Below are 288,358 nucleotides of genomic sequence, written 5' to 3'. Positions count from 1 at the left end.
CTCACTTTCCCTTCCATTCTGCCCAGCTCTTTTCCCTCCAGTGTCTGGTTGAAGACCTCCAGGTGTAGGCCTCAGTGAGTGGCATTTTATCTCCATATCCCCAGGCATAGATCATCCCTGTGAGATCACTCTCCAACTCCTAGCAATTCCACCACCTACCGTCTTGTGCCCCTCTTGGCAGCTCTCCATCCCTGGGGTCCACTTCATTAGTGTCCCTGGCTCCCTCTGCCATGCTGCAGGGGGCATCACCCTTCAAAAAGGAGAACCCAATCTTGTCATTCCTGGGTTAAAACACTCTCAGTTGCTAGTAATAAAACCCAGTGTCTTTTTTATTGAACTGGTTCCCCAGGGCCCCAGTTTGTTTCTCAGTTTCATTTATAGTCAGGGCTATAGCCATCCTCAAAGTTTTGATTTTTCTCTGACCCTAGGAGGCACACTTGCTCTCTCCTCCAGCCTTTCAGCATGATTGGGAACATGGTTTCTCCTTTTTTTTGGCTGCACGGCTTGCAGGATCTCCATTCCTTGACCAGGGATTGAACCCAGGCTGAGATAGTGAAAACCATGAATCCTGATCACTGTTCCCTGGTGGTTCAGACGGTAAAGAATCCACCTGCAGCACAGGAGACCCGGGTTCAATCCCTGGGTCAGGAAGATCCCCTGGAGTAGGAAATGGCAACCCATTCCAGTGTTCTTGTCTGGGAAATCCCATGGAGAGAGAGCCTGGCAGGCTACAGTCCATGGGGTCACAAAAAGCTGGACATGACTGGGCAATGAACAATTTCTTTGACTTTCTTTCAGGCTACCAGGGAACTCCCTGGGAACACTCTCTCTCATTCACAGCAGTGACTTACTCTTCATCCTCTAAGAAATATTAATAGCTCCAATATCTCCTTTCAGGAACCCCTTCCCTGACCAGCTCACTGGAGCCTCAGTAGCTCTTTTTAGAAAATAGCAGATTTCCCATCACAGAGCACCTATCATGGTTTGCTGTAATTGTCTGACTTCCTCAGCTTTCTTAGTCCTGTGAGGACAGAGAATACATCTCTCCATTGTATTTCCAGTGCCTAGAGGACATTTAATAAACTGTAGTAGGAAAAAAAAAAAGAATTACAAAAACACCCTTTGACACCTTTTCCCCTAAATAATACCACAAGGAACAAGTTCTAAAGATATTACACGTTATAAGCCCTACCCCCACCCTTGGCCAGATAGTCTTCAGGGGGCTGCTCCCTTTTGTATATTATGAATGAATCCCAGTGTTTTAAATCAATTTTCCCTGCAACAGATCTTTGTAGCTCAGCTCTGTGCTGTGCTTTAGTCACCCAGTCGTGTCTGACTCTTTGCGACTTCATGGACTGTATAGCCTGCCAGGCTCCTCTGTCCCTGGGGTTCTCCAAGCCAGAATACTGGAGTGGGTTGCCATGCCCTCCTCCAGGGGATCTTCCCTGGAGGGTTTGAACCCAGGTCTCCCTCATTGCAGTAGGATTCTTTACCATCTGAGCTACTAGGGAAGCTCTAGTGAGAGTCTTTTTCAATCTTTTAGACTCTCTTGTGCTTCAGAGACTTTTTTTTTTTTTTTAATTCCTTAGTTAAGTGGTCTAGGTTTCAGGGAAAAGATCTGGGCTAGGAATAATAGATTTGGGGATCACATAGGCTGCTGAATAGGAGATAAAATAGAAAAATGGCACAGGTTGTAGTGCTCTTAGAAATAATAGTAATAGGTCATGACTATAGAATGGATGCAGAATGATCTGCTCTTAGCTATGTTATCTCATTTAATCTTAGTATTAGTCGCTCAGTCGTGTCCGACTTTTTGCAACCCTATGGACTGTAGCCCGCCAGGCTCCTCTGTCCATGGGATTCTCTAGGCAAAAATACTGGAGTGGGTTGCCATTTCCTCCCCCAGGGGACCTTCCCAACTGTACATAAAGGAGACTTCATTAATGTACATTAGAGGACCCCCCAGGTTAACTTGTTATAGGAAACTGTCTCTTAAGTCTTCAAATTCTATACCAATTCTATACCTCTGGTTGGCCGATTGTTTCTTTATTTAGGTTTTAAGATGAATGACCTGGGGCTATTTATTTCTATCCACCTGATTGCGAATCTAAAGGCGCAGTTGAAAGGTCTATTTTTCATGCTATCCTCAGAAGAGACTGCTACAAATCTACTCTATGATTCTTGTTCTTTTCAGCTTACAATACAAACAGCTTATTTATTTTTTTGCAACCTATGTCTTATAATAAAGCAGGGCTGAAAAATTAAATAGAAGAATGTTCAGTTGCCATATAGGCTACGAAAACGATTTTCTGGTGGTGATTTTTAAGCTTGATTCTAAATAGATTTATGAAGAATGGCACTTGGAAGACGTGGCTCAAATTTTGTTATTTAAGCTATCTTGAAATTATAGGCTCACTCTCCCTAAAATTTCAAAAAGCGTAGAGCTTAGGCTCTTAAGGGTATAGCAGTGATAAAAGCTTTCATAGTCATTTCTAAAAAGCAACATTTCATAGTTTTCTGACTCCAGTGGTTCTCTAATATATTTAATCTTAAAGTGAAAGTGAAGTTTCTCAGTCATGTCTGACTCTTCAAGACCCCATGGACTGCAGCCTACCAGGCTCCTCTGCCCATGGGGTTTTCCAGGCAAGAGTACTGGAGTGGGTTGCCATTGCCTTCCACCCTACAAATCATGTGATTATTAGTGCCATTCTATAGATTAAAAGCTGAGGTTCAGCAATGTCACAAATGCTTGTTTAAGGTCATGCTGGGGTAGACCTGGAATTTGAACCCAGGCAGACTGACACCATGCTGCCTCCTCAACTTTACTCTCGCTATTGTCTATAATTTCATATCTTAGATTTGCCTTGCTTGTTTTGGGAAAATCTGTAATTTGGCATATTGTCTATCCATGGCATGCTTGTGGTTAAAAGCTTCCATTTACACAGATCAATGGGACCCAAATCTTATTTTTTCTTTTAAAAATGTTTTCTATTTAGGAACTCAGGAAATGAATCTCTCTCTCTCTCTCACACGCACACGCACACACACAGAGTCTCTCTCTTTCTTCTCCTCTGGCTCTCTGAAAAGAGACTGACTTGATCTCACATTTTTGTTGTCATGATTAAACTGATGAGGCAACAGTGGTCTTGTGGCTGCCCTGACAGCTGTACAATTACAGCCATCCCTCTGTACCCGTGGGGATTTGTTCCAGGATTCTCGCCAACATTAAATCCAAGGCTGCAATAGTCCCTTATATAAAACAGAATAGTACTTGCATATTACCTAACATCCTTATACTTTAAATTATCTCAAGATTACTTATCATACATAATACAATGTAAATACTGTGTAAATAGCTGTAAATGCAATGTAAATCCTATGCAAACCATTGCAGGTGCACGGCAAATTCAAATTTTGCTTTTTGAAACTTTATAGAATTTTTAAAAAGATTACTTTCAATCCATGGTTGGTTGAATCTGCAGATGTGGAATGCACAAACGTGAAAGGCAGATTGTATATGAATCTCAGAGCCAGGGTGGGAACTTTGTATATAATGTTAATGACATTATTTCAAGTTCAACATTTGGGGAATTTGCAATTATAGTTTTGCTGCTCACAGATGTTCTTTTATAAAAGGTGCAAATAATTCTGCATTCTTCTGTAATTCTTTAAAATGTTTCCAGTTTAAAATTCATAAGAGAATTTCAAGAGCATATTCTTTAGAAAATATAGGATATCTGTCATCAACAGTATTTAAAATACTTTGCATTCATTTCATGCACAGAAATATTTCTGAATGTCATTAATTCTGAGAGGAGAATTGCTTCTGTCTAAAATGGTGGGCTGCAGTCCATGGGGTCGCTGAGGGTCGGATACGACTGAGCGACTTCACTTTCACTTTTCACTTTCATGCATTGGAGAAGGAAATGGCAACCCACTCCAGTGTTCTTGCCTGGAGAATCCCAGGGACAGGGGAGCCTGATGGGCTGCTGTCTGTGGGTTCGCACAGAGTCGGACACGACTGAAGCGACTTAGCAGTAGCAGCAAAAATATACTTGTTTATGAAAGAAGCTAGTGTAGCTAAAGCTGTCCAGGTGCAACTCTGATTCATTTTGATTATGTCATTGCTAGGGTTTCTACTATAAAACCTTGGGGGTTTTGTGAAACTTCTAGAAAAGAATCATCCTAGATATATAAGTATTTTTTTTCATGTAGTTTTTCTGAAATGTGAAAATTGTGGTAAAATACATATAAAATTTATCATCTTAGTTTTTTTTTTAACTGTGCCATGCGCCATGCAGGATCTTGGTTCCCTAACCAGGGATTGAACCCATGCAGTGGAAGTACAGAGTCTTAACCACTGGGTCACAGGCGAAGTCCCTCATCTTAACCACTTTTAGTGTACAGTTCAGTGGCATTAAGTTCACTTATGGTTTGTGTGTGTGTATGTGTAAGCAACCATCACCACCATTCATCTCTGTAAATGTTATCATCTTGTAAAACTGAAACTCTCCACCCTTTAAATAACAACTGCCCATTTCTGCCTCTCCTCGGTCCCTGGCTCCCACCATTCTATTGTTCTTTCTGTTTCAAGGATTTTGACTCCTACTCTAAGTACCATCTATAAGTGTAATCATGCAGCATTTCTCTTTTTGTGACTAGTCTATTTCACTCAGCACGATGTCCTTAAGATGCATCTGTTTTGTAGCATGTGTTAGAATTTTTTTTTTCCTTTTTAAGCCTGAATAATACCCCATTGCATGTATATATTCCATTTTACGTACCCATTTACCCATTGATGAATAATTGGGTTTCTTCCACCTTTTAGCTATTGCGAATAATGCTGCTAAAAATGCGGGTATACAAATTTCTTTTTGAGACCCTGCTTTTAATTCTTATGAACATATAGTCAGTAGCGAATTACTGGATCACATGGTAATCCTGTTTTCAGTTCTTTGAAGGCCCGTGACACTGCTTTCCACAGCGGCTGCATCATTTTACCTTCCCACTGACAGAGCACGGGGCCTCCAGTTTCTCCATGTCCTTGCCTACACTTATATTCTGTTTTCATATAGTTTAAATGATCAATTTGAGTACCCAAATCTGCTATTTCTTCTAGAAATCTTAGCAAATTGTGGATTTCTATATCTTCCTAACATTTATAGATATAGATATTTTCTTAATGATAAGGATCACATTTGCATAGATTACATACCACTGAGGCAAGAATAGGACTGATTTGAGGCAAAGCTGGGTTTTTTTAATGCAAGTTTGCCCTGACACCAAACGGCTGCCATTTGAAATGCCTTTTAAATACTTTGAATAGCTCTTTATCATTTTTCTATCTTTCTTGCCGTTGTCTCTTCTTGGTTGGTTTCCATATGCCTCGCTGTGGCCTCTGTTTATTCTCTGAGGCTTTTCCCTGCCATTTGTTTTTTGAGGAATCCAGATCTTGTCCCTTAGAATTTCCCACATTCTGGACTTTGCAGATTCTATCCCATGGTATCATTTAGCATGACTGTGTATAAACTGGCAGTTTTGGCCTAGAAGCCTGATCAGATTCAGATTTTTTGCAAGAGTACTCTATAGGTGGTACTGCAAGTAGTACTGTGTGCTGCTAGTAACCAGGCCAGAGGGCATGTAGTGGCGGGGTCTCCATTCTCCTTGTGATGCTCAAAGATAGGTCAGGGATTTAGGTGTTACCAGCCCAGTTAGTCCATTGTAGAGTTTCCTCTCAGCCTTTCATATAATGGCTTTACAAGGTATTGATTATCATTGTCTAGAGCCATTTTTTCATTAGAAGGTTGACGTAATGACATTCTAATTCTATTACTGCTTTATTAGTTGAAGAACTTTTCCAATCAGGTATATGATTTCCCTGAGGAGCATCTTTTATTAAAAAAGGTAAATTAAATGCTTGATTTAATCTTTCCCTTACTTTATCTGTTTTCAGAATACAGGGTTAGTGTATCCTCCAGAGGTGACCTTTTTATTTTTTTTTGTAAGGCATCTTTATAAATTCAAGGATGTAAAAAATATTTGACATGTTTTTATTCATTGCAGTTATCATTTTCACACTCTACATTATGCCATCTTTCTTCAAGAAGAGTCGTGACATGAGGACATGGTGGTGGGAAAACTGACCAGTAACTAACCCTTAGTGGTCTGCAGTGCTGGGCTGAGGCTGCGTCTGGCTCAGCAAGAAAGAACTCTGGAATTATGCAGCCACCTGCCTTGTGGGGAGAATTGAGGGGTGGCAGTGAGGAGATGGGCAGAGGCCTGCACACCATCATCGTGTTGTGGGCGGGCCAAGCTCCTCAGAAACAGGTCTAAAGTACACAAAGACCAAGTGGGCCTTTAGTTAAGGCTCTTCTGTGAGTGAGAGGCTTTCATTTTTTAACTGCTCAGAGGCTATTGATTTGTTTACTTTCTGGTTCTTAGGTTTAGATGGATGATGATACCAAGTAGCTAAATTCTGGCTAAGTGATTTCCTACTATAATTAGGAATTGCAATAGCACAGAATAACTTTTCTTGTTTCTTCCTCTTTCTTTCCTATTAACAAAGAACTCCTATATTATACTGTTTGGGAGGTTTTTTGAGCAAGGTGAGTGAGCCATTGATTCAGGAAACTCACTAATGAAATAGACAATAAAACAAAAATCATGGACATTTATAGAAAAATATACTAGGTACATATAATTTACATATTATATAAAAATATAGTATAACATCTGTTAATATGTTAATAACATATATATCAGTAAATGGTATATATTAATATATAATATCACTAATATAAATGTGTTTTTCTATAAAACCCATTGTTCTATATACATACATAAGTATACATATATACATGTACACATACACACATGTTATCTGTATTAAAGAGATGGGGTGTATCACTGAAGACTGGAATTTGAGTCCCAGTCCTACCCCTTATTATCTATATGTGATCTTTAAGATACTATTTCATAATCTATAAATGAAGGCAATAATTGCTGTACATAGCTCAAGGGCTTGTTACGAAAATATACATGTGATAATATAAATGCTTTATAAAACATTATTCAAATTTTGTAACCATTGGGGCTGCTAAATATTTAGTTACAAGAATGACTCAAGTGAATGGTTTCAAATGGAAGAGATTGGAAAGGCTTTGTTGATGATGTGAATCTGACACTGAATTTGAGGTTGAGAAAAAGGTGTGATCAGTGGAAAGAAGCAGGCTTGGGAATCCCACGTGTGTTGTTTCAAAACTGGCCCAAGGTAAAAATCTATAGTTTTCTTGGCTGTAGCAAGGCTCATGAGGGTGTGCTGGACAGTTATTGAAGGCGCAGTTGGGGGTGGACATTAAATTCCATGATTAAGAAACTTTAATTTGATCTCAGAGGTAATCAGGCTGCACTGCTGAGCTCCAGGAGGGGTGTTATCTGAGGTCAGCAGCAGCATTCTGAGTGCTGGCTTCAACCTAATTTGAGGCTAAAGCACAGCAGAAGATTAAGGAGATTAAGCAAAATACAGCTCTCAATCTTCTGTTTTGCCACTTCCTAAAATGGCTTTTAGGTGTTGAGTGTCTGAATTCAGGTCACTTCATTAGCACAACCATTCAGAGTAGAATAGTGATTGCTTTTCTCGTATGTTCACCATTGAATAATATTGTATATTGTTAATAAGTATCAGTAAAATCATCAGCATTGTGGAATAGTAAAAAGAGTACTGACCATCTGTTTGAGTTCTAACTCTGAGATTGACTGGATATTCAAGGAAAAGCCAAAGAAGGGAGTTAAGTTGCAGGTTTCACTAGCACAGATTTTTGTGCATGTATTCCAGATGTTTGTAGCTCCCCTGTGTGGTGAAAGTCACCAGGTTAGGTGCTACTTGGACTATAAATGTGAACGGGATACGTGCCACATCTTCAAAAGCTTATTGACTAATGAAAAAGAGATACATATATGCACATGCATATACATATAGAATTGTGATGATAATGGCAATGTTAACGATGAGTAAACACACAGAAGAGCAAGTAAGAGGTAATAGAAAAGTACAAGAAGAAAAGAGATAAATAACAATGGATATAGATGAAAGAGCAATTTCCTATACCCTATACACTCACTGTTTTCCTCATAAGTCAGTTTGAATATCCCTTAACATTTATAAGCAGTAATTAAAGTTTGAGAATCTTTAAAGATGTAAACTTAGAGGAATTTACAACAAACATCTGATTCGGTATAGAACCATAATGTTTTTTCAGTGAGAGATTTCAGGAGCTATCTTCTTCAACACTTATTTCATGGAAACTGAAGTCAAAGAGATAAAGTGATTTTATATAAAAGCAGTACTGAGACAGAAATCAGTTTTCCCAACTCTTAAGTTCAGTGGTCATCTATCATGCTTGGTTTGGAAAGATTTTTATAAAAGATATTTATAGGACGCATGATCCCTCAATTTTTTGTTACCTCAAGAAAGTGGTAGCACTTTGGTGCTATTAAAAGGCTGGATCAGACCTTGCTGGATTTTTGTTGATTCTCACTTGTAAATATTATAAAAAGTACAGTTAAAACAATCACATGCTCTTTTTTAGAAATTGAAGTAGGTATATTTTGTCTCCAATACGTCTTTAAGTTTCTGACTTTAGTCACTTTAAAAACTGGGATCATTTGGTTCTTAATTTTCTTAATTAAAATGTTGATATGTGAAGCATGTAGGAACATGAACAATGTACTAAGTGTGTAATTGGCATAAAAACTGTGGACAAGAAACAAAAATTTTGGAATCAATATCCAAAACTATTCTATGTAAATCTTACCTGACTTAGTAGGTAGTATTGCAGTAGTATTAAATAATCAGAAATATTGTGCTTTTAACTCTATCAAGAGATCTGAGTAAACAAGTTTAAAACGACTAGAGAAATAACACAGATTAGCTAAAAGGAGGTGTCAGTAACTTAGGTGAAAGTGGGGTGCTCCCTTAGCATATTAGGCCAGTGTTTCTTAAAGTGTACTGTGGAGACTCTTACCATCAGAGTTGATGTAGATTCTGGTGAAGATGAGCCTTTCCTTTCATTTACCAGGTCAGAATCTCTAGTAGGTGACATGCCCCCCACGAGATTTCAATGTACATTAGAAACATTTTCAAGGGGACAAGACTATGTTTTCAACATGTGATGCTTTGGGCTTCTCAAGTGGCTCAGGGGTAAAGAACCTGCCTGTCAATGCAGGAGACCTGAGTTCCATCCACAGGTTGGCAAGATCCTCTGGAGAAGGAAATGAGGGGACAAGACTATGTTTTCAACATGTGATGCTTTGGGCTTCTCAAGTGGCTCAGGGGTAAAGAACCTGCCTGTCAATGCAGGAGACCGGAGTTCCATCCACGGGTTGGCAAGATCCTCTGGAGAAGGAAATGACAACCCACTCTGGTATTCTTGCCTGAAGAAGCCCATGGACAGAGGAGCCTGGCAGGCTACAGTCCACAGGGTTGCAAGGAGTCGGACACAGCTTAGTGACGTATGCACGTGTGATGGTTTGTTGGTCAAGGAATGTGTTTAGTAACTTGAAGTAGGAGGAAAGGGGCAGAGTCAGGGTTAGCTGCCATCATTCTAGGTACTAATAGATGAACAGAGACCAGGGAAACAAACCTACATGGAGGACAGCTTAGGCCTCTCACACTGCCGTGCGTAGGCTCTCGCTGACTTGTTGCTTGTTTCTTTCACCGAAGGCTGGATTTTCAGTGGTCCTTTTCATAGGTCCTTGGCTCCTCACATTATTCAGGCTGTCACTGATCTCAGTTATGCCAGGACTCCTGGTCCATGGCCCCAGTCCTCTTCCCCTGCCGTCTCCTTATTGCCAGAGCTCTGGCCTCCAAAATGCACCTTGAGAGCTGCCCTCAAACTCAAGCTTATCCCATAGTATTTCATAAAATCATTAAAATTGGTAGAAAAAAAATGAGCAAATTGTGAAAAGGGATATATGTGTTGCCAGTTTAGCCCAGGACTCTGATAACCAAAGGTGCCAAGTTGGCCACTTGTTGTTCAGTGTATTTGGCTAATTTAGCCCAAGAGCCTACCTCACTGAGCAGATTTTACTACGCACTCTGGCTGTTTTATGAAACAAGGAATGCTGGCAGCAATAAACAGAAATTTGAGGATACGACATATGGCAATGGAATATATTGTCTGAAAGATGCTGTTCTTTACATAATGACCCTAAAAATAAATAAATATATAGATCTGACCTGCAAATATTATACTTAAGGAAACGTGTTCTTAATTTTGTACCTTTTTTGCTTCTTAAACATACTTCATTTTCAGTATTTTCAACAAGAAACAGCATCAGAAAAACAAACATTTGTTTTGTGCCTTGTTTTGTTTTAATAAATACATAAATACATATTTTCATAAAAGCAGGTCAAAAAGATAAAGCTATTAAGTTGTACTTAGTGTTTATAACCCAAGGAATGACATTTCCATTTAATTTTATGTCCTAACCTGAGAACTAGGACTTCCCTGTTTGCTCAGACAGTAAAGAATCTGTCTGCAATGCAGGAGACCTGGGTTCTGTCCTTGGGTCAGGAAGATCCCCTCGAGAAGGGCATGGCAACCCACTCTAGTATTCTTGCCTGGAGAATCTCACAGACAGAGCAGCCTGGCGGGCTATACAGTCCCGGGGTTGCAAAGAGCTGGACAAGCCTGAGCTACTAACATACATACTTTGTTCACTCTGAGAGCTACTGTGGGAGGAGTGCAATTAGAGAAATAAATGGGCTTTGGAATGCTGAGTAGTCTGGGCTATGGTTTGACCCTAGAGCAGCGCCACCACTGTGAAACAACACTCCTGCTGATGTCGCAGAAGATTGGAGTTCTTAAGAACCAGGCAGGGATCATGTAGCATCCCTGTCAAAACACACCTCTGCTCCAAATTAACTGTCTTCTCTTTTAGATCAGAAACTGCAAAGTGAAGAAAGGTAACTGCAGCCGCAGCATGTGTGAGCAACAGCCTAAGTCCCAAGTGTGCACGTGTGCAGAGGGATACACTTTAAGCCAAGATGGAAAGAACTGTGAAGGTAATCTGTGGTGAGCAAGCTCAGCTCAGCTTAGCCAGTGGCTGGTCTTCAGTGGGTCATCAAGAGCTTCAGTGTGAAACCAAATTAAAATTTCCTCATATTTCCCCCCCAGAAAAGGAATGTTATTTCCCCCCCCCCCCCCCCCCCAGTTTTAAGCGTTTGTAGCACTTTCAGCTCTCCTTTATATCTTCTGTTCCTAGATCAAATACTTTCAGAGGCTTCGCAGGGATGAATATAAGACAGGAATTCTCTGAGTGGACTCCATGGACCGCCGTGGTTTGACGGTGTGCAAAATGTCAGTATTGTCAAGTTTTTTAGCTCTCATAAGAGATCCTCAAAGAGTATGTGAGTCCCACATCTCATTATGTAACCATTTGTTCAGAATCTTGAGACTGTGCCAGGGCCGGTTATGTTAGGCTTTTCCTGTTTTGAGACTCCAGACTCAATGTAATGAACCTAGGGAGAAATGCTGTGTCCCTTCTCCTGGGAGGGCCAGTGAAGTACTGACAAAAAGAATTCAGTGGAATTAGTTGGGGTGAGACTTTAGGTAAACCTGGGATCTGCCTGTTAATTGTGGCTCCCTGCTTACATGGGACCAGTAGATGAGAGCCATTGCGTAGAACAGTGATCTAGAAGGCTGGGTTTTGGCCAGACTAAAACTGCTGGGGAATGTTCCCACATTCAAGTAAAGGGCCCCTGTCAGCATTGAGAAGGCTGAAGAGCAGAGCATGGGATGTCTTATCCTTGTCAAGGTCCTTTCTTAATGGCTATATCTTTTCAGGGGAAATAGTGCTACTTTATCCCAAGAGTAATTTTGATAAGAAAATCTATATTTGAAAGAATAAACTGTGACAGTTTAAATGGTGGCTTTCAGGATACTTGAACTTTCTTTCACCCCTTGTCAGAGTAGCAAAAACTGTCTTGCTACAGTTATAGCAGGTAGAGGTGTGAGATACCCTACAGATTGCTGACATATTAATGATACTACAATTTATTTTCAAAAATTACCTTCTGACTGTTTTGCTGTTGCCATGGTGTAGATGTCAGTGAGTGTGCTTTTCAGAATCATGGCTACACAGAGGACTGTGAAAATACCCCTGTTTTTATTCTTGTACCTGTTTGATAGTCTGCATACTAAACTGAAAAGGAACTTTGTACTTGCAGGGTATGTTCTATTGAACAAAACTGATAATTTAAAATGAAATTATATATTGTTAGAGATGAAAGGAACGTTAGCAAATATCTCGTCTGATTTTGTGATTTTTATAGCTGAGAAAATTGAGATTAAATGACTTAAATGAACCATGCACACTGTTATTGGGAATGTAAATCGGCACAACCACTGTGGAAAACACTATGGAGAGTTCTCAATAAACTAAAAATAAACCCAGCAATATAACCCAGCAATTCCACTCCTGGGTATATATCGGAAAAAAATAAAAATACTAATTCAAAAAAATACATGCACGCCAATGTTCATTGCAGCATTATTTACAATTGCCAAGATATGGAAGCAACTAAGTATCCATCGACAGATGAATGAATAAAGATGTGGTATAAATAAATAAAACAATATAGTAATAAGCCATAAAAAATGAAAATTTGCCATTTGCAACAACATGGATGGATATCATGGGTATTATGCTAAGTCAAATAAGCCAGACAGAGGAAGAAAAATACTATATGATATAACTTATATGTGGAACCTAAAAAAATACAATAAACTAGTGAATATAACAAAGAAGCAAGCTCACAGATATAAAACAACAAACTAGTGATTACCAGTAGGGAGAGGGAAGTGGGGAGGGGCAATATAGCGGAAGGAAATTAGGAGGTTTAAACTATTATGTACCATGTAAAATAAGCTACAAGATACACTGTACAACACAGGGACTATAGCCAGTATTTATAATAACTATAAGTGGAACATAAACTTTAAAAATGGTGAATCACTATATTATATACCTGCAACGTATAATATCATACATCAGCTATACTTCAATTTAAAAAATATACAAATAAGTAAAATGATTTAACCAAGGTGATCAAACAAATAAATGCCAAACAGGGAGATGAAGCCTTGTGCCCTGACTTGCAGTGAAGTGGAGTCCTGTAGATCAAGCTGTGGAAGATAAACCTCAGCTTACAGCCCCCATTAAACTGCTCATCTTTGCTCCCTTTCAGACTGTAGCAGCCATTAGAGTTTAAATATGATGGCTTTGTTATTGTCCAGTGATCAAAGATGAGCAAACTACCTGGAATAGAAAAATGTGCCAGGCACAAGGCTAAGGGTGTGTGTGTGTATGTATATATATATGTGTGTATATATATATATATATGTATATATATATATATATAATTAATGCACTTGATAGCATTATTCCCATTTTGCCAATAAGGAAGCTGCGCTTCTGAGACATTGAGTAATTTGCTTAAGTTTATACACATCTGGGAAACAGCAGAGAGTTCAGTTCCAGGTGCATCTATCTCCAAAGCCAAGCTCTGAATGATTATACTGTATGATACAAAGATTTACTAACCCTGTTTGTATATATTCCACATTAAGTTTTTAAACATATCAGACTGTAGGCCTGTGTTCTCTTTCATAGATATACTTTGCCCATACAGTCCTGAAGTGGATAGAAAGAGCTAATATGGATGGTTCCCAGCGAGAAAGGCTTATCGAGGAAGACGCAGGTTTAGCAGAAGGTCTTGCTGTTGACTGGATTGGCCGTAAACTCTACTGGACAGACAGAGGGTATGTGTCCTCTTTTGCTGCTAAGTCACATGGGATGGGAGTGATGGATATGCAGTACAGTTGGCCTCATCCTTCACTTGGAAAACAGGAAGATATTGCTGGTTTCCTGACTGGCATCAGAGGAAGATGCCCCAGTGCTGCTCACAGTCCCTCCCTACCCTGCTCCCCACCACCAAGCAGCACCTTCCTCCTTTCATCAAGATTGTATCTTTCATTAAGGGTGAATGTTGAGGACCAAGAAAGCAGCGTGTGTTTTTGCACTTCAGGCTGTTGTAATCAGAGAAACGCAAAGGCTGTCTGGATACAGTCCGCACGCTTTTTCTGAGGATCTGCTATGGGTCAGCTGTTACCTAGGTGGCAGGGAGGATACACAGGAGCATGAGGAGCTCCATGTTTGCAGTCAGCTTAGTGTAGCCAGGGAGACAAAGTGCATATACACAGGAAAAACTAATGCAAACACTTGGTCTGAATCTCAGTATTAAAAATGTCATAAGGTCATGCATAAATAATTGCCAAATGAAGGTGGGTACTCCCAGAGGGGGCTCTGGAAGGAGCTTCGGGGACCAACTTCCCCTTCATTTTACAGGTTGCGGAGGCAGGGGGAAACTAAGCCTCATAAAGCTAAGTGATTTATTCAAAGTTGTACAACATTCAAAGGGCAAGTCTCGCTGGAACCCACATGTTGGCTCTTTTAAATGAGTGTGAAGGAGGGAGCAAGTGCTTCTCACTGGAGTTGTGAGGAAAGTCCTCTTCAGGGCGGAGAGATGGTGTGTTTTCTCTTTGCTGGGAGACAGGAGGACCAGAGAGAAGCTGTGGTGTGTCTGCCCTCTGGGCACACTGCTTTTGGGCCTGCAGGAAGCACTGCTGCACTTGAGTGTGTGTGTGTCCTGCATGAGCCCCAGAACAGTTGCGGTGGGGAGGAGGGAGGGGAGAGAAGTGGCTGCGTCTCTTGTGTTCGCTACTGAGAGTCCACTTCCTACTTCTGAGTGAGAAAGAGCCAATCACAATACCTCACGGGAGAGGCTTAGAGACTCTAGGCCCTGGGACACTGTCTCAGAGGATCTTAAAGCTATGGAGCGACCTGGTGGCCAATTCAAACCTCTGGCACCTCCGCAGCCACATTAAAGTAAAAGAGAGAATGAGCTGGGATTTCACTTCAAACAGTGGTCCCAACACAGAGGAAGAAGTCCCAGGGAGTGGGTTTAAATGCTTCAGGGCAGGTTTTCTATGTCCCAGAAAATCTCTTTTGGCCTTGATAACCCATGGGAAAAAAAACGGGCTTTTAAAAATGAGCCAGATGTATGATGTGGTGCTCAGCTATGAATAATAAGGTATTTCTCTGTCCAGACCAAGTATATTTTAATTAATTTGTTCACTTATTTGCTTATTCATTTAGCCATACCTTTATCCCATTTCTTTATTCTTTTTGTATTTATTCATTTACTGAATAACTGAAATGCACCAGATACTGCACTAAGAGCTTCGTATCCATATTGACACCCCAAAAGATACGTTTTCATATCCCCAACTTAAAAATTAAAAAAATTGAGAATCAGAGAGGTAACAAAACTTTCCCAAGGTCAAGCAGCCAGCAAGTATTGGATCTGGAATTTGAACTCAAGGGCGACCATTTCCGAAACTTATGTTTTTAATAATCATAGGTATGTGGCTGCCTCCAACAACCAAGGTTGATTAAATGTGCTCGACCCAGAGTCCTATAACAAGTGAAAATCAACTTCAGTTGTAATAATGATAAAAATCATAATAATGGTCTTCTCTGTTTTGAACCTACTTAAAAGGACATTTAAAATGTTACCTGTGCATAATGACAGAGCTTGTACATGGCTGTTCTCAGAAACGTTGATCAGGACAGCAGATGTCAGCCACTTTTGGACTCTCTAAGGATGCTAGGTCTCCTCACGTTTCTCACATTCTCATCGCACCTCTAATTTTACATGTTTGATTAATAGTACCGTAGTACCTACTGCTAAGGCAGTGCCTTCAGGAGATAGACAAGCACCACCCTATCCTGGAGTATCAGACCTCAAATTCCCTAGTTCATTGACTTGAGTAATAACAAGCCCTTCTCAAGCCCTCTCCCTCTAAAGGCAGCTGCTAAGAGAAAACCTTTAATTTGTCTGGAAATGAGAGGTTTATAGTGTGAAAACCTTGATATTAGCTAGAAATTTGATTTAAATAACTGGGATTCCTAGCTTGTGATATTAGATTATATAGTAACTCTTAATCAAGTTAAAAAAGAAAAAAAGCAGAATGGATGCTTATGGTTTATACTGGCTTAGGAGAAGACAGATTCATATTAACATCTAACTGTAGGAAGGAAGGAAGTTGGTAATTCCCCTGGCAATGTTATTATTTAGTGATAAGGGGTCCTGATTCCTAAAGTCAGATCCTTAGTGAAAAGAATCAGGAAGAAATCTGTTTGCTCATCTTTTTGAGGTGACAAAAACCACTATAAGGTAAGAAAATCACTCTTCTAGAGTTCTGGATGGACAGCTCTTGCCCTGGAAACAGGATGGATTTAGGTCAGCATCCCCAACCATTTTGGTACCAAGGACCAGTTTCGTGAAAGACAATTTTTCCATGGACCAGGGGTGGAAGGATGCTTTTGGAATGATTCAAGTACATTACATTTATTGTGCACTTTATTTCTGTTACTATTAGATCAGCTCTGCCCCAGGTCATCAGGCAGTAGATCCTAAAGGTTGAGGACCTTTGGTTTAGAGGATCCCAGTGGTGGCATTGAGACCAATTAGATAACGACTCTAAAAAGAAAGATGTTCCACTCGATTGGGGGTTATGCTTGAACTCATGTGAACCCAAATGTTTGTCCTTGTCTTTGCTTTCTCATGACCAACACTGGAGTTCAAGATGTGTTTTCTGGCTGAATCAAGCAGAAGTCTGTTTTGGGTGACCCCCTTGGGGAAGCTTTGAGAGCAAATACCAGCCGTCCTGCCTGAGACAGCTCCAGAGTCAGGAGCTTACATCTGTGTCAATTCTCACCCCCTCACTCCCGCTCAAAACTGAGGATTTAGAGATGATATAACTAACAGTGAGATCAGAACTGACAGCTGTATCCCCTCTGGTCACAAGCAAGTGGCTTCAGAATTCCTTGCCTCCTACCAAGGGCACAGGCACAGTGACAGCTGTGACTGAGTGAAGTTGACACATTGAGTTCAAAAATGCCTTCTGCCTTGCAGTACCCTTCCGACAACCTCTTCATCTAGGAATGAAGTGGCACTGCAGTACAAATAATTTCCAGTTATCCACTGCCCTAAGTTGATCCTTTGCAAAGTGTGCTTGCCCCAGCCCAGGCCCTGAGCCAGTGTTACCTTTGTCTCCTTCTTGCATATGGCATGTGAGGAAGAAGAAATCAAGCCCCTTCTCCTGTCTAGAATGGGCGCTCGAGCAAGCCACCTGGAGAAGATCTCAGCGTTTGTTCTGTAGGACAGGGAGGAGGGAATGATCCTGCCCTGTGTTTCTGGGCAGGTCGGTTGTGTGTACACACTGCCTGGAAGAACAAGGGCTAGGCCTTTCCAGATGTTTATTGAATGACATATAGCTGTACTTTCTAGGTTGCAGTGGGAAAACTGGGCAAGCAGGCCTCACATGGAAGGGAAGGGAGGTTCTTTTTTATCCCTTCTGTTTGTGATTCTGCCTGTTCCAGGGAGCTGCTGGGGCTCATGGTGCCTTCCAAGCCATGGCCCTGAATCTGCCAGTTGTATTCTTTTTTGTTTGCTTGTTTTGTTTTTGTTTATTTTTAATTGTAGAATAATTGCTTTACAATGTTGCATAGGTTTCTGTCACACAGCAGCATGAATCAGCCGTACATGTACACATGTCCCCTCCCTCTTGAGACTGCCTCCCACCTCGCACCCTATCCCACCCTTCTAGGTTGTCACAGAGCATCACGCTGAGCTCCCTCTGCTATATAGCAATATCCCACTGGCTATCTATTTTACACATGTTAATGATGTTGAAACAGAAACTCCAATACTTTGGCCACCTGATGCGAAGAGCTGACTCATTTGAAAAGACCCTGATGCTGGGAAAAATTGAGGGCAGGAGGAGAAGGGGACGACAGAGGATGAGATGGCTGGATGGCATCACTGACTCGATAGACATGGGTTTGGGTAGACTCCGGGAGTTGGTGATGGACAGGGAAGCCTGGCATGCTGCAGTCCATGGGGTCACAAAGAGTCGGACATGACTGAGCAACTGAACTGAGTGTATACATGTCAATGTCACTCTCTTGATTTGGCCCACCCTCTCCTTCCCCTTCTTTGCCCACAAGTCTGTTCTCTGTGTCTGTGTCTCTCTCCTTTCCCTGCATATAGGTTCATCAGTACCATCTTTCTAGATTCCACATATATGCATTCAGTTCAGTTCAGTCGCTCAGTCATGTCCGACTCTGCAACCCCATGAATCGCAGCACGCCGGGCCTCCCTGTCCATCACCATCTCCCGGAGTTCACTCAGACTCAAGTCCATCGAGTCTGTGATGCCATCCAGCCATCTCATCCTGGGTCGTCCCCTTCTCCTCTTGCCCCAATCCCTCCCAGCATCAGAGTCTTTTCCAATGAGTCAACTCTTCGCATGAGGTGGCCAAAGTACTGGAGTTTCAGCTTCAGCATCATTCCTCCCAAAGAAACCCCAGGGCTGATCTTCAGAATGGACTGGTTGGATCTCCTTGCAGTCCAAGGGACTCTCAAGAGTCTTCTCCAACACCACAGTTCAAAAGCATCAATTCTTCGGTGCTCTGCCTTCTTCACAGTCCAACTCTCACATCCATACATGACCACAGGAAAGACCATAGCCTTGACTAGACGGACCTTAGTAGGCAAAGTAATGTCTCTGCTTTTGAATATGCTATCTAGGTTGGTCATAACTTTTCTTCCAAGGAATATACGATATTTGGGCTTCCTTGCTGGCTCAGATGGTAAAGAATCTGCCTGCCATGCAGGAGACTTGGGTTTGATCCCTGGATTGGAAAGATCCCCTGAAGAAGGGAATGGCAACCCACTCCAGTATTTTTGCCTGGAGAATCCCCATGAGCAGAGGAGCCTGGTGTGCTGCAGTCCATGGGGTTGCAAAAAGTCAGACCCAAATGAGCGGCTAAGCACAGCGTATGATACCTGTTTTTCTCTTTCTGACTTACTTCCCTCTGTGTCAGTTGCATTCTTACACATTCCATAATATAATTCCCTCTTCCTCTTTTTCTCTTCCCTCCTGGCCTCCCTCCCTCCCCCTCCCTCCCCCTCACTCTTCTGTGGATCTTTAAGCTCTTTAAGGACAGAGCTGGGTTTTGTATACTACTGTGTCTCCAATGCTTAGGGCAATCCCTGGCACACATTAGGTGCTTCATAAGTATTAATTTGATAATAAAAACTTGTTTGGCAAATGGAAAAACTTAGAAAACAAAAGTTTTCTCCCCAGCCAGATTCCAAAGAGTTGTTATCATTTTTTAATGTGAAGGGTAGCAAACAATATTTCAATTCTCCCATTTGTCTTAGAATCACACGGAAGAAAATTAAAGTCCACATAGCGCTCCCCTTCCTGTCCTTGTGTTGGCTGACTCTGTGGCCCTGAGAGATCTGCTCTCCCTGCTCCCCGGGGTCTGTGACAGAGGCTGGTGGTTCCTCTGGCTCTTACTGGTTTCAGCAGGAGCTGGGAAGTTGTGAAGAGAAAGGAATGGTGGTATTTATTTACACATCCTGGCTTTAACCCTATCAGGCCACTGACATAGCCCCTCTTACCTTACCTTTCACTGCGTACTTTAATAACATGGGTTGAATATTGAGAGACTAATTAAAACATTGTGTGTGTGTGTGTTTTTAAAACCAGACTATGAGAGTGTTTCTCCTGACTTGTGTATGAGAATGTGTATGTGCTTGTGCATGGGTGTGATAGGGTAGTTTAGAATGCCTATTTTGCTCTTCAGTACGCAACAGAGAAAGTATTTTTGTTTAAAAAGTAAAGTTGGTGTAACAAGCCCCTTTACATGCATTTTAGGAAATCTCTCATTGAAGGGAGTGATTTAAATGGCAAGTATCGTGAAATAATCATTAAGAAGGGCATCTCTCAGCCACGAGGAATTGCTGTTCATCCAATGGCCAAGTAAGTAATTGTGAAAATAAGGCCCTTTTTGCAGAGATCATAGAACACTTCATGTTTGATGTGCTAGTGTCTAAAATTTGTCTTAAGATCTCAGGTAATCAGTGGAATCAGAAACCAAGAAAATCCATGAGATGTGTTCAAATGTTTGGAAATTATATGGCTAGCATGACTTCCTCCTCCTTTTAATGTCTTTTGATTTACTTTTGTATAAAATTTTATTGTTTAGAAAACCCTTCATTTTAAGCAAATTCAATTTCTTTTTGAAAAGAAATGGGTTGTGATTCATTAATCAATGAAGCATAAGGCCACTACACTCTGTACTTTCTTTAAAAACTATACTATTCCCTGAGAGGATGATATTTGAATTGCATGGCTTATGAATTCTCTTCAGAAAAATCATGCATTGCCGTGATAGGTCAGTCCTAGATTTAGAGAAGAGGAAAGAGAAATTGAGAAAGATTAGAGGGCTCTAGTTGTTAACTTGAATTGGTGACAAGTGTTGGTTTATGTTTAGAGAATTAAGAGAATAAACAATCCTTCCTAGTTAAAAATTGAAGATAAAAACCAACACTATTTTATGTATAATGAGAATGTTATGATGGTCTATAGAAAACAGTAAACTCAGAAAATATATCATTAATTTGGAGCTAGCCATGTGATTAAAACAGTGAAAAGATAGTGAACCATATTGAACTCAAAAAACTCTCAGCACCTGACTCACAGAACTTAAAACTGACCAAGTTAACCAAGTTTATCATATAAAACTGGATAATAGACAAATACGCTCTTCCCTTTATGTTGTAACTTTGCATAACCAGTGAATTTTACATATGTATAGCCAAGAGAGAGACTAGCAAGATTCCATTGTCTTTTGCAATGTAAAATACTAATAAGAATATGCACTCAAAAACTTTTGATGTATTTGTATATTTGTAATATATAATATACTACATTTTTTTAATGAATAATTCCTCTTTATCTAATTATCAGAGCTTAAATTCAGTATTTTCCTGTCCAAGTTGTTGTACATAGAGAAAATAATTTTTTGATTTTGAAAATTATTTGTCTAGCATACAGTGCTATGTTTTCTGTATTCCTTGGTGTACCACTTTAGTTTATCCTAAAGCGATTTACATTGATGTTTTTAATAATAAAAGAGTATGGGGAACTCATGTACATCTGTGGCTGATTCATGTCAATGTATGGCAGAAAAAAAAGAGTAAAAGAATTTTTTTCCTTGCAAATTTTATTTGTTATATGTTTCCTTGATTAAAGGAGATTATTCTGGACTGACATGGGAATTAATCCACGAATTGAAAGTTCTTCTCTTCAAGGCAGTGGCTGACTGGTTATAGCTAGCTCAGATCTGGTCTGGCCCAGTGGAATAGCAATTAATTACTTAACTGACAAATTGTATTGGTGCAATGCCAAGCAGTCTGTGATTGAAATGTCCAATCTGGATGGCTTGAAATGCCAAAGACTTGCCCAGAAGGATGTAGGTAAGGCTTTGATTGTCTTTTTGCTGGTATGCATGCATGCGTGCTAAGTCACTTCACTTGTATCTGACTCTGCATCCCCATGGACTGTAACCCGCCAGGCTCCTCTGTCCATGGGATTCTCCAGGCAAGAATATTGGAGTGGGTTGCCATGCCCTCCTCCAGGGGATTTTTCTGACCCAGGGATCGAACCTGGGTCTCCTGTGGCTTCTGCATTGCAGGTGGATTTTTTACCACTGAGTCACCAAGGAAGCCCTGGTAAGGCTTTGGAATGGGGGATTTCTTTAACTTGACTGAGTGTTGATGAATGTTAACACCCACATACACACTCACACACACACTCACATACACTCACCACCCCTTCCCATAGCTACACACGTACCCTTAAACACAGGGTGAGAAAGAAATAGAAACAAACAGGCTAATAGATTTCTCCAGGGGCTTATAAGCTATGAAGATTATTTTAACATTGAAATATTAGATTGAAAAACAGTGCTGCATTATCATTTCTCTTTGCCAAGATTTCTTAAAAGCAGAATGAAAATATTAAACACTTTAAAAGTTTTTTAAGAACTTGTTCAGCTGTTATCATTTCTTATGTTTTATAAAATGTCATTTTCACAAGTGATAACATTCCCTTTAGCCATTCTGTGCAAAGATTAATAAATTTTCCCTTCTGTTATATTTTCAGATTTTGCATAGGATGTCATGTATTTTCATAAATAGTTTTGAAACACTGTAGATTATGCTATCTGTTAGAAGTACAGATGGTTATGAGATGAAGTAACAGTGGGGGATTTGCTTTGACTGTATTTGAACTGGACCATGTGGTAAATAAATGCTGATAAAACACTATCATTTGAAATAAGGCTGCAAAATTTGGTCTTTGTAGTCCTGCCAGAATACGATAACTGAAATTCATTCTGAAGGTACTGGAGAGCCGCTGCATAATTCTTGAGCAGGAACTGTATCTGATAAAACTGGTATATCAGGATAGCCACTTAGGTAACAGTAAAAAGGTTGGATTGGAATTTGGAGAGAAGGGAATGAGTTAGGAGGTTACAGCAGTTGTTCAGTCAACAGTTAATAAAAGCCTGAACTAGAACATTGCCATTTAAAAGTAGAATGGAGGATTAGAGTATTAAAAAAAAAAAAGAACCACTGGGAATGAAAAACAGAAGATTTAGTAACAGATTGGATGCCAGAATAAAGGCCAGGGAGATGTTAAAGATGCTTCAGAAATTTAGAAACTGGTTGGTTGAGAAGATGAGAAAACATGGTCTCTCTCTTCTAGGAAAGAGCTAACAAAACTAATAATTTGTATAAGGTATTAATTTTGCCCTTTGATGATGAATTTCTAGATTTGTATTATACATTAAACAGATCAAGATAAATATAATTTAAAATTCTACCTACTTCCAAGCTTCTTAAAAACTGACATACTTCACACGTATGTAATCATAGGCTTTATCGTCCATGTGCCCAACAGATATTTATAGAATCTTGTAGGAAGTAGAGATAAAGTGGAGGGTACAATATGGTTCCTGTGAAGTCACCGAGTCTAGTATGGAGACACACATTGTTAAAAAATGAATCTCCCAAATAAATGTAAATGTATAGCTTTGATATATAAAGGGATTTGAAAATTCCTTACTAGAATGTAAAGACACCATATTCTAAGCCAAAAAGTATAGTAGGTATTTTATAAATAATTTGCATTGCTCTACTCTATGACCAATGCAACTTTCTATTAAATACGTTCACAAATACAAATAATCTGGTATGAAAATATCTAAATAACCATTCTCATCATTATAGTGCCACCTGCCGGTATTTAAATGGTAGCATCTCAACGACCAATTCAGGGTTTTTCATTTCAAGATTGAAGGAATTCATTCTTAATTTAACACACAATTGTGGCTCTCCTGTAGACAAAAAATAAGAAAGATGATATCTAGTTAGGGGTTTGTGATGAAAAACTATAGCTAATTCTGACACATACTACCACATAGGTGAACCTTGAGGTTATTTATCTGCTAAGTCATGTCCGACTCTTGCAACCCCATGGACTGTAGCCTGCCAGGCTCCTCTGCCCATGGGATTCTCCAGGCAAGAATACTGGAGTGGGCTGCCATTTCCTCATGGAAGTTTGGCTAAATGAAATAAGGTAGTTACAAAGACAAATGTTTTTAACTTAAGGTATTTATTGAATAGAATAATCACACTTTCAGAAACAGAAAGTAATATAGGGTTTCCAAAGGACTGGCTGGGCAGGGACTGAGAAGTTGTTTAATAAGTATAGATTTTCAGTTTTGCAAGATTAAAAAAAATTCTGGAAATTGGTTGTACAGCAAAGTGAATGTATTTTACACTGCAGAAACTGTGGGTTAAGTCTTAGGCTTAGAGGGTAAATTTTGTGTTAGGTATTTTTTTTATCTCAGTAAGCAAAACAAAACAAAAGTTATGTAAAAAGTTCCCTTCCTGCATTAATGGCTTTATTTGGAACAAAGACTAGATACCGAAAGGAATCTTAAGGGCCCCCATCAATAATGATGGGTGCACTCATTTCACCAGGACTAATCATTTGAGTTTGCTGCCACTAGAGGGAGACATTCATGCTAGTCCACCAAATCCATTGCTCATTTGTGAAAACGACTGGCCCGGGAAATGTGACTGTACATGCAGTGATTAAAAAGCTTCCGAACTTAGGGCTCCTTAGCCGTAGCCTCTAACCACTTGAGATAGTATATTAAAACATCTCCCAGCTAACTTAACACTGGCGTATTTTATCAGAGCAGTTTCAGTGGCATGGAGAGGTGGGTTTAGTTGAGGTAAGATGGGAAGAGCCCACTTGGGGGTTGATTAGAGCCGTGAATATGGAAGCAGTGGATAATAAATGGCTTCCAAAGAACTTGGCTGCAAAGGGTAAGAGAGAGACGAAAAGAAGAGAGGTCAAGGGGATGTGGGAACTAACATGGAGAGACCTGGAGATATTAATCAGCTAAAGGAAAGAAGCTGGAGAGATGACGGGAATGAATAAGTGAAAGAGGTAATTGACAGAACAAGGTCCTAGAGTGGGAAAGGAGGTAGGGGTTTAATGCCTGGAAATGTGTTGGAGATGGGAGTTTGAGGAGACTGTTATTCAGTTACCTTAGATTTTTAAAAAATTTTACAAAAACCTGTGAATTTAGTCTACTACGTATTACTGCCATTCAAAAGACAAGGAAGCTAAAATTTGTTTTAAAAAAAGAAAATAAAAATGCCTTATTACTTTATATTACTTTTGGTAAACCATATCTTCCCATTTCAGCTCCAGTTAAGAGTCAAAATACTCCTCACAATATTGCAAAGGGAAAGTTGGCTTCCAATTGGTACTAACTTAGCTTAAGAAGAATGTATTTTTGCAGGGTAGGCAGATATATAGTCCTAACAGCAACGTGGTTTTTATTAAAAGGAATGCCAATTCTAAATCACTACTGATCATTATGTAAGTCAGTGAAAAAAAAAATTCTGGAAAAAAAAAAAGACAAGGAACCTAAGACAAAGAGGAGGAAAATAACTTACACAGTCAAGTTGTTTAGTCTATAAATAGTGATAGAATCACTGAACACGGAAACGTTCCTGCCCGGGTCTCCTTCTTGGTGATATTATGTCAATCACCCACATTCTCTCACTCTCTGAATGCTGAGTGACAACAAGCTTTGCTAGGACTTTGTACCACCAGGCTCCCCTTCTAACAGGTTTCCTCATCCCATGGGTTTTCCTTGATGTGGGTGGCTCATTAAATTGTTTCAGTTCAGTTCAGTCACTCACTCGTGTCCGACTCTCTGCGACCCCATGAATCGCAGCACGCCAGGCCTCCCTGTCCATCACCATCTCCCGGAGTTCACTCAGACTCACATCCATCTAGTCAGTGATGCCATCCAGCCATCTCATCCTCTGTCGTCCCCTTCTCCTCCTGCCCCCAATCCCTCCCAGCATCAGAGTCTTTTCCAGTGAGTCAACTCTTCGCATGAGGTGGCCAGAGTATTGGAGTTTCAGCTTTAGCATCAGTCCTTCCAAAGAACACCCAGGACTGATCTCCTTCAGAATGGACTGGTTGGATCTCCTTGCAGTCCAAGGGACTCTCAAGAGTCTTCTCCACACCACAGTTCAAAAGCATCAATTCTTCAGTGCTCAGCTTTCTTCACAGTCCAACTCTCACATCCATACATGACCACAGGAAAAACCATAGCCTTGACTAGACGGACCTTTGTTGGCTAAGTAATATCTCTGCTTTTGAATATGCTGTCTAGGTTGGTCATAACTTTCCTTCCAAGGAGTAAGCATCTTTTAATTTCATGGCTGTAGTCACCATCTGCAGTGATTTTGGAGCCCCCAAAAATAAAGTCTGACACTGTTTCCACTGTTTCCCCATCTATTTCCCATGAAGTGATGGGACCAGATGCCATGATCTTCGTTTTCTGAATGTTGAGCTTTAAGCCAACTTGTTCACTCTCCTCTTTCACTTTTATCAAGAGGCTTTTTAGTTCCTCTTCACTTTCTGCCATAAGGGTGGTGTCATCTGCATATCTGAGGTTATTGATATTTCTCCCAGCAATCTTGATTCCAGCTTGTGTTTCTTCCAGTCCAGCATTTCTCATGATGTACTCTGCATATAAGTTAAATAAGCAGGGTGACAATATACAGCCTTGATGTACTCCTTTTCCTATTTGCTTAGCAGCTTATTAAAGAATTGATTTAGTGTAGGAATTGGGTATTCTTTGTCTTTTGAAAAATATTTATGATAAAAACAAGATGTTTGTAATGGATTTGACTGCTTCCAGGTCACCCATTTTCTGTGGCTATGTTTGAGGATCCTGTGTGGTTCTCTGATTCGAGTATGCCATCGATAATAAGGACGAACAAGAGGACTGGCAAAAAATAGTGTACGTCTCCAAGGCAGCATGCTGAAGCCCTCATCTCTGGTTGTAGTTCATCCATTGGCAAAACCAGGTACACTGGTCTTTCTTTGACTGGCATGTGCGACTATTTAAATTGTTTGATGGCAGGGAAGGGCGGGCGGTGTTGCAATTCTCACTAATTTGGGTAGATGTTAAGATTTCCTGAGACTTGAATTTTGTTTAAATTAAGACAGTCTAGTAATGAATTTGGGCTTTATCCCTCCACGCTCATCTTTTCTTCTCCTAATTAGTTTTTACTTACTTGCTCCTTTTCAAAGACTTGGGTTAAAGGCATTATGTCCAGGAGCAGGGATGGGCTGGGGGAGCAGTTTAGAAGCCTGCAGCGGAAGCTTCTACCTACATTGGGCTTTACCCCACCTCCTGAGAATGCCAGTGAGTAAGCTTCAGCCAGGAGTAGGTAGGGCAAAATGGAAAAGCCGCTTGGTTTTCCATTGTAACTCTTCTTTCTGAATCACCCTTTGTCGGTTTGACTGGATGATGAGTCAGGAAATCTGATTCCTATCTTCCCAAACAGCTTCTCGAACAAAAGTACTGGCTAAATTCAATAAATACTCATAAGGTAATAACTTTCTGAGCTTATCTGAGAACCAGTGGCTCTTCACAGGAACTCTCCTGGAATAGCTCTTGATATAAACTCCACTTAGATACAGTGTCTCTCCCCCAAGCTGATGCTGTAGTTTGCATCAGTGGCAACATTTTCATCTCCAAGCCCATCTGCGAATGCGTGTCTTCTCCCTGCTAGGAGCAGATCCCTGCTTATATCGAAATGGAGGCTGTGAACATATTTGCAAAGAGAGATTTGGAACTGCTCAGTGTTTGTGTCGTGAAGGTTTTGTGAAAGCTCCAGATGGAAAAATGTGTCTGGCTCTCGATGGCCATCGGATATTGGCAGATAATATGACAAATTGTGCAGCTGAATTATCTTACTTTGGCTCAGGAATATCATTCTATATTGATTGCTGTGCTTGTGCTGATTTTTAATATTTTGTGTTTTAAAAAGCTCCCTTACTTTTAGGGATGCCAACTGTCTTTTTTTTTTTTTTTTTCTCTCTCTCTCTCTGATGAGTTTCAGCTCCTCATTACAAATTAAATTCAACTGGCCTCCCTTCCCTGATGGTAGGAGACCCAGAGTCAGTCCCTGGGTCTGGAAGATTCCCCACGAAGAGGGCATGGCAACCTACTCCAGTCTTCTTGCCTGGAGAATCCCATGGACAGAGGAGCCTGGTGGACTATAGTTCATGGGGTCGCAAAGAGTTGAACACACCGGAGTGATTTTAACTTTCACTTTCATCTGTAAAATTAATGAACAAAGATAACATTCAAAGTCTTCCAATGCTTCAGCCCCCCATTTATGATATAAGAGACCCAGGTTTGCTCTCTGGGTCTGCAAGACCCCCCACCTCAATATTCTTGCCTGGGAAACCTGAAGGACAGAGGAGCCTGGTGGGCTACAGTCCATGGGGTCACAAAGAACTGGACATGACTGAGCAGGTATGCACACACAGGTTATTCTTAGAAATAAACGCCAGTATTTTACCAACTCAAGAAATGTTCAAAGACATTTTGTCCAGAAGTTTTATGGCCTCTATTTTAAAGGCAGTCATATACAACTCCCCAGCCACATGACTGTCTCAATATGAAAAGAAAAGTGTTTTATAATAAATAAGTTGAGGATACCAAACAAGTGCAGGGAATCCACACTGACATGGTTTGTGACCCACATTTTAAACATGACTTTGAGGAAGAATAGATCTGATATGACGTGTAACCAGAGGTGCTAATTTACTTCCCTTGAATGTGCATCCAGACAAGTAAGGTGTATTTGGATTCATCTCTTGACAGACATCTAATAAGAGAGAACCTCAATTTTATTTTATATGTTTATAAAATTCATAGGTGTGATGTAAGTTAGGTGACAGATTGACAGCAAATGGATTAATTTATCCATGGACCAGAACTGGATATTTTGGATTTTCAGATCTATTAATTGGTGCCTTAGGATAACAATTCTCAATCTTTTTGATTTCAGGACCTTTTTATGTTTTTAAAATGATTGAAAAACTGAAGGTTTTTTTGTGTGAGTTTTATCTGTTAAGATTTATGACATTAGGAATTAAAACAAAATCTAATATCTATTAAAATTACAGTAATCTATTATATGTGAACATGTTTTATGAAAAGGAAATCTCTATTTTTCAAAACAAAAATATGTACTGAGAAGCATGGCATTGTTTTACATTTATATTTTTAATGTCTGGCTTAATAGAGGGCAGCCAGATTCTCCCATCTGCCTCTCTGTTAAAGCTGTTGCTGTGTTATTTTGTTTGGAGCCTATGAGGAAAATCTGGCCTCAGACAGACATGGAGCTGGGAAAGGAAAAATTGCTTAAAAGCCTTCTCAGATGCCCTTTTTGTGTATTTTTCTTTTGATATTATTTCAGAACTAGACAGATGGTAGTTCCTTAGAGCCTGTTGCAGTGTTGAATCTAAAGTCATATCAATGAACTTCTTGTCCTCTGCTATATTAAAACCCAGTATTCTTGTTTTATATTTTGCATGAATCTTTTTCTATGCATGATTTTGTTGTGTTTTGGTCATTTAAAAATATTGATTGATTGAATTATGCAGATCTTCTGAGTGTCATACTAATATACCTACAATAATGTTCATGAGTTATCAAACTCATCAGAGAAGGCTTTGAGTGTCTGGATTTTGTCAGAAACTTTTTGTGGAAAATTTTGTAGAAAGGTACTTTTCACTTGAAAACTCCAGTCTTATTATTGGCAACAAGCACTGTGAGCTAATTTCCCCTGAAGAGACAGAATAGCTTCATTCATTTTTGAAAAAATGCCAGATCCTCAAGTGTTACTGACATAGTTTATCAAACATTCTTTCAGGTAAAAATCATGTTCAGTGGGAAAAAAAGAGGCTAGTTTTAGCTCAAACATCTAAGAGTTCATTTCACGAGTGCCTTCCTTCCAGACAGACATCAGGAGATCAGTCTGTGCAGTCTTTCCTGTGTGCTTCCCATTGCATTACACAGGATATTGAACAGCAAGTAGTCCATAGTCAAGAGTTTTAAAAATTGAGAATTTTACTGCTCCGTCCTGGTTTCTTAAAGGTGAAACTAGAGTGTGTGTGTGCATGCGTGTGTGTGTGTGTGTGTGGCAGTGAAGAACATGGCCACAGTAGAGATGCCATGACTTGATTCATGCTCAGGCACCACACTTTCACCCGTCATTGCTTTTGCCCCCTTGGTCAACACAGTGAAAATAATAACGGAGTTATCTGCCTTTTATGAAAATAGCTTTGACCTTCTAGGTGGCATGCAGTGAGACCCCAGGGATCCATGGACCACACTTAGAGGATACGCAGTGTTTTAGGGGATCCATTTCTCCTGTGTTTTGGGGAGTTGCTTAGGTCCCATGCCTATGTTAAGTTATGGTTTATTTATGTTCTTCCACATTCTAAATACCGGCAAAGTCAGGCTAAAATAAATGTCAAAAGCAGCCTGAAGGAGAAAGTGTATTATGAAGGCAGGTTGGAGAGGTCAGTTTGTCCTCCATAATGGCAAACTGTGATTATGAGCTGATTCTGTGCATAAGGATTTTGGTGTTCTACTTTTACCATTTATGCCAGTACCTAAAAGAGTCCTGTCTTTCTTCCTGGCTCTCCCCACCCTCAATATCAAGTGCATAGAGGGAAGCTGAGAGGGTGTGGTGTGGCGGGGAAGGTTTTCTAAGCTAGATCCTGTGAGTTTCTCTGAATCCTCCTACTCTGAGTGTGAACTCATCACCAACAAGCAGCCATAAATATAAATTAACACAAACATTTTTTAAATCACAAATGGTAAACTAAGTGTATCTGTTGGCCTTCCATAGGTAGTGGAGACAATCTGAGTAGTGAAGTTGCACCATTGGACGTCTTAGCCGGCAGCAGAGAGGTTGACTATAACGTGAGAGTCTCAGCACCTGCTAGTGGCCGAGATCATGGTGTCAGGTATGAATCAGGATATCTTTGCTACAGCTTTGGTTCCAACAGTTTCCTCCTACTGATTCGAATTTCTGAATGATCTCTCTAACTCAATGTTGACTAAATCCGTACAAAGTGAGTGATGCCAGACTTTGGGATCGAACTTTGGTCCTTCTCTTCCCAATGGTTTGCCATATTAGATGGCTCCACATTAGACTGGACATGAATTTTCTTGACGAGAGTTGTTGGACTTCTTTTTTTTTTTAAAGAAATCTAACTTGGAGGCAAAAGTGAAAAATAGGCGAGAACAGACAGAGAGGCTGGGCGTGCGATAGTTCATGTGGTCACAAAGAGTTGGACAAGACTGAGCGACTGAACTGAACTGATTTGAGTGGACCCTCATCCATGCCTAGTATTTTTGGTATTTGACCCATTTAGCATTACTCCCATCATTGTGAAAAGCAGATGGTAACTGATAAACAAATATAGGTTGATTGCTTTAGCTGCTCCAGGAAGTCCACAAACAACAAATGTTAGATTTTATTCTTCTATATTATACACTTATCACCAAGATGCTAATGTATTAAATATGTATACAACAATTCAATATGTAACAACTTTAGGGAACCTAATTCTTTTATACTCTGTTCACTCATGAAGCCACTGCTGCTGCTGCTAAGTCGCTTCAGTCGCATCCGACTGTGTGACCCCATAGACGGCAGCCCACTAGGCTCCCCTGTCCCTGGGATTCTCTAGGCAAGAACACTGGAGTGGGTTGCCATTTCCTTCTCCAGTGCATGAAAGTGAAAAGTGAAAGTGAAGTCGCTCAGTCGTGTGCGACTCTTAGCGACCCATGGACGGCAGCCCACCAGGCTCCTCTATCCATGGGATTTTCCAGACAAGAATACTGGAGTGGGGTGCCATTGCCTTCTCCGACTCATGAAGGTAGTGGTTTTCAAACAAGGCTTAGCTCAGCCCTAAAGCTCCTACAAACCCTACCTCTTCTTTGTGATAGGTCCCTGCCATTCAGTCAGTGCAACTCTGCTTTGAAACATTTTATTTATTTGTATTTCTGAGGGTATCTTAATTTTAACACAGTATGTGGCTTAAACATCAATTGGAGAACTCCGTATTAGGACCTCATATACACTCAACCATAACTTTTGTGGTTGGCAAACTATAGTCAACAAGGCCCTGGAACCTCTTACCCTTCTTTATAGGAATTTATCAGTGTGAGTGATAAATGGTGATAAAGTGGTGAATATTTTGAGTAATAATTTTTACAGAGCTTTAGAGTTTACCAGATCCTTTAAATGTATTCTCTAATTTGACCCTTATTACAATATCTCATTTTACAGATTTGAAAACTGAAACTAAGCTATAAAGTTAATGACTTGACCAAAGATTTTGAAAATTATGACTGAGTAGTTATCAGTAATTCATGTCAAGAAAAGAAGTACTGGAAACATAATTATGTTAGGAATATTATTCATTTGGTGACTATTTATTTGCCGTACGCTGTGCTATGTGCTGGTGATGGCATGCTGAGCTAAATGCAGCCCCAGCCTCCAAAGTCACAGTCTGATACAGAGACAAACAATATGATAGAATAAAACAGTAGAGATAATAAATATTAGCAGTATAGAGAACCTTACTCTAAGCTGACAGAAGATATTTTGAAAGCCTAATGTTTGGGGGACTCAAAAACCAAGGTGAATGACATATGGTAAATTAGGCCCCTTGGGTGGAATGAGCAGGTGACAAAATGGCCAGAGGTGTGGAATACACATATAATAGGCTATGTCTGGCTTCCTACCTGGAGACTGTACTCTGCCTCCTGCAGAATAAATGAAAATGTCCTGGTGAGTTGCCTCATCTTTCCTTCCCTGGATTCTATTTTGTCTTAGTCTGTGAAGTTTCAGTTCTACTTGTGTGAGGTTAAGAGGTCTTACTTATGTTTTGTAGTGAAATTTTCATTTCAAGCAAGTAGCTATTATAAAAAGAGTTTGAAAACTTTATATTAGATTTCAGGTCAATATGTTTTTATTCCCCAAAGTCACATAATGATATGTGGCAAGTTGATCTGTGTGCCACATGGCAAAGCGATTCAATCATAAAAAGTTTCACTGTCAAATATATTAAAATCACAAATTCTTATAAATTCATGACTAAAATGTAAAAATGTAGCCTGTTGAGCCCCGGAGAAACTAACTTGTGTCCACCTCATCAGCCTTAGTTTGTGCCCTTCTATCCCCCCTTTTGATGGCCTTCTTCCATTACATAGGCCTTGCCTGTGACATGCAGGTGTTGTTTTCTTGACTTACAGTGCTCTTTCTAACCCCCTCCCCACCAAGTCCTGTGAATCCTTCATATCTCAACATAATATGCTCTTTCTCAGAAAGACTTTCCTAGTCTCCTGACCAGCCAATACGAGAGCTGTTTCAGCCCTCTTGGAACCCAGTATTGTTTTTGATTGTGCTCATTACACATATACTTCAGTAATTAATCATGTAAAAAGCAGAACTCTCATCTATATCCTCCACCACTGTATTTTTGGCCCTCATGAGGATCTGACACATAGTAGGCGTTTTGGAATGAATTAATTTTGTTAGTTTTACTAACAGACTGCAGAGTCTTTTCTAGTGTGATAAGGCTAATTCTGATACAGGCCATCACAGTGCCTTTCTCCTTTATCACCCTTATCTAGATATGTATATTTCAAAATTCTCAAAATGTTATCACTTTTTGTTCAAGTTCTTAAAACAACCATGTGAAGTAGACTGGATGGAAACCGTCACTGTATTTTAGAGAGGAGGCACGTGGAGCACAGGCTTTCGTTCCTTCTGGAGCCAGAGGGTGGCAAAAAGAACTTTGGCTATGGCCTAACCCCCAGCTGCAAACGCATGTCAATTGCTTTTCGTTGCCTGGGGGATTGCAATTTACCAAATAATTCCTGAATCATATTATAATTCTGCTAGTGACTTAAAATGTTTTGGGTAATTGGTTGCTGTCCACCATACGCTCTGAACAGCCTGTGATTTGGGAGCTAGTCTTCCAAATAAATGCTGAATCCAATGGATAATTGATTTAGGCTGAACTTATCCACCTCAAAGAGTCACGAATGATAGGAGGTGACCAAGCAAGCGTGAAAGGCATGTATTCCCACAAAAGAAATCTTTTCGCTCAAATAGCTAAGCAAGTCAAATGCAATTACCCGATGTCTGCATTTGCACGGGACTTGAATCCTACTTAGATCATTTAACTTTCTTTAATTTATGGGCAACTTTGGAGAGTTTCTTGACCTCTTCTATACTCAGATGAGCACGTTTACCAGTGAAAAGACAGAAGATAGTTTATATCCTGTTGTGGTATGTCAGATACCCCTAACTCCAACAGAGAGGAGGCATTTGGAGAATGATTTCATACATAAGTAGCTAAAGGAAGAAAAAAAAACTTGCTCATGTTTATGGCTCAACAGGCAACTCTGTTCCCTGAGGCATTTGCATTTCGATGGAGTATGAAACGAAATGATCCGTTTACAGCATTTAGTTTGTATGGTTCATGACTCTGTAAAAGTGCCTAGAGGTTTGCAAGTCACGGCATAAATCTTGATCGTAAAACATACATTTTTGACATACATATTCTATTATATATGAAACATACTTTTAGTAAATTGACAGTAAATATTTTTATGATGAAATCTCTTTGCCATGTTGGTACATAGACTTATTTGCTACATATTATCTTTGGGAGATAAGGATATGTTGAGCCTTTCATGATGGTTGGGAATTCTCAAATAAAGCAATACAATTTAAAAAATTTGAGTCCATTTACTCCTAGAAATGTTATAGTTCAAATTTGCAAATTCTTTAAAAAATCATAAATAAGTTAACAGCAGGGTTTTGAACACCACATAATTCTTTAAGACTAAAGATTTGTTGAGAGCATGTAAACAGAAACATATGGCTTGTGGACCCTTTGATATAGATACAGATTACAGATCAACATGGTGTTTCTGTTTGGAGGCTAACCTGTCCCAGAACTTGACAAAAGAAGTTCTAGAATGTTCTGTAGAATGCAAAGCATTAAAGTCCATTTTTTTCCTCTGAGATTTGAAAATAATCTGATAGGGTTCTTGCTGTTTGCAGATAATAAAGACTGATGCCGTGGGATGCAGTACACGGGCTGAGTGTGTTTCAGAGGGAGCGAATGTCACATGTCAGAGTTTGAAAGGATTTGCTGGAGATGGAAAACAATGTTCTGGTAAGAGCAAAATCCAAATACACATATCTGGAAAATAGTGAATAAAAAAGATTCTCTCAGATTGTATTGACTCAAAATCTGCAGAAGGATTTATGTTATCCTCAGGTGTGAGTAAATTATTTGATATTAGCTAAAAGGCAGTGGATATATGAATAGAAAAAAATGAAACATAGAGTATATGCTCTAATACATTGAGTTTATATTAGAATTCCATAATGTATATAGTTGATATTAAGGAGAAGAATTTATAATTAGCTTTAGAAGCATGAATGTGAGTTCAAGTCAAATTTATAAACTCCCCAATTCCAAGAAAAACAACTTTTCCCCTCAAAGACTTAGATCATACGTTTTAATTTATTAAATCAGTTTTTGCTGGATAGGTTTCTTTTTTTAGCTTTTAATTTTATGTGGGAATACAGCCAGTTGACAATGCTGTGGTAGTTTCAGGTGCACAGCAGCAGAGAAACTCAGCCATGCATATACATGTATCCATTCTCCCCCAGACTCGCCTCCCATCCAGGCTAGATAGGTTTCTATTTTATTTTGATGGCCATTGTTGTAAATGCTCTTCTGCTTTGAAACTCTGGCACAAAGTGATTTACTTACACATGCTTAGCTAGTCAAACACTGAGAAATCTGTGAAAATTGATTCAGAAATGAACTTTAGGTCCAAATGCAGGGCTTGTATTATGTTTGCAAACAGTACCTGTAAATGGCTAGATGAGTATATGTAAGATTATACTATTCTTTCCTAATATGGGCTTCCCTGGGTGGCTCAGGCAGTCAAGAATCTGCCTGCAATTCAGGAGACTGGAGTTTGATCCCTGGGTTGAAAAGATCCCCTAGAGGAAGGGAATGGCTGCCTACTCCAGTATTCTTGCCTGGAGAATTCCATAGACAGAGGAGCCTGGCGGGCTACAGTCCATGGGCTCACAAAGAGTCAGGCACAACTGAGCGACTAACGCTTTCACTTTCCTACTACAGTAATTTATACCAGGATTTCGTACATATTTCACTAGCTCATTGTTTTGCCCACAGATGTAGATGAATGTGAGATGGGTCTCTTAGTTTGCCCTCCCACCTCCGCCAAGTGTGTCAGTACAGAAGGTGGCTATGTCTGCCAGTGCTCAGAAGGCTACCAGGGAGATGGAATCCACTGTCTGGGGAAGAAAGCTGTGTGTGGAGGGAAGTGGGTAGGGGCAAGCCTTGGAGAATCACTGAATGCTGGGTGTGGCGGTTTTAGAAAACACAGGGTATAACTGGTGATACATGTTAAGCTGAAAAGGGGAGTTGTGTGATCTGTTCAAACTGACATATTTCAATTCTTGGTAAATAGTCAAGTCCGCGCCTTTTGGCCATGACCGCACTACTTAGCGCCTACACTCTGCAGAGGCTGTTTTCCCCTCTACCCTTCTAATTCTTTCTCTGGGGGATGAGTGACTTCAGTACCTGATCAGTACTCCATACTTTGAGCCATCATGGGGGAAACCAGACTGAATTTGGCAACTGAACTGTGGTGAACTTCAGAGCTGACATGGGTTTGTTGGAGGTCACTGTTGTGCGTGAAGATTCTATGAAAGGGTTCGCTGGCTGGCTCTTGATCAGTTCAAGCCACTGACATTTAAATATAAGCAGCGAATGATTAAGACCTCTTTCACAATCACCATCCTCTGCCAAGGTCTGGGTGTGGCTGGTTAGGTTGGGAGTTCACATAGTGCCTGTCATGTACCATTCCAAGTGTCAACAGCACAGCATCACTATACAAGCGAAGACCTGACTTCAAGCCATCCTGGCCCAGTAAAATAGTTATCTCAAGTTTTACGGGGCTTTAAAATGTCTCTTCCAGTGTTTTCTTTTCCTTCTGAAAACATGAAAATCTTTTCACGGTGAGAGGCAGATGCCCTGATAACAAACTGAAATGGCACTGCTTTCTCCCACATGTTGAGGTTGAAGATGAAATATCAGTCATAACTACCAATTTTCTGGATCTGGTTGATTTAAATCAGACCTTTATCAGATTAGTTTTGTGGAGTCCACAAACATCTGTAAATGCTCTTTTAAGCACATATTTGGCTGTCAGTCAGGAAAATGTCACTGCTCTAATTAAACAGGCTCATAGATAATTTAGACAAACAGGCTTTATATTTCATTTACTTTGAAGAAAAAGGAAGGTATACTTTCTTGGATGTTTAAAGTCAGTATACTCTGGATTCCCACTCTATTACTCACATGCCTCCTTTCATGTAGCAGAGCGTTATGGCCCAGCCTGCCTGACTGGTGTGGAGTCCTCAGGCCACATAGAAACAGTGAGCTTGTTCTTGTTCTCTGCACTGTCCCCACCTTTAGAATATAATCTAAAATCAATGCAGCTGTGATAAGTAGTGAAGAAAGATGTGCATCATAAGAGAACTAAAAATGAAGTGGGAGTTTAGAATAGGTAGAAATACCTGTTTGAGGTATTGGGAGGGACTTCGTGGAGGAAGTATTACTTTGGATGAACCTGGCGCATGAGTACGTTTTATCCGGCGTTTGAGTCAGTGGTGCAGTGATGGGAGATGTGGCTGGGGAAGATCAATGTGGCACTGGTGCTTAGGAGAGGAGTAGAGGAGAGACGGGATATGGGGAATGTAGGAAGGCTACTCCTCTTACAGCAATGGAAAATTGAAGAGAGGAAGGACCTAAAGGTTATGGTGGTGATAACTGAGAATAAAAAAGATGGGTAGTTGGGAAAGAGATGATTTCATTTATATCTATGTTAAAAAGGCAAAAATGTTTTATTTAGTAGGATCTGAACTTCTAAATGTTTACCTAGAGATAGTTTACCATCTCCAGCTTTCCCACGGAGCTATTTGTGCTGGGAGGTTTCCTTTCCTTCCAAGCAGCAGAGAAGCTTCAAGCCTGACATCAGGAGTTTACCTGCATGGGTATGCACCCCAGGGACCCAGTTCATCTCTCTTTCCCACATGGATAATAGAATTTTTGAATCTAAAAATGTACAGAGCTTTGAGAACATGTATCATGACACAAATTGAAGGTGCTTCTTTTCCAGAATATTGGGTTTTTCAATTACTGTATGAACCTCTGATCTCCTCTGCACCTCACTTTTCTCTTTCCTACTCCTTTTTCCTGGCAGATATTGATGAGTGCCGACTGGGCATGCACAGCTGTGGGGAAAATGCCACCTGAACAAATATGGAGGGAAACTACGCTTGCACGTTTGCTGGCGACTTGTCTGAGCCTGGACAGGTTTGCCCTGGTAGGTTGGTGGGTGGTTTGGATCCAAGGGGAGGGACTTGATTCCCAAAAAAAATCTCTACTTAAGTGTGTTTTCATTAGAGCTTCGAGAAATCATTTGGTTCAATCAGGCTGGTGAGTTTCCTCTCCTGATTAGATTGATGAGGGGGTCGAGAATGAAATGGTTCAAGTTTTCTTAATTTAATAGTATCTGGAATAAATCCTTTTTCATTATTCACAATGCAATATAGGTGAGAACACAGGTGGTTCTCTTTAACTATTCAGCTAATGTCCTGCTTTGTAATGTTGATTTTGGGGGCCGCTGGGAGAACTTGGCAGGCTAGACAGGTTGGGAAGGATGTCTGGACTCCTGGCATTTTGAATCACTTTCAAGGATTTTAAAGTATTACTTTAAAAAGTCAGTATTTCTTGAGCAGAATGAGAACTTTTAAAATTGTTGATTGTACTCCATTTCTGCTTCCTGAACCCTCCCCCTGCAAGAGCAGTATCCTCACCATCAGCACTCCAGAATGGGGAGGGGTGGTCGGAGGGTGGCTTTGAAGCCAGAGTTGGCTTCAAAGACACCAGAAGCCAGAATCGGCTGAGTCACTGCCAGCCATTTATCCATCTCAGTTCTGCAAGCAGAAAACATCCTGAAAAAGGAAAATTCTGCACTTGTTTGGGGCTCTGGTGTTTTAGTATATTATTTTCTCAAATAATTTTCTCTTCTTAGAGGTATTGAAAGACTCCTAATATTTATGTAGTCAGCTACACACCCTAATGTTTTTTTTTTTTTTTTTTTTGAAAGAGCAGTGAACCATTCAATAAAAGGGACTTTTCCAGTTGGGCATCCCCTCTGTTATGGTAACATTTCCTCTCTGTCAAAGTTGCTAGTCCTGTCTTTGAGGGCTCCCCTGAAAGTTAAATTGCTTTCAGAAGCAAGTATCCTGTGGGATAAAATTTTGAGACTCCCAGGGTACTGGGGGTAATGGACTGTATAGTGGTGGGTGGTTTATAAGCCATGAAGAGAGACGGTGGTTCAGTGAGACCCTCTTAAGCTAACTGTTGTTTTACATGGTATGTTTCTATATGACAGATGGCTTTTATAATGAGATCTGTACTCAGGGTTCATATGTTCTTAGGACTGACCATTCTCTTACTTGCCTCCAATATACTTTATGTCAAATAGTGCTGAACCTCAAGCAAAATGGCTAACTCCATAGCAAATTCCATAAAGTCTGGTTAAGAAAGTGAAATTATTGTTCCATATGACAAAATTGTTCACGGAAACTAGTTCCTGATGCTGATATCTGAAAGACTCCAGTCACTTCAGAAAGTAAAAGAAATGCCTTTGATTCTTCTAGACTCTACTCCGCCATCTCACCTTGGGAAGAATGGACACAATTTTTTGAAAAATCGTTTCCCTGAATGTTCCCCGAATTTTGAAGGGTACTGCCTCGGTGGTGGTATCTGTATATAGTTTGGCATTGCCAACCTGTTCTCCTGCAATTAAGTCAAACTGTTTTTCTGCAGAGATATGATAGTGCTGTCCATAACTTTTAGTGAATTCAGAAAATTTATATTGAGATTTTTCTATAATTAAACTTTTACATAGTGAAAAATATATGTAATTTATATATGTAAATCTGGGCTTCCCACATGGTGCAGCGATAAAGAATCCGCTTGCTGTGCAGGAGATGCAGGAAACTCGGATTCCGTGCCTGGGTCAGGGAAGAGCCTCTGGAGGAGGAAGCAGCAAACCATTCCAGTATTCTTTCCTGGAGATGGACAGAAGAGCCTAGCGGGCTTACAGTCCATGGGGTCGCAAAGAGTCTGACATGACTGAGCACACACACATGTAAATCTGTTATTTACATATATATATATAATGTGTATATTACACTGTTTCTGAATATTTCACACACACCCCAGATGTCAGTGGCAAATATAAAATTTAAGAAATTCGGTGATTTCCCCTCTCACTTAAATAACTTGCTGTTACTACTGGTACAGTCTGGAAAGTAAACAGATAATTTCTTAAAACTTCTATTTTATGCCAAATAGATGGGGAGCATCAATGCTACATTTCTAAATTTTAAGAAGTGTGACATACGGTCACAGTGGGCTCCCATTTTTCTCCCTTTACGTCCTAGCAGCTGGTCTTCACGCCTTTGTTGTTAACGGCTGGTAAACGCAGCCATGGCTACCTTTGCTCCCGCTCTGTCACCATGATGGTCTCGGCAGGTTACGTGTCAGCCTGCTCCCGCCGCCCTCGCTCAGAAACCGTGCCCCTCAGCCTTTAGTAAAACCACACCCAGAAGATCTAGTTCTGTATCAAACCTTACTTTTAGTAACTTCTATAATCTGAAGGCAATCTGAGGGGATGGATAGATGCAGAAAAATAAATAGGTCTCTTCTGGCTGGCCTCCAGACTCAGTGATAATTTTCTCTGTGCCTAATGATGCAGAGTCGGACATGACTGAAGCGACTTGGCAGCGGCAGCAGCAATGATGGAGTGAGAGAATACTTTGATCCTCATGAGTAGATGCTATAAGCTTAAAAGCTTTGATTATTAATAATAATTAGTCTAAATTACTAGAATAAATTATATTCTGTGATGAAGAATATGGCCTTGCATTAGAAATCACAGCATCCTGACAAAAATAGTGGAAAATGTTTGTGAATATTAGCAAAAATGACTCAGTCCTAATAGAAATCTGTTTTTATATTCGTATTTCATGCTGTGGTTTTCTAACCTAAGATAAATTTAGTACTTGATGATAATCCTCTTGATTTTGATAATAAGGATCAAATTGTTTTCATCTGTTCATGGCTTTTTATTATTCCCAGTAATGAAATTGTGAAAACAAGTATCCTAGCAATGGTTCAGGTTTCTCTCTGACACTTTAATTTTGGATTATTAAAGGCATTATAAGAAGAAGACGGGTACTGCAGGGTTATGTATTGTAGTTAGCACATTAATTTCACTTGGAACTGATGGCACCAATTCATTAAATGACTTGTGAACACTCTTTAGCACACTGCTTCCATTCCTGTCATTAAAACCTGATGAAAATATCATATTCCTCTAATAATATTTTATTTTATTATTATTTTTATTTTTTTAATATTTTAAATACGAGTTGCTACAAAATGACAATTAAACTGGGTCTAACACTTAAATTTAAGCACCTTTAATCAAAAGCAATATTTAAAATATCACCAGAGTTCCCATTAATCTGGATCATAACTTTGTGTTTGAATTCTATATCTAATAAAAACATGGATTTGTCAGATGTCCAATCCTTCTGTCCTTCCATGCCCCAATGACCTCACCTTGTATTTTTAATTCCATAAAAGGAAAACATTTTTAGGGAGTGCTTCCCAGTCCAGTGGTTATTAGAAACATCTCACAGGCATCATACTGCACGTGTATACGTGAGTGCTAAGTTACTTCAGTCATGTTCAACTCTGTGCGACCCTGTGGACCATAGCCCACCAAGCTCCTCTGTCCGTGGGATTCTTCAGGCAAGAATACTAGAGTGGTTGCCATGCCTTCCTCCAGGGGATCTTCCCAACCCAGGGACTGAACCCAGGTCATCTGCACCTCCTGCATTGGCAGGTGGGTTCTCTGCCACTAGCGCCACCTGGGAAGCCCACTGTTCACAATGTTGTGAGCAGATTAGTAAAGGAACCTTCTTCCTTCCTTGCTTGGAGGCAATGGAAGCTCCCCTCCCAGATGCAGGAACTCCCAGCTGCCTTGGGGATGCAGAGGATATGAGAACCGGAAGTCTCCACACCCACAGGCCTCCTCAGAGGGCCCCTGCTCAGGGGTTTCTCAGAGGACTCCAAACCTCTTGAGCGCAAAAGAGGTCCTTATTTATTCTGGTTTGGCTCTGAATCAACCCACAGCCTCTAGGGCAGGTCTTCTTCAGCCCAAGTTGCCCGAACTATGGTGCTGTGAAATGGGTCACAAGAAAAGGATTGTGTGGCCCAGTTTAAGAAATGCTGCATACGCTAGCCTTCAATTCTTGATTCATGGTCACTACAACATGTGAAAAAGTCTTGTTGACCTTTGTTTAGTCCAGAACTTGAAATTGTTTGACCATGGAACCAAGCTTATTCGGCTAGGAAATTTTCTGTTTAATGTAGGAGAAGAATTAATCAAAACCTAAAAATTAGTGATGTGTGGCCTGCCCTTGTGAAATGATGGCTGATTGCTCTGGGCCTTAAAGGCTTTGATATTGCAGCCAGCTTGGCTCTCCAGACCTCTTATCATGTGCTTATTACTTGAGACTTTACAGTCTCTGAGAGGATCAGAGGTGTGGCCTGTTAATATCCACCAGTTTAAAAATGGCTGCTAGGTGTTAATAGTGGATGTGTATAACCAAGGACAGTTAGAATTAAAACAGCATCACGAAAGCCAGGAATAACTGGATGATCCTCCAAGGGTCCTATACGCAGATCGTACATGTTCTTGCAGAGTCAGTTGTAGAACAGTTTTCCAGAGGTACATGGAACTTAAAACTCTTTTTGAATGTGGCCCAATGTAGTAGAAAGAATACAGACTTTGAAATCAGAGAACCATTTGAATCAAAACTGCCATTCACTAGCCGTGTGACCTGGTACAAATTATGTAACTCCCCTGCATCTCACTTTCCTCACCTGTAAAATGGAAACCTACCATTGAGAACAAAACAAAAGTGCCCAGTGTTCAGTTGTTAGGTCATGTCTGACTCTTTGCAACCCCGTGGACTGTAGCCTGCTAGGCTCTGCTGTCCTACACTATCTCCTTGAGTTTGCTCAAATTCATGTCCCTTGAGTCTGTGATGCTATCTAACTATCCCAGTATCAGAAACATAAGGTGTATAACAAATGCTAGTTTCTTTCCCTTCTGTCTCTGAAAGGGACTTGCGAAAGCTCCTATGGCTAACTCAAGCTACAACTAGGACTAGACTTGGGATCTCTTCTGGGGCTTCACCCATGCAGTAGATGCATGATTCATCTAAAGCTTGTCCCTTGCTGCCTCTTCCCATCATGGGGACTGATGTCGGTTCTCTGTGTATTCATTCCTTCATCTCCTTCTGGAATAAAGTGGGGGCATGGGTATATAGTTGGTGGATCCAGGGCCAAGGGGAAGAAATTCCTAACAAGTGAGCATCACAAAATGTTTAATAGGCTATTTTTAAAGTTTATGCTCTTCCAAAGAATAATTAATTCTACTCAAGGTCCTGAGAGGTTCTGGAAGCATGCATTCCCAGTAGATGGCAGCATTGTTTCACTTACTTTCACATAAAAGTTCACAGCCTGTGTTGGTTGCTGATAGTGTTGGTCACTCTGTCCCCTCTTCTGCCTTGGACTTCTTGAGACCCCATGGACTGTAGCCCGCCAGGCTTCCCTGTCCATGGGATTTCCCCAGGCAAGAATACTGGAGTAGGTAGCCATCCCTTCTGCAAGATATCTTCCCAACCCAGGGACTGAACCCAGGTCTCTACTGCAGGCGGATACTTACTGTCTGAGCCACCTGGGAAGCCCCATATGAACAACAATAATTCCAGTACCAATTTCACTAATGAACAGCAGGATGTTGGTGAATGCCTCTTTTCCCTCCACTTAGTTTTTCTCTCTTGAAGAAAGTAAGTGCTTCTTGTTACCATTGAGACCTTTTGGATCTATGACTTTTAAGAAAAAAAGTAAGAAAAATGGTTTCCTCTGCTTCCTGTTCAGAGGCTACTCACATTCCTTTATAACCTGGTCTCAAGTAAAAGACTCTGCTTTCAAATTCTTCCTTCCTTCCTTCCTTTGACTTATATTGATTGCAATCCGGCCAAACATTTGTTTGAAAACTCCCTTTGCTCCTAGGGCAGGGTTGCTTTGTGTTGGTCTTAGAGAGAGGCAGTTGTTCTTTTAACAGAAATTGATCTTTAATCAGTGTTCTGCAGTGCCTTATAGAGGTGGTATGCAAATAACCTCGAATCAATCCCAGGGCCAACAGACCAATGGGGGAAGTCTATGCTGCAGTAACTTGTACATCAGAGTGCTTTCAACTGACCCATTTGGCTTCGCTGGTGTCTCAGTGGTGAAGAAACTGCCTGCCAGTGCAGGAGACACGGTTTGATCCTTGGGTCAGGCAGATCCCCTGAAGAAGGAAATGGCAACCCATTCCAGTATTTCTTGCCTGGAAAATCCCATGGACAGAGGAGCCTGGTGGGGTACAGTCCAAGGGGTTGCAAGAGTGAGACACAGCTGAGTGAGTGAACAACAGCAGCGACTGACCCCTGATGGATTTTTCCATATTCTTCCCGAAGTATGAGCCTGAAGTGTAGAGGTTGAGAGCTGACTGGCTAGTGAGTACAAAAATACAAGTGTTTTGGCCATGGCTCACTGCTGACTTCTGTTTGTGTGCTGTCACAGCTGACCCGTTGGCTACCCCGGGAAGTGATGTGAGTATGCAGACCTTGACGGGTGGGATCTGCACTGTGCTGGCTGTGGGCATCAGCGGAACGTCAGCCCGGTGGCTGTCGGGCGTGCTGGTGCTGGCTTTCCTGCTGCTCCTGGGGCTGTGCAGAGCTCACTACTACTACCGGTAATTTTGCTTCCACTGGAACTTTCCACCTCCTTCAAGCTCCTCCCAAGGGCTCTTGGAGATGAGCTGCTTCTACATACTTATTTCATTTAAAAACTGGAAGAACAGTAAAAAGAAAACAAAACAAAAAATGATCCAGGGTTTCACTGCTCTAAAACATCTGTGGTTTTATTGTTCCTTTCCAGTCTTTGTCCATAGACCTATGTAGTTTATTGGGTGGCTATTTAACATCATGCATTTTTATATTCCACCTTTTTCTTTTAGCATCACAGGCTTCCCCTTACCCCATCCCCAGCCTGTATAACTATAATTTTTCATACATCCTGTCCATTGAGTTGATTTCCCACAAAATATTAACTTCTGTTCAAGAAAATCAGTATCTTCCCTAAATTGGAAGGAAGTTTCTGGTTCTTGGAGTTTGTGTTTTTAATCATTTCCAATTAAAAGCTCAGAACTGTGGAATAATAGTATTTACATATTTATTACACACAAAACCCCACTACATTGGGGATCACATTGTTTGCTTCTTTTCCACTTTCTTAAAAAGTAGGCCAGTGTCATCCACTATCCTCAATATTGAAAAGCATTTTATGCACTATTGTGGTTTATCTGGCTAATTTAGGGCTTAATAAATGCTTTCTGTTCTTATTGTTATGATTTCCCAAGAACTGTAAGCTTCCCCAAGGAGTCCCACGTTCCAAACCCTTTTCTATCTTGAGACACAGGATTCATGGGCAAAAATTTGACATTTTAATTCAGTGGTCCATTAGTAAACTTTGTGCTTTTTAGCCTAGTGTTCAATCAATATGTTGGATGTTTGTAGACAGAATACTGAATAATCAACTGTTCATCCATTGGACAGAATGTCAGAAGAAAAGCAGATGTTTGGCAAATACTGTAAAAAAAAAAAAAGTGGAAGGAAGAAACTTAAGTCCACATGTACTATAATTATTAAGTGGTTTTTTTTTTTTTCTTATTCTGTGGACTACAACATAGTAAGATTCTCTTGGGATCAAATTAAAACTGCCAACTTAAATATTGCCACATCACTGATGTAAACCAGTAAATACAACTCCAGCACTGAGTTTGTTAGGTGTGTTAAGCAATTTTCTTTAAAGAGATAAAATCAGTTATTCCTCCCTTTGTGTCAGTCTTGCCTGTCTTATTTAGATTAACTGTCCAAACACTTTGTTTTGTGTATCTCTGAAAAGGCTATTTGTGAAACTAAATAATTTTTTAAAGTATGGTAGTGTAATTACTTCATGAAACTTGCTTTCTTGAAAGGCCTGCTTTGTAAGAAAATCAATAAGAAGTAGTATGTTCCACAAACTATACCTTGAAACTTTGGAACTGTTTATATTAACCACTTCGATTGTTCTCCTTGATGCCTTTGGTTAAAAATAATAGCCCACACCATTTTCCAGTGGGTTCCATCTGTTACATGGAATTCACAGCTCCTGGCATGGGCTTCCAGAGCAGCCCCTATCTTCTAGTGCCCTTCCTCAGATAGGCAGATGGGAGGATCCCCTGGAGAAGGGAAAGGCTCCCCACTCCAGTATTCTGGACTGGAGAATTGCACGGACTCTAAAGTCCATGAGGTCGTCAAGAGTTGGACATGACTAAGCAATTTTCACTTTCAGATGGGCAGACAGGGCTGTGTGGCTGACGGTTGCACTCCCAAAGGGAACTGAGCTGCCATCTGCCTTGAACTAGTAGCGCTGTTTGGGAATCTTGAGGCTGACTGGTGTCTTCCCCAACACCTTTCCTTCATTGCCTTCCCTTAGATGGCTGCTCAGATGTGATGTACCTGCCTCTCTCCCTCTTGAGGCTGGGCTCTGAGGACAGGGGTCCCTGTTAGATCTTCTTTCCTTTTGCCCCCTCCCCTGGGGCATGACACCATGCCTAACATAGACCTGGATGGAGCCTAGGCTTTATAACTGTTGATTGAAAGCAAAACAAAACAAAGCACAACAGGAGAGTTATGAGTTGAGTTTTATCTGGAGCAAAATGAAGACTATAGCTCAGGAGACAGCAGTTCAGATAGCTCTGAGAAACTGCTCCAGAGAGGTAGTGGGGGACGTCAGAATATATGTGATTTTGGTGAAGGCAAGGGGAGTACGTGGGATAAAGCACATTTTTTTTTTTTTTGCAGAAGGTTATTGCTAGTCATAAGGAGCAAACATCACCATGAAGAATTTTAGTATTTTTCTAGGTAAAAGGAAATGCAAGAATTTTGTTCGTAAAATCTTTTCCCGAAAAAAATTTAACTCTCTGAAGATGTGTCCTGCCAGATTGTCCCAGAGCACAGAGTGCTTCACTTCTGCTCTTCACCCTGAACTCCTTTCAGGGGGTGTTGAAGGTCAGCAGCTGCAGCAGCTCATGACTTAATCCTTATAGAGGTAGATGGCGCATGTCAATTTGCAGTTGGCCCATCATTGTGACCCAGCCCTTGGTAGCCATGTGCCTTGGGTACATCACTACTATCTTCCAACGCTGCTGGCTTCACTTATAAGGTGGAGTTAATATTGTGTGTGTCACACAGTTGCTATGATAGTGTTTCTATAGGCACTCCCCTCTCTACAAATTCAAAGTCCATTTAAGCAGAGATTTTGTTGTTTTTCCATTGCTACATCTCCAGTACTAGCACAAGGCCTAGGATATAGTTAGCCCTCAGTCGATATATCCATGAATGCATACGCGACTTCCCCTGCCTCCCATGCCCTCCTCCCTTCTCACAGTACCTTGCAAATAGTGAAACATAATCTGTAAAATAATGCAGGAAACAAGGCTTTGAAACCCAAAGTTATGCTCCTAGTCTCCTTAATACTTCTCTTCTCTCATGCATCTTAGGTACCTAAATTTCAGTAACAAAAGTAATTATCTGACCATTGCTGAATGGGCTACTGTTTTGTTTTGAGATCGTCTCACATTTTGGCTTTATTGCAGGACTCAGAAGTGGCTATTAAAAATCCAAAGAATCCTTGTGAAGAACCGAGCGGAGATGTGATCTGTAGCAGGCCTGCAGATGGCGAGGCTGGGATGCCTTCTTGCCCCCAACCTTGGGTAATGTAACCAAAGTACATGAAGCAAGAAATTATCTTTATATTAATCCCAGTTCATTTTTTTGTTGTTGTTCTTTGCTGAGAGAGACTGGAACCTATTATAACTTCCAGCTGGTGTTAATATTAACACCACCACAACAACTGGGAGGTCCTGGGTGGGCAGTGGGGCTGGGGAAACTGTCCTAAATTAATCAGACAAGCTAAACTAGTGCCATAATGTAATGGCCCAAGACATGTATGGGATCCTTTTTTTTCTATCAAGTATACTTTCTTGCTATAACTTAGTTTTTTATATGTTTGTGAAAAGTCTTTCCAAATTTTTAGGTGATCCCTTTCAGATGGATGTCTTACAAACTGAAAATTATGCTCCTAATTTTCTTAAAACTTCTTTTCTTACACACATTTTAAGTCCTTAAACTTCAGCAGCAAAACAGTTTGCTAGCTTTAGCAAATAAAAATACAGAACATCTGGTTAAATTCATACTAATACTGAAGTTGAATTTTAAATTCAAATATTCCTAGGTATCCTGTATTTTATCTGAGAACCCTGTATATTTTCCAAAAAGCATAGTAACTGCAAAGTTCAAACAAAATGCTTCACAGATCTTCCTCTTCAGTCACTGATCTTAGTACGCTAGAGGGCAGACATGGGACAAGCTCTCTTACAATGCTTGGGATTTCCACTTCCAGGATCCTGTCAGAGACACGTTGACTGGTTCAGTGTGTGTTGTTGGTATAACTTGTGGCGTATATTGTGGAAGAAGCTGGAATATATGGCAGGCCCATGGGGAAGTGAAACCTGTGGGCACATAGAGAAAAGCTTATTAAGGGGGTTTGGAAGGTCACAGGCATTATTTGGGGTTCTTCCCATATTGCATTTCCCTGCCTCTACCTCATAGGCATTTCAGAGAATAGCTTTCCTGTGGCTGTGCTTTTGACGGACTAGCAACCATCTGTCTCTGCCCATTGTAGGCATTCAGTGTGTACTTATTTTTTTTTGGTTGAACTTGAGTACAGAAATGCAATAAGAAATGAGAATTCTGACTTTACTCTTCTGCTAATTGGCTAATTTTCAGCAAATCACTTAACCCCTGTTTCCTCATCAGGACTCCAAGGCATTTGGATTACATGAGCTGTAAGAGCCCTTCTGCTTCTAGTGATTCCCTAAATGTGTGGTTCTGGGTGAACTTAGTTACAGAAAGCTTCTCAGATCTTTGAAGCTTCATGTCTTCAAATCCTTAATTACCCTGATTTCATTGTTAGTCTATATGGTACTTCCTTCAGGTTTTAGGTAGCAAGTTTAGTTCATGTTATTTAAATCATAGGAGAGAAGGAAAAATGCAATCTGTGTGTATCTTCTTATTCAAAAACAGAGACACTTGAGGCTGTCTTGAGCAGCGTACAGACACAGGGCCGTGGTGAGAGGCTGACCCCCGTGGTCAGAACCATCTTGACACCAACTGCTGCTGCGGGCATCAGTGAGAATGGGCGGGGAGCACCTAAATGAGGAGGAGAAGCAGCAGAAACTAATTTGGTTCCATCAGCTGCCTTCCTCAAACCAGGCCAGAATCCTGGAACCTATGTTCTTCTAGCAGAGAGGCATGTGTTTGGAAAGTTTGCAGTGCAGAGGGCTGAAGTCTGGCCTGAGCCAGACAAGTGAGTGTCATTTCTGCTTTGGCCCAGCCTCTCTGTTCATTCATTTCTCCACTCTTCCCCAGTAGCATATTGGACACTTCCTGACCTGGGGGGCTCATCTTCTGGTATCATATCTTTTTGCCTTTTCACACTGTTCATGGGGTTCTCATGGCAAGAATACTGGAGTGGTTTGCCATTCCCTTCTCCAGTGAGAAAAATGGGCATGTGCCCTTAAACAGTGGGTCATGTATTAATTTTGCATTGTGTTACTGCAGGAGGCTATTGAGGAGGAGGAGGTGGCAAGGATGCTTAGTGTTGTGGAAAATAAGAAAATGAAAATGTGTTCAGGGATTCACCATTCTCTCACCAATATTTCTTTCCCTCATCAACCACTCATTCTTCCTATACTTTTCTCGAAAGGAAATATGGTCAAGGAAACTTTTTTTTTTTCTTTTATTCTCTATATTTCTGAGTTATGGGCTCATTATGTGGAGGGCCCATTTCTGAACCAATGGAGCATAATCAACCAGAGCCTTGGGGCAACCTCTCTGCTGGGTTACTGATTGGCAAGGAAGGACTTGACCAAACTGCGTCCTTCATCCTGGGGCATGGGGTAACTTCTTTTCTTTCCTTTTATCTTTGACCTATTAACACTTTAATCTATCTTGTGTGAAAGTGAAAGTCGCTCAGTTGTGTCCAACTCTTTGCAATTCCATGAACTATATGGTCCATGGAATTCTCCAGGCCAGAATACTGGAGTGGGTAGCTGTTCCCTTCTCAAACCCAGGTCTCCCACAGTGCAGGTGGATTCTTTACCAGCTGAGCCACCAGGGAGGCCCAAGAATACTGGTGTGGGTAGCCTATCCCTTCTCCAGTCGATCTTCCTGACCCAGGAATTGGACTGGGGTCTCCTGCATTGCAGGTGGATTCATCTCTTGTGAATGTGAGCCAATTAACTCTGGTCAGCCTGCATTGCAAGTGCCCAATCAAATGTGGACAGTACAAACAATGACATAAATAATAATTCTGTTGACCAAAGAGAAATGTTTTCTGGGCCTGTCTTTTAGGATTTTGGTTCCCAAGCTGTTCAAGCATGAGAAAACATTTCATGGATCCCTGAAAAATAGTAGCTGCATTTATGAGTGCTTATTAGTCACTAATGAGCCCAGATTATTCAGAGCTTGGTATCATATTTAGGTGAATTTTATTAACTAAGCACCTACACACATATTTGGAAAGTTGGAGCAGATACATGTAAGAGGCATCATTTATCTGGTCTAGGGGCAACCTTTAGACCTCTTGTAGATTCATGGGTTGCTTATGGGAAAAAGTAGTTCCTAGGGATCCATGGCCCAAAAGTTGGGATTCCAGAATTAGGATAGATTCTTCAGTAAAGGTATTAGTAGTGCCTAGTTGCTTTAACAGAGAGTAGCATAAGGCTTCTCACTGAAAACTGAACCCTTCACTAGCCAGAGAAACAAATTTGATAGGGCCTTCCTTTGGTTTTCCCCTCCTATAGGATGAACATTACAAAGCCATAGACTTTAATGTATGTTGAGATAATTTATGAATTTTAACAGTGTTCTCTCTCTCCCTTTTGTTCTCTGCAGTTCGTGGTTGTAAAGGAACATTAAAACCTTGGAAATGGGAGTCCACCCGAGGCCCTGAAGGAAGGCCTGGCAGCAGATTTTGGCCAGTTTCCCCCCCTGGATCCTGGTGAATGATTATCTTTATCTGGATCTTGATATTTCCTGACTATGGAAAGTCTCATCTATGCACAGAAGCATAGGACTTCCCTGGTGGCTCAGATGGTAAAGCGTCTGTCTACAATGAGGGAGACCCAGATTAAATCCTGGGTTGGGAAGATCCCCTGGAGAAGGAAATGGCAATCCACTCCAGTACTACTGCCTGGAAAATCCCATGGACAGAGGAGCCTGGTAGGCTACAGTCCATGGGGTCGCAAAGAGTCAGACACGACTGTGCGACTTCACTTTCTATGCCCAGAAGCAATAGTGAAATTGTATAAGCTATGTGAACAACTGGCTGTATTGGAATGCCACAGAGCTTAGAGAAATATATTTGGACCAGATTCCTGTCTTATGTGAGGTTACCACATTCACTCAAAACTCTGGTCACAGAGCAGTCTGCTAGATCCCTTTTAGCAAGCACACAAGGAGCGCCACCTTATTCTTGGCGTAAGAATTCTTGGAATTACACTGGAGTTTGAGGTCATCCTTGGGGTTACGGATCTATATTGGCTGCTGTCAGTATGGTTCCAGCGAAATTGCAAATGACTCCAAGAAAATGTATTTCATGTTCTAGAATAAAGGGTTCTTGTGAATTTAACTTGATCTGGGGATTCTCCTAGGGATTGAGGGCTATTTAAGTCTTATTAGGGTCTAGCCCTCAGCCAGATGCCTGGCCATCTGTGAAATCCAGTCAGACCCCTAGAAGAGGGGCCAAAAAATCAACTCACATTTTCAGGCTGTTGTGGAGCTCAATCTGCTTCAGGTAGAAATGGAGTTCTATATGATTTGACATAATACTTTTACCAAGAGTTGCATTATGATAAACTTCTTGGGCTTGGGTCTTAGATATATATCATAGTCGTATTTCCTAACTCACACGACAAAGTTGAATACACTTTGTATCATAAACCTTTAGAAAAGTCCGAAAAAACTTTGAGACAATAGTTTCTCTGCTCATGAGAGGCACTTCAGCCCCTTCATATTTCACTTCAGAAAATATATTTTCTGATATTTGCCCTTCATAAATACGCTGATTACCATTCTCTCCTCCTAGAACTTCCTTGTAGAGAGAACACTGGCTTCTTGTTTTGAAAAACTTATTCCAAACCCCCCCTCTCATTCATGTTGCCATGTAACCCAGATTCAGTATGACTTTATTTCCTAATCTGAGGAAGGCTCTGGATACTAAAGTATATTTCAGAATTGAACCTTAAAACTATAGTAAATATTTTACCTATATGTAAATATTATACATATATGTTAATAACATATAAAATATATACTATATAATATTTATTGTAGTTTTAATGTGTTGTTAACCTGGATAATGAAAATATTTGGCATTATCAAAAGTTGCTTAGGGTTTTGTAATTTTTGAAAGTAGTGGAATACCTTGCGTAATACTTGAGCTAAAAGCGAATAATTTTTTGGTATGAAAGTAATCTTCTTTAGAGGTACATATAATGTAATTTTGCAAATGAAAGAGTATGGTTAAGCCCAGAAAACACTGAGGACTCAGTTAGCCGAGTATTTTCAGGAATAAATTAGAGTCTCTCTCTTTTTGCTCATTCTGTTGCAAACAGTTTGGCCCATTCTGTATGAGCCACTCATATACCTGTCTCCCAATACGAGTCATCACAACCCCAATCATGTCTAGCCAGCTCATAAATGTTTAATACCTGTTATGAAAGAGCATGTAGAGATTAGAGGTAGAGTGGAAAGTGAAATAAAAGCTCAGGATTGGCTCTGAACCAATTCTTTCTCTACTCCTGGAAAACCCATTAAACCACAAGCTATACTAGTAGTGCCTCCAAAGTTACTTATTCATTGACCTAAACCAGCATCAGCTGGTGCAGGTTAAGGGTAGAATACCATGTCAGGGAATAGGACTGCAACTGCATTTAAAACCTGAGCTCTGTTTTCAAGTCATTCATGGGCCAAATGGAAAGAGAGAAAGTTCACAGAGAAAGCTAAATAGCAATGTCAGGTAGCACAGTCCTTTGAATCATCTTAACTAACCAAAAACATTTTAATTTTTTAAAAACTGGGTTCAGAATGGCTTGAGAAATAGGGTCATTTGTGTCTCATATTTCAGGTCTACCCTCCAACCACTGTAAGGGTCTCATTTACGGCACACTGCACGTGATGGGAATACTGAAATGCCTTTTTTCTGTTGTATAGCGTCCTTGGAACAATCATCATGGAGAATGGAGCCCCAGATGCATATGGGCACAGAACACGGAAGCTGTATTGCATCATCCAATGATAGAGGCTCCGGTGACCAGGGGATGAAGTGTAGCTTCCATCTTATCTCTGAAGGGGCACGGCCCATTGCTGAGGGGGTTGAGAAATCTTGTCCTCTCCCATCAGCTCACCCTTTGTGGCAACAAAGATCTCCACACCAAATGGAGCTGATTCAGTGAAAACTTGAATTAAAAGTAAGATCATGAGGAATAAACTGTACTGATGGATGGTAATACTTCATTTTAAAAGTAGAGGAAAAATACAGATTTTCCATTTATAATCTCTACAATAAATCAGCTACTCAGTGTTGAAGGCAAATATATATTGTGTGTTTGCTTCTTCCTTCAAGTAGTCTTATTGCAGACTTTCAAGTAAACTAGAGAATTATTTGGTATCTCATTAGACACCAAAATGGGGAAAATAGTACTTTATAAATTGTGTTCAAGTGTTCAATACTCCTGAAATTTTTTCCTTCCCAGAAGAAATCTGGGGTTAAAGCAATCAATCATACTGGTTTGGTCAGTTATAATTTCTTTTATTTGGACAGAACATTTAGCTCAATCTTATGAAGTGGTTAGAATATTAAAATTATCATTATAATACATTGTAGGCATTTAACATCATCGGCGTGGTCCATGATGGTAATTTTGCAGAATGAATTTTGATAAATTAGTGAAAAATCTACTGACTTAGAACCTTATTTCTTCAAAATTACATGGCTTATTTTTTCTATTTTAAAATCTTTGAAGGAAAACTTTTAAACTATTACCCAAGAGATTTCTCTGTTTCTGTCATTACTATCATTTTCCCCACAGAATTTTTTCTTCTAATGAAAATGGTAAAGTCCCCCTCTCTGTGTTTGCACAGAACTTTTACTTATTTTCAAAATATAAGATTGTAAGCAAATTGCCTGATTTATTTTTATTTTGGACAGCAATCAATTTTCTTCTAATTAAATAAAACCAGTGCATAACATAAACATAACATAAACATTGTATACCTGGTTAATTAATAAATTATAGTTTAAAGGGATGTTAGAGTTAAAGCAAAGTGGTTTGACTAGCTTGCTATTGTTATTTTAAGTAAAACATATTTGAAATCTTTCTCTCTGTTATAACATAAAATTTCACAAGGTATTCCAATTAAAGATCATTCTTGGAGCCAAGACATTGTTATTACAAATTATACAACTTAATGCAGTCATCTGTGGATCATCTGGGGCTTTGGATTATTTTGCGTTAACACTAGTCCCTTTGCTTGTCTTGTCTTTCCTTTCTCTCGAATTCCTTGAACTTAGGTTATACCAGAAGTCAGCATGAAAAGCAGTCGAAGCACATCTCAAGTAGCTACTTCTTAAAAGTTTTGGTAAAGCTTTTGTGGGGCGAGAATAACTTACGTTAGTTAATTACTCAGCATGGCCCTTTCCTCTGTTTAATTCAGATCTTTCTGCATTTGGTTTTCCTGTGACAGTCGAAAATCTGGAGGATCAGAAGACTTGTCATTTATCTCTAATGAGTCAATAGACCTCAGAAAACCTATAGTTATGATTCTCCCAATGATGCAAAAATTATATTACTGTGTGAATATTTTTTCTTCTTCCAAAACTGAGCATTTTTAAAGCTGTGTTTAGATTGCATTTTAGTGTGTTAGCAGCTCTTTTAGGATTCCAGTGATAACCAAAGAGATGACATGAGATTATAATAGCCCTTAACATAGCATTTTCTTTGAACTGTGATCTTCAAGTGGGACAGTGACTCTGATCCCTCATAAACTGGGAGCTTGTGTCCTTGATCAGGCTGTAACACCACCTCCCTGGTCAAAATAGAGAAAAAACACGTTTTGTGCCCTTAGTCAGCAAGTCGCCCTGAAGAGTTATTGTCCTTTGTTGAGGCTTCACGTCTTTACAGAAATATCCTCCTTTAAAATTTTTAAAAAAGAGCATTTTCATCTAAGATATTTGATTTGCACTTTTCCAGACTGAATATTTTTATTTCCTAAATCTCCTGCTCTCCTGCACAATGCCCAATTGTGACTCTGTTTGAGTAAATGTCACCTACTACATTGCTGGGAAGGATTGAAGGCAGAGGAGAAGAGGGTGATGGAGGATGAGATGGTTGGATGACATCACCAATTCAATGGACATGGACTTGGGCAAACTCTGGAAGATGGTGAGGAACAGGGAAGCCTGGCATGCTGCAGTCCATGGGGTTGCAGAGAGTTGGACACCACTTGGTGACTGAACAACACCACCTGCTACACATACCGTGAGCATTCTGCCTTCTTTTCTAGCACCTCATAGAAGGTGTAGTATACTCAATTCTTTTGAAACATATGATTCCACTTCTTCTTGTTAATCTTGATTTCCAACTATATCCTTTTCATGTAAATGATTATTATGTGATCATTGAAAATGTATTAAAAGCATTAAATTCTTAAAGAAAAAGAAAGATTGGGAGAAAGGGGAACTATCTAGGTAATTTAAACAGCTGTGACAGGCAAGATTTTGTTCTTGCTGTTTAATTTTTCTTTCTTCTTTTTCTAAGTCTTTAAATGAGAAACCCTCTCTGCATTGTTTCATGCTGAACTCTTTCGTTTCATTTGGAACTTGACAGGGTTTCTGTAGCTAGTAGCCATATGCTTACAGTAACATGAGTTAGTTGCTCAGTTGTGTCCGACTCTTTGTGACCCTATGGACTGTAGCCCGCTAGGCTCCTCAGTCCACGGGATTCTCGAGGCAAGAATACTGGAGTGGGTTGCCATTTCCTTCTCCAGGGGATCTTCCCAACCCAGAAATCAAACCTGGCCTCCTGCATTGCAGGCAGATTCACATACAATAACATAGCTCAGTAGGAAAATAATGTGATGGACATTGCATCTTAATCACTTACCTCTCTGAACCAGAGACCTTAGGTAGCACATAAATTACCAAACAGGAAAATTTCCTAACTGGTGATCATTTCCTACTTTTTCTCCTCTACGGTGAATATTTGGCCCTTCTGACATGATTCAATTTCCATTTCTGGTGGGCTACAAGGAAAAACCATGTGCCCTGCTCAACAATTAAGCCTTCAGAGTGCATTCTAAACTAACAGGTGTAAATCCCAAACCAATGCCTGAATTATCTGGGTTCTTATTTTCATTTATATCACTCACCTGCCAAAACAATAAAGTACAGTAAAACTGTATTTTTCAGAACCCTTAGGGGAGTCCCTTTAGGACACTGAGGCAGGTGCTTGCACCTCAGTTTCTTTAGCTCTAAATGAGGCATCCTTTGTGTGAAGCAAGTTAAAGTGACAACTACTCCAATACAAACTAAGGTGTTCTTTCTACCACTGAGGTTTTAAGGTAATCAAGGCCTATTGTTCTAAACACCAAATATTCTTAAAAAAAAAAATTAGAATAATGGTCTTTCTCTACCCCAGTATGAAACAGATTGAGCACAATTACACATTTTCCTGATGACAAAAGAATTTTGTTACACACGAGGCATAACATCATAGCATGCTACAATTTTGTGATGATCAGAGCTCCTTTGCTGAATACAAAGGTCCTTAGAACTTGAGTTTAAATACTTTAACCTGCTATCTTTAATTACTTTTATGAATTTTCAGGTTGTCTGTTCTCATGCCTGTATCCGTAGATGCTCTTCATTCATCACCTTCCCTGTTGCTTCTGTTTTGTAAACTTGATGTTGAGATAACCAAGCAAGTTAACACTGTAAGGAAAGAGTATATGAATATTGAAGGAGAATTGAAGAATATTTCCTGTGTAAAGTACTACCTACACTTTAGCCCTTAAACTTTTGACATGTTGCGTCCTTTTATGTCCTCCTTACTCTTCTCAGCTAAATTCTCAGAGTGCACATTATCGATTCCAGGTAGAAGAGGTGATGCCTGTTATGTATTTAACGACAATACAAAATGTAGTAATTACAAAGATGGTCTCTGAAGTCACAGAACCCTGCTCGAATCCCACTGCATCACTTAACTAGCATTGTTATCGTGTTCAAACTGCTTAATCTCTCTCAACGTCAATTTCCTCATCTGTAGAAGGGAACAGTGACCCCACAAGAGACTGACCCAGACTTGCCTGTGAGTGTCCAGGCGTCTCTGGCAGAGACATGGGCCTGCGGTGGCCTGCTGCAGGGCTGGGGGCACTGAGTGTAGCAGTGCGTACATGGGACCTCTTGAAGGAGGTTGCCATTATCTTCATTACCTCCACCATGGTTTGGCCTTAGGTCGTAGCTCAGTTTGTAAAGACTGCCTGCAACACAGGAGACCTGGATTCAATCCCTTGGTCGGAAAGATCCCCTGGAGAAGAAAATGGCAACTCACTCCAGTATTCTTGCCTGGAGAATCCCATAGACAGAGGAGCCTGGTGGGACTACAGTCCATAGGGTTGCAAGAATGGGACAGACTTAGAGACTAAACCACCACCAAATAACACAGCCCCACCCATCAACAAAAAATTGGATTAGAGATTTACTGAGCATGGCCCCGCCCATCAGAACAAGATCACCTTTCCCCCTCAGTCAGTCTCTCCCATCAGGAAGCTTCCATAAGCCTCTTATCCTTCTCCATCAGAGGGCAGACAGACTTAAAACCACAATCACAGAAAACCAATTTGATCACATGGGCCACACCCTTGTCTAACTCAATGAAATGATGAGTCATGCCATAGGGCCACCCAAGATGGACAGGTCATGGTGGAGAGTTCTGACAAATGTGGTTCACTGGAGAAGGGAATGGCAAACCACTTGCCTTGAGAACCCCATAAACAGTATGAAAAGGCTTTTTAGACAGGACACTGAAAGATGAACTCCCCAGGTTGATGCCCAATATGCTACTGGAGATCAGTGGAGAAATAACTCCAGAAAGAATGGAGAGAGAGAGCCCAAGTAAAAACAACTCCCAGGTTGAAACTCCAATACTTTGGCCATCTAATGCAAAGAGCTGACTCACTTGAAAAGACCCTGATGCTGGTAAAGACTGAAGGTGGGAGGAGAAGGGGACGACAGAGGATGAGATGGTTGGATGGCATCACCGACTCAATGGACATACATGTGGATATATGTGATTGTTTGTACTGGGGTCAAAAAGCCTTTATATCTGTGTTATTATTTTTCTCCTGAGTTTTATCTTACATTTGCATTGTACTTTTTAATTTACTAAGGACTTTTGTATTCATTATCTTATTTGATCTCATTAATTCTCACACCCAAACTATAAAGTTAGTGGGGTAGACATTCTTTCCATTTCACTTATTCCTAAAGCTAGATTGTGTCCAAAGCTGATACATTACTAGAGGCAAAAGTTACTTCATAATGAAAAAATGTTCAATTTTCCAGAAATATAATTCAAAAATCATATACACTGAGAACCCTACCTCAAATATATAAAGCAAAAAAAGTGACAACTCACAAGAAGTATTAAAGAAAACTCTATCACAGTAGGAGATTTTATCACACTGTTCTTGGTAATTAATAAACTTAGGAGATAAATTCGTGAGGATATAGAAGACTTTAAATATAATTTTTACAATCATATATATAATATGCATAGAAATTCATGAGTGTTAGTATTTGCTAGTCCATAATGTATCTTCCGGAGAAGGCAATGGCACCCTACTCCAGCACTCTTGCCTGGAAAATCCCATGGATAGAGAAGTCTGGTGGGCTGCAGTCCATGGGGTCGCTGAGGGTCAGACACGACTGAGCAACTTCACTTTCACTTTTCACTTTCATGCATTGGAGAAGGAAATGGCAACCCACTCAGGTGTTCTTGCCTGGAGAATCCCAGGGACGGGGGAGCCTGGTGGGCTGCTGTCTATAGGGTCGCACAGAGTCGGACATGACTGAAGCGACTTAGCAGCAGCAATGTATCTTCAACAAGTTTCGCAAGACCACGTGAATGTGGTAATATAAACCACATTCTCTGGCCATAATGAAATTAAGAGTTAAATGATAAGCAATAATGAGTATGCTTGGAAATTACAAAAACATTTCTGAGTAACTTGTGGATGAAAGATGAAATCATAGTAGAAATTATAAGCATAATGGACCTGAACAACTGTGAAAATTCTGTGTACTATAATTTATGGTATATAAAGAAACTGACATTTAGAGGGAATTTTATACCTTTATGTCTTTATTTGATATAGGAAAAAAGAAAGTTAGTGAATTGAGAAGCACTCAACTGAAGAAATTTTTAAAAAGCAGAATAAATCCAAAAGCAGAATAAACAAAGATATAAAGAACAGAAATTACTGAAATAGAGAAAAAAAATAAGAAAAATTTAAAAGCCAAAATATAGTTGTTTGAGAAAAATTTAGCAACTATATGACAAAAGTAAGCAGAGGAAAAAAGGAAAAGCTATATAATGTTATGGATGAAAAGAACATAAAACTACAGTTCAGTTCAGTTGGTCAGTCGTGTCTGACTCTTTGCAACCCCATGAACCACACACACCAGGCCTCCCTGTCCATCACCAACTCCAGGAGTCCACTCAAACTCATGTCCATTGAGTCAGTGATGCCATCCAGCCATCTCATCCTCTGTCATCCCCTTCTCCTCCTGCCCTCAATCTTTCCCAGCATCAGGTCTTTTCAAATGAGTCAGCTCTTCACATCAGGTGGCCAAAGTATTGGAGTTTCAGCTTCAGCATCAGTCCTTCCAATGAACACCCAGGATTGATCTGCTTTAGGATGGACTGGTTGGATCTCCTTGCAGTCCAAGGGACTCTCAAGAGTCTTCTCCAACACCACAGTTCAAAAACATCAATTCTTCGACATTCAGCTTCCTTTATAGTCCATCTCTCACATCCATAACATGACTACTGAAAAAACCATAGCCTTGACTAGAAAGACCTTTGTGCACAATGTAATGTCTCTGCTTTTGAATATGCTGTCTAGGTTGGTCATAACTTTCCATCCAAGGAGTAAGCATCTTTTAATTTCATGGCTGCAATCACCATAAAACTATGGACATGGTAGCAATTTAAAAAAATAAAGTATAAATAACTTTGATAATAAAATTTTAAACTTAAGCCAAATGGACAATTGCCTAGGAAAAAAAATCAACTTACCAAACTTTCAGAGGAAGAAATAGTTTTAAACCCACTAAAGAAAAACAGTTAAGGGGCTTTCCTGGGAGTCCAGTGTTTAAGAATCCACATTTCCGTCACTGAGAGTGTGGATTCCATCCTTGGTTGCAGCACTAAGATCTCGCATGTCACATTTGGACAGTTTGGTGATTTCTTATAAAACTAAACATACTCTTATCATATGATCCAGCAATCAACTTTTTTGTATTTACTTAAAGGTGTTGAAAACTTTTCTCCACACAAAAACCTGCACATGGGTGTTTATAACAGGTTTATTCATAATTGCCAAATTAACTGGAAGCAATCAAGATGTCCTTCTATAGGTGAATGAATAAACTGTGATAATCCAGATAATGGAATATTATTTAGCACTGAAAATAAATGAGCTATCAAAACTATGAAAAGGAGGATCCTTAAAAAAAATTCCTAAGTAAAAGAAGCCAATTGGAAAAAGCTACCAATAGATTCCAACTGTACAACATCCTGGAAATGGCAAAACTATAAAGAATCAGTGGTTCCAAGGGTTGAGAGGGAGGCATGAACAGATGGAGCACAGAGGATTTTTAAAGCAGTGAAAATACTCTATGTGATACTATAATGGGAGATACATGTCATACATTTTTCCAAACTCAAAGGATGTACACCACCAAGGAGTAAATCTGAAGCTGTGGACTTTGGGTGATTATGATGTGTCAATGAAAGTTCATCAGTTGTAACAAATATACCATTCTGCGGGGGGGATGTCAGAAACAGGGGAGGCTATGCATGTGTGGGGGCAAGAGGCATGTGGGATATCCTTGTACCTTCCTCCAATTTTGCTGGGAAACTAAAACTTCTATAAAACAATAAAAAAGTCATTTTAAAGGTACACACTGTCTAACTCATTTCATGGGGTTGTTGTTGTTCTGTCACGAAGTCATGTCTGACCCTTTGTGACCCCATCAACTGTAGCCCACCAGGGTCCTCTGTCCAGGATTTCCAGTCAAGAGTGGAACGGGTTACCATGCCCTGTTCCAGGGCATCTTCCTGACCTGGAGATCAAACTTGTGTCTCCTATGTTTCCTATATCAATAGGAGGATTCTTAACCACTTGAGCCACCTGGGAAGCCCTGTTATGGGGTTAATATAATCCTTACTTCTAAATTAGACAAGTAAAGTACAAGAAAGAATGCTTATAAATCAAACTCACTTATGAGTACAGATGCAAAATGTCTGAACAAAATATTAACTAATGAATTCAGAAACTAAAGACAGCTTAAAATGACCAAATGGAAATTATATGATAAATGAAAATTTGGTTAAATATTTAAACCAATAAACATAACAGTAACAAATTAAAATAAATGCAGATTAAAGAAATTCTATAAAATTAAACAAGATAAATATTTAAAACTTAAATACAAAAATAAAATTTTTAAAGCATTCAGAAATTTAAAAAATATACTTTAAAAAGATAGGTAACAGAAGTGATAAAAAGTCAGAAGAAAATAGAATAATACATTTTAAGTGTTAAAAGAAAATAAATATATTTCTAGATCCAGCAAAAATATTGGTGAAGAAATGAAGGCAAAATTCAAAACTTTGGATAGCAAAAACAGAAAATTGGACACCAGAAGACATGTACCAGTGGAAATGCTAATGACTTTTCAGACAGAAGTTAAATGATACCAGGTCAAATCATGAAAATATAAGAAATGAACAATTAAAAGAACAAATAGGTAAGTAAATTTAAATGAAAAAAGTCAAAAGTTACCCATGAACAATCTAAGTGGCCATCAACAGATGAATGGATAAAGAAGATGTGGTTTGCTTATATAATGGAATATTATTAAGTCATAAAAAGAATGAAATAATGAATCATGTCATATGCAGCAACATGGATAGACCTAGAGATGATCACACTGAGTGAAGTAAGTCAGAGAAAAATACCATAAGATATCACTTATATGAGGAATCTAAAATATAACACAAATAGACTTATTTACAAAAAAAAGTTAAAGAGAATTAACTAGGAGGACTTGATCTTTCAGATACCAGAAATTATTTACAAACCAATAGGCATTAAGAAGTGTAGTATCATTGTAGGAATATATTAATAACAATGGACAAATAAAATACAAAGTACTGATATAAAAAAACTTGAAAGATGATTGAGTGGGACAGAGTGGCACATCGGTAGGAGAAGTATGGAGAATCAATACGTACACCCAAAAAATCAGTTTTCCGTACAGAAAATAATCAATACCCACTTGACACATTTACAAAAAAAAAAAATCTAAGGTAGACTGTAAACTTAAATGTGGGAGGCAAAGCTATAATGCCTTTACAAACATTTATAGGATCATATTTTAATAACCTTGGGTTAAAGGAAAATCTCTTAAAACCTCAAAAAGAAAAATATCAATAAATTATAATTAAGAACTTCTCTGTTCCTCAAAGCACATCATAAAGAAAGTAGAAAAGCAAGGTGTAACTTTGAAAAGAAGCTTGAAATTGACAAAGGATGTAAACCTAGAATATATAAGTACTTCCTAAAGGGAACAAGAAGGAAAGAAAGTGAAAGAAAGAAAGAAAGAAAGGCAGGAAAGGGAACACAGATGTGACCTCAAAACCACCGCGTTGAAACATGTATATTATCATAGGTGAAATAGATCGCCAGTCCAGGTTCGATGCATGAGACAGGGTGCTCAGGGCTGATGCATTGGGATGACCCAGAGGGATGGGATGGGGAGGGAGGTGGGACAGGGCATTCAGGATGGTGAACACATGTACATGGCTGATTCATGTCAATGTATGGCAAAAACCACCACAATATTGTAAAGTAATTAGCCTCTAATTAAAATAAATTAAAAAAAAAAACCACATGAAGAGACGATTAATCCCCTTAGTAACCAGGGAAATCAAACCACAAGGAGAGATCATTTCACACTCAACCACTGGTAACAATCTTAAAGTCATTATAGTCTAAGTGTTGGCAAGAAATGTACAACCTAGCAATTCTAATCTGAGATATATATCCTGGAGAAACTCTTACATCAATAATATATCTCAAGGCACATACAATAGTGTTTATAATGGCAAAAAACAAAACAAAACTGGAACCCATATAAATATCCATCAACAGTAATGTGAGTAAGAAATTACCATATAGGTTTATTACAGAATACCGTTAAGTGAAGTACAGCTACCCACATGAAAGTGGATTAATCTGAAAAACAGTATTTAAACAGAAAAGAAAAAATTAAGTATGAAATAATTCCACTATATAAAGTTATAAGCAGGTAAAGCTAAACAATATCCTATTTGGTGATGTAGGCTTAGGGTAAACTTATGAAGAAAAGCAAGAGCATTGTTGACAAAAAAATTCTAAAGAGTTGTTGTCTCTGACACCTGGAGAGGAGACCTTTAGCGATGGGCATCCGGGGCTTCTGAGGTCTGGTTGTGTCCTATCTTTAAGTCTCATTGGTAGGGACATAGGTATTTCTATTGTTATTATTTCTCTGTAAACTACCCATATATTGTATCACACAAAAAGTGGGGGAAAAATGTGTGTTTCCCAGTTGCCAAAACTGTGAAAAAAATTTTTTTTCAAAAAAGATATAGTGAAAAGAATACAAAAGAAATTGTCCCTCAATTCTATTGAGCATTTCATGGATTCCAAAGCAGAATTATTCACATTCCTTGCATTTGTCTGGGTTAGGTTTTCTGAACTCTGGATCACAGAAGCCATGGAGCATGTATGCTGGATTAACATGTTTCTGAACTGGGAATTTTCCTCCACAGTTGGAAGAATGAAGAGAAGCACAGAGTGCTGTTTACCACATACTCTGAACAGTTTTGGCAAATGGATAAGAAAGAAGAATGAGATAACAGATTATGAAGAAAGAAAGGCTGTGTAGGAGGCAACATATAGAAAAATAAGAAATTGGCATTTGGAGTCTCATAAGAAATTACCTGGTTGGGGATAGTAAAAATGATGTTTATAAGTATGATGAAAAGAGTCATGCAAATTCTGGTAATACTATTTGCTTCATTCTTCTAACACATCTGACCTTTACCAATTCATTGTTAAGCTTTCCCCTTAACTTTCAGTTTTAGATTCTGCCTTTCCTGATACAACTTTCTGTGTTTGCTAAATTACTCAATAGATTCACACAACATTGCTTATGTTTGGTCTGAGCTGGGAATGATAATGAAGCTGTCTGTACTTCCTGCAATCATGAGATAGTTGATAGGGATAATTTTTAAGCAATTAGAGAGGGAATAAAGATCACAAATGCAAGAAAGCAGAAGCTTCAAGATCCTCTAACAGCTTTTTTAACCCTCTGTAATATTAAAATTTTTACTCTTGGAACCAACTTTTGTTCCTTTCTCATTCCAAACTCATAGCTTTCTTTCCGTTTCTCTTTTGGACTCCAAGTGACTTTTTATTCCCTCACAATTGTTACCATCTTGTTATTCAAAAACTGTCATAAAACTCAGTAGAGTTTTCGGACAATAAAGGCAAATAGCCAAGTCTGGACTTCCATGATCACCAGATCCGTAAAGCCGTCCCTCTTTGTCTGCTCAAGGACAGAAGAGGGAAAAGAGCCTTTAAAATCCTAGCTCTGCAACTGGACCATCTTAGAGATAGAGCATACCCTAAAGATCTTCTAGGTCCATGCTCAAAGTAGGATTTTCTCTCCCAAGTCTTGGAAAGGCTCTTTGGCTTCAGCTTTTGACTTGAGACTTTTGGTCATAGGGAGCTTGGTACTCCAAAAGACAGTTTGTTATACCATCTGAGTTGTAAGAAAATTCTTCCTTATATGAGCTGTTAACTCATCCACTGGGCTGGGTCTGACATCTAGAAAGACCCATTCTTAATTTAATCCTTAAATTATCAGAAAATAGTATCTCCTTTTTCAAACCATGGGTCCTGAGAATCTTCCTTTACAAGAGCCAAATACTCCTGCTTTCGTTGACCATTCTGCTATCGATTACATTTCAGACCTTGCCGACATAGTTCAGACTGTGCCTCTTTGGAGGTCTGACTCCTGGGTGGCAGCATCCTTTTTGATGTGAGAGGCCCAAACTGAACATGCTCGTGCTAAGTCCACTTTAGTTGTGTCCAACTCTTTGTGACCCTATCAACTGTAGCCCACCAGGCTCCTTTGTTCATGGGATTCTCCAGGCACGAATACTAGAGTCAGTTGCCATGCGCTCCTCCAAGGGATCGTCCCAACCCAGGGATCGAACCTGTGTCTCTTATGTCTCCTGCATTGGCAGGCAGATTCTTTACCACTAGCACCACCTGAGCATCTAAGCATACTCCAGATGTGGCCCAGATCCTGGGAGAACTAAGTGATTTATTTCCCCTTTTGTACTCAGCTTCCTCAATCTTATTAGTTCTGATAGCAACTACATAAGATGGGAAACATAAATAATCAGGGATTAGAGACTAGCCCTAAAGAAGTGTTCAGTGTAACACTGCCACAGGTTACAGGGCATCCATCCAAGATGTGAGGAGAGAGATCTCTGGGTCTGAGGACTGGTCATGCATGTAAGAAGTTAGGCTCTTTCTTAGTCTCTTACCCTGAAGGAACTCTCATCTCTGCTTCTCTCCACTCTGCCCTCCCTCTTAACAACGTGGCCTCTTCCAGCCTTTTCTGTTTCCTTGTAACTTTGGCTTGCCTGTGCTCACTCCAGTGTGCCCTGAAGCCAGCCTAACTCAATTTCTACACAACCTTTCATTTGAGATGCCCCTCTTCCCAGCATCCAGCTCAGTGTCTCTCAGAATTTCATATCCACCAAATCACATAGAGATATTTTAAAAAATGTGAAGAATGGTTCATTCAGTCTAAGGGAAGGAGTGTATGTTTTAAAGTTCCCAGGTGACACTGCTGCTGCTGCTGCTGCTGCTAAGTCACTTCAGTCATGTCCTACTCTGTGCGACCCTCTAGACGGCAGCCCACCAGGATCCCCCGTCCCTGGGATTCTCCAGGCAAGAACACTGGAGTGGGTTGCCATTTCCTTCTCCAATGCATGAAAGTGAAAAGTCAAAGTGAAGTCGCTCAGTCGTGTCTGACTCTTAGCGACCCCATGGACTGCAGCCGACCAGGCTCCTCCATCCATGGGATTTTCCAGGCAAGAGTACTGGAGTGGGGTGCCATCGCCTTCTCCGGACACTGATGCTGCTGACCCACAAATCACATTTGGAGAAGCAAAGCAATCAGGATGCAGCTGACCCAGTTTCCCAGTTCCCAGTTCCTGGGAGAAGGAATCTGATTATCCTCGTTTGATTCTTGGTTTGTTCACCCTGGGTCACCCTGCTCCAATTAGCCACTGGCAGGAGAATAGATGGTCATAATACAAACACAGCCACCTTGGTTGGCCCTTTCACCAGGAGCTGTGGGTAGACTGAGTAGTTCCAAAAGCCACAGTGCATCTATGGCAACAGTCAACTCGATCCCCAGGTCATTTTTATACAAATGATTCACTAAGCCAAATTTTACATCTTGCCCTTGTATAATTTTTCTAACGGGAAAGACTGTCATTTTCAACATGATTGGCATGGTTCTGATTTCCTTTAAACCCTGTCCACATCGTTAAGTTAAACCTATTTTCAATGTGTGGGGCTTACAACTGTCAAGTTAAAATACTCCAAAAAAGAAAAAAATTATCGGTTATCTTCTTAAAATAGATGTTCATACTTTAGATTCTATTCTTCTGTCATTTCAGTGAGATTTTGGAAGGAAACAAAACTTGCTCTCACATCAGATATCCTAAAGGAAACCCTTTATATTGCATTTTTGATCTTTGTACCAGGGCCTGAACTTGGTGCAAATTTGAAATTACAATGGTCAAATGTCCCTTTTCAAAAGCCTCTCATGGTGGGCCTGCATGGCCCTTCCAGGAATCTGAGTGTGATTTGTAAACTGTACAAACAATATCCAGATGGAAACAATGTAGTTCAGAATGAAAACCTACACCCAGTACCCCCACCCACATACCATGCAGAAAGCTGACTTCCCTGCTACATTACAGATACTGGAAACCACGTCAGCATTTTACTTTTGCTCCCTAGTCTAGATGCTTCCTCCTTGGTATTGATACTACAGTGCTTCGGTATTCTGATTGGCTCCAGAGTTTCTTTAGCCTCTAGTACATAGGTAGTTTCTAGAGACTGAAGTACTTGAGTGAGTGTGCAATGGAGAAGTGATGACAAGACAGAAAAATGAGAAAGTTCTCTGGCACGAGACTGGGGAGGGTAACCACGGGATTCTACTTTGGGGAGCCTAGGATGAAACCTTGTAACCGTTCATCTTAAGCCTGGCTTGTCAGAGTTGGTTACTATCATTCATTCAGTTTAAAAAAAAAAAAAAAAACTAGTCCTAGAAAAGCCATAGGATCCATTTGGGGTTTGCAAGAGGTTATCCATAATTCAGCAAATTGGCACATTAATTTAATCAGAAAGTTGGCTTCCTTTCCATCTCTTCAATTTTGTCAATTAAGAGGCATAGCCACAATGGATAGATTCATTTGAGATGCAAAGAAAATCAAAGTACTCTGGGAGATTTGTTAGGCCAAAAAGACACTCACCTGGGACCATAGTAGAGATCAATTTTCAAGCCCCTGAAAAATAAACGGAAGCATCTTTGTGTGAATCTGTCAGCATCAGTACCACTAATGCGTGATTCCAGCCATGTTCATGGGGGTGTCTGTTTATCACATGATTTCAACAAGTTTTCCATTTTTACTAAATGGGAGATATCAAGACCGAATCCATAGTTTCTTCACTCTGATTTTCTGAGTGGGAATGTCTCTTTTGTCTTTTTCTTTTTTTCTTTTCAGCTATCTGTAATTTATCTTTGGCTGTAGCTGCAGAGGTTTGTCCTCTCCCCATAGGAGGCAATTTTGAAGGCTTATAGTCTTAATATGCGCTATAATTTTTATTTTTGTATCACTGTCATTTTTTTAAAAAAAATTCAAATAAACATCATTAGTTTGTCTGAGTTTATCTCACCTAGGTAGTTAATAAGTATAATTTTCATGTAGATATTATATGAAGAAACATTGATCTGATTCCTACCTTCTATTAGATTATACACAGATATAAAGCACCTAGCAATGAGGGTTTCTTCTTTCCTAATAGCAATTAATTTATTCCTTTTAGTGCTAGATAATGTAAAATGGAAGCTTGCATTTGAATTACAGTTCTAATAAACAGTCCTTATTATTGCCTAATTAGAATAATTTCTGCATTTTATAGGCTTTGAGTTTTTGGATTCCATGGCAAGGCACAAGCCTATGTGCTATTTTTTTCCTTCACAAATTTAATCTATGCTAATAGCTATTAAAACTCTTTCAGACTGATGAATATTTGTCTTTAGTGTTTTTCTTGATCAAGATAGTAATTGTTATGGCTTTGAAAAATAATCACTTTATTTATTCTGCCAAGCTCCAGATCTTCCAATCCAATTTGGTTTATATTAGCTTGCTCTGCTGTTCTGGCTTTCTCAGTTTCTTTTAATGAAGGACTACTGTTTCAGCCTTGTGAATGGCAGTCATTAATTTGTCACACAAAAATATTTTGGTCCAAATCAATATTGATTTGGGTTGTTATTGCATTCAAGTATTTGATAGCTGCATACTGTAACTTTAATAGTATCTCAGGCAATGATTTAAGTGGTGACGCTTACAAAACTTACCGAGTTCCATAAGGGTCAGCTTTGATTTCTTTCTCCCATCCTGTTTCCATTTGTTCCCATGCTAAGTTAGAGACATATTTGTGCAGTGACCAAGACTTCCAAACGCCAAATCCCTCTGTTTTCCTAAAGAATGACTTTCCTGCAGGAAAATAGAGCTCATTTACAAAATTTTAGTCAGTTGTTCCTTTGTTTCAGAAAAGCTTGGAAAGAAGACAGATTGGAGGAAATGTGTAAGTTTTGACATGAAAAGTGGAGAGATGAATATGAACCTAAATCATAACTTTTCCATTCAGTTTATAGGCTTAAACAGAGCTGAAAAAAATGTTCTTTTGCAAATCTAGATGTCAAGAAAAAGCAAATTTCTGCTCCAGCAGTGTTTGCAGGCTCTGAACATGGACTACTAGAGGGAGGTGAAGTGCTTTCAAGTGGTAGCTAGGTGAACTGTTTTAATGGTTATTTACTTTTCATCCAACATTTAATTATGGAAATTTTTGAAATGCAGCCAGTTGTAAAGAATTTTACAGTGAACAGCAGTAAACCTGCCACTTCGATTCTCCACTAACATTTCACTGTGCTTGCTTCATCACATATCTAAACTAGCCACCCCTTGATGGAGCCATCAGCTCATCTTATTTTTAATGCATTGCAGACAATGGAGCATTTCTCCTAAAACCCTTCTGTGTGCAGGTTATTAATGAGAGTTCAATACTTGCTAATAGTTTCTTTTTCCTTTTTTGTTTTTTACATTAAAAATTTTCTTTATTTTATATGGGGTATAGTTGATTTACTATGTTGTGTTAGTTTCATATAGCAAAATGATTCAGTTATACATATGCACATATCTGTTCTTTTTCAGACTCTCTTCCCATACAGGTTTTTACAGAATATTGAGTAGCCTTCCCTGTGCTATACAGTAGGTCCTTGTTGATTATCTATTTAGGTTTTTTTTTTTATTAGTAAAATTTACTGAGTAGACAAAATGATTACGTATTATAACTCAAACTCCTGTAAAAATACAGAATCACTGCAGAAAGCTACCTTTTGCCTGGTCCTCCTTCATCTCTGTCCACCCTCATCTCTAGGGAACCACTGTTCTGATTTTTTCACCATAGATAAGTTTACCTATTCTAGAACCTCAGTTAACTAGGATCATGATAGGTACTCTTTTGTGTAAGACTTCTTTCACTCAGCCTAATTTTTTCTTCATTCCTATTTTTCTGTGCTCACTGGTACTGTATTCCTTTATGTTGCTGAATAATACTCTATTATGCTAATACACCTCTGTTTGCTTCCATTCTCTTGTCTGTTTCCAGCTTTTAACCATTATGAATAAAGCCTCTATGATCATTCTTATGCCAGTCTTTTTGTGGAGATATATTTTTATTTCTCTCAGGTAGGATTCTAATTCTAGGTGTATCTTTTAGTTTTATAAGAAATTGATATTTTTTCTAAAATGGTTGTACCATTTTATATTTCCACCAATAATGCATGTGTGGTTTGGTTATCCTCCTGTCAGTCTTTTTAATTTTAGCTTTTCTGGGTGGTACCTCATGGTAAGTTGATTTCTCAGGTGCTTATTTTTAACATGTTTTAGGAAATACACTTTAGATTTAATATTATGTTTAATATATTTTATGTTTTGTGGTGCTGGAGAAGACTCTTGAAAATCCCTTGGACAGCAAGGATCTAAAACCAGTCAATGCCAAGGGAGATCAACTCCAAATACTCATTGGAAGGTCTGATGCTGAAATTGAAGCTCCAATACTTTGGTCACCTGATGTGAACTGTCAACTTATTGGAAAAGACATTGATACTGGGAAAGACTGAAGGCAAAAGGAGAAGAGGGAGGCAGAAGATGAGATGGTTGGATGGTATCGTTAATCCAATGGACATAAATTTGGCTGAGCTCCAGGGGCAGGGAGGCCTGGTGTGCTGAAGTCCACGGGATCACAAAGAATCAGACATGACTTATCAACTGAACAACAACAAGGGAAAAAGACGATTAGAACAACATAATTTCAAGTAAGTCATACTGGAGTCCAAATAGTGAGTCAATTTAAGATCAAGTTCAATAAAAACAGCAAGTAAATAATAGTTGAGATGGTGTATAGATACGGAAAACTTGTGAATGAGAGAAGCTTGAGAAATACTGTTACAGAGGATCTTTTTTCACACTTCCTCTATTTCCAAGGCTTTTCTTGATTGAGTCAAAAAATCAACATGTAAAAATCTTTAAGAATTTTTGTCACCGTTACCCACTGCAGAGCCTTTGAGTTCTGTGATTAATTGAATTCTATGTAAACCTAGGGAGAAAAAGATTTCAGGCATCACTCTTGCTTTTGAAACCATGCTTTAAACAGTTTAATTGTATTAAATGGCAATAAAAGAAAAGTGTTTTACAAAGGCAAAATAGCAAGGTAGATATTAATATCCACTGAAGCCAGCCTGCTGGGTTTGCCCCTCAGTTCCACCACTCACTAGCGTGTAAACTTGGCAAATTATTTACTTCTCTGTATTTCAGTTTTCTCATCTATAAAATGTGGCTGATAATAGTAACAACGTCATTGGACACTGTGGGGAATAAATGAGTAAAAACATGTAAACAGGACATAGTAAGTGTTATAAGGCTGAGCTACTATTGTTGTTGTAGGAGAATCAGTCAGCCTAGAGAAGGGAAAGATTCCTGTAGGCCAAGAGTATTCCAATGAGGGATGAGGCAGGGAAGTTAATATCTCTAGAAAGCAGAAAGCTCTGTACCTTCAGGAAAGGGTGGTATCTTATTGGTAGTCTCGGCTCCTTTCTCCTTTGTGTTCTTTCTTTAGGTCATATCTCATCCCTCAGTTTACATTGACTGGTTCCAGAAATGGACACTTGATCTCAATCAGGATAATAACATTCTCTCCTGGGATTTCTGCTCTTTTGAGTTTGTTGTTTGGTTGGTTGCTAAGTTGTGTCCTATTCTTTGTGATCCACCAGGCTGCTCTGTCCATGGGATTTCCCAGGCAAGAAGACTATTGTGTGTTGCCATTTCCTTCTTCAGGGGATCTTCCTGGCATCCCCCACCCCCTACCCCAGGACTGAACCCTCCCCTGCTGCTTGGCAGGCAGATTCTTTACCTCTGAACCACCAGCAAATTCCCTGAGATAGAGTTCTTCCCTTTGTTTTTGCAGAGATGCTGAACTGATAAGGCATAATGATGGTGCAGCTGGGAGTCACCCCCAGGGGAAAGCCTGCCAGAGACTGGATCCCACAAAAGAAATGCAACAATGGGGAGAAACATCTTCCCCATTAGGGCCCTGACTTTGGCCTTTGCTGGGAACCCAACTTTCTCTCAACTTCTGCTGTTCTTACAAGTAAGTCTTCTAACTTTGGGAGAGGAGGGTCCCTGTAAAAAACTGCCAGAGGTTTTTTTCTTTTTTGCTCTCAAACTTTGCTTTAAATTGTTGGTTAATAGATCTGCCAGTCATTTTCTTTTTAAATTCCTCTGGCCTTACTGTTTCCCACATACCCTAAATGCCTAGCTCATTGAACCAGTTAACGCACAGCTCTCCACCTGAATCTCATTGCAGTTCTCCACAGGTTAAAGTCTCAGCAATCAACCTGTCTGAGAACTAGCAGCCATCCCTCAGCCCCAGAAGTGAAGTGAGACTCCTTTCCAACCGCCAGGTAGGGAGGCAGAGCGTCCATCCTCGGCATTGCTTCCTAGGGCCAAACGCAACACCGGGTTAGATTCCCCAGAAGGAGCCTGCTTGGGGTTTCGTGTTCTGGTTGTTTATTGGAAGAAAGCTTTCTAGAGAAGAGGAGAGGAGGCAGGGATAGGGCAGAGCTAGAGACCGGCTTTCTGGTGTGGAAAATCCAGGGCAGGAATTGCCCTGAAGGACTCACCTCTCCCGAGGTGAGAGGTCTGGTCTTTTGTTTCACCTTTAGTCAGTACGTGATGGTTGTCTGCCTTTTCGGTTCCCAGCCCCGTCAGTATACACCCTGAGAGCAGTGGGCAGCTCTCCATTGAGTTGTTATCAGCTGTTGAATTGAATTTCTAGGCCCAGGAAGGAGCCTGCTCGGGGTACTTTATCAGCAAACAGATACTTAGATAACTTGTGTGTCCCTGTAAAGTCCCCTCTTGACCAGAAATGCAGTACATCCAGCCAACCAGTCCCCAAACGCCCAGATGACTCTGGACTCTACTTATTTCCTTGTTCTTTCATCCTGGGTTAACTGTGTGGCTTGGCCAATCATATGTTTTCTATTTTTCTCTTCCTTTACCAAAATTTTTCCTATTTTTTATTCTCTGAAAGCATCCTGGCTTCTGATCCATTTTGCAATTCCTCAGGTGGAGACTGTGTCCTGACTTTGTTTATATCACTGAAACTGTCTTCCTTAGTTATAACACAGTGACTAGGGGCATGGGTGGGCCAGGTTGAAAAGGGAGAGGGGTACCCATCACTAGAAAACTGTTATCCATTGACATGATGGAGAATATTATGGAAAAGTAGTTTGTAGTTTTACAACCAGAAAGTTTCCCAGTTTTACAACTAGAAAGTTTCCCTTTAACTGTTGTGAAATGGACGCCGGTTTTTTCCTCCTACTGAAGGCTATATTTTCCTTAATGTTAAACTGTGTCCAAGTGGAACAGTCTTTTAATTTGAATGGGAAAAACAACTGAATTTATTAAACAGAGTGTTAATAAAAAGGTGCATTGTAATAAGTTTTTCTTCCCATTCCCCCTAGGCCTCCTGATGAATTCCCCCACACTCCTCTCCTAAGCATGCCTGTCTGTTGGCTTCTGAGGTAAGAACATTTTTTCTTTTTTTTTTTCTGGTCAGCTACAATCCAGGCAAAGGTTTTCCATTTGGTGAATTAATCCCCTGTCTCCTGCTTACAGCTAGCTTAGAAGGATACAGTATTACATTATATATTTACCAAAATACATGCTTCAATATGTGAAACAGAATTAACATTTGGGGTAGAAAAATCCATTTTGTCTCAATAATTTCATGGAAACACCTGAGAAATTGCTTTTCTGAAAGCTGCTAGGAGACTTCCAGAGTGATCTATTAAACCAGAAATGTGAATCTATTTATAGTTGACAAGCAAATACATCTCAGGCATGTTCTCATAGTTTCAAGCTACTCTGACTAGTCCTCACAGCAGAAAAGGGGAAGAAAAGGACTTTTTGAAGGTAACTCTAATTTTCTTTCCACATTTGGCATACGTGAGGGAATTTAGGAGAAACTTTGCATTGAGTGAAACTCATTTATAAATTTTTCCTATGAAAATATTGTAACAGTTGCAGCAATCATGTGGACAGGAAGTGCTCAATCTTTGTTGAGGAAGTGCTCAATCTTTGTTCAAGTCATTGGTTGTGAGAATTAGAAGTGAGAGCTGCTAGGGTCTGTGGTGTAGGACAAGTAGCCTGAAGAATCCTGTTAAAAAGAGAGACTTACACATTTCAGTGTAAGTTTAAGGCCACAAGTAGATAATGACCTTTCAGGGGGGGAAAAAAATCCACCAAAGAAGTAGATTGCTTTGCCTGCCAGGAGACAGAATGTTTGAACAGCTCACAGGAGAGCAATACTGGCTCAGCAGTGGTTTGATTGATCTGCAACTGGATAGGCACTAACTCGAAGAAAGTGTTCTAGAAATTATGGAAGTGTTCTGGAAGTTATGGTTTCTCTATTGGACTGCCTTGAAAATTTAACTGTCCCCACAGGTGCTATATAATCTGTAAAAATGTAGTGACTCATGAGCTTTTGGTGGTGGGTGATGAAGGGTGATGGTGATACGTTGAAAGAAATCACAGTTCTCTTTTTTTGGTCAGGAATGGCAGCTTGGTTTGATGCATACTAGCCAGTATTTATTGAGGGCACAGGCTGTACCAAACGCTATCTGAGAACTTAAATATATTTGCTTATGAGGGATGTACTTTTTAATATTATATTTATTTTTATTTATTTGGCTGCTACAGGTCTTAGTTGTGGTATGTGGGTTCTAGTTCCCTGACCAGGGATCGAACCTGAGCCCCCTGCCTTGGGAGCTCAGAGTCTTAGCCACTGGACCCCCATGGAGGCCTGAGGGAGGTACTTTTACCACCCACGTTTGATGGATAAGGAAATTGAGACAAAGAGAGGTTAAGCAACGTGCCCATGGTCACACAGTTAATTAATGATAGAGTAAGAGTTCAGTCCAGATAGTTTAACTCTAGAGCACATGTTCTTTTTCCATTTTGCTACACAGCCTCCAAAGGCATAACCTTAACCAGGAGGAGGCATTTGTAGGCTTATATCATTCAAATTATTTTGAAGAAAAGCAGTGTCCCAGCAAAAAGGTTGAGTGAAGCACTGGATTATTTTCTGGTGAATTCAGTCAACCCTATTTGGCAACCCATATATTTTGAAAAAGTCAGGTTGCGATGATGGATGGTGTCTAAGTTCTCAATTACTGTTTTTTTGTTTTTTTTTTTTCCCACCCATTTTCCTAAATTCTCCATCTCATTGTATTGATTGGGTCTGTACCAACTAAAAAGAACTGAAGCACAGTGATGTAAATGAAGTCGCCTGGATCTGACCTTGAGAGTGTTTCTCTTTGCTAATGTGAATTTATCGGATTTTTGAGGGTCAGAGACTTGTGCATAATCAGGGGCCATAGTTCAAAGAGGGAATTCTTGGGAGCCTAGGGTGCTCACTTTCTGGTACAGAGCTCTTTCCAAAATAGTACCCTGTAAACTGAAGAAGCTGAAAAGTAACAGTGCTGGTGATAAGGCATCTGCTGACAGAGGCAGACTCCGATGGTGAAACTGTCCTATTGGAAGTCTCCAGGGCCTTTCAGCCAGAGAAAGCCCTCTGGGGAGGAATATGTTCAGCTCGGGTTTACTCACTGGTACAATGGATGCCTGACAATGAGGTCGCTGGGGCTGGTTCTGATGGTGATAAAGACAAGCTGGCAACCAAGATGAGAATAACCCAGATTTATAGCTTGAAAACCTTACCCCAACCCATAGTGTAAAACAAGAGACTATCAACTACCAAATGCTAAGGAACTCAAGGGATTTGATATCTCGAGAAATCAGACCAATTTCTTCTTCTTATATCTTGAAGAGATCATGATACTGTAATCCTACCTTTGACAGTTGTGGGATAATTCAAATGTAGTTAATTTAAAGTCACAGGAAAAGTATTCTATCTCTAAAAATTAATTTAAGACATCACAACCCGAAAGACTAAGTGTTAGTGCTTCATGTTTCTAAGTACATAAATATTTATTGACTAAATGAATGTTTGCTCTAGCCAGTACTTTACATCCCTGGCTAATCTTTATTTTTATGTGAAATAAAAATTCAAAATTATGCTCAAAACACTTCTTTTAAGTTACTTAACTAACATTTAATCAAAGAACTGCCAGTTAAGTATTATTTGCACAATAGTTTTTGGACTGCTTCGTACAATTTCTTTAAAGTCTTGACTAGCTTTTTGTTAATAGTGAGAGAACACGACTCATGCCTTAAGGTTTACATGCATCTAATATTCTGTGCAATTAAGTTTCTGCTTTTCTATTCAGCTCACCTTGTTAGATGGGGATAAAACTATCTTGTACCAAATTAATGGGAATATTGCAGAACCAGTGATGAAATGCCCAAAGTGCTTTGATAATCTTACTTGTGTGTGCCTGGTGATTATTATATTAATTAAAACATCTTTTGTGAGCAGCACATAAATGGGTTTTTAGTCTTTGAAATAAGTTGATTTTCAAATTGATAATGTAGTTAAATTCAGCTTCATTTTGAAATGTATTTTAGAGTAGAAAAAAAATTGGAGCTTTCCCCCACTAAGAGTAACTGTGACTCAGAGAGATGGTTGATTATGGGTCTGGATGAGGAAAAGCACAGGTGAGCTTGGGACTTTCTGTTTTGGCTGAAGGAGAGGAACCTCTCAGAGACTTCTGAGGCCATACATGTGTCCCTGAGGGACACAGCAGCAGTCCCAAAGGGTGCTCATGGCCTAAAGATGGGACAAGCTGAATAGCCAAAAGAGAATAATGACTACAACTGGTTGAAAAATATAAAAACCCATGAGTTAATAAAGATAATGAAAATAAGAGTGAAAGGGGAAAAAAAATCTCAAAACTCATTTGTCACCTTTGGAAGTCATGGCTGCACCAGACAGATACTCTGAAAATCATTTAAGGATAGAATTAAGAATTTATCCTACCTTTAGTTTCCAACATAAATTGTATTTTAGAGGCCTGAATTACCTGAGTTGATAGAGAATGATTATTTTTTATTTTCCATTATAGCTTATTCCAGGATGCTGAATATAGTTCCCTGTGCTATACAGTAGGACCTTGATGCTTATTTTATTTATAGTACTGTGTATCTGCTAATCTCAAACTCCTAATTTATTTGTCCTCCCACCCACTTTCCCCTTTGGAAACCATAAGTTTGTTTTCAATGTCTGTGAGCCTGTTTCCATTTTATAAATACATTCATTTCTATCAGTTTTAAGATTCCACATGAGAGTGATATCATAATATTTGTCTTTTTCTGTCTGACATCCTTCACATAGCATGATAATCTCTAGGTTCATCCATATTGCTGAAAATGGCATTTTTCATTCTTTTTATGGCCAAGTAATATTTCATTTTATCTGTATATCTATATACCTCATCTTCTTTTTAAAAATATAAATTTATTTATTTTAATTGGAGGCTAATTGCTTTACAATATTGTATTGATTTTGCCATAGATTGACATCAGTCCCACATGGGTGTACATGTGTTCCCCATCCTGAAACCCCCTCCAACCTCTCTCCCCATCTCATTCCTCTGGGGCATCCCAGTGCACCAGCCCCAAGCATCCTGTATCATGCATTGAACCTGGACTGGTGATGTTTCACATGTGATAATATACATGTTTCAATGCCATTCTCCCAAGTCATCCCACCCTCACCCTCTCCCACAGAGTCCAAAAGACTGTTCTATAATTCTGTGTCTCTTTTGCTGTCTTGCTTACAGGGTTATCATTACCATCTTTCTAAATTCCGTTCAGTTCAGTTCAGTTCAGTCGCTCAGTTGTACCTGACTCTTTGCAACCCCATGAATCGCAGCACACCAGGCATCCCTGTTCATCACCATCTCCCAGAGTTCACTCAGACTCACATCCGTTGAGTCCGTGATGCCATCCAGCCATCTCATCCTTGGTCGTCCCCTTCTCCTTCTGCCCCTAATCCCTCCCAGCATCTAAATTCCATATATATGCGTTATTATAGGAGGACGTCAAGGCTGTATATTGTCACCCTGCTTATTTAACTTATATGGAGAGTATATCATGAGAAATGCTGGGCTGGAAGAAGCACAAGCTGGAATCAAGATTGCCGGGAGAAATATCAATAACTTCAGATATGCAGGTGACACCACCCTTATGGCAGAAAATGAAGAGGAACTAAAAAGCCTCTTGATGAAAGTGCAGGAGGAGAGTAAAAAAGTTGGCTTAAAGCTCAACATTCAGAAAACGAAGATCATGGCATCCGGTCCCATCACTTCATGGGAAACAGTGGAACAGTGTCAGACTTTATTTCTCTGGGCTCCAACATCACTGCAGATGGTGACTGGAGCCATGAAATTAAAAGACACTTACTCCTTGGAAGGAAAGTTATGACCAACCTGGACAGCATATTGAAAAGCAGAGACATTACTTTGCCAACAAATGTCCATCTAGTCAAAGCTATGATTTTTCCAGTGGTCATGTATGGATGTGAGGGTTGGACTGTGAAGAAGGCTGAGTGCCAAAGAATTGATGCTTTTGAACTGTTGTGTTGGAGAAGACTCTTGAGAGTCCCTTGTACTACAAGGAGATCCAACCACTCCATTCTAAAAGAGATTAGCCCTGGGTGTTCATTGGAAGGACTGATGCTGAAGCTGAAGCTCCAACACTTTGGCCATTTAATACGAAGAGTTGATTCACTGGAAAAGACCCTGATGCTGGGAGGGATTGGGGGCAGGAGGAGAAGGGGACAACAAAGGATGAGATGGCTGGATGGCATCACCGACTTGATGGACGTGAATTTGAGTAAACCCCAGGAGTTAGTGATGGACAGGGAGGCCTGGCATGCTGCAGTTCATGGGGTCACAGAGAGTTGGACATGACTGAGCAACTGAACTGAACTGATACTGTATTGGTGTTTTTCTTTCTGGCTTACTTCACTCTGTATAATAGGCTCCAGTTTCATCTACCTCATTAGAACTGATTCAAATGTATTCTTTTTAATGGCTGAGTAATACTCCATTGTGTATATGTACCACAGCTTTCTTATCCATCCATCTGCTGATGGACATCTAGGTTGCTTCCATGTCCTGGCTATTATAAACAGTGCTGTGATGAACATTGGGGTACATGTGTTTCTTTCAATTCTGGTTTCCTCGGTGTGTATGCAAAGCAGTGGGAGTGCTGGGTCATAAGGCAGTTCTATTTCCAGTTTTTAAAAGAATCTCCACACTGTTCTCCATAGTGGCTGTACTAGTTTGCATTCCCACCAATAGTGTAAGAGGGTTCTCTTTTCTCCGCACCCTCTCCAGCATTTATTGCTTGTAGACTTTTAGATAGCAGCCATTCTGACTGGCGTGAAATGGTACCTCATTGTGGTTTTGATTTGCATTTCTCTGATAATGAATGATGTTGAGCATCTTTTCATGTGTTTGTTAGCCATCTATATGTCTTCTTTGGAGAAATGTCTGTTTAGTTCTTTGGCCCAGTTTTTGATTGGGTTGTTTATTTTTCTGGAATTGAGCTTCAGGAGTTGTTGTATATTTTTGAGATTAATTCTTTGTCAGTTGCTTCGTTTGCTATTATTTTCTCCCGTTCTGAAGGCTGTCTTTTCACCTTGCTTCCTTTGTTTCCTTTGTTGTGCAGAAGCTTTTAATTAGGTCCCATTTGTTTTTCTTTTATTTCCAGTATTCTGAGAGGTGGGTCATAGAGGATCCTGCTGTGATTTATGTTGGAGAGTGTTTTCTCTATGTTCTCCTCTTGGAGTTTTATAGTTTCTGGTCTTACATTTAGATCTTTAATCCATTTTGAGTTTATTTTTGTGTATGGTGTTAGAAATTGTTCTAATTTCATTCTTTTAAAAGTGGTTGACCAGTTTTCCCAGGAATATTCGTTAAAAAGATTGTCTTTTCTCCATTGTATATTTTTGCCTCCCTTGTCAAAGATAAGGTGTCCATAGGTACGTGGATTTATCTCTGGGCTATTTTGTTCCATTGATCTGTATTTCTGTCTTTGTGCCAGTACCATACTGTCTTGATGACTGTGGCTTTGTAGTAGAGCCTGAAGTCAGGCAGGTTGATTCCTCCATTTCCATTCTTCTTTCTTTGGATTGCTTTGGCTACTCGAGGTTTTTTTGTATTTCCATACAAATTATGAAATTATTTGTTCTAACTCTGTGAAAAATACCATTGGTAGGTTGATAGGGATTGCATTGAATCTATAGATTGCTTTGGGTAGTATACTCATATTCACTATATTGATTCTTTCAATCCATGAACACGGTATATTTCTCCATCTATTTATGTCCTCTTTGATTTCTTTTACCAGTGTTTTATAGTTTTCTATATATAGGTCTTTTGTTTCTTTAGGTAGCTATATTCCTAAGTATTTTATTCTTTTTGCTGCAATAGTGAATTGAATTGTTTCCTTAATTTCTCTTTTTGTTTTTTCATTGTTAGTGTATAGGAATGCAAGGGATTACTCTGTGTTAATTTTATATCCTGCAACTTTACTATATTCATTGATTAGCTCTAGTAATTTCCTGGTGGAGTCTTAAGGGTTTTCTGTGTAGAGGATCATGTTATCTGCAAACAGTGAGTTTTACTTCTTCTTTTCCAATCTAGAATCCTTTTATTTCTTTTTCTGCTCTGATTGCTGTGGCCAAAACTTCCAAAACTATGTTGAATACTAGTGGTGGGAGTGGGCACCCTTGTCTTGTTCCTGACTTTAGGGGAAATGCTTTCAATTTTTCACCATTGAGGAAAATGTTTCCTGTGGGTTTGTCATATATAGCTTTTATTATGTTGAGGTATGTTCCTTCTATTCCTGCTTTCTGGAAAGCAGATGGTTGTTGAATTTTGTCAAAGGCTTTCTCTTCATCTATTGAGATAATCATATGGTTTTTATTATTCAATATGTTAATGTGATGTATTATATTGATTGATTTGTGGATATTGAAAAATCCTTGCATCCCTAGGATAAAGCCCACTTGGTCATGATGTATGATCTTTTTAATGTGTTGTTGGATTCTGTTTGCTAGAATTTTGTTAAGGATTTTTGCATCTATGTTCATCAGTGATATTGGCCTGTAGTTTCGTTTTTTGGTGGCATCTTTGTCAGGTTTTGGTATTAGGGTGATGGTGGCCTCATAGAATGAGTTTGGAAGTTTACCTTCCTCTGCAATTTTCTAGAAGAGTTTGAGTAGGATAGGTGTTAGCTCTTCTCGACATTTTTAGAATTCATCTGTGAAGCTGTCTGGTCCTGGGCTTTTGTTTGCTGGAAGATTTCTGATTACAGTTTCTATTTCTCTGCTTGTGATGGGTCTGTTAAGATTTCCTATTTCTTCCTGGTTCAGTTTTGGAAAATTATACTTTTCTAAGAATTTGTCCATTTCTTCCAAGTTGTCCATTTTATTGGCATATAGTTGCTGATAGTAGTCTCTTATGATCCTTTGTATTTCTGTGTTGTCTGTTGTGATCTCTCCATTTTCATTTCTAATTTTATTGATTTGATTTTTCTCCCTTTGTTTCTTGATGAGTCTGGTTAATGGTTTGTTAATTTTATTTATCGTCTCAAAGAACCAGCTTTCTTGATTTTTGCTATGGTCTCTTTTGTTTCTTTTGCATTTCTTTCTGCCCTAATTTTTAAGATTTCTTTCCTTCTACTAACCCTGGGGTTCTTCATTTCTTCCTTTTCTAGTTGCCTTAGGTGTAGAATTAGGTTATTTATTTGACATTTTTTCTTGTTTCTTGAGGTATGCCTGTATTGCTATTAACCTTCCCCTTAGCACTGCTTTTACACTGTCCCATAGGTTTTGGGTTGTTGTATTTTCATTTTCATTCACTTCTATGCATATTTTGATTTCTTTTTTGATTTCTTCTGTGATTTGTTGGTTATTCAGCAGCATACTGTTCAGCCTCCATATGTTGGAATTCTTAATAGTTTTTCTCCTATAATTGAGATCTAATCTTACTGCATTGTGGTCAGAAAAGATGCTTGGAATGATTTCAGTTTTTTTGAATTTACCAAGGCTAGATTTATGACTCAGGATGTGATCTATCCTGGAGAAGATTTCATGCGCACTTGAGAAAAAGGTGAAATTCATTGTTTTGGGGGTAAAATGTCCTATAGATATCAATTAGGTCTAACTGGTCTATTGTATCATTTAAAGTTTGTTTCCTCATTAATTTTCTGTTTAGTTGATCTATCCATAGGTGTGAGTGGGGTATTAAAGTCTCCCACTATTACTGTGTTATTGTTAATTTCCCCTTTTATACTTGTTGGCATTTGTCTTACATATTGTGGTGCGCTGATGTTGCATATATATTTATAACTGTTATATCTTCTCCTTGGATTGATCCTTTGATCATTATGTAGTGTCCTTCTTTGTCTCTTTTCATAACCTTTCTTTTAAAGTCTATTTTATCTGATATGAGTATTGCTACTCCTGCTTTCTTTTGGTCTCTATTTGCATGAAATTTCTTTTTCCAGGCCTTCACTTTCAGTCTGTATGTGTCCCTTGTTTCAAGGTGAGTCTCTTGTAGACAACATATATAGGGGTCTTGTTTTTGTATCAATTCAGCCAGTCTTTGCCTTTTGATTGGGGCGTTCAACCCATTTACATTTAAAGTAATTATTGATAAGTATGATCCTGTTGCTATTTACTTTGCTGTTTTGGTTTTGAGTTTTACACCCTTTCTGTGTTTCCTGTCTAGAGAATATCCTTTAGCATTTGTTGGAGAGCTGGTTTGGTGGTGCTGAATTTTCTCAGCTTTTGCTTGTCAGTAAAGCTGTTGATTTCTCCTTCATATCTGAATGAGATCTTTGCTGGGTACAGTAATTTGGGCTGTAGGTTATTTTCTTTCATCACTTTAAGCATGTCCTGCCATTCCCTCCTGGCCTGAAGATTTTCTATTGAAAGATCAGCTGTTATCCTTATGGGAATCCCCTTGTGTTATTTATTGTTTTTCCCTTGGTGCTTTTAATGTTTGTTCCTTGTGTTTGATCTTTGTAAATTTGATTAATATGTGTCTTGGGGTGTTTCTTTGGCATTGCCTTTCTTTGGAATTGGAATGAAAACTGACCTTTGCCAGTCCTGTGGCCACTGCTGAGTTTTCCAAATTTGCTGGCATATTAAGTGCAGCACTTTCACAGCATCATCTTTCAGGATTTGAAATAGCTCAACTGGAATTCCATCATCTCCACTAGCTTTGTTCATAGTGATGCTTTCTAAGGCCCACTTTACTTCACATTCCAAGATGTCTGGCTCTAGATTAGTGATCACATCATCATGATTATCTGGGTCGTGAAGATCTTCTTTGTACAGTTTTTCCGTGTATTCTTGCCACCTCTTCTTCATATCTTCTGCTTCTGTTAGGTCCAGATCATTTCTGTCCTTTATCGAGCCCATCTTTGCATGAAATATTCCCTTGGTATCTGTCATTTTCTTGAAGAGATCTCTAGTCTTTCCCATTCTGTTCTTTTCCTCTATTTCTTTGCATTGATCGCTGAAGAAGGCTTTCTTATCTCTTCTTGCTATTCTCTGGAACTCTGCATTCAGATGCTTATATCTTTCCTTTTCTCCTTTGCTTTTCGCCTCTCTTCTTTTCACAGCTATTTGTAAGGCCTCCCCAGACAGCCATTTTGCTTTTTTGCATTTCTTTTCCATGGGGATGGTCCTGATCCCTGTCTCCTGTACAATGTCACAAACCTCATTCCATAGTTCATGAGGCACTCTATCTATCAGATCTAGGCCCTTAAATCTATTTCTCACTTCCACTGTACAATCATAAGGGATTTGATTTAGGTCATACCTGAATGGTCTAGCTGTTTTCCCTACTTTCTTCAATTTGAGTCTGAATTTGGTAATAAGGAGTTCATGATCTGAGGCACAGTCAGCTCCTGGTCTTGTTTTTGTTGACTGTATAGAGCTTCTCCATGTTTGGCTGCAAAGAATATAATCAATCTGATTTTGGTGTTGACCTCCTGGTGATGTCCATGTGTCGAGTCTTCTCTTGTGTTGTTGGAAGATGGTGTTTGCTACGACCAGTGCATTTTCTTGGCAAAACTCTGTTAGTCTTTGCCCTGCTTCATTCTGCATTCCAAGGCCAAATTTGCCTGTTACTCCAGGTGTTTCTTGACTTCCTACTTGTGCATTCCAGTCCCCTAGAATGAAAAGGACATCTTTTGGGGGTGTTAGTTCTAAAAGGTCTTGTAGGTCTTCATAAGACTGTTCAACTTCAGTTTCTTCAGCATTACTGGTTGGGGCATAGACTTGGATAACTGTGTTATTGAATGGTTTGCCTTGGAGATGAACAGAGATCATTCTGTCATTTTTGAGATTGCATCCAAGTACTGCATTTCAGACTCTCTTGTTGACCATGATGGCTACTCCATTTCTTCTGAGGGATTCCTGCCAGCAGTAGTAGATATAATGGTCATCTAAGTTAAATTCACCCATTCCAGTCCATTTTAGTTCCCTGATTCCTAGAATGTGGACGTTCACCCTTGCCATCTCTTGTTTGACCACTTCCAATTTGCCTTGATTCATGGACCTGACATTCCAGGTTCCTACGCAGTATTGCTCTTTACAGCATCGGATCTTGCTTCTATCACTGGTCACATCCACAACTGGGTATTGTTTTTGCTTTGGCTCCATTCCTACATTCTTTCTGGAGTTGTTCAAGCTGGGTTTAGAAAAGGCAGAGGAACCAGAGATCAAATTACCAACATCAGCTGGATCATGCAAAAAGCAAGAGAGTTCCAGAAAAACATCTATTTCTGCTTTATTGACTATGCCAAAGCCTTTGACTGTGTAGATCACAATAAACTGTGGAAAATTCTGAAAGAAATGGGAATACCAGACCACCTAACCTGCCTCTTGAGAAATCTGTACGCAGGTCAGGAAGCAACAGTTAGAACTGGACATGGAACAACATACTGGTTCCAAATAGGAAAAGGAGTACGTCAAGGCTGTATATTTTCACCCTGTTTATTTAACTTCTATACAGAGTACATCATGAGAAACGCTGGACTGGAAGAAACAAGCTGGAATCAAGATTGCTGGGAGAAATATCAATAACCTCAGATAAGCAGATGACACCACCCTTATGGCAAAAAGTGAAGAGGAACTAAAAAGCCTCTTGCTGCAAGTGAAAGAGGAGAGTGAAAAAGTTGGCTTAAAGCTCAACATTCAGAAAACGAAGATCATGGCATCTGGTCCCATCACTTCATGGAAAATAGTGGGGAAACAGTGGAAACAGTGTCAGACTTTATTTTTGGGGGCTCCAAAATCACTGCAGATGGTGACCGCAGCCATGAAGTTGAAAGACGCTTACTCCTTGGAAGGAAAGTTATGACCAACCTAGATAGCATATTGAAAAGCAGAGACATTACTTTGCCGACTAAAGTCTGTCTAGTCAAGGCTATGGTTTTTCCAGTGGTCATGTTTGGTTATGAGAGTTGGACTGTGAAGAAGGCTGAGCACCGAAGAATTGATGCTTTTGAACTATGGTGTGGAAAAGACTCTTGAGAGTCCCTTGGACTGCAAGGAGATCCAACCAGTCCATTCTGAAGGAGATCAGCCCTGGGATTTCTTTGGAAGGAATGATGCTAAAGCTGACGCTCCAGTACTTTGGCCACCTCATGCGAAGAGTTGATTCATTGGAAAAGACTCTGATGCTGGGAGAGATTGGGGGCAGGAGGAGAAGGGGATGACCGAGGATGAGATGGCTGGATGGCATCACGGACTCGATTGACATGAGTCTGAGTGAACTCCGGGAGATGGTGATGGACAGTGAGGCCTGGTGTGCTGCGATTCATGGGGTCGCAAAGAGTCAGACACGACTGAGCGACGGAACTGAACTGAACTGAACTGGGGTGTTTCACCTCAGGTTTATCCTATTTGAGACCCTCTGGGTTCCTTGGACTTGGGTGATTATTTCCTTCCCCATTTTAGGGAAGTTTTCAACTCTTATCTCCTCAAGTATTTTCTCATGGTCTGTCTTCTTGTCTTCTTCTTCAGGGACCCCTATGATTTGAATGTTGGGGCATTTAACATTGTCCCAGAGTTCCCTGAGATTGTCCTCATTTCTGTTAATTCGTTTTTCCTTTTTCCTCACTGTTTCATTTATTTCTACCATTCTGTCTTCTACCTCATGTATCCTATCTTCTGCCTCCGTTATTCTACTGTTTGTTTCCTCCAGAGTGTTTTTGATCTCATTTATTGCATTATTCATTATATATTGACTCTTTTTTTATTTCTTCTAGGTCCTTGTTAAACCTTTCTTGTATCTTCTCAATCCTTGTCTCCAGGCTATTTATCTGTAACTCCATTTTGTTTTCAAGATTTTGGATCATTTTCACTATCATTACTTGGAATTTTTTATCAGGTAGATTCCCTATCTCTTCCTCTTTTGTTTGGTTTGGTGGGCATTTATCCCGTTCCTTTACCTGCTGGGTATTTCTCTGCCTTTTCATCTTGTTTATATTGCTGTGTTTGGGGTGGCCTTTCTGTATTCTGGCAGTTTGTGGTTCCTCTTTATTGTGGAGTTTCCTTGCTGTGGGTGGGGTTGGATGGGTGTCTTGTCAAGGTTTCCTGGTTAGGGAAGCTTGTGTTGGTGTTCTGGTGGGTGGAGCTGGATTTCTTCTCTCTATATTGCAGTGAAGTGTCCGGTAATGAGTTGTAAGATGTCTATGGGTTTGGTGTGACTTTGGGCAGCCTGTATAATTAAAGCTCAGTGCTATGTTCCTGTGTTGCTAGAGAATTTGCATTGTATGTCTTGCTCTGGAACTTGTTGGCCCTTGGATGGTGCTTGGTCTCAGTGGAGGTATGGAGGCATTGATGAGCTCCTATCAATTAATGTTCGCTGGAGTCAGGAGTTCTCTGGTGTTCTCAGAATTTGGACTTAAGCCTCCTGACTCTGGTTTTCAGTCTTATTCTTACAGTAGCCTCAAGACTTCTCCATCTATACAGCACTGATGATAAAACATCTAGGTTAAAGATTAAAAGTTTCTCCACAGTGGGGGACACTCAGAGAGGTTCACAGAGTTACATGGAGAAGAGAAGAGGGAGGAGGGAGATGGAGGTGACCAGGAGAAGAAGAGGGGTAATCAAAAGGGGAGAGAGCAAGCTAGCCAGTAATCACTTCCTTATGTGCTCTCCACAGTCTGGACTGTTCAGAGACGTTCACAGAGTTACACAGAGAAGATAAGAGGGAGGAAGGAGACAAAAGTGGCAAGGAGGATAAAGGGGGGAATCAAAAGGAGAGAGACAGATCCAGCCAGTAATCAGTTCCCTAAGTGTTCACCACAACTCAGAACACACAAACAGATTCACAGAGTTGGGTAGAGAAGAGAAGGGGGAGGGAGGAGATAGAGGCGACCTAGTGGAGAAAAAGAGTCCAAAGGGGGAGAGAGCAGTCAAGCTAGTAATCTCGCTCCCAAGTAAAAATGGATACTGAAGATTGGGTTCTTAAAGGTACAAAATTGATAACAAATACCAAAAAGCAGAGATTAAAAATCTAGAGTAGAGGTTGGATTCTCAAAAATACAATATTAAAGAAAAAAACAAAGTCATAGAAATTATAAAATATATATATATGAAGTTTGCTTTAAAAAATAGGATCTTTTTTTTGCGAAGTAATAGTAGGTTATAAAAATGAAAATTAAAGGAGTAATAGAGGACTTAAAATTTTTTTTTAATTTAAAAAATGATAATAGTAAAAATATATCTAGGATTTTCTCTGGTGTTGTTGTGGACAGTGTGGGGTCAGTTCATTTTCGGATAGTTCCTTGATCCAGCTTATACTTCTCAAGATCTATAGGCCCCTTCCTATGTAGTCAGTTCTAACTACAGGGTTTTAATCTATTGCACCTGTCACTTCCAAGGCGGTTCCCTCTGTTTGTTTTAGCTTGTTTGCTGGTCTCTTCAGTGTCTAATTTCCACCCTGACACGAGGGGGCGGTGGTGGACACTCTTTAAGGCTCACTTGTTCAGTCGTGCTGTGGGGAGGGAGGAACACTGCAAAGAAATAACACTGGCCTGTGTGGGGAGTGTTTGCAGTGTCGCAGCCACACTGGGTTTGCCCCGCTCACGGTGTGTGTGCTTTCCCAGTCTACACTGCTCAGGCTCTAGGTTGCTCTGCCAGGAACTGTCTGAGGTGGGCCCTGAGTTGAGTGCACTTCCCAAGTCTAAGCTGCTCAGGTTCGGTTACTTGGGTACTCCACAAAGGCACAGACTCGGTTGGACCTGCGTTTTGTACCCTTTCCATGTCCGAGCAGCTCAGGTGACCAGGGGCTTGGCGAGCTCGGTTGCTGCGACTTACCGCCTCCCCTGTCTCTGCCGCTCGGTTTTCTGGGTGTACAACCTGCGCGCCTTCTCAGGTGCGCTGTGTGTCTCTTCTGAGGAGCTGATCTCTGGCTGTGACCCGCCTGGTAGATGTCGACAGTGCAGAATCCCAAGAAGTCTTGGTTAGCAATGAAGCCTGCTTGCAGTTTGGTAGATGATGTCTCTTTGGGGCCACGATTGCCCCCTTCTGGCTCTGGCTGCCTCCGCCTGCTTCTCTCCGGCGGAGGATGGGCTGGTCCACAGCCTGCTAGCTCTGCTCAGTCCTTTGTTCTGTGAGCAGGCCTGGCAGTGTCTTAGGTTAGGGCTTTTCACGGGATAGCTATGCCACAGTCTGGTTTGCTATCTCAAGTTAGTTTCCTCAGATTGTGCTCGGGGCATTCAGGCTTGGTCCTTACTCTAAGCAATGCAGCCTGTGCCTCCCTGCCCAGCCCCCGCTTGCTAGTGGCAAATGCAGGCGTCTGCACTGCTTCTCTGCTGGGAGTTACCGTTTGGCACGTAATCGGTGAGTTTTAATTATTTATTTATTTTCCCTCCTGGTTATGTTGCCCTCTGAGGTTCCAAGGCTCGCCACAGACTTGCCAGTGAGAGTGTTTCCTGGTGTTTGGAAACTTCTCTTTTTTTTAAGACTCTCTTCCGGGGATGGATGTCCATCCCTACCTCTTTTGTGTCTCTTTTTATCTTTTATATTTTTTCCTACCTCTTTTCGAAGACAATGGGCTACTTTTCTGGGTGCCTGATGACCTCTGCCAGCATTCAGAAGTTGTTTTGTGGAATTTACTCAGTGTTCAAATGTTCTTTTGATGAATTTGTGGGGGAGAAAGTGGTCTGCCCATCCTATTTCTCTGCCATCTTAGGACCGCCCCCCCCATCTTCTTTATTCATCTATTGATGGATATTTAGATTGTTTCCATGTTCTGACTGTTGTAAATCAGTTCAGTTCAGTTGCTCAGTCTTGTCCGACTCTTTGTGACCCCATGAATTGCAGCACACCAGGCCTCCCTGTCCATCACCAACTCCCAGAGTTCACTCAGACTCACGTCCATTGAGTCAATGACGCCATCCAGCCATCTCATCCTCTGTCATCCCCTTCTCCTCCTGCCCCCAATCCCTCCCAGCATCAGAGTCTTTTCCAATGAGTCAACTGTTCACATGAGGTGGCCAAAGTACTGGAGCTTCAGCTTTAGCATCATTCCTTCCAAAGAAATCCCAGGGCTGATCTCCTTTAGAATGGACTGGTTGGATCTCCTTGCAGTCCAAAGGACTCTCAAGAGTCTTCTCCAACATCACAGTTCAAAAGCATCAATTCTTCGGCACTCAGCTTTCTTCACAGTCCAAATCTCACATCCATACATGACCACAGGAAAAACCATAGCCTTAACTAGATGGACCTTTGTTGGCAAAGTAATGTCTCTGCTTTTCAATATGCTATCTAGGTTGGTCATAACTTTTCTTCCAAGGAGTAAGTGTCTTTTAATTGCATGGCTGCAATCGCCATCTGCAGTGATTTTGGAGCCCAAAAAGAATAAAGTCTGACACTGTTTCCACTTTTCTCCACTGTTTCCCATGAAGTGATGGGACCAGATGCCATGATCTTTGTTTTCTGAATGTTGAGCTTTAAGCCAACTTAGTGCTGCCATAAACATTGAGGTGTATGCATCTTTTCGAATTAGTGTTCTCTGGATATATGCCCTGGAGTGGAATTGGAGGATCATATGGCAACTCTATTTTTAGTTTTTTTAAGGGGCCTTCATAATGTTTTCCATAGTGGCTTCACCAGTCTACTTTTCCACCAATAACAGTGTCAGAATGTTCCCTTTTCTCTGCACACTCTCTAGCATTTGTTATTGGCAGATCTTTTAATGATGGCCATTCTGACTCGTGTAAGGTGATACCTGCTTGTAGTCTTGATTTGCATTTCTCTAGTAATTTGTTAGTGTTCAGTTTCTCAGTTGTGTCCAACCCTTTGCAACCCACTGGACTACAGCACGCCAGGCCTCCTTGTCCTTCACCATCTCCTGAAGCTTGCTCAACTTATGTCCATTGATTCAGTGATGCCATCCAAACATCTTGTCCTCTGTCGTCCCCTTCTGCTCACGCCTTCAGTCTTTCCCAGCATCAGAGTCTTTTCCAATGAGTCAACTCTTTGCATGAGGTGGCCAAAGTACTGGAGTTTCACCTTCAGCATCAGTTCTTCCAATGAATATTCAAGATTGATTTTCTTTAGGATTGACTAGTTTGATCTCCTTGCAGTCCAAGGGACTCTCGTTCTCCAACACCACAGTTCAAAAGCACCAGTTCTTTGGTACTCAGCCTTCTTTATGGTCCAACTCTCACATCCATACATGACTACTGGAAAAATCATAACTTGGACTATAGGGACCTTTGTTGGCAAAGTAATGTCTCTGTTTTTTAATATGCTGTCTAGGTTGGTCATAGCTTTTCTTCTAAGGAGCAAGTGTCTTTTAAGTTCATGGCTGTAGTCACCATCTGCAGTGATTTTGGAGCCCGAGAAAATAGTCTGTCACCGTTTCCATTGTTTCCCCATCTATTTGCCGTGAAGTGATGGGACCAGATGCCATGATCTTCGTTTTTTGAATGTTGAGTTTTAAGCCAGCTTTTTCACTCTCCTTCACCTTCATCAAGATGCTTTTTTGTTTCCCTTCACTTTCTGCCATTAGGATGGTGTCATCTGCATATCAGAGGTTAGTGATATTTCTCATCTGCATATCTGAGATTATTAATATTTTTCCCAGCAATCTTGATTCCAGCTTGAGCTTCATCCAGTCTGGCATTTCGCATGATGTACTCTGCATAAAAGTTAAGTAAGCAGGATGACAATATACAGCCTTGACATACTCCTTTCCCAATTTTGAACCAGTCTGTTTTCCATGTCTGGTTCTAACTGTTGCTTCTTGACCTGAAACAGGTTTCTCAGGAAGCAGGTCAGGTGGTCCTGTATTCCCATCTTTTAAGAATTTTCCACAGTTTGTTGTGATCCACACAGTCAAAGGCTTTAGTGTAGTCAAGGAAGCAGTAGAGTTTTTCTGAAATTCACTTGCCTTTTCTATGATCAAACGGATGTTGGCAATTTGATCTCTGGTTCCTCTGCCTTTCCTAAATCCAGCTTGAACATCTGGAAGTTCTCAGTTCACATACTGTTGAAGCCTAGCTTGGAGAATTTTGAGCATTACTTTACTAGCGTGTGAGATGAGTGCAATTGTGTGGTAGTTTGAGCATTCTTTGGAATTGGAATGAAAACTGACCTTTTGCAGTCCTGTGGCCACTGCTGAGTTTTCCAAATTTGTTGGCATATTGAGTACAGCACTTTAACAGCACCATCTTTTAAGATTTGAAATAACTCAGTTGGAACTCCATCACCTTCACTAGCTTTGTTTGTAGTAATGCTTCCTAAAGCCCTCTTGACTTTGCACCCCAGGATGTCTGGCTCTAGGTGAATGATCACACCATCATGCTTATCTGGGTCGTGAAGATCTTTTTTGTACAGTTCTTCTGTGTATTCTTGCCACCTCTTCTTGATACCTTTTCCTTCTGTTAGGTCCATGCCATTTCTGTCCTTTATCGAGCCCATCTTTGCATGAAATGTTCCCTTGGTATCTCTAATTTTCTTGAAGAGATCTCTGGGCTTTACCATTCTATTGTTTTCCTCTATTTCTTTGCACTGATCACTTAGGAACGCTTGCTTATATCTCCTTGCTATTCTTTAGAACTCTGTATTCATATGGGTATATCTTTCCTTTTCTCCTTGGCCCTTTGCTTCTCTTCTTTTCTTGGCTTTTGTAAGGCCTCCTCAGACAACCATTTTGCTTTTTTGCATTTCTTTTTCTTGGGGATGGTCTTGATCACTGCCTCCTATATAATGTCATGAACCTCTGTCTATAGTTCTTCAAGCACTCTGTCCATCAGGTCTAATCCCTTGAATCTATTTGTCACTTCCACTGTAATAATTGTAAGGGATTTAATTTAGGTCATACCTGAATGGCCTAGTGGTTTTCTCTACTTTCTTCAATTTCAGTCTTAATTTGGCAATAAGGTATTCATAATCTGATCCACAGTCAGCTCCTGGTATTGTTTTTGTGGACTGCACAGAGTTTCTCCATCTTTGGCAGCAAAATATAATCAATCTGATTTTGGTATTGACCATCTGGTGATGTCCATATGTAGAGTTGTTCCTTGCGTTGTTGGAAAAGGGTGTTTGGTATGACCAGTATGTTCTCTTGGCAAAACTGTGTTAGCCTTTGCCCTGCTTCATTTAGTACTTCAAAACCAAACTGCCTGTTACTCCAGGTATCTCTTGACTTTCTACTTTGCATTCCAATCCCCTATAATGAAAAAGGACGTCTTTTTTTGGTGTTAGTTCTAGAAGGTCATGTAGGTCTTCATAGAATCATTCATCTTCAGCTTCTTCAGCATTAGTGATTGGGGCATAGACTTGGATTACTGTGATACTGAATGGTTTGTCTTGGAAATGAATAGATATCATACTGTCATTTTTGAGACAGCACCCAAGTGCTGCATTTCGCACTCTTTTGTTGACTATGAGGGCTACTCCATTTCTTCTAAGGGATTCTTGCCCACAGTACTAGATATAATGGTCATCTGAATTAAATTCACCCATTCCAGTCCATTTTAGTTCAGTTCAGTTCAGTTGCTCAGTTGTGTCCGACTCTTTGCGACCCCATGAATCACAGCACGCCAGGCCTCCCTGTCCATCACCAACTCCCAGAGTCCATCCAGACCCATGTCCATCGAGTCGGTGATGCCATCCAGCCATCTCATCCTCTGTGTCTCCTTCTCCTCCTGCCCCCAATCCCACCCAGCATCAGGGTCTTTTCCAATGAATCAACTCTTTGCATGAGGTGACCAAAGTATTGGAGTTTCAGCTTCAACATCAGTACTTCCAATGAACACCCAGGTCTGATCTCCTTTAGGATGGACTGGTTGGATCTCCTTGCAGTCCAAGGGACTTTGAAGAGTCTTCTCCAACATCACAGTTCAAAAGCATCTATTCTTTGGCACTCAGCTTTCTTCACCGTCCACTCACATCCATACATGACCACTGGAAAAACCATAGCCTTGACTAGATGGACCTTTGTTGGCAAAGTAATGCCTCAGCTTTTGAATATGCTGTCTAGGTTGGTCATTACTTTAGTTCACGGATGCCTAAAATGTCTATGTTCACTCTGCCATCTCCTGTTTGACCACTCCCAACTTATCTTGATTCATGGACCTAACAATCTAAGTTCTTACACAATTTTCTTTACAGCATCAGACTTTACTTCCATCACCAGACACATCCACAGCTCTTCATTGTTTTTGCTTTGACTCAGCCTCTTCATTACTTTTGGAATTAGTAATGTTGACCATTTTTTCATGTGTCCATTGACCATCTGGATTTTTTTGTTTGTTTATTTTGGAGAAATGACTATGCAGGTCCGGTCTTGCTGCCCATTTTCAATTAGACTATTGGTTTTGTTGTTGTTGTTGTTAATGAGTTGTATGAGTTGTTTGTATACTTTGGAAACTAAGCTCTTTTTAGTTACATTATTTTTGAATATTTTCTTCCAGTCCATAGGTTGTCATGTCATTTTGTTTGTGGTTTCTTTAAGCCATTTTGAATTCATTTTTGTGTGTGGTGTGAAGATGTGCCCTAACCTCATTGATTTACATTTTGCTGTTCAGCTTTCCCAACAACACTTGCTGAAGAAATTGTCTTTTCTCCATTGTATGTTCTTACCTCCTTTGTCAAATATTAATTTATTGTAGGTGTGCAGGTTTATTGCTGGGCCCTCTCTATGCTACTCCATTGGTCCATATATCATTTTTGTGCCAATGCTAAACTGTTTTTATTACTGTGGTTTTGTGTTATTGTCTGAAATCTGGAGGATTAAGCCTCTAGCTTTTTTTCTTTTTCCTAAGGATTGCTTTGGGAATTCTGGGTTTTTAGTGGTTCCATATACATTTTAGGATTACTTGCTCTATTTCTGTGAAAAGTGTCATGGGCAATTTAATAGAGATCACATTAAATGTGTTGATTGCTTTGGGTACCATGACCACTTTAACAATATTAATTCTTTCAATTCAGGAACATGAATATCTTTCCATTTCTTTGAATCATTTTCCATTTTCTTTATTAATGTTGAATAGTTCTCAGTGTATAAGTCTTTCACTTCCTTGATCAGGTTTATTCCTAAGTTTTTTAGGATACAATTTTAAAAGGGATTGTTTTTAGTTTCTCTTTCCAAAGTTTCATTGTTAGTGTAAAGAAATGCAAGTGATTTCAGTGTGTTAATCCTGTGTCTCGCTACATTGCTGAATTCATTTATCAGTTCTAGTAGCTTTTGTGTGGAGTCTTTAAGGTTTTCTATATACAGTATCATATCATCTGCATACAGTGACACTTTTACTCTTATCTTCCAATTTATCTTTTTAAATTTTTATTGAATTATAAATTTACAATGTATTAATTTCTGCTATAGAGTAAAATGACTCAATTATTCATATGTAGGCATTTTTTTTTGTATTCTTTTCCATCACGGTTTATCCTAGGATACTGAATATACTTCCCTGTGCTGTACAGTAGGACATTGTTGTTTATCCACTCTATATGCAATAGTTTGCATTTACTAACCCCAAATTTCCAGCCCATTTTTCTGCAACCCTCTCTCCCCCTTAGCAACCACAATTCTGTTCTGTATGTCTGTGAGTCTGCTTCTGTTTCATAGATAAGTTCATTTGTGTCATATTTTAGATTTCACATAAGTGATACCATAAGATATTTGTCTTTCTCTTCCTTCCTTATTTCACTTGGTATGATCATCTCAAGGTCCATCCATGTGGATAAAAATGGTATTTCATTCTTTTTTATGGTTAATTTTCCACTATACGTATTTGTGCTGTATTGTGTTTAGTCACTCAGTCGTGTCCTACTATTTGTGACCCATGAACTGTAGCCCACCAGGCTCCCCTGTCCTTTGGGGATTCTCCAGGCAAGAGTACTGGAGTGGGTTGCCATGCCCTCCTCCAGGGGATCTTGCCGACCCAGGAATCAAACTGGGGTCTCCTGAATTGCAGGTAGATTCATTGCCAGTTGAGGTACCAGGGAATCCCTGTGTGTATGTGTATGTATACGTACACATCTTATTTATCCATTCCTCTCTCAAGAGATACTTGGATTATTTCTATGTCTTGGGCATGTATTGTCAATAGTGATACTATGATCATAGGGATGCATGTATCTTTTTGAATTAGAGTTGTCCAGATATATGCCTGGGAGTGGATTATTGGGTCATGTGGCAACACTACTGTTCATTTTTTAAGGAGTCTGCATACTGTTCTGGAGAAGGCAATGGCACCCCACTCCAGTACTCTTGCCTGGAAAATCCCATGGATGGAGGAGCCTGGTGGGCTGCAGTCCATGGGGTCACTGAGAGTTGGACACGACTGAGCAACTTCACTTTCACTTTCATGAATTGGAGAAGGAAATGGCAACCCACTCCAGTGTTCTTGCCTGGAGAATTCCAGGGATGGGGAGCCTGGTGGTCTGCCATCTATGGGGTCGCACAGAGTCAGACACGACTGAAGCAACTTAGCAGCAGCAGCAGCATACTGTTCTCCATAGTGACTAGACCAATTTACATTCCTGCTAACTGTAGGAGGGTTTGATGGCCATTCTGCCTGATGTGAGGTGATACTTTATTGTAAATTTGATTTGCATTCTCTAATAAGTAACAATGTTGAACATCTTTTCATGTGCTTATTGGCCATTTATATGTCTTAGCCCAGTTTTCTCTTTTTGGAAGGTATATACTTTTATTTTAACCATTGTATTACCAGTAGTAACATTTTAAAAAAAATCTGATAATGGCAATCCTTCACTAAACTTCATTGTGATAAAATTAGTATCAAATTAATCCATTTTTGATTGCTTAAAAAATTCTCAAATTTTTTCAGCAGTTGTACCTAGTGTTGTCAAATATCATAAGCCTTCTTAGACCATAACCAGTTTCGCACTTCAAATATTTTCAATAGGAAATATGTAGGGAAACAGAGTGCTTTTTGTTATTGTAATTTTTTAATTCTACTTCCATATAATATGTACCACATAAAATTGTGGTAGTAATTGTAATCTGTAGAAATTGCCATAATGTGTGTGACATTTAATTTCTGTTCATGAGCAGCCAGTTAGCACAAGGATCCTTTATTTTATTTTTATGTAATGAACAATTTGAAGATTCCTTTTTATCTTTATCAAAAATAATTGAATTTATATTTCTGCTAAAATAGAAAGATGGATACAAAAACTAAACCAGATATGAATGGATACAATTCTATCTTTATACAGTGAAAGCCATATGGCTTTTTCAGTGAGGGTGAGCAAAAGCACAGTTTTAGAGTTTCACATAGGAAAACCACATTGAATCAGGTAGACGTGACTGACTATTTTCTCTGTCCTTTTTCCCTTAATTTTTATTTTATATTGGATCTGCTGCTGCTGCTGCTGCTAAGTCGCTTCAGTCATGTCCAACTCTGTGCAACGCCATAGATGGGGGCCCACCAGGCTCCCCCCATCCCTGGGCTTCTCCAGGCAAGAACACTGGAGTGGGTTGCCATGTCCTTCTCCAATGTTATATTGGAACATAGTAGATTAACCATGTTGTGTTTTAGGTGTACAGCAAAGTGATTCAGTTATACATATATAAGTATCTATTCTTTTTCAAAATCTTTTCCCATCTAGGTTATTACAGAATATTGAGTAGAGCTCCCTGCTCTATACAGTAGGTCCTCAATGGTTATCTATTTTACATATGTTAGGTTGAAGAGAAGTGGTGATAGTGGGCACCCTTGTGTTGTTCCAGATTTCGGCAGAAAGACTTAGCTTTTCGTGGTTGAGTATTATATTGGCTGTGGGCTTGTTATAAATGGCTTTTATTATGTTGAGATGTGCTTCCTTTATACCCACTTTGGTAGCAGTTTTTATCATGAGTCAATGTTGAATTTTGTCAAATGCTTTTTCCGCATCTATTGAGATGATCATATGTCTTTTGTCATTTCTTTTGTTGATGTGGTGTGTATCATGTTGATTTTGCATATGTTGAGCCATCCTTGTGAGCTTGGAAAGAATCCCATTTGGTTATAGTATATAATCTTTTTTATGTGTTGGATTTGGTTTGCTAGTGTTTGAGAATTTTTGTGTCTATATCCATCAAAGATACTAGCCTTTAATTTCAGTTTTGGGTATCTTTGCCTGGTTTTGGAATCAAGGTGTTGGTGGCTTCATATAATGTGTTTGGGAGTGTTCCCACTCCTTCAGTATTTTGAGTTTGAGATTGATCGGCAAAAGTTCTTTGTAAGTTTAGTAGAATTTGCCTCTGAAGACATCTAGATTTGGATTTTTCTTTGTAGAGGGTTTGTTTTCTCTTGTTTTATTTTTATTTTATTTTTTAAAATTACAGATTGTAAGAATCCACCTGCAATGTGGGAGACCTGGGTACCATCCCTGGGTTGGGAAGATCCCCAGGAGAAGGCTAACCACTCCATTATTCTGGCTCGGAGAATTCCATGGACTGTAGAGTCCATGGAGTCCCAGTCAGACATGATTGAGTGACTTTCACTTTTCACACATTTTACTTCTAGTGATCAGCCTGTTCAAGTATTTTCTTGATTCAGCTTTGGTGGGCTGTATGTTTCTAAAAAGTTGTCCATTTCATCTAGGTTGTAGAATTTGCTGGTATATAATGGTTCATCATTTCAGTTCAGTTCAGTCGTTCAGTCATGTCTGACTCTTTGCGACCCCATGAATCGCAGCATGCCAGACCTCCCTGTCCATCACTAACTCCCGGAGTTCACTCAGACTCACATCCATGCAGTCAGTGATGCCATCCAGCCATCTCATCCTCTGTCGTCCCCTTTTCCTCCTGCCTCCAATCCCTCCCAGCATCAGAGTCTTTTCCAATGACTCAACTCTTCACACGAGGTGGCCAAAGTACTGGAGTTTCAGCTTCAGCATCATTCCTTCCAAAGAAATCCCAGGGCTGATCTCCTTCAGAATAGACTGGTTGGATCTCCTTGCAGTCCAAGGGACTCTCAAGAGTCTTCTCCAACACCACACTTCAGAAGCATCAATTATTCAGCGCTCTGCCTTCTTCACAGTCCAAATCTCACATCCATACATGACTACTGGAAAAACCATAGCCTTGACTAAACGGACCTTAGTCGGCAAAGTAATGTCTCTGCCTATGCTATCTAGGTTGGTCATAACTTTTCTTCCAAGGAGTAAGCGTCTTTTAATTTCATGGCTGCAGTCACCATCTGCAGTGATTTTGGAGCCCCCAAAAATAAAGTCTGACACTGTTTCCACTGTTTCCCCATCTATTTCCCATGAAGTGATGGCACCGGATGCCATGATCTTCGTTTTCTGAATGTTGAGCTTTAAGCCAACTTTTTCAGTCTCCACTTTCAGTTTCATCGAGAGGCTTTTTAGTTCCTCTTCACTTTCTGCCATAAGGATGGTGTCATCTGTATATCTGAGGTTATTGATATTTCTCCCAGCAATCTTGATTCCAGCTTGTGTTTCTTCCAGTCCAGAGTTTCTCATGATGTACTCTGCATAGAAGTTAAATAAGCAGGGTGACAATATACAGCCTTGACATACTCATTTTCCTATTTGGAACCAGCCTGTTGTTCCATGTCCAGTTCTAACTGTTGCTTCCTGACCTGCATACAGATTTCTCAAGAGGCAAGTTATGTGGTCTGGTATTCCCATCTCTTTCAGAATTCTCCACAGTTTATTGTGATCCACACAGTCAAAGGCTTTGGCATAGTCAATAAAGCAGAAATAGATGTTTTTCTGGAACTCTCTTGCTTTTTGCATGATCCAGCAGATGTTGGCAATTGGATCTCTGGTTCCTCTGCCTTTTCTAAAACCAGCTTGAACATGCGGAAGTTCACGGTTCACGTATTGCTGAAGCCTGGCTTGGAGAATGTTGAGCATTACTTTACTAGCATGTGAGATGAGTGCAATTGTGCGGTAGTTTGAGCATTCTTTGGCATTGCCTTTCTTTGGAATTGGAGTGAAAACTGACCTTTTCCAGTCCTGTGGCCACTGCTGAGTTTTCCAAATTTGCTAGCATATTGAGTGCAGCACTTTCACAGCATCATCTTTCAGGATTTGAAACAGCTCAACTGGAATTCCATCACCTCCACTAGCTTTGTTCATAGTGATGCTTTCTAAGGCCCACTTGACTTCACGTTCCAGGATGTCTGGCTCTAGGTGAGTGATCACACCATCGTGATTATCTGGGTCGTGAAGATCTTTTCTGTATAGTTCTTCTGTGTATTCTTGCCACCTCTTCTTCATATCTTCTGCTTCTGTTAGGTCCAGACCATTTCTGTCCTTTATCGAGCCCATCTTTGCATGAAATATTCCCTTGGTATCTCTAATTTTCTTGAAGAGATCTCTAGTCTTTCCCATTCTGTTCTTTTCCTCTATTTCTTTGCATTAATCGCTGAAGAAGGCTTTCTTATCTCTTCTTGCTATTCTCTGGAACTCTGCATTCAGATGCTTATGTCTTTCCTTTTCTCCTTTGCTTTTCGCCTCTCTTCTTTTCAGCTATTTGTAAGGCCTCCCCAGACAGCCATTTTGCTTTTTTGCCTTTCTTTTCCATGGGGATGGTCTTGATCCCTGTCTCCTGTACAATGTCATGAACCTCATTCCATAGTTCATGAGGCACTCTATCTATCAGATCTAGGCCCTTAAATCTATTTCTCACTTCCACTGTAAAATCATAAGGGATGTGATTGAATTTGGTAACAAGGAGTTCATGATCTGAGCCACAGTCTACTCCTGGTCTTGTTTTTAAAAAAATTTTTTGGTATTGGTTGATATTTCTTTTTCATTTCTTATTTATTTGTATTCTCTCTTTTCTTTATGGTGAACCTGGCCAGAGGCTCACCCTGTCAAAGAACCAACTCTTGATTTTATTGGCTTTCTTGTATTTTGTTTCCTGTTTGATCTTTATTATATTATTTCCTTCCTCCTCCTGACTTTAGATTTTGTTTGTTCTTTTCTAGTCATTTTAGGTAGTAGGTTAGGTTGTTTATGAGATTTTTCTTGTTTTCTGAGGAAGGCCTGTATTGCTGTGAACTTCACTCTAGAAACTGCTTTTGCTGCATCCCACAGATTTTATGGATGTGTTTTGTCATTTGTGTCAAGGTATTTTTTAATTTGTTTTTTGATTTCCTCATTGATCCATGAGTTTTCTAGTAACATATTGCTTAGTCTCCATGTATTTGTTTTTTTTTTTTTTCAGTTTCATGCTGTTGTGGTTAGAGAAGATACTTGAAATAATTCCTATACTTTTAAATTTGTTGTCGTTTGTGCCCTATTATGTGGTTGAAAAGTGAAAGTGTTCATCGCTTAGTTGTGTCCTACTTTTTGCGACCCCATGGACTGTAGCCCACCAGGCTCCTCTGTTCATGGGATTTCCCAGGCAAGAATACTGGAGTGGGTTGCCATTCCCTTCTCCAGGGGATCTTCTTGACCCAGGGATCAACCCTGGTCTCCTGTGTCATATGTGGTTAGTCCTAGAGAATGTTCAATGTGCATTTGAAAAGAATATGTACTCTGATTTTTAGCATGTAATGTCCTAAAAATATCAATTAAGTCTAGCTGTTCTATTGTATCATTTAGGATCTCTGTTGTCTTTCTAATTTTCTGTCTAGAAGATCTGTGCACTGATGTGAGGGCTGTGTTAAAGTTTCCTACTAGTACTGTATTCCCATCAACTTTTTCTTTTATGTCTGTCAATATTTATTTTATGTATTGGGGGCTCCTATATTAGGTACATATCCCTGGAGAAGGGCATGGCAGCCTCCTTCAGTATTCTTGCCTGGAGAATCCCATGGACAGAGAAGCCTGCTGGGATGGGGTCAGGGGTCACACAAGTGAAGTGACTTAGTGCACACACACACACACACGTAAGGTGCATATCTATTGATAAGTGTAAAATCCTCTTCTTGTATTGATCCTTTTATCATTTTACAGTGTCCTTTATCTTTCTTTATGGCCTTTGTTTAAAGTCTATTTTGTGTGCTTTGTATATTGCAACCCCTGCTTTCTCATCATTTCTTTTTGCATGAACTATCTTTTCTCATCCCCTCACTTTTAATCTATGTGCATCTTTTGCCCTAAAGTAGGTCTCTTGTAGGCAGCATATTATATATAGGCTCTTGATTTTTTTTATCCAGTCTGCCACTCTGTCTTTTTATTGGAGCATTAATCCATTGACATTTAAGGTAACTACTGATAAATATGCATTTATTGCCATTTTAAAGCTTGTTTTCCAGTTGATTCTATATTTTCTTTTTTTCATTTTTGTCTTTGTAGTTTGATTTTATTTTATTCTTAGGTTCTCTTTTTGTTTTTTTGACCCTATTGTATGTTTTCGATTTGTGGTTACTCTGTTTTTTAAGCATATGAACTCCTTCCTATATCTTCTTACCTTAGACTGATAGTCAAACACATTCTAAAACAAGAATCTACATTTTCTTACTCTCCTCCCCCACATTTTATGATTTTGATGTCCTCTTCTATATCTTTATGTTTATCTTTTTGCTGTTCCTTGTGTGCCGGAGTCCAGCTCCAGCAGCCAGGGATTCAACCTGAAGGGAGGGACGGTGTTGGCAAGTAATGATGCAGCCTCTCAATTTTCTTGGACTGCGCATTTATTTCAAGTTTAAGATTTTCTTTAATACTTGTACAAAAGCATTAGGTCAGAGGTTTGACATTTTCAGTTCCCCCTCACCCAGATTTATTATCTCCATAAATCATTGTTGCCCTTCAAACAGAGTTCCTGCTTCAGTGATTCTCTCGGAATCAGCTTTACCATCTATTATATACTTCCTTTTATGTGTCCTATGGTTGTGATTACATTGTAACTCATGCTACATTCCTCAGTTTATTACTTATCTTTCTAAATCCTGTTTGCTCCTAACATCCTGAGCTCACTATCTCTTAAAAAGGCTTCTAGCTATTCAGTCAGTTCAGTTGCTCAGTCGTGTCTGACTCCTTGCGACCCCATGAATCACAGCACACCAGGCCTCCCTGTCCACCACCAACTCCCGGAGTTCACTCAGACTCACATCCATGCAGTCAGTGATGCCATCCAGCCATCTCATCCTCGGTCGTCCCCTTCTCCTCCTGCCCTCAATCCTCCCAGCATCAGAGTCTTTTCCAATGAGTCAACTCTTCGCATGAGGTGGCCAAAGTACTGGAGTTTCAGCTTTAGCATCATTCCTTCCAAAGAAATCCCAGGGTTGATCTCCTCCAGAATGGACTGGTTGTATCTCCTTGTAGTCCAAGGGACTCTCAAGAGTCTTCTCCACACCACAGTTCAAAAGCATCAATTCTTTGGTGCGCAGCCTTCTTCACAGTCCAACTCACATCCATACATGACCATAGGAAAAAGCATAGCCTTGACTAAACGGACCTTAGTCGGCAAAGTAATGTCTCTGCTTTTGAATATACCATCCAGGTTGGTTATAACTTTTCTTCCAAGAATAAGCGTCTTTTAATTTCATGGCTGCAGTCACCATCTGCAGTGATTTTGGAGCCCCAAAAAATAAAGTCTGACACTGTTTCCACATCTATTTCCCATGAAGTGATGGGACCAGATGCCATGATCTTTGTTTTCTGAATGTTGAGTTTTAAGCCAACTTTTTCACTCTCTACTTTCAGTTTCATCAAGAGGATTTTTAGCTCCTCTTCACTTTCTGCCATAAGGGTGGTGTCATCTGCATATCTGAGGTTATTGATATTTCTCCCAGCAATCTTGATTTCAGCTTGTTTCTTCCAGTCCAGCATTTCTCATGATGTACTCTGCATATAAGTTAAATAAGCAGGGTGACAATATACAGCCTTGACATACTCATTTTCCTATTTGGAACCAGCCTGTTGTTCCATGTCCAGTTCTAACTGTAGCTTCCTGACCTGCATACAGATTTCTCAAGAGGCAAGTTAGGTGGTCTGGTATTCCCATCTCTTTCAGAATTCTCCACAGTTTATTGTGATCCACACAGTCAAAGGCTTTGGCATAGTCAATAAAGCAGAAATAGATGTTTTTCTGGAACTCTCTTGCTTTTTGCATGATCCAGCAGATGTTGGCAATTGGATCTCTGGTTCCTCTGCCTTTTCTAAAACCAGCTTGAACATGCGGAAGTTCACGGTTCACGTATTGCTGAAGCCTGGCTTGGAGAATGTTGAGCATTACTTTACTAGCATGTGAGATGAGTGCAATTGTGCGGTAGTTTGAGCATTCTTTGGCATTGCCTTTCTTTGGAATTGGAGTGAAAACTGACCTTTTCCAGTCCTGTGGCCACTGCTGGGTTTTCCAAATTTGCTAGCATATTAAGTGCAGCACTTTCACAGCATCATCTTTCAGGATTTGAAATAGCTCTACTGAAATTCCATCACCTCCACTAGCTTCGTTCATAGCGATGCTTTCTAAGGTCCACTTGACTTCACATTCCAGGATGTCTGGCTCTAGATGAGTGATCACACCATCATGATTATCTGGGTCATGAAGATCTCTTTTGTACAGTTCTTCTGTGTATTCTTGGCACCTCTTCTTAATATTTTCTGCTTCTGTTAGGTCCAGACCATTTCTGTCCTTTATCGAGCCCATCTTTGCATGAAATGTTCCCTTGGTATCTGTCATTTTCTTGAAGAGATCTCTAGTCTTTCCCATTCTGTTCTTTTCCTCTATTTCTTTGCATTCATCGCTGAAGAAGGCTTTCTTATCTCTTCTTGCTATTCTCTGGAACTCTGCATTCAGATGCTTATATCTTTCCTTTTCTCCTTTGCTTTTCACCTCTCTTCTTTCCACAGCTATTTGTAAGGCCTCCCCAGACAGCCATTTTGCTTTTTTGCCTTTCTTTTCCATGGGGATGGTCTTGATCCCTGTCTCCTGTACAATGTCACAAACCTCATTCCACAGTTCATGAGGCACTCTATCTATCAGATCTAGGCCCTTAAATCTATTTCTCACTTCCATTGTACAATCAAAAGGGATTTGATTTAGGTCATACCTGAATGGTCTAGCTGTTTTCCCTTTCTTCAATTTGAGTCTGAATTTGGTAATAAGGAGTTCATGATCTGAGCCATAGTCAGCTCCTGGTCTTGTTTTTGTTGACTATATAGAGCTTCTCCATCTTTGGCTGCAAAGAATATAATCAATCTGATTTTGGTGTTGACCTTCTGGTGATGTCCATGTGGAGCCTTCTCTTGTGTTGTTGGAAGATGGTGTTTGCTATGACCAGTGCATTTTCTTGGCAAAACTCTAGTAGTCTTTGCCCTGCTTCATTCTGCATTCCAAGGCCAAATTTGCCTGTTACTCCAGGTGTTTCTTGACTTCCTACTTGTGCATTCCAGTCCCCTAGAATGAAAAGGACATCTTTTTGGGGTGTTAGTTCTAAAAGGTCTTATAGGTCTTCATAAAACTGTTCAACTTCAGCTTCTTCAGTGTTACTGGTTGGCGCATAGACTTGGATAACTGTGATATTGAATGGTTTGCCTTGGAGACAAACAGAGATCATTCTGTCATTTTTGAGATTGCATCCAAGTACTGCATTTCAGATTCTTGTTGACCATGATGGCTACTCCATTTCTTCTGAGGGATTCCTGCCAGCAGTAGTAGATATAATGGTCATCTAAGTCAAATTCACCCATTCCAGTCCATTTTAGTTCACTGATTCCTAGAATGTGGACGTTCACCCTTGCCATCTCTTGTTTGACCACTTTCAATTTGCCTTGATTCATGGACCTGATATTCCAGGTTCCTATGCAATATTGCTCTTTATAGCATCGGACCTTGCTTCTATCACCGGTCACATCCACAGCTGGGTATTGTTTTGCTTTGGCTCCATCCCTTCATTCTTTCTGGAGTTATTTCTCCACTGATCTCCAGTAGCATATTGGGCTCCTAATGACCTGGGGAGTTCCTCTTTCAGTATCCTATCATTTGCCTTTTTATACTGTTCATGGGGTTCTCAAGGCAAGAATACTGAAGTGATTTGCCATTCCCTTCTCCAGTGGACCACATTCTGTCAGACCTCTCCACCATGACCCACCCATCTTGGGTTGCCCTGTAGGCATGGCTTGGTCTCATTGAGTTAGACAAGGCTGTAGTCCTAGCGTGATTAGATTGACTAGTTTTCTGTGAGTATGGTTTCAGTGTGTCTGCCCTCTGATGCCCTCTTGCAACACATCTTACTTAGGTTTCTCTTACCTTGGGCATGGGGTATATCTTCACGGCCTCTCCGGCAAAGCACAGCCACTGCTCCTTACCTTGGACAAAGGGTATCTGCTTACCACAGCCCTTCCTGACCTTCCACTTGGGATAGCTCCTCTAGGCCCTCCTGTGCCCCTGCAGCCACCGCTCCTCGAGTTACTCCTCCCGGCCACCGCCCCTGGCCTGGGGCGCGGGGTAGCTCCTCAGAGCCACTGCCCCTGGCCTCGGGCATGAGGTGGATTTTCCTGGCCGCCCCTGGCCTCAGACACAGGGTGGCTCCTCTCGCCCGCCGCCCCTGACCTTGGACGCGGGGTGTCTCCTCCAGGCCGCTACTGACCTCGGACGTGGGGTAGCTCCTCTCGGCTGCCACCCCTGACCTTGGATGCGGGGTGTCTTCTCCCGGCTGCCCCTTACCTCGGACGCGGGGTAGCTCCTCCTGGCCGCCGCCCCTGACCTCGGACTTGGATAGCTCCTCTTGGCCGTTCCTGCGCCGTTGCAGCCTGGCACTCTCGGCCGCTGCCCCGACCTTGGACGTGGTGTAACTCCTCTCGGCTGCACTTAGTGCGCTGGGTTGCAGCCACCCTCCTCTTACATCTAGCTATTAGTATCTCTCAAATTCCTAACCTCTATAAGCTATAGTAAAATATGCTAACATTACAACATTCCTTAAATCTTTAACTTCTAACTATTTTAATTATTTCTAAGCCCTAAATTCAGTAAACTCCTTTGCCATAAACATTTTCCTCACAAATAGGTTTCAGATAGCAATCCCTCCCATGGCCTCAACCTGCTGCCTATGTGCTCATCCTGGAACACTCTTTTGTAAAAGTCCTTAAACAAATGTCAATGATTAACTTTATGAATTATTCTCTGAGCACATGTGCAGAAGGCTTTGTGCCTTCTCATGCTCCTCTCAAGAACAATAAGCACCTTAATATTCCTTTTCAGTCAACTCAGCTGAGGAGAGGAAATAAGCCAGAATCACAAGGCCTAATTCCTTCATCCCGGGTCCGTGCCTGTGGGACAAAGAGAGGGGGGGTTAGGGCCGTGCCTCCAGTTTGTCAGTAATGCCTAATGCAGCTCCCGACACTTGTGTTTATCTTCATTTTCACAAATAGGTTTTTCCCTTTTTGATCTGTATACTGGCTTAAGTGATTTACTTTTGAATTTTGATTTCCTTTTTCTTATATCATCTTCTTTCCTATTTAGAAAAGCTATTTCAATATTTCTTTAAGGATAAGTTTAGTATTGCTATACTCTTTTAGTTTTTGCTTATCTGAGAAATTCTTTATCTTCTATTCTAAATGATTATCTTGCTGAGTAGAGTAGTCTAGATTGCATATATTCCCTTTTCAAGAATTTGAATATATCTTGCCACTCCCTTCTGGCCTGCAGTGTTTCTGTAGAGAAATCAGGTGATAGCCATATGGCTTTGTAATTGACTGTCTGCTTTTCTCTGCTGTCTTTAGAATCCCTTAACTTGCTATTTTTATTGTAATGTGTCTTGATGTTGGTCTGTTAGGGTTCATCTTGTTACACTCTGTACATCCTATATCTGGATATTTGTCTTCTTTAGTTTTGGGAAGTTTTCAGCCAGATTTCTTCAAATACATTTTCAATCACCTTTTATCTTTCTTATCCTTCTGAAATCTTTATTGCGTGTAAATTGGCATGCTTTATATTATCCAATAGGTCTCTCTTATATTGCTTTCATTTTTTCATTTGGCTTTCTGTCTGCTGTTCTGATAGGAGCTCATGTCTGCTCCTGGTGATCTCCTATTGCCTGAGAGCATGTGCATGGGGAAAGAAGCTTCTATGACAGTACCACCTCTTTCCTCGTGTGCCCGCTAACAATGGCACTTTGCCTCTCTGGTGTGCCCAATGTTCTTTCACATATATCCTCAGTTGCGATACTCCAGCCCCTTCAGGCTGTCTCTGCACAGCCAATCATGGTCCTTTCCCCAGGTCTGACCCCTAAATCCTAGCTTCAGCATCCAGCCCCCACCTCTACTGGCAGACAAGCATCTCAGCCTGGAGAGTGCAGGGCAGTGGTGCCAACTGTCTATGCAGGTCACTCTCTGTTTTTCCTTCCTCACACTGATTTCTGTGCTCTCCTCCAAGGCCCCAAAGCTCCCCCTTCCTCCAGGCTGACCTTTGTGCCAGCAAGGGGACATCCCAGGGTGGGGGAAACTTTCCTCCTTCACAGCTGTCTTGCGGGGGCACAGGTCCCATCCTGATTCCTGTTTCTCTTTTCTCTTGTCCTACCTTGTTATGTGGAAGTTTTCTTGCCCTTTCAGAAGTCTGAGGTCTTCTGCCAGCATTCAGTAGATGTTCTGTAAGAATCATTCACATGTACATGTATTTTTTAGAGGATGTGATGTCTGTGTCCTGCTCCTCCACCATCTCGATTGCTCCCTTCTTTTCCAATTTGGTTACCTTTAATTTCTTTTTCTTCTTTGATTGCTGAATCTAGAAGTTCAAATACTATGCTGAATAGAAGTGCCCCAATATGGGCATCCTTGTTTTGCTCTGATTTCAGTGGAAAGGCTTTTGGTTTTTCACCATTGAGTATTAGGTTGGTTGTGGGTTTGGCATAAATAGCTTTCATTTTGTTGAAATGTTCCCTCTATACTCACTTTAATAAGGTTTTTTAATCTTGAATGGATGTTGAATTTTAAGAAGTGATTTTTTTAAAGCAAATATTGTATTTATTACCTATGACTGAAAGATATATCCCTGATTTATTATCTCCATATTCAAAAAGAATTTCAAAGTAACAAAGTAAAAGTTTTATACACCATACAATCCAGGGTAGGGTGGGACTCAGGGGACCAAATTCATTATTTACAGGGTGGGCAGAACCCTCTGCCTCCAAACAGTGTTTCGAATTAGTTTAGATTTCAGCTCTGAGTCTTGGTCCCAGGCTTGAAATCACAGAAAGTTACGGGCCGGAATTACTCAGTTATAGAGATGACCTTCTAGTTCAAACATGAGGAGAGGGCTTCCTGGAAGAGACCAATGAAGCCTCTGCAGCAGAAATAAAAGACAAGGGCAGAGGGCATGGGATTGAACCAGAGGGGCCTGGCATGGAGCAGGGGAGGGTGAGAAGCCCTCTCACCATTTCCCTGTGTTTACTCATGCATCTCCACTCAGTAGAACAGGGGCTGCATTAGAGCAGCAGCAGTTAGTAAATCTGATGTAAAAGCATTCTTCTCATAGCTTCCAGAATTTAAAGACAGGGCCGAGTAGGACCCTTGATTGGACCCAGGAGAACCCAGGATGCCAGGATCTGCAAGCCCTTGATGAATGAGGTGGCTCAGCCAGTGGGCCCAGCTCCTGGAAGGCACGGTCACATTGTTTTACAGGGACAGCTGTCAACTAGGTCTGACGGACCTGCCCAATGACACTGGATTGGGACATAGAGACTCCACGTTGCTCAGGCCTCAAGTCAAATCCCTTGATCCTGTGTAGAAAGAACACAAAGCAGATGCCCTTCTTGATGTTGGTGAATGCATGTGTGATCCACAAGGAGAAACTCTCTGCCACCAGACGGGAAAATGTTTATAAAAAATTGACGCAGGATGACATGCTGCTGCTACTGCTAAGTCACTTTAGTCGTGTCCGACTCTGTGTGACCCCATAGATGGCAGACCACCAGGCTCCCCTGTCCCTGGGATTCTGTAGGCAAGAACACTGGAGTGGGTTGCCATTTCCTTCTCCAATGCATGAAAGTGAAAAGTCAAAGTGAAGTCACTCAGTCGTGTCTGACTCTTCGCGACTCCATGGACTGCCACCAGGCTCCTCCATCCGTGGGATTTTCCAGGAAACAGTACTGGAGTGGGGTGCCATCACCTTCTCTGGCGGGATGGCATAGTTAGCATCTAAAAGTTTGATGACTAGCTGATACAGATGGTCACTGCCTTGTTCTGTCCAACAGAGAGAGACACAAATCCAAATCTTTTTCTCTACCAAGTTCTGGCCACAAACCCCCCTTCTCCAAGTCTTACATTTCTTCCTTGTACCAACACCTGTAGGCAGGGCAGTAGCTTGCCTCCCAAGAAGCTCCTGGCCTGACCCCCAATTTTCCTCTTCTTCCTCATAGTCATTGCCGCCGTTCGGCATCATATGGTTACAGAAGCCTTTTTTGCCTGTGGGGTTCAGGATGAATTTACATCCTTTGTTTCTGCACTCACAGAAGCAGCCCAGGATGTAGGGCCTGGGGTTGTCGTCATCCTGAGTTGGGTGGGAGTGGGAAGACAGGCAAGTGTTGATGATGAGCCACAGCTTGGCGTGGTTATAGGGCAGGATGTTCAGCTACACATCCTGGGTGTCCACCAGGAGTGCCAGTACCAGCAAATCTGGCGGCATTGCTGGAGCAGCATGCTTGGCAGCAGGTAGCTCAGCATTTCCAAGAGCAGCTTCAAAAGCAATTGGTTTAGGCCTGGTGCCTCCTCTGATTCTCGGTTGGGAGCCAGGACACTGGTGGACAGGCCCTGGGAGGCTGAGGCACACATGGTCTCCTCATCAAGACCCCGCTGCCTGCATCTCAGCCTGTGCTCCTCACCAGTGGGCCTCACCTTGCCTCACTATAAGGAGTGATTTTTTTTTTTAAGCAAAAAATTTTTTGAGTTACTGTGGGATAAAATAAAAGGATTAAAAAGAGCTGAGATTTTATAATTCCCCAGTGAAGTAGATGATTCAGGGGACTATTATCAAAATGGATGCCCAAAGGATTAGGTTGATTGAAAGGTTTATTGTTGTTCATTTGCTAAGTGGTGTCCAACTCCTTGTGACTCCATAGACTGTTCAGTTCAGTCGCTCAGTCATGTCCGACTCTTTGCGACCGCATGGACTGCAGCACACCAGGCCTCCCTGTCCATCACTGACTCCTGGAATTTACTCAAATTCATGCCCATTGAATCAGTGATGTCATCCAACTGTCTCATCCTGTGTCTCCCCCTTCTCCTGCCCTCAATCTTTTCCATCCTGTCTTTTCCAATGAGTTGGCCCTTTGCATCAGGTGGCCAAATTATTACGGCTTCGGCATCAGTTCTTCCAGTGAATATTCAGGGTTGACTTCCTCTAGGGCTGACTGGTTTGATCTGCTTGCTGTCCAAGAGACTCTCAAGAGTCTTCTCCTTCACTACAGTTTGAAAGTATCAGTTCTTCAGTGCTCAGCCTTCTTTATGGTCCAACTCTCATATCCATATCTGACTACTGGAAAAACCACAGCTTTGACTATACAAACCTTTGGTGGAAAGTGATGTCTGCTTTTTAATGTGCTGTCTAGTTTTGTCATAGGTTTTTCTTCCAAGGAATAAGTGTCTTTTAATTTAAGGAACTGTATATTTGAAAGATGTCAAAATACTAGCCTATAGTATAAGAGGGAAAGAGGACATTAATCTCAGCCTCCCTAAAAGTAGGATATGCGGGCATTGTGTGCCTCCTTTGAGAAGCGGTATCACATGCTTGAAGCATGTGTGCATGCTTGGCCGTGTCTGATTCTTTGTTACCCTGGGACCATGACCCACCAGGTTTCTCTGTTCCTGGACTTTCCAGGCAAGAAAATTGGAGTAGGGTACCATTTCCTACTCCAGGGGATCTTCCAGACCCAAGATCAAAACCACATCTCTTGTGTCTCCTGCTTTGGCAGGTGGATTCTTTACTCCTGTACCACCTAGGAAACCAATGACATATGCTTGCCAAAAATAGCTTGAATCTAATCAAACTTTAAGATTTTACCTAAGTCAGACAGAGAAGGAGATATATCGTATGACATCCCTTATATGTGGAATCAAACAAGAAATAATACAAATTAACTTACGAAACAGAAAGAGACTCACAGACTTAGAGAATGAACTTAAGGTTTATGGGGGGAAAGATGGGGAGAGGAATTGTTAGGGAATTTGTGATGGACATGTACACATTGCTATATTTAAAATGTATAACCAACAAGAATCGATTGTACAGCGCATGGAACTCTGCTCAGTGTTATGTGGCAACCTAGATGGGAGGGGGAGAATGGAAGCATGTATACGTATGGCTGAGTCCCTCCACTGTTCACGTGAAACTCTCACAACATTGTTAATTGGCTATTCCCCAATACAGTCACAGACCTGGGCTTCCCAGGTGGTGCTAGAAGTAAACAGCCTACCTGCCAATGCAGGAGAAATAAGAGACTCAGGTTCAATCCCTGGGTCAGGTAGATCCCCTGGAGTATGAAATGGCAACCCACTCTAGCAGTCTTGCCTGAAGAATCCTCTTGACAGAGGAGCTTGATGGGATACAGTCCATGGGGATGCAAAAGAATTGGGCACAACTGAAGAAACTTAGCACATATCCCAGTAGAAAATAAAAAGTTAAAAAATTTGACTTCTCGCTGATAGGCAAAAAATTTTGACTTCTCAAGGGATAGATGAATAAGTTAAATGATGCCACAGTAGCAAACAGAAAAATCTAGAATGTTGGATATTTCATAAGACCATTAACCCTGTTTCTTTATAAAGCACTCAGCATGAAAATAAACAAGGAGAAGCTCTCTGAACAAAGGCATTTTGGAGATAGCCAGGGATTTTGAAAAAAAAAAAAAAAAAAGGCTGGCATATTAGATGGTTATCAGAAATTATTAGTAATTTTTCTAAGTATCACAATATCTATACCGTGGCTATGTAAACAAATACCTTTTCTTAAAGCAGTGATTCTTGAAATATTTAAGAATAAAATATAATGCCTGCAATTTGCCTTAAAACAAATATGGTAGATATGGCAGATGTTAATGAATGTTAAAAATCTAGGTGCTGAGAATATGGGAGCTTATTATATTATTCTATTTTTATACATGTTTGAAAGTTCTTATAATAAAAGGATTCGTGAATGGTTCAGTTCAGTTCAGTCACTCAGTCATGTCCAACTCTTTGAGACCCCATGGACTGCAGCACACCAGGCCTCTCTGTCTATCACCAACTCCCGGAGTTTACTCAAATTCATGTCCATTGAGTCGGTGATGCCGTCCAATCATCTCATCCTCTGTCGACCCCTTTCCTCCTGCCCTCAATCTTTCCCAGCATCAGGGTCTTTTCAAATGAATCAGTTCTTCACACCAGGTGGCTAAAGTATTGGAGTTTCAACTTCAGCATCAGTCCTTCCAATGAATATTCAAATTGATTTCCTTTAGGATGGACTGATTGGATCTCCTTGCAGTCCAAGGAACTCTCAAGAGTCTTCTCCAACACCACAGTTCAAAAGCATCAATTCTTTGGCGCTCAGCTTCTTTTATAGTCCAACTGTCACAACCATACATGACTACTGGAAAAACCATAGCTTTGACTAGATGGACCTTTGTTGGTAAAGTAATGTTTCTGCTTTTTAATGTGCTATCTAGGTTTGTCATAGCTTTTCTTCCAAGGAGTAAGCATCTTTTAATTTCATGGCTGCAGTCACCATCTGCAGTGACTTTGGAGCCCAAGAAAATAAAGTCTCTCACTGTTTCCACTGTTTCCTCATTGTGAGTGGTTAGGCTCAATAAAATCTTTATGAATTAAGCTCTAAGGAGCAGCCCAAAATACAGAAAAACTGAAAACTCCTTAAAAAAATAAACATTTATGTGTAAATGTGGGATATTTTGATAAGAACCAAAACAGCTTTTCAGATATAGTAAGGATTTTCCTTGATAAACAATTTTTATGTAACAACAACAAAAAAGGAAATGTAAACAGGTTCTAACATCCTGCTTTTTAGGGATGCTGACTTTATTTTAGTTTCAGAGCTGTATGTTGGATAAATCCACTAAGTAGAACTGCAGTTTTGAAGAAAAAACATGCTGTTATAATTGAAATGCAGTTACTGTAAAATAATTGCAGATTAATACAGAAATGTAAAGTGCACGAAAATTCTAGACAAAGAGAACCCTTTTTAGTGGCATTATACACTATTATTATATTTAATGGCAATATAAATTAAATGAGGTTTAAATAATACCCACAGTTTAAAGCAAAATCCATGGTCTAAAACCTCAAAATGCCTTTAATCTAGTTCAAATAGGCAAATATACCTCCTCACATGGGAACAAGTTTTCTTCATAAGACTTCATTACAGACACTTAAAAATTGAAGTTTTATTTGTGAGCTTAAAGGTAAAGGAATAGGTCTATATCTAATGATGCTTCTAGTGATCAATGTTTCATTCACTACTTTTGAATGACAAGTACATGTTTAATTAGCTTAGAATTTTGTATGTAAATTCCAGAGTTTTAGGGCCTTTTGAATATAATAATCCTTTGGGAGATGTCTGTATTCCTGGAGTCAAGTTTCTCTTATTAGAAAGCTTCATTAAAAAACACATTTGTTATTGACAGAAACAGCCACCAGAGCCATGATACAGGAAGGTCATTCTGTTCGTGTTGTATTGAGAGCCCTGGCAACTTTTCAGAGTGGTATGCTGAAAACCTAATAGTAAAGCATCACAAGAACTCACCTCTATCTCCTCAAGAACTCTTTTTTGCTACAGTATTGATGCTAGAAGTGAGCTGTGGAGCCAAATGATCTTTCAGGACAAGTTAGAAGGCAATGGCACCCCACTCCAGTACTCTTGCCTGGAAAATCCCATGAGCAGAGGAGCCTGGTGGGCTGCAGTCCATGGGGTCGCTGGGAGTCGGACATGACTGAGTGACTTGACTTTCACTTTTCACTTTCATGCATTGGAGAAGGAAATGGCAACCCACTCCAGTGTTCTTGCCTGGAGAATCCCAGGGACGGGGGATCCTGGTGGGCTGCCATCTATGGGGTCACACAGAGTCAGACACGACTGAAGTGACTTAGCAAGCAAGCAAGCAAGAATAATATCTGGGCACAAATACTGGGTACTCAGATGAAAGATTTTTTTTCTTTCTCTCAAGGATCTTGGCTGATCAGAAGTGGATATCAAAAGCAGCAAACAAAAAACAAACCATGACAGGAATGTCAGAAAAAACTTTACATTTACCCTCATTGATTTTTTTTTTTAACCTAGCATCTCATTCTGTTTTAACCTAGAAAAGACATTTTTGTTGTTTGTAGAATGCATTATAATAATAAGACAATTTATATAGACAAACTTTAGGAGGATCACAGTGAAGACAAAACAGAGGTTATTGTATTTGCTGGCTTCCCTGGTAGCTCAGCTGGTAAAGAATCCACCTGCAATGCAGGAGACCCTGGTTTGATTCCTGGGTTGGGAAGATCCAGTGGAGAAGGGACAGGCTACCCACTACAGTATTCTTGGGTTTCTCTGGTGGCTCAGAATCTGCCTGCAGTGTGGGAGACCTGGGTCCAATCCCTGGGTTGGGAAGACCCCCTGGAGGAGGACATAGCAACGGACACCAGTATTCTTGCCTGGAGAATCCTCATGGACAGAGGAGCCTGGAGGGCTTCGTGTAGTCCATGGGTCGCAAAGAGTCAGACATGACTGAGTGACTAAGCACAACGTGTATATTTTATCACCCAGAAGAGAGAAAGTAAGAAATAACAGAAGTAGTAACATTAGCTAATATTTATTGAGCAGTTACTATGTGACAAGTACTAAGGCTTTACATGGATAAGCTCATTAATTCCTCACATAACTATGTGGTAGGTATCATGTCAAAGGCAAGAGGAACTGGTAAAATCTCTTTTTTTGACTTAGGAATGCCATCTTCATACTTTAAGGACTGAGAATCATTGGAATTGATAGGAATTACAAGAACTTAAAAGGACAGACAGTTTTCAGTTTGGGTTTTCTGGGGTTTTGGCAGAAGATGAGACAGATAGCATCACTGGCTCAATGGACATGAGTTTGAACAAACTGTGGGAGACAGTGAAGGACAGGGGAGCCTGGTGTGCTGCAGGCCATGGGGTTGCAAAGAGTCGGACACGACTGAACAACAACAGTGTTGCTGGGATTGAAGCTGAATTTTGGTGTAATGGTGGGATTTCAATAGGCAGAGACAAGTAATGTAAAAAGCAGGCGAAAAGGAAAGGCACTACGTTAAATCAGATTAAGGAGAAGAAATACCTTTGTAGGAGAGGTTTATTTGAAGATGCTAGCTAGAGATAAGTCTGGAAAACCCATTGGGAAAAAAAGTAAGGATAATTAATTGATGAAAGGCATTATGCAGAAAAGGTTAACCATGACTATTTACATGGGGAGAAAAGAACTAAATACATGAGAGAAACTGCAGGTATCCAGGAAAGAGATGATAAGGATCAGGTAGGACAGTGACTTCAGGACAGAAGAGAACACAATGAAGGGAACAGCCTGGAGGCAACACAGTCAGGACTGGCAGACTAACTGGCTATGGGGAAGAGATGAGCTAAAATTACAGATCAAGGATGCTCCAGAAGTCTGATCTGACAGCCCACCTTTCACTGACATTAGAAATAGAAGAACCAGGGTTAGAAGGGAAGGTCATGAGTTTGGTGTCAGATGTGCTGAATGTTAGATATCTAGGAAGAGACGTCTAGAAGATATCTGGATAAATAAATCTGAAGCACAAGGTTAGGACTTGGGATAAAGAGTTAAGTGGAAACTTGGCAGAAAAGAAATCAGTGGGATGGTCATAAATAAGGGTGTGTGTGTATGTGTGTGATATCCTCACACATGGATATGTATCCTCACTATAGTTCTGATCTTGAAATTTTAACTATATGTCAGTTTATTCATTATGTTCTTAGATTGATGTGTTAAGTTATTGGTATGCCCATTATCAATAAAGAACAGATTTGGCGGGGGGAGGCCTTGTTTACTTGTTGCAGGATGCATAGTAATTTCCTTTATGTTGGAAGCAAGGAAACAAAAACAAATTTTACTTGAGTATCCTCCACTTAGAAAAAGAGCTGTTGGAAAATAAATTAAAATAATTAACTGGTTCAAACCACCATAAAAGTAGGTTGGAGTCTGGATAATAATCTAAATGGGTTGTTTTGTACCGATCAGCTCCCGTACTTAATTCTGAAACCCTGTACTAAGTCTGCAATGATACTTAGTTGTGGCTGCCTCACCTGCATCAGAAGTCCTTTGTCTAAGTTTTCACCCAGACCTTGCTGTTCATTTGCTGGCTCAAGTTATTAAACTATTGAACGTAGCCTGAGAGCCTTCATTGGAAACTGTGTGCCAGATGATTTATGAGGCAGTCAGGCAGTTGTTTTAAGTTGATTCCAAGTGAAGGGCTTGGTGCTTGCATCATCACTTCCTCTCCCTTCAGCTTTCTCTGAGGTTTCCTTAATCTCACCCACTCAGAGAAGTCAGAGGAATGCCTTGCCTTTTGTAAAACTAACAAGCTACACAGAATTATGTTTTTAATGTGCTGGCTCTAGTAAGTGACTTATTAACATGATGTGAAGAGGCCCCTGTAGAAAAATGGTTTACCTCGGCACATTTGCCTAGCATTATAATTATTCAGGACATACCCAAGAGTTACTCCTGAACATACTGTGATTAGCCAGGCTTTTTCCATTAAATTTGCAAAACAATTCATCTAATTTTAAAAAGAAGCTTTTACCACTGAATAAAACCCCTCCAGAGAAGTCATTGTCCGAAATGGTTTTGTAAGGCTATCTCATGTACATTGTTTTCAAATTTGCATATATTTAGGAAACTTTAGTAACTCTGATGGAATTTAGCATATAAAATAGGGCCTTTTTAAAAAACTGAAGAATACTTGATTTATAATATTAGTTTCAGGTTTATAGTATACAGATTCGATATTTTTATGGATTATACTCCATGTAAAGTTACTATAAAATATTGGCTACATTCCCTGTGCTGTACAATATATCCTGGGAGCCTGTTTCATTCATAGTGGGCGACACCTCTTAATCCCCTGCCCTTATCTTGCCGCTCCCTGCTTCCCTCTTCCCACTGGTAACCACTGGTTTGTTCTCTATATCTGTGAGTCTGTTTCTGTTTTATTATATTTGTTGTTGCAAATAGCAGGCTCTCATTCTTTTTTATATATATATAAATTTATTTAATTGGAGGCTATTTACTTTACAATATTGTACTGATTTGGCCATACATCAACATGAATCCACCACTGGTGTACACGTGTTCCCCATCCTGAACCCCCCTCCCTCCTCCCTCCCTGTACCATCCCTCTGGGTCATCCCAGTGCGCCAGCCACAAGCATCCTGTATCCTGCGTCGAACCTGGACTGGCGACTCGTTTCCTATATGATATTATACATGTTTCAATGCCATTCTCCCAAATCATCCTGCCCTCTCCCTGTCCCACAGAGTCCAAAATACTGTTCTATACATCTGTGTCTCTTTTACTATCTTGCATACAAGGTCATCGTTACCACCTTTCTAAATTCCATATATATACATTAGTATACTGTATTGGTGTTTTTCTTTCTGGCTTACTTCACTCTGTATAACAGGCTCCAGTTTCATCCACCTCATTAAAACTAATTCAAATGTATTCTTTTTAATGGCTGAGTAATACTCCGTTATGTATATGTACCACAGTTTTCTTATCCATTCGTCTGCTGATGGACATCTAGGTTGCTTCCATGTCCTGGCTATTATAAACAGTGCTGCGATGAACATTGGGGTACACATGTCTCTTTCAATTCTGGTTTCCTCAGTGTGTGTGCCCAGCAGTGGGATTGCTGGGTCATAAGGCAATTCTATTTGCAGTTTTTTAAGGAATCTCCACACTTCTCCATAGTGGCTGTACTAGTTTGCATTCCCACCAACAGTGTAAGAGGGTTCCCTTTTCTCCACGCCCTCTCCAGCATTTATAGCTTGTAGACTTTTGGATCACAGCCATTCTGACTGGCGTGAAATGGTACCTCATTGTGGTTTTGATTTGCATTTCTCTGATAATGAGTGATGTTGAACATCTTTTCATGCATTTGTTAGCCATCTGTATGTCTTCTTTCTTTTTCACGGTTGAACAACAGTCACTGTATAGACACACACTACATCATCTTTATCCATTCATTAGCTGGTGACTCTTAGGCTGTTTCCATATCTTGGCTATGAACATTGAAGTGCATCTATCTTTTCAAATTGGTGTTTTCACTTTTTTTCCAGATAGATAACTGGATCACACGATAGTTCTATTTTTATTGTTTTGAGGGACCTCAATGCTGCTTTCCATAGTGACTGTACCAATTTATATTCCCTCTAATGTCCTACCAGGGTTCCCTTTTCTCCACATCCTTACCAACATTTATTATTTGTACTTTTTGGATTCCTGTTGTCAATGTGGTTTATCACATTGATTGATTTTTGGATCTTGAACCATCCTTCCATCTCTAGGATAAATCCTACTTGATGGTGTCTGATCTTTTTTATTTATTGTTGAATTTAGTTTGCTAATATTTTGTTGAGGATTTTTATATCTATATTCATCTGAGATATTGGCTTATAATTTTTTTTGTACTGTTTTTGCCTATTTTCAGTATCAAATTAATGGTGGCTTTGTGGAGTGAATTTGGAAGTGTTCCCTCCTCAATTTTTTTAGAATATTTTGAAAAGGATAATATTAACTCTTCTCTATATATATTCTGTATTGGTAGAATTCCCCTGTGAAGCTGTCTAGTCCTGGATTTTTGCTTGCTAGGAGTCTTTTTTTTTAATTGGTCTATTTCAGATTGTCTATTTGTTCCTGATTCAGTCTGGAAGATTGTATGTCTCTAGAAATTTATCCATTTCTTCTAGGTTGTCCAATTTATTGCTTTATGCTTTATAGTTATACATAATATTCTCTCATGTTTTTTAATCTGTTATATTGGTTATAGTTTCTCTTCTTTCATTTCTTACTTTGTTAATTTGTGTCCTCTCTGTTTTTTCTTGGTGAATCTGGCTAAACATTTATAAATTTTGTTTATCTTTCCAAGGAACAGCTCTTGGTTTTTTTGATTTTTTTTCTATTTTTTTAGGTTTCTATTTATTTCCTTCCTGATCTTTATTATTTCCTTCTTTCACTGACAGTGGGCTCTGTTTGTTCTTTTTCTTTCAGGTTGTTTATTTGAGACTTTTCTTGTTTCTTGAGGTAGGCATGTGTTTCTATAAACTCTCTTAGAATAGTTTTTGCTACATCCCATAGACTTTAGATAGTTTTTATTTTCATTTGTCTCAAGGTATTTTCTGATTTCCTCTTTGATTTACGGGTTGAAACATTGGGGTTTTTTTTAGTAGCATGTTTTTTAGTCTCCACCTGTTTGTGTTTTTTCTCATTCTCATTCCTGTGAATGATACCTATAGTTTCATAATGCTGTAGTCAGAAGAAATGCTCGATATAATTTCTGTCCACTTAAATTTGTTTAGACTTGTTTTGTGGCCTAACATACATCCTGAAAAACATTGCATGTACTCTTGAGAAGAATGTGTTCCTGTTTTTGGATGTAATATCCTATGGATACATATTAAGCACAACTAGTCCAAGGTGTCATTTAAGATCACTGATTTCTTAATGGTTCTCTAATGATCCTATCTGAATGACTGTCCACTGAATCTAGGAATTTTTACTTTTGGAAGAGGGTTTTCCTCATAAAATCACATAGGCTCTGAACTTAAAAAACAGACAAACAAATAAAATCCACATTTCGTAGCCCTTCTGGTTGATGAATGTCACTATATGTGTACCAGTGCAAGTCCAGATCACTATGACTGAGTGGGACTTGCTGTAACTAACATTTGCTGACAGGACCACCAACATGGACCAAACTACCACACAGAGATCTCACCAATACAGTCCCATTCCATTTCCAAAGGTAGGCTCTGATGTACTGTAATATAATAAGGCATCTTTCCCCTACAATCAAGCAGAATCTCTTTTAAAGAGAGATTGTGAGCAAAGGATGGAAAATTCTTCTTTCTCTAGATGCTTAGGAGTACATACTGTAGCATAGACACTGAAACCAAGTATTTGGAAACCTACCCAATGGCTGTTGCTTAGAACAGTATTATTCCACTCCTTCATCACGTCACCTCCCACACACACGAAGGTGCATGCACACGCACACGCTCACGTGCGCACACACACACACACACACACGGTCTCTCTCTCTCTCATATTCCCAAATTAGCGGGCTGGCTTATTTCTGAGATGTGACTAAACTGAAACATTCTTGCAGAGAGTAACTTTCCTTTTCTTTTGTCTGAGAAAGAAATCAGAATCCAGAAGAATTCAGAAGAAAAAAGCAGCTGACTAAATATGGAGTTGGAGCTAATGAATCTTATTATAAACCCTCAGTATTCTGGGAAAGTGTATAGGTTTCTTTATGTTCTGATGTATTTGAGATTCATGCTTCCCTTGTAGCTCAGTTGGTAAAGAATCTGCCTGCAGTGCAGGAGACCTGGGTTCGATCCCTGGGTTGGGAAGATCCCCTGGAGAAGGAAATGGCAACCCACTCCAGTATCCTTGCCCAGAAAATCTCATGGACAGAGGAGCCTGGTGGGCTGCAGTCCATGGGGTCACAAAGAGTCAGGCACGACTGAGCGACTAACATTTAGGTATCATTCTTATGCCTATTTCACAGATGAGGAAACTTAGGCACAGGGTAGTCAAATAACTACCTCCAGGCAGATGGCAGAGTTAGGCAACTTGATGCCAGAGCCTATTTTTTGAAGTCCTAGACAAGAACTTTTGCTAATCAAACCATGATATTGCATGAGATTTAAAAAATTCCCACTGGAATAAGCAACTAATCCAGTGGCTCAAAACACAGTTCTGCCTATTTGTAAGTATACAGTGAAAAAGGACAAGAGCTTTCCCAGAGCACACAAACATTTACAAACACACAGAGCACACAGAGGAGAAAGAAGATAGAAATCTAAAATGCTGTTTACATCCACAGCTGCAACTAACATTTTTTTCATCAGTTCAACAAATATTTAACTCCAAGGCACTAGAGTCACCAGTGGGGACGGGACAACTTGATTCTTTGTGCTATAAATCAGCAGTCCCCAACATTTGGGGCACGAAGAACTGGTTTTGTGAACACAAATTTTCCATGCATCTGGAGTTGAGGGGATAGTTTGAGGATGGTTCAAGTGTTACATTTATTGTGCACTTTAATTCTATTATTATTACCTCAGCTCCTCCTCAGATCATCAGGCATTAGATCCTGGAGGTGGGGGACCACTGCTGTAAAGATTGTAATCTACTGAAGTCAGATTTTTCAACAGTCCACAAATAACACATTATATATTTATGTGGTGATTAGCCACACAAGGTAGGAATGCACAGGCAGGGATATAAGAACTCAACAAGTACCCTAACCTCTACTTTCCAGGCAGATGAAATGTGCACACGAGAAGGCCATAGTCAGGGATAAAGAGAGGAAGTCTAAGAAATTGTCATGACTTTCTGCAGTTTACCTGTTTAATTCAAAAGTTGATTTTCACTAGAAAGGAAAGGACTTGTTTAAGTATGTTTTCATTATTCAGTAGCTCAGTTCAGTTCAGTTACTCGGTCGTGTCTGACTGTTTGTGACTCCTCTGACTGCAGCATGCCAGGCTTCCCTGTCCTTCTCCCAGAGTTTGCTCAGAACTCATGTCCATTGAATTGGTGATGCCATTTAACCGTCTAATCCTCTGTCTCCCCCTTCTCCTTGCCTTCAATCTTTCCCAGCACCAGGGTCTTTCCCAGTGAGTTGCCTCTTTTCATCAGGTGGCCAAAGTATTAGTTTCAGCTTCAGCATCAGTCCTTCCAATGATTATTCAAGGTTGATTTCCTATAGGATTGACTGGTTTGATCTCCTTGCAGTCCAAGGGACTCTCAAGAGTCTGTAGCACCACAATTCTAAAGCATCAATCCTTCAGTGCTCAGCCTTCTTCACGGTCCAACTCTCACATCCATATATGATTACTGGAAAAACCATGGCTTTGACTAGATGGATGTTTGTTGGCAAAGTAATGTCTCTGCTTTTAAATATGTTGTCTAGGTTTGTCATAGCTTTCTTCCAAGGAGCAAGCATCTTTTAATTTCATGGCTACAATCACCATCCACAGAGATTTTGGAACCCAAGAAAATAAAGTCTGTCACTAGTTCCATCCCCCCCCCCCCATCTATTTGGCATGAAGTGATGGGACCAGATGCCATGATCTTAGCTTTTTGAATGTTGAATTTAAAGCCACCTTTTTCACTCTTCTCTTTCACTTTCATCAAGAGGCTCTTTAGTTCTTCTTCACTTTCTGCCAAAGGGTGGTGTCATCTGCATATCTGAGGTTGTTGATATTTCTCCCAGCAATCTTGATTCCAGCTTGAGCTTGATCCAGCCTTGCATTTCACATAATTTACTCTGTATATAAGTTAAGTAAGCAGGATGACAATATACAACCTTGACATACTCCTTTCCTAATTTTGAATCAGTTCATTTTTCCACGTCTGGTTCTAACTATTGCTTCTTGACCTGCATACAGGTTTCTCAGGAGGCAGCTCAGGTGGTCTGGTATTTCCATCTCTTTAAGAATTTTCCACAGTGTGTTGTGATCCACACAGTCAAAGGCTTTAGTGTATATAATGAAGCAAAAGTAGATTTTTTTCTGGAATTCCCTTGCTTTTTCTATGATGTAGGAAATTTAATCTCTGTGTTTTCTAAATCTAGCTTGTATGTCTGGAAGTTCTCTGTTCATGTACTATTGAAGCCTAGCTTGAAGGATTTTGAGCATTACCTTGCTAGCACGTGAGATAAGTGCAATTGTGGGGTAGATTTAACATTCTTTGGCATTGCCCTTCTTTGGGATTGGAATGAAAATCGACCTTTTCCAGTCCTGTGGCCACTGCTGAATTTTACAGATTTGCTGGCATATGGAGTGCAGCACTTTAACAGCATCATCTTTTAGGATTTGAAATAGCTCAGCTGGAATTCCATCACCCACACTAGCTTTGTTTGTAGTAATGCTTCCTAAGTTCCACTTGACTTCACACTCCAGGATGTCTGGCTCTAGGTGAGTGATCATACCATCGTGGTTATCGAGGTTATTAAGACCTTTTTCATACAGTTCTTCTGTGTATTCTTGCCACCTCTTCTTAATGTCTTTCTGCTTCTGTTAGGTCCATACCATTTCTATCCTTTATTGTGCCCATCTTTGCATGAAATGTTCCCTTGGTCAGTGTGCTTAGCATTTCATTTTTACAAACTTGGCAGGGTGCCTGGGCTGAATTTAAGTGCATCTCAGAGATGCCTGGACCTGTAATGGAGACAGATAATGGGGAGCCAGGAGGAGACCTGGGAGGCTTCTAGAAAAGGAGCTCCACCTGTGTCCTCTGTTAGACTCAGATGTCAGGGCAAGTCTAGGGAGCACAGGTAGTTGCCATAGGAGTCCATTTATAGTGGGGCTGAGGGACTTCTGGGGATAATACTGTAAGAAATGCCGCGGGAAGAAAGAGCCACCCCTATGGACCGTTGATCAGGGCCGTTATTGGGCGGTCGCTCTCAGGCAGAACTCCCGGGGGCGGGAACGGAGGTAGGAGAGGCCGGAGTGGGGGGGGGGCAGGAACAGGAGTGGAAGGGGTAGGGGCCGTGGGAGAGGTAGAGGGAGGAGGGGCCACCAGATCTTCCGGGGGAACAGAGAAAGCAGAGGACTCAGAGACGGGAGGAGCTGGTTTGGCCCGGGAGGGTGGAATCGGGGGACCCATGATAAGCAGGATTTGGCGGGGAGTGCACGTGGTGCACAGGGTGGGGCGAGAGCGCAACGCCCAAAAGGCCTGAACATAGGGGACCTCAGACCATTTTCCCATTCTCCGGCAGTAATTATCTAAATCACGGAGGACGTCAAAGTCTAATGTCCCTGTGGTTGGCCACTGTGAGCCATTATCTATAGGATACTGAGGCCAGGCTTGTGAACACAGAGAAGTGAGCTGCTTGGGGCGGATATATCCCTTTAGTCTTAGGGTCTGCAGGTTAGCCAGCAGGCACTCTAAGGGGGTGGAGTATTGGGGATCGGGTTTGGAGGCCGTCGATCCCATGGCGACCACAGAGCGTGGAGGCAACCCCCGCTGCCCAAACGTCTTCGGACGCGCCAAGGGAAGACGGAGGTCCGTGCAGCCGTTCGGGACGTCTCCCTCACGAGCTGGAGACCGGGAAAGGCCGAAGCCGGAGGTCTACTCAGCCGCTGGGGACGTCTCCCCCATGAGCTGGTGACCGGGAGGGCCCAGTAAGTGCGCACCTGTTACCAGGCCCTAGGAGGTGGTCGCCAGGGAGGGCGGGCCCCAAAGCCGAAGGGACTTACCCCGTATCCTGCCGTCTGGGGGGTTGGTCAGCCGCCTGGGTCCAGGGCTACCGCGGCAGTGGAGCTCGAGGGGGCCTCAACGGCGAGTGCCGGGGGCCCTCACCTAGAGCCCCATGTTGGGTGCCAGATGTAAGAAACGCCGCGGGAAGAAAGAGCCACCCCTATGGACCGTTGATCAGGGCCTTTATTGGGCGGTCGCTCTCGGGCAGAACTCCCGGGGGCGGGTGAGCAAGGAAGCGAAGGGAGTCTGCGAGGTATGAGGGGTGGGGAAGGGTTTTATAGCCAGAGCCGGGCTCCCATATAAGGAAGAAAGCGTGGGCTCAGCGGTGATTGGTGTCCAAGGGCTCCGTGTCGGCACCTGATTGGACGGCTTGGTTGTCGGCCCACCTCCGGGACTTGTCCGCGGCACTTTTCCGAGGCATGTCTCAACACGCCCGGGCAAGCCTCAACATGTCTGGGCTTGCCTCAACATGCCCGACCTTGCCCGACCTTTCAAATACTTCTCCAGGTAAAAGGAGATCCAATTAGCTCAATCCAAGGGCCAGCTTTGCCCCTGGCAGGAGAAGAAATAGACATTCTGATTCAGTGCAGTGGCCATTTCTCAAATCCATTCTTCAGTTCCTGGATGCATGTCTGGCTGTTAGGTAGAGAAGGGGGTGGTTTTTCTCACAAAGCACATCTAACCAAGGCAAAGAGGCATCTTGTCTCACTGCAGAGCAGAGGGTGCCCTGTCTCTCTGAGGGGCAGTGGAGGCCTTCTGAGAACTGCTCCACCTGGCCAGGCTGAGAGGTTGCAGGGCCCAGTGAACAGATGCAATAGCAGCTGGGCGGCTGTGGAAGGCAGGGAGGTGGGGTGGGAGTGACCACATAGCAGAAATGCCTGACAGAGGCTGTGAGACTCCCCTTGGTGATTTCTAGAATTAGATGCAAGGGACTTGGCAGGAAGTCAGTGGGAGCTAAAAACCAGCAAACAATTTGCCTCTACAGGCCAGTGGGTCCGGGGGAAATTCGGCTTAGGTGAAAATAAACAAATGAGTTGCTTTGGCTGCCTAAGTCAGTTTAGAAGCTCAGTAGATTTATGTTGTATAGATGTGATTATTCTAAAACCAAGTTGAAATAAGAACTGCTTCTGATTAGGCTACAAAGTGCTCGTTTTGCAAAAATGAACTGGTATTTTATAGTAACTCACACAGTTATGAGCCAGACGAGATGTAAGCATTGCAAACCTGTTTGCCTTCTCTTTGTAGAGAGAGATTGGCTGCCTGAAGAAACACCCAGTAGAGTTTTCATAAATAAAACATAGCAGAGCAACACCCAGGGGGGCAGTTTTTCCCTCTAGTATGAAAGGAATTAGTGTAGTCGATAGAAAAGGAAGCTGTGTATGAAACCCCAGCCTGTAGCACAGGGCTTTCATCCTGGGGGGCTGAAAATACCAAAGATTGCAGAATCCAGTAGTGAGATGGCAGGGGTTGTGTCAGGAGGGGCCACCCCACGGGTTTAACCCTGAGGATGCTGTGTTGTTTTCTGAGAGCCTATGTATGTTATCTTTTCCATATAAATACGTCTTCTATAATGCATATATTTCCCCTGGTGGCTCGTATGGTAAAGAATTTGCCTGCAGTACAGGAGACCTGGGTTCGATCCCTGGGTCAGGAAGATCCTCTGGGGAAGGGAATGGCAACCTACTCCAGTACTCTTGCCTGGAGAACCCCATGGACAGAAGAGCCATATATAAATAAGGTGGAATACTAATGGTTACATCCTTCAACTATTACATAGGTAAAGAATGAAAAGCAGAAGGAAATGTCAAAGGTTACAGAGTGAACTGGGTTGGTGCATTTCATCTGATCTAATCCAGAGCTTCTAATCTTGCCTGGAGCCCTTTATGGTGACATGAGGGTGCAGATATCACAGGCTAATGGGGAGAGCATATGTATGATTCTGTGTATGTCTGAGTGTACAGTTTTGTGAGGGCTGGGGTCACTTGGTGCAGGCCACCTCTCCCTGCACAATGGAAACCCCTGTGGTCACCAGTGCACTGAGCAAGACCTCCCTGTTTAGTCTCAGGACAAGTGTTTGGCAATAAATGAAACCTTGCCCCAGATCTATGAGACCTGGAGATTCATCAGCAATAGGCCCACGAGTGGGGAGCCCTTTTAATTACTTTGTGTTGACCATGCATTTAATGATACCTTATTATGGGTCCAATTAATTTCATTTATGTTGCAGAAACAACCAGGAGTGGTCATGTTGCTGAAATACTGTATTCTGACCCTATTTCTATTTTTCCATCCCTAGGAAGCCTGCTGTAGCATATTCTTGGTCTTAAAGTGTCATCAGTACAGCATTTTTGCTATATAGTGATAGAAAAGGCTCATGTTTTCATGTGTGCCACGTTCGTTTCTGAAGCTTGTATACTATTGTACGAGATTGTGTTTCTGTCAGAAGCTACCTGATGGCACAATCATTTGTATTGGGGTTCTGAGACTGCTATGGAAAAGAGAAACACCTCTAAGGTTTGCTTCTGCTTTTCCTTTACACACACTATTTTTTGTTGTTGTTGCGAAGTTAATAAAAATGACTTTCTGTGCAGTATAGGTCTCCCCCTTCCCATCCACCCATTTTGACCTGAGTTCAGAACATACATTAAATGAGTTACAAATGGGAAGTTTTGTCTTATTCTGAGATGATGTGAAAAGAAAGGCGTGTTCACAGCAACTTAGCTATAGAGAACTTTCACAAGTAACAGAGTCTTGGTTTTAAATATAAATACTGTAGGCACTTTGCTATTGTACACATTGTAGAGAAAAACACGAACATGTAGCCTGAAACATATACAACAGATCATACAAAAACGTTAGGAGTTGAAGCCAAATTGCAGCAGTGGGGAGCTGACGGCTGCGCTCCCCTTGCTAGTCACGGGAGTGTAAGCGATGGGAGGCAGGCGCTACGTTTCCTGTTTCCAACACATTTTGTCCGGGAACTCTTTGTCCAGTGACATGGTACCGTGCTTGCTAGTGCAGGGCTGAGCCTTGGAATTTCACTCACTTATACTTCTTTCAGGAGATTATGTTCACATCTTGCTCCTTCTACTTCAGTGACTTTTGATCTAATGAACATATTTTTCTCAACCTGTTAAACAGGGATCCAGCTTAGACTACCTGCCCCATGAGGACTGCCCTGACATGTCAGGTCTGGATAATGTGCTGTGTTTCACCCTTGAAACATCATGGGAGGGCTGGACACCTGTTGGGTTTTGATCAGAAGTATTTGGCACCCACATCAGTCCTGGGCTTTGCTTGAAAACTGGGGAGTTTCAATGACTCTCCTGTGTCCATGAGCACACTGGAAGGCCTTTCTGAGATTTCTAAGTAGCCTTTATGGATGCCTCCTTTGTACTGCCCAGAAGAAGAAAGAAAAGAAACGGGAAACAGTTTGGTTTTAAATCAAAAAGTTATGATTTTATTTTTAATATACCAGAAAAAAATATTTCTTTTAATGTCGTGAAATCAGCACTTGAAAATAACAATTCCAACATTGCTGTAATTTGCTCTGTGAGGCTTATATGGGTGGGCTTTTAGATGAATAGAGGCACTGGCTCCTCTAAGAAGCAGAATCTTCCAGTGGTTTTCCAGGTAGCAGTAAGCAACCTCTTGCCTGAACATGCCCAGAGAGCAGACTTGTTTGAATTGACAGGCTTGGGCAGCACTATGAGGCTACTTCTGGAGCATTCTAGGGTTCTGTCTTCTGGGGAAGAGTCTCCAGAGACACCAAGCATTGAGAGAATGACAGTGTTCAATACCAGCATTGAGTCGGGACCTTGAAATCTTGGCTTAAATATGTTGTGAAAATGGCCTGACTGTGATTTATGCAACCAGTTTCTTTAACCAGTTGCTTCAGGAGCTGTTTACTACAATGTAGTGTCATGTTTGGATTTCTGTGAAGTGTATCTGATGTGAAGACTTTTACTTGCCCAACATGAAATTAAACTGCCGTTCTTAAGATTTCCCCAGCACCCCTGAACTCCGCCACAGATGTGTTCCCACTGTCTGTTTTAGTGCTAGAATAACTTGTTTCACTTAAAAAAAAAAAAGTATAATTCAGGAGGAAGGGAGATCTGGGGCCTATTTTTCCCTCTCTGTGAGCCCTGAATTTTCAGAGTATCTGGGGATGAAGCAAGTAACTTGGTGATTCAACAGGCCTGTGAATAGTCTTTGATGCTCTGCACAGGGGTACCTAACTGGTCTCTTTAGCTATGGGTTTTGCCATATGGCTCAAAGATGTTTATAACTGGTGTGTTACAACTGGCATTCAAGAAAATGCTATAACTACAATGATTCTTTCTTTGCTTAAGTATTGGGTACCAGCATACAGAGGCTGTTGGTTCACTGCAAGACTGGGACCTAACACTTCATCCTGATTGTCAGCACAAAATAGAGTATCATTGCTTTATCACTTCAACGTGTATGCAACAGAGGCCAAACCCTGTGGTGCATTCTTATCAAAATCTGTTTTGGTTGGTGATGGGTCTGAGGCACAAAGAATTGGTTCCTGTATACAGATAGAAAAAGGACAGAATAACAAGTTAAGTTACAGGAGACAATGACTCACAGCACGAAAATAGGCTCTACTACCATCCTGAATTGATAGCAAAATATTTATTATTGAAAACAAAAAGATCGGACCACTAGACTTTCATCATAAAGCTCTCACACAATTGTAATTTTCAGGATGGAAACATTTTCAGGGAAAGAAGTGTCTAAGAGACAGGCACAGACCATGCACACACAGCTCAAAGCACTGAACTCAAGGAGGTGGTCTGTTTGACCATCTCCACTCTCCTAACAGCCCTCTTGAGTCAGCGCATGACCAACCCAACAACTATGTTGAAGATTCATTAACCAAACTGGGGGGGGAAAAGTGTACTGGAGATTAGTTGTATCTGAAGAAAGGCTGTTCTCTCATAATAGCAACCTGAGCTTATTTCTCCCTGGTAACCCAGCAGTCTGGAACCAGACCAGACTTGTGGAATATTCTACTCCAGTGTAGTTTACTCTAGGTGCTTTGTTGTTCTTAATGTGACAGGTTTTATCTTATGATAATGATACCACAGCTGATTAAAAAAAAATTTTTTTTTTTCTGTGAGTCTCTTTCCTAGAAGTGTTCTTCCATCTTGTTCTGCAAAAACCCTACTCAGTAAAGTTCCAGACTCAGAGCCCCATTAATAGAAATGACAGGGGATATAATTTTTTCTTTCCACATCAGCAACATATTTGAATGTATTGTCCCTGTCCCCTTGTGTTTTTAGCAGCATATGATTAGAAAGTTTTCCCTGGTGGCTCAGATGGTAAAGAATCTGCCTGAAATGTGGGAGATGCGGGTTTGATCCCTGGGTTGGGAAGATCCCCTGGAGAAGGAAACAGATGGTTAGAAGGATGGGAGTAAATTAACTGGAATAATCATCTCAATACATGATTTTTGAATATAGTAGTGGCTCTGTTCTCATGAGCAAAATTAGAAAGTCTAGATAAAACCTCCTGATCTGTGAATAGAGCATTTCTCGCTAGAATGTTTTTCACTGCAAACTCATAGACTTGGGTTGATGCTCAGACCTTGCGTATCAAATTGCATGTATTTATGTTTGAAATGAAGATTTGGTTTAAAAAACTTTTTCAATCCAGGAATGTTTTCACGATACTGGAATTGAAGTGCAGTGGAAAATCTTTAAGAGAAAGGAAATCTATTGCAGCATAGTGGGGCAGCTATAAAAACTTGCCTGCCCAAGTTTTTCTGGAATGTTAAGTGACAGCAGGACTATCTATGTGGCAGTCAATTCTCTTATAGGCTTCAGATTTGCCACGGGGTAGTGGTCCAGCCTCATATATTAATAGAATTAATCACTTAAGCTGAGATGTTAAAAACAGTGTATTGAATCTGTAATACCAGAATTTCAATTTTTTTAAAGGTGTGATTTTTCCCCCTCCCATGATAAACATCGGAAATGCCTTTAGATATATTTAGCTAATTTTAAAACTATTTATTAGACATTCAACCCGTAAACAAAATTTCTAAATTATCTCATAAGTAGACACAAGTATGAACCTGTACCAAGATGAAAGTGCTTTGGAAGCATCCGAATCTGTTTAAGGTCTATGATTATTTCCTTATTCTAACCTGCATTAAAGGATCACTGATAAATCAATGGATTAAATCATTAAATTAAATTAACCAAATAAGCTCTAACTGTCCTTCAGTTAAATTCAAGTCAACTGTTATTTGGCCTTTTCCTCATTATTCTGCTCATTTTCTGTTATAAGAAAAAAAAGCTTATTGCACAGTATCATGTATTTTCAAAGCTCAAAATAACATTGTTTGCATCCTAATAATCTATTAGTTGTTATAGCAGGACTTGTCTTTTCAGTCCATGTCAGTTTTTGCCCTAATAATACATTCTCCGATCAATGCATCTATGAACCAACGTCAAGACGTCATAGATTGTTCACAATAATTTAACACAGACATAACAGCTTCCCTTCCCTGCATACAGCCCACCCTCCATCCCATCAGTCATGACTTGGTTCGCACGGATTCTCTGTTCATGGTTCAGACCATTCACACAGAATGGAATAAAACTTTATTCTTTTCAATTCCACACATAGACGAGATGCTGAGAAAGCCCTTGTCATCTCTGACAGAGAAGCAGAGCAGCTCTGTTTCATGAATGACAGCACAATTAAAGCTAAAATAATATAAAAATAATTTGAAAAATCCCTTTTCTGTACACACTCAAAGCAAGAAAGCTAAACAGCTTCTTTTTCTGCTAGCCAGAAAACATGTTTCTATTTATTTGGGCTTTAAAGTTTGGTGGACTTCACATCTGTGTGTATATATGTGTGGTTATGCATGTCTAACCTATGCAGTGTAGTAGCCCCTAATTTTTATCTAGTTTGCCTAACCATTAAGCTATATAACCAATTAGAATACTATTATATCACATTGAACAACTTGACATAATTGCTTCTTTGAAATACAGAAATGTTTACACATTTGGCTTGTAAAGGACTGAAATATTGCAGATATTATAGTATCTAGCTTTTTTTTAAAAGAATATGGCTCTTAATAAGTTGATTTTTGAATTCCAGAGCATAAGTCCCTTTTCAAAAAATTTCTGAAGCTGACTCAAAGTAGGAAGAATGTCTTCTGATTTGGCCAAAAATATGGTGAATATTTTATATCATTTAAAATTTGAAGAATAAGTCTCAAAGGGGCCGTTTGTGTGTTAACTGTTCAGCTCAACTTGCCATAAAGTGTGTTTGTCAAAGTATCTCCGCTTGACCAGCAGAGGGCACTTTATGCACCTCTGCATTGCTTTAGGGAGCAAAGGCAGATGATGCAGAAACACAGTGTTCACCCAAGATCAAGGAGAGCCCTGTGGGTTGCTTTGTGAAATTCACAAAAATATAGAAAATATGGGCTGTACCACAGGGTTTCATTTGGAAAGTTATGTGTGGAGTCATCTATGGAGGGGTGTACTTATTCTCTTATATTGATCTTCAGCTCATTCCTCTTTCCCAGCTTAAGAACTTCGGTGTAGGGCCGCAACTTTTTACAGGTAAGAGAGTCTATTTTTCAAATAATTTGGTTGAGTTGTCTGTTTTTTATATTTATTCTTCTGTTTGAAAGCCCAAGGCAACTGAACAAAGGATGCTGTGTCCTACTCCATTTAGGGGTAGAAAATAAAACTATCAGAAATACTGAGATTGGAGCTGCCCTTTCAGGAGCTGGGCGGCACTGTTTCCTTCCTCCCAGGGAGAACCCTGGGAAAATACTGTGCCCCCTTCTTGTTATGGTGAACTCACTAGACTGGGGCTGTGCTATGAAGGGGAACGAGTCTTTCTCATAGTTGAAATATAGTTTATCATCTGTTTTCTCAGGAGGTGATTAAGACATCTTTTCTCACGGGGGCTACAACCCATAACCTTTCTGAAAAAGTACTTTCTATTTTGCAAAAGCGTTACTCTAGATACACAGCCCGTGTCGCTTCCATTTTTACCTTTTCTGTTGGCTCCAGTTAAGTGTCAAAAAAGATTAGAGAGGATTGTATGTATGTGCTCACATGGTTTTTAAGTAAACTTCTTTGATCCTTAGAGAAATATAACAGTAAATTCATTTTTTTCCATATACTGTTAATAGCTTGTTTGCCTTCTCTCTGCCTCTGGCCCACTTTGTTCTCATTTGTCCTAGAGTTGACAGATAAAGAGGGAATGGGGTCTTCCAGCAGCAGTCCTTTGAGATGGAGGTGTACTCAGTGAGTCCTCACCCAAAAAGGATCACTAACTTACTGGGTTAAGTCAACCTAATTATCCCTAAGCTGCCTTGGGTTGTGTGTTTGCTCATATGTCTTGTTTTGTGTTAGCTGCACCATATGTGATTCCTTGTGCCATTTTCTTTTGTCTGTTATTTTTCTTGATGACCCTGAGCTACGGCTTCCTCCTCAGTCCCGACACTAGTCAGCCTTCGTTGCTTTCCTCATCTTGCTGCCAATGTAGGCCTCGAAGAAGAAGTGGCAGAAGAGCACGAAGTAGCTGAGGTACATGAGCGAGGACCAGAAGATGTTCTGGAAGTGGGAGTGACACTGGTCGTGCTGCATCCACTGGAAGACCAGGTAATTAATGACGCAGCCTACCAGCATCTGAAGGATCTGGGACAGGGTGATGAACATGGCGAACTTCCGGGAGACGCGGAAACCCGCCGCTCGCAAGGCATAGTACGAGTACATCACAGAGTGCACGCTATAGTTCATAGTCATAAACCAACCACCCCCAGCAACCATGTCCTTGTAGGAGTACCAGGAGTACAGCAGCACAGTGATGTGGTGGTACCAATGTAGGAAGATCAGCTTCTGCTTCCTCAGAATAATGAATATTGTATCTCCTGGAAGACACAAACAGAAACGGACGTGAGCCGCCTGGCTAGACTCCGTATCAAGAAGGTGAAATGTCTTGAACTTGTACCTCAGAATGAGCCGGTTTGGGGTTAGACTTGTGGACTGACATTTACTAGCTCGGTGCCCCTGGCAGGTTATTCATCCTATTTTCTAGTTTCCTCATGTGTAATATGGAGATAATAGCTTGGAATTATTTGAAGATTCAACAGGATACAAAACAGGCACATGGTAAGCACTCCATAAATGTTACTGTCAGAAGGGTGTTTTGCACACAATCATATTTTTGATTTGGAAGGGACACTAGTAAGTATATTGTCCATTTCCAATGAGGCTATGCATTTTAGGAAATATCACCTAGAAGAGAGTCAAGTGATATTCATTACTCAAGAGAAACAAATTTGAATTCAAGTGCCCGGTAAAATGTTCTTAGGCCGCTCTGGGGTAATAAAACCACCTTTCTTTGGTACACGACAAAAGTACACACTTTTGCAGGTTCCCTATAAAATGTGAAGCCTTGGCATATGGAAATTAGAAAAGTAAAACTTAAACAAAAGGCTATTCCTGGATAAGAGACAAGATAGCAGAGTAGGACTTGAGCTTACCTCTTCTCACAAAAACATCAAAATCACAAGTAACTACTGAACAACTGTTGACAAAAAAGATACTCTATATCCAAAGACAAAGACATCACACCAGTCAGAATGGTCATTATCAAAAAGTCTATAAAAAATACCTTTTTAGGCTATTTACATATAAGTAATATTATATAACATTTGTGTTTGACTTTTTCACTCAGTATGACAATCTCTGGATCTATTCATGTTGCTGCAAATATCAATATTTTGTAATTTTTTAATGACTGAGCAATATTCCAGTCTGTATATGGAACTTATTTACAAAACAGAAGTAGAATCACAGATGTAGAAAACTAGGTTATGGTATGTAGGGTTACTAGGGGATAAAGTAGGGGAGGGATAAACTGGGAGACGGGAATGGACTTACATACACTACAGTATGTAAAATAGATAACTCAGAACCTGCTGTAGAGCACAGGGAACTCTACTCAATACTCTATAATGGCCTATATACAACTGATTCACTTTGCTGTATACCTGAAACTAACACAGCACTGTAAATCAACTATATTCCAATAAATTGCTTTTAAAAAGTCTACAAACAATAAATCCTGGAGAGGGTGTGGAGAAAAGGAAAGCAACCTGCACTGTTGGTAGAAATGTAAATTGGTACAGCCACCATGGAGAACGGTATGGAGGGTCCTTAAAAAATTAAAAATAGAACTATCCTATGATCCAGCCATCCCACTCTTGGGTGTATATTCAGAGAAACCATAACTTGAAAAGATACATGCACCCTAATGTTCACTGTAGCACTATTTATAATAGCTAACACGGAAGTGATATAAATGTCTATCACAAGAGGAATGGAAAAGATGTGGTACTTATATACAATGGAATATTAGTCATAAAAAATGAGTAAAATAATGCCATTTGAAGCAATGGATGAGAGATTATCATACTAAGTGAAATAAGTCAGGAAGACAAATATCACACAATATCACTTATATGTGGAATCTAAAAATGATACAAATGAACTTATTTGCAAAACAGACTTCAAAAACAAACTTATGGTTTCCAAAGGGCAGGGGAGGGATAAATTAGGCATTTAGATAATCAACAAGGGCCTACTATATAGCACAGGGAAATCTACCCAATACCCTAATGATCTATATGGGAAAGGAATCTGAAAAAGAATGAGATGGATTTGGGGTGGATATTTATAAGTGAATCATTGCTGTGTACCTGAAACTAACCACACTGTAAATCAACTGTACTCTAATATAAATTTTGAAAAGTTAGGCAAACAGAAAAACAAAAATCCTCTGTATTTACTGAAGAGGATAATAGGTATTATTTTGGTAGCAATGAATCAAGTGATAAAAAACTGAGGATGACACTTTCTTGTGGAATTAACTCTGAAAATGCTTTACAGGATTATCCAAAATCTCAGTAACATTAACCCCTTGAAGAAAAAGACTATTGTTTCTCTGGTCTGACTCTCCCATCTGAGCTATTCTGGCTACCCAAAAGACCACTATTCGCATCTAAGGTAAAGAATTTATGTTATAGAAGCAAGAATGGTGCTCATGTAGGTAGATGATAATGATTCTCTGAAAAGCCTAGGGATTCTTAAAAATATACTTTCGAACACTTACATAAAAATAGATGAAGAGCAGGCACAGTAACAAATACACCCAATTCCATTAACAAGTACCAGAACAATAAACACTGGGATGTGGGACAAAAGCAGGATTTATGTGGCAGATGCTTCATTCTCTTTCCTATCTCTGTGGTTTTCAGATATGAGAAAAATCAATATCCTTCATGACCTTTGGTGACCTCGATTTCTTTTTGTATAGCAAGGGTAACTAGGTGGTCCCTCTTCTTATTCTGAAATTTAATTAACCACAAGGGGAATTAGTACTTACACTCATCTTATCCCTTATTCTTCAAGGATGCCCTAAAACATTGGGTACAAAGGAAGGTCAGACAATGTTGGATGTTGGAAAGACTTAAGGTTCTGATGGGACCTTAAGTAAACAGAAAAGATTGATGGGAATGTAAACTGGTACAGCCATTATGAAGAACAGTATGGAGGTTCCTCAAAAAACTAAAAACAGAGCTACCATATGATCCAGCAATCCCACTCCTGGGCATATATTGTGAAAAGACAAAATCTCTAACTCAAAAAAATACATGCACTCCAATGTTCATATAAGCATGATAAACAACATAAGTGTCCATCAACAGATGAATGGATAAAAATATGATATGGCAACCCATGCCAGTCTTCTTGTCTGGGAAATCCCATGGACAGAGGAGCCTGGTGGGCTACAGTCCACGGGGGTCACAAAGAGTTGGACAGTACTTAGCTACTAAACAACAACTGCTACACACACACACGAAGGAATATAACTTAGCCATAAAAAAGAAATATTGCCATTTGCAACAACATGAATGGACTTAGAGAATATCATAAGTCAAAGACAAATATTATAATGATATCACTTATATGTAGAATCTAAAATATATGCAAATGAATTCATTTACAAAACAGACTCACAAACATAGAAAACAAACTTATGGTCACCAAAGGGAAAAGTGGGAGTAGGGCATGGGATAAATTAGGAGTTTCATTCCAATCCCAAAGAAAGGCAATGCCAAGCAATGTTCAAATAATCATACACTTGCACTCATTTCACATGTTAGCAGATTATGCTCAAAATCCTTCAAGCTAGGCTACAGCAGTTCATGACCCAAGAACTTCCAGATGTACAAGCTGAATTTAGAAAAGACAGAGGAACCAGAGATCAAATTAGATCTGGTAGACAGAATGCCTGAAGAACTATGGACAGAGCTTTGTAACATTGTACAGGAGGTGGTGACCAAAACCATCTTCAAAACAAAAGAAATGCAAGAAGACAAAATGGTTGTCTGAGGAGGCCTTACAAACAGCTGAGAAAAGAAGAGAAGCTAAAGGCAAAGGAGAAAGCGAAAGATATACCCAACTGAATGCAGAGTTCCAAAGAATAGCAAGGAGAGATAAGAAAGCCTGAAGTGATCAATGCAAAGAAACAGAGGAAAATACTAGAATGGGAGATTAGAGATACCAAGGGAACATTTCATACAAAGATGGGCACAATTAAGGACAGAAACAGCAAGGACTTAAGAAGAGATTAAGAAGTGGCAAAAATATACAGAAGAACTGTACAAAAATGACAGTTAATGACCTGGATAATCATGATGGTATGGTCACTCACTTGGAGTGTGAAGTCAAGTCGGCCTTAGGAAGCATTACTACAAACAAAGCTAGTGGAGGTGATGGAATTCCGGCTGAGCTATTTCAGATCCTAAAAGATGATGCTGTGAAAGTGCTCTACTCAATATGCCAGCAAATCTGTAAAATTCAGCAGTGGCCACAGGACTGGAAAATGTCAGTTTTCATTCCAATCCCAAAGAAGGGCAATGCCAAAGAATGTTCAAATTACTGTACAAGTGCACTCATCTCACACGCTAGCAAGGTAAAGCTCAAAACCCTTCAAGCTAGGCTTCAACAGTATGTGAAAAAAGAACTTCCAGATGTACAAGCTAGATTTAGAAAAGGCAGAGGAACCAGAGACCAAATTGCCAATATCTGCTGGGTCATAGCAAAAGCAAGGGAATGCCAAAAAAATCTCATCTACTTGTGTTTCGTTGACCACGCTAAAGCCTTTGACTGTCTCAATCACAACAAACTGTGGAAAATTCTTAGAGAGATGGAAATACCCAACTATTTTACCTACCTTCTGAGAAACCTGTATGCAGGACAAGAAGCAACAGTTAGTATTGCTTAGTTAGTATACATGGAACAATGGACTGGTTCAAAATTGGGAAAGGAGTAACTTAAGGTTATACATTGTCACCCTGCTTATTTAACTTATATGCAGAGTACATCATGCTAGGCTAGATGAATCATAAGTGGAATCAAGATTGACAGGAGATATCAATAATTTCAGATATGCAGATGATAGAAAGCAAAGAGGAACTACAGAGTCTCTAGATGAAGGTGAAAGAGGATAGTGAAAAAGCTAGCTTAAAATTCAACATTCAAAAAACTAAGATCAGGGCATCTGGCCCCATCACTTCATGGCAAATAGATGGGGACAAAGTGGAAACAGTGTCAGATTTTATCTTCTTGGGCTCCAAAATCCTGCGGTTGATGACTGCAGCCATGAAATTAAAAGACATTTGCTTCTTAGAAGAAGGCTATGACCAACCTAGACAGTGTATTGAAAAACAGAGATATCACTTTGCCAACAAAGGTCCATATAGTCAAAGCTATGGTTTTTCTAGTAGTCGTATATGGTTATAAGAGTTGGACCATAAAGAAGGCCGAGTACTGAAGAACTGATGCTTTTGAAGTGTGGTGCTGGGGAAGACTCTTGAGAGTCCCCTGGAGAGCAAGGAGATCAAACCAGTCAATCCTAAAGGAAATCAACCTTGAATATTCATTGGAAGGACTGATGTTGAAACTGAAGCTCTAATACTTTGGCCACCTGATCAGAAGCAGTTCATGGGGTCACAGAGAGTCGAACACAACTTGGTGACTAAACAACAACAGCAATGGGATTAACAGATACACATGCTATTATACATAAAATTGATAAAGATTCACTGTATAGCATAGAAAACTGTATTCAATGTCTTGTAATAAACTATAATGGAAAAAAAATTTTAAAACAAAAAATCTGAATCATTTTGCTGTACACCTGGAATTAACAAGATTGTAAATCAGCTATTCTTCAAGAAAACACATAGTCAGCTACTACCTAAGGAATATGAAAAAAAAAAAAAAGCAAACTCCAACATTATTACTTATTTGTTTAGAACAGAAAGGAAGTTTCCAGCTGCTGCATTTCTGAACCTTTTATAAAATTTTCTTTGAAGTCTTCTCTATTGTGAGATGTTTGACATATTAAACCTATAAATGTCAGACAGAATAATAATGATCAATGGTGACAGTAACTCTCAGTTGTATGTTAAAGGGAGACAACTAGTGTTAGGAGACCTGGTGTCTACTTATTTGTGTTAATCTGTGCTATTTGTGTGCTTGTCAAAGATCCACTATTTCTGTGTAATTACTACTCTGCGCCTCCCTTCCTTCTTTGGACTATAACATAGACACAGTAATTTCAACTTACCTTTGTTCACAGCAGAAAGAAGGTAGAATTTCCAAGGAATTGTATGTTAAAAGCAAATTTATTTATTTGTAATTGAGACTCTTGAGTCTCTAAGTATTAACTAAAATAAAGCCTGTACAATATTCAAACATAATTATTTGCCATAAAATAATGAACATTTTATCCTTTTAAATTCCTTAGATTTAATTTTACCTCTGTCATCACCTTTATATTAAAACTTTATTGTCTAAAGAACAGTCTGAGTGGGGAGAGTGGTAGCGGACAAAACACAGACCATGAGAATAGGCTAACATAGAAGCTACAAATCTGGAATAATGTGTTCTTCCTGTCTGAGTGGGGGGCTCTGGCTTGATATAAGACATACTCGGTGTTTTCACTTAACATGGGGAGGTGGGGGCAAAGGTCATGCCATGATATCTTCAAAATGAAATTAATTTAGATACACATAACCGTTTTTCTCAGAACAGCTATACAGGGTGATTAGATGGAGAAAGAAGATGAGAATCTTCCAGTAATGGCCCTGAATCTCTCAGGAGTAGCACTCCGATTCCATATCAAAGTTACTGTCTCCAGGCAGGCCACCAACCCAGAGAAGGGGAGTTTCCCTTGAATGAGGTTCTAGAAAGGACGCCCTGAGACCTCTCACGGTTCTTCTGATATCACAGCTGAGATGCACCAGTCATGCAGCTCTGGGAAAAACTACACAATAACTCATTTAATTTGTTGTGAGCCAATCATACTGATAGCATTCCACATCCAGGCCTATCAAAAGCTACAGAGCAACCGAGAAATGCAAACAAAAGATATTGAGACTGTGAATGCAGTGTCAGCCAACCAATCTTTCTTGGTCAAATGTCCTGCGGGCATTATGGGAAGAATTTTGGCCATGTTTAAGCAGTGGATCTTCTGACTCGTGAATGTTTTGGGCATGTCACATATTTTAGCTTCCTCTGGTTCATGTTCTTTACCACAGTCTAAACTTTGGTTTGGCTATTTTCAGTCAAGAGCCAGCCTGAAGCCAGATCACGGTGATCCGGTATCTAAGTGTCCCTCCTGAACTCTGCCTGCTGCACCTGTGTTGTCAAATGCAGGCCTGTGTGCAGCTCTGGAGAAGCTCACGAGCATGCGGAAGCCCCAGCCGTCAAAGAGACAGAGCGCCCACTGGGTGTGCAGTTTGTTACAGATGGCTGCGCCCCTCTTCACAGAGTTAGCGGGAGCTCCGCTGAGTCAGAGTTTCAAAAACAATGACGAGCTCAACTGAGCAAGGACCTAGACTCAGAGCAGATGTTTCCAAGTTTTAACAAAACAAAACCTCAGCAGGTTTTAATATAATTCAAACAGTAGTCAGTCAAAGATTTTGGCACACAAAGCAGGCTGGTGGCTCTCTTCCCCTCACTCGTTCTAGTAGACAGTAGCTGTGGAATTCACTGAAATGAGCTCATTGTTCTCTGCTGAGACAGAAAGCCCTTCTTGCTATTAAAAGTCCAGTGAAGGGGGAAGGTTAGTGTTTAATGGGCACAGAGTTTTCAGCTGGGGAAGATAGAAGCTCTGGAGGTGGATGGTGTGATGGCTGTACAACAGTGCCGACGCCCATAATGCAGCAGGCCTGTCACCTGGAAATGGCCAATTTTACATACACTTTGCCACAATAAAAAAAAAATACTTTAGTGAAAACTGTAGGCAGGCAGGTTTTGGGAGTGGGAGAATAGAGTTTTCAGTATTGAACATACTGAACTGTTCTTTTTTCTCTGGTACACATTAGGAAGTTCAGAATAGAGAACTGAAAGCAGAACTGGGAACCTAAAAAATAAGAAAAATTCTAAATAATCCAAATGAATAAAGCTTTCTTAATTAAATAGTAGCGACAAGGTTTTCTAAGAATGTTTTACAGGGAAGGAATTTAAATTCCCAAACCAACAAAAAGCCATCTAAAGCACACATGTTCACTAAACTAGGCGAACTGGTTTAGGATCTATTTTGATGAAGCGGTTTACCTTGGGAAGATAGCTATCAAGTAAGATCCAGGATATCTGAACGGGAATAAGTCATATTTGAAAATTGGAAAAGGGTACTCAAGACTGAAAATATCTGTATAATGGATCTGAAACCACAGGAAGAATTGGTGTCACACACTACCCTCATTAAAGAGCTGCATCAAGTTTAGGATTTGTTTTTCAACTCTTTAGCCCACTGACAGCACTTCAATCCCTTGTTTGAACTGTGAAGGAATGGACTGTTTGATATGCAGCCTATAAACTGCTGTGGTGAATGAGGCTTCTCCGGGCAAAGTGATTATCAAGCCAATGGCATAAGGAACTAGCGTACAGCTCCTTTGGGCCTCAAGAGGGAACAGAATTGTGTCTAATTACAAGGTCTACATTGGGGCAGGAGGGAGTGGTATGTTCGAGCCTAGAGTAATAAAGACAGGTGACTGACTGCCCTACCCTCCTCAGGACCAACAACACTCCAACAAGACAGAGGATTATAGCACAAATACCTCTGAGTGATGCAGTTCTCATCCACAAATCCTAACCTTGCGACTCAGGTGTCCATCTAGAGTAGAAGCTGGGAGGACAGACAGCACAGAGCTACTCACGCCTTTGAAGGAAAATGGCCACTATGAATGGGTTGGTGTGGCTCTTCCATGTATTATCCCTTCAAAAGGTAGAAGGAGCTATTTTTATTCTCAAGTCCCTCAGACACAACTGGCTAAAACTCCGAACATAGCTAAGCAGCCCTGGCGGGGAAATGCATTTCCAGAAGCCAAGACTGAAGTACCTCCTTTGCAATTAGAGGCCTAAAGGCCAGAAGCAGAGAGACACCTTTCCTGACTAAAGCAAGCAAGAAAGTACTTTTTGAGGGTAGGGAGGGGGAACCTGTAAAGGTGTTCAGGGATGGCATGCAGAGAAAATCAAGGTTCATGCATTTACTGTATTCATGTATCTATAGACAATTCTTTATCAAAAAGGTGGGGAGGCAGTTGATAAGGATACTTACACAGAATAAAGTAAAAGTCAAAGGGATATATTTCTCAATTTGAATAATTCTTTAGTCTGACTCATAGCAGAGACGCTATGACTCTAAATAAAAAATCACTATGAGAAATGTAGACAATCTTTTATCTATACCTGAAAATACAAAATTAAAATGTCCTCATAGAATTTTGAAATTTCTAAAAAACATATCTGTAGGCTTTTAGGCATTGTCTATAGCTCCAAGTCTGAAAAACACTTCTCTAGTGTAAGACTTTGCAGCTAGTGGTCCTAATCTAAATATTAAAAAATAGCTGCCTGGGGGCCTGGTTCATAAAAAATTCATATGATAAATTTCTCTTTTTGATAAAGTAGCAATTCCATTTCAGCATTTTAAATGCCTGGCCCATGGTAGATGCTTATTAGAAGTTTATTAAAGGACACACACACCTATGGTCAAATTAATCTTTGACCAAGGAGGCAAGGGTAAGAAAAAGACAGTCTCTTCAGCAAGGGGTGTTAGGAAAGTTGGACAGCTTCATAAATAAATCAATGAAGTTAGGACACACCCTCTCACCATACACAAAAATAAACTTAAGATGGCTTAAAGACATAAATATAAGACATGATACCATAAAACTCTTAGAAGAGAACATAGGCAAAACATTCTCTGATGTAAATCTTACCAATATTTTCTAAGGCCATTCTCCCAAGGCAATAGATATAAAAGCAAAAATTAAAGGAGCTAATTAAACTTGCAAGCTTCTACACAGCAAAGGAAAACATACACAGAAAAAAAAAAAAAAAAAAGACAACCCATGGACTGTGAGGAAATATCTGTAAACAACATGACCAACAAGAGCTTACTTTCCAAAATATACAAACAGTTCATACAGTTGAACAACAATAAAAACAAACATCCCAATTGAAAAATGGGCAGAAGACCTAATAGGCATTTCTTCAAAGAAGACATACAGATGACCCGTAGGCACATGAAAAGATGCTCAACCATCAATAATTATTAGAGAAAAGCAAATCAAAGCCACAATGATGTACTACCTCACACCAGCCAGAATATCCATTATTAAAACATTTACAAATAACAAAACGCTGTAGAGGATGTGGAGAAAAGGGAACCCTCCTACACTGTTGGTGGGAATGTAAGTTATTACAGCCACTATGGAACAGTATGGAAGTTCCTTAAAAAACTACAAACAGAGCTACCACATGATCCAGCAATCCCACTCGTGGGCATATATTCAGACAAAACTATAATTCAAAAAGATACATGCAACCGCTATGTTCATAACAGCACTATTCTCAATAGCCAAGACATGGAAACAACTAAAGTATCTGTCAACAAATGAATAAAGATGCCGCACATATATACAGTGGAATGCTGCTCTGCCATAAGAAATAGAATACTGCCATACGCAGCAGTGTGGATGGGATGATCATACTAAGCGAAATAAGTCAGAAAAAGAAAAGCAAATACCATACGATATCACGGATATGTGGAATCCACCATATGACACAAATGAATTTTACCAAACAGGAATGGATTCACAGACATAGAGAAACGACCCGAGGGTGCCAAGGGGGCAAGCAGGGGAGGCATTAAGTGTGAGTTTGGGATTAGCAGATGCAAACTATTGTACATAGAATGGATAACAACAAAGTCCTACTATAGAACACAGGGAACTATTAATATATTCAATACCCTATGATAAGCCATAATGAAAAAGAAGGTAGAAAAGAAGAATGTGTATGAATAACAGAATCACCTTACTGTACGGCAGAAATTAGGGCAACATGTAAATCAACTATACTTCAATAAAAAAATTTAAAAATTTATTAAAGGAATAAACCAATGAGTCCATACTAATGCATTTCACTGTAAGACTTTTGATAGGCTGTGTGTGTGAGTGCTGAAGTTTTTTTCCTGCTGTTCCTCCCGTGTCTTTGGCCTGGGAAGAAGTGGTCAAACCAACAGTTCAAACCAATTGCCAGCAGATTAGAGCCCCTGCTGCAGAGTGGCTAGAGGAGAGGATGCATACATCAGAGACACGTCATACCCTCTGTGAACAGATACAAACCAGGGGAACCTTTCAGAAAGACTCGATAGCTAACACTGTAGGTAACTTAAAATGAAATGACAACTTCCAACCCCCTTTTCAGGAGAAACAGGAGATGGAACGCAATTGATAGATAAGAATTTTGAGCTAAATAAGCCAATTCTTAATTATAGATAAAACATTAAGAAACCCAGAGGATGCACAGGTGTACCCTAAGGATGTGGGCCAATTTGTGAGACTCTGGCCAGCATGGCTCAGAGATGAACTCAGATCTTTTTATCACTGGTAGCTCCCTTTTTCTGGCAACAAAGATATTTTTCTGGGGAACTGTGCCTGTGTTAAAAAAAAAAAAAAAAAAAGCCCTTGCTACTTGATTTTCCACTGTCTGTTAACGTGTGACACACTTATATTCAAGACTATTAAAGAGTTAAAGCAAAAACTGTTAGGAATCTACCTATCTATCTAGTACCAGAATTTTGGACTAATTTCTGGAAGATGAATTACATTTCTCTAAGGCCTATTTCTTCAACTGATTAAAATTAAACAACATCAGAAACTAACCCTTAATATTTTGTGAATGAGAACATAAGGCTACCCAAACAAAGGCTGAATGTCCTAGGCTGTATCCAAACTCCAGAGCCGAACATACACTTTGCTGTGAGACTGGGAAATAGCTGTGAGGCTAACTTTCCCCAATATTCTAATATTAGCTCAGCTGTTCAAGGCCTCAGAGAAGGGGCTAAGTGGACGTTCTTAGCCCCCGGAAATGTGCTTTCAGTGGGGCTTGGATCCATGCACACTCTGTATAAACGTTTTGGCTCTTGATATACACAAGGTACAATTATTTAAAAGGAGGGAAAAGAACAAAAGTAACAGAAGTTAGTTAAGAATGCAAATTCACTTATTGTAATTTTCCTGCAACCAGTAAAATAGGACCTTCAAATTATTTCCTTGTTCATTTTTCAATAAATATTACACGTTTGTAACTACAAAGGGGTGAGGGTGGGAGAGGAAATGGAAGGAGAAAAGACACTCACCTAGTTCGGGTGCTTTGCTTAGCACAAATGCATAAGCCCAGAATTTGCTGACAGGTCCATTGTAAAAACCCTGGTCACAAACTGAATGCTTCAGGCCTTTGGTCATCACAGTGTACACCATATAAGCACCAGTTCGAAGAGCACCGAATATACTTCATAATGAAAAGAGAAAAGAAACAATATTCAGGAAAATAATTTCATGTCTGACATTAACCATTAGTAGAAGACTGCCATTGGCAGAAATAGGCAGAACTGCATCACAATCATTTGCATTTACCCAGAAGCATTTAAAAATGTTTTGTTAAGAGCAAGAAAACTGCTCAGAGCTTTATTCTGAAGGCCATGCCACTTCACTCTTCATCCATGCTCCAAAAAGAGGTCATGGAAAAGGGGACTAGATCCGGGGCAGGATCTCAAGAACGCCAATTACCTTAGTGTTTCAACTTGAGAACGATCCCTTGGGGATGAGAGGGAATTGGCTGAAAACTTTTGGAATTATCTCAGTTCTGTCCCTTGCCCAATCATTCTCCAAATCCCCTGCCTCTGTTCCCCTGAATCTCTCTAATCCATTTTTTTCTCACAGAAGCCAGAGGAAGAAGGCTGAGCTCTACTGTCAACCCTGCAGCGCATCCAGGTTCACTCCCCTGAGCTCCCAAAACTAGGCCCTGACACTGTGCCAACACTGTTCTTCAGTGCCCTGTAAAGTATCTGTCTCTGTGTAGTCAGAGGAGCTCCAAGTGCTGAAAAAGTCAGATCGCTGCTTGAGAAGTAAACTCACACGTGGACTTGTTATCACGGAACTGCTAAAGAAACAGGAGAGCTCTGGAGTGTGTTGAGCTCAGCGACCTAAGTATGAGAGGATTTGTCAACTGGAACACACAGGCTCCATCACGGTGTGAACCCCATAGACATGTGTCCCAGAGTTCACAAGCCACGTGCATGAGTGAGGGGAGAGCTGACTGATCATGGGAGAGATGTGTTTGCCCATCTTTTTTTCTGGCAGCATTCCGTTTTTAGGTTCTAAAGTCAGTATAGAAAACAAACTTATGGTTACCAGAGGGGAAAGGGGGTTGGGGGAGGGATAAATTAGGAGTTTGGGATTAGCTGACAAACACACTGCTATATAAAAAATAAACAACAAGGTCCTACTGTATAGCACAGGGAACTATATTCAGTATCTTATAATAAACCATAGTGGAAAACATGAAAAAGAACTACACACACATATACATATATATGTATGTATAACTGAATCACTTTAGCATTTAAAATGTCTTCAGTGTTGCTTGACTAAGTCATTCCACTTGGCTACCTCATCCACAAACATGCATCCGCTAGCGAGAACTAAAGGCCAGCTTTGCATAGAATAGAGGCGATGAAGTTGAATTCTTGGCAACTGCCTATTAATTAAGTGAGGACTCTATAAGCAGCTTCTCTAATAACATATGGCCTACCTTAAACAGTTACTCTTTCCAACACATAAAACCATTCTGCATAGAATTATTGGTATGATTTTACAGTTGCAGATCCCTGTTTAATCCTTCAGTGTCTTCCTGCTGAACACAGAATGTAACCCCCAGCTCCCTAATAGAAACTGCAAGACTCTGGATGGCCCGTCCTTCTTCACCCCTGCATCCTGCCACGCTCTTCCTGCTCCTGTGAGCCAATCACTCCAACAAGTTCTGATCCTTCCAGTTTTCTGCCTTAGGACCTGTGCATATGATATTTCCTCTTCTTGGGGAGCTTTTTTCTGTGTTTACTCGAAGGCTGCTCTTCTCACTCTTGTCTCAAAGAAATGTCCCCTCCTGGTGGAATGACCTAAAAGCCTTTAGAGTCAATAAACTTGTCCCAATTTGAGGATGGGGAGTTGGATTTCATTGGTACTGTCAAATAATGCAGAATTTTCTGTCTTAACCTGAATTGATTTTTCCTGTTTTGTCTTTATTCCACCTGACGATGGCTAAATTTCATATGAAAAGTTGCCACCATCACCAAATTATTAGCAAATTGGGGACTGATTTGCTGCTGTGGAAGGTAGTACAAAAAAATGGATATAGCACTTCTGCTGAGCCTACAGAGAGACTTTCTGTTTGTCTATTTGGGGACCAAGTCCCTTCTTCCTTCTCCATGTGATGATTTTGTCCAGGTTTTTCTCAAATCATGATTGCCTCCAGGAAGGTGATCTTATCTTCAATTTAGGAGTAAATCCTAATTACCTAAGCAAGTTTTAGTAATCCCATTTCCCTTTCTCACAATGACTTGTTAGGATGGACAATGGCCCAGTTCTAATCAATATGATGCGAGGAGAGAGCTGCTGCGGGCCTTCTGGGGAAAGTTTTCCTTGCTCATTAGCACATACTACTTGGAAGAGCAGCAGATGTCTTGCCACCAGGAGGAAGCTCCCTTGAGGATAAAGTTCAGTCAGAGAGGATCTCAAAGTATTCCTCCAAGGTGTGACTGACCTGCTGAATGAGCCAATCTTTCAGTGACTTAACCACAAGACTTCTTGGCTTGGGGAATACAGCTTCCTTACTGTATAAGCCATTTGGAGGCCTGCTTTTTACTATTTAGACCCCAGAGCATCCTACTTTCAGGAAACTTCTGAACACTGGTTAACCTTTTGTGGCTATCAAATATGTCTTGGTCACAGATGCTGCTGGTGAACCACCTGCTGTATCAGTTAGCTGGTTTTCATAGATACATCAGTGGGAGACACATCAGTGATTTCTATACCAGTTGAAAGCAAAGAAACACACACTTTACACACTTTACGATGTACTGGTCCCTGCTCCTGAGGCCCCAGATCTGTGACTTTTCTGAACAATCAACGCACTGTAGAGACCATGTCTTTCCCTGCTGAGCCCCGCCCAGCACACCCAGGAAGCAGAGCCCTTCCTCCACCACATTTTGCTGCTAGACTATGTGATTCAGACATGACCATAGTAGATCCAAGGAGAGGAGTTTTGGAATGATGACTTTGTTTATCTTCCTGAGTTTCAAAAGTCACTGTAGTTTAACTATACCCGATAGTCTAAGTATTGGCACAGCTGTTCATTCTTTCACTTGGTAAATACTCATTGGCAATGTTCCAGGTGCTAGGGGGACAAGAAGCGGTACACTGACACTGGCTGCTGCCAGCGGTCCTGGAAGAGGAGGTGGCGTTGGAGTTAGGGTTAAATAGGCATCCAGACTCTGAGGGGAGGGCACGAAGGGGAGGTCATCTCAGAGCACTGCAGAATTGAAAGTTTAGGTCTCACAGTGACCCACAATATTACTGGCAACAAGCCCATAGCTCATCTTATTGTCCCATATCGGGACATGCGCCTCCCCGCCTAAGCTCGGAACAATAAGGCTGACTCAAAACAGAGGACAGTGCATTTTTCAGGGAAAACCTCAGTGCCAGCCGTCGGGCGCATGTGTCTGAGGGCAAAGGCGCTTTGTTGTGGTGTGACAATGCCACTGCCGGGGAGCCGTCAGGGAGCTGCTTGGCCAATGGGCTGATTGTAATTTGTGGGAAAGCAGTACCTCTGGCCCCGGCATATCTCAGCCACTGTGCGCTTTGGAACCAGGCAGCTTTCTGTTATAAGTGGGCACAGGGTTCTTAGACTGGGAGACTTCACCAACATGTACTTTACGGGAGGAGGCTTTTTCCCCTCCATAATTTACATCATATTGCTATGATGCAAGAGACAAATACACAGCTTATGTCTGGCTATTCCCAGTCCTTATTCATGCTCATGGCAGACAGTATTCTTACCAATCTTGACACACTTTCCAGGCCACGTGCCTGGACCACTGGGCCGATACCCATAGATTCGAGTTGCAAATTCCAATCACAGGGCTCTCATTAGTTTCATGACTAGACAAATTACTTAACCTCTCTCAGTCTTTATCCATCTGAATTAATACCTAATTTGTAAATTAGTTCTATAAATTTTATAGGACAATATAAGTAAGGTATTTAGTTAGCACACAGCCTCTCATATGCAGGTGCTGAATAAATTATTATACTATTATTTTTTTACTATTTATTGTTATCATTGCTGCTTTACTTCGTCTGTCCTTTAGTGTTGAAAATCACTTTTAACTTTCTCCAGTTAAGGCTAAATATCCTTAATTGAAATTGTCCTAATTGGAAGTCAAGGAAATTGATAAATGGGGAATTTGATTGGCACTGAGATCCAACCAGTCCATTCTAAAGGAGATCAGCCCTGGGTGTTCTTTGGAAAGAATGATGCTAACGCTGAAACTCCAGTACTTTGGCCACCTCATGTGAAGAGTTGACTCATTGGAAAAGACTCTGATGCTGGGAGGGATTGGGGGCAGGAGGAAAAGGGGACGACAGAGGTTGAGATGGCTGGATGGCATCATGGACTCGATGGACATGAGTCTGAGTGAACTCCGGGAGTTGGTGATGGACAGGGAGGCCTGGCGTGCTGCGATTCATGGGGTCGCAAAGAGTCGGACACGACTGAGCGACTGAACTGAACTGATGATTATTCATGTTATTATGTGTTTTATTCTTAAGTGTTATGGGCATTTGCTAACAGAAAGAAGAGATTGTTGGTATAGAAAAGCTCCTGGTTCATGTGAAATTTATCTTTTGATCAGATGATAAAGATTGTAAATCTAGGGCTTCAAAGAGGCTAAGAGTATGGGCCATTGTATTTAATGGGGGCATGTGACTACGTGCATCATCACATCCTTTTCCCAGCTGTAAAGTCACACCAGCATCCTTTTTTTTTTTTTTAAAGAAATACATCATTTTTCTTGCCTGAGTCTAATTTTGATTAGAATAGTTAATGGAAGAGGGGAGAGCTCAGTGGAGGCAGATGTTCCTGCCCTGCTTCAGCTACTGGGTCCTATTAAACACAATGCAGGAAGATCGGGAAGAAACCACTGCCCTGATTAACTAAGGTGCTTCTTCTCAATCAGATGTTCTAGATTTCTGGCCCAGAAGAACCCTGTTTCATCATTATTACCATTTGCCACAGCATGTACTCAAGGAGGTGCCAAGAGTGCCCACTGGACTCCTACTGTGACACTCTGGGGATGGAGATGGGAACCTTCTATTTTGTACCGTACACAGATTTCTGCAATGCCTGACTACTGGACAGCAAGCTGGTATTAGATGGACAATTTAAAAAATACATTTTAAAATAGGCACCTACTTACAACTGATACGCTGAATAATCACGATGGCACTAGCTTGCAACTTCTTAGTATGAGACTGAGATACAGTACTACTCCCTGATTGCCCGTGGATGACACACGGGCACTGGTGAAGAAAGACTGACTCATTTATTGAATCAACATCTATGTCATCAACATCCACCAAGTATCAGATATTATAATCCACTGGGGCAGGAAGAGACTCTCTACAGCTCATTATAAGTGGTAATAAACATATATATATATATATATATTATATAAACAAATTTCAAATTCTGAGAGAAACAACTCATGGTATAAACACTGGGGTCCCTTCTAAAAAAGCTTGAGCAATATGGCTAATCTTTCAAACCCACGCTGTGATCATGAGGTTTGACTATGTATTTACCTGAGAAAAAGTTGAATAACTGTATTCTAATCTTCCAATTTTAGTGCCTTCTGAAAGTCAAAGTGGAATATCTCAGTAATGACTATAAGAATTCCAGAATTCTACCCTGAGAATAAACAGCCTTGGGTATAAATCATCAATAATACTTTCAATTATTTCTGCATAAACACTAAGAGTTGATAAAACCACTTTTGCATTGCTTCCTTCTTGGCCCTCAACTTAAATGTATTTAGGGATCAAAACAAGGTTTCTCAAAGATTTTTATTCTACAGTGCCAGCCACCCTGGTCTCCCTTCCTCCGCCCCCCACCCCCTGCTAACTCAATAACCAAAGGTGCAATCCCTTCCAGTATTGAGCAACAAAAATGTTTCATTACACTTGTATTTGTCATCAGGAAAAAATATATCTATCAGATCTTATCAGTTGTCAAAAAAATGAGGATGGCTGATCTAACAGTAGCAACTTTGTAAACATGGGCGAGGCCACTGATTTCCCTGACAACAAACTTTAACTGCCATTAGACTGTCTTAAAGTGCAAGTGAAGTTGCTCAGTCATGTCCGACTCTTTGCGACGCCATGGATTGTAGCCTATCAGGCTCCTCTGTCTATGGGATTTTCCAGGCAATAGTACTGGAGTGGATTGCCATTTCCTTCTCCAGGGTATCTTCCCAACCCAGGGATCAAACCCAGGTCTCCTGCATTGTAGACAGACGCTTTACCGTCTGAGCCAGACTCTGACAACTGTCCTAGACTCTGACAGTTTCCAGAATAGGAAGAATACTCAATGATCCCTGAATACGTTAAAGCAAATCAATGAGAACCAAAATATTACAGTGCTTATGACAGGGAATGAAGGCATCTCCACACCAGTATCTTGTCTCTACCGACAACCCACCTTTCCACACTTGAGGACACGTATCTGTAATAGAGAATGTCTCCTTTTGTGTGGTCTAGACTGTTCCTTGCTACAAACACATTTTCCAATAATAATATAACAAGTCAAAGTCTGAAGCTTTTTTTTTTGTCCAATAAACAGGCAGTAAAATGGGGATGTATTGGATTGGCCAAAAAGTTCCTGCATATTTTTCTGTACAATACTATGGGAAAAAAACAGAATGAACTTTTTGGCTAACCCCACATAATGTAGTTTTTAAAAATTTATTTTCTCTACTTCTTCACTAACAATTCAGAGTGCACACTTTCACTTTTTAACTGAGTGGTTATTTATAGCTGTGACTGATTGCTCTTGACTTGGATATTTAGTTGCATATCTCCATTAGCAAGTTTGAAGTTTCTTGTGGATCAAGAAAGTTGATATTAAAATTGTATAATGTAATGCATATATATATATATATATATTTCTTCTTGAAAAAGAAATGCAAGAAGGCAAAGTAGTTGTCTAAGGAGGCCTTAAAAATAGCTGAGAAAAGAAGAGAAGTGAAAGGCAAAGGAGAAAGGGAAAGATATTGCCAACTCAAAGCAGAATTCCCGAGAATAGCAGGGAGAGAAAAGAAAGACTTCTGAAGCAAACAATGCAAAGAAATAGGGTAAAACAACAGAATGGGAAAGACTTGTGATCTTTTCAAGAAAATTAGAGATACCAAGGGAAAGTTTCATGCAGAGATTGGCACAATAAAGGACAAAAATGTCAAGTACCTTACAGAAGCAGAAGATATTAAGACGACATGGCAAGAATACACAGAACTGTACAAAAAAGCTCTTAATGACCCAAATAACCACGATGGTGTGGTCACTCACCAAGAGCCAGACACCCTGGAGAGTGAAGTCAAGTAAGCCTTAGGAAGTATCACTACGAACAAAGCTAGTGGAAGTGATGTAATTCCAGCTGAGCTATTTCAAATCCTAAAAGATGATGTTGTTAAAGTGCTGCACTCAATATGCCAGTAAATTTGGCACACTTAGCAATGGCTACAGGACTGGAAAAGGTCAGTTTCATTCCAATCCCAAAGAGAGGCAATGCCAAAAAATGTTCAAACTACTGTACAATTGCACTCATCTCACATGCCAGCATGATTATGCTCAAAATCCTTCAAGTAGGGCTTCAGCAGTATGTGAACCAAGAATCTCCAGATGTACAAGCTAGATTTAGAAGAGGCAGAGGAACCAGAGATCAAACTGACAACATATGCTGGATGATAGAAAGAGCAAGGGAATTTAAAAAAAAAAAAACAAACCATCGACTTCTGCTTCATTGACTATGCTAAAGCCTTTGACTGTGTGGATCACAACAAACTGTGGAATAGTCTTAAAGAGATGGGAATACCAGACCACCTTACCTGCTTCCTGAGAAACCTGTATGCAGGATAAGAAGCAGTAGTTAGAACTAGACATGGAATAACAGACCGGTTCACAATTGGGAAAGGAATAAGTCCAAGCTGTATATTTGTCACCCTGCTTATTTAACGTATATACAGAGTGCATCATGTGAAATGCTGAGCTGGATGACTCAGAAGCTGGAATCAAGATTGCTGGGGAAAATATCAACAACCTCAGATATGCAGATGATACCATTTTAATGTCATAAAGTAAAGAGGAACTAAGGAGCCTCTTGATGAAGGTGAAAGAGGAAACTGAAAGGCTGGCTTAAAACTCAACATTCAAAAAACTAAGATCATGGAGTCCAGTCCCATCACTTTACGGCAAAAAGATGGAGAAAATGTGGAAACAGTGTCAGATTTCATTTTCTTGGGCTCCAAAATCAACACCAACGGTGACTGCAGCCATGAAATTAAGACACTTGCTCCTTGGAAGAATAGCTATGACAAACCTAGACAGTGTATTAAAAAGCAGAGACATCACTTTGCAGACAAAGGTCCATATAGTCCAAGCTATGATTTTTCCAGTGATCATGTATGGACTATAAAGAAGGCTACACACCAAAGAATTGATGCTTTTGGACAGCAGTGCTAGAGAAGGCTCCCAAGAGTCCCTTGGAAAGCAAGGAGACTAATCCAGTCAATCCTAAAGCAAATCAACCTCTTAATCTCTTTTGGAATATTGCCAAATTACTAGGACAGCAATAACTCCAGTGCAAGACAAATAGCACTGACCCATTAATTCCATTGCATAGTCTTAACTAGAGTTCACAACTGAATATTCTATTGGAAGGACTGATGCTGAAGCTCTAATAGTTTGGCCACCTGATGCAAAGAGCTGACTCATTATGAAAGACCCTGATGCTGGGAAAGACTGAGGGCAAGAGGAGAAGGGGTTGACAGAGGATGAGATGGTTGGATAGTATCACTGACCCAATGGACATGAGTTTGAGCAAACTCCAGGAGATAGTGAAGGACAGGGAAGCCTAGGATGCTACAGTCCATGGAGTTGCAAAGCGTCAAACACAACATAACTGAACAACATATATATATATATTCATAAAAATTGAAAATATACACATCTTTTGAAACCTAGCCTTTTGGGACAACATGGGTGGACCTTGAAGTGGTTTAATAGGTAAGTGAAAAAAGTCAGACTGACAAATTCTCATATGTAGAATATGAGAAAACTAATAAACTAACAACAAAATAAATGAATAAACCAAACCAAACAAAAAAACACGTAGATGCAAAAGAGAGACGGTATTGATTACTAGAGAGCAAAATGGGTAAAGGGGATCTACTGTATGGTAACAGATACCAGAAGTTTGCTGGTGAGCAAGCTGTAAGGTAGACAGAAGTAAAAATGTTATGTATTGGGTTGGCCAAAAGGTTCATTTGGTTTTTCTGTAAAATCCTGTGGAATAATCCGAATGAATTTTTGGCCAACCCAGTACCAGTGGGCTTCCCTGGTGGCTCAGATGGTAAAGAATATGTCTGCTATGCAGGAGACTAGGGTTCAATCCCTGTATCAGGACGATCCCCTGGAGAAGGAAATGGCCACCCACTCTAGCATTCCTGCCTGGAGAATCCCATGGACAGAGGAGCCTGATGGGCTACAGTCCATGGGGTGGCAAAGAGTCAGTCACGACTGAGCGACCAGCAACTTTCGATACCCATAAAACTTGTAAAATGTTATGAGCCAAAGTTACTGCAATTTAAAAAACTGATTAAAAAAAAAAAAGATGGCTAAGACATAATATAAACCTCTCAATATAACTGACATGAAATGATTTAATTAATTACAATGAAAACAATATAGCAATAAAATATACCAGGTACATTTGCCTTAGGTGTTGACATAGAAGAGCTCCAGGATATGTGGTAATTAAGTGAAAAATATAAGGAACAGAATATTCTATAGGATGATCCAGGTTGTATACATTTTTAAAAGATTATACATACATAGACTGAGTTGAGTTGTAAAAATATATAAGAAGGTAAGTCACATGAAACCAGCTTCAGTTCTGCTAACAAGTGTTTAACTAGATGGTGGCATAGTATTTCACATTTAAAGAAATTTATTGAGTCCCTACATTATGAAATTTGATTTTCACAACAACTTCATGTGGTACCACTATGGTGTGGTATGTAACCTTCATGGTTACATAGACAAAGAGAGAAATAGGCATGGAGATGGCAGGGGACTGGCCTGAGATTACAGGTTACTAAATAGCCGAATCTTCTGACTATAGCTCCAGTCCTTTGCCCTTTATCCAGACCTGACCCTGAACTTGCCAGGAGGCTTTCATTTAGTATAGTGATTCTCACTATTCTCAAGTTGACTGGACATGACAATCATCAAGATGCATGCTAAAACAATTCTAATACCCAGGACCCATCTCCTACCAATTCACTTGGCATCTTGGATGTGGACGCACCTATGAGTGCTGGCTCTGAATTAGGGGTGTCCTGGAGACTTTACCCTGCAGACTGCCTTCCACTCCCTACTCCACGAGCCTTTGGATGAAGCCGTCCAGGTAACTGATGAAGACGGATGCCTGTCTCTGCATCACTGCTGTCCTAGGTGAGAGCTCTTCTCCCTGAATTTCACCACTGATGGGATGCCATCTAACTCATGCCTGGGTGAGTGGAGACTTGCTCATGACTAAGGTTTATTGACTGTCACCAACATATGGAAAGAACAATGTGCTGATTCCTGGACTTTTAAGATGGGAACAATGAGATAAAGTCTTATAATTAGTGATCCTAATTAAGTATGGCAGAAAATTAAAGAAAGAGATTTGAATGAACTAAAAAGAACCTGAAAATAAATGTGGGCATAGTAAAAATTAATGTTGAAGCAAAAAACTTACCAGAACTACAAAAGTGGTTACATATCTTGTTTCTACAGAAAGCTTTGTTCCTTTGAGAAAACTCTTAATCTCTTTTGGAATATTCCCAAATTACTAGGCAATGGTAACTTCAGTGCCAAGACAAACAGCACTGACCCATTAATTCCATTGCACAGTCTTAACTAGGGTTTGCAACTGCAAGAAGAAATCAAACTTTTTTTTCCACCTGAGAGATGGTTAATGAAAATCTCACTGGGAGAGTACTTGAATAATGATATATAATATTATTTGTATAAATGGTCTCTCCCCTGACCCAAAAACTGAAACAAAATAGAAAGAAAGTGAGGAAAGAAGAGAAAAGTAACTATGATGCTCAGCTTTCCACATCCTTAAAACTGGGGACTAGGAATGTCTTTTAGGATTTGAGCCCTAAAATTACATGAGATCATGTTTTACCCATAAGAAAGGGAGGAGACATAAGCCATAAGTTTCTGCTGTCTATGTGCCCAATTCCTTTTGTCGGGCTGTTCTAAAAATCCATTAGACAAATGGATGCATGAAATGGAAAAGAATTGCAGCAAGGCAAAATGGCTGTGAGGAGGGCTTACAAATAGCTGAGAAAAGAGGAGAAGCTAAAGGCAAAGGAGAAAAGGAAAGATACACCCATTGAATGCAGAGTTCCAAAGAACAGCAAGAAGAGATAAGAAAGACTTCTTAAGCAAACAATGCAAAGAAATAGAGGAAAACAACAGAATGGGAAAGACTAGAGATCTCTTCAAGAAAATCAGAGATACCAAGGGAAAGTTTCATGCAAAGATGGGCTCAATAAAGGACAGAAACAGCAAGGACCTAACAGAAGAAGAAGAGATTAAGAAGAGGTGGCAAGAATACACAAAAGAACTGTACAAAAAAGGTCTTAATGACCTGGATAACCATGATGCTGAGGCCACTCACCAGGAGTGTGAAGTTAAGCCGGGCTTAGGAAGCATTGAAAGTGAAAGTGAAGTCGCTCAGTCATGTCCGACTCTGTGACCCATGGACTGTAGCTGGGATTCTCCAGGCAAGAGTACTGGAGTGGGTTGCCATTTCCTTCTCCAGGAAGCATTACTACAAACAAAGCTAGTGGAGGTGATGGAATTCCAGTTGAGCTATCTCAAATCCTATAAAATGATGCTCTCAATATACCAGCAAATCTGGAAAACTCAGCAGTGGCCACAGGACTGGAAAAGGTCAGTTTTCATTCCAATCCCAAAGAAAGGCAATGTCAAAGAATGCTCAAACTGCCAGACAACTGCACTCATTTCAATGCTAGTAAGGTAATGCCCAAAATCCCTCAAGCTAGGCTTCAACAGTACGTGAACTGAGAATTTCCAGACGTTCAAGCAAGATTTAGAAAAGGCACAGGAACCAGGGATCAAATTGCCAACATCCGCTGGATCATTGAAAAAGCAAGAGAGTTCCAGAAAAACATCTACTTTTGCTTTATTGACTATGCCAAAGCCTTTCACTGTGTGGATTACAACAAACTGTGGAAAATTCTTCAAGAGATGGGAATACCAGACCACCTGACCTGCCTCCTGAGAAACCTGTATGCAGGTCAAGAAGCAACAGTTAGAACCAGACATGGAACAACAGACTGGTTTCAAATTGCCCAGTCACAGCCAATATTAACACCAGAGTTAAGAGACTGCCTGATAAATGACTCAGCACTTGCAGCCATAAACTGAATGCATTTCTCACTAAAGGTGAAGAATCAGTGATGAGTGGTTAGAAGAAAGAAATAGAAATAAACATCAGTACAAATGTCTTGGGATAGGAATGCTACAAAGCATGAGAGGAGGAGGATGAAATCAGAACGCTTCTCTATAACATACTATATATAACTATATGTTATAGGATGTATCAAGTTTTCATTCTTGTTGTTGTTTCATTCTTGTTGTTCAGTTGCTAAGTCATGTCCCATTCTTTGGAACACCACAAACTGCAGCATGCCAGGCTTCCCTGTCCTTCACTAGCCCCCCAAATTTGCTCAAACTCATATCCATTGAGTCAGTGATGCCCTCCAACCATCTCATCCTCTGTCGTCCCCTTCTCCTCTTGCCTTCAGTCTTTTCCAGCATCAGGGTCTTTTCCAATGAGTCAGCTGTTTGCATCAGGTGGCCAAAGTATTGGAGCTTCAGCATCAATCCTTCCAGTGAATATTCAGGATGGTTTTCCTTCAGGATTTACTGGTTTGTCCAAGAAAGAGTCTTCTCCAGCACCATAATTTGAAAGTATCATTTCTTCAATGCTCTCCCTTCTTTATGGTCTTCATTATAGAATCATAATGAACTCAACCATTATCAACAAACCCTTTTAGGAGGTTCATAGAAATTTCAGATTAAGGAACCCATTGGTATTGTTTCATGTAAATATCAGAGTTCATAATCCTTACTTGAATCCTGAGACAAGAATCTGGCACTCAGTGTAAGTAAAATCATCGCACATATATCGCTTTACAAAAACTTAATCAGATTGTTTCTACCTATGTTTATTCATTTAAAAATACTTCTACCTTGTTATTCCTCATGGTGTGAAAGTTCCTATGATCTGCTGACAAACACACAACATCAGTAGGAAAAAACAAAAATGTTCCTGGAGATTTAATCCATCCGGGCAGCTGGTTTATTTCAAAAGAAGAAACAACTAATTCTCCCATCAGAAGTGCTAAAGCTAAGAGAAAGCGACAATATCAATGGTTGGAGAGAATGGGGAGCAACTGGAATTTTCACATGCTGTTGGTGAGAACTTAAATTGGTACAAGCTCTTTGGAAAACATTTAAGCCAAACCCTCTGACTGAGCAATTCCTCTCTTAAGTAAAAACTGAGCAGAAATGCCAACATAGTACACACTAAAGGACAGGTATTCAAATGTTCACAACAGCATTATTCATAATATCTACACAGTACAGATCAAATGTCAACCTACCACAGAGTAAAATAAATGAATAAATGAAGTACTATAGAGTAATAAGAGCAAAGCAACAACTTCTACATGCAAAACATGGACGATTCTCACAAATGTAATGAATGAAAGAATCTGGACACGCAAGGATATACATTGTGTGATCCTGTTCATGTGAAGTTCAAATACAGGCAAAGTCAGATTGGTAGTTACTTTTGGAGAGATAACATTTGGAAAGGGGGACAGAGGGAAGCTTCCGAGGTGCTGGTAATATTCTATACTTTGATTGGGGTGGGGATTACACAAGTGAGTTCACTTTGTTAAAAGAAAAATTGTTGCGTTCTACATTAATTATTGTGCATTTTTTCTGAATATATATGAATATCTCAAATAAAAAGGCTTACAGAAAAAAAAAAAGGTGATATGAGAACTGATGAAAAGGAGCCACTCTAGCCAAGACCCGGAGAAGAACATGACAGGGACAGGTGACAGCAGAGCAGGAGTGAGCTGTGCGTGCTTGTGGTGTGAGGCTGGGAGGTGACAGAGGCAGGAGGGAAATGCGCTTCAACAGGTGGACAGGCCCAGCACTGGTAGGGCCTTTGAGGGTTTCATATGTCACAGTGATAGTAATATTAAAAATTAACAATGAACATCATAAAATGTACTTCATTCTAACTGCACTGCATAGACATTGATGGATTTTAAGCAAGGGAGTGACACAATGTTGATATACATTTTTAATGATCACTGACCACTGTGTGAAGAATAGACTATAATGCAATCAAAGGCAACCACAATAATTAATGTAACATTAATAGCTAATCATAAGGACTTCCCTGCTGGTCCAGTGGTTAAGACTCCACCTTGCAATACAGGGGACTCGGGTTCAATCCCTGATTGGCTAACTAAGATCCCACATGTCTCAAAGAAACTAAGCCCGCAGGCTACAACTAGGGAGTCCGTGGGCCCCAGCTGTATCACAAAAGATCCATCATGACTTAACAAAGATCCTGAGTGTTGCAGCTAAGACCTGATACAGCCAGATAAATAAACAAATTTTTTAAAAATAGATAATCATATATAATGAAGACTAATGTGTAATTACGAATAATATTAAATAATTTATCATTATGTAAGAAATCCACCAGGGAGAACATTTAAAAGGATATTATATTTCTATTTCCAAATGAGAGAGGTGGTCACAGCAGACATGAACAGAAAGCAGCAGACAAATCTGTATGCCTGAGAGGGTGCCCTGGACCACTGTGAGTGGGGCCAGATAACAAGGAGGAAGACTAAGATTTCTGGCCTGATGAACAAGAATGGATAATGATGCCAGGTACTTAGCAAGAGAGGACTTGACCTAATAGCGAACTTATCTGCATGTTAATTAAGTCATAGTGGGGCATGGGCGGAGAGGAAATCCAGACCTCTGTTTAAGGACATAAGACAGGAGATGCCTACCATATGCACATCTAAGTGAAGATGTGCTTCTAAGTGAAGATGTAGCTTTAGATGAAGGGAAGTTTGTAGTTTAGGGAAGAGATCAGGGGTGGACACTTCAGTATAAGAGTCATCTGATATTTAAACATGGGCTGAATAAGGTGAGATCCCTTAGGGAGAGAACTGAAATAGAGGGGAACAGAGCACCTAAATGAGCCCTAGGGCACTTTGACTTCTAGAGGTCAGAGCAGAGGGGTGCAACGGAGCACTACTGCAGAGGGCGTGAGGAAGCTGCTGGAAGGCCCACTGGAGCTGTCACCTGAGCAGAGAGCTGCCTGATGAGGGTGCAGTCAAAGCTTACTCCCTCCACTGAGCCTCGTAAATAGGACGCAATCAGGCCACCCTGATTGCAAAGTTTGATAAGCTTTATTAAAAAGATAAATAATTACAGCAGACAGACTTTAGAAAATTCAGAAAATACAGAGGAAAAGACCAATCATGATCCTATAAACATAACACAATGGTTATAATTTTTATTACCTTCCAGTCTTGTTCACTTTCCATTCATGGCTGAACTTAGAGTGCCCAAGCAGAGCAGCCTACCTAAGTACATTTCCAACTTATCATCAGCAATTTTCCCATATCTACCCAGTTTTCCTGAACCCCCTATTTAATATCTGCATCATGATTCCACCGGATGTTTGCACTGTAACTTACCGCTCCCTTCTTTATTTCTTTCTATATTGCTTATTTAAGTGCCAATAATGCCGCCATAAATATCATTATACAGGAAGCCTCTCCTTGTTTGACTTTATTTCCTTGCAATATATTTCCCATGGTGAAATTTTGAGTTCAGGGACTGGCTGTGAACATTTTCCATTAAACAGGTTCAGGTAGTGTTGAGTTTGAGGCCAGATGTGGCAGGCAAGAGAGAAAATCCAGACTGATAATGGAATAGGAACTCAAGACTTGGCAAATCATGTGTGCATGTTGAGCGGAAGGGGGTAGGGTGGAGAAACCAGAATTAGGGAGAGATTTCCCTCATAGGAAGTCATAGTGGAGGTCTGAGACACTGTTGAGGGGCGGCTGGCTTTGCCTCCCCTGGCTCTGCCAAGATGGCTTTTGGTCGACCAGGAAGCTGATTGTGATATAACGCACCCGAGTGAATACTCCATGGTGCTGGAGAAAGTCTGTAGAAAGGCAGAGGCGCAGTAAGAATGCGTGAGTAAGGATCAAGCGTGCTGGCCTTGGCAGCGAGTTTGTCACCGCTGTAGGGCAGCTCACCACACACTGAACATCTTCTGAAAGCCTTCTGCTGTTGTATTGCCAGTGTGTGTGTAGGGCTATGTGTGTGTGTGTGTGTAGCGGGGAGTTATCTAGATTTCGGGTTAGGGGATAGGGTGATGTCTCAAGAGCCCTGAAATTACACAGAAATTTTAATGACAGTAAACCATGGAGGTCAATAAAAATGCAGATTTCCAAGCTCTACCACCAGAGGCGCCAACTTACTAGCTTTGGAGGAAGACCCAGAACTGGGAATTTTTAATAGACATTCCAGATGTTTTGATGCAGTTTAAGAAACAGTCGTTTCTCCTCCTTCCCTGGCTCGTAAGATCATATTCCCCCTCTTATGTAAGCTACTCACAAAGTCTTTCTGGAATGAGGACTTTTATTTCTGATTTTCTCAGTTATGTGACTAGCATGGCATTGAGTAGACAGTGTGGGTTTTTGAGTCAGACCAACTAAATGCGGTCCTGTCACCTATAAGCCGTAAGGTAAATTTCATCACTCTAAGCAAAATAGCAACGTAGATGCATTTTACATAGATTTGGATCATGACATTGTGAAATACTGATGTATTATATGATATCAATCAGGATGTACCTAATATGTGAAATTTGAAGGAATATGAATCCCCCACATCTAAAATACACTCAAGAATCATATAATTTCAAAGCTGGTGGACCTGATTTAAACTACCTTTACAGTGTTGCCCATGGGCACACCACATCAATGAGGAACAGAAATACCCAGAGCTTTGGTCATTATCTTTTGAACCACTTTTTCGTTCAGGTACCTCAGAGGTCTTAGTGGTGATTTTGGTGACTACCGGGGGCTGTCAGTTTAACAATCATTGTTGCTAAATTATAACAATGCTATTTGAGTAGTCATTAAGTTGGAGGGGTTAGTGGTAGAACAGAAAAATGTGTTAGAAACTAAGAACTTTCCAATGAAGAAACAAAAGTTAGATATGATGAAAAGTTACTCTTAGGTATATATTTGTTGTATTTAAAATTATTCCTATGGGAAAATGCTTTTGAATTATGAAAGTTCTAAATTATTTGAAATATCCAAAGAACTCATTTCATCTGGAAAATCTGACCTCCCTAGGAGAGTATTTTCTGTTGTGAGGATGAATACAACAGTGTAGATAAAGTGACCAGCATATACCATCTGATCTGGTTATTAGGTTTGGAAATTTAGAGCAAAACCTATCATTTCTTCTCTATTCTAAATAAAGGGAGAATCTGTTTACTTTAAATCAGGGTAATCTTTAAAAAATTTGGAAAATAAGGAGCTTTCAAGACAATAAAAATTTCCCATTCAACACTGAGATCTACTTCTGTTTCCCTGTCCCAGCAAAGGCTTTCATGAATTACCTAAATAAAAGTCCCAATGAAGCCTGGTTGAAATTCTCAGCTCTTCGATTATTAGGGGAGCCTAGGAGTGGATAATGAGTCTGATTTCCTCTCTTTCTATTGCCTGTGGTTTTGACTGGATGGTTCTCTACTTGGCATTCTGTTAGTCAAAGCAAAAGGACCATTTTTGAGAAAATTGCTCCTTGGAAATATTCTTTTTAAAATCCAGTCACTATTCTTATACCTTGGCCCACATTTCTTTCCTACTACAAGATCAGGGTTTTCTGAATAGCCTGAAACCTTGGCAGTTCTAGAGGGTAATTATCCTCACTTTTGGACTTGATCCAATACAGGAAACAATAAAAGACTTCCGGAAGGTTTTTCAAGCCCAGCTGGCTCTGACACTTCTCATGCTGCAAACATACTTGAATGAGTTTCTTAGTGTGCCTGTCACTAAAGTCACAGCAGAGATACTCAGCCTTGCCTTTTCTGTGTAGCTACTTAAACTGCATTAAGAAATAATAATTTAAAACTTACGGAGGGTTAGAGGAGGAGTTAATTTTTTAAAGTAGCTCCTGTTTTTTGGTTGGTTTTTGGTACAAAATACTTTTAATCAAAGTGATTTCTACTAGTTTTGTTTTGTCAAAAGTGCTCATTTTGTCCTTAAAAATCAGTCACTTTGGTTCTAGTCTTTCCTTTTGAATAAAGATTAAAAAAAATATGGTTTTATTTATTTTAAAAACATTTTAAATTATAAGTCTATTTAGGATTTATAGGACATCTCATAGGGTTCTGCCCAGAAGTTTCAAGGAAACATGAGACAGTGGTACAGAAGCTTACACAACCTTTGGTCATTTCTCCTCAAAGCCTTCAGTGGAACTAAACATGGAGTTTGTTTTCACCGAAGCCAACATCAGGGTTTTATGGCTTGTATATTTCATGAGAACAAATATTATTTTCTATCCAAATGCCGAGTGCAGCAAGAGTAAGTGAAAGCAGGACTTACTTGGGTATACTGGTGTTTTAATGTAGAGACTCTAGTATTTAACTTAGCCAGAACTTTCATAACAGATTTCTGTTTCCTTAAAAAAAAAAAAAAAAAAGTCTTTTTTTTTTGGGGGGGGGTGTTATTTTATTTTTTCCCCTTTCTGGCAGATGCTACTTTGATAAATATTTCAAGTGATAATCACATATTTACGATAGTGTTTTTTAAAAAATCAAAATTAACAGTTCAGCCTTTTCCTCATGAAGAAATAGATGTTCAGTCTTTTCCTCATGAAGAAATAATGGACACTGTGTATGAAAACATGCATTTGGCTGAATATAAAACTCTACTAGGCTGCCTACACACCTGGTGTCCATTTCTACCGGCAGTCTCACAAACGGATCAACACTGCATCTCTGCATTTCTCAATAATTGAAATCACTAACAGATCACGTGCCTTTAAAAAAAAATTTTAGATGCAGGCATTGGGTGCTAACATTGTGGACTATATGGGATTCTTGCCCAATGAGAACTTGTCATCAGATGAGCCATATTTCCTCCTCAGAGCTGCTCCTTGTTCTGATGTGGTATTGCATCAGGACAGCAAGTCATAAAATTACCAGTGTAGTGCTCCTACCCAAAGGGCCGTGGGCTGCAGAAGAGCACAGCCGTGATGATGACTAGGACTATGAGGAGGAAGAGAGCAGTAATTTACCCCAAAGGGCAGTCGGTTCTTTGCAGCAATTTTCTTTGTAAAACATAATAGGCTTTAGGTTTATTGCCTAACAGTAAGCATGGGAAGATTACTTAAACCTCTCTGAGATTCAGTTTCCTCACTTGTAAAAGGAGAAAACATATACCTCAAGGCAGCTGTGAAAGTCAGTTCCCTGGCTGGTGAACTAAAATCCCATATACCAGAGATCATGGCTATTAAAGAAATGTTAACTTAAAAAAAAAAGTGGGCATAGGTGTACCTATGGCTGAGTCTTGTTGACATTTGACAGAAAACCACAAAATTCTCTAAAGCAATTATCCTTCAATTAAAGAAATAAAGTGGCAAAAATATAAATAGATAAGCATCGGTCCTAAAAAAACAAAAAAAAAAGAAAGAAATTCACAAGGCAGGAAAATGGGTATTTGCTTTAACTTTTAATGACTTCAAACTTTAACCTCATTCTCCTCAATGCATTTAAGGAGAAGTCCTGAAGGAGTGCAGGAAATGTCATACATTTACATCCTAGAGGTGTCAATCAGCGGATTAGTGCATGCCCAAGTGCAATTCCCTCACTGCTCCGTGTGACAAAAGATGGGTTTGGTCTCAGCAAGAATGCAAGTGGTGGTAAGAACATCTTGAGAGGTTTAGATGCAACCTGCTGGGCCAGGCTGTCCATTCAAAATTGGAAAAATTCTACAGGGTTTTTCTTTCTTTTTTTAAGAGTTTTAATTATATTCTTTTTAAAGGCAAAATTTTTATTTTCCTTCCTCAGTACTTCTTTCCTGATCTCTGTGTCTTTGACCTGGATCTTTTTGAAATTTTTTTTTTTCACCAAGTCACTATAAACTATATTTTAAAGCTAAACCCTTTCAGAGAACCCGAATCCCTGCCTCCTGCATAAGAGAACACTGAATAGCTGATGATTCATAATTTCTTCAAGTGATAGGCAATTCTCTAAGCTGTACTGACAATTTCTGCTGTGGGTTAACACATATATACCTAGAATCAATGGACAGTTTTCTCCAGCTACTGTAATCATGCTGCTCATCTGCTTCTCAGAACAAAAGAAAACAAAAAGCCACCTGACTGTCCACCATGGTACTGTTAATAATGAAATAAAAAAGAATAAAAGAAAATCATGCTGTTAGGAAAATGCAGCATGAGAGCTATGAAGTATTATGCTCCAAATCAACCATTTGGGTCATATCAATTTGTTACTAAACCCCAGGGCTCTGAAAACTATAAAGGAAATAGTGGATTGCAATGAATACAGTGAGGACTGCTGGGGTACCACAGCCTCCACCACAAACAACCATCCAGTCCTAAGTGATGAGAAGGCATCCAACAGCCCCCATCAATTTTCACTCAAGAGTTGGTAAGACAAACGGCAGGAATCAGCTTCCAAGAAGAACCAGCAATCAATTAAAATAACCCATCTGTTGGTAGCAGGGACTACAAGACACGTTAGTTACCAGGGAGAAAACTGGTAAAATCAAGTGGGATGTGCGCAGCCTGTCAATTTTACAGCATCATCAAAAATAGATGAGCAGTTACTATGTGGAGTTCTTGGCTGAAATACAGAAAATAAAAATAGCTCTCATGAAAGGACTGCTGATACTTTGAAGATGGCGGTCAGAAGTTTCCTGCGAGAACTGTTTCATATTTCCATTGATTCTGACAGCTGTGGTCAACCCTAGCGTGAGTTATCAGTGTTTCTTTCCTGAACCCTCATCTCATGTCCTGCCTGTAGTTCACTCTCTACTCACACTCATGCTCTGAGGACATGTGGACCTTGAGAAGAAGGGTTTTCTCTCTCCATATTTCAGTTAATTCTGTGCAAACAGGCCTTTCCAGAACAAGCTTCTAGTTCTTTTCCATGTTACTCATTTTGCTTCCTTCAGCCAGTCTACAATTGCGGTGATTCTAGTTGCTTCATCTTGATAAGGATGTCACATCACCTGAGGCACTCTAGGTTATGCAGTTAGGGGATTTTATGAACAGTTAGGTCTGAAGAGTTTTGAGGATTCAATTTTTTGTTCAATATCATATATTTTTTAAACCCTGCTAAACAAGGATTCTTTAAGAATTTGTGAGGTAATACTGCAAATTTATAAGCAAAGTAATCCTTAACTCAGCTTTGACTCAAAATAATCCTTAACAAATGGTTCAGAATTATAACACTTATATCCTAAATGACTGTGAAATCTCTTCAAGAACACTCATGTTATTTCTCACACAAGTTTCAGAAAAGCTGTTATTCTAGCTATTTAAATACTAATTCCTTTTGGTAAAATGATTTAAATGCCCTATGTGTCACTGTTTTACATTGTTCTAGCATCCTGTAATACAAACATATTACTGAAGTCCTATTTTCATCCAGACTCAAATTTATTAACTGGATTACACAAAATTAAAATTATGAGGAAAGAATCTCAAGCTTAACATTATTGAGAGGGCATGCACCAAAATATTAATAGCAAATATACGTGGATTTCTGAAAGGCAAAGTTTTGTGTTTGTGCTTTTCCGCAGTTACCAGTTTTATGAACAGCGAATTCTCACTCTTATAACTATAAAAAATCATTTAATAAAGCAATGACTACTGGATCCCACTTCCAGCTGTAAAGAAGCAAAGGTTGGCAGGCAGACTGTAGTTCTGGGAGCAGGAGGCCACAGCCGCCTGGACTCATTAACCTGCACCTCCCTTCATGCACACACTGGGGACAGTCTAGGTCCTCTCATAATTTACATTTACAACAAACTATACACTTTTCTCCTATTTGGACCAGATCATGACACTATGAGTTGATTTTTCCCTTAATCTGGAGCAGCAGAGTGACCTGCAGGTCCATGCCATCCCCAAGAAAGAGACCAGGGCTCTGCTGAGAGCCCAGATTCCCCCTGCAAAGCAGGGTGATGTTTGCTCTCCTGGCCTACCTCAGAAAGTGCCTCTTACAGCAGCTCTGAATCCTCCCCTATAATGGACATCTTAATTTTTTTTAAAGCAAAATATTAAGCATTTAGTTAAGCAATCTAATTACTCTTTTCCCAGGAATACTGGAAAATCCACATTGTTCCTGGAGTCAAGGGAAAAGCATATAAAATACCCTATTTCCCTCTTTGGAAAGAAGACTTTTCAAAAAAGGCAAGGAAATTTACAACTATTCATAAATCTCTTTTCATTTCCTTTTTTCATTTTGAAAAGCTATTTTTTTCAATGCCTAGGTGGACACTAGAGACACAGCAAAAAAAAAAAATCAGACAAAATCCTTCCCCTCATGGAACTCAGAGTTGAATTACAGACCGGAATGAGCAAGATTAGCAACACACACAGTGGCTGGAAGGTGATCCGTGTCAAGGAGAAAAGGGAATCAGGACAGTGAGGAGCGAGGGTGGGTGTTTGTGTGATTTTAGACAGGGAGGTGGGAAGGTGAGATTTGAGCCAAGGTCTGAAGGAGGCAAAGGACAGGCTATTTGAATAATGGGCAATGAATGTTCCAGTCGAGAGCCCTGAGGCAGCAGCCTTGTTAATAGGTTTGAGGAAGAAGGGAGCTGCCACTCTGGCCTGAGGGATGGGAGAGGAGGAGAGGTCACAGGAACAAAGGCATTTCTGTGCACCACTCTACAGGCCTCTGCAAGATACCTCCAGCTCCAGGACATCAACCCTGGATTTCTTGAAGCACATCTGTACTTTCACAGGTGAAGCCTGATGATACCAAAGGAAGACTGGACTGCGGTCTGTCTGCGGCAGTTGATACAAGAAATATAAAGGATGGACAAGTGCAATGAATAAAAACATTGCTTACACATGACTGGAGAAGTGGCTAAGTGTGAGATTTTTATTAATTCAGAAATTGTGTGCATGCCAGGGTGTTCCAGGAACAACTGGACACAATTCTGGCCCCAAGGAACTCACACGGCCCCTCAGTGGTACACAGATAAGGTCGCATATAGCCTGGCTAACTGACCATTAGCAACAAGGTCGATAGAAGCTGAGATATGGGCTGAGATGATCAGAGAATCCTTTACAGAGAAGACACTCTAAAATGGATAAGACTTAAAAGGGAGGGGGGCGGGGGAATGGAGGATGAATGGAGAAAGAGGAGGGATATTGGGTTCAAAGATATGAAATGAGCATGGGCAAAAGTATGCATTTTGGGGGGCAATGATGAGGCAAGTTGGCTTGAATGGAAAGCTTGTATAGGGCAGTGGTGAAAGATCCATCAAAGAAAGACTAATTTTTGATGGGCAGGTTGAAGTGTCAACCTAAAGGCAAAGGCATTTCAATTAATGCTTAAGCAGGGAAATAAGTAAGATATGTAGAGTAGCTTTGATGGAGGAAACATTTGGGAAACAGGAACTGGTGGTTTGCAGTACTAAGATGTGAAGTGATGAAGGCCAGACCAGAGATTCCAGCATGGAAATGGAGATGAGACAGCTACTCAGCATATTTGAGAAGAATTTTATAACTCAGAGTTGTTTTTGGATGCTAAGGACACTGGATATTCAGAATCCAGCAATTGGTGAGTCTTTAAATACAGCCTTTAAAAACAAACAAGCCAAACCAAATCAGTATTGTTGGTTCTAGCTGTTCCTTCTGTGGTGGACTTAGCTTTACATCAGTAACAATATTAGGGCACAGGGGTGGGGTTGGAGCAGTTATATGACCCACGGGAACCATTAAACAGGGAGAAGAGCTACAGATGGACGATACTTCCTGCTATTCAATCCAGAAATATCTTTTTATTGCAACAGTAGATTATCATACGATGCAACTGACTAGTGATTTATAGCTTTATGACCAGGTGTATCAGAGTATTTTTAAATAATATCGCCTTATGATGATTTTTTTCCAAAGAGATTTTTCTCCAGATCTTTCAGTCTCCCTGGGTTTTGGCCATAACCTTGTCATGTACATGGCATATCATCTCCCAGTCACAGTATAGAAAGGTCCTTAGGTGCCCCCAGAATCAACTCAGGGAGTATTGAAGGCAGTTTGACCCCAAACTCCAGAGTGTTGAGATAGGAAGTGACCCTTGGTTGGGGAAGGCATATTGATACCTTTAAAAGCCTCTCAGTAGCAATGAGAGCAGATTTACTTGGGTTGAGGTTCTATTTCACTCTGGATTTATTTCTCTCCTTTAGTGCTCATCTTTTTTGAGGGGTGGCGGGGGGTGGGTTAGCATAGTGCAAGGCAAAGGGAGAAATAAGAATCATACTCAGAACAACTGTGTTGAATTTACCCATCTTATCAGAACTTCCTGCCTCTCAGGTTGCCCTGAGAGAGCGTATTAGATAAGATTTTAAAATCCATAAAAGATGAGCTAGATCAGTAAAATCTAGATTAGTCCAGTTCATCGTTCCTTCTATTGCATAGCTTCATTACCTCATCCTTTAGAATTACCAGTATGAGTACGGCTGTCTTGTTTTGAACAAATACAGCTACCTGGCACCAAGCTCATGAGCTGAAAAATGAAACCCACACTCCACTGGGTTATTTGACCACAGGTCTCAAACCGGCTTCATCTTCCCAAGAAGTGACATGGTCTCCAGCATTCACTTAGATGGCTTAGACTGTCAAGAATCTGCCCACTATGCGGGAGACCCACGCTTGATTCATGGGCCAGGAAGATCCCCTGGAGAAGGAAATGGCAACCCACTCCAGTCTTCTTGCCTGGAGAATTCCATGGACAGAGGAGCCTGGTGGGCTACAGTCCGTGGAGTTGCAAAGAGTTGGACATGACTGAGTGACTAACAGGAGAAGGCACTGGCAGCCCACTCCAGCACTCTTGCCTGGAGAATCCCACGGATGGAGGAGCCTGGTGGGCTGCAGTCCACTGGGTCGCGAAGAGTCGGACACGACTGAGCGACTTAGCAGCAGCAGCAGAGTGAGTAACACTTCACTTTACAATTCAGTGACTAGTTGAGCTTTTATTTTTGAATGACCTAAAGATGTTCACTAGGAAAATAGTGACAAATTTTGAAAAATTTTAAAGGGCTATCAAAAAGACATCTGGTTCGAATACTTTTGAGTGACAATATGTTAAATGTTTGGGAATATTATGGACAGAAGAGCAAGTTTCAGAGAGGAGAGAAATTCTAAAAGATCTGTTGGGGCAACTTGGCAAATGATAGTTGGAATTTCCCCTTTTTCTGTTTTATTAAGCCAACTCACTTCCTCAGTGGGTTGTAACTAGATTAACCATTATCTTTTACCATTCAAAGTGAGTCACTGTTGAGCGTGAAAGGGGAGCTATTAATGCTGAGACAATGGGTATAAAACTAAGGTTGCCCTGAGCAAAACCAGGATGTATGGATTTTAGTGTACCGGTCCCACTTCACTTTAAAGGATGGAGAGTTGCCATTTCTTTTTAGTAGAGCTCTTGGTTTTTCAACGAGTCAAAAGTGACTCAACTAGTGTCACAAGAAAACAACCAGAAGAAAGGTCCCCAAGTTATCCTTCCAGCTACACATACACACTGAGCTCAGGGTCACTTTCAGAAAATAGAAAACCAAAAAAGTACTTAATTTGGACTTTGCGGTGGTACAGTGGATCAGAACCTGCCTGCCAAAACAGAGGACACAGCTTCGATCCCTGGTCTGGGAAGATTCCTCATACCACACAGCCACTGAGCCCGCAGGCTGCAACTACTGAAGCCTGAGGGCCTAGAGCCTGTGCTCAGTAACAAGAGAAGCCACCGCAATGAGAAGCCCATGCGCCGCACCTAGAGAAAACAGCAGCAATGAAGCGCAGCAGTGAAGACCCAGAGCAGTCAAACAAAGAATGTATATATAAAGCAGCTTCCCTGGTGGCTTACACAGTAAAGAGTCTGCCTGCAATGCAGGAGACCTGGGTTCAATCCCTGGGTCAGGAAGATCTCCTGGAGAAGGAAATGGCAACCCGCTCCAGTATTCTTGCCTGGAGAATTCCATGGATGGAAGAGCCTGGCAAGCCCCAGTCCATGGGGCTGCAAAGAGTCGGACACAACTGAGCCCTGAATATTCAACGGAAGGACTGATGCTGAAGCTGAAGCTCCAATACTTTGGCTACCTGGTGTGAAGAGCTGACTCATTGGAAAAGACTCTGATGCCAGGAAAGATAGAAAGGAGGATAAGAAAGGGACAACAGAGGATGAGATGGTTGGATGGCATCACTGACTCAGTGGACATGAGTTTGAGCTCATTCCAGGAGATGGCGAAGGACAGGGAAGCCGGGAGTGCTGCAGTCCATGAGGTCACAAGGATCGGACACAACTTAGCAACTGAACAACAACAACATATAAAAAAAAATTCTTAATTCTAACTATAAATCTGCCATTATTGTGGTGCATGTTTGGATCAACAGGACACAAAGTTTGTGTTTTGATATAAACTTGCTCTATTTAATGTACACCAGCATTTTGCCAGAATCTTATAAGTGACTACAATTGCTGCTGCTGCTAACTTGCTTCAGTCGTGTCGACTCTGTGCGACCCCATAGGTGATGGCAGCCCACCAGGCTCCCCTATCCCTGGGATTCTGCAGGCAAGAACACGGGAGTGGGTTGCCATTTCCTTCTCCAGTGCATGAAAGTGAAAAGTGAAAGTGAAGTCGCTCAGTCGTGTCTGACTCCTAGCGACCCCATGGACTGCAGCCCATCAGGCTCCTCCGTCCACGGGATTTGCCAGGCAAGAGTACTGGAGTGAGCTGCCATTGCTAGCTTTCCTTTAATCAACTGACTTCTTTTCATTATTTGCTTTCAACTTAAAAAAATTTGCTATCCATACTTGTATCGAACAGTTATTTTTTTAATTTAACTTTTTCATAATAACAAGGTCATACAAAATCAGGGCAAGCCTCCGTCAGACCCTCTCTGATCTTACTGGGCTCCCTGCATCCCCAGAAAGAATCACTAGCTTGAACTTTTGAAATGTTGTTTTTATGTTTTACTACACTGCTGCTGCTAAGTCACTTCAGTCGTGTCCGACTCTGTGCGGCCCCATAGGCGGCAGCCCACCAGGCTCCCCTGTCCCTGGGATTCTCCAGGCAAGAACACTGGAGTGGGTTGCCATTTCCTTCTCCAATGCATGAAAGTGAAAAGTCAAAGTCAAGTTGCTCAGTTGTATCTGACTCTTAGCGACCCCATGGACTGCAGCCCACCAGGCTCCTCCGTCCATGGGATTTTCCAGGCAAGAGTACTGGAGTGGGGTGCCACTGCCATATTAATAAATACAATGTAGTGTTAATTTATGGGTTATTAAACTTTTTACAAAAGGTATCACATTACCACAATTATTCATCAGCTTGCCTTTTTTTGCTACTTAGTATATGCTTTCTAGAAATACCTTCTGCTTTGTTACATTTGGCCTTTTGATGGTGTCTTAAAAAATGTGAAGTTTATAACCTGTTGTTGAAAAACTAGGAGCTTTTCCCTATGACATTTATAATTTATGATTCATTTCCTTCATAATATTAATATCACTGTAATCATTGTCTGTAATGTTCTCTGTGGATTAAGAAGGACCGCTTCTGGAAACCAAAACAAAGCACTAGATACAAGGCGCGTGAGTATAAATTCAGTTCTGAAATGTGTTATTTTCAATGTTTCATCACTTTATAGGCCAATGATGTACTTAACTCCTTCAATATGAGTTTTTAAAATGTCATATTTTTCTCATCTGAACAGTTTCAGTTAGTTTTATTATATATCTGTTTCTTTAAAAATAAGGCAGTTGCCAATAATTCTTCCAATATTAAATACTGATGGGTGAATAAAACCACAAGTGGATTTGATCATATATCATTCATATGCATCTTTGCTCTGTTAAACACACTTTTCTGAATGTGCCCTATGGTATATATAAGCCCTTTGTTCATGGAACTCTTACTAAAGAAAAAGAGTAATTTTCTATTCACTTTGAATATATTTTATACCTAAGCCGAAGATAAAATTCAATGACAAAATAAAAATAAGGCCAGGAAATAAATATGAGTTTCAACAGAGAAAAATCGCTGGATAATAACATGGCAAAAAGTCCAACTGTAAAGTGAGTGTATCTGGCTTTGAACAAATAAAGCCTAAAGCAATTGACGCCAGAGTGAGTCACCAGGAGACAGGAATAAGCAAATTTGAAGTAGGTGTGATACTGGCATCTACAAATGTGCTGCACAAAGTAATTAACTTCTTCTAATGTGCACTGACTAGACACCTGTCCTTTGATCTGCTCTGGGTCAGAGACCTAGAAGGCTCCTTATTCTGCCAGTGAGAAGAAAGCTCTGCCAGACACCGACCTGGTGAAGGCTGCTTGAATCAGAAGCAAGCACATCTGCACCCAATCTAGAAGGATCTGAAGTTATTAAATCAGTACATAGAAAGTCTTTTACAAATCAACAGAAGTGACCCCGCTGAGATGCCATAGCAACATGATTTAGTGACTCAGGAAGAATGGGTGGCTGGCACCTTGTAGGGCTTGAGGCTGTCTGCCATAAACAATAATCTCAGGATTTACTAGTTCAAATTACCAGAATTTTTTTTCAGTATTACCCTAAGGAAATATCCAAATATCTAGGGCCAAATGCCACCTGGAATTGTCTCATCAAATAAGAAAATGCTTATCCTTGGGTTGTAGGCTGCTATGTCCTAATCTTATCCGTAAAGACCGACACAGAAGCTGATGGCTTGGGTCTAAAAGGGGAGGCATGGCTTGAGGTAAATGGGAAGAAATTGTTAAGAAAACCCCAGAGAAGTCATTTTTCAATGAAATAAATCCATGGTGGAACTGGGAAAAACCTCACTTGATCATATCCTATTTACTCCGTCAAAACTTGTGACAGCCTTCAATAAATTACAATGTATTTGACCTATATGAAAACTGCTGTTATATTCAGTCAAAATACAAAGATAAAGAAAGAAAACACGCTACAGGTAATGCTCACCAAATCATATAACACCCCCTCCCTCCTTCTGAAACAGAGCAGTAAGAGAGGGGTTTCTTTTTGCTTAGGAAGCCTACATATCTGATTTAATTTCCACCCAGTTGTCTCATTTCATGAGTAAACACAGCTTGGGGTATCCGGAAATAAGTCTAAGTTGGGTCTCTAGTTACTGTAAAGGAGCTAACAGGCAAGCTTGAAAAACTGGGGAAAAGACATTCGTTTTAAGCAGTAATATAGGCAATGGCACCCTACTCCAGTACTCTTGCTTGGAAAATCCCATGGATGGAGGAGCCTGGTAGGCTGCAGTCCATGGGATCATGAAGAGTCGGACACGACTGAGCAACTTGACTTTCACTTTTCACTTTCATGCATTGGAGAAGGAAATGGCAACACGCTCCAGTGTTCTTGCCTGGAGAATCCCAGGGACGGGGGAGCCTGGTGGGCTGCCGTCTATGGGGTCGCACAGAGTTGGACACGACTGAAGCGACTTAGCAGCAGCAGCATACATTAAAAATTCTTTTCAGTGATTTTCCAGAAGCAAAATCTTACTCTTCCTCTCCCTCATTTCTATTTCCTCTAACAGAAAAGTTAGGTTCTCTCTCCTCTTTTTTCCAAATCCATGATATCCTATTAGTGGTAAGCAGTGGCTCTTAAGGGTCCTACACAATTGCATGCCAGTTCATGCAGGAATCTCTTGTGTAAGGACTTTATATACTTATATATTAAACACCATTTATAGGTGAATTTGAAAATTTGTGAATTATAGTAAAATAAGTCATAATCGTCTACAAACATATTCTTATAATAATGAAGTTATTTTATTAATATATGACCTAGATAGAATTTTTATTAATACTCATCAAAACATCTGTATTATTTTTTTGATGCTTTATATAAATTTTTGATGCTTTATGTCAATTTCATTCAAAAGCTATTTAGATTCTAAAAGAAAAAGCAAATATCACTTGAGATTCTCTAAGCTGTGTATGAGATTGTGTATGCATGTACGTATATTTTAGGAAATGCTGTAAGTGCAGTAAAGCACAAAGAATAATTAACGCCCAATATCCAGAACTGAGCTGTCAACATGATGCTTGTTTCATTTCTTTTGAATAAGAAGATAAGGCATCACAAAAAATTTAAATCCTTTTTGCTCTACATTACTGGTCCACTAGAACCAACCTCTATAAGCTCTGAATTTTTTTTCTGCTTATTTTACAGTAAATAGTGGGCATTAAAAAAAAAACCTGTCTCCTCTCCCTTACCATAGATGTAACAAGAATTGAGTATGTTTTCTTCTATTATCTTTTTAGATATTTTTACAAATACTTAAATGTATTAATGAACAACATGTGTTTTATGTCTGGGAGTAAAATTTACATAAACATTCCATTAAAAAATTCATTCTGTATTAAGCCTTTTCATTCAATGCACTGTTGATCAGAATTAAGCACAGAGAAACCTTAATATACTCTTCCTAACATGGGACCATGTTCAATTAATACAACCACAGAATTCCATTATAATGTTTCCAAATAAATGATTAGAATATTATGATCAATTTTTATAAGACCCAAGACAGTCGATGCTTGGACACCTTTCAGTAGTTCCAGCTTTTACAGTTTTATACGAAACATGGCTCTGAAGAAAGTAAAGTAACCAATAGAACTAAGGAAATTGAAGATGAAACAGGAACTTGTCCATCTAAAAAAGATGGTAGTGTTAATGACTATTGCGTATGTTCTATGGTGTGTGTAAGTAAGTACTGAGCTTGGGAACTTGGGTTTTGGCATAGGAGGAAAGAGAAATCTATTAAGTAAAAACTCTCTAGTCATAAATATGAATCAGAAGTATGAATACTAACTCTGGATACATTCTTTCAAAATAACAAATAATTTTTTTTCTGCTCTCTTAGAGGCCTAAAAATAAGAACTTAGTGACAACAACCATCCCGGGTACTTCTCCCAAAGGAAGCTGGGATCTTTTGAGAAATGACTGATTTCAGTTCTGGACAAGGATATGCAACATGCTTGGCCTGGGACAGCTTGTCATCCCCACCCCCTCCCCTAATCACACACACACCCCAAAATACACACACATACACAAAATCAAGCTATGAGCACTACTCAGGATGGGGAAAGGATTCAGGAGCTAATCTGAAGAAACTCCCTCTGGCCAAACATGGGTTAACTTAGCATCAAAAAGAATAATAGCATTGGATTGTAATACATCATATCCAAATTCACCTCACACTCACTGACATGTAAAAAAGCATAATTCTGTAAGTTCATAATGATACTTAAAAACACCCATTATTATTCACATGCTAAGTAATCAAATTAATTTTTTTGAAACTGCTAAATATGAGTAAAGAATCAAGTATTTATCCTTGCTTTTGTTTCACTAACTTCTTATAAGAAGTCCTATCAAATCTAAATATAAAAATTTCTAGCTCTGTTGACTAACAAATAATACAGGGTTTCAGAAGAATATAATCAGTAACAGCTTGTCTGGGGGAAACTCTAAAAGAGAAACAATCTGGATTATCCAAAGAATGGATTGGAAGTGGAAGGAAAGACAAAACCTCTAAGTTAAATCAACCAATGGGAAAGTGTGGACCCATTTGGGTAAGGATTCTTTACTTTTTTTTAGGTCCTTACCAGTTGACTATTTTATATACAGAGAATCCCAGGGACAGGGGAGCCTGGTGGGCTGCCGTCTATGGGGTCGTACAGAGTCGACACGACTGAAGCGACTTAGCAGCAGCAGCAGTGTGTATAAGTCCTTTGGGTCAAAATTCTTGAAAATTAATTGTACAAAAAAAAAAAATTTGAAACAACTGGAGAAAATGGAACACTCAATAAGAAAGAATTATTACTAATTTAGGTGAGATAACGACACTGACCAGTCTAGTAAGACTACTTAACTTTTAGAAATGGTATCATTTCATTCAGAAATAGTTGAGTCTGTAATAGTTCCCAATAATTTGGGTCATGGGAGAAGTTAGTGGGAACACGGACGAAACAGTGTTGATAACTGTTTAAGCAGGAGAACAGGTGTGTGGGGGTCCCTGGACTTTCTTCTTCCCTCTTATATGTGCTACGGTTAAAAAACAGAAAATAAAGGTTCAGGGGATGCTGAAAGATCTGTAAAATGCTGAAAGGCATCATCAAGATAAATTTCCCCTCAAATATCAAAGTACTTAAGGTAAGGCAGACTTTGTGAACCTTCAATGTAAATAATAATAAAAATTAAAATGCTGCTTTGTATTAGAGAATTAGGACTTGATACATATGAAATGGAAGGAGTCTTTAGTGATAGGTTCAAATCACAAGTATCTCACATGCCTTATGAAATGCACCAAAATAAAGAGCGCCTGCAGTAGCAAGCACATCAGTGTTTCAGATGCAGGGAGCCAGCTTGACGGAAATGTACAGATCAGAGTTTGTGAAAATTCTCTTCCTGCCTGATCATCTTTAAAAAGCCTTAAGTGACTAATGAGGCTTTTAATGATTCCATGCTTTCTCATTAGTGGTGCATGCTAAGTCACTTCAGTCATGTCCGACTCTTTGTGACCCCATGGATTATAGCCCACGAGGCTCCTCTGTCCATGGAATTCTCCAGGCAAGAATACTGCAGTGGGTTGCCATGCCCTCCTCCAGGGGAGCTTCCCAACCCAGGGATCGAAGCCAGTGTCTACTGCGGCTCCTGCATTGCAGGCAGATTCTTTACCACCGAACCACAGAAGAAGTAGAACTGTTAATATGCAATGCAAGAAAAGTAGAAATACTCCTATAAACTAGAAAGAATAGGTTTTTATTCTGTAGCATATTTATATCTGCTTCCCTACCCGACCCCAAGGCCAGTTATCAACGTGCTGGTTCTGACAAGCAAAACACAAAAGGAATAGGTGCCTTTGTTAGCACTATAGGTAAGTGCTGGCGCCTGTCTGGATACCAGCTGTGTGTTAATTCATCTTATGATTGTCAAATCACCAAATAGTACAAAGCTAGACATGCTCCTTCAGGGTTCCAGGAGTGTGTCTGCATGTTGGCTGGCAGATACTCCTGGAGAGACCAGACCTGATCCTGACCAGTCTCTATGACGAGTTTTATCTGATGCAAAGTAAGACCTGAATGCATAAGCATATGCCTGTCAGTCAGTTCAGGTGGAGGATGCTTTGGGGATATGGGACAGAAGCATTCTCTGGTCCAGTGTCTCATCAAATGCCCGAAAGCCATTTTTGACTATGTACCAGTCCGTAAGAGTATGCCCACCCCTTCTGAACACTACCGTACACTTCCACAGTTTATTGCTGCAGCTTTCCATTTACCCCTACATCTATATTTATACGCCAAAGAATGGAACTCATGTACTGCTTCTAGTCCTAAGACATAAACTGAGTTACTGCACGAACAGTTTGGACAAGAGAGGAGGTGGCCTGAGGGTTCTCAAAATGAAGAGAGCATGGCAAGCTTGGCTGCATAAAGCCTTTCCCTCGGGCTGTGGTGCTATTTTACATCCTTAATGATAAAAAATATGAGATGCAGGATTAAACGTGGGTGTCTTTCAGCTAATCTGATGAAATAGATGGATTTTATTTGGAAAAGGAAAAACAAACAAAGAAAAAAAAAACACAACCTACCTGAAGACTGCAAGGGTCAGAGACCAGAGCACTAGAGGCTTTCTCAGTTCAAACTTCGCCCGCTTGTTCATTAGGTGCCGACCGCCGAAGACAAAGGCAGCATACAGAGCGGAAAACAGGAAAGATTTCTTCCTGGGAACAAACAGAAAAACAAAATCTTATGAAATAAAGGTCTTTAAGCAGCACTGAAAATATACCCTTGGGAATGTACCCCGTTCCCCGAAGAGAGAAATGTGAGTCCATTTGGCAACATGGTGGCTAGTGACTCCTCCCCTGATAAAGTTGGCCATCCAGGTTAACTCATGTCAGGATAGATGTATTTTCTTTGGGGGCTCTGTAACTCTAAACATTTCATCCGCATGGTACTGAGGTACAAAGAGAAACATTTTTACCAAGAGAACTGATTTTCAGAGTTTGTTGGACAATTTCGATAGATTAATTTAAAAGGATCATTTTGGTGGAAATAGAAAAACTACATGACAGACCTGTGTCCTAGGACAAGAAAGCCTTTAAAAATGGCATCTTCCTAACAGACTAATGATACTAAAAAAATGATCTGAGAAACACTTCATGATTTAAAACGCTAAAATCAAACTACATGAATTACAGCTCCTGAAAGATGGATTCCTGACATCTTCACCAGGGGAGGCAAGTATTAAATGTCAGTATAATCATTAATAATAAGCCTAATTGTCAGACATCATACAATGCAATAGGAAGAACACAGAACTTCTTACAGTACAGTGGCCTAAAACCTTGAGGTTGAATCTTGGCAAATATCCGATTTTTCTACCTGCTTATAGGAAAGATAGGGGATAAAGCCAAACTGAAACATTCTGTTGTTATTTAGTTGCTAAATTGTGTCCAACTCTTTGAAACCCTGTGGACAATAGCCTGCCAGGCTCCTCTGTCCATGGGATTCCCCAGGCAACAATACTGGAGTGAACTGCCATTTCCTTTTCCAGGGGATCTTCCCCACCCAAGGACTGAGCCTGCATCTCCATCTTGGCAGGCAGATTCTTTGTCACTGAGCCAGCTGCGAAGCCCAGGACATTCTGTAGGACAGCTGACTTTCTTTCTTCAAAATGTCAGTGGTAAGAAATAAAAATCTAGGGCTGTTCTATATTAAAAGAAACTTGAAAGACATAATTAAATATAACATGTTGAAATTTTGGGGACCCTTATTTGAACAGATGTTTATTAAAAAAATCTTTAATAAAATCAGAAAGTTATCCGTCATAATTTTAAAAGTTCTTATCAGTTCATATTTATGCGTGAAATTATGTGTCTTGGATTTGACAGATTAGAGAAGAAAAAGAAATAAAAGGAATCCAGATTGGAAAAGAAAAAGTAAAGCTCTCACTGTTTGCTGATGACAAGATACTATACACAGAAAACCCTAATGATAGTATCAAATAATTACTAGATCTAGTCAGCGAATTTAGCAAAGTCTCAGGATATAAAATCAATACACAGAAATCACTTGCATCCCTATATACTAACAATGAAATATCAGAAAGAAAAATTAAGGAATCAATCCCATTCACCACTGTAACAAAAAGAATAAAATATATAGGAATAAACTTACCTAAGGAGACAAAAGAACTGTATGCAGAAAATTGTAAGACACTGATGAAAGAAATCAAAGATGACATAAACAGATGGAGAGATATTCCATGTTCTTGGGTAGGAAAAATCAATATTGTGAAAATGACTACACTACCAAATGCAATCTGCAGATTCAGTGCAATCCCTATCAAATTACCAATGGCATTTTTCACAGAATTAGAACAAAAAATTTCACAATTCGTATGGAAACACAAAAGACCCCAAATGGCCAAAGCAGTCTTGAGAAAGAAGAATGGAGCTGGAGGAATCAACCTTCCTGACTTCAGATTATACTCAAAAGCTATAGTTATCAAGGCAGTATGGTACTGGCACAAAAACAGAAATACAGACCAATGGAACAAGATAGAAAGCCCGGAAATAAACCCATTGCTTTGCCAACAAAGGTCCTTCTGGTTAAAGCTATGGTTTTTCCAGTAGTCATGTATGGATGAGAGCGTTGGACTATAAAGAAAGCTGAGCGAAGAATTGATGCTTTTGAACTGTGGTGTTGGAGAAGACCCTTGAGAGTCCCTTGGACTTCAAGGAGATCCAACCAGTCCATCCTAAAGGAAATCAGTGCTGAATATTCATGGGAAGGACTGATGCTGAAGCTGAAACTCCAATACTTTGGCCACCTGATGTGAAGAACTGACTCATTTGAAAAGATCCTGATGCTGGGAAAGATTGAAGGCGGGAGGAGAAGGGGACGACAGAGGATGATATGGCTGGATGGCATCACCAACTCAATGGACATGTGTTTGAGTAAACTCCAGGAGTTGGTGATGGACAGGGAGGCCTGGCATGCTACAGTCCATGGGGTCGCTAAGAGTCAGATACGACTGAGTGACTGAACTGTACTAAACCTATACGTACCTTATTTTTGACAAAGGAGGCAAGAATATAAAATGGGGCAAAGACAGCCTTTTCAATAAGTGGTGCTGGGAAAACTGGACAGCTACATGTAAAAGAATGAAATTAGAATGCTTCCTAACACCGTACACAAAGATAAACTCAAAATGGATTAAAGACCTAAATGAAAGACCAGAAACTATAAAACTTAGAGAAAACATAGGCAGAACACTGGATGACACAAAGCAAGATCCTCTATGACCCACCTCCTAGAGTACTGGAAATAAAAACAAAAGTAAACAAGATTAAACTTAAAAGCTTTTGCACATCAAAGGAAACTATAAGCAAGGTAAGAGGACAACCCTCAGAATGGGAGAAAATAATAGCAAATGAAACAACTGACAAAGGATTAATTTCCAAAGTATACAAGCAGTCATACAACTCAATACCAGAAAAATAAACAACCCAATCAAAAAGTGGGAAAAGATCTAAACAGACATTTCTCCAGAGAAGACATACAGATGGCTAACAAACACATGAAAAGATGTTAAACATCGCTCATTATTAGAGAAATGTGAATCAAAACTAGAATGAGATATCACCTCTCATTGGTCAGAATGGCCATCATCAAAAAGTCTACAAAAAATAAATGCTGAAAAGGGGGTGGGGAAAAGGGAACACTCGGCACTGTTGGTGGGAATGTAAATTGATATAGCCACTATGGATGACAGTATAGAGATTCCTTAAAAAACTGGGAATAAAACTACCATGTGACCCAGCAATCCCACTCCTAGGCATATAGCCGGAGGAAATCAATATTGAAAAAGACACATGTATCCCATTGTTCATTCCAGGACTGTTTACCATAGCTAGAACACGGAGTCAACCTAGGTGTCCATTGACAGATGAATGGATAAAGAAGTTTTGGTACATATACACAATGGAATATTACTCAGCCATAAGTAAGATGTCAGTTCTAATGAGGTGGATGAACCTAGAGCCTATTATACAGGGTGAAGTAAGTAAGAAAGAGAAAGAAATATCATATACTAAAGTATATATACAGAATCTAGAAAGATGGTACCGAAGAATTTATTTGCAGAGCAGCAATGAAGAAATAGACATAGAGAATAGACTTATGGACATGGGGAGAGGGGAGTAGAGGGTGAGATTATGGAGAGAGTAACATGGAAATTTATATTACCAAATGTAAAATAGATAGCCAACAGGAATTTGCTGTTTATCTCAGGAAACACAAACAGGGGCTCTGTATCAACCTCGAAGGGTAGAATGGGGAGGGAGATGGGAGGGAGGTTCAAGAGGGAAGGGCTGTATACCTATGGCTGATTCATGTTGAGGTTTAAAAACAACAAAATTCTGTAAAGCAATTATCTTTCAATTAAAAAAAAAAAGTTAAAAAAACCCACAAAAACCCCTCACATTTCAGGAAATACCTACCCACCAACAAACACTTTTAAAGAACTTGTTTGTTTTTGAAGAGTGTTTCATCAACATAATGTATGAAATTAGGAAAACAACCAAGAGCTCAGGCACTCTAAACCAAAAGGCAAACTCAAGAGAATCAATTAAGTTTTCAGAACAGTTGAATCTAACAGAACTTCACTTTTTTTACTACTAAATTTTATAAGAATTTTTAGCTAAAGTCCATCTTCATTTGAGTTATGTCAGATAACATAATTTTTCAATTGGCTTCCTCATATATTAGCAAGCTGATTATTTTTCAAACTTTAAACTTTTTATTTTGTATTAACAAAATAAATTATTATTTTTTTTTTAGTAACAATCTTGCAGCAGTTTCAGGTGAACAGCAAAGGGACTCAGCCATATATACCCACGTATCCATTCTCCTCCACACCTCCCTCTCACCCAGGCTGGTACAGAACACTGAGAGTTCCATGTGCTATACAACAGGTCCTAGCTGTTACACTGTTATTTTCAATGAAAATCTAAAAATGGTAATTTTTAACATGTCTAAAAAATTTTCAGAAAAATAAATGAAATTTCAGAAATAAAAAAGATAACAAAGAAAAAATAATGGAGAGATGAAAGGAGAGTAATAAAAAAAAATGATGGGAACACAGGATCTTATGAGTCCTTTTTTCTTTTTGTTAGGTTTAGGTGGACTTTTAGTCAGGAAGGTCTAGATAAATAGAATAGAATCTGCATGTCCTGTACATTTATTAGTGTACCAAGGAGAAGTGAACAGTAGTATCGATAATGCCATAAAGAACAAAAACACAAAGTTTTCGCAGAGTACAATTCAATAGAAAGTAACAGAGGTCATGTATTACAAATAACTGAGTACTTTCTGATATGATAAAGCAGTGTTTCTTTTAAAATGGGTACTCCTCACTCAAGGGCTGAAAAATAAGTTCCGAGATGTAATACAAAAAGAAAAATGCATTCACCCAAAGAGCATTACTTGTAAAGGGTTTTGCATTTTTTCCCCAACGACTGCCACAAATTGCTGACTCATGCGAGATCTTATTGTTCACACAGCATCACTCTTCTTCCAGTGCTTGCAAGTGACTGACTTGGTGAACACCACCAAATAAAGTGGTGATTCCTGAAATCAACTGGTAAATAGATTTAAATAAAATCACTTCCACCGAGTGTCACAAACTCTTGGAAACGTAAGACCTGGCACAGACTAGTGCTTAATAAATGTTTATTGAATGATCATGATCTTGTTATATTGCATTTCCTGATAAGAGAAAATATACCTAATGTACTCAAGCACATGGAAGCTCAGAGAACACTGAGTAAAATTAACAGTTGGTGGGTCACATGGAAAAGAATCTGCCTGCAATGTGGGAGAGCCAGGTTCGATCCCTGGGTTGAGAAGATCCCCTGGAGAAGGGAATCACTCCAGTATTCTTGCCTGGAGAATTCCATGGACAGAGTCCATGGCAGGCTACAGTCCATGGGGTCACAAAGAGTCAGACACAACTCAGCATCTAACAGTTTCACATTTTCCCTTTCCCTTTCCCAGTTAATGTCTTAATAACTAAAGAATAAAATATTTAGAAAAAAAATATGATCTATTTTCTTCCTCCAGAAAGAGACTATTTCTGTATTTCAAAAAGAAGCGGAAAAGTGAGACAATTTTATGGAAACTGTTAACTATTGAACATTTGAAGAATAAAGCAGTTTTGGCCACAAATACGTTTGTTTTACTCCTTTGAAGTTTGAAAGTATATGGCATTACTTTAAAAATCAGAATCACTATCTCTACTTATGTGTACATAAGGATTCACTCAACAAAAACAAAATTTATTAAGTTAATGTAGACAGTAGTCTACACGGAGAAGGCAAAGCAACCCACTCCAGTACTCTTGCCTGGAAAATCCCATGGATGGAGGAACCTGGTAGGCTGCAGTCCATGGGATCACTAAGAGTCAGATACAACTGAGCAACTTCACTTTCACTTTTCACTTTCATGCACTGGAGAAGGAAATGGCAACCCACTCCAGTGTTCTTGCCTGGAGAATCCCAGGGACGGGGGAGCCTGGTGGGCTGCCATCTATGGGGTCACACAGAGTTGGACACGACTGAAGCAACTTAGCAGCAGTAGCAGTCATAAGCAAAAGCATATATTCTTTTCTAAATTAAAGGTAATGATAAGTGACAATAATCATAGTATTATGATTTAAGGAGCGATTCCTAGGGGTAGAGATAGTGCTAAAAAGCTTTGGTATTTAATTCTCTTCAGTTCAGTCGCTCAGTTGTGTCCGACTCTTTGCGACCCCATGAATTGCAGCACGCCAAGGCCTCCCTGTCATCCTTAAATGTAGGTAAAATATTTTCTTCATGTTATGGCCAAGGAGCCTGACTTAGAGATTAAGTAGCCTCAGTCCTACGGTAAGAGTTTATCTGCTGTTTTAAGAATTCTTAAACACCTTTACAGAACTAAAAGGCTGTTGTGTAACTTTGTAGCACACTGTTTGTGAAAAGATGAAGAGGAATCTCTACACCTTTGTTTCAACTGCCACATTTTCTGGGAAGTGGAAGTCTTTGATCCAAATCCCCTTCAGAACAAATTCACTATATGTATCACTGAAAACTCTTCCTTTCAATGATTTATTATTCTTTCTCTTGCTCATTCACTCTAATTCCAAGTTCAGTTATAGTTACGTTAATTATATTACTCACAATTATGAAGCAAGTTAAAGAATGTCTATATGATCCCATCATTCTAATCTAAGGGAAAAATAATGTGCCTTGAAGAACTAACCAAAGAATAAAAGTCTTCCCTCTGTAGTCTTTCCTCAAATTTCTTCAGTTCTAGAATGAGAATTAGTCCTAAAGTACTGCTAGGTTCCTGGCCAGGGCTGTTCCCTTTTTCACATGTTTACCATAAGATCTCTTTAAGAATCTTCAGTTCCACAGCTAGAGCAACCAAGCTGATCAATATAAACATGCAGAATTTGAGAACTGTGAGGGACAAATGTTCTACAGAAAAGGAAATGAGGTGGGGCTTGCTGATGGCATTGGTTGTTCGCGGTTACGTGGCTGCATTCACACTTATTGGTCACAACTACCAAAAATTGAAATGGCTGTGATCAAGCATGCAGGTAAACAAAAATCAATTGTCTAGGCTCTATCTGGGTCCCAGGCAGTCAATAATGAGTGCTATCGCTTCAGTCGTCTCTGACTCTCTGTGACACAATGGACTGTAGCCCGCCAGGCTCCGCTGTCTATGGGGATTTTCCAGGCAAGAATACTGGAGTGGGTTACCATGCCCTTCTCCACTAGTGGTAATCACTAGTTTTCCAGGGGATCTTCCTGACCCAGGGATTGAACCCACATCTCTTAATGTCTCCTACATTGACAGGCAGGTTCTTTACCACTAGAGCCACCTGGGAAGCCCCCAGTCAATCACAGGAACTGAGTATAAATAGTATAATAAAAAACAAGTTACTTATTGTATCCTACATAAATCTTCCACTGTGGTGAAATTTAAATAATGTTTTGGCAACAATGGACTTGGAAGGCCATTATGCTAAGTGGAATGAGACTGATAAGAAAGAATACTGTATGATATAACTTACAGAAGGAATCTAAAAAATACAACAAAGTAATGAATATAAGAAAAATGAAGCAGTCTCACAGATATAGAGCACTACTGGTTAGCAGTGGGGAAAGGAAGGGGAGGGGTAGTATAAAGGTGGGAGGGAAGAAGAAATCAACTGTTGGATGTAAGACAGGCTACCAGGCTGTATTTTACAAATGGGAAATATAACCAATATTTTGCAATAACTGTAAAAGGAGTATAAACTTTAAAAATTGTAGTAAAAATGAGTAAATACACAAAAAATAAAAATGTGAAATAATGCTTTGAGTTAATTTAGAACTAAGTTTAGGGTTCAATTAAGAGAAAGAGTCATGAGGAAGCATTAACTGACTAAAAATTAATCATTCATAGTTGAATGTTATGATTTTCCCATTTTGCTAGAAGAAAATTTTTCTTTAGCCAAAAGGGTGATTTAAGTGGATGAAAACTGTATTTCCATCCTGGTATCTCTTTGGTAAAGTTTCAATTACAGTCAACATGAATAATGACTTGCCGCAGGTCCACTTACTATTTAATGTGGATAGATGACTTCCCTAAAACTTCAACAGTAATCCAATAATACTTCATATTCTAACAGGTCTACATAGCTGAGTATAATGGTAACACTGCACTGTTTTATCACCAGATAACTAGAAATTTCTAGATGGTATGGACTCTTGTTTATTAATGCACTCTTAAATGTACAATGATACAGCACAACCTTTAACTGTAGGTACTTAATACTTTTCATATTGTTCATAGGGTTCTCAAGGAAAGAATAGTGATTGGTCATTCCCTTCTCCAGACCACATTTTGTCAGAATTCTCCACCATGACCTGTCCATCTTCGGTGGCCCTACACAGCATGGCTCATGGTTTCATTGAGTTAGACAAGGCTGTGTTCCATGTGATCAGATTGGTTAGTTTTCTGTGACTGTGGTTTTAAGTCTCTCTGCCTGTGATGGAGAAGGATAAGAGGCTCATGGAAGTTTTCTGATGGGAGAGACTGACTGAGGAAGAAACTGAATCTTGCTCTGATGGGCGGGGCCGTGCTTCAGTTCAGTTCAGTTGCTCAGTCCTGCCTGACTCTTTGCGACCCCATGAATTGCAGCACGCTAGGCTTGTTCATCACCTGTCCATCACCAACTCCCGGTTCAGTTCAGTTCAGTAGTTCAGTCGTGTCCGACTCTTTGTGACCCCATGAATCACAGCACGCCAGGCCTCCCTGTCCATCACCAACTCCCGGAGTTCACTCAGACTCATGTCCATTGAGTCCATGATGCCATCCGGCCATCTCATCCTTGGTCATCCTCTTCTCCTCCTGCCCCTAATCCAAACCAGCATCAGAGTCTTTTCCAATGAGTCAACTCTTCGCATGAGGTGGCCAAAATACTGGAGCTTCAGCTTTAGCATCATTCCTTCCAAAGAAATCGAGGGTTGATCTCCTTCAGAATGGACTGATTGGATCTCCTTGCAGTCCAAGGGACTCTCAAGAGTCTTCTCCAACACCACAGTTCACAAGCATCAATTCTTCGGTGCTCACCCTTCTTCACAGTCCAACTCTCACATCCATATATGACCACAGGAAAAACCATAGCCTTGACTAGACAGACCTTAGTCAGCAAAGTAATGTGTCTGCTTTTGAATATGCTATCTAGGTTGGTCATAACTTTTCTTCCAAGGAGTAAGCATCTTTTAATTTCAGGGCTGCAGTCACAATTTGCAGTGATTTTGGAGCCCCAAAAAATAAAGTCTGACACTGTTTCCACTGTTTCCCCATCTATTTCCCATGCAGTGATGGGACCAGAGGCCATGATCTTAGTTTTCTGAATGTTGAGCTTTAAGCCAACTTTTTCACTATCCTCTTTCACTCTCATCAAGAGGCTCTTTAGTTCCTCTTCACTTTCTGCCATAAGGGTGGTGTCATCTGCATATCTGAGGTTATTGATATGTCTCCTGGCAATCTTGATTTCAGCTTGTACTTCTTTCAGCCCATAATGTACTCTGCATAGAAGTTAAATAAGCAGTGTGACAATATACAGCCTTGACGTACTCCTTTTCCTATTTGGAACCGGTCTGTTGTTCCATGTCCAGTTCTAACTGTTGCTTCCTGACCTGCATATAGGTTTCTCAAGAGGCAGGTCAGGTGGTCTGGTATTCCTTTCTCTTTCAGAATTTTCCACAGTTTATTGTGATCCACATAGTCAAAGGCTTTGGCATAGTCAATAAAGCAGAAATAGATGTTTTTCTGGAGCTCTCTTGGTTTTTCCATGATCCAGAGGATGTTGGCAATTTGATCTCTGGTTCCTCTGCCTTTTCTAAAACCAGCTTGAACATCTGGAAGTTAACGGTTCACGTATTGCTGAAGCCTGGCTTGGAGAATTTTGAGCATTACTTTACTAGCATGTGAGATGAGTGCAACTGCGCAGTTGTTTGAACATTCTTTGGCATTGCCTTTCTTTGGGATTGGAATGAAAACTGACCTTTTCCAGTCCTGTGGCTAATGCTGAGTTTCCCAAATTTGCTGGCATATTGAGTGCAGCACTTTCACAGCATCATCTTTCAGGATTTGAAATAGCTCAACTGGAATTCCATCACCTCCACTAGCTTTGTTCATAGTGATGCTTTCTAAGGCCCACTTGACTTCACGTTCCAGGATGTCTGGCTCTAGGTGAGTGATCACACCATTGTGATTATCTTGGTCATGAAGATGTTTTTGTACAGTTTTCTGTGTATTCTTGGCACCTCTTAATATCTTCTGCTTCTGTTAGGTCCATACAATTTCTGTCCTTTATCGAGCCCATCTTTGTACGAAGTCTTCCCTTGTTATCTCTGATTTTCTTGAAGAGATCACTCGTCATTCCCATTCTGTTGTTTTCCTCTATTTCTATGCACTGATCACTGAGGAAGGCTTTCTTATCTCTCCTTGCTATTCTTTGCAACTCTGCATTCAGATGAGTATATCTTTCCTTTTCTCCTTTGCTTTTCACTTCTCTTCTTTTCACAGCTATTTGTAAGTTCTCTTCAGACAGCCATTCTGCTTTTTTGCATTTCTTTTCCATGGGGATAGTCTTGATCCCTGTCTCCTGTACAATGTCCATAGTACATGTCACAAACTTCCGTCCATAGTTCATGAGGCACTCTATCTATCAGATCTAGTCCCTTAAATCTATTTCTCAATTCCACTGTATAATCATAAGGGATTTTGATTTAGGTCATAAGTGAATGGTCTAGTGGTTTTCCCTATTTTCTTCAATTTAAGTCTGAATTTGGCAATAGGAGTTCATGATCTGAGCCACAGTCAGCTCCCAGTCTTGTTTTTGCTGACTGAATAGAGCTTCTCCATCTTTGGCTGCAAAGAATACAATCAATCTGATTTCGGTGTTGACCATCTGGTGATGTCCATGTGTAGAGTCTTCTCTTGTGTTCTTGAAAGAGGGTGTTTGCTATGACCAGTGCGTTCTCTTGAGAAAACTCTACTAGCCTTTGCCCTTCTTCATTCTGCATTCCAAGGCCAAATTTGCCTGTTACTCCAGGTGTTTCTTGACTTCCTACTTTTGCATTCCAGTCGTCTATAATGAAAAGGACATCTTTTTTGGGTGTTAGTTCTAGAAGGTCTTGTAGGTCTTCATAGAACCATTCAACTTCAGCTTCTTCAGCGTTACTGGTTGGGACATAGACTTGGATTACTGTGATATTGAATGGTTTGCCTTGGAAATGAACAGAGACCATTCTGTCCTTTTTGAGATTGCATCCAAGGACTGCATTTCGGACTCTTTTGTTGACCATGATGGCTACTCCATTTCTTCTAAGGGATTCCTGCCAGCAGTAGTAGATATAATGGTCATCAGAGTTAAATTCACCCATTCCAGTCCATTTTAGTTCTCTGATTCCTCACAGGTTGACTTTCACTCTTGCCATCTTCTGTTTGACCACTTCCAATTTGCCTTGATTCATGGACCTGACAGTCCAGGTTCCTATGCAATATTGCTCTTTACAGCATCGGACCTTGCTTCTACCACCAGTCACATGCACAGCTGGGTATTGTTTTAGTTTTGGCTCCATCCCTTCATTCTTTCTGGAGTTATTCTGCACTGATCTCCAGTAGCATATTGGGCACCTACTGACCTGGGAGTTCCTCTTTCAGTATCCTATCATTTTGCCTTTTCATACTGCAGGCAACATGCTTTGTAAACCTTTAATCCAATTTTCTGTTGATGGGTGGAGCTGTGTTCCCTCCCTGCTATTTACCTGCAGCCTTGGCTCAGACAGTAAAGCATCTGTCTATAATGCAGGATACGATCCCTGGGTGGGGAAGATCTCCTGGGGAAAGAAATGGCAACCCACTCCAGTATTCTTGCCTAGAAAATCCTATGGACAGAGGAGCCTGGTAGGCTACAGTCCGTGGGGTCGAAAATAGACACGACTGAGCAACTTCACTTTCAGAAACTATGGTGAAGGTAATGAAGATAATGGCGACCTCCTTCAAAAGATCCATGCATGTACTGCTACACTCAGTGCCCCCAAACCTGCACCAGGCCACCCATGTCTCCGCTGGAGACTACTGGACACTCACGGCAACTCTGGGTCAGTCTCTTGTGGAGTCACTGCTCCTTTATCCTGTTCCAATGCTGTAAAGAGCAATATTGCATAGGAAACTGGAATGTTAGGTCTATGAATCAAGGCAAATTGGAAGTGGTCAAACAGAAGATGGCAAGAGTGAAAGTCAACCTTTGAGGAATCAGAGAACTGACAGACTGGAATGGGTGAATTTAACTCTGATGACCATTATATCTACTACTGTGGGCAAGAATCCCTTAAAGGAAATGAAGTAGCCATCCTAATCAACAAAACAGTCCGAAATGCAGTCCTTGGATGCAATCTCAAAAAGGACAGAATGGTCTCTGTTCGTTTCCAAGGCAAACCATTCAATATCACAGTAATCCAAGTCTATGCCCCAACCAGTAACGCTGAAGAAGCTGAAGATGAACAGTTCTTTGAAGACCTACAAGACCTTCTAGAACTAACACCCAAAAAAGATGTCCTTTTCATTATAGACGACTGGAATGCAAAAGTAGGAAGTCAAGAAACACCTGGAGTAACAGGCAAATTTGGCCTTGGAATGCAGAATGAAGAAGGGCAAAGGCTAGTAGAGTTTTCTCAAGAGAACGCACTGGTCATAGCAAACACCCTGTTCCAACAACACAAGAGAAGACTCTACACATGGACATCACCAGATGGTCAACACCAAAATCAGATTGATTATATTCTTTGCAGCCAAAGATGGAGAAGCTCTATTCAGTCAGCAAAAACAAGACTGGGAGCTGACTGTGGCTCAGATCATGAACTCCTATTGCCAAATTCAGACTTAAATTGAAGAAAATAGGGAAAACCACTAGACCATTCACTTATGACCTAAATCAAATCCCTTATGATTATACAGTGGAAGTGAGAAATAGATTTAAGGGACTAGATCTGATAGATAGAGTGCCTCATGAACTATGGACGGAAGTTTGTGACATGTACTATGGACATTGTACAGGAGACAGGGATCAAGACTATCCCCATGGAAAAGAAATGCAAAAAAGCAAAATGGCTGTCTGAAGAGAACTTACAAATAGCTGTGAAAAGAAGAGAAGTGAAAAGCAAAGGAGAAAAGGAAAGATATACTCATCTGAATGCAGAGTTGCAAAGAATAGCAAGGAGAGATAAGAAAGCCTTCCTCAGTGATCAGTGCATAGAAATAGAGGAAAACAACAGAATGGGAAAGACTAGAGATCTCTTCAAGAAAATTAGAGATACCAAAGGAACATTTCATGCAAAAATGAGCACAATAAAGGACAGAAACAGCAAGGACCTAACAGAAGAAGAGATTAGGAAGAGGTGGCAAGAATACCTAAAAGATCTGAAAAAAAAGGTTTTAATTACCTAGATAACCATGATGGTGTGGTCACTCACAGGGAGTGTGAAGTCAAGCAAGGCTTAGGAAGCTTTATTACAAATGAAGCTAGTAGAGGTGATGGAATTCCAGTTGAGCTGTTTCAAATCCTGGAAGATGGTGCTGTGAAAGTGCTGCACTCGATGTGCCAGCAAATTTGGAAAACTCAGCAGTGGCCACAGGACTGGAAAAGGTCAGTTTTCATCCCAATCTCAAAGAAGGGCAATGCCAAAGAATGCTCAAACTACCACACAATTGCACTCATCTCACATGCTAGTAAAGTAATGCTCAAAATTCTTCAAGCCAGGCTTCAACAGTATGTGAACCGTTAACTTCCAGATGTTCAAGCTGGTTTAGAAAAGGCAGAAGAATCAGAGATCAAATTGCCAACATCCTCTGGATCATGGAAAAAGCAAGAGAGTTCCAGAAAAACATCTATTTCTGCTTTATTGACTATGCCAAAGCCTTTGACTGTGTGGATCACAATAAACTGTGGAAAATTCTGAAAGAGAAAGGAATACCAGACCACCTGACCTGCCTCTTGAGAAACCTATATGCAGGTCAGGAAGCAACAGTTAGAAGTGGACATGGAACAACAGACCGGTTCCAAATAGGAAAAGGAGTACGTCAAGGCTGTATATTGTCACACTGCTTATTTAACTTCTATGCAGAGTACATCTATGCAGAGTACATCATGAGAAACGCTGGGCTGGAAGAAGCACAAGCTGGAATCAAGATTGCTGGGAGAAATATCAATAACCTCAGATATGCAGATGACAGCACCCTTATGGCAGAAATTGAAGAAAACTAAAGATCCTCTTGATGAATGTGAAAGAGAAGAGTGAAAAAGTTGGCTTAAAGCTCAACATCCAGAAAACTAAGATCATGGCCTCTGGTCCCATCACTTCATGGGAAATAGATGGGGAAACAGTGGAAACAGTGACAGATGTTTTTTGGGGGGCTCCAAAATCACTGCAAATTGTGACTACAGCCATGAAATTAAAAGACACTTGCTCCTTGGAAGAAAAATTAAGACTGACCTAGACAGCATATTAAAAAGCAGAGACAGTACTTTGTCAACAAGGTCCGTCTAGTGAAGGCTATGGCTTTTCCAGAGGTCATGTATGGATGAGAGTTGGACTATAAAGAACGCTGAGCGAATAATTGATGCTTTTGAACTGTGGTGTTGAAGATTCTTGAGAGTCCCTTGGACTGCAAGGAGATCCAATCAGTCCATCCTAAAGGAAATCAGTCCTGAATCTCTAATGGAAGGACTGATGTTGAAGTTGAAACTCCAATACTTTGGCCACCTGATGTGAAGAACTGACTCATTTGAAAAGACCCTGATGCTAGGAAAGATTGAAGGCGAGAGGAGAAGGAGATGATAGAGGATGAGATGGTTGGATGACATCAACGACTCAATGGACATGTGTTTGAGTAAACTCTGGGAGCTTGTGATGGATAGGTAGGCCTGGCGTGTTGCAGTCCATGGGGGTTGCAAAAAGTCGGGCATGACTGAGCAACTGAACTGAATACTTTTGAGATAGTCATTGTACAGCCCAGTTCCATTAGTTATAGGACTTCCCAGGTGGCACTAGTAGTAAAGAACCCACCTACCAATGCAGGAGATATAAGAGATGTGGGCTTGATCCCTGGGTTGGGAAGATCCCTTGGAGAAGAAAATGGCAATCCACTCCAGTATTCTTGCCTGGAGACCCCACGGACAGAGAAGCTTGGTGGCCTACAGTCCATGGGGTTGCAAAGAGTCAAACACGACAGAAGTGACCTAGGACACACAAGAAGTAACCAACCAAATAAGGAGCACCCAAATGCAATACGGATATGTTTGTATATACCCTTTCTTTTCCTTTTCTTTCTGTCCCTGTGATTAATGAAAATAGCCCATAATTAATCAAAACAATAGTTTTACTTTTTATCTTCAGATCTGGATTTCTTCATCATGTTATATTGTTCAAAACATTCCTACATGTTTTTCCTATTCCGACCTAGTCTGTGTACCTGCTTATGATTCGTATTGATATTTATTGTTCTATCTAACAACACTTCTTAACGAGTGTATGTGTGTGTGTGTGTGTGTGTGTGTGTGTGTATATATATTCAACTTTTTTTCTTTTCAATTCCTGGGATTACACTGAACCAGCACTTAGTAGCCTGAGTAGCTCATCAAAATCTCTGCCAGATGACCTGCATTCCTTTGGAAGTCAGACAGGTTTGAAAATGGTGAAACTTCCATGTGGGTAGCATTTCACATCAGATAATTGCTAATGATACCCATGGGGAGATGACCTCTTTTTATCAGCAATTTTGTTTTAATGGCTACTGTGTACGTGTCAGACAGAAGGAGTTGTGAAAGAGAAAATTCTATTAGACCTGTTGTAGAATGTTGTCTGTACATTTTCTGTCAACATCTTTTTTCCCTTTGCTACAAAAACCAACCAACCAACCAACCCAACTTTCACAAATTATGTGAGGGAGAAAAGGAAAAAAAGGAAACCTAAAAGGACTTCGGCTGATCTATCTGGTACATAGAAAGTCTCCACCTTCTAAGCCAAAGAGTGTGAAGCCCAGAAAGTATGCTGCTCAGTAGGGCCACATCTCCTTTAAGATTTTTCCTTTAGTTTGGCTGGTGATTCAAGTCACAAAAATAATTCAAGGTTCTGAAAGTAATTGTAGGACACACATGAATTGGAGACTAAAAATCAATGAACAGAAACCTCAATTAAATAGAGTCTGGAGACCTGAAGGGGAAAGTCCCATCCCGTGGCCATCTTCTCTTTGTTGCTTTAAGTCGTGTCTGCCTCTTTTGCAACCCCATGGTCTGTAGTCTGCCAGGCTCCTCTGTCCATGCAATTTCCAGGTGAGAATACTGGAGTGGGCTGCCATTTCCTTCTCCATGGGATCTTCCCTACCCAGGGATCAAACCTGCGTCTCCTGTATTGGCAGGCAGATTCTTTGCCGGTGAGCCTCCAGGGAAGCCCCTGTGACCATGGCAGAGACCAACAGGAAAAAGAACAACTTCTCTTTTTTCCTGGCAACAACACAGCCAATGAAAAGTCATGGATTCTGTTTATTATAGCCCTCTGTACTTCCTTATAAAAGCATTCTCCTTCCCTTGCATGAGGTTCACCATGGTTATAACACCCTAAACTGAAATTCTCTGCTGATCCCCAACAAATTCATCTTTGCTGGAGAAATATCTGGTCATCTATTTGTTTGATGTCAAACAAGACCCAGAGACTGAAGGAAATATACTGCTTTCTCCCCCGACAAGACATTCAGGGGATGTGTATCGTGGTTACAATTTGATGAGGGTATAAAAGGAGGTTTTCTGGTGAGGGATCCTGAAATTATGCACAGTCTAGCCAGGGCTGGACTGTCACTTTCTTGAGAGTTCCACCAAGACTTCAAGCATTCTTCTATATTAAAAATGATGGGAAATTTTCAGCAGTTTTTATCCTTAAGTAAATTGTATCTGGGAATTAACTCTGTGCCCAGAAATTCTGAGAAATAATTTTGTGAATAGTGGAGTATATCCATAATTAATACAAATGGTGAGTTTATGATGGCAAGACAAGCCATTACTAAAGAAAAGGGTGTTATTCTAATCTGTTTGACCCAGCACATATAGTGTGACTTCTGAGCTTTGAGTTGCAAACACCTCTGCTTGTCATTCTGCTTTCCCCTCACATGCTAATTTAAAGATCACAGGTTCTCTTTATTTAAGGTGAGAAAACCATTTTTTTTAAATCATTCTATTGTCAAAGTAGGTCATGATCAAAGTAGTTATATTAATACAATGGATTCAATGACATGGTCATATATTCCTTTCCAGGGAAGAGCACTCCTCTTAGGACAGACCTGTTGTAGAATGTTGTCTGTACATTTTCTGTCAACATCTTTTTTCCCTTTGCTACAAAAACAAACACACACAACTTGATAAACTGTTTTCTTGTTATTTTCTTTTTACAGTTGGAAATAAGATCTTTTGGGGAAAAATATTTTCAAAGCGTGTAAAATGCACACACACACAGCCCCCTAAAATATACCACCTCTCTAATACTTAAATTGGTAAGATACCAATTAATTACCTTTGTTTCCCTAGATATTTTCACCTGTTGATGAAAAATGCTGACATTTGTCCATCCATTCAAAATGTAATCATCTTTTTCATTTGCAGTGTGGTTAGTATGCCATTGAACGGTTTTTAAAAAATTGCTACGTAGGCACAAATTCTGCCTTTGACAGGAAAAAATGTGTTGGTGCTTTGAGGTGGACCCTTAAGGCTTTGGATGGATGGACAGAGGCAAGAGAACTTGGGTGCGAAGAAGCAGTGGTGTTTGGCATGAGCTAAGTGGAGTGCAGAAAGCTAGTTTGGAAATAAAGGGGAAAGTCAAAGTATTTAGAGTTCTGAAAACAGCAGAGCTAACCCTGCCTGTATCTTAGCTCAAAGTTACAATAGGTTTTAAGGCAGGTGGCCAGTAATTTGTTACCATTAATAGTTAAAGTACATTACCAAAATTTGTGGCTTAATTTTCTTTTCTTTCCTCCTTCTTAAAATATATTATGTGACTTGGATGCAAGAAGAAGGGGGGGAAGAATGATGGATAGTGATTCCAGGAAGAGAGAGATGGAGAATGCTGGTTTAAGTTGTGGAGAGCAATGAAAGACTTAGAGATGGGAGGGGGCAGAATAAAAAAGCCTTTGACTGTGTGGATCACAATAAACTGGAAAATTCTTAAAGAGATGGGAATACCAGACCATCTTACCTGACTCCTGAGAAACCTGTATGCCTGTCAAGAAGCAACAGTTAGAACTGGACATGGAACAACAGACTACTTCAAAATTGGGAAAGGAGTATATCAAGGCTGTATATTGTCACCCTGCCTATTCAACTTCTATACAGAGTACATCATGCAAAATGCCAGGCTGGATGAAGATCAAGCTGTAATCAAGATTGCTGGGAGAAATATCAATAACCACATATATGCAGATAACACTACCCTAAATGGCAGAAAGCAAAGAGGAACTAAACAGCCTGTTGATAAAGGTAAAAGGGGAGAGTGAAAAAAACTGGCTTAAAACTCAACATTCAAAAAACGAAGATCATGGCATCCAGTCCCATCACTTCATGGCAAATAGATGGGGAAACAACGGAAACATTAACAGACTATTTTCTTGGGCTCCAAAATCACTGATGGTAGTGACTGCAGCCATGAAATTCAAAGATGCTTGCTCCTTGGAAGAAAAGCTATGACAAACAAAAACAGCATATTAAAACACAGAGACATTACTCTGCCGACAAAGGCCCATCTAGTCAAACCTATGGTTTTTAACATAGTCGTGTATGGATGTGAGAGTTGGACCATAAAGAAGGCTGAGCACCAAAGAACTGATGCTTTCAAATTGTGGTGATGAAGAAGACTCTTGAGAGTCCCTTGGACTTTAAGGGGATCAAACCAGTCAATCCTAAAGGAAATCAACCCTGAATATTCACTGGAAGGACTGATGTTGAAGGTGAGACTCCAATACTCTGGCTACCTGATGCAAAGAGCTGACTCACTGGAAAAGACCCTGATGCTGCAGCTTGAGAAATGCAGCTTGAGGGAAAGCTTGAGGGCAGAAGGAGAAGGGGGCGATAGAGGATGAGATGGTTAGATGGCATCACTGACTCAATGAACATGAGTTTGAGCAAGCTCCAGGTGATGGTGAAAGACAGGGAAGCCTGGTATGCTGCAGTCCTTGGGGTTGCAAACAGTCAGACACGACATAGCGACTGAACAACTACAACAAAGAATTAAAGATATGCTCACAGAGAAACTTGGCATTAAATACATCTATTCTAGTGGGCAGATGTGGCTGAACTTTAATCCTAGTACTCTAAGTTAGTACATTCTGGCATATTCCCCACAACCTATATTGTCAGCATCTGTAGCTACAGGAGTTGCTGAAGCACATGTTTGAACTGAAGGATCTTTTTTAATGAATTATTCTTCTTCACAGGCATTATCAGATGGAACCTTCTTTAAATTATCACTTAAGAATGGATATCCTCCTGTTCTGAGAAAATTTTTGAAAATGGCTAGGCTAATCATGGCATTATTTCAGTCAAGCTGTGTCCTGAATTGTCACATAGAGTAAAGGTCAATTTTAATCCTAAAGTACTGCATCCTCGAGAGATATAAGAATATTTTTGTTTTGGAAGACATGGTTTAACCTAACAAATCAGAAAGAATTAATGTCAAAGTTAGCATCAAAGATTTTTGAGGACAGTAAATAAAAGAAAAAGACTTTGACAAAGTTTTATTTCCTTAAAAAGGGTAAACACATGCCAAAACCTCTGAACAACATGCTAGCCAAAAATGTATCAGTGGTTTTAATTAGACACATCTCCTCCCATCTTACAATGCTAACTTACAATGAGCTCTGCATTGACAAAACAATTTCTAGCTTCTGTTTTGTTTGCAAATATTGCTATCAATCATCCTGATTCTTTGCTAATGATTGTCACTTCAAGTTAGAATTTTCAAATAACTGTCTTTTATAATACATAAGCTACTGATACTAGTCATGGTAAAACGTTAAACTCTAGAGGCCATTACCAAAAAAACAAACAACAAAACACAGTACATTCCTAATAGGAGAGGCACCAAGCAGAAAGAGAATCCAGAAAGAAATTTCATCAACAATTCCGTTTCATTGTGCTAAAGCCCTTAGAGAAATGCCCTTTGTTCTAAGGAACAGAAAGCTTGCATCTTAATTTCCAACGAAGAAATGCTCACTTGTTGGTTATTTTAAAGTATAATAGTAAAGATAATACAGAAAGCATACCAGAATTCTGAAATGGCTATTAAACAGAAGCAGTTGAAGGACACTCCTGTGAACAGATTAAACTGTGCCTCTCACAGGCTTAAAACCTACCAAGTAATATAAATGAGGTCTTGATGACTTTTTTCCCCCTGAATATGAAATTTTCTTGGACCAGAAGTTGTACAATGTAGAATTATGGGCTTGTTTCAAGGCTGCAAGCTTAAAAAAAGATCTTGTCATCCACTTAAATGGCCAGCTGACTACAGAAATAAAAAACATCTAAAAAATAAAAATAAAATCAGAGTCAAACTAAAAATGTTTCCTGTTTGTCTTTATTCTGAAGAAGCCCTGAATGTTCTGTGGATAATAGGTTTATCTCACTGCTGAAGACTAAAACCAGAAATGAAAAAACGCTATGAAAAGCATATGATTGTTCACAATGGAATGGAAACTGGATTTCAGGTTTACAAGATTAAATCCAATTCAGACATAAAATGTTCCCAGATTTAAGTCAAAATGACAGCCACACAGATAACTATGTAAATAAGCATAAATGTACCCAAATGTGAGAGCATTTTCTCTACACTCAAGGAGGAACTGTTTGAACTGAAAGGTGATCCATTTCTGTTAACAATCTCCTTATATTTACAAAGAGTTTTAGTTGAAAGGACCTACTGTACAGCATAGGGAACTCTGCTCAATGCTCTGTGGCAGCCGGGATGGGAGGGGAGCGTGGGGAGAATGGATACATGTATATGTATGGCTGAATCCCTTTGCTGTTCACCTGAAACTATCACAACATTGCTAATCAACTGTATCCCAATACAAAATAACAAGTCAAAGAAAATTTTTTTTGTTGATATTCATTGCTTCAGGCAACTTTAAAGTTGGAAAATACTCTCAAGGAAAAAAAATTACGTTTTCATGTTAACTATTGGGTGATTAAATATATTTCTGGCTTAGGGAGAAAATAAGTCAGCAATAGTAAAGATTACTTCATGGTCTAACTCAGGGACACCTTTTCGTCACCAAATCATATTTACATAAGAAATGAAGACTGAGTAAAAATTAGCAAGGACAAGAAGCAATGACATACTAGTAAGGTTGCTGTAGTTGTTATTGTTTAGTCACTAAGTTGTGTCTGACTTTTGTGATCATGTGGACTGTAGCCCAACAGGCTCCTCTGTCCATGAGATTTCCCAGGCAAGAGTACTGGAGTGGGGTGTTACTTCTTTTTCCAGGGGATCTTCCTGACCCAGGGATTGAACCTGCATGTCCTATGTCTCCTGCATTGGCAGGCAAATTCTTTACCACTGAGTCACCAGGGAAGCCCATTAGCGAAGTTAACAGACATGTTTTACCCATGAGATACCACCCACTTATCCAAGCAAAGACTATCCAATTTCATTTTACTCTTGAAAATAATAAGAAGGCAAGATTTTAATTAGGCTATTCATACTGCTACTTCAAAATCTGAAAGCTCATTCAGGGACATAAGATAAGGCCCAAGGACAGTCGCTTTGAGAAGGCTGGTCATCAAGAAAACCTACCTTACAAATTGGATTGTATTACTTTCCTACTATTGGCAGTAACAAACTCCCACAAAGTTAGTGGGTTGAAACTGACGTGATTTATGATGTTATAGTTCTGAAGGTCAGAAGTCTCCAATGAGTCTCATGGGATTAAAATCAAGGTATTCCCAGGGCTGCATTCTTTCTGGAGGTTCTGGGGAAAATCTGCTCCTTTGCCTTTTTGAGTCTCCCCAGATATTCCAAACCACTCTCCTCACCTTAAATTCCTAAACTTATTCACACATGCAAAGTCTCTTTTTGACCTGTCAGGTAACATAGTCAACACTTCCAGGGATTAAGACATGGACCTCTTGGAGGGACTATTTTCATCTTACCACATGGTTTAGGCTGATTGACAGCAGAGTCTAAAGGCCCTCTTCTATTGTGACAGAGAGGAATCCCCTACAGAGGGCAAACTTTCAACTTTATTCTTGGTTTGCTAGATCCAAAAGCAGTCTCTTCAGCTCAAGAAAGCATTTTAGAATTCAACGGGCTGAGTCACACTGTTAAGGATTGTCCTGAAATGACTCATGAATATATAAATTCAAAAATTTACTTGAATTTGCATTAGTAACAAATGACTTATCATATACTATTAATACCATAAATGGGCAAGGCACCAATGATTAGGATTTCTAGTGAAACGTGCAGTCAGAAATTAGCATGTACTCAGTCTATCCCAAATGTCACAGGTTCTAAAGTGCCATCTTATACTATTTTTCAACAAGTTTATTTGGCTTGTGACCACCCTCTGAATTTCAATTTTAAAATATATGCTATAGGGACTTCCCTGGCGGTTCAGTGGTGAAGACTCTGTCCTCCCATTGCACGGAGCATAGGTTCAATCCCTAGTTGGAGAAGTAGGACCCCACATGCCACCTGGTGTGGCCAAAAAAGAAAAAGCAATTGAACTTGTTTCTACGGCATGTTAAACAATCTTGTGTTTAATATGTCATAGAAACACACACACTAAAGGCTCCATCAGGTGCATTTTCCTATCACAGCAATCCATTTATTCTAAACTTTAAAACCCTTAAATACCTAAGGAAGAGTCTTCATCTCGAGTGGCCTGATGAACAGCAGCATTTGACACAAATGGTAATCCCTTCTTTTCTGCGACACTTTTTTCACCTGATTTATGGTACACTATATTCTCTTGTCTCTTCTTCAATTTCACCACTGCTCCTTTTTCCATTCTCATTTGCTAGCTCCCTCTTCAGTTTCCTCAATCTTTCAAGTTTGAAGGGCTCCCAGGGTACAGTCTGTGGACCTCTTTTCTCTTCATCCGCACCAGTGGTTCTCAAAGGGGGTGATACCCTCCTGCAGAAGGTATTTCACAATGTCTGGAGATGTCCACACAGCTGGTGGAGGGCTGACTGCTGGCATCTGGTGTGTAGAGGGCCTGCTGGGTGCTGCACGGGACAGCTGTTCACAACAAGCACTATCCACACCTAAGATCAACAGTGCCAAGGCTGAGAAGAAAAATATAGAGAGTCCAGGAGCTGGTGAGGGACAGGGAAGCCTGGCGAGCTGCAGTCCATGGGTTTGCAAAGAGCTGGACACGCCTGAGTGACCGAACTGAACTGAAGAATAGAGAAGTTGAGACATGTAACAGTGTATGGCCAGATGGCATCCCTGACTCGATGGACGTGAGTCTGAGTGAACTCCAGGAGATGGTGATGGACAGGGAGGCCTGGCGTGCTGCGATTCATTGGGTGGCAGAAACAGACACGACTGAGTGACCGAACTGAACTGATCAGGACTTGCACCCCTAAATCTGATCTTAAATGTTCTTAGCCAATTTATTCTAAATCAAAGTATGACAGTTTGATAACAATAAAGGTTTCTGTGCTGCAACCTTTTTAAAATTAAGATAACTCTATTTTGTAAATCTCAGAACTATGTAAGTAGGTGCTATCATATTCCAAAGAATGCCAATTGTAATGAATAAAATGAACTGCACTGTTTTCTAAATCTTAGAAGAAATTATTATTTTCATTAGCCACACTCAGGCATTGGGTCTCCTGCATTTCTGCCATGTCGAGAGATACTGATCCTCCCCTGATGTTTGTGTACCAAGCTGAACGAGTCAAGCAGGAAGCTGCTCTCTATTACGTGTGTGTCTTCAATTTCTACAGGAGGAACCAGAATAAAACCTGCCAGAGAGTGGCCAATAACTGGTTTAGGAGCTTTTAATCTTTATATCTATGTTCATTGTTTCCCACAGAGACTTTCATTTTGTGAAACAAAAACCTTCAATTATAGGATCAAAGCTAGGAACAATGATAAAAATTTCTCTTGGGGAAAATGTTTAATAGAAAAATCTCCAGGTCTATCAAACATAGAAATGAAGAGCACAGCTCCCAACTCTCCAAAAAGTGAAAAGAGAATTTGTCTCATTGCTAAAGTTTCTTTTTACTACTAGGCTGTAAGACAAGAATAATTTCTACTTCAGTTGCATGGCAGGTGAATCCTGAGACATCACTAAGGTACAGCTGGGATTTATCAAGCATGTGTTCTGAGAAGAGAGATTCTTAAAATAGCAATATGCCCAGAGCACGCCTGTCTTCAATCAGACAATTTCAGAAGGAAGTAAAATTTCTTAAGGAGACACATGTGTATCTGACTCACGGTTTCTTTGAGGGCTGGAAGCTTGATGGGGCTTCCCATATTCCCAAGAGCATTCCCCTCGAGAACGTGCATTATGAGGGACAGAGTCCTTGACATTATTCACAGTGGCATGCCCATGCTGTGTCAAGAGGGCCGTCACTCTAAATAGGAAACCTCAGACTTCGCTTTTCTAATTTGTCAAGGCCAATTTAATAAGCAACAAGATTTGGGAGAAAGAATATTCTTTACTTAGCTATGTTTACACAAAGGGTCCATGCCCGCCCCCCCACAAAAAAAAGTTAAAAAATGATTTGGCAAGTGGTAATTCAAAATACACCCTTCAGTCTAAAGCATTTTTGAAACAATTTGAGAAATTCTAGATGCCTACCTGCTATGAGCATGCGTGTGCATGCAGTCATTAAGTCGTGTCCGACTCTGCGACCCCATGAACTAAGAACCATTTCCTTCTTCAGGGGATCTTCCAGACCCAGGGATTGAACCTGCATCTCTTGCACCTTCTGCACTGGCAGGAGGATTGTTTACCACCTGGGAAGCCTCACCTATGTGCTATAATGACATTTAAACACCAATAACATTTAACATCAACATTTCCATGGGTGTTTACTGAGCACCCACAGTAAATATCTATTACATGAATTTACTATTCCACAATAGAAACAAAATTGAACACTGGCCTAGAATGTATATTTGTGTACTGCTCCAGACCACTAAGATGGAATATTTGGTATAAGACCACTAAGATTCAACTTAGTAAGTAATAATAACTTGTTTCACCAAGCACTTACTATATTCCAAATTCTTAGTGTTCCAAGGACTTGTTATGCAAAATGTCTTATTTACAGTTCAGAGAACATGTCCATTTTGCAGATAAAAAAACCTAAAGAACAAGATTAAATAAATTGTACAAGAACCCAGAACTTTTCAGTGATGGTGCTGGGACTTAAACCAAGGCAGCTAAGTGTTAGCCCAGGGCCCTTAACCACTACATTGGGTTCCTATCCAAAATATTAGACTATTTCCTCATTGGTTCTTTCAAAGGTAGTGTATCATCACTTTTTCTAGTTCTCCATCACGCTACCATTCACAAATGTAAATAATCACTTACTCTTGAAAGCCACTTGTTCTTCAAAAAAAGTATTCAAGTCATATTAACAAGGCTATTAATTTCAATAGAGAGAAATAGCTTGAAGAAGATAAACTAAAGCAGTGTCCTTGCCCAAGAGGTCAAAGTCTCTGGAGAATGCATCTCAAAAAGCCAACGCATACTAGAAGCTGACTCTTTCAATCTGACGTTTGCCTCCTTTTTTCGTATGCTGACAGGCATATTCCCTGGATCACTTAATGGTTGGACATACTTTCGGATTTTACACAATTCTCCATGTGATTTCTTTGTAATCTGTGGCATAATAATTTTCTGCCTCTGTGTCCTCCTACTTAGAGTGATGTACTCTGTAGTTCTAGCTGTCCAAAAGGACACGCTGTATTCCTGTGTTTTGGATCTTAAAATCTAGTATTCAAAAAGTATTGAGGACACATGTCCAAGACTATATCTAAGGAAACATTAAATCATATAGATCTTACGGTCCCATGGTCCCACGGAAGATCCCATGTGCTACAAGTAAGACTTGGTACAAATACATGAGTAAATAAACAAATTTTTATAAAAGAAAAGAGGAATAAAGTATGTTAGGAGATTATACATATGGTGAAAGAAGAGAAAGTAAAAGCAGCGTGCAGGAAAAACAAGGCAGGAAATGAGGGGCAGACCACAGTTTAAACAGGGTGGCCAGGGCAGACACACTGAGAAGGTGAATTTGAGCAAAAACAGCATAGAAAGGAAGTGAACCACTCTGAGAAAAGCTGTGCAAGGCTGAGAAAAAATCCAGGGCAAGAACTGTCTTCCATGTTTACTTTTACCAGGTTCTGCCAATTTTGCCTTTGGAAATTTCAGTATAATGGGATATCCTTTGGGCATGAATCTCTAAGTGTGTATCTGAAAAAGTAATTCTGCTTGTTTCAGTAACTTTCTTGTAAATATAGCTATGTTTGCATAGTCATAAATATCATTCAGAAAGAATGAGCATAAAAGTATTTCGATTATGGTAAGAAAGTTATTAATTTATATAAGCAAATAATATTTATTTAGGGGATAATTATAATTGAAAATCTGAGTTCCTAAGAAATCCCCAAACTTTTGAGTTTCTGATTTCTTGTAAATTAAGGTAGTCCGTAGACAAAAGATTATGAGGTACCATGGTAGAATCTTAAATTAAGACAGATCTAAAGTAGCTTGACACTAGAGATGAATTTATTTAATCTTTCTCATAAAGAAGATGTATATTATTCTTTCAGGATTCCCTCCTGCAAACCCAAACCTGAATCTACAAAAGCAAGGGCTGGTTCTAAACAACAACAACAAAAAAATTGCCAAGATTATTCCCCAACTAGAGACAGAATTTGATTTTCTGTGAGCACGTTAATTCTGCTTCACTGGCAAAATGGCTTTAGGTCCAAGTAGCAAAAAAGCGGGTAATAATTCCTGACAAGGACAAGGAAATAAGTTTTTAGTTTTCTTCCTGAATCAACAGGGGGAGGGACAGGGCAGGGGGTTGTAGGACAGAAGTGACTTTTTAATGTATATTTTTCTAAATGTCCTTTAAGAAGCAAAGCCCAATGGTACTGTAGAAATAAAAACTTTAGAGAAAGAGTCAAATGAGTAAAATATGACTTTAAAACTAAAAAAAAAGGAAAAGTGAATTTCTTTTAAAATATACTATAGCAACTCTTTCCATTTTAAAAAAAATTCAGGCTTTTTATTCTAGAGCTAAATGAGTTACAGTTAGGTTTTAAATTTTCAACCAAGTAATAACACAATAGAACTATAACCTAATCCCAATTTTAGGAAGTCATCATAATACTTCAAATACAAGGGCTAGTTGTTTCTCTAAACGCCAAAAGCTAATAGCTTAAAAAAAAATTCTGTATTTGTCTAGTTCATCCTTTCTAATGTCACAAAAGATTATCTTCACATCCTTACAGAACTCAGATTGCTGCCTGCGAAATAAAAGGGTAAAACTATATTAATACATATATAAAGAAAAGAGTGGATAAAAGTTAATTTTCTTTATTTACTCTTTATTAAAAAGAAACATTGAGATGGTAGGCTTAGGGGTAACTTATTTTCTACTTGTGTTTTGCAAGATATATTTTAAAACAGGATATATTTTATAAGTTTTAATTTGAGTGAGATAAGAGAGCTAGAGATGGGAGAATTGAGGAAAACTGGCAAAAAGTGAAAGTCTTAAACAAAAAATGTCCAGTCCTAGTCTGAGTTGGAGGAAGGCCTGGCATTTCCAGTGATCGCAAACCAGTGGCTCAGTGTGGTCCCTTCGGCAGCTCAGGAGGCCTTTGGATCAAGTGTTTCTATGGAAGGCGAGGAATGGATTAGAAGCCAACTTTCTCCCACCTTCTAACTTGATCCCTGATAATATGGCAAGAGTTTAAGCAGATCTGAAGATGGGTGCTGGTCTTCTAACATGTATGTACAAGTGCACATTTTCTAACTATGCACCTTTTCCTGGCAAATCCTAAGTGTTTCTCAACGTGGTCCACTGACTACTTGCATCAGAGCCTCTGGGTGCTTGTTACCGTGGCAGATTCTCCCTTCCCAGACCTAGACCTGAATCTAGAGAGTTCTATGGTCCAAATGTCTGTGTTCCCTTTAAAATCGGTGCCGAAACCCTAACCTCCAGTGTGACAGTGGTAGGAGATGGGGCCTTTGGGAGACAGCAGAGATTGCCTGAATGGAATCGGTGTCTTTATAAAAGAAAGTTCCACACGAGGGTGGAGAGAGACGATGGCCATCTAAGGAGCAGGACCTTTCCAGATATGGAACCTGCCTGCCGCTGTCTTGATCGTGAACTTTTCAGTCTCCAGAACTGTGAGAACACTTTGTTGCTTAAGCAACTCAGTCTATGGTCCTGTGTTATAGCAGCCTGAACAGACTAAGAAAAAGTAACCCTAAAAGTCTGCACTTCAGTACACCTCTTATGAGACGTTTAGACTTGAACTTGATCGACCCACGTCAGGATCAAACAGCTTCCTGTCTTTGGCCAACACCATCCCTCCTGGTTCTTTGATTTCCTGCCCCAAATATAACACAACTGTAACGCACAGAAAAATCAGTTATATCCTACAATCAAATTCAAAAACTTCTAATACCCTATTTACCAAAAAAGAATAAAGAAAAGAAAAAAAAAATCAGTGCATTACAAAGAGCAAAGACTCTGACAAAAGAGAGGAAAACAAAAAGAAAGTTGTTGTTGAGTCGCTCAGTCATGTCCAACTCTTTGCGATCCCATGGATGGTAGCCCGCCAGGCTCCCTGGTCCAGGGGATTTCCTAGGCAAGAATACTGGAGTGGGTTGTCATTCCCTTCTCCAGAGGATCTTCCTGACCCAGGGACTGAACCCAGGTCTCCTGCCTTGGCGGGCAGATTCTTTACCACTGAGCCACCAGGAAGACCCAAAGGAGGAAGAGTGGCACACATCTCTTGTGCCCTGCACTGGCAATAGAGACAGGACACTGCCCTGCAGCTGCCCGCGGACTCTGAAGAAGAGAAGGTAAGTCTACATCTCGCTAAGCTTCTCATTTATGTGAGAATGTAACACACGCATTAGCCTCATTCTTTGCCCTTTAGACAGATAACTAACACATAGGAACTTTTCTTCATAGATAAGCCATGTCAGTTGAAAGATACACTTTTTAAGGAATTCCTTGGAGGAGGAGAATTTAGTCTAATAGCATAGATCAAAGACACTTACCTCCTAGTTAATATAAATTTATGAAGTCTTTTGGCTCACAGAACCAAATTTTGTTGAATTTGTACTGCTAAGAGTTTATCTGGGCCAAGAGTACGGAGAGTTCTGATTCATTCATTCTTTCATATTGCAATTCAATAAATATTTATTAAGTGCTGACTACATGCAAGGCATTGAGAAGAGTTGATTATGCTCAAGGCATTGAGAAGGGTTGACAAAACAGATATACTCCCTGATCCCTTGGAGACTTTAAAGCTTTGGGGGTGGGGGGGGGAATAGACAAGTGAACGGGAAAGTGGAGGAATAGATAATAAGGAAACACTCCAGTAATAGGTGAGGAGAAAATGGAACCCTCCTGCCACTGTTGGTGGGAAGGTAAATTGATACAGCCACTATGGAGAACAGTATGGAAATTTCTTAAAAACAAACAAACAAACAGAACTACCATATGACCCAGCAATCCCACAAATTGGCATATAACCTGAGAAAACCATAACTCAAAAAGACACACGTACCCCAATGTTTACTGAAGCACTATTTACAATAGCCAGAACATGGAAACAATCTGAATGCCCAAGAACAGATGAATAAAGAAGATGTGATACATATGTGCAATGGAGTATTGCTCAGCCATTAAAAGGAGTGAAACCGGGTCATCTGTAGAGATGTAGATGAACCTGGAGTCTGTCATACACAGTGAAGCAAGACAGAAAGAGAAAAACAAATATATTAATGCATATATATAGAATCTAGAAAAATCGTACAGATGAACCTATTAGAAGGTTAGGAATAAAGACATAGACATACAGAACAGACACGGGGAAGGGAAGGGTGGCATGAACTGTGAGATTAGGATTGACATATATATGCTGCTGCTGCTGCTGCTAAGTCACTTCAGTCGTGTCCAACTCTGTGTGACCCCACAGAGGGCAGCCCACCAGGCTCCCCCTGTCCCTGGGATTCTCCTAGCTAGTAGGAACCCTCTATATAGCACAGAAGCTCAGCCCCATGCTCTGTGATGACCTAGTTGGGTGGGTGCCATGGAAAGGAGGCTCAAGAGGAAGAGATACGTGTAGCTGATCCGTTTCATGCTAGAAACTAATACAACACTGTAAAGCAAATATACCCCAATTAAAAAAAGAATAAGGATGCTCTTATTTAACCCATATTTAGACCAAATGAGTGAGTGAGTGGGAACAGCATGGGCAGAGGGAGAAACCACATTCAAGCAACTATAAGAAATTTAGTGGGCTTGATCTTCAAATTCCAAGAGGTTTTGAGAGTTTTGAGCTGACAGCCCAAGAAATAGGTAGAAGCAAGAGTATGAGGGCTCTTATAGATTATGTTAAAATGTTTCTTTTTAATCCTAAGAGCAACAGGAAGCCACTGAAGACTTTAAATAAATGAAGTCAATATGCTTTTATTTGTGATATGTAAAGATTGCTCACTGATAAGATGAAGGCAGGACCTTGTCTAAGTCTTGAATGAGTGGCGCAGATTTTAGATAAGGGCAGGTCCTGGAGCTGAGGAAAAGGGAGGAGAGTGCAGTATGGTTTTAGGCAGTCTCCAGTTTGAACATTCCAAGCTGAGGAGTCATTTCATAGGAACAGATCGTAAACTTTAATAATGCTCAGTGTAAGGAAGGGTGTATGAGGTTAGTCAAGTGACTTCTGCAAATTATTTTCACTCTACCCATCCATGAGTATAGGGAACCCAGCAAAGTATATTATTTCCTCATGGTTTTGGTGCTTATCATGATCTTGGCTATACAATTATGCTCCTTCCTATAATGTGTCAAACAGTGGATGTGCAATGATGTCAGGACTAAGAAAACATTCACCCATTTTCCTAACCAACAAGGCAGAACTTTTAAAGTTCTAAGCTCATGAAGATCTAATGCATAAGTGACTGATTACCAAGATTTTGTTATGAATTTTATAGTCATGTCTCAAAAGTAAAATGTACCTTTTTAAAGTACAGGTTTATCTTGCTTTAAACAACAGATTCCCCAGAAAACTGTTTAATTGTACAATTGTTTAATTATATACAATTGTATAAATTATTTTAAACTATTTTGAGAAACTTTGGGGAGCTTCCCTACTGAAGAGGAAGTGAATGATTACTTGTAAAGATCAAATCTTGTTATTGTAGTATATATTTTTGCAAGTGAGGCACATCTATACTGGATTGCTCTAGCTTCTCGCCAGCTGAGAGGAGAGTGTCCCCAGTGTCATTTCCTGGAATGTCCCTAATCTCTCAAGAGATGCCCCACCACCAGGGCAAACATTACAGAGAGTGATGTGCTCTGCAGATGGCCTCTGACTGGAACCCTAGTTTCAGCAGGATGCATCCTTAGGGAGGTTGTCTGAGGATGGCGGTATGACTGAGCTGCTGATCACAATGCCTTTCTCCCTGGCTCCCTTCCAGCAAATGGTCTAGGGCTAGTCACGTGATGGAGTTCTGGCAATGACGCAGAAAGTAGAGGTAGCCACATGGGTTTCTTGCTTAAGCTGACATGCCCTTTCAGAGTTTTGCTGCTGTGCACTTCTTTCCTGCTCTGTCACAGAGCAGATGCCTGGTTGCAGCCACCATGTAGCCATAGGAGAGAAAGCTGGCAGCACAGAACGGTGAGATAAGCTTGGTTTTCAGATGGCATCACTGGGCTGCTTTACAACTCTGGATTTCTGTTGAATGAAACAAGGAAATCTCTATACTTAATTAAGGTTCTATTTGTTGATTTTTCTGTTAGTTTCCAACATACTCTTAATCAGCACCCTGAATTTCTATTCAAACTTCTCTTTGCTACTGATATATATGGAATTCTGTGGCGAGTTGATGACACTGGCTGGGAACAAGCAAGCCGTTACCTCCAAAACATAAATGTTTATATAGTGACATTTCTAGAGCCTCCCTATAGAAAAAAATGCTGGGCTACCTGATCTACTGTGTTGTTACCAAAAACCAGCAGGGAAACAAAACCCCCAAACTCTCTACATTCTGCCAAGGCATTTTGGCCACAGTTACCTTCACTTAGTTGAGCTTGATTGGTCAAGTATTAAAAATGACTGAGCTCTGAATGCTAAAGCAGAAAAGACACACTGGCCCAAGGATATAACTTTCTAAAAAATCAAGAACCAGATGCTTTATGGATAATTTGGGGCAAATTAAAGTTATGCAATAATAAGCACTGTGCAAACCAGCCAAAAGCATTAACCACCAGGGACTGGATGGTTCTCTTTGCACAAACATGAGCTAAAGTTCACAACAGCTACCGGCTATTGTGCAACCTGTCTGGCAGACTCCAGGATCTTCAGACTAGTTTATAAGCACATGACGATAAGTCTTTATAGGATACCAAACACAGTAAAGTCATCCTTATGCATGTATGTATTTATATTGGCACTTAAAAGGAATAAATGTTGGTAAGTACATATTTCTGTTCACGGAAATAATATGTGAGTTTAAACATCACAAGAGACTTCTCACTCCCACTCATATATAGAAGTTCCGGCTGCACTGTTTTTTAGTTTTCTTTGCACATAATAAAAATTTCAGTTAAGGGAGCTTCCTAAGCATTAATACTATACTATGTGTAGGGGCTGCACCTGGACATTGAACTCAAAATGATGGAACACAAAAAGTGTCTGCCACAGTGATTTTCAAATTCCTATAAGCCATCTGGAGCTATGCCCAGGAATTTGAATTTGCACAGAGAGAAACTGAGTTTCAGAGAGGTGAGACCAAGTGCTTATGTAATTAACAAGAAGAGTCATCTGGCCTGCTTAAATCTAGTTGTGTGGATTATTTCATTTGAACTGCTCAAATTGTTTATTAAACTGATTAGAACTGACCACGGGACTTTCAAATCCCCAGTTCATTTTATGACATAGAGGTCAACTTTTCTTTAAGAAATTAAATGGTTTTTTAGAAACAGGATGAGTATTTATAGAATGATCAGCAACAAATCCAAGTTACTACAGTGTACGTGAACTAGTAAAATATAAGCTCAAAGGCACTGGCTGATTTATTTTAAAATATTTGTTAAATACATATATTCATAGAACTATCTGGGGGAATCTGTTAAAAAACAAAAACAGAAATTCTGACTCTCTGGGTCCTATGGGGGAGAGGAGAGCCCAACAACATGAATGTTGACAATGGCTAAATGAATCTGACCCAGGAAGGCCTGTGGACCTCCCTTTGAGAAATGCTAATCTATATGCTTCTAGATGCTAGAGATGCAAAGCTCAGACTGTTCAGAGTAGTGAGAGGCAAAAAGAAACAACAATTTTCCAATGCCTTCAAAGTATTCCGAGAGGAGTGAAGGCATAAAACTGAGTGCACAAGTGAGACTAAGCTCCTTTGTGACATGAACTAGTTTTAAAAGAGTGGAACAGCAAAAGAATGGGAGGGAAGCGCTCCGGCAGAAAGAAGCACGGCAAGGACAAGCACTGGGTAAGGCTTCCTGGGAACTGAACGAGGAGTTTGGACTCACTGAGACACCCAAGGAGTCGGAAATGAGGTGGGAGAGTTGGGAAGTGGTGTCCCGAATGACTTTTCTATGTGGGACTTGTTTGAACTTTTGAAGGCACAGGAGGTAGCTGAGGGTTGAGGCATGAGGGGCAGAGTTAAATTCAATTTTTAGAAAGCTTGCAGGCCATAGTCACACAGAGGACACCTGGGAGGAATGCAATCTGATGGAGGCAGAGAGGCCAGGGAACTGCAGTTCTCAAGAGAAGCAGCCAGGACTGGTGAAGGCACGTGCATGCCATTTGGGAGATGGTAATGACCAACCTAGACAGCATATTCACAAGCAGAGACGTGACTTTGCCAACAAAGGTCCGTCTAGTCAAGGCTATGGTTTTTTCAGTGGTCATGTATGGATGTGAGAGTTGGACTGTGAAGAAAGCTGAGCACTGAAGAATTGATGCTTTTGAACTGTGGTGTTGCAGAAGACTCTTGAGAGTCCCTTGGACTGCAAGGAGATCCAACCAGTCCATTCTGAAGGAGATCAGCCCTGGGTGTTCTTTGGAAGGAATGATGCTAAAGCTGAAACTTCAGTACTTTGGCCACCTCATGCGAAGAGTTGACTCATTAGAAAAGACTCTGATGCTGGGAGGGATTGGGGGCAGGAGGAGAAGGGGACGACAGAGGATGAGATGGCTGGATGGCATCACTGACTGGATGGACGTGAGTCTGAGTGAACTCTGGGAGTTGGTGATGGACAGGGAGGCCTGGTGTGCTGCAATTCATGGGGTCGCAAAGAGTCTGACACGACTGAGTGACTGAACTGAACTGAACCCACAATAATCATTCCCTATGTGGACTGAAGTGAATTCAATAGGCGAGGAACAGATAGGTCTTAGCAACTAATATGGCTGTGCTCAGTCACTCGGTCATGTTCAACTCTTTGTAACCCCATGGACTGCAGCCTGCCATGGGATTTTACAGGCAAGAATACTGGAGTGGGTAGCCATTTCCTTTTCCAGGAGATCACTCCAGCCCAGGGATCGAACCTGTGTCTCTAGTGTCTCCTACACTGGCAGGTAAATTTTTTCTTACCACTAGTGCCACTTGGGAAGCCCTTAGCAACTAAGCTAACGTGGAGAGAAAGGCAAAAAGGAGAGGTTAGGTGATGGTTCTTAGGTTTCTGGTTTGTGTGACTTGGTAACTGGTGTTAGTTTTGTGGGTGGGGAGTAAAGAAGTCACATTTTAATATTTACTAATAAAGAGAGTTAATAAGATTGTGTGACTTGCTGGTAGAGATTAAGAGACCCATAGGGCGTGGGACTTAGAAATGTCGGGGTTGATCTGGTATCTATTTGGAAGCCATCCACGTCTGCGTGGTGATGGCTTAAGTCACAAACCTGGATGAGATCATCCAGGGGGAATGTCCTGAAAATCAAGGTAGAGCCTAACTGGGAGGGAGGGAGGGAGGGAGGCAGTGATAGTCTCTCAGTCATGTCCAACTCTTTGCGACTCTATGGACTGTACCCTGCCAGGCTCCTCTGTCCATGGATTCTCCAGGCAAGAGTACTGGAGTGGGTTGCCATTTCCTTCTCCAACTGGGAGGGAGGTATCACCATTTAAGGGGGAGGTGAAAAGAAACGAGTAGCAAAGAACAAGAGAGAATCAAAAGGTAAGAAGAAAACCTAGGAGTATCATGGAAAAAAGGTCACAGCAGAGAGGGTCAAGTGTCCCGGAGCAATCAAGACAGATAAGTGCTGATACAGAGTGTTCCAAAGGCTTGCCTCCTCTGTGCAAGGATCATTCATTTCTTCAAATACTTACTGAAGTCCCTGAGTACCAGATGCTGGAAAGATAAACCTCAAGGACAGCATCATCCTACTTTGAAAGCATAACAAAAGCACTTCGATTTCCTTACAAATGTTGCACTTTGTAGATGTGAATGGAAATTGGATTCGTATGCAAAGCACTGGGGGAAACTGCAGGTGGGCAGACAGCAAAAAGAGGTGAGGTGACCTGCTTCAGAAGGAAGGAGTCTGAGATGAAAGGGAGGACAGGAAGAAAAGGCACTGCAGCATCACCTCCTCATCCTGAGCTTTTCTCTGTTTAACCCTGACTTAACTCCATCTTAAGGATGTCTGCCTGGGGAGCAAAGTCCTCTGCTGAGAAGTCCTTATTTCCCAAAAGACTCTTTTGGTATTGCAAGAAGAATAAGATATGAAAGAGTTAAACTCACCAAATTTAACTGAAATGTTTCTGGACTACATTTTTGAAACCTCATCTCATAGTTATTTAGCACAGTGCCTTAGTTTCGTTCTGTTTTTTTTTTTTCTTTTAAAATAAAACAAGTCTTTCAGGTTTTTTAATTACCAAAAAACTTTTTTTAAAAAAACTTTCTGACTCTGTGGTTGTGCCTTCCATACTTTGACCAGGATTTTCTGTTCCTCAGTAAGGAGAGTGAGCCTGACCCAGTCACAGACCCATTTAGCACACATGGGCCCACCACAGGCCCTGCTGATATGTTTTTTCATTTTAGGTAACCTCTCAAGAACTTCAGGTCTCACAGCATGAACTTCTCAGCACACACCACATACAGATTTTGGTGCTTTCCCCAATCCTCTTGGTATAGAAGCAAGTGATTCTACTACCAGGGGTTCAATACTGCCTAGTTTTATTAGAGGTTGTATTTCAGGAGAGCCTGCAATGGTGCATCAAGCTTGGGACCATTATGCTGAATGCCTCTAAACACCATTCCTGGAAGAGCTTCCACTTTTTGAAATGACTCTGCAAATTTGACCTCTAAGCCTCTAAAACAAGTAGTCAGAAACCCTGTTTTTATACCTTTAGAAAATAAGAATGCATACCATCTGTACTTTAGCAAGAGTAAAGCCTGTGATTATTTCAGTAAAGGAAAACGTAGGAAGGAAGAAAAAGAGGTCTGAAAAACAAAAAACAAAAAACACCTTATCACAGAAACATCCAGTCTTCTGGGATTGTCATTGAAAGAGCTGTGGAAATCACATAAACTCAGAATTCTGCTCTTTGCTTCTTCTTGGCTGGAAGCCCGAGGACACAGGTCAAAGTTTGGTAGGGAAAATGGCACCTTTGGAAATTTTATAGTCTGGCCTTACATAACGGTCAAGAAATACAATAAAACTGGTTTCTTTGGTTTCCTTAGAAGACTGGAAATCAAGAGACCTTTGGGGTTAATATAAGTACATTTTAGTTTCTTCCAGCACTAGATTTCAGAGGTTCCTAACTCTGAGCTGGTATTAAATCTACCTTGGTTGAGTATAAACCTGGTACTGCCTGGCTGCCTTTAGTGATTTTGCACTTTATGGCTGCCTCCTCTTAAAAAGTGCACCATTGTGACTAATCTCTTGGGCAGTACGTTGGAAAGTGAAAGTGAAGTCGCTCAGTCGTGTCCAACTCTTTGCGACCCCATGGACTGTAAGCCTACAACACTCCTCCATCCATGGGATTTTCCAGGCAAGAGTACTGGAATGGGTTGCCATTGCCTTCTCCAGAGGATCTTCCCAACCCAGGGATCAAACCTGGGTCTCCCGCATTGTAGGCAGATGCTTTACCATCTGAGCCACCAGGGAAGTCCAGCAGAGGGCAAAGTCAATCTGAAATGGAGCAAACAAACTCACCTTCCACTCCCTGGCAAGGAGGACATTTTCACTGTTGATAATGAACCAAACTTGGGTCTACTTACCCATGCACAGTACAATGTACCAACACCAGGTTGTTGTGAAGAAAAGGGCAGTTTAGGTAAGGTACCAGACAAGGAGTCCAGGGCAGCCAGCGCTCAAAGAGCCTGAGCTCCCCGTGTGTTCCAGCAAAGCACTTCTAAAGGCAGGGTGAGAGAGGGGTGTCCCAGGGCAAGCGATCAGCTCAGGCACAATTCTCTGATTGGTGGATGGTGAGGTAATAGGGCGGCGTCACAGGACTTAATGAGTCTTAGGTGCCAGGAGGTCTTGGGGCTGCATGCTCATGGTCATTAAGTAGTTAATTGCTTTTACTTGGTGGTAATTTTAGCCTCTGATGTGCATCAGGTGGTATTATCTAACCACCTCTGAGAGGAGCTGAAGCAGAGGGTATGGGGGAGGAAGCCTGTCCCAAGAAGGCCCTACAAGGTCCTGCTTGATTACATGAAGAAACATTACCGTTGACCAGGTTTTACAAGTTATTTTGACTATACTGGAGTCACTTAAGCTGATGCTTCTAGTGCTGTGCTTAGTCGCTCAGTTGTGTCCGACTCTTTGCGACCCCATAGACTGTAGCCTGCCAGGCTCCTCTGTCCATGGGGATTCTCTAGGCAAGAGTACTGGAGTGGGCTGCCACGACCTCCTCCAGGGGAACTTCCCAACCCAGGGATCGAATCAGGGTCTCTGGCATTGCAGACAGATTCGTTACCAGCTGAACTACCAGGGAAGCCCATGCTTCTAGTAAGTCTATCTAAATTTAAAAGGTAAAAACTGAGAGTCACTATTAATTGGTTTATCTTACTTATTAATAGAATCTATTTTTTTAACCATATAATAATAAAGCGACCATAAATTCATCTGGCACTTTGCAATTCACAAAACACTTCTACTAACATTACATAGATTCCTCGGCAACCCACTCTGAGACAAAAACAAATTTGTGGAACTAACACAATTGGCAGTGGGCTCACACATGTCTGGAATTCCCAGGCAATCAGCTGCATGTGTTCCCCTTTTCATTCATTTCAAAATAATAAGATTTTCAGCTTCACTTATATATTATGGCAGGTTTTAATTGTATGTTATCACCTACCTTATTCCTATGAGACCAAATCATTTGCCTTTTACAGGTAAAAAAATGGAGGCTCTTAAAAAAAAAAAAGAAGTTACTAATAAATGACTAAGAAATAGAAGATCTATGATTAGAAAAAGTACAATTGTCTCCTCCATCCCACAGCTTCTGCCAAGTCATTATAAAAATGCGCAGGGAGGTTCTTATCCCTTGCTGCTGGGTTTCTCAAGAATGGTAACCCACTTTAGTAACACGGCATGCTCTGTAATTTACTACTGACAAAGCTACTACTAGAAGTTTACTAGTAACTTTTAATTTGGTAAAACATGACTAATAAAAAGCAACCCAACACTAACCTCTTCACTACCTCACAGTTGTAAAGCAAGCTAGTTTTATGTTTGTGGATTTGTGCTAATGATAATATATAATGATAATAAACAGATATACAGATCATTAATTTCACAAATATATACTGAACACCTATTCTCTGCCAGACCCTATGTGAAGTGCTGGATACACAGTAGTGAAAAAAGATGGGCACTGCATTCTGTTGAGTAGGGGAGAGACGTTAATCAACAGATAAACAAAAATAACCCAGTATCGTGCATTTTGAAAAAAAAATTAGAGTGCTAGGAGTTGCTTTTTTTTTTTTGGCCACACTTGGAGGCATGCAGGATCTTAGTTCACTGACCAGGGATAGAACTCATGTCTCCTGCAGTGGAAATGCAGTCTTAACCACTGGACTGCCAGAGAGGACCCACAAAAGATTACTGGGAAAGACAGTGTTTGAGGATGGGAAGCTCTTTTGTGGAGAATGAGAATATTTCAGTAGAGGTGGCGCATAAATTGAGATCACAAAAATGAGAAAGAGCTGGTCTTGAGAAGCATGGAAGAATATTCAAGGTAGAAAGAAACACATGCTGAAAAGTCTGAAAACTAGAGTTTCATTTGTGTAACGGACTCAGAAACGGTCATTGTGTGGGTAGGACCAGGCAGTGTTAGGGAAGGACTGAGATAAGGCTGGAGTCCTAAACTGCTTTGTGTGCTTAGTTGCTCAATACTGTCTCACTCTGAATGTCGCCTGTCAGGCTTCTCTGTCTTTTAACTGCCTCAAGGCATCGCCTACCCTACTGCTGCTGCTAAGTCGCTTCAGTCGTGTCTGACTCTGTGCAACCCCATAGACGGCAGCCCACCAGGCTCCCCTATCCCTGGGATTCTCCAGGCAAGAACACTGGAGTGGGTTGCCATTTCCTTCTCCAATGCATGAAAGTGAAAAGTGAAAGGGAAGTCGCTCAGTCGTGTCCGACTCTTAGCGACCCCATGGACTACAGCCTACCAGGCTCCTCCTACTCTTTTCCAGGCAAGAGGACTGGAGTGGGGTGCCACTGCCTTCTCCAGCCTACCCCACTACTTGCCTTCAATTGACTACACTTAACTGTCCTGTGACTTCCCAGGTGGTGCTAGTGGTAAAGAACCCAGCTGCCAAAGCAGGAGATGTAAGAGACGCGGGTTCAGTCCCTGGATGGGGAAGATCCCCTGGAGGAGGGAACGGCAACCGACTCCAGCATTCCTGCCTGGTGAATCCCATGGACGTAGGAGCCTGGCGGGCTACATCCACGGGGTTGCAAAGAGTTGGACATGACTGAAGCAACTATCACTTTGACTTTCAACTGCCTTGTAATCCAGAAACTATCCCTGATCAAGCAGATAAAGCTAAAAATATAATATTAAAAGACTACCTAGACCAAGGGGACACAAGGTTTCCTCTTTTTAATGAAGGTTTACATCAAGTTAAATCATTATAGATACCAATATAGAAACAAGAATGGACAGATACATATCTCTAGGTGTTCTAGAAGAAAAGTAGTATATCTCAAGGTGGGAGGACAGGGAGTCAGATTACAGGGATTTGCTCTTTTGTGTATATTTTTTAAATTAAGGAAATAAACAGCAAAATGAAAACGTTCTTTTTGCTTTTAGGAAAGGCTGTTTTTAAGAAGAATTTCAGCTAGCTACATTTTGGAAGCTTAAAGAAAAAACTCAAATTCAAGAATGTTCCCTGGACCTGAGCCTATGCATTTTTATTTAAATAAGAATTAAATGTGCATTTGTATCCCCTTAGGGCCCTGGAATGTCAATATTTTACTTTTCAGAGATGGGCAGACAGCATAGGTAATCATGGTGACCTCAGTAACACTTTCCCTTATTTAAATCAGTCTTCTTTCCAAAGCATTTTTGCTGTTAAAGATGACTGTCTTTTTTTTGGCTCACAGATATGTTTCTAGAGAACAGCCATGCACATAAAAATTCTTCCTTTTGCTCTGGTGGATCTGGACTTTTTCTTTTATATGTCTACTCTTTTATCTTTTTTTAGAGGCGATGTGGAAGCAAAGAAGAGAATGGCTGTATAGTTGACCCAACTCTTTCTCTTTTTCTTGTTCTTTCTTTCTTTTTGTTTTTTTTTTTGGCTGTGTCACTCAGCATGCAGGCTCTTAATTCCCCAACTGGGAACAGAACTCAAGTCTTTTGCAGTGGAAGTGCAGAGTCTTAACCACTGGACCACCACAGTTGGCCCAACTCTTTCTATTAAACAGTGTTTTAACTTGGAATTTTTAAGTGTAAGTGAACTACATCTTAAGTTTGTTTGTTTGTTTTCTTTTTCAGGTTAACTCTAGCCCCCTTCCTCTTTTTTCAGCAATAACAATCTCTAACAACTGCAACCATCTTACCATGGCTGAACTTTCATAGCAAAGAATCTCAGCTTTTCATTGGTTACAAACGGTTTTGTCACATGAAGTGACTGACAGGTTTCGTCCTGCCCCTTCCCTTCTCCGGCAGAACACCTTACCTAAATTGCCCTTAAATTAGTCACATTAAGCATCGCTGGGGAAGGTTCGGGATAGTTCTGTCACCCCCATGCGCTTGGTATCCCTCTGCTCCAAGCATATGTTAATTATCTGTGACTCCCCTAGTCCCGAGCTGCCATAGATAGGGCTGAACTCACTTGCTCTTTCACTCAGTGAAAGCTTCTCCTTTATTCCCCATGGCACTTTGGAGGTAGGGCTAGCACTGGTCTATAAGTCCCAAACTTGATTTTGCATTCCACAGAAAGGTGGAGAAGTTGGGTCTCCTCCCACTTTTTCTTTTTACAAGAAGATAAGACCAGAGGAAGCCTGTACTGTCTTTATTTCTGCAATTGCAATGATCAGCTGCTTTATGCTCCTCACTTCTAAGTTTTTGTGCACTCAAGTATCAAAGCAGGACTAATCTCAACCGCTTCCTCTGCTAAAGAGATTTGTTGATGCTGAGGGTCTAGTTCTTTTTAACGTTTTGGATCACTTTTTGCCTTCAGTTCTGAGCACTGTTTACTTGTAACCAAGAGACAATATTTTTGTGAATTTTTAAGATCAATGAATACTCAACATTTTGACAATATCTGAATGATAATAAGCATGTTCTTATTGTCCAAGGGCCTTCAGTGACTGCTTGTTAATTGCAACCAAGGATAATATATCTTAATGTTGAGGTCTTCAATAAGGGTCTTAGATTTAACAACACACAAACAATACCGTGCGTAAAGGGCACCTCTTGAATACAATAAAAACACCACAGTAAACTCTTCCAGGGGAGAGGGCAGTGGCACCCCACTCCAGTACTCTTGCCTGGAAAAGAGTAGGAGGAGCCTGGTAGGCTGCAGTCCATGGGGTGGCCAAGAGTCAGACACGACTGAGCGACTTCACTTTCACTTTTCACTTTCCTGCATTGGAGAAGGAAATGGCAACCCACTCCAGTGTTCTTGCCTGGAGAATCCCAGGGACGGGGAGCCTGGTGGGCTGCCATCTATGGGGTTGCACAGAGTCAGACACGACTGAAGCGACTTAGCAGCAGCAGCAGACTCTTCCAGAATGATTAGTTTTTCTAATGTTTCTTAGATAACCTTTAATTCTGATCTTAACAACCAACAGGTAAAGGGACATTTAACAACTTATTGAGGGCATAGTATATCAATACCCTGCTCTTGGCTCCAAGAAAAAGGCAGTCTTATGCTGTTTTTCTGCAAGTGGTTTGCTACCAGTTGAATAGCTTAAACTAAACAAAATATTGACTTATATTGTTACCCCAAATGTATAGACTATTAAAATGTTTGCTTTTTTAATGGCTCACAATGACTATTAAAATTTCTCATTCATTCATTCTCATACCTCTTTGTTCTGAAAACACTCAGTCCAGGGGGAAACTGACTCACCTTGAGGTATAAATGAATGAATGATAGTTCTCATGTTTAATTCTTGAAAGTTGCATGGTTCTAAGCCCTGGAGCACATTAGAATCATCTAGAGAGCTTTAAAAAATACAGTATTTGAGAACCGCCTCCTAGAGGATCTGATCTATCTAGGGGTAAGAGACATTGGTATCTTTTAAAAGCTTCCCAGGTAACTAATATTCAGCTCCAGCACATCTGAAGGATACTCACAATGTACCTGAGGAATACAACAGAAACAGCATTTCCTGAGGCCACCTACTCAGAAAAGGGTCTATCAGATGACCCACAAGGAGGGCAGCAGCAGAAGTGGGAAGTCTGAAGGGGACTGATAATTAACCACATGGAGGGGAGTGGTCCTTATCTGGAGAGTCACTATGATTCTTGCAGAAATATTCAAATTCTACTAGTATGAATTCGTGTTTTATTAATCTAAGAGAACCTTGTGATGCTTTGGAATTTCAGGTAAAATGTTTACAAATATGAGAAAGTCAGCTGGTGTGAGAGACTATACAATAAAGCAGAATGACTACCATATAGATAGCTTAGCCCCACTGTAGTAGCTTCACTTTGCATCTTTCCTGTAAGCTGGTCCTGAGCTTCTGATCATATTCCTTTTGTCCACTTCTGAACTTGCAGAATACCCCTGAATGGCTCACATTTTTTTCAGTGGGAAAGTGCCCTGTCAGCCACAATGTCTGTCCACTTATTACTATGGTCTCTTTCCAGTTTGTATCAAATGCCAATACCCATCGTGTTCCATAGTCCAGTGGAGCTGGCAGACAACCAAACACGAAACTTGATTATTTTCTGGCCGCCACTGCAGGACAGTTCTCCCCACTAAAACTAACTGAATGGAAATTTGTTCATGATCTGAATTTATATAATGGCAGATACCTCATGTCCCCTCTTTGAAGTCTTCTTTAAGCTCCAAAGATTAGAGAAGCACTTTGCTTTTTCCTCACTGGTGGGATGCCTCCTTTTTCATACAGATATCACAAAATGACTGGTTCTGAAATGAGCAGCTCTTCTTTCTAGTAGAAATAGAATTTTTCATATGCGAAAGGATACCTCCTGATTAAATTCTATAAAGAGGTATTCCCATTCCCATACTAACAGGTTTAATGTCAATGTATGGCAAAACCAATACAGTATTGTAAAATAAAATTAAAGTAAAAATAAAAATTAAAAAAAAAAACATTAAAAAAATTTTTTTTTCTTAATCACAAAATAAGTTTTCACATTCCCAGAGTTACTATTTCTACTATGGCAAGTGAGGAATATACTTTTTAGTGGGTTGTGACATAGTATTAGAGCTGGCTATGCTCACTTACCTGAGAAGTAGCTTACTCGGTCTGGAGAATTTCATCCCCAGAGTAAGTTATGGTACACAAATAGTTCAAATTGTCAGTTTAACTATTTTCTGCAAATTTCTTGCATGGATGTTGTATTTTTAAAAACTTAACACTATATGAAAAGTGGTACCACTTAATTCATCACGTGAAGTCACTCAGTCATGTCCGACTCTGTTACCCCATGGACTATAGCCCACCAGGCTCCTCCATCCATGGAATTTTCTAGGCAAGAATACTGGAGTGGGTTGCCATTTCTTTCTCCAGGGGATCTTCCCGACCCAGGGATCGAACTCAGGTCTCCCTCATTGCGAGCAGACACTTTACTGTCTCATAAGACACACTAAATTGTAGGGGATACTGCTGGAAATTGTCACATGCTCTTCTTGCTATTACCTCTTCTTACTATTTCCCAGGCCTGTGTTTAACAGCATTGAGACTAGGCTTTAACAGTCAGAAAGGTTTTGATTCTCGTGTGTATGTTTTAAGAGTATTAACTGCATTCCTAATTTTACACTCCTCCAGGTAAAAAAATTTAAAAGTCTGTATATTTTTGTTTTTTCTTTTTAACAAGTCCTCTGTCATGTATACTGTGAGAATACAGTAGTGCCCCCCTATCCCTTACCTGTGTTTTTCCTAAGTTTCAGTTAACTGTGATGAAAATATACAAATATTTGACAAAAATATTAAATAGAAAATCCCAGAAACAGACAATTTAGAAGTTTTAAGTTGTGTGTGCCAGGTTCTTGGCTTGTATAGCTTGATCTAGATTTGTTTTTCATGATTCTCCATAAATATCCAAACATACTGGCAATTTCCATATTATCATATGGCACTACATTGTCTGGCAAAAGGAAATCTCTTACTCATCAATAAGGCAATAAGTCAAGCCAGTTTCTAAAACCAATGATTTCTCAACAATAAGTAAAATTAAGCAAATATTTTCAAAAGTCCTCCAATTTATATTTTACAAAACTAAAAGATGTTTAAAAATCTTAAGGGCTTCACTGGTGGCTCAGTGGTAAAGAAACCACCTGCCAATTCAGGAGACATGGGTTTGATCCCTGATCCAGGAAGATCCCACATGCTGGAGATCAACGAAGTACATGTGCCACTAACATGAGCCTGTGCTCTAGGGCCTGGAGACACTACTGAGCCCCCACGCCACAGCTCCTGAAGCCTGTGTGTCCTAGAGCCCATGGTCTGCAACAAGAGCGTGTGTGTGTATATGATTGTGTCCAACTCTTTAGGACCCTTTGGACTGTAGCTCCTCGGTCCGTGGGATTCTCCAGGCAAGAACACTGGTATGGGTTGCCATGCCCTTCTCCAGGGCATCTTCCCCCTCTAAGGATTGAACCCACGTCTCTTACATCTCCACATTGGCAGGCAGGTTCTTTACCACTAGTGCCACTTGGAACGCCCCAACAACATAACAAACCACCACAGTGAGAAGCCTGCATACCGCAACTAGAGAGTAGCCTGCACAGCAACAAAGACTCAGCACAACCAGAAATAAATACAATTTAACGTAATTTTTTTAAAAAGCAGACTACTTAAAGCATCAACTTGACATGATTTAAATGACTTTGGATATTAGTTCACTACATGATCCCTTCAATTCTATAATTTAACCTTATTTGGCAATATATCGATAACTTAAAAAATAAAAATGTATCTTTAAAATGAAACAAATTCTTAGCTAGATTTCTATACCTCTTATTTGCATAAGTTCCACATGAAAGGAGAGGTTTCGAAGTCTTTTTTAATAGCATTATTATAGTAATGAGTCACCAATGAGACCAGCATTTGGGTGGGAATGATAAGATAGGTGCTTGGTTGTCTCAAAAGATTTACATGTAATTATTTACAGAAAGGTTTTACTAACTAGAGCAATAATGAGGTTTGAAATATTTTCCATTCCTAAGAGCTGGTGCTCTTGGGCCATAAAGAAGTCTAGAATGCAATCTAGCATCCTAATTGAGAGACTTTGGAATGAGTGATCTTGGACTTATTACTTGCTTCTGCCACTTACTAGCTATACAGTTTTTAACAATTTACTTAATTTTGTAGCATCTCAGTTTCTTCATCAGTACTAAAAGGAAATAATTAGTCCTTAGTTGCCTAGGAGTATTGTGAAGATTAACTTAATGAATTCTGATGGCTGTATTTACTAATCAGCTAATAAATATTAATCTTAGAGAAGCTGTAGCAGTCAACAATAAGAAGTCATTACCTAAAACTATCAACATCTCTAAACTCTAAACTGTAATGAAATTCTAGTGGTAAAAAGAAAGTTTATCTAATACATGTGTCAACTAGAAACTGGCGCTTACCAAAGGGATTTGCCATTTGCCTCTGCAATTGAATCAATCCTGTGCAGACCTTTGACACACCCCAAAGGGAGTTCAGGGTGGAGAGTGAGGCACACACCAGGTAAACTGGTGGAACAGGTCTTTCAGTTCAGTTGCTCAGTCCTGTCCGACTCTTTGTGACCCATGGACTGCAGCACGCCAGGCCTCCCTGTCCATTACCAACTCCCGGAGTTTACCCAAACTCATGTCCATTGAGTCGGTGATGCCATCCAACCATCGCATCCTCTGTCATCCCCTTCTCCTCCTGCCTTCAATCTTTCCCAGCATCAGGGTCTTTTCAAGTGAGTCAGCTCTTCACATCAGGTGGCCAAAGTATTGGAGTTTCAGCTTCAACATCAGTCCTTCCAATGAATATTCAGGACTCATTTCCTTTAGGATGGACTGGTTGGATCTCCTTGCAGTCCAAGGGACTCTCAAGAGTCTTCTCCAACACCACAGTTCAAAATCATCAATCCTTCAGCGCTCAGCTTTCTTTATGGTCCAACTCTCACATCCATACATGACTACTGGAAAAACCATAGTCTTGACTAGATGGACCCGGTCCATCTGGACCAGGTCCATCCATGGACCAGATGGTTAGATATTTTCAGGAACTGATTTCATAATTCAATCCTTGCATCTTCTCATATCTAGAAAAGCAGTAAATTTCTTCATGGTGCCTCATGACTAGCAGAAAACCTTCTGTAAAAGAAGTGCTTCAACTCCCTCTTCAACAAAATCGTATATTGATATGTTAACCTTCCCCCACTCCCTCTTTGAAGCAGTCTCCTCTCTCAGAGCTCTCGGAGGTGCTGTCTCCCGGGCTGCAGTCCTTATTGTGCCACCAATAAAACTTAACTCGCAACTCTCACATTGTGCGTCTCTTTTCAGTTGACACATGTTAACAATAAAATGAATATTACATGAGAAGTACTCAATTCTAAACAGTGGGACTCCTATTGATTTGGCTCTTGGAACTCCCACACCCTCCAAAAAATATTTTTATAGCTTCATACTGTTTGGATTACTATAAAAAGAAACAGTTTTCCTTAGAGACTACCGCAAGGCCACATTTTACATCATCCCAGTCCCCAAAGTGGACCTTTCTCTTTGCAGATCTTTAACTGAAGACACCATCTAAGAGGAAACTGCTGAGGGGAAAAAAAGAAATCTGTCACAATGGATTCCTTTCAACTGTTTCCCAGGTATTAGTTGACAGCTGCTGCTGCTACTGCTGCTGCTAAGTCGCTTCAGTCGTGTCCAACTCTGTGCAACCCCATAAATGGCAGCCCACCAGGCTCCCCCGTCCCTGGGATTCTCCAGGCAAGAACACTGGAGTGGGTTGCCATTTCCTTCTCCAATGCAGGAAAGTGAAAAGTGAAAGTGAAGTTGCTCCGTCGTGTCCGACTCTTAGCGACCCCATGGACTGCGGCCTACCAGGCTCCTCCGTCCATGGGATTTTCCAGGCAAGAGCACTGGAGTGAGGTGCCATCGCCTTCTCCACCTGCTATTGTCACATTATTATGGTTATAAAACCTTTACCAGCCTAAGTCTCACCTCTCCACCACCCCATTCAGGATCTCCCTTGCCTAGGGAAAAAAAAGCAGGATTCTCTCAAGCACAGAAAAATACAGACAGTGCCTTTCTGCCAGACAGTGATTGATTCCCTGACACCAGCTCTTCAAATTCTGAGTATGTTTGAGCATAAGAAACACCTGGAGATCTTGTTAAAAGGCAGATTTTGATTCAATGGGTCTGGGGTGGGGCCTGATATGCTGTATGTGTAGCAAGCTCCCCAGTGATGCTGCTGGTCCACACACAGAGCCAGGTCCTATGTAGTGAGTATTGTGACAATCCTAGTGAGGTCACTATAGTGTGTATGTGTGTGTGTATGCGTGCACGCATGCATATGCATGTGTGACCTGGCTAAAAATATTCCAGAAATTTTTAGATGAAGAAGGGAGAAGCACTCGCTGCACTGTCCTAGAAACCTTATTTCAAGATGAACACTTGGTTCTTCCAAAATTTGCTTTTTCAAATTGGTAAAGACAGTTTTTTCTCTCACAATGAGGCTCTGAAACCTAGGTGACCCCTCCATAACTAAAGACAATGGCCTGTGAGAGAGCAGAGAGGACACAGTAGTTAATGAACTGCTTCTCTGATATACCATGGTCACTTTCTAATGTCATGATCAGCCTAGCAGGTACTGACAGACATGAAGAAAACTGCAAACGGAATATACGTGAGGGCAGTTTCCTGATGTCATGGATAATATTTTTCAAATTTATTAATAATAATAGTAAACTATAACTTTGGTAACTTTGTGAAAATGATACCATTCTGTACAAAGTAAATGTCTAGTGTCACTTTTGAGACCTTATTTAAGGCCATACTTAATCTCCTACCCCCAATTTTTTTTTTTAAATCTTTTAAACAGAATGACAGCATTAACCACCTACCTATCTTTCTTGAATGCTTTAAACCTTAAGAGACAGTAGGATAAGTTCATAGATAGTTATTAGACAGTGAGGTGAAGTTTAATTGATAGAGGAACAAAATGAGAAATATCCTCTCTAAGGGTGGCAATTTTGAAGAAGCTCATTTGAAAAACAAAAAAACTTATTTGATGATATTGAAATCCAGTAGAGTAGTTACATGAATGGTGCCATATAAGGGAAATAAAGTATAAAAAAAAGATTCATAAGCTGCTGACATATTTTATTCTCCATGTAAATCTTAAAAGAAGACATTCTTTTTTATGTTTCAAAAATTAAACCTTTAAATATTTTGTTCCCATGTAAAAAAGGAAGTGAAAAGTATTATAATCTAGAAAATTTTAAGGATGATTTTACATATTTAAACAAAACTAACAGATCTTTGTTTAAAATGGGATTCACTGAACTTTGCAGTGCCATTCCTGAAATAACTCTAGAGATGGAATAATGGGCTGTTTCTTATTTTGTAGTTTCTTAATGCAAAGTAAGCAGCTTTACAGAGCTTAGCTGTCTCCACTGACCTAACAGCATTCTTTACCTCCTTTGCAATGAAACAGAAATAGTTTTCTCTCGAAAGGCAATTTTATACCAAGACATAGACTTTGTCTATTAAAAATTAAATTTCCTCCTTTGTTTAGAAAAGTTCAGAAATGTTAGAAGTCCCAGGCATTGTGTTGTCAATACTAATTTCTTAGTGTCTTCCTAATTGCCTCTCTCCAGGAATATTTTAAGGCTATCTCTGTCATTGGACCCAAACTCTGCCTGAATTTCTTATCAGCTGCCACCTTTTGTCTTGTACACTGCTGAGTAGAGGAGGGGGGTGGTGTGCATGGAAATGATACAGGAAAGGCAATGTAATGGCCAAGACAGAGACTCCTGGGATGCTGTTCTCCAACTGTGAAACTCCCCTTCTTATTTGTAATTACCTTGGAGAAGAAATGCTATTCTGGCTGCTCTAAGACCAAAAATGTGACAGAAGCAGAAACAACAAAAGCCTTTCAGAAAGACAGCGCTGAGTCAAAACCATACCCTTTTGAGTTACTAATTCTGTGATGGAGCCCCAGCTTCTTCATCTGTAAAATGGAGAGAATCTCTTCCCTGTAGCTATATTCTGAGAATTAAATAAGTAATACAATTTAAGCAGGACAGGCAATTAATTTACTTTATTAACCCCAACAAATTGTAGCAAATTGTGGGCACAACTAGTAACACATTTTTTAAATTCCTTGAAAATATAATGTTAACATATTTATTGAACACGTTTACACAGACAAAAACTAACTTTTACTTCTTAGAAGTTTTCAGATGATAAATCATTATAATTGCATGTTTGGAACCAAATCCTAAGCCTAATACATACTAATGACTTTGTGGTTTTAGAAATCCTCTTACAATTAAGTCACACATATTTATTAGTGTGTTAACATATTTATTAGTATTTATATATCATTTAAAACATTATTTAAAAATATAGTCACCAAAAATGATTAGCCCTGGGACCTGAGGGAATAGAAAACTTTCCTATCTTTAGCAAAAAAATTTTGTTTATAATAATGGAAAAAAGAAAACAAGAAAGATAACTATAAAATCTACTGAAAGTATTTAAATGCATTTTATTTCATATCAGATTATATATAACAAAATCAAAATTTTAAAACTTGTTTAAGTATCAAGATTTAACTACTTTATAGGCATTTGTTGGAGTATTTATTTTTACTCTAACACAATTTCAGTTTTTTTGGAGAGTTAGAAAAAGAGACTCATGTTGTCCTAGTTCATATACTCATATCTAGAGGCATGGCAGAATGGCTACATTTTCTAGGTAGATTTTAAATAATCAGAAGTACTTGGGCAGATAAACAGACCTCATGTCTCTAACATCTTCCTACGGACAGGTTCTCCTCATCTCCTAGTAAGATGTTAAATCTGATCTCTACCTCCAGAGATGCTAAGGTGACTTTGCATGGTGACTGCAAAGTCTTTCCAGGTGATTACAATGTGGGAAGTGCGAGTCATGTGAAGAACCAACTATGCTAAATAATAAGAATGGCTACGAGGCAGTGCAGGAATAGTAAAGCACAGGAGTGTTAGAAAAGACACGAACAAATGTTCTCTTAAGAATAGTGCCTTAGTGGGCATACCTCCAAATATGCCTGCTGTCTTCTCTTTAAATATCTGTTGAAAAAGATTAAAAAAAAAAAAAAGGATAGAACAAGAAGAGGTAGACAAAAGAAAACCAGAGTCTACTGGAAAAGGAGGATTTCATCAGAGCCATCTTGAAAATGCAAGAGATGGGTAGTTGTTACTGACCCTGCCACATTTGGTGAAATCTGAATATTTGGGAAGTTCAGATGCTTTCAAGAGTGGGAGGCGTGTCAGGAAAGAGGATTAGGTAACAAGTGACCTGAAATTAGGATGGGAGTCTCCCTAAAGGAGAGAACTATACAGAGGGTGTAATGAAAGGAAGGGTTTTTCTAAGACACTTCCTTGCCTGTGCTGTCTGAAATCTTACTAATGTTCATGAACAGAAATGAAAGGGCTCCATGTATGCTGAATTACATACTTCATTTTCAGGAAAGGAAGGACAGGAGAATTGAATTAGTTTCTCCAAGCAGTTAGTTTTGTACTTCCTTGGTTAGTTAAATAAAAACTTGATTAATAAATGTCTGCCTTTACAAAATGTATCAAGACTCAGCATCTACACCCAAGCACAAAATTATTCCTCAAAAAACTCTTTCAGATGGTAGCCTGTGGCTGGATATTTGTGGCTACAGGAAGCCACAGCCAAACTGGCAAAAGATGCTGTTTCCTCACTCACTCGACTGATCTGTATCAACCTATGCAACTGGCTAATCATCATCATTTGGACCCGTTTTTGGAAGACTTGGACAGGGGGAGAGAGTCCAAGAGCATAAGGCCAGGCCCTCCGGGGTTTCCTTGCAGCAAGGCCAGAGCCCAGGATTAGTGAGAGGTTTGTGAGAGAAAGTCTCAGACATTTCATCTATCTTAATAACAACCTCACTTGTTCCCTCCATAATTTACTGCTAACTGAAGCATAAAAGGAACATCTGTACACAGTGACTGACCGTTGTACAGATAGTCCCTAAGTTAGGTAACAATTTGGAATATGCAATGTGAAGCAAAGAGAGCCAGATGTCAAATAATACTACACAGTATTGGGGAGGGGGGGGGGTCCTGACCGAATAATCTGTAATATAGTTCTTAAAGATATTTTATCTTTAGAAAGAAAACCAACAGCAATTCAATAAACACTTACCGAGTACTAACTCCCTCAAAGAATTATGTATCTGCCATGGAAGATATAAAAACACCTTCATGAGTTACACATGTTGAATTAGCCATTAGGCTAAATGACACTTTTTGTCATTGCATGCTAAGTTGCTTCAGTCCTGTCCGACTCTTTGCAGCCTTTTTGTTTCATTATACAAAGTAAATTTTTTAAAGGAAAAGAGGTAAGAAATATGTTCATGACGCTAAGAAGTGAACCAGAGATCAGTGCTTAGCATTTTGACATCTAATCGCAAATTCTTTTCTAGGAAAAGGAAGGATTAAACAAATACATATAAATAGTAACCAAATACTCAGTTACTTTATATTTAAATACAAAGGTAATCCAAAATTTATGGATATAATACACTGAAAAATAAGTTTGCCAAATTAGTCAATTATGCTTTCATACACAGCTTAAGAAACTTATTACATTTTTTCTTGTACTTATTTACAGTTTACTGAATTTATTAACGTGAATGTTATTTTTAAAAAATCCAATCATAGTATACATCTCTATATTACTTTATATTATATAAGGGTGCACTTTCCCATGGCACTACATATTCATCCATCGCCACAGAAATAGAGAAAGGACTCCACAGTGACCATTGTATAGAGGGTCCATAATTTAAGTAATCCCATTTTGAATATCACAACAAATTTTAAGCCAAACATGATGCAATTTATTTTGTGCCACCTGTGGAATCAATCTGCACATTTTCTTCAATTGTGATCTGTTTACTGAGACAGAAACACAGCTTTGATGAAGGGAAACTCCACTCTCATTAACATCTTTCTGGACCCCTGGCACACCATTTATCAAGAAGCAGGACAAAACGGAACAGCCATTCTCCAGCTGGTAACCAAGAAAGCTGGATAGTACACTAACTTAAACAACTAGTCATGACGCACAAAATCTTAGCCTCAGCTCTCGTGTCAAACTTACTTTGCACAGTTGCTTTATTTTCTCTATTCTATTCACAACAGACTTACAAAAACTTTGTAAGTTTTTCCATAGTTTGTCTGTAAAACAGAGGTAATAGTGTACCTGCCCAGGATGATGGTAGTGTTGGAATACTGAACACTATTTCAAAATCATTTTCCTTTATTCATTTAGCCAGCAAACTTTCATGGAGTGCCTACCACATGCCAAGGAATCAGAGCATACCCAGGGGAGCAAGACAGGCAAATCCTCCACTGTCATGGGATTTATAATACAGGGGGACTGTCAGTCAATAATATATATGAAAGCAATTTCAAAAATTGATGATTACTTTGCTTAATCATGAAAAAGATAAATGTTTTTCAATTTAAGTAGGTGAGATTAAAATCTTTACCATAAAAATAAGAAATGCCCAGGGTTAGGGAAAAAAGAGAAAGTCAAGTAATACAGGAATGATGCAAAGTGAAGGCCAAGTCTCCTTCCCTTTTCCACTGACTCCCAATTCCACTCCTTGGATTTTTATGTATATTTGTGTATTAATATATGCATACATGTTTTTTAAAAGGTGTATCTTAACACTATTGCATATTTTTATATTTTCACTTATGGCAATGTATCTGAAATCTTTTCACATCAGCAGGAGTCACTACCTCCATCTTTTTAACAGTTCATAGAGAATACAAAATTACCCTCAAAAATGACTCCAAAAAGTACAAGAATTTCTATCCTTCAACCAAAATATTTTCCCATACTCCCCAGCATTGAGAGTGTGGAAAAATTTTAATCTCATAGTCTAGAAGATAAAAGTAGTATCTCATTGCTGTTTTCTACTCTTAAATTGGCACCTAAAGCAAACAGTAAAACAAAAATTAAATTTTTTTTAAACAATACAATGGGAATTTGTTTACCACTTTGCTCCACATTAAACACAAACACATAAAAGGCACACACAGGCATGTACTATTAAATGCCATGATTTCTTATCATCTTAACAATGTGTATGGCAGATCTTCCCATCACAGCACTTGAAGCTTGACCTCATTTTTTCTGCAGTTCTGTAGTATTTCATGGCTTCAGTGTGCCCTTGGAAAGCATATAGAATGCCTTCAATTGTTTGCTATTAAAAACAATACTGCAAAGAACATTCTTGCACCTGTATCATTTTGTACACATGTATAAGGGCGGCGGGGGGATGGGAGGCGGTGGGATCCTAGTCATGGGCAAAATGCTTTTACATTGAAAAGTCTTGAGAGTGTCTAAAGCTCTCCAAGACTGTAACCATTGACTGTCCCACCAATAGTACATATGACCATCTATTCTCCCATACCCTCAACACACCGATAGCGATCAAATTTTAAAATCTAGTTCCTCTGACTCTTTGCCTGGAGTTTTTTCCTCTTACCTGTCCCCTCACTAACCTGCTCCTGCCATTCTGGCCTTGACAGACATGTGACTTTCCTGCCAGACAGAGCCTATTCTTGGACGCTTCCCTCATTCCAGAACATGCATAGCTTACCCTCATTACCTTACAATATTTACTCAGATACTATCTTTCCTAACATTCCTGCCAAACCGGACCTTCCAACTATCCCCAATTCCTGTCTAGGCCATCCTGCTTTGCTTTTCTCCATAGCACACATCACTATCAGGCACACTAGATATAAATCAGAAATATACATGGTTAACTTATTTTATCTATCTCTTACTACTAATTTATAAACATCATAAAAAGAAAGTGAAAGTCACTCAGTCATGTCTGACTCTTTGTGACCTTCACAGAGGCAGGGACTAAAAATGCTATTTCATTAAACAATCTGCACAGCTATGCCATTTTACTAGGTTTAATGCACATCAACTTCATGGTAATGAAGCTTCAGATATTTTAAATGTATTCAAATTATCCACTCTAGTCTATTGTTACAATACTAAAAGCATGTATGTTGCCCATATGTTGCTACAACATGTACTGATTTTGGAAACATGATATGTTCTATAGAAAGTGTAACTAGAATGGGAAATAACAAATGGATTCGTGTGAAATACCAAGAAGGGTGATGTACCAAATAAAAAGTTTAGGAAATAGGTAGACAAAGGGGGAAAGGAACCTCATTATCTCACACACTGACTCCTTTGAGGTTTTTTCTTTTTTTTTTTTTTTTTAACTATTTTCTATTCAGTAGGTTCTTATGCCTTACTGGGAAACTTAATAAGATGCTTTCTCTGACACAGTGGATTGATATTAAGATATAATTCATATCATTACAACCAGCAAAAGATGATGCTATGAGGAAGAATACCATTCCCTCTTAAAACAGTGGTAGCAGTGTATAATGCACATCACCAGAGATGGCAATTCGACAATATCCATCAACATTTTCATTGCTCTTTGTTCCTTGTATATCTTACAGATACACTGTATCTCAAATAGTAAAGGACTGGAAACAACACAAATGCCCACGTAATGAAACAATATACAGCTTCAAAAACATACAATGCAGAAGCGCCTTTTTCACGGAAATAAAAACAATACATGTCTGTATATATAAAATAAGTTTAAATAGTAGTGCTCAATGAAGAAATGAAGATGTAGACCATTATGTATAGTATCCTACCACGTGTGTATCTAAAATCAGAAAATAGAATATAGTTGCAGATTTTGTATTTGCAAATTCTCCTACTCACTAAAATTTATTTCTACCCTCTCCTGAAGTCAAAGCACTTTCAGCATCAACTGTGGACATTTACAGAGTGGCAAAAAAATTTGAGTCACATGACATATGTGCCCAACTGAGGTAGAACAAGACAAAGGACTCACTGCTTCCAATTTCAGCTCTCGCACTGTAAGCATGTGTCCTTTCCAGGTCTTAGCACTCTGTCTCTTGCATTTCTGTGCTTTTTTGTTGATGTTTTGTTTTTAAAATAGCCCCCAGTGGTAATGTGCTGCCTAGTGTTCCCAAGCAAAGCTGGGATATGTCTTATGAAGAAATTTCATGCATGAATCAGAGAGCCACTGGCTGGGTTCACTGTTAATGAATGAACAAATATATATTAAATAGTATGTATTTAAACAGAAATGCATACAAAACAAAAATACATATTGATCAAAGTGATGAGAAGCTCTCAAGAACCAAATCCTGTATTTCCCCTGAGTGCATTGGTTCTGTATTAGCTAATTCAGTGTTTGTGGTGATTTTATAGAACATAGCTGTCACCAACGGAGAAGGCAATGGCAACCCACTCCAGTACTCTTGCCTGGAAAATTCCGTGGATGGAGGAGCCTGGTGGGCTGCAGTCCATGGGGTCGCTAAGAGTCAGACACGAGTGAGCGACTTCACTTTCACTTTTCACTTTCCTGCATTGGAGAAGAAAATGGCAACCCACTCCAGTATTCTTGCCTGGAGAATCTCAGGGACAGGGGAGTCTGGCAGGCTGCCATCTATGGGGTCACACAGAGTTGGACACGACTGAAGCGACTTAGCAGCAGCAGCAGTAGCTATCACCAATAATACATCCCAGGTGGTGCTAGTGGTAAAGAACCCACCTGCCAGTGCAGAAGATGTAAAAGATGTGGGTTTGATCCCTGGGTTGCGAAGATTCCCCTGGAGATCACCCCACTCCAGCACTCTTGCCTGGAGAATTCCATGGACAGAGGAGCCTGGCGGGCTGCAGTCACAGGGTCACACAGAGTCAGCTATGACTGAGGCGACAGCACGCACGTGCTACCAATAACGAGACTGACTGTATTCACAGCTGCTTTCACATGCAAGGCCATAAAGCTATGCTGGTTATCCACAGGAAGGGGCATTCTGAATTAAAACTGGATTTATACCCTTTTATGGACTTCCCAAGGAGCTCAGAGGTATAGGAGACACAGGTTTGATCTCTGGGTTGGGAAAATCCCCTGGAAAAGGAAATGGCAGCCCATTCCAGTATTTTTGCCTGGAGAATTCCATGGACACAGGAGTCTGGCGGGCTACAGTCCATGAGGTCACAAAAGAGTCAGACATGACTTAGCGACTAAACAACAACAAATCCCTTTACATTGAATACATTTTCCAATAAGTACCCTTGTGTACATTTTTTATTTTATACCATGCCTGTGTTAAATTATTTTTTAAATGAATAAAACTAAAGGTAAAAAAAGATTAACTAAAAGAATGTTACCAGTAGAAAGTTCAACAACTGGCTTTAAAGGCTACCCAGAGTAGAATTATAAAGATAATAGACAACCAAATACCAAAATTCTATCAACTTTTGACTCAATACAGCTTTAATGTGGGTATTTCAAGGTGGTATAATAAACCATTTTGCTGAATATATTTAGCTATTTTGAACGATTTTTCCCCAGAATTTTTTTTTTTTTTCTCCTTTTTGGCCATTTTCCCTCTGTCTCTCACTGCTGTAAATATAAAATAAGGGATGGATCCTGAAACATGCCGATTTGGACTCTAAAGACAAATTGAATCATATTTTGGTTAAGGAAATATCTACTGGCAGCTTCTCCACCTCACTTAACATGTTATAGTCTATTCTTAAATCACCATAGTTCCCTCATCAAAACAACTCCTTGGGGGTTTTTGGGGAGAGGAGTGTGTGTGCAGGCACCTTCCTTGAGGACTTGCTATGCTTCTGATTTTAGCAGGCATAAATTTGCTTTCTTAAGATGAAAACTCCACAGCAATGAATGTTTAACCACTGAAATGAGTGGCAGTGATATAGAAACACAACCTCAGAATCTAGATTTACATACCGTACTGATAATTTATTTTAATAGGATAATATATATTAAGGTACTTGAAATATCAGGCTTCCCAGGTGACACTAGTGGTAAAGAACCTGCCTGCCAATGCAGGAAATGTGGGTTTGACCTGTGGATCGGGAGGATCCCCTGGAGAAGGAACAGCAACCCACTCCACTCCAAGGAAACGGCTCCACTCCAGAGGAGCCTGGCGGGCTATAGTCCACGGGGTTGCAAGAGTCAGGCACGACTTTCTGACTAAATATCAACAAATAGTTATTGAACTTACTGTGCTTTGTGGCAGGCTTGACTGAAAGGCAAATCTTATCAAAATTAGTAGAAAATGCTATAAAAATGATAATACAAGTCACAACTAACTATTAAGAGAGAATCTGCCAGAGCTAAATTGGAGTTTAGGGGTTTTAAATGCAAATGGAAGAGTTAGGGGTTTAAAGGCAAAAATTAAAACCATTTCAAAAAATTATGAAGGTGGTAGGGAACATGGAGCTTTCTGGGTACGTTTTCAAAGCAGGGAAAAGAGATGGATTTTCTGGTGACAGAAATAAAAGGAAAAGATGGGATGGAAACACGAGAAGTAAGAAGTGCTTCAATCTGCCATGAACATAAGCTATCCCTAGGAAAAAGAGGGAACTAACACTGATTCGATGGACGTGAGTCTGAGTGAACTCCGGGAGTTGGTGATGGACAGGGAGGCCTGGCGTGCTGCAATTCATGGGGTCGCAAAGAGTTGGACATGATGCGATTCATGGGGTCGCAAAGAGTTGGATGCGACTGAGCGATTGAACTGAACTGAACTTAATACAGAAATGGTGAGTTGAGATCATATTGCCAAGAATCTTGCGTATCAGGTTGTGAAATTTGAGTCCATGGATAGGCAATCTCCAGCAGTGAAAAGGTTTTAGACAGAATTGTGATACAATGTTTCTGAATGCCTACTGAGAAGTTAAAAAGAAGTGTTGGATTAGGAACCCTGTTGTTATATGGAGAGCCAGGTAAAAATAAAATGGTGGTTCACAGACAAACCAGTAAAAAGCTACCTTTTACAGAGGGTTTATATAACTCTGGACATTTGTAAGAGGTTTACACACTTTATTGAGTTTAATTCTGGCCAGAACCCCATTTGATTACCCAAATTTCACACTGAGAAATGAAGACCCTGGGAGGTTAATGAATGTGCCCAAGTTCAGCAAGTGAAGAAGAACTAAAGAGCCTCTTGATGAAAGTGAAAGAGAACAGTGACAAAATTGGCTTAAAGCACAACATTCAGAAAACCAAGATCATGGCATCTGGTCCCGTCACTTCATGGCAAATAGATGGGGAAACAATGGAAACAGTGTCAGACTTTATTTTCTTGGGCTCCAAAATCACTACAGATGGTGACTGCAGCCATGAAATTAAAAGACGCTTGCTCCTTGGAAGAAAAGATATGACCAACCTAGACAGCATATTAAAAAGCAAAGACATTACTTTGCCTACAAAGGTCTATCTAGTCAAGGCTATGGTTTTTTCAGTAGTCATGTATGGATGTGAGAGTAGGACTATAAAGAAAGACTATAAAGCGCCGAAGAATTGATGTGTTTGAACTGTGGTGTTGGAGAAGACTCTTGAGTCCCTTGGACTGCAAGGAGATCCAACCAGTCCATTCTGAAGGAAATCAGTCCTGGGTGTTCATTGGAAGGACTGATGTTGAAGCTGAAATGCCAATACTTTGGCCACCTGATGTGATGACCTGACTCATTTGAAAAGACCCTGATACTGGGAAAGACCGAGGGTGGGAGGAGAAGGGGACGACAGAGGATGAGATGGCTGGATGGCATCACCGATTCAATGGCCATGAGTTTGGGTAAACTCCAGGAGGTGGTGTCGGACAGAGAGGCCTGGCGTGCTGCAGTCCATGGAGTCAAAAAGAGTCAGACACGACTGAGCGACTAAACTGAACTGAACTGAAATTCAGCAAACCATGAAGTGGCAAATGGCAAAGGTGGATCTGGAACTCAGTGTGCCTGCATCCACAGGACAGACTATATACTAGGCCATAAGACAACCTTCAAAATAGTTTAAAAGTTTGAAATCATACAGGGTATATTCTCTACACAAAGGAATGAAATCAGAAAGAGGTGCCAGACAATCACATGCTGCTTCTTTAATGACACATTCAGGGAAAGGAAAGCTGAGGCCATGGTTTTAAAAAGAGAAATGGAAAACTGCATTTATGGCATAGGTATTATAACCCAGGCTCTAGGTAAACACTTAAAGAATTCCACTATCACAAGTCTGCCATAGACATGTCATGAGGATTTGTTGAAAGACAGAAAAAAGGACGGAAGGCAGGCAGGTAGGATATTTGTTTCTGATGAAAGCAAAGATTTCCAAAAAGTAATACTGTGCGTGACCTTTCTCTTGAATTCAACAGGGAACCTGTTTTAGCTGAAACATATGATGCTGTCATTTCAAAGGTCAAAATATTTAAGTATGGGCACTTGCGTATCAGTTCAGTTCAGTTCAGTCGCTTAGTCGTGTCCAACTCTTTGTGACCCCATGAAGCGCAGCACGCCAGGCCTCCTGGTCCATTACCAACTCCTGGAGTTCACTCAGACTCACGTCCATCCAGTCAGTGATGCCATCCAGCCATCTCATCTTCTGTCGTTCCCTTCTCCTCCTGCCCCCAATTCCTCCCAGAATCAAAGTCTTTTCCAATGAGTCAACTCTTCGCATGAGGTGGCCAAAGTACTGGAGTTTCAGCTTTAGCATTATTCCTTCCAAAGAAATACCAGGGTTGATCTCCTTCAGAATGGATTGGTTGGATCTCCTTGAAGTCCAAGGGACTCTCAAGAGTCTTCTCCAACACCACAGTTCAAACACATCAATTCTTCAGTGCCCAGACTTCTTCACAGTCCAACTCTCACATCCATACATGACCAAAGGAAAAACCATAGCCTTGACTAGACGGACCTTAGTGGGCAAAGTAATGTCTCTGCTTTTGAATATGCTATCTAGGTTGGTCATAACTTTTCTTCCAAGGAGTAAGTGTCTTTTAATTTCATGGCTGCAATCACCATCTGCAGTGATTTTGGAGCCCAAAAAATAAAGTCAGACACTGTTTCCACTGTTTCCCCATCTATTTCCCATGAAGTGATGGGACCAGATGCCATGATCTTAGTTTTCTGAATGTTGAGCTTTAAGCCAACTTTTTCACTCTCCTCTTTCACTTTCATCAAGAGGCTTTTGAGTTCCTCTTCACTTTCTGCCATAAGGGTGGTGTCATCTGCATATCTGAGGTTATTGATATATCTCCCGGCAATCTTGATTCCGGCTTGTGTTTCTTCCAGTCCAGCGTTTCTCATGATGTACTCTGCATATAAGTTAAATAAGCTGGGTGACAATATACAGCCTTGTCGCACTCCTTTTCCTATTTGGAACCGGTCTGTTGTTCCATGTTCAGTTCTAAGTGTTGCTTCCTGGCCTGCATACAGATTTCTCAAGAGGCAGGTCAGGTGGTCTGGTATTCCCATCTCTTTCAGAATTTTCCACAGTTTATTGTGATCCACACAATCAAAGGCTTTGGCATAGTCAACAAAGCAGAAATAGATGTTTTTCTGGAACTCTCTTGCTTTTTCCATGATTCAGCGGATGTTGGCAATTGGATCTCTGGTTCCTCTGCTTTTTCTAAAATCAGCTTGAACATCAGGGAGTTCACAGTTCACGTATTGCTGAAGCCTGGCTTGGAGAATTTTGAGCATTACTTTGATAGCCTGTGAGATGAGTGCAATTGTGCGGTAGTTTGAGCATTCTTTGGCATTGCCTTTCTTTGGGACTCGAATGAAAACTAACCTTTTCCAGTCCTGTGGCCACTGCTCAGTTTTCCAAATTTGCTGGCATATTGAGTGCAGCAGTTTCACAGCATCATCTTTCAGGATTTGAAATAGCTCAACCGGAATTCCATCACCTCCACTAGCTTTGTTCATAGTGATGCTTCCTAAGGCCCACTTGACTTCACATTCCAGGATGTCTGGCTCTAGATGAGTGATCACACCATCATGATTATCTGGGTCGTGGAGATCTTTTTTGTACAGTTCTTCTGTGTATTCTTGCCATCTCTTCTTAATATCTTCTTCTGTTAGGTCCATACCATTTCTGTCCTTTATCGAGCCCATCTTTGCATGAAATGTTCCCTCCCATTCTGTTCTTTTCCTCTATTTCTTTGCATTGATCGCTGAAGGCTTTCTTATCTCTGTTTGCTATTCTTTGGAACTCTGCATTCAGATGCTTATATCTTTCCTTTTCTCCTTGGCTTTTCACTTCTCTTCTTTTCCCAGCTATTTGTAAGGCTTTCCCAGATAGCCATTTTGCTTTTTTGCATTTCTTTTCCATGGGGATGGTCTTGATCCCTGTCTTCTGTACAATGTCACAAACCTCATTTCATAGTTCATCAGGCACTCTATCTATCAGATCTAGGCCCTTAAATCTATTTCTCACTTCCACTGTATAATCATAAGGGATTTGATTTAGGTCATACCTGAATGGTCTAGCGGTTTTCCCTACTTTCTTCAATCTAATTCTGAATTTGGTAATAAGGAGTTCATGATCTGAGCCACAGTCAGCTCCTGGTCTTGTTTTTGTTGAATGTATACTTGTATATAGCTCATCCTAAATATGACTTAGGCTTATGAAAGAAGAGGGTGCTTTTACCATTATGTTTCTACCTGGTTTACATGTGTTTTTCTTCCCCTTCCCACCCTGCACCCCCCAACACCATGCCTACTGAAGTTACTCCAATTCCTAAGGCTGGTTTTCAAGTTGCCAATCTACCCGCACGTATCCAACTTCATTCGTTACAACAACCTCAAGTAAACCTCAGTCAGGCAAGGCTGAGTCTCCTTGCAGCTAGTGATGCTTATCAAATCCTTCATTTTAATGTCACTGCGAGAAAGAGCAGGTGGGAATGAGTTCGGCTTGTCCAACTCACAGAGACAAGGAAGGGCCACGCTTTACCTGTTCTCCTCAACGTGTGGGGCTGTAGTGGGTCAGGAGGAGCATGGATTCCAGTCTTGGGAGATGGGCATGCTCAAGATTGAATCCCAAGTCAGTCACTCATTTGCTCTGGGGCAGAAGTGAGCCAATCATTTCTTTTAACACTCACTTTCCTCAACGATAAAGGAACAGTTACAATGCATTCCTGCCCAGACTATCAGGGGTATTTATGAAATAAGGTATGTGGAAGTTACTGGTAACATCTGCTTCAAAAAACCAAACATTTACCCATGCATTGGAGAGAAGCCAAGATGGGCTTCCGAGGACAATCAACCCTACACTGTCCACCTGCATGCTTCGGCCCACCAGGGCGGGTGGAAAGGAGGGGTGGTTCTCTCTGAGCAAGGCGACCAACTAGGCTTTTCTACCTTCATAATTATCAACAAGTGATCTGCTTTTCAATATACCTGGCCACTTCCCCTGTCAGTGACACAGAGTCCCAGTACTCCTGGGACAGCTTATCAACACAGCCTGGCTCAGAGCCCAGCTTCAAGGATGATACAGCATTATCCATTCCCCTGGGGACTGAATTCTAGCCTGCTAGTGAGATTAGGAAATGCCTTGGGCCACATGAATCTGGGCCCTTTGCTGGTGTGTTCTTTGGTATCATATTACTGACTTTCTTCAAACATTACTCTAGTCTTTGGTCTAGGACATTGCCTTGTCCTTACCTTATTGCCAAAATCATCTAAGTCTTTTGAGCAATAATTAGATACCTGGATGCCCTCCTCTTTTCAGATATTAACTCTCTTAAATTCTGTGTTTGTACTTTTGGCCTGGCTAACAGAGTAGGTGAACATTGCCTCTTAATCTCAGCCCTGTGCATACAGTCATGGCTGGCATATCGGAGAACACGGGGTTGGTTTTCTCTTCTACCACCTTGAAAGTAAACGCCCAGTTCTCCTTTTTGTCAATCTACCTACCATAAAAGCTCTCAAGGTTCCTGCCTCTTAATGGAGTCTTTCTGAAGTCCCACTATAGTGATTTTCTTTTCTATTTTCTGTAATTCCTATATTCCAGCACTTGAATATTTGCTCTGCTATAGGACACCTACCTATATTTTGCATGGATATTTGCCTTCCTGAATAGGTTGTAATTCAAATAGAGATATTTACAGAGGATCTAACTCATAGGACCTTGCCTTCCTCTCTCTCTTCTTGCCCGTCTCCTGCATGTCACGCACACTCTGATCTTTTAGTAATTACTAGCTGGTTTGACCCAAGAACAGATGGATCAGCCTGGATGCACACAGCTGCTGAAGAGCAAGACCTCTAGAAGTCTCTCCACTAGTAAAATATTAGGTGCATTAAGACAACTATTGGTTCCCTGGAGTAAAAACTTAACCCTGTCTTCAAAAGACAATCATAATTAGAATTTTGGCACATACACAGTTAAAACTGTAACAAACTAACTGTACTAACTATGTATATGTATGTGTGCAATGTGTGTGTTTTACAAATTGGCCAGACTGTTTTGTAGGCAGGTAATTTACCCCTGTAACATTATGTGATGTATATTTTCTACCAAGATATATTTCTCAGTAATGTAATTTTAATGGGTATATAAGTATCTATAAAGGTTTTCCTGGGGGTTATTTTTTGGGAAGGCAGGTAGAGGACCCTTCTATCAGACTATTTGTGACTACAACTGATCTTAGTCAAGTATATACAAGAAGATCACTGATATCAATTTTTAATAATAATTACATATATATATATATACTTATTTTGTAGTTATTTTCTTAGCCATAGAAGAACAGAATGCCTACTTCAATGTTTAAGGCTAATTTAATAATCTGCACAAAACTTTTTGAGGCCTATAGGTGCTGACAAAAAATTAAGGAAGTTCTTTCTTGTATTTTTGATATAAAATTCTAGATTTAGTGCTTGATTCCAACTGGAAAGTCCAGTAAGGGACTTTTTTTTAAGATTCATGTTCAGTAGAAATTTTGGCTTTGTATCGCTGTAAGACTACAACCCAGAATATGTGAACACAGAAGAGATTACCAAAAATAAATAAATAAATGAAACTCTTCAAGAGTGAATAAGCATATTCTATAAGTATTCTTAGCTTCTTAAGTGAGCATTATATTGCTGTAAATTATTGGAATAAGAGTCCCATCCAAAAGATACAACCATAATTATTACCAAAACTCCTATTTCATACAGTATACTTCCAGTGATCTGGACTTTCCTAAAGAAAATGAATGAAGCCTACTCTGTCACCCATCCCTACACTTTTGAAACACTGTCTTTGGAAATGGTTTCTGTGATTTTCCCAGTAAGTGCTGGGTTGCAGGCCAAAGTGGGAGACAGAGTGCAGCCCAGCGGGTGGACTCAGCCTACCAGGCTATGAACCCATCTCTGCGGATGCCCAGCATCTGAACCCATTTCTGTAGGAGTCTCTGCGAGTTACTCACGCTCTTTGTACCTGGGGTTCCTCAGCTGCAAAACAGGCCCCGTTACAAAGTGCATTTTGTAAACCGGAGCCTTAGTTGAGTCAGTGTTCATAAAGTCCATGTTAGACCCGGGATAGGCTCTCAATAACTGTTAGTTAACAGCCTTGTTGGGCTTCCCAGGTGGAACAGTGGCAAAGAGTCTGCCTGCCAATGCAAGAGACGAGTTTGATCCCTGGGTCAGGAAGATCTCCTGGAGAAGGAAATGGCAACCCACTCCAGTGTTCTTGCCTGGAAAATTCCATGGACAGAGGAGCCTGATGGGCTATAATCCACGGAGCTGCAAAGAGTTGGACATGACTAAGCACACGCACACACGCACACACACACACACACACACACACACACACACACAAATACCCTTATTAAATGCCCAGAAGTCTTCAAATAAGTATTACTCACAAATTCTAGCAAACACAATTTAATCACTTTCCACAATCATAAATCCAATTGATAAGGATTAATTGTATATGTTTGAGTGCATGTATAGGTGTGTTTTCAATTATCCATCCTTCTCTCCCCAGTTCTCTCTGGATTCTCCCTTAGAAAACCCCAAGTTTTCTTTTGTCCCTTAATGAAATTTCAAATCTCGAGCTTTTAAAGGCATGCTTTGTGATACAAATCTGAAAAGACAAGTTCTCTGTATGTATGAAGAGATGCCATCTCAGCATTCTGTGAAAAAGTATTTTCACTGCTAAGCATAGCTGAGTGCTGCCATTATAAATCAGGGTTATCCAGGACAGTACAAACACTTGAACTCTGGATGTTACCTCCTATAGCAGAATACAGTCGATCCTCATTATTGCAAGTTCACCTACTCATTAGACTGTTTCTCACCCCCACACTGTGCTTCCACGGTCATTCATGGTCATTCACAGAGTGGTGAATAATCTGAGTTGCCCAATGCCTGAGCTTCAGGCTTAGGTCAAACAAGGTAATGCTCTGCCTTCTTATTTCAACTCTCATATTGTAAATAAGTGTCCATTTTTCAGTCTACTTAGTGTCACATGTTGGAGAAGGCAATGGCACCCTAATCCAGTACTCTTGCCTGGAAAATCCCATGGACGGAGGAGCCTGGTGGGCTGCAGTCCATGGGGTTGCAAAGAGTCAGACACGACTGAGCGACTTCCCTTTCACGCATTGGAGAAGGAAATGGCAACCCACTCCAGTGTTCCTGCCTGGAGAATCCCAGGGATGGGGGAGCCTGGTGGGCTGCCGTCTCTGGGGTCGCACAGAGTCGGACACGACTGAAGCGACTTAGCAGCAGCAGCAGCAGGGTCACATGTTCTGCATTTTTGTGCTTTTTTGTTGGTGATTTCCCTGTTAAAAATGGCCCCCAGGGCTGAAACGCCATCTAACTAGTGTTCCTAAATACAAGGCTGTGCTGTTTTACAGAGAAATTCATGTGTTAGATAACATTCTTTCAGGCATGAGTTACGGTGCTATTGGCTATGAGTTCAGTGTTCATGAATCAACTATATATAAATAAAGTGTAAAATAAGGTGTCTTTAAACAGAAACACTAGAGTAGGAAATGGCAACCCACTCCAATATTCTTGCTTGGGAAACTCCATGGACAGAGAGGAGCCTGGTGGGTTATAGTCCATGGGGTCACAAAGAGTCAGACGTGACTGAACAAGTGAGCATGCCAACAGAAACACATAAAACAAAGTTATGTGTTGACTGGTTGACAAAAATATGGCCAGAAGCTTGCGGGAACCTAACTCTATATTTCTGCTAGGAACAGAATTTGCCAAGTTAATGTTTCCAGTGACTTTATAGAACATATCTAGTCAAGTAATGAGAATCAATTGTACCACCTATAAGGAAAGTGGACAGAGGGGGACAGTACTAATCCATACAAGAACTTTGTGGAGTATAATCCGGCCTTCGTATCAGTGGCTTAGTGAGTGATTACCTTCCCTTTTGTAACCAAGGACTCTATAAGGCTTTTAAGTCTTGTTTCAGTGAGACAGGGGTTTCATTGGTGGCTCAGAAGGTGAAGAATCTGCCCACGGTGCCTCAGGACCAGGGTTCAATCCCTGGACTGGGATCCCCTGGAGAAGGGAATGGCAACTCACTCCAGCGTTCTTGCCTGGACAATTCCATGGACAGACAACCTGGTAGGCTACAGTCCACGGGGTGGCAAAGGGCTGGACACAACTGAGGGACTAACACAGTGAGACAGTGAACCTATGTTGCCTGGAATATGGGGAGTTTTCATCCGAACTTTATGTTACCTAGCGCAGAGGAAGTACACTAACTCACATTCACGGATCTCCCAAACCTGCTTTTCTTTAGCACAAGAGGAAAAACAGCATTCAGAGCCATGCTGACTTTTCATATGTTCATGTGCTACCTTCCTGTATCAGCCCTGTGCTGAGTCATCTGCAGATCTGTGTAAGAAGTAGAAAAAGCCCAACCTGCACAACCATAGCAGTGTGCTATCTCATCTACTGACGTCATCCGCTTATCACTGTATTCAAATAGCACCTCTGACCTGCTTCCCTGCCTCAACAAACGCAAATTGCTGGGTGTGGCTTAGTCAAGTGCGAGAATGAGCGTCAACAGAGAAAGGTGAGCTTGGGCCTGACAAGGCTCAGGAACAGGCCATAACAGAAGCAGGCAGACACAGTAAGGACGGTAAAAACCCCGATAGAACCTGAAACACTGATGCCATTATTAAGCCCCTGAACGACTACAGAGCTTTCCAATCGGAGCTACTCTTATGTGAAATAACTAAAAGTTTTTATGTTTTAAGCCACAGCTAATTATAATGTTACTTGCAGTTAAAAGCATCTTAACACTGTTCCTTGATTGGTGGTTTGTTCTGCACAGCAAACTGATATTACCCAAAGAAGACATAATCCATGAAGAAAATAATCTGAAATATACTGCATATTTATTCTACTGGTCAAACTTAAAACCATTCTCATGCTATTAACCAGTGTAGTCTTTGCTCTTTTGAAAACAGTGACACATGTCTCCTCAAGCTTTTCCAATGTCAGCTGCTGCTGCTGCTGCTAAGTCGCTTCAGGCGTGTCCGACTCTGTGCGACCCCATAGATGGCAGCCCACCAGGCTCCCCCATCCCTGGGATTCTCCAGGCAAGAACACCGGAGTGGGTTGCCATTTCCTTCTCCAAAGCGTGAAAGTGAAGTCGCTCAGTTGTGTCCGACTCTTAGCGACCCCATGGACTGCAGCCCATCAGGCTTCTCCGTCCATGGGATTTTCCAGGCAAGAGTACTGGAGTGGGGTGCCATTGCCTTCTCCGTCCAATGTCAGCTAGAACACTACATTAAAGAAACACAATTATCCCACTTAACAATTTGATGAAGAAATATTTAGGAATAGGGAAAAATGATCCATCCTTTATCAAGAAAAAAAAGTCAGGTTACAGAAAAATAGGGTATTGCTAAAAATATAAAGACGGGTAAATGGAAAGAAAGATGTTTAAAAAGATTTACACCAAAATGTTTATCTAAAGGTAACTTTTACTCTATTCTTTCTTATGTTTCCTAAATTTCTGACAATGTATAATTTCAAGTTACTTGCACCAGGCCTACCCAATGAATGAAGAAACTATAATTACAAAGAAACTGGAAAAAAAAAAAAAAGCTACAACTTAATAAGACTTTATTCCCTTACAAAGTGTTTGTGACAATACATGTCTCTATCAAGATGCATCCTAATACTTTTCTACATAAAATCTTAAGAAAAAAGTAAAGATTTTATGTCTATCTCCTAATTCTAGGCCTCCATACGCATATAATTTGATGAAAAACAATGCATATACAAACTTCAGGAACTAGCGTGGAAATATTAAATCCTTAAACTCAGCTGAACTCATGAGAAAACAAGAGTATTATTTTCAGGTGAAAAACAAGCAGTTTAAGCCAACTGCTGAAAACAACTGGCATGCTATTGATGGTCTGACTCAAGATCAATGAAAACACAGCTTATAGCAATACTTGAGTAAACTACTATATTCCAAATATTCTAGACTTTGCATATAAACAAGGCATTTGGAGCTGTTATATTGTAACCACCTAAGGAAAATAGTTTAAATCTAGACAAGACAGACTATAAACATAAAAGAGACTATGTATTCTACTCACTAAGAAAAGTTTTATCCTGAAAGTATACATTTGCACCACTTTTCGTTAGAATCTATGTTCCAGTGAGTCCCTTGGACAGCAAGGAGATCAAACCAGTCAATCATAAAGGAAATCGACCCTGAATATTCACTGGAAGAACTGAGGCTGAAGCTGAAGCTCCAATGCTTTGGCTACTTGATGAAAACAGCTGACTCACTGGAGAAGACTCTGATGCTGGGTAAGATGGAGGGCAGGACGAGAAGGGGATGACAGAGGATGAGATGGCTGGATAACATCACCGACTCAATGGACATGAGTGTGAGCAAACTCCGAGAGACAGTGGAGGACAGGGAAGCCTGGTGTGCTGCAGTCCATGGGGCTGCAAAGACTAATACACAACTGAGCAACTGAACAAGAATAGTATTTCAATGTGCGAAGGTGGGATGAGCATAATTCACCAGCTTGAGTCCCTATACCCTGTCCATTCAGCATTGCTGGGGAACAAAGAGGCTCTGGATACCAAATGTTTTGCGGGGAAGAAACAATCTCCCCAAAACCGAGCTTTTGTTCCTTAGCCAAGAGATAATTCACAAAAACACAGTAGAGTCTTTCTTCTTCTTTTTTTCGTCCAGGTTATTCTGTGCAGATTTCCATTGTGAGTGTGTTAGTCTCTCTATGTAATAATGCAATTTTAAAAAAGCAGCTCTCTGGTTTGCCTGAACTATCCACATAAATACCACCAATCCAAGCCTACATAGCAGCTACAGGATGTTGACCACTTCTTATCTGCCTCAGCAGAACTAAACAAGGGATAAGCATCAACACTGGCTCAATTAAAAAAGAATTCAATAATTAATAAAGATTTCTTTGTAAAAGTATCACAATATTCATATCATATGGCATTGAAATGAAAGCTTATTTTCAAGATAAAGCATAAATAGATATCAAGTGTTTAAAATGTGAAAATTTGTTTGAACATTACAAAATTTATCCAAGTTTATAATGTGAAAATGTCTGTTTAAATGTTTTACAAAGTCAAGGACAATCATATAGCCCTCACCCTCTACCAGTTGGAACTGTAACTACATACTCAGAGACTGTGCCAATCAGAACACCGTATACCTGATAGGCTATAATTTTGGTATCAGACTCATAAGCATGTGGCTCTAGAATATGAAATGATGAACAATTTCTTATGTTTTATTTTAGAGTAGTTGTCAAATTTTTAAAAAAAAGATTTTTTTCTACAATAGGAAAAAACTTGCCTTAAAAAATTACCTGAAAAGGAATGAAGGTACTTTTTCTTCTAATGTTATAGAAGTCATAAATGTTTAGCAAATTAAATTTTAAAATTTACTTCAAGAAATATTATTTTCTGAGGAAAGTTTCAGAGAGGCAATGGCTCCCCACTCCAGCACTCTTGCCTGGAAAATCCCATGGATGGAGGAGCCTGGTAGGCTGCAGTCCATGGGGCCGCTAAGAGTCAGACATGACTGAGCGACTTTAATTTCACTTTTCACTTTCATGCATTGGAGAAGGAAATGGCAACCCACTCCAGTGTTCTTGCCTGGAGAATCCCAGGGACGGGGGAGCCTGGTGGGCTGCCGTCTGTGGGGTCGCACAGAGTCGGACGCGACTGAAGTGACTTAGCAGCGGCAGCAACACTCTTTTAGAAAAATCAAGTCTAATATACCTAACACATATTAAGTATGCAGTATTTTCCTTATAGTGAGTATTTTCTTTTTTGGTCCTTTAGAATATTTCCAACCATATTTCTTGTTTTCTTGTTTCTAAAAAGAACACTTAAGTTGTCTGGAGTTTAAGTGCAGAACTTTTTCTAAATTTATAAAAGGTAAAACCAAAATCTCATCATTAATTCAATTACAGAAATTTTGTTACAAACTATATCCCATAGGATTTGGAGCCATTCTCCTCCACCCTCTTTTCCCCGCTCCAGTAACCTTTTGTATGCTGACTGAGACAATGCAAAGACTCTTATAGGAAAAGGAACACCAAGTCTTCCTAGATACAGTGAACTAAAAACAAAACATTACTTCTCACGTGCTCACATGGAAATCCCTGTCTCTCTCTTCTAAGAGGAAATACAAAAGCAGTGAGTGTTCAAAGCAATACCCCAAAGTGATTAGATCTCTGCAAGGCAATCCTGTAAAAAATCTCTCGTCACTTAGTTCCCAATCAGATCCCTGGTCCTTCCTACCAGACCAGACACACCAGATTTTCTGGCTCCACACAGGCTGGCCTCTGGACTAGATTGGTCCTTTATAACCCTTATAACCTTCACTGCAGACAGTAACTAAATCCTTCCAGCGCCTCTAAATCAGACTTCATCTCCCAGGCAATGGGCAGTGCTGGAGTATTTGTTAATGATATATCCAATGTATGTGTGTTCAGTCTATTTCCAGATGCCACAAGGTCCCTGAGCCAATTATCCTATTGTTTTTTACTCTCCAGGGGCAGGTTTATGTTTAATCTTTCATTGCTGTTAGATGACTCTTGTCCCTGGGGAACCTTTGCCCTATTAGATACATTCCTGAAACCCAGACGTAAAAGTTGTCATGTTCAAGTCAAACAAGTGTCTGTTATAACCTTCCCGTAAAGAAGCAGGACACTTTCCTACTTTAAAAAAAAAAAAAAAAATCAAACTGTATAATTTGGAATCGGAGAGAGAGAGAAATTTATTGTGACCTCAATCAACAGTATGGCTTACCTCTACCTTAATCTGACAAAGTACATTTATCTGAAGTAAGAATGTGCATTTCTGTCCTCACAAAATGCTTTTATGTTTGAAGGAAAGTTATGACCAACCTAGATAGCATATTCAAAAGCAGAGACATTACTTTGTCAACAAAGGTCCATCTAGTCAAGGCTATGGTTTTTCCAGTGGTCATGTATGGATGTGAGAGTTGGACTGTGAAGAAAGCGGAGTGCTGAAGAATTGATGCTTTTGAAGTGTGGTGTTGGAGAAGACTCTTGAGAGTCCCTTGGACTGCAAGGAGATCCAACCAGTCCATTCTAAAGATCAGTCCTGGGTGTTCATTGGAAGGACTGATGCTAAAGCTGAAACTCCAGTACTTTGGCCACCTCATGTGAAGAGTTGACTGATTGGAAAAGACTCTGATGCTGGGAGGGATTGGGGGTAGGAGGAGAAGGGGACGACAGAGGATGAGATGGCTGGATGGCATCACTGACTCGATGGACATGAGTTTGAGTGAACTCTGGGAGTTGGTGATGGACAGGGAGGCCTGGCGTGCTGCGATTCATGGGGTGGCAAAGAGTTGGATACGACTGAGTGACTGAACTGAACTGAACTGATGCTGCTTAATGTTTATTAAAACATGTACTGGTTTTTTCTTTAAGTAATTTTTACCTTATATTGGATAATACACCATTGTAAAATAAAGCCTGTCTTTTACTATGAAGTAAATATAGTATAGTTGATGCAAAACATGAAAAAAAAAGACCAATATGCAAAATCTTACCACCTTACATACCCAGACGTAATATAAAAAATTATGGAAAACTGGAACAGCAAAAAGAAAAATAAATATCATTTTACACAACTACTTTTTACTATTTTGGTATTATTTTCTTCCTGATTTTTTTTTTCCCCTTGTGTATACAATCCCACCTTCCCTACCACTTTAAGCAAACTTTTGACTTCTTTCTGATTGAAGTATTATTATTTCAAGAAGGTACTAATCAGTCCATAATTCACTTAAGGACAACTAAAGAGACATTGAATAATAAATACATCTGAGAGTGAGTAAACAGCCTTGTGCATTCATGCATGACTTCCCTGGTGGCTCAGTGGTAAAGAATCTGGCTGGCAATGCAGGAGACTGCCTGCCAATACAGGGTTTGGTCCTTGTGTCGGGAAGATCCTCTGGAGAAGGAAATGGCAACCTATTCCAGCACTGCCATGCACAGAGGAGACTGGTGGGCTACAGTCCAGGGGGTTGCAGAGTCAGACAGGATTTAGCCACTAGACAATAACATCCATGCATACCTGCATTCATCTAGTCCACACACAGTAAGGGCAACTACACGCCAAATTCTGTGATAGGCACTTATTTCAAAGACAGAAGAGAGAAAAGTGAAAGTGACTCAGTTGAGTCTGACTCTTTGTGACCCCATGGACTGTAGCCCACCAGGCTTCTCTGTCCATGGGATTCTCCAGGCAAGAATACTGGAGTGGGTTGCAATTTTCTACTTCAGGGGATCTTCCTGACACAGAGATTGAACCCAGATCTCCTGTATTGCAGATAGATTCTCTACCATCTGAACCACCAGTGAAGCCCAATATAGAAGAAAGAATACTAACCTATTTATGAGCCAAGTGCAAGCAAACCACAAAAAAAATAGCAACAGATTTTGATGGGTGGGAAAGAGAAGGAATTTTTATTTGAATAGGCCTGGGAGAAAGTGAAGTCACTCAGTCGTGTCCGACTCTTTGCAACCCCATAGACTGTAGCCCACCAGGCTCCTCCATCCATGGGATTCTCCAGGCAAGAATACTGGAGTGGGTTGCCATTTCCTTCTCCAAGGGATCTTCCCAACCCAGGCATCGAACCCAGGTCTCCTGCATGTAGGCAGACACTTTACCATCTGAGCCACCAGGGAAGTCCTTTCAACAGGTAACATCAGGAAGATAATCTTGGAGCTGGATTTTGAATGACCTTTCAAATCAATCAGAACATTTTGGATTTATCCTACAGAGAGTGGGAAACCATTGAGAGTTTTTTACCATAGGAGTCACAGGAGAAGGCAGAGAGCTGGGGTAGGAAAGTGAGCAAGGAGAGATGGAGGTAGGAATCAGAAGTAGTGACGGGGCCCTGAAGGAGGTGACTGGCAATGGAAACCATTGAGAGAAAGCAAAGTGAGGGCCAGATCACAAAGGTCTTTGTTGTGCATTAGAGATAAGGATGAATAGCAGGGTGTTGGGCAGCTTGATATCCTGGTCCCAGGGAGCTGACAAAGGAGGCAAAGCAGGCTGGAAGAGGAAAAGGGGTCCAATGTGTGAGATCAACGACCTGAGAAGACAGACCCAGAGACGGAGATGAAATCAGCAGTTATCAGGGCAGCGCTCGTCACTGACACAAGCTTCAGCTTGGAAGATCTTTCCTAGTACCTGGGCCCCACCATGGACCCATCATTTCTGAATCTCGGAGATGAAGCCTGCACACGTGTATTCCGAGGAGAAACAAACTCTCCGTGTGACCCTGGCCCAAACACCTGGTTAAGGATCGAGGACAGAGATACCCTTTTGTCGGTAGACAGTGAGCCCAGTAATTACAAAGAACTGAAGAAGAGCTGCTGCTAAGTCGCTTTAGTCGTGTCCGACTCTGTGCGACCCCATAGACGGCAGCCCATGAGGCTCCCCTGTCCCTGGGATTCTCCAGGCAAGAACACTGGAGTGGGTTGCCATTGCCTTCTCCAATGCATGAAAGTGAAAAGTGAAAGGGAAGTCGCTCAGTCCTGTCTGACTCTCTGCGACCCCATGGACTGCGACCTACCAGGCTCCTCCGTCCATGGGATTTTCCAGGCAAGAGTGCTGGAGTGGGGTGCCATTGCCTTGAAGAAGAGCTGAGCACCAACCAAAGCAGTATAATCACAAACTATATCAGCCATCATGAAATAGTTTCCAAAAAATGTTTCTGCAAACATGAAAGCAGGAACAGTCACTGAAAAGCCAACTACAACTCAAGACAAGCCCGGTGGCTCAGGGTTAAGAGAGTCCTTAAAATTTCCAGAATGTCATATACAATAAGAGCTTTGTAATGTTCCAAAGCACCATGTGGCAGACCTTTCAGCAGAATACTAAATTAGAAGTCCCCCCTCGCCTGCTGCACCTCTAATATAGGCTTACTCATTTTAATGTATAAGTGCCAAATTTGAGTAAGTTTTAATATCTTTCTCAGGAGTTTCCTAGTAGGTAACATTTAACTATTCAAAAGTATAGGAGTTCTAATTTTTTATTTTTCACAAGTATCCATGTGGATTGCCAGAGGACTGCTGATGATATTCTAGAAAAGAAAGCCTAGAGAGGAGATAGGAGTCGTTTTCAAATGCATCCAAGACAGTCACAGAGATGTGAGAATAAACTACAGCTAGTCAGGACTAGGAGGATCATAACTTTCAGGCAGTAACCGGAACAGTCTTCTAATAATCAGAGCCACCCCAAGTAGAATGGACTGAAAGGAGCTTCCTGAGAAAGTTCTCAGGTTCTTTCAGTGGTTGACCAAGTCAAGAATAAGGAAGTGTTTTGCCCAATTAGAGGCTTCCCTGGTGGCTTGGTGGTAGAGAGTCCACCTGCAATGCAGGAGACCGGGGTTTGATCCCTGGGTTGGGAAGATCCCCTGGTGAAGGGAATGGCAACCCACTCCAGTTATTCTTGCCTGGGAAATCCCATGGACAGAGGAGGCTGGCGGGCTACAGTCCCTGGAATTGCGAAGAGTCAGACACGACTGAGTGACTGACACTTGGCGGATTAGGAGAATAGCCCTAATGGCAACACACACAGAAATGCTATCGGCTATAACCTCCTCTATAGCCAACAAAGGATCGTTTAAGATATTACCTGCATCTCTCCTTCTTGCCCCAAAAGCAGAGTAAAAATGAACAATGATGTGAAACATAATGATAATCTTCACTTTTTCCCCCCACTGATTAGACCACACATTTTGAATGTTAAGCTGCTCTGAATTCTTAACAACCAGAAACAGTATAGGATGAGTACACCTGAAGTCTTTTAAATGTTATCAGTGTGGAATACAGACCGTGTTTTTCAGCTAATGATGAATGAAACCATGGACTGGAATCATGCATTTCAGATTTGTTGTCCATTACTCACTAAAAAGACAAACCTATCTTACCAAGTCATGAAATATTTATTAAAACTAGCCCATCCTCATCTTATTTCTTCTATCTCTATTAAAAATTTACTTTACTTCAACTTACAAAGGAAAAAATATTAAATATGTGAGGCAGTACATAATTTTCCAAACATCTTTAAGGTGGATGTCAGCAAAAACAGTTGAAGAATCCTCCTTTAATATAGTAAATTTAATTAAACCACCTATTTTTTTCCTGATTAAGGATCACAATGTTCCTTGATCTCTTAATCTTCTCTTACTTTTAGAGTCAGTACCCAGTGTTGCACTCCTTTGTGGGGCCATTTTTCACAAGGACATAAGCTTTTACCTCCAAGATTTCCTACCTACCAGACAATAAAAGAAAGCAAACATAACTGTGCTGAGAACTTAAGCAAAAAAACAAAGAAGCAAATGAAAAAACCCAAACCGTTTCATTTCCTGGATTGCTGGAGCATTCTCCAAGTCAAATCTGCTGGTGTTAAAAGCACAAATTCCATCTACAACATTAGGTCTTAAAGGGGAATCACCCTACAGTGGATAGGGGCCCAGTGGTCAGGCCACGTATGAGTTAAGTATTAGTCATAACAGGTTAATTATGAAACATCTTTAATAGCATGGCACATTTTACCTGTGCTCTCATCACAAAGAAGGGCTCATGCTGCCCACTGCAATGTCAACTCCGGGCCTAGAAGGAGAGCTGTTAGTTTGTATCCCTAGGAGTTCCAAGGTGAAATTTGAAAGTGGACCCTTACACTGGAAGGCAGGAAGAGGCCAAAAAACAAGGCAGCCACTCGAGACCGGGAGGGTGGCAGGTAGTGAGCAAGGGACTTGCCTACCAGGCTGGTCTTGGGCGGCTGCCGACCAGAGCTAGGAGTCCATATACTGTCCTTAATGAGGCTTGGTGCGCGTATCACCCAGATGATCTCAGCAACACATCACCCTCTCAAGGCTGCATCCCTGAAACGGCTCCTGCTGTGGGAACAGCGGGCAAAAGGGCAGGTGAAGCATGAGGAGCCTTGATTGCCCAGGGCTGGCTTTCTGGTCAGCTAGGGGGCCACATACTCTTGATGACCTCCTATGATGTCAAGAGGTCTGTTTCTACAGCAAAATATTAGAAATTTAACACGTTCAACCTAACATGTAAGGGAATGGTTACCTAAAGTTCAAACAATACAATGTTAAATAGTCACTGAAAATTATACCTATGGAGAGGAGAGGTTTTGGTGACATGAAAAACATTTATAATGTAAAGAGGAAACAAAAGCAACATATAAAGTTGTAATGAGGCAGTAGGTGAAAGAAAACTATCCAGTGCGGTCCCTGGCATATAAGAACTCAGTTCACTGCTGACATGCGCCGAATGATCTAAAGTATATAAAAATCTTAAAAACAAGGCTGGAAGAAATGTGGCAAAGAACAGTGGTTACCCCTGGATAAGAATTAAAGGTGTTTTCTTTCCGGAACCTTTATGCTTTTTAACGTTTTTATTTCTTTTTTCTATAATAAATATTTACTTTAAAATCAGGAAAAGGATTTAAAACTACTTTTTAACAGGCTCTATTTCTTCACACTGGAGGAACTGACCTTTAAGAACAGGGACATCTCCAAGTCATATGTATGGGTGTGTGTGAGTCTGTGTGTGCATGCGTGCTAAGTCACTTCAGTTGTGTCAGACTCTTTGTGACCCTCTGGACTGTAGCCCGCCAGGCTCCTCTGTCCATAGGACTCTCCAGGCAAGAATACTGGAGTGGGTTGCCATGCCCTCCTCCAGGGATCCTCCTGACCCAGGGATCAAATCCATATCTCATGGCTCCTGCATGGGCAGGTGGGTTCTTTACCACTACTGCCACCTGGGAGCCCATATATACACATACAGACATACACATATATAAATATATTCTTTCCCCCTGCTGACAGGCAGTGTAACAGGTAGAAATACAAGCTTGGAGTCTAGAACCAAGCTGAGTGGACAAAGCATAGAGCATAGAAAAGCAGACAGAAAGTATGCTTTGTAAGAAGTGTTCCAAGTCTGTGTGTCATGGTTTGAGATGAAACTGAAATATTTTATGATAGAAGCATTATTAAAGGTAACATGGCTTTCCACAAATTTAAAAGTACTGATGGATTTTGATTAAGTAATATTCTGAAAATAATAGTTCTGCGTGATTACAGTATCCATATCTACATAGGATATCTATAGGGCAATTATAACATTAATAGTGCTTTTTGTAGTTATTCTTGCCTTCAGTGTTCAGGATCCACTTATTGAACAATAGGAAACAGACACTGTAACATCCTAAACTAAAAACTGCAGATCTCTTCCATGTTTACAGTGCCGCCAAGTCTCCAAGCACATTTTTTAATTGATTGAATATTTATTCTAACACAAACAGGGGGATGATTAAGGCCTGGGTGGCTAAGCTTTGGTCAATGCTGGAGCCCATTTCTCTTTTTTCGTCCCTACATACAAATTCCAACTTGTGAAACCTCATTGGGCCTAATTTCCTGTTGTTTAAAATCAGAAAGATAATACATCAAAGGGTGGCTGGGCGGATTTAGTTATTAACATATATAAAACATTTTAAAAGAATGCCTGCAATTAGTAAATGACCATGTTCTCAACTGTTAGTATCATTGCTTCAGAAGATCTTTCAGATCTTTAAATTACTTCTAAGATCTTTAAATCTATGTCAAAAGGTCATAAAATTGAAAGAAAACTACAGACCTTGATATTTAGAGTAACTTTTTATAGAGCTTCCTACCCTCTTATTGTAATGATAACCACTGCTATACCAGCTTTTAAATGTATCCATAGACTTCAAGAGAAATCTCACACCATTAAAAAAAAAAAAAGTTTCCGGTGTAAACCTTTTCATCAGGGTTTCCCCCAGCAGCCGCCACCCCCGCACCACCACTACCTCATTGAGGCTCCTAAAACAAGATCATGAAATTCTCAACTTCAAAGCGTTCAATTCAACTGAACCCACTTTACCTGAAAAAGTTAATTACCCCAGTTGGAGTGGACCAAGTATCTTAAAAACTTTTATACCATACTTCTATTATAAATAGAAGGAGCCAGGCGACTGGGACTTGAGGGTTTCCCCTACTATTACCCATATTGAAGATTTTTTAAAATTACTAATAACTGGGGTTAAATCCAAGTACTAAATGTTCAAATTTTGTAGTTTCAAGAAATTTACTAAAATAGTATTTTTTAGCTTAAAAAATTGACAAAATATTCAAATTAGGACCTATTTGCAGCGAATTTTATAAAAGTTCATTGGGTTCAGGAAGATGCTTCTGTTGCTGTGTTTGTTGCACCAGTTTGCTTATGGGATCTCAGTTCCCCAACCAGGGATTGAACCTTGGCCCATGGCAGTGAAAGCTTCAAGTCCTAACCAATGGACCTCCAGGGAATTCCCAAGGAAGATGCTCTTCTATTAGCAGGAAATACACAAAAAGTGGTCTTTAATGGGGTATCAGTTTTCAGTTTTTCAAAACGTCAATTTAACATAGTTATGTGTACTTACAGGTTTGTGCGTGTATATATATAAACATATACTTTTCTAAGTAAATGTATGGACATTTATGCATAAACATGCATTTCATTAATCTTGCCAGTCTTCAAAGAATGATCTTGTGTGGTGCCCATTAAGTGTTAATAGTCAATTCAAAAATTCAGCCTCACAAAGGCTGTACTTTCATCAGATGGGATTGTTTGGGGTGAGGCCCTGAACATTATCCTGCTTAAAAATCTGTCAAGAGAAAACAAGTCAAGGGGAGCAAAAGAGACACTGGGCCCAAGGCAGGACAAGGGATGGGACCCCGGGGGCCCAGGGCAGAGGGGCTCCAGGGACGAGAGGCGCTTCCTGGGGTGGGAGGATGCAGCCACAGTCTCCCCCTTCCCTACTCCGCACCAGCTCCAGCCTGGCCTTCTCTTTTCACCCCTCTCCCCCACTGAGAACCTGTGACACTGGCCACATTCCTGTGTCCCCTGAATGTTCCCCACTCTTCACCCCTTCCTTTTGTGCGGACCTCATTACAATAAATTTTAAATAAAATCCAGGAAAAAAAAATCAGTCTCAGAATTTAAAAGATTGTTTAAAAAAAAATTAAGGGTTGAGCGAAAGACATCTGAAATTTATCTTTAAGAAAATGAATCTTTCATTCATACATTATTTTGGACACACAGGTTTAAAGTTAAATTTTAGGAAGTTCACAGTGGGTGACTGACTCAACAAAAGGGTTCCTAAAAATACCTGTCATTCTAATATACTAAGATAAATAACCTTGAAACTTAAAATCATGAGTACTCAGTACAGAAAGAAATCACAATAAAATTGTAAGCTTGATGACTTACAAAGCTTAGATGTAAGCTTAGATGACTTACAAAGATCTGGGATTCGGGATGCTTTTTGCTCAATGAACTTAAAATTACAAATCCATTTTTAACTAGGGCAGTCTTCTTTCAAAAAAAGATTAATCTTATAAAATTATTATAAGTTAAATATAGTTAAGGATGCTGTTAAAGTTCTGAACTTTACATGTTCATACCTGCCTGTATATACTCACAGAAGAAGTAAAGTTGCTCAGTTGTATGGGATTCTTTGTAATCCAATGGACTGCAGCCTACCAGGCTCCTCTGTCCATGGAATTTTCCAGGCAAGAGTACTGGAGTGGGTTGCCATTTCCTTCTCCAGGGATCTTCCCCACCCAGTGACTGAACTCAGATCTCCTGCATTGCAGGCAGACGCTTTACCCTCTGAGCCACCCGGGAAGCCATATACTCATAACCAGAATACAAACAAAGAAATGAAGTTATGAGCCTTTACCTTTCAATAAAGCCATGTTATATTTTCATTCAGATTTCCTTAGACTATCAACAGGAATAACTGTGATATGGGTAATTTTCCTAAGGTAAACTTTTCCAGGTAAGTGTCTGTGCTCTTCTAACAAAGATAAATGGAAAGTAGGTGGAACAGATGGATTTGAAGCTAAGAATAAAAATAGAAAGCTAAGGCAAATTTGTGGACTGTTGTCTGATTCTTATTAATAAAAGCCAGCTCAGCTCACCTGTATCCAGACATGACAAATTAAGTGAATTGTAGCAACAATTTTTGGATAACTCATCTTAGAAAGTGTTGGACATGAAATATCCAGATCATTGAACCAAATATGAATTCTTGATTTGCTGTACTCCATTTTACTTTGTTGGCTTAAGACAGGTCAGATGGTTGTTTATGCTCTCCAAAGTATTTCTAAGCCTCTTTCTCCTCTCAAAACTTTCACACAAAATAGATTCTCCTTAAAGATAAACAGGCAAAGCAAATTCTGGACCTAGAGTGGATTGACTTTGTAATTAAATTCCAATGTGATCCTGACACTTAGAATTTACTATCATCTAACATTGAAAGCTAAGATTAAAAACTAAGATCATGGCATCTGGTCCCATCCCTTCACGGCAAATAGATGGGGAAAAAGTGGAAACAGTTTAAATATAAAGAAAAATATAAAGTCAGACTTTATATTTTTGGGCTCCAAAATCACTGCAGATGGTGATTGCAGTCACGAAATTAAAAGACGCTTACTCCTTGGAAGGAAAGTTATGACCAACCTAGATAGCATATTCAAAAGCAGAGACATGACTTTGCCAACAAAGGTCCATCTAGTCAAGGCTATGGCTTTTCCAGTGGTCGTGTATGGCTGTGAGAGTTGGACTGTGAAGAAAGCTGAGCATCAAAGAATTGATGCTTTTGAACTGCGGTGTTGGAGAAGGCTCTTGAGAGTCCCTTCTGCAAGGAGATCCAACTAGCCCATCTTAAAAGAGATCAGTCCTGGGTGTTCTCTGGAAGGACTTATGCTGAAGCTAAAATTCCAATACTGTGGCCACCTGATGGGAAGAGCTGACTCATTTGAAAAGACCCTGATGCTAGGAAAGATTGAGGGCAGAAGGGGACGACAGAGAATGAGATGGTTGGATGGCATCACCGACTCGATGGACATGAGTTTGAGTGAACCCCGGGAGTTGGTGATGGACAAGGAGGCCTGGCGTGCTGCGATTCATGGAGTCACAAAGATTCGGACACAACTGAGTGACTGGACTGAACTGAACTGAACATTAAAAGCACCAAGGAGTCATGTTTAGACCACAAAATTTAACTTCCAATTTAACAAAAGGCCTATGTAAACATTTTATCACCATATTCATATTTAGTTACTAATGTGAATATAGAGACAGATAATCATAAAATAATTTGCATTATTCCTGGAAACCCTAGAGAAACCAGACTGCATGAATATACATCACATAAAAGTTCAGATTAAAGTTCTTACACAATATTATTTGCTAGGATCACATCAGAGATCACAATTTTCCTCTGTATACATTTTCTCAGTGTTCTCACTCTTAACCTAGTGCATAAGAGGCCAACATCTCAAGTGGTTTCTAAAGTTTATTGAATGAACGTTAAGTTCCTCACACTTAGGATTTTCAATTTTAAGGCTAATATGAACTGTGATTCTCCAAACTAAATGGCAAAAACATACTGGGTACAGTGTGGACATAGTAGTTTCCTAGACAGCTGACCAAATTTGTATTGATTAAATGAGACATTGTGGCCTTTTCTGTCTTATGGCCACAGACGGTACTGTTTTACAGCCACTTTTCTTACAAAAACATACAAGTCACAAGGAGGATTTTAGAGATCAATGCAAAGCAATTGTCACTACAGGAAAAACAGCCTGCATTCCAAAGTGTGATAGACATTAATTGCTATATTTTGAGTAAAAATCTAACACAGGCTTATAATACTTTTATGTTTTTTCATATTGAAATTGTATGTTACCTTCCAAATCTCACATCTAACAAAAAACAAAAAGATGTGCAATTTCTTTTTAACAGTGTTTAATTTTTTCCCTTAGTAAAAACCAATCTGTACTTTCCTTAGCCAGACAGTATTTACTTCTAAAAATCCCCACACTATCTTATAGACCTCAAACACAGCATACAAAATATAAAAACAATAAAATCTTTATAACCATTACCACGGGTGGAAAGAAGGTCAGAAAAATATACAAAGCAGTGAAAGGCTGGATGTGAAGGATGCCAGAGGCGAGCGGGGGAGGGTTTCGTGAGGTTCTAGGCAAACCCTGTGATGACGTCACCTCACATACATAATGTTACAGCAGTCAGCACAGGCCTCCTGCTTTCTTATTGGTGAACACCGTGTCAGCCGACATCAGAAGATAATCACCATTGGTCAGACAATTACAACTGAAGCAACTAGCATCTACCACTGCGAGCACAGACCTGGCAGGCTGCTGAAAGAGAAGGCAGAGCAGAGCCCAGCTGCCCTTCTCAGTCAGTGAATTTTATGTCACTTTACCAATCCCTAGACGATTTTGCCCCCTTCCCAGCAGACCTAATAAATGAAGTCAGCTATTTGTGAAAATAGCAGGTAAAGGCCAGACATCTCATAAAAGAAAAAAACGCCTCTATTTTCAATGCTGTAAAACCACAAGGGCTTTTCAGTGTCAAATCAGAACTTAAAAATGTTAAGCTAAAAGCAGGTATTTTCCTCTATCTCATGCAATATACCCTCATTTACCATATAATATTACCCAGGATATTTTTTCATTGACAAATAAAGACGTGGCTCAGGGTGATTCTCCAAGGCATATTTATTACTCTGCATTTTTCCATAGTTTTTCTAATGTGAAACTATTTGCTAGAAAAGTAAAATGGTCTATAGTATTTATCCCATGTCTAAAACAGTGAATACAGGGTTAATCATTGTTTGAGCAGCAATAAACTTGATAAATTTGCCTCAGTTGAACTCTTTAGTTTATAAAAACATCACTCCAAAATAAGGGTCCCATTACATTAATATGTAATAAAGTAATGAGTACAGATTATAGGATAAGTTTAATAAAGGTCTTCTTAAATTATATTCAAAAGGTAGTGCAGACAGCATCCTGACAAAACAACACTCCTGACCTTCCTTACAATTCTTCTCTTTGAGAGATAAGTTATAACTTAATTCTGTAAACTGAGTTTTATTTGAGGCTATGTCTAGGGAATTTTTAAGGACAACTGAAAATAATTTGTCAAAAAAATACAGTAGAAACTTCACAACATTGTTTTTCCTCCAGAAACTATTTCAAGTCATCTGTAGTTAATGAGTCTGGCAAATGCAAGACCTGGTGCTTCCTAAACGTTCCCTCTCCTCAAGAGGGTGTAAGCTTTGGTTAACAAAGGAAATGAAAAGGAAAAAACCTTCATTTTCTTATACACCTTGTTCAAGACTTTTTGGCTGTTGACATTTTGGGAGAGGTTTATAAAATGGGCACCCAAGGATACTGGGAGAAATGCATACACTCTGGGATATAAAAAGAAACAAGACAATTAGGGTCAAAGAGAGAAAAAGTCAGGAAGGGGAATTCCTAATATGTGACTATGTCATAGTATTCAAAACTCAAGGGAAGGCCAAGTCTGCTAAGGTTCAGGTAGCTGTGCTGGCAATAAAATAGACATCCATCATCACTTTTAACTCACTAGTTAAGACTTTTCCCAGGCATCTGCCTGTACAATGCATTCTTCAAGGTACATTCAAGAGCAGAATAAGAAGCATGCCCTGAAGAGATGATGGTCTAGCAGGAGGCACAGTGTGTGTTAGCCACTCAGCCGTGTCCGACTCTCTGTGACCCCATAGACTGTATGTAACCCACCAGGCTCCTCCATCCATCGAATTCTCCAGGCAAGAATACTGGAGTGGGTTGCCATTTCCTTCTCCTAGAAGGCAGACATACATCTAAATACTTACGCATATGAATAAAAAGCTAGGAAAGATACTGCCAGATGAAATGTACAGAAAAAGAGCTAAGAGTGCTAAGAGTCCAACAGGCGAAGATAAATTGGTGCGTTTTTTCCCATTTTCAATCCCGAGGGTTAGGCCCTGTTTGATGTATTGGTCAATAGAGAACGTGAAAGTGAAGTCGCTCAGTCGTGCCCGACTCTTCGCGACCAAGCTCCTCCGTCCATGGGATTTTCAAGGCAAGAGTACTAGAGTGGGTTGCCATTTCCTTCTCCAGGGAATCTTCCCAACCCAGGGATCGAACCCAAGTCTCTCATATTGTAGACAGACGCTTTATGGTCTGAGTCACCAGGACAGTCCCATAGAGAAAGAGGGGAGAAATAGTACCAGGTGGTGGTGGAAACACAGAAAGTGGCCCCAGAAAAAAGGCAACAAGTGAGTAGGAGTATCCACCGAGGAGGTGCAAGGAGAGGGGCTAGCCCACAGTGAGCCGGAGCAGCCGGCCCGAGGGGAGGCCAGTTCCGGAGGGGCAGGTTCAACAAGGGTGCAGCAAGTTGGAGACTGGTCAGATATTAGGAAACACAGAGAGCGCAGGGCCGATGGGGCGGGAGGATGGACTCAGCGGTGTGACAAGACACCACGACAAACAGTTGCAGAGACCTTCGCCTTCTGCTGGTCCACCCCCACCCCCCACCCCCAGGCACCGCCCCCGCCCGGCCCTCAGCGCCACCCCCTTCGCGGGAGGAGGAAGTGCCTGTAAAGAAGGTCCCTTTGGTGGGGCCCGAGGGAGGCTTGGCTTCCCCAAGCGCAGAGGCCTTAATTGTCTGAACTCCTACGGAATCGAGCCTCTGGGTGCACAACCGTCTTCCGGGCCCACCCTCGGCGCCTTCGCCCTCGGAGGCCCAGGACGGGCCTCGGCCCAGAGCGCTGCCGCACTTCCCAGCCTTCCGAGCGAATCGCGTGGCCCTCCTGGCTTCCGGCTGTGGCCCCCCGCCCCCGCGCCCGAGGAAGCCCCCAGCCGCGCCGCAGCGAGTGCGAGCGCGCCAGGCCGCGCGCCGCGCCCACCCCAACCGGCCCGGCCCCGCCGGCGCGCCCAGCGCAGGGGGCGGGCCCGGCGGCGCTGAGGCCGCAAATGGCCAGCCGGTCCCCCGCGGGCCGGCCGCGAGGGAGGAGGCGGGAGCGGCGGCCGAACCTCCCGGGGAGAAGACGTTGAGCCCCATTCCCGGGTTCCGGCGCAGAGCACCCACCCGCCCCAGCCTCCAGGCGCGCTAGCGTCTCCGGTTTCCCATTGATGACCTGGGGGAGGGAAGGCAGGTCGTGAGGGCGCCGGGGGCACGCGCTGGCGCACGCGGCAGGCGGAATCCCCCACCTTCCGAGAGCCCTCTCGGCCCGACCCTCTCCAACAGTACCTGGGAGGCTGCCAGCAGCTGCCTAGCTGGGGGTTGCCTTGCGCTTTCTCTTTACTGATCGTCAGACACGGGCTTAAGGTGGGGTGGTTAGAGAATGTCTGCCACAGCAGCTCCGTCTACAAGCCAGAAGCGAGATGAACATACACACCCTCCCCTGTTAAGTATCGCAAGGTGACACGGGATCGCTTCCCACACAGGGATTTCCAAAAGGACTGGCGGAGGGAATACAGTTAACAAGAAAGATGCTTTCCCAGGTTAGAAGTTGTGTGGGGAACATTCCCCACCCCACAAGGACTCTGCGGACCCAGGGGTTTTTAATCTGTCTCAACTCCAATCAGCAGCTTCCCACTAAATTAGAATCCAGTGTGTCCAAAAGGCGTTTCCGTAAAACAAACTTAATAATGGCGTGGCTCCACTCGCTCGGGTTCATTCATTTTTATTACTGTTTTCATTGTCCCCTCCTCCCCCACTCCCCGCCTCCGTCTCTTCATGAAACTGGAAAGGGATCTGCGTGGGGAAAAGGGGTCCAGGAAAGGAAGAATCTGGCTGGGGAGCAGCAAGGAGAAAGACAGTGAAGTAGGAGAGCTACAAGGAGAAAGGAAGGACAGACAGGAGGAATGGGGAAAGGGCGAGGGCCAGAGAGCAGAGAACGGCGGATGGGAGAGGGTTAAACAGAGCCGGAGACCGGGTCCTATCTCCACTGCCTTTCACACTCTGCTTGCAGGAGGCCAAGCAAGAAAACCCAAATCTAGAGGGAAACCAGGAGCAGCACAGGTAGGGTCTGTGGCGTCTCTCCCGCCTTCCCTGTCGCACTCTATGTACACATGTATGTTCTATGTTATATAATCTATGTTAAAGATGCATGTGTAGCCACGGCTCACCCAGGGGCACCCACAGACTCACGCGCTTCATGCAGCCCCAATGTCTCCTGCACCGGGGAGACCCGGGAACTCAGCGATCCGCTCCCGCTACCCGCGGTTCCTCGCTCCATTCACGCCCCAGAAAGGGAGTACCGACATTAAGGCACACGGGGAAAACGCGCCGGGCTCCTGGGGACAGCATCACACGAAAGCATCACCTACCAGTTTTCCTGCATCCACTGGATGGCTTCATTCTCGTTGAACTGCTTTTCGAATTCATATTCTTGTAAAGTCAACACTGACATGTTCACTGGGGCTGATCTTCGGAGTCGCTACGTATTCTCTACACAAAATAAAATAATCTGTAAAGCGCTAGATTTCGAGTGCTCTCCAGTCTGTTTCCCCCACCCACCCCCCAAGGTCTTCCCCTCGCCGGTCGATCTCCGGCAACCGGTTTCCCCCAGCCTCTCTCAGCTACAGTCGGGGTTGAGCATTGCCTGCGCCTCTGCTCCCAGCTCCTCTCTCCGGGACTCTCCTCCTCCCGGCGTCCGCATCCACCGTAGGAGGAAATGAATGCCTTGCGGTCTTAGTGCCCGCACGTTTGTCCATCGCCCTTTTTACTTGTCTATGGGGAATCTCCTCCCCCTCATGCGATCCGACAAATTTTAACCCTTTGAGAGAGAGAGCGAGACCTCTCTAGCCCCGGGGGCAGTTTTGTATACGTAAAGGTGACTAGGGGAGAGAAAGAAGGGCTTGGAGGGGGAGGAAGTAGCTTTGAGGTCATCTACAACGCCCAGTCCCGACCTCGTGGGCCGCTTCGCCTGGCTTTTGAATGAAGTTTCTGAAAACCAAGCGAAGCCCCAGAGCGAGCTTAGCACGTAGGCTATAAGTAAATAATAAAACCTGCCCGCTTCCTCGCCAAGAACTCCAGACAAATTTGCGCTGAGATGCCACGTGAAACGAACGCATTTTCTACCTCCTTGCCCCTGCCACACCGTCCAGGTCGCTCACCACCGAGCTCTGGCTTTGACTCAAGGAAACTTGGGGCCCGGTCTGCGGAGCCCCCCAGTCACGTGCCGGCTGGGGATGCTGAGGGCGAAGGTGGCAGAAAGTCGAGAGTGACTAGAAGCCAGAAGAGGAGGGAGGTTAGGTGGAGGGTTTGGATATGGGAAAGGGTAGAGATAGTGCAGCAGCAGAGAGATAGTGAACTGAAACAAAGAGGGTAAGGAAGTTAGCAGATAGGAGACCTGGACCAACTGGTTCAATGCAAAAACTATTTGCATGCATAAGAAATTCGCTTTATTTATTTTACGGGTGTAGGTGAAACAGAATCACCTTTGAGGAGAGGGCTAAATGTACCATTGACTCCTACTGACCTCCCAGTCTCACACCAGTGTTTTAATCTCAGTTTCCATATACACCCTCTTTCTTTACTCAGAGGGAAGTATTTTTCACTCTGTCCCTCCCTCCACTCATTCCCCACAAATTAAGAAAAGTGAAATGGGACATCGAGGCATCTAATAATATACGCATGTGATTGTAAGCTTAAAATATAAGAAGAATAACGAACCTATGCTTTAAAAATTAGGTGGACATTAGGACCAGGAAGAACATTCTTTCTCCGCACCTCCCCACCTCCAAGGCAGTCCAAAGAGGATATTTCCATTTAAAGTCGAGTGCCTCAAACCACTGAAAACTGGAAACTGTGAGAAACATCTCTAAATAAGGAGGGTATAATAAAAAGTTAGTTTTTTTTTTTTAATCCAGTATATATATAGATAGAGAGAGAGACAGACAGACTTCCCAGGTAGCGCTAGTGGTAAAGGACCCGCCTGCCAATGCAGGAGACACAGGAGACATGGGTTCAATCCCTGGATTAGGGAGATCCCCTGGAGGAGGGCATGGCAACCCACTCCAGTATTCTTGCCTGGAGAATCCCACGGACAGAGGAGCCTGGTGGGCTACAGTCCATCGTGTCACAAAGAGTTGGACACGACTGAACCGACTTTGCAGGCACGCACATACACACACACATATATGGCAAATTAATGTATAAGTTGATGCTCCCAAATATTCCATATACAAACTTTCCTCATCTCTCCATTTAAGGGTTGTTATTCTAGAGACTTCTGCAGCAAAAGTCTGAGTAAATCTGAAAGTACAGCTAGGCCAAAATACTTAGTAGTCTTAAAAGGTGGGTGTGGACTGATTAGATCACGATTTTAGCACTGCACCTGGGCATATGAGTAATCAATAAATATTTGTAAAGTGAAGTGATTTAAGTAAATGAAAGAAGGGAGGCATGTTTGGTTAGTCCTTCAGTCCTGTCTGACTCTATGCGACCCCACTGGACTGAGCCCACTAGGCTCCTCTGTCCATGGGATTCTCCAGGCAAGAATACCGGAGTGGATTGCCATGCCCTCCTCGAGCGGATCTTCCCGACCCAGGGATTGAACCCAGTCTCCTGCACTGCAGGTGGACTCTTTGCCATCTGAGCCACTAGGGAAGACTCCTAAAGAAGCAAGGAAAGTGACAAAGGAAACAAGGGTGAGAAAATCCAGCAAATATTTTGCTATATTTTGCAAGGATAAGTCCTACTTTTGCCTTAAAAAGACCCCTTTTAAACTAAGTGTTATTCTCACTAGGCATCATGTCAATTTTAAACTAGTATGAGAAATTTTTATTGACTTACTTTGTCATCTGTTATTACCTGTTTATTTTCTGGAGATGGAGTTGGGGTTTTGTTAAAAGCAAATATCTGATTTGTTCTTAACAGTGTCTGAAGAAAAATTACAATGGGAGGTAAGTCCCTATTTCTTGACCTTTAAAGTGGACAAGTACCAAAAAATGGTAAATTCTTGGTAGTATTATGTGTTTTTAAGAGTATTCAAGACAGACACTGTCAGTGGTAGTGAAAACTGGTGGCTTTACCTGGAAAGCAATTTGGCAGCCTATTTAATCATTTTAAATACACTATCCTTTGACCATTTATTTACCAGATATTCCTTGAGCCTGTGCTCTGCTGAGCTCTTGGGAGTCAGGGGAAGAAGAAAGACAGGTCTCCTGCCCTTTTGGAGCTCATATTCCAGAGAAGACAAAATAATTTCATATAAGGTGACATTCTAAGATTAAAATTAAGTAGCATCATCTGAAGAGATGGAAGTGTTCATTTAAACACTGAAGGCTTCACTGAAAAGGTGACTATGAGTCTTAGAAAAAATTAATACACAGAAATCTCAATTAAATAAAGCTGCAAGACCAGAAGGGGGAGCCCTCCTGCACCGCAACCACAGCAGAGCCCAACAGGAAGAAGAAAGACTCCTCTTTTTTTCTGGCAACAACTGAATCAATGAAAAACCGTGGTCTCTTTGTTTATTACACCCTCCCCACTTCCTTTTCCCCTCTATAAGAGTGTTCTTCCCTTCCTCTGCGGGGACTTGCACATGGTTTACCACAGTTACACACTCTCAATTGTAATTCTCTTAATTCTGAATAAACTCATCCTTGCTGGAGTAATAATCACCAGGCTATTTGTTATAGGTCAGTAGTTGAAACCACAGTGACAAAGAGTCACTAACTTTTGCAGAAGCAAGAGCAAGTACAAACACTCTAAGGTAAGGGATAAGTTTGTAGGTTGGTGTGTTTCCAGGTCATAAGGAAGGAATGACTGATAGGTTGGAGAGGCGGGGCATGGGCCAGATCTTGGCGGACTGGCAAATCAAGATGAGATAATTGGATTAGACCACTCAAGTATTCTTGCTTGAAAATTCTATGGACAGAGGAGCCTGGCAGGCTACAGTCCATGGGGTCACAAAGAGTCAGACATGACTGAGCACACACACACATTAACTGCTATGGGGTGAGGAGAAATTAAAAGGATTTTAGATAGAGAATAGCATGATAATTCCTAGTAATTCCATTACTAGGAACTTAAGCTGTGGATACACTCATAAACACATTTTAGATATATGTATAAGATATTGTTCAGCAATGTTTGCAATAAGAAAACATTGGAAATAATGGGGGGCTAACTAAATGATGGTTAATATTAATTAGATGATGGCAAACCCTTGCAATAGAATATTTTAAAGCCTTTTGAAAAGAAATGGTTCTGTTGGTTGCAATATTCAGAGAGCTTCCAGAAATATTTTTAAGGAAAATTAAAAAGCAAGGCACAGGGCATTTTGTATTGTGATATATTTAAGAAAAACATTTACAAATGTACACTTTTGTGGGGTTTGGAGGGAAGAGTTTGTTGGTGATGCATATGTTTGGGGAAAGACCTGGGAGCAAACTAAAGAGAGTTCCTAGTGTTTATTTTTTCACAGTATTTGAATTTCATGATGTATTTGTATTTCATTAAAAAAAAAAGTCAACAGGAGTTAGATGAGTAGTGAAATAATGGATTATTTTTCTATTAGAAATAAAATATTTCAAAATGATTTTTCTACATTTATTTTGCACTGCAAAACACATACTAAGACCTGGCTATTTGTGTTGATTATTTTTTTTCCTGCAAGGGGGCTATAGAAGCTTAGGAGAAATGGAGAAGAATGTTAGGAAGGTGCCCAGCAACACCACTAGGAATTTTGATGAAAAGATTTATTGTGTGTGTTTCTAACCCATAACCAGATAGGTAGTTAATATTGAATATAAATAATTGGGGCTTAAAAAATAACAGCTAATTGACATTTAGTAGTAAAATTCTCAAAATTAGTTCAGAGAGTAAGGCATACTTTGAAAGACATATTTATTTACAAAGATGAATGACAGCTAAGCAAAAGATCTGGAGTTTGGTCCTGACTCTATTCCAAACCTGGCTATTGGGGAAAGTACATTGATCCTTAATTTCATTTTCTCTATGTAAAATAACCACTGGGCTGCATGCTACCAGCTCAAAATTTCACTGGTTCAGAAATATGTTAAAATATACTCATTGTTTCTGGGCCCTTCTAACACTAACCTACTTTTCTAGACCTCTGGTCCCTAGATGAGTCTAGCCATGCTGACCCATTTCACATCCTCTGAACATCTTGAGTCTGGACTTTGTTTGTCCCATCATTCTCTCTGCTTGGATACCCTTCTTTCCGAAACCCCTTTGGATATTCATGAGCTACTCCCAGCTTAAGGCTTTTCAAATATAAGATCTGTTCAAATGTAAGATCTCTTGCTCTCTCACCTCCTAAACTCTTGTGCTTGTTACCACAGCTCTGAAGCCCTCAGCCACGTGGGAGGCGGTGGTGACTGATGGTTTCAGTCACTAAGTTGTGTTCTACTTTTGCGACCCCATGGACTGTGGCCCGCCAGGCTCCTCCGTCCATGGGATTCTCCAGGCAAGAGTACTGCAGTGGGTTGCTATTTCCTTCTCCAGGGGATCTTCCTGACCCAGGGATCCAACCATGTCTCCTGCCTTGCAGGTGGATTCTTTAACACTGAGACGCCGGGGGATCCATTGTACCTTATATCTTAAGGGCAGAGACAATGAGTTCTTAGTTTCATAGGGCTGCTGTGGCAAATGACTACAAACAACCACATCACATCAGAGTTGTTTCAACCACATCTCTGTTTCAACAGATCTAAAGATTTCTGAATTGAAAAGCACACCTCAAGTAGGTGATTCCACTTTTCCTTGTCCTCTGATTTAGTTGACCCCTTGAGAGGGATTCAGATCATAATTTCTTCATGTACCTTCTTTGATGCCACCAAGCTGGCATTGGATCTGGCACAGGTGGAAAGGGACTACATCTCTCTGACAACAGTGGTAAGTTGCAATTTTATTCTGGCCCTGCTTACAGAGGTTGGCAATACAGCGACCACATTTCATTTGTTTTTTTTCCCCCAATGAACTTTGCTAACCTAGCTGGAGATAGTTTCCAAAGTTGCAAACTATATTGATTTGTAAGCAAGAAATTCTAACATTGGGGGAAAAAAAAAAAAAAAACCCTCCCAGAGAGAAAAATCAATATTCAGTTCCTGGTCATTTTCACTTTCTTTCTTTTTTTTTTAATTTTCACTTTAGATCTCTATGAAAATTAAAAAGTTTAGGAAGATCCTTTTTTTTTTTTTCCCTCAAAGACACAATGTATTTACAAACAAAAGAAGCCAAGGAGCCTTAACTTTCCCCATTCCTTTTCTGACAAAAACTGACAGAACTGAGGTGGCTTGCAAGATATTTGATTGGAACAGGGAAGTTGGGGCCTGGAACCTTCTTAAAGACTGTGGCAGGGCAGAGGCCTCCCCCAAACACTGGGAGAAACAGGGTGACCTAGGGACCCACCTTCGGCTCCTGCTTCCACTTCCCCCTCCAGAGGTGCTCCGTATGTGCCTTAGGTGGCACCTGCATCTCCCTATCGTGGTGCTTGGCCAGAGTTCCAAAGTATCGTCTTCCTTTGCCCCAGAGTTTGAGGTGGGCCTGAGCCACTTCAAAGCCCATCCCATGTAGACCTGTCCTAAAAAGATCTTATCATAGTGATCAACATGCCTTATTAATCTTGGAAGAGATTAAGGGAAATACACAAGATCAAAATTTTATGTAAATTAGGAGATGTACAAACAGTTACATAAAAATAAACTCACACTCCAAAATAGACACTTAAAATTCAGTGAATTGGAAAAGTTCAACTAAGTGAGTGGTGAGGACAGCATTTCAGAGGAAGACATCTGATTTAAGAAAATGTAATAAGGGACTGTGATAGGTGTTCAAAAACCCAGTTTAACTCTGGGGTTTTCACAACACTCTGAGCATGTGCCTTCCATGCTGCAGACAGTTGCTTGCTGCCTGAAAGCCTCTGAGTTTGTGAGCCAAGACTTTTTGCTCTGGGAGTAGCCAAGAGCAATTAAGGCCCAAAGGAATGAGTTTTCCTTGGCCTTTGAGGGACGGCTGGGAAAGACGATCAAATAGGAGGTAATGGGATCCTACCTCGCGTGCTTTCTTTATTCAGATATATTCTGATAAACTTCCCCTATATGTGTTCAACACACAGAATTATGTGGTAACACAAAAAATGTATTTGAGATATAAAGGAAAACCTGAAGAACATTATTTGATAATGAAAACAATTTCTTATTATTGCTATTAAGATCAAAGCACCCCTGGAGAACAATTAGGCAACCTGCATGTTAACGGAAATCTAGAGTTACTTTTCACGGCAGATGGTGGTTGCAGCCATGAAATTAAAAGACACTTACTCCTTGGAAGGAAAGTTATGACCAACCCAGACAGCATATTAGAAAGCAGAGACATGACTTTGCCAACAAAGTTCCATCTAGTCAAGGCCATGGTTTTTCCAGTGGTCATGTATAGATGTGAGAGTTGGACTGTGAAGAAAGCTGAGTGCCGAAGAATCTATGTGTTTGAACTGTGGTGCTGGAGAAGACTCTTGAGAGTCCCTTAGACTGCAGGGAGATCCAACCATCCTAAAGGAGATCAGTCCTGGGTGTTCACTGGAAGGACTGATGCTAAAGCTGAAACTCCAATACTTTGGCCACCTGATGGGAAGAACTGACTCATTTGAAAAGACCTTGATGCTGGGAAAGATTGGGGGCAGGAGGAGAAGGGGATGACAGAGGATGAGATGGCTGGATGGCATCACTGACTCGATGGACGTGAGTCTGAGTGAACTCCGGGAGTTGGTGATGGACAGGGAGGCCTGGCGTGCTGGGATTCATGGGGTCACAAAGAGTCAGACACAACTGAGGGACTGAACTGAACTGAATTGAAGAGTTACTTTTACATTATATTAAGGTTCCCACACTCTCTCCATATATATATATGTGTGTGTGTATGTGTATGTGTGTGTGTGTGTATATATGCATATATATGTTCGTATGTATTAATGAAGGCTTCCCTAGATGGCTCAGTGATAAACAGTCCACCTGCCAATGCAGGAGACACAGGTTTGATCCCTGGGTTGGGAATATCCCCTGGAGAAGGAAATGGCAACCTACTCCAGTATTCTTGCCTGGGAAATCCCATGGACAGAAGACTGGTAGGCTACAGTCCATGGGGTCACAAAAGAGTCAAACATAACTTAGCGACTAAACAAATGTGTTAATGAACTGGCTGCTAGGAAACTGCATTTATTCTTTATTTTTGCATTAGTAGAAAATAGGAGATGCATGGAAATTTACAGTGAATAAACTTCTTTTAATTACAAAGAAATACCTAGACCCTCTCAGACTCTCCCTCTGATAAATATTGGTCCAAACTATAAAGGAGACCTTGAGAAAGGCATAAATCTCAGTGAGTCCCTTTCCCACCACGATCCAACTTTAACCTGTCAGAGGCATGTGGCAGGGCAGTGGAGCCTTCAGACCTGCAGAGCAGTTACTCTCATGTAAGACTGAGGAGGGCTTTACCACCTTATGACTTGGCCTAAGACAGTGAATACTAATTAAACTCCTACAGACTGTCTTTTCAACGTGTTCTACAGCAAATAGCCTAAAAGGAACAACAACAAATCTTCAAATATTTTGATTATAAGGAAACTCTGAGAAGTATTTCTACCTGGTCTCAGTATTAATAGTTGTGCCATCTTAGGTACTTGATTTATTATCAAGAATAATGTAAATTATGTTTCCACTGTTAGAAAAATATGGAAGCAAATCTGGGACTTACCTTTGTAGACGTTTATACCTTAATAGAATACACACTTTTAACCTTATTCCCATCTCCATCTTGTAATCTCTACCCTTATTTTTTCTTCTGTTACTTGTTTTTATGATTGTATTGTATTGTATACATCATTTTGTTGTATTTTATACACAACAAGGAAGGAAAAGAATGCAAGCGAGGAGGAGAGAGGGAGGGAGAGCTGGAGGGAAGAAGACCACCCAGCCCCAAATGTAGGCAAAGGGAGCCTTGGCAGGAGAAGTCATTTCAGCTCCTGTTAGAGGAAGGATAAGAAAGGGAAAGCTGTAGCACAAGGGCAGAGCACTAGACCTATTCTTAGAAGGCCTGAGTTCTTTCTGGATGGTGGTGGTGGTTTAGTTGCTAAGTCATGTCAGACTCTTGCAACCCCATGGACTGTAGCCCGCCAGGCTCCTTTGTCCATGGGATTTTCCTCTGGAGTGGTTTGCCATTTCCTTCTCCGGAGGCCCTTCTTGACCCAGGGATCGAACCCCGGTGTCCTGCACTGCAGGCAGATTCTTTACTAACTGAGCTGCCAGGGAAGCCTGAGTTCTTTCCTAGCCCTGCATTAATTAATTTACGAGGTATCTTAGGCAAATCCCTTTCCCTTTGGTGGCCTCAGTTTTCTCCTGTAGAATGAGGATTATTGGACAGTTAGGTGTCCTCCACTTGTCATGTTTTATGGTTCTTAGTAGGAAAAGCAGGAAGAGGGAAGGCTGAGTTTGGCCATCCACACTGCAGATGGCCAGGCTCACACCCACATCCCCACCCTGGCCTGACCATCTATGGTTCACGTTCTCTTAGTGCTGCAGGCATTCACAGCAGCGGATTCCTCTCCAACAGTTCTACTTTGAGCCTGCAGTCTTTCTCAATTAGACCATGTAGAGAACTCTTGTAATGGTTCAAGTATCTTAGGAGAAAAATTAATGCTTCTGAACTGTGGTGTTAGAGAAGACTCTTAGATCCAACCAGTCAATCCTAAAGAAAATCATTGGAAGGACTGATGCTGAAGCTGAAACTCCAATACTTTGGCCACCTGATGTGAAGAGCCGACTCATTGGAAAAGACCCTGATGCTGGGAAAGACTGAAGACAGGAGGAGAAGGGGATGACAGAGGATGAAATGGTTGGATGGCATCACTGACCTGATGGACATGAGTTTGAGCAAGCTCTGGGAGTGGGTGAAGGACAGGGAAGCCTGGTGTGCTGCAGTCTGTGGGGTCGCTAAGAGTACAAGACTGAGTGACTGAACTGACTGAACTAGGAGAAAAAACTGTAGAAGAGATTGGAGGATGTTTAAAGTTGGAAAATAAGGTGACCTTGAGAAAAAATATCATCCAGAAAGGAAGAGTTTCCAAGAAGCCAAATGAGTAAAACAGTTCCCAAAATGTGGGATTTCCAAAATCATGGTGATTTATTTATGCATTTGGCTGCACGGGTCTTAGCTGTGGCACTTGGGATCTTCTGTTACAGCACATGGACTCTCTTGCGGGCTTCCCTTGTGGCTCAGCGGGTAAAGAATCCGCCTGCAACCCTGGAGACCCGCGCTCAATCCCTGGGTTGGGAAGATCTTCTGGAGAAGGGAAAGGCTACTCACTCCAGTATTCTGGCCTGGAGAATTGCATAGAACTGCACATTCCATGGGGTCGCAAAGAATCGGACGTGACTAAGGGACTTTGACTAACCGACTCTCTAGCTGTGGCGTGATCTCTTCAATAGTTGCAGCACCAGTATTCTCGCCTCGGGCCTAGCTGCATGTGGGATCCTAGTTTCCTGGACCAAGGTTCCTGGACCATGTCTCCTGCATTGCAAAATGAACTCCCAACCGTCAGACTGCTAGGGAAGTCCCCATACTGATTTATTAATGTCTGATTCTCTGTTTGAAGTTCTGTACTTTAGACCTTTGAAGCTTTTTTCTTTTTTAAGATCATATAGTACCTGTTATAAAGTTTAATGATTTCCGGGGTATTGTGAATTTGGATCCAGTTTTTTTTTTTTGTTTGTTTGTTTGTTTGTTTTAATGGAGAAGGAAAGAGTGGCTTTGTTACTTTGCCAGGCAAAGGGGGGACACAGTAGGCTAGGGTCTCAAGAACTGTGCCCCCACTCTCTGGTGAATAGGGAGAAGTTATAAATAAGTCAGGCAAGGGTATGTGATAAAGATCAAGGCAGTAACAACAGTCTTGCATTCCTCTTTCTTCTACAAAGTTTCAAAAGGTTGGGGTTGCTGATAAGATTAGGGTGTATGCAGAGTCGTAGGTGGTCCAGTCTCCTAATCTTGATGAGCCTCTCACGTCCCTTTAATCTTGCCTCAAGCGGTTTCTTGGCTGCTTTGGGTGTACCTTCTAATCACTGAATTTTTAAAACTGAAGGTTTAATCAAGATGGGGAAGAAGAAAAAAAAAGATTATTGGAGATAAGTTAATAGGAAGGGGATTAGACATAAACATATCCCTGGTGGCTCATCTGCCTACAATGCAGGAGACTCAGGTTTGATCCCTGGGTCAGGAAGATCCCCGGAGAAGGAAATGGCCTCTCACTCCAGTACTCTTGCCTGGAAAATCCCATCGACAGAGGGGCCTGGTGGGCTACAGTCCATGGGATCACAAAGAGTCCGACACGACTGAGATTTCACTTTCTTTTCTTTAGACATAAACAGGGCTTCCCTGATGGCTCAGTTGGTAAAGAATCTGCCTGCAATGTAGGAGACCCCGGTTCACTTCCTGGGTCAGGAAGATCTGCTGGAAAAGGGATAGGCTACCCACTCCATTTATTCTTGGGCTTCTCTTGTGGCTCAGCTGATAAAGAATCCACCTACAATGCAGAAGACCTGGGTTCAATCCCTTTGGATCCCTGGGTTAGGAAGATTCCCTGGAGAAGGGAAAGGCTAAACACTCCAGTATTCTGACCTGGAGAATTCCATGGATAGCCCTTGGGGTCACAGAGAGTCGGACACGACTGAGCGACTTTCACTTTCTTTAGACATAAACAAGAGTTGCAAGTTGGCTTGAAAGACATTTGAAAGTAAACACACTGAAAACTTTCCAAAGCCACAGAAAGATCTGAGATCAGTGACATAAGGGATTGTGTTTGTAGCATCAGTAGGAAAATTCAGAAAAACAGAGCCTGTACTCATTTCTTTCTATATTGATTTGGATGTTTGCTGTCTTGGTCTTTCCTCTTTTGGTAACTGCATCCCACTGCAGCTTTGGGGAGCTTTTGTTACTGAGTCCAAGCTCCTACTACTATCTGCATGACAGGTGAATAAATCAAGAGACGATTTGTTGAAGCAAGGAATAGAGACTTTATTTGGAAAGCCAACACACCAAGAAAATAGTGAACTAGTGTCCCAAAGAACTGTCTTCCTTGAGTTAGAACTCAAGCTTTTTTTTTTTTTTAATACTCAAAGGAGAAGGCGTAAAGTCCTGGTTCTAGCGAGACTCTAGAACGGTCATATTAATATATTACTTTCTGCAGCCAGTCACAGGTGGGCCTGGTCAGGATGTTTCCTGTGAGCCAAACAAAAGTATTTGAGCTTGATGTTCATATACCTGAGCCATTATGTATGATTTAAACTTATAGGAAACATCCCTTTTGTGATTAATTTGTAATAGAATACAAAGATTCTTCCCTATCACACTTTAGGAAGCCCCTTAATTCCATGTGGATCCTGTAAATCATGGGGCAACACATTGCTCTCTCTTACCTCTATTCCCTTCTCTGAAAATGAGGATTAAATACAGTAAAGGCTTAAATGGATAATCTATATAATGTGACTAGCATAGTGCCTGGGACAATAACAGCATGATATTCATGTTATGACCTTTCCTCAAGTCCCTATAGAACAACAGAGGTGCAGAAGGCAAACCAGGCCAGCCACTTCCATGCTAGAAAAGGGGAAATAGGCTTAGAGAGGTTGAGTGACTTTTGCAAAGGCATTTGTTCTCAGAGCCTGTTCATTTAGAAAGAGTGAAAGCCTCAGACTAGAAATCACTGGTGCTCATGACTTAGCAAACTTTTCACCAAGAGAACATTAAACTGAGCTTCAGCTATGATCTGGGAGAGCAGCTGCCACCCTGTCAATTTTCATGGCCTCTGGGGCTACTGGGTGTATTCAGATCCATGAACTCCACAAACATTACATTCTTTAGAAAATGAAAAAGAGGGGTGTCCCTGGTGGTTCAGTGGTAAAGTATCTTCCTGCCAAAACAGGAGACCTGGGTTCGATTCCTGGGTCAGAAAGATCCCCTGGTGAAAGAAATGGCAACCCCCTCCAGTATTCTTGCCTGGGAAATCCCATGGACAGAGGAGCCTGGTGGGCTACAGTCCATGGAGTCGCAAAGAGTCGGACATGACTTAGCGGCTTAACAACACGACAACAAACTAGAGGGTTAGCCACAAATCAGATCATAAAGGATCCTGTGGGTCTTTCCAAATTAAGGAATGGGGACCTTATTATTTACACCGTGAGGCACTTCTGAGGAATTTGTCCATGATGGAGAACGAAAAGTTTTGCAATTTTGAACAATTACAGAGTCAAGAAAGCACTGTGAAGAATGGATTTTTAAAATAATAGACTTGTTTGATAGAGCAATTGCACTGGTCAGCTTAGCTGCACTCTCCACTGACTCACAATCCCCTGCAAATTTGCCAGATTTTCTAGCCCTACAGCCTCTTTTCCATCTGGGGAGAGGCTGGGAAGAGGCAATCCTATGAGAAACTCAGGTTAACACTTAATTAAACAAACCTTCTAGTTGCTCTGATCTCACTAAGGACTTACCGGCCTAAGGTAGTTTTTCTCTCTAGGCCTTCTCTCTCTAATGTTGTGAAGTTCTGTTGGACCCACTTGTGCTCATAGGTCGCAGAAGAGGATGAGCCTCTGCTTAGGGAGCCTTTCAGCCCCTCAGTGACCATAAGAAGAGGCTCATCTGCTTCCTGCCAATAAGTGATTTAGGAGCCATGCCTCCCTTCAACTCAGATGAGCTCAAACAGACACAAAGGTCTAAGCCCAAAGAAAGGTGACTTCACTGTGTTTCTATTCTGAAGTGTTTTGAAATGATTCTGCCAAAATCCAGTAAACCTCTCTTGCGGTGTGGAAGAATGAGGAAATCCATGAATGACCCTGAACTTATAAGATTCTTCAATTAAGTTCAGTTGCTCAGTCGTGTCCGACTCTTTGCAACCCCATGAATCGCAGCACACCATGCCTCCCTGTCCATCACCAACTCCCGGAGTTCACTCAGACTCACGTCCATCGAGTCAGTGATGCCATCCAGCCATCTCATCCTCTGTCGTCCCCTTCTCCTCCTGCCCCCAATCCCAACCAGCATCAGACCCTTTTCCAATGAGTCAACTCTTCTCATGAGGTGGCCAAAGTACTGGAGCTTCAGCTTTAGCATCTTTCCCTCCAAAGAAATCCCAGGGCTGATCTCCTTCAGAATGGACTGGTTGGATCTCCTTGCAGTCCAAGGGACTCTCAAGAGTCTTCTCCAACACCACAGTTCAAACACATCAATTCTTCAGCGCTCAGCTTTCTTCACAGTCCAACTCTCACATTCATACATGACCACTGGAAAAACCATAGCCTTGACTACATGGACCTTAGTCGGCAAAGTCACGTCTCTGCTTTTCAATATGCCATCTAGGTTGGTCATAACTTTTCTTCCAAGGAGTAAGCGTCTTTTAATTTCATGGCTGCAGTCACCATCGGCAGTGATTTTGGAGCCCAGGAAAATAAAGTCTGCCACTGTTTCCACTGTTTCCCCATCTATTTCCCATGAAGTGATGGGACCAGATGCCATGATCTTCGTTTTCTGAATGTTGAGCTTTAAGCCAACTTTTTCACTCTCCTCTTTCACTTTCATCAAGAGGCTTTTGAGTTCCTCTTCACTTTCTGCCATAAGGGTGGTGTCATCTGCATATCTGAGGTTATTGACATTTCTCCTGGCAATCTTGATTCTAGCCTGTGCTTCTTCCAGCCCAGCGTTTCTCATGATGTACTCTGCATATAAGTTAAATAAGCAGGGTGACAGTATACAGCCTTGACGCACTCCTTTTCCTATTTGGAAACAGTCTGTTGTTCCATGTCCAGTTCTAAGTGTTGCTTTCTGACCTGCATATAGGTTTCTCAAGAGGCAGGTCAGGTGGTCTGGAATTCCCATCTCTTTCAGAATTTTCCACAGTTTATTGTGATCCACACAATCAAAGGCTTTGACATAGTCAATAAAGCAGAAATAGATGTTTTTCTGGAACTCTCTTGCTTTTTCCATGATTCAGAGGATGTTGGCAATTGGATCTCTGGTTCCTCTGCCTTTTCTAAAACCAGCTTGAACATCTGGAAGTTCACAGTTCACGTATTGCTGAAGCCTGGCTTGGAGAATTTTGAGCATTACTTAACTAGCGTGTGAGATGAGTGCAATTGTGCAGTAGTTTGCTCATTATTTGGCATTGCCTTTCTTTGGAATTGGAATGAGAACTGACCTTTTCCAGTCCTGTGGCCACTGCTGAGTTTTCCAAATTTGCTGGCATATTGAGTGCAGCACTTTCACAGCATCATCTTTCAGGATTTGAAATAGCTCAACTGGAATTCCATCACCTCCACTAACTTTGTTCGTAGTGATGCTTTCTAAGGCCCGCTTGACTTCACATTCCAGGATGTCTGGCTCTAGGTGAGTGATTACACCATTGTGATTATCTTGGTCATGAAGATCTATTTTGTACAGTTCTTCTGTGTATTCTTGCCACCTCTTCTTAATATCTTCTGCTTCTGTTAGGTCCATACCATTTCTGTCCTTTATCGAGCCCATCTTTGCATGAAATGTTCCCTTGGTATCTCTAATTTTCTTGAAGAGATCGCTAGTCTTTCCCATTATGTTCTTTTCCTCTATTTCTTTGCATTGATCGCTGAAGAAGGCTATCTTAACTCTTCTTGTTTTTCTTTGGAACTCTGAATTCAGATGCTTATATCTTTCCTTTTCTCCTTTGCTTTCCGCTTCTCTTCTTTTCACAGCTATTTGTAAGGCCTCTCCAGACAGCCATTTTGCTTTTTTTGCATTCCTTTTCCAATGGGATGGTCTTGATCCCTGTCTCCTGTAAAATGTCATGAACCTCTGTCCATAAGATTCTTACCTGGCTTTAAAAAGACTCATATTTCATCCATGTAAGATTCATCTATATCTAAGGACACCCAGGTCCTTTCCTGGGATGACAGTAAGGCAAAATAATTTGAGCAGAAGTAAGGGTGGACCTACAAGATATAAGGGGCTTCCAGTTTGGACTTTCTACCATACAGTACTGGAGAACATCTTCAGTTTACTGAGTGCTTACTGTGGCATTATGATAAGCAGCTTGCATTTATTATTTTTTTTAATTCTCACAACCAACTTGTATTATCTTCATTTTACTTCATCAGGAAATTGATATTCAAAGAGATGAATGACTTACCCAAAGTCACAAACTTGGGGAGTACGAGATTTGGTATCCTACCCAAGACCTTCAGGATCAAAAGACTATGTTTTACATCTTCCATGAACGTGTATGCTAAAAATATATTCCTCATTTATTTATTTGCTCAGTTAACATTCACAGATTATTTGCCAAATGCAGATAAGTGTTCTAGATACTGATTTTTTTTTTTTTTTGAGATAAAGGGCTTCCTGCTGCATTTGGGTGATTTGTTATTAAATCTCCTAAAATAGGCAAGACCAGTGGTCGCCAAACATTTTATTGCACACTTCTGTTAGTAAAATAAAAAAGAAAATTAGTGAGCACTCCCTTCATACACATTCATTAAAAAAAAAATCATACACAGGTACCACTGGTAAGAATTGTGTTCATTTTACGCATTATTAAAAATATAAAAATCTAAAATAAAAGGAAAATATAAACAGAAATTAATTTTTTAATTAAAGATTTAACACTTACTTTATGCACACAAATGGGTATTGCATGTCCCACCATTGAAGACTCTGAACCAGAATGTGAAGCTCATAATATTTCATACATTTCTCTTGAGGAATTCACGATCCAGTTGGTATATGCTCTGCACTACTTGATATAAAGGGAGCATTCAGGGTTACCTGGTAAAATCAACAAAGGCTTTATGAAACAGATGACATTTGCACTGAATGTTGGAGGATGGGTGAGAGTGATGGCAAGAGAAAGAGTCCAGTTCAGTCCAGTTCAGTTCAGTTCAGTTCAGTTGCTCAGCCGTGTCTGACTCTTTGCAACCCCATGAATCGCAGCACACCAGGCCTCCCTGTCCATCACCAACTCCGGGAGTTCACTCAGACTCACGTCCATCGAGTCAGTAATGCCATCCAGTGCATGAGCAACCATGCATTTGGGAAGGCCTAGTGTATGGGAGGAGAATGAAAATGTTAGCATGTAATTAGAACCACGAGCGTGGGGAGAAATAAAGTAGTGAAGCAGTTTGGGGTCAGATAATGAAAAGTTATTTGTGTGATGCTATACTCTTGGAGGAGAAGGCAATGGCACCCCACTCCAGTAGTCTTGCCTAGAAAATCCCATGGACAGAAGAGCCTAGGAATCTGCAGTCCATGGGGTCACAAAGAGTCAGACACGACTGAGCGACTTCACTTTCACACATTGGGGAAGGAAATGGCAACCCACTCCAGTGTTCTTGCCTGGAGAATCCCAGGGACGGCGGAGCCTGGTGGGCTGCCATCTATGGGATCGCACAGAGTCGGACACAACTGAAGCAACTTAGCAGCAGCAGCAGCATACTCTTGGACTTTATACCTTAGGTAACAGGGAAGCATTGAAAGTAAGTAGAAAGAGTTGGCAAACTGTTACCCTGATCTGGGGGAAAAGATATAAAAGGCATAAACTGATGCAGTGGCAGTGGGATGGGAGGAGGAAACGGATCCAAGAACTGTACCTGAATTTGGACAGGAATGGCTTCCTTGTTGAACAGGTGTGGGTAAGAGGAAGAGGGAGAAGTTGAGGAGGAAACCTGGGTTTCTACTAGGATTGGAGTGGAGAGTGACTCCAGTGGTGACTTAAGGGAACTTGGGTCCACTTTTCAGCCGTACCGTAGACTGGAGAAGCACAGCCTCTGGAACCAGAAGAGGCCTAGGTTCAATCCCTGGGTCAGGAAGCTCTGCTGGAGAGGGAAATGGCAACCCACTCCAGTATTCTTGCTTGGGAAATCCCATGGACAGAGGAGCCTGGCAGGCTATAGTCCATGGGGTCGCAGAGAGTCAGACAAGACTGAGCGACTAACACTACTACTGAAATCAGAGCAGCCAAGCTTAACTCACCAGTGAGGCACTGTCTGTCTTGTAGGAGCTAAAAAGCAACGTGCTCTGTCTCACTCCTCCACAGCTCTATCCGCCGGGGCTCCGCAGCAACGCGTCATTGGACAAAAATTGCCGTAAGCAACTGAGCTGCTGCTGCTGCTGCTGCTGCTAAGTCGCTTCAGTCGTGTCCGACTCTGTGTGACCCCTTAGGCGGCAGCCCACCAGGCTCCCCTGTCCCTGGAATGCTCCAGGCAAGAACACTGGAGTGGGTTGCCATTTCCTTCTCCAATGCATGAAAGTGAAAAGTCAAAGCAAAGCCGCTCAGTCGTGTCCGACTCTTAGCAACCCCATGGACTGCAGCCTACCATGGGATTTTCCAGGCAAGAGTACTGGAGTGGGGTGCCATTGCCTTCTCCGAAGGAACTGAGCTAGTAGGCTCTAATATTTCAGTTGTGAAATATTTGTCCTGTGACTATTACAGTAAATCACTGTAAATCTGGTTAGCTTAAAACAACAGAAATTTATTTCTCACAGATCTAGAGGCCAGAAGTCCAAAATCAGTGTCACTAGGTCAAAATCAAGGTGTCAGCTGGGCCATGCTCCTTTGTTGGCTAGAGGGGAGAATCTCTTAGTTCTTCCAATTTTTGATGGCTGCTGGCATTCCTTGGTTTGTGGCAGCATCACTCTTATCTTTGAGGCCAGTATCTTCAAATCTGTCTTCATATACTTTTCTCCTCTGTATATCCATGTTAAATCTCCCTCTGCCTCCTCCTAATAGGGATACATGTAATTGCATTTAGGGCCCACCTGGATAAACCAGGATAAGCTCTCCATCTCAATATCCTTATTTTAATCAGATCTGAAAAGATTTTTTTTTTCATATAAGGTAATGTTTATAGGTTCCAAGGATTAGGACCTAATATATTTGGGTAGCTGTTGTTCAGCCTACTGCAGTACTTTACTTAGTATTTGTAGAGTTTTCAGATTTTATGTGATGCAAGCCAGAATGCCTTTCTTCCTGGATTTTTTTTCCCCATAGGAGAGAATGAATAAATTTGAGGAAAGCACAGGTTTTAAAATACTTTCAAGATCAAATGGGCACTACACATGTCAGATTCTTCTCCTTCTCTGTAATATCAAGCAGTTAGAAATTTGGCAATGTGTAGCCACAGATCATGAATAAATGGGAACTGTATGCTTAATCATTTCATTGATATTCAAAATTGCCAGGTAACACTACTTGCATTTCCTCTGCTTTCAACAGAATAGATTTACTTAAAATAGTTTATTTCCCAAAGTGGGCAACTTCCATTATGTTTTTCTGGCACTGTATAATTTTAGAATGCACAAATACAAGATATTAGGACAGTGATACAATGTCTGTGATAGATAATGAAGAATGGCCTGCTAAGGTTCATTCCACTCTCCTATTAGAATGTCTTTATGTAAACTTGGGGGCTCTTCCTTGTGGCTCAGCTGGCAAAGAATCTGCCTGTAATGCGGGAGACGTGGGTTTGATCCCTGGGTTATCCAGTCCCATCACTTCATGGCAGATTGATGGGGAAACAATGGAAACAGAGACAGACTTTATTTTGTGGGGCTCTAAAGTCACTGCAGATGGTAACTGCAGCCTTGAAATTAAAAGACGTTTGCTCCTTGGAAGAAAAGCTATGACCAATTTAGACAGCATATTAAAAATCAGAGACATTACTTTACCAACAAAGGTCCATCTAGTCAAAGCTATAGTTTTTCCAGTAGTCATGTATGGATGTGAGAGTTGGACTATAAAGAAAGCTGAGCACCGAAGAATTGATGCTTTTGAACTGTGGTATTGGATAAGACTCTTGAAAGTCCCTTGGACTGCAAGGAGATCCAACCAGTCCATCCTAAAGGAAATCAGTCCTGAATATTCATTAGAAGGACTGATGCTGAAGCTGAAACTCCAATACTTTGGCCACCTGATGCGAAGAGCTGACTCATTGGAAAAGACCCTGATGCTGGGAAAGATTGAAGGTGGGAGGAAAAGGGGATGACAGAAGATGAGATGGTTGGATGGCATCACTGACTCAATGGACATGAGTTTGAGCAGGCTCTGGGGGTTGGTGATGGACAGGGAAGCCTGGTGTGCTGCAGTCCATGGGGTCACAAAGAGTCGGACATGACTGAGCAACTGAACTGAACTGAACTGATGTAAATATGAGACTGGAAAACTGAAAACTATGTTGACCAATTGCCTTTGCATCTGTAATCTGGATGCAAGTTAAAGTGAAAAGTGAAAGTGAAGTCGCTCAGTCATGCCCGACTCTTTGCAACCCCATGGACTATAGCCCACCAGGCTCCTCCATCCATGGAATTTTCTAGACAAGAGTACTAGAGTGGATTGCCATTTCCTTCTCCAGGGGATCTTCCTGACCCAGGGATCAAACCTGGGTCTCCCTCATTGCGGGCAGACGCTTTACCATCTGAGCCATAGGTTCTGTCTATTAGATGCAGTCATGACACACATTTGGAAGGAAGAAGGTTGTGGGAAAAAACTTGTTTTTCTGTGCCATATATGTCATTCTCAGTACTTCACTTTTAATGCCAGATGTGTAGGATTTTTCATGCTGAGCAATTTTCCAATTTGCTATAGACACCAACTGGGTGTCAGAGTGGAACTCAGTTCTGACATTACCTGGAGATAGTATCAGATTGCATAGGTTAAAGGGCTTAGTCCTGCAAGACTGCACCCCACGTCCCCAGTTCAGATGCCAGTCATAAGTCCAGGTTATCACCTGTGCTTTTGACATAGCCTGCCACAAATAGGAGGTTCCCCAACCCCTCCATAGGTTTAATAATATGCTATAATGACTCAGGGAACTGAAGAAAATATTTTACTTACTAGATTACTAGTTTATCATAAAGGTTTCAACTGAGGAACAGCCAGATGGAAGAGATGCATAGGGCAAGGTAAAGAGCTTTCCATAGTCAGGGGATGGCTGATCGTTCCCTTGGCCTTTATCTTGAAGCTAACTGAAAGTCATGT

At 40.6% G+C, this 288,358-nt stretch overlaps 1 protein-coding gene and 1 pseudogene across 3 annotated transcripts; both read right to left on the bottom strand.

The window, feature by feature from the left end:
• Window positions 1-129,690: 129,690 nt before the first annotated feature.
• On the bottom strand, window positions 129,691-268,664 carry ELOVL6 (ELOVL fatty acid elongase 6). Of its 3 annotated transcripts, none has more exons than XM_069593527.1 (5): window positions 268,426-268,664; window positions 267,672-267,792; window positions 179,877-180,008; window positions 145,841-145,992; window positions 129,691-133,985 (listed from the first exon to the last, which is right to left on the bottom strand). In XM_069593527.1, the coding sequence occupies exons 2-5, from the start codon at window positions 267,752-267,754 to the stop codon at window positions 133,558-133,560; spliced, it is 795 nt and encodes a 264-aa protein (XP_069449628.1). In that variant the 5' UTR covers window positions 267,755-267,792; window positions 268,426-268,664; the 3' UTR covers window positions 129,691-133,557. The 3 variants fall into 3 exon arrangements, with proteins under 3 accessions (XP_069449628.1, XP_069449627.1, XP_069449626.1); XM_069593526.1 differs by lacking the exon at window positions 268,426-268,664 and adding an exon at window positions 267,947-268,105; XM_069593525.1 differs by lacking the exon at window positions 268,426-268,664 and having other exon boundaries at window positions 267,672-268,179.
• LOC138442820 (large ribosomal subunit protein eL34-like) lies at window positions 216,027-216,387 on the bottom strand (annotated as a pseudogene).
• Window positions 268,665-288,358: the final 19,694 nt, after the last annotated feature.

Source organism: Ovis canadensis, chromosome 6 (assembly GCF_042477335.2).
Source record: "Ovis canadensis isolate MfBH-ARS-UI-01 breed Bighorn chromosome 6, ARS-UI_OviCan_v2, whole genome shotgun sequence".
NCBI classification, from domain to species: domain Eukaryota; kingdom Metazoa; phylum Chordata; class Mammalia; order Artiodactyla; family Bovidae; genus Ovis; species Ovis canadensis.
Note: the sequence above shows the minus strand (reverse complement) of the source record. Positions and strands in the feature narration are given on the sequence as shown.

Excerpts from the sequence above, each read along its gene's own strand:
- ELOVL6 (XM_069593527.1), bottom strand. The coding sequence starts at position 267,754 with ATGTCAGTGTTGACTTTACAAGAATATGAATTCGAAAAGCAGTTCAAC. Across the intron at positions 180,009-267,671 it reads CAGTGGATGCAGGAAAACTG|GAAGAAATCTTTCCTGTTTT; the intron begins GTAGGTGATGCT and ends GTTTGTTCCCAG. Across the intron at positions 145,993-179,876 it reads CTGACCCTTGCAGTCTTCAG|TATATTCGGTGCTCTTCGAA; the intron begins GTAGGTTGTGTT and ends TTCATTATGAAG.